The sequence below is a fragment of the Canis aureus genome, chromosome X (assembly GCF_053574225.1).
Source record: "Canis aureus isolate CA01 chromosome X, VMU_Caureus_v.1.0, whole genome shotgun sequence".
In the NCBI taxonomy this organism is placed as follows: Eukaryota; Metazoa; Chordata; class Mammalia; order Carnivora; family Canidae; genus Canis; species Canis aureus.
This window is the reverse complement of record NC_135649.1, coordinates 81,258,321-81,536,775: the sequence shown is the minus strand read 5'-3', so window position 1 is coordinate 81,536,775 and position 278,455 is coordinate 81,258,321. Positions and strand designations below refer to the sequence as shown.

The 278,455-nt window shown below is 40.1% G+C and overlaps 3 protein-coding genes, 1 long non-coding RNA gene and 3 pseudogenes across 11 annotated transcripts; 3 read left to right on the top strand and 4 right to left on the bottom strand.

Moving 5' to 3' along the window:
- Positions 1-39,828: 39,828 nt before the first annotated feature.
- AKAP4 (A-kinase anchoring protein 4) lies at positions 39,829-50,187 on the bottom strand. 2 transcript variants are annotated; one of them, XM_077890272.1, is made up of 6 exons: positions 50,028-50,187; positions 47,684-47,779; positions 46,384-46,434; positions 45,728-45,829; positions 41,142-43,280; positions 39,829-40,111 (listed from the first exon to the last, which is right to left on the bottom strand). In XM_077890272.1, the coding sequence occupies exons 2-6, from the start codon at positions 47,777-47,779 to the stop codon at positions 39,956-39,958; spliced, it is 2,544 nt and encodes an 847-aa protein (XP_077746398.1). In that variant the 5' UTR covers positions 50,028-50,187; the 3' UTR covers positions 39,829-39,955. The 2 variants fall into 2 exon arrangements, with proteins under 2 accessions (XP_077746398.1, XP_077746399.1); XM_077890273.1 differs by lacking the exon at positions 50,028-50,187 and adding an exon at positions 49,310-49,468.
- Positions 50,188-54,089: 3,902 nt separating this feature from the next.
- Positions 54,090-145,681, top strand: CCNB3 (cyclin B3). Of its 7 annotated transcripts, XR_013375253.1 has the most exons (14): positions 66,667-66,821; positions 70,442-70,574; positions 73,394-73,480; positions 79,326-79,456; positions 85,447-88,282; positions 89,136-89,231; positions 90,437-90,529; positions 106,879-107,016; positions 110,643-110,798; positions 111,595-111,744; positions 115,014-115,144; positions 115,369-115,482; positions 141,001-141,045; positions 141,603-141,908. XR_013375253.1 is itself a non-coding variant. In XM_077890369.1 (13 exons), exons 2-12 carry the CDS (start codon positions 70,476-70,478, stop codon positions 115,439-115,441), a joined length of 3,990 nt encoding a protein of 1,329 aa, XP_077746495.1. In that variant the 5' UTR covers positions 66,667-66,821; positions 70,442-70,475; the 3' UTR covers positions 115,442-115,482; positions 144,977-145,681. The 7 variants fall into 7 exon arrangements, 5 of the variants coding, with proteins under 5 accessions (XP_077746497.1, XP_077746495.1, XP_077746494.1 ...); XM_077890369.1 differs by lacking the exons at positions 141,001-141,045; positions 141,603-141,908 and adding an exon at positions 144,977-145,681; XM_077890368.1 differs by lacking the exon at positions 141,001-141,045.
- On the bottom strand, positions 101,908-105,620 carry LOC144308262 (large ribosomal subunit protein eL8-like; annotated as a pseudogene).
- LOC144307930 (RNA-binding protein 3 pseudogene) lies at positions 121,838-122,803 on the top strand (annotated as a pseudogene).
- Positions 145,667-211,802, bottom strand: DGKK (diacylglycerol kinase kappa). Its single transcript, XM_077889895.1, has 19 exons — positions 211,713-211,802; positions 211,136-211,275; positions 210,143-210,224; positions 207,982-208,073; positions 207,060-207,159; positions 197,524-197,743; positions 195,795-195,899; positions 195,005-195,101; positions 185,693-185,800; positions 167,448-167,544; positions 167,066-167,173; positions 166,308-166,421; positions 165,832-165,966; positions 164,514-164,674; positions 163,832-163,973; positions 162,347-162,433; positions 151,957-152,067; positions 150,445-150,568; positions 145,667-149,333 (listed from the first exon to the last, which is right to left on the bottom strand). Exons 1-19 carry the CDS (start codon positions 211,800-211,802, stop codon positions 149,254-149,256), a joined length of 2,193 nt encoding a protein of 730 aa, XP_077746021.1. The 3' UTR covers positions 145,667-149,253.
- A 5,347-nt stretch (positions 211,803-217,149) lies between these two features.
- On the top strand, positions 217,150-217,318 carry LOC144309271 (U2 spliceosomal RNA; annotated as a pseudogene).
- A 2,873-nt stretch (positions 217,319-220,191) lies between these two features.
- Positions 220,192-247,311, bottom strand: LOC144309174 (uncharacterized). The gene is made up of 3 exons (XR_013375255.1): positions 247,203-247,311; positions 246,762-246,887; positions 220,192-220,295 (listed from the first exon to the last, which is right to left on the bottom strand). It is a non-coding gene; the product is annotated as an uncharacterized LOC144309174 (long non-coding RNA).
- Between the last annotated feature and the right edge of the window lie 31,144 nt (positions 247,312-278,455).

Genomic DNA, 278,455 nt, shown 5'->3' with positions numbered 1-278,455 from the left:
TCCCAGGACTCCGGGATCATGACCTGAGCCAAAGGCAGATGCTCAACCGCTGAGGCACCCGGGCATCCCAATAAAGCACATTTTGGAATATGGCATAAACCATGCCAATTGTGGCAACTCATGATTTTACTTTTGCTTTATTTAGATTTTTGTTAATACAGATGGGGACACCTGGGTGGCCGAGCAGTTGTATCTGCCTTCAGCTCAGGATGTGATCTCGGAGTCCCAGGATTGAGTTCCTACACTGGGCTCCTCCTGGGAGCCTGCTTCTCCCTCTGCCTATGTCTCTGCCTCTCTCTGTGTCTCTCATGAATAAATAAATAAAATATTTAAAAAATTAATACAAATGACTTGCATGAAGTTTAACACATGATCTTTGGACTTGTTGTAAGTAAATCTTTCAGAAAAAAAACACATATGAGTGATATGAAATATTTGTATGTGTATACACATGCCATAGCTAACTTAGAATGGAATTCTATATATGTATTCAGTTTTAGAACTTGTTTTGAGTTTTAGAATTTATAAAAGATTGAAAATGTTTTACCGTTTATATTAAATGTTTTACTGTGTTAAAAGTTACTCCTACAAATCAACATGAGAATATTAATATCCTAATGAAAAAGTGAACAAAGAATATGAATAAAAAATTCACAAAGTAGGCAATAAAAATGACCAGAGGAATATGAAAACATGTTCAATTTTAATAGTGATTAATGAAAGTCAAAATAAAAACAATGAGATTCCCGATTCGGTTTTCTTTTTTTTTTTTTTTTTTTCCGATTCGGTTTTCAATAACATTGCTAATATCATGTACTTGTGGTAAAGAAAAATGGATATCATACATTGCTGGTGGGTATGTAAATTAGAGCCACCCTCAAGTGCAACTTGGCAGAAACTGTTAAATTTTATGAGAATGTATTTATGCATTACTTGTGGAAAAGAACCTTTTAAAATAAAGAACTGATTCATTGCTATTTCTTCAAACATTCCCTGTGGCCGTAGTGGTAGGTTTAGAAATACGATCTCAGCCCTGGCCTAAGTCAATTAACACCTAACAGTCACTTGGCCACAGTGATTGATTCAGGAGTGTTGATAGGATATAAACTGGCCCCAAACAGAACTTCTGCTGGGGATGTGGGTGGGACACAAACTCTCTTTTCTGGCCACGAAGAAGGGAACATTGCTATGGGGAACTTCTAACAGCTCTCTTAGGACTATTAAGGAACAGCTTGCCTGGGAATGGAGTCAATGTTAATGTCAATGTTATTTAAGCCAACTCCACCTCTGTACCTATGAGCCATACATTTTGAAAAACCAGTTTCAGTTTTTCTGTTATTTGCAATTGTAAGTATCTTGACTGATACAGTAATCTTTGGCCAATTTCAGTTTTCAGGGTCTGTGACAGATCTTGCGGATTGATTCACCCAACATCCATTCCAACTCCCTCATTGTGTACTTTCCTGTATTTCAGAGGCTGGAAAGCTCAAATCTCTATTTCCTACACTTCCTAGAAGCTGGGGTTCTGGATGTGACTTAAGATCTGCTAATCACAACTAGCTCAAGATTTTAATTTGGATGTGAGTTTAGTCGAGAGAAAGGACTCAAAGTCAAACATTTACTGGTGCAGATCATAGCAGAGATGGTGCAATCTGTGAACCAGTGGCTATGGTGGTAGCTCCCCAGTTTGACAGGCAGCTTCTTTTTTTAAAAATTTCTTTTTATTGGAGTTCAATTTGCCAATATATAGCATAACACCCAGTGCTCATCCCATCAAGTGCCCCCCTCAGTGCCTGTCACCCAGTCACACCAACCCCCCGCCCACCTCCCTTTCCACCACCCCTTGTTCGTTTCCCAGAGTTAGGAGTCTCTCATGTTCTGACAGGCAGCTTCCTGACCATAACAGGAGTAGCAGCTACATAGATGACCCAGTTCTGTGGTGTGAATTTGGGAGCATTCCTGGAAGCTCCACCTAGATCTTTTTTTCCTCACTTCACCAATGACTCTATAAGCCATCACCTATAAACAAATCTCTTTCTGCTGAAATTAGCTAGAGAAGAATCTGTTCTTTGAAAAGAAACTCTAATCATATAGGATTCAAGGTTGTGAGAGCCAGACTATGTAGCAGAAATAAACCAAAAAGCTAAAAAAAAAAAAAATAGTGTACCTGTTTCTTGGCATTTTCAGTTGTCTCTATCTCCACCATCTGAAACTAGGATTTTTATATCCTGTCTGGGGAAGTCCTAACTGGTCTGGTATCTCAGGAATAACCTCTGTATAGTTCCAACATCCCCTTCCCTTTGCTTATACTTTTCTCTCAACCTCCACCATCAATGGTATAACAGACTCCTTGGTTGAGGAACAACCATGAGAGTTACCAGCAAAGAAACTTATAGAGGAAGGAGGACCCAGGGGGATGCCTCTGGAATCTGAATGTTCTCAAGCATTGATCAGACTCAACAAATGTCAGCTCTGCTTGGCCAGAAAAGATGATGCTACACAGTTATTTACAGGAACCATCAATGTAGAAGGTTTAGTAAATGACTCACACAGACCAATTTTCCCAGCCAGAAACTCAGCATTTGATTATGCTTTCAACATAGACTTTGCTTCTTTGTACTCCAGGTTAGGGCACACAGTGGGCGGTCAATACACGTATCTTAGATAAACAAATTTTATACCAGCTCTATGTTCTAGGTTGATGGGTCTGCTCAAAATACACGATGTCAGAGCCAGACTCTGAATTTAGCCAATATAGCTAGTCTTATAAGGCAGCTTATAAGACCTGTAAGAACAAGGCCATGAGGGAGGGATGAGTTTGGTAGCCCCAATTAAAGCCCATCATTCATTCAACAAACATCTACCAAATGTCAACCACAAAGTACTGATGATGGCAGAAATGAACAACATACCATTCTTCTCACAAGGAGTTCAGTCAAATATTGGGAGACACATGGTCAACACCTCATTCCAATTCATTGTGATAAGAACTGGGACTCACAAAGTTCAGCGGAAAGGAACCATTAACTACCCGAAAGAGGGATAAAAGTCAAAAGGCATGGGTCTGAGCCAGAAGGCCTGCCAAAATCTGATAATGTGATGTCATTCACCTAGGGCAATAATAGATCATCCACATAAACAGGTGCCTGGGGTACCAACGAAGAAGAGGCATCACAAAAATTGAAATCACTTGTACATTATATATAAAACATAGAAAATCAGAAATTGGTTATATTTTATTCCATTTATTTAATGGTTTAGTATCATTTTATTTTGAATTATATTTGGGTAGAAAGTGAGGGGCATAACTTTACCTAAAATATATGGATTATAAAAACTAATAAATATAAAATGTATAAAACATATGTGTACATCTAAAAGTCATTATAAAGGAAACATCATGAGACAACCACTCAGGCATGGAATAGAACATTGCCAGCAGCATCCCAGGAACACCACTTAGGATGGATGACTGCTTGGTTTGCCTTGGACTATTCAGGACTGAAAGTCCTGAATCCCAGGAAACACTTCCCTTGGATGTGAAAAGTCTCAGTTTTTAGTGATGGGTGCAGAATGTTGGAGGGGGAGAGTACAAACCTCCACAGCAGGAGATGAAAACAACAGCTTTTAGTGTGAAATAGATATGGTGCAGATTATCTGCCTTCTGTAGTTATCGTGGCTGTTTTTTCCTCTGACTGCTGATATGGACAACCATGACTTTTGGTTCATGGTAACGGGTCATTCATTGCTATATCACTCGGAATGATACCACTTTAGTATGTAACTTAGGTGTGTTGTAATTGTGAGCACTAGCAGTCTTTAATTTAGCCTGGGTATCTACTATTTGATTTGTATTGAAATAGTGTTGGTTTTACCTTTAACATCATGAATATTGTCACAATGTGTCTCAATATGCCTGGGATACCATAACAAAGTACTACAGACTGAAGTGGCTTAAACAGAAATTTATTTTCTTATGGTTCTGGAGGCTGGAAGGTATAAGCAGGTTTGGTTTCTTCTGAGGCCTTTCTCCTTAGCTTGTAAATGGCAGCCTTCTTGCTTGTCTTCACATGGCTTTTTCTTTGTGTGCACACACTCATGGTGTCTCTCTGTGTGTCCAAAATTCCTCTTGTTATAAGGACACAGTTGTATTGGATTAGGGCCCATCCTAACAGCCTCATTTTAACTTAACCACCTCTTTAAAGGCCCTACCTCCAAATACAGTCACATTCTGAGGTATTAAGGGTTAGGGCTTCAACATATGAGTTTTGGAGGGACACAATCCACTCATAACACCATGTTTTGTAAGAACAAAGATAAGGAAAATGAGATCCATTACAATACTAGTGCTAGAGTCGCTGAAGAAGGCTAAACTGGGTTATTCTAATGACAGATGAAGAACACATACAACTAGATTAGGGAGGTAAATAATCCAAACAGAACTACTGCGCAACATAAAGAAAATAATTTGTGATTGGGCATGGTAGAGAAGAATATGTGAAAGCACATATGGAGGCAGAATCTCATAAGCCTGGGATAATACTGACAAGAACTTCTAAATCAATGAAAAATCTCCCCCAAAGATGCAAATGCTCAGTTACAAATAGCGGTTGCTGAATTAGCTTGGGCATATCACCCAAATGAACATGCATTATCGTGTTATTCTCTTGATTGCTTCACGAAACTGAGGAAAGTTACATTTCCCGATTCAGTGGCTGCAACTAAGATGTTCTGTAGGTAAATGAAAAGGAGAAATGTTGATAACAGATGTTGGTCCCTTACAGCACAGAGCTGATCCTCTCAGATATTACCAAAGAGCATGCATTTTATGGTATACCAAGTGATGTATCTGATCACAGCAAGAAAAACAAATGTTCCCCCAAACTCTTAGGTACTTTGATTTTTATAAGATGGAGTTTCATATTATCTTCTTAATTATTATGAAGATGAAGATGTTAATGAAATTACAGAAAATATGAAACAATAAAAACTAGACTTTGCTCATGTATGTGGTTATTGAGCAGGCAGTACAAATGTCATTTTCAAATTCTACTCAGTCTATGAACTTCATACTAAAGAAAATGGAATGCTCTTACCTATTAAATGTCCTGCACACCTTGTATACAACACTGATTAAGAGGAGTGTGTTTTGCTTGCCTATAAAATTAAAGCTTTCTTTTTTTTTTTTTGGTATACTTTTTATTGGAGATTGATTTGCCAACATACATTATAACACCCAGTGTTCATCCTGACATGTGCCCCCCTCAGTGCCCATGACCCAGTCACCCCATCCCCCCGCCCACCTCTCCTTCCCGTACCCCTTGTTCATTTCCCAGAGTTAGGAGTCGCTCCTGTTCTATCACCCTCTCTGATATTTCCCACTCATTTTCTTTCCTTTCTCCTTTAATCCCTTTCACTATTTTTATATTCTCCGAATTCATGAAACCATATAATGCTTGTCCTTCACCGACTGACTTACTTCACTCAGCATAATACCCTCCAGGTCCATGCACTTTGAAGCAAATGGTGAGTATTCGTAGTTTCTAATGGCTGAGTAATATTCCATTGTACATATAGACCACATCTTCTGTTCTGCTTGAATCTCTATTAACTCTCTTCTGTTTGGTGTAGGTTTTTTTTTTATTTTTTTTATTTTTTATTTTTTTTTGGTGTAGGTTTTATTTGCTGTTCTTTCTCTAGTTACTTTAGGTGTAAGGTTAGCTTGTGTATTTGATTTTTTTCCAATTTTTTGAGGGCTGCTTGTATTGCAATGTATTTCCCTCTTAGGATTGCTTTTGCTGTATCCCAAAGATTTCGAACGGTTGTATCTTCATTTTCATTAGTTTCCACGAATCTTTTTAATTCTTCTCTAATTTCCTGGTTGATCCATTCATCTTTAGCAGGATGCTCTTTAACCTCCAGGTGTTTGAGCTTCTTCCAAATTTCTTCTTGTGATTGAGTTCTAGTTTCAAAGCATTGTGGTCTGAAAATATGCAGGGGACAATCCCAATCTTTTGGTATCAGTTAAGACCTGATTTGTGACCCAGTATGTGGTCTATTCTGGAGAAAGTTCCATGTGCACTTGAGAAGAATGTGTATTCAGCTGTGTTCGGATGTAAAGTTCTGTAAATATCTGTGAAATCCATCTGGTCTAGTGTATCATTTAAAGCCCTTGTTTCGGGCAGCCCAGATGGCTCAGCAGTTTAGTGCCACCTTCAGCTCAGGGCCTGATCCTGGAGACCTGGGATCGAGTCCCGCATCGGGCTCCTCCCTCTACCTGTGTCTCTGCATCTCTCTCTCTCTCTCTCTCTCTCTCTCTCTCTGTGTGTGTGTCTCTCATGAATAAATAAAGAAAATCTTAAAAAAAATAAAGCTCTTGTTTCTTTGGTGATGTTGTGCTTAGAAGACATGTCATTTGCAGAAAGTGCCATGTTGATGTCTCCTACTATTAGTGTATTATTATCTAAGTATGTCTTTACTTTGGTTATTAATTGACTGATATCCTTGGCAGCTCCCACATTAGGGGCATAAATATTCATGATTGTTAGGTCTTCTTATTAGATAGATCCTTTAAGTATGATATAGTGTCCCTCTTCATCTCTTACTACAGTCTTTGGGATGAACTTTAATTTATCTGAGATGAGGATTGCTACCCCTCCTTTCTTTTGAGGGTCATTTGAATGGTAAATGGTTTTCCAACCTTTCATTTTCAGGCTGGAGGTGTCCTTAGGTCTAAAATGAGTCTCTTGTAGACAGCAAATAGATGGGTCCTGCTTTTTTATCCAGTCTGAAACCCTGCACCTTTTGATGGGGTCATTAAGCCCATTCACGTTCAGAGTTACTATTGAAAGATATGAATTTAGTCATCATGATACCTATTCAGTCCCTGTTTTTGTGGATTGTTTCCTTGGACTTCCTCTTTCTTTTACAGAGTCCCCCCCTTAATATTTCTTGCAGAGCTGGTTTGGTGGTCACATATTCTTTCAGTTTCTGCCTATCTTGGAAGCTCTTTATCTCTCCTTCTATTCTGAATGAGAGTATTGCTGGATAAAGTATTCTTGGTTGCATGTTCTTCTCATTTAGGACCCTGAATATATCCTGCCAGCCCTTTCTGGCCTGCCAGGTCTCTGTGGAGAGGTCTGCTGTTAATCTAATATTTCTCCCCATATAAGTTAGGGATCTGTTGGCTCTTGCTGCTTTAAGGATTTTCTCTTTACCTTTGGAATTTGCAAGTTTCACTATTGAATGTCGAGGTGTTGAACAGTTTTTATTGATTTTAGGGGGGGAATCTGTCTGTCTCCTGGATCTGAATGCCTGTTTCCCTCCCCAAGGTAGGGAAGTTCTCAGCTATGATTTGTTCAAATATGCTTTCTGGTCCTCTTTCCCTTTTGGTGCCCTTTGGAACCTCAATTAAACATAGATTTTTCCTTCTGAGGTTATCATTTATTTACCTTAATCTTTCCTCATGGTCTTTTAATTGTTTTTCTCTCTTTTCCTCAGCTTCCTTTCTTGCCATCAACTTGTCTTCTATGTCACTCTTTCCTATACCTCATTAACCCTCGTCGTTAGGACCTCCAGGTTTTTTTTTAAGATTTTATTTATTTATTAATGATGGGGGGGGCAGAGACACAGGCAGAGGGAGAAGCAGGCTCATGCAGGGAGCCCAACATGGGACTCAATCCCTGGACTCCAGGATCATGCCCTGGGCTGAAGGCAGGCGCTAAACCAATGAGCCACCCAGGGATCCCCGGGACCTCCAGTTTGGACTGCATCTCATTTAATTGGTTTTTAATTTTGGCCTGATTAGATCTAAATTCTGTAGTCATGAAGTCTCTTGAATCCTTTATGCTTTTTTTCCAGAGCCACCAGTAACTTTATAATTATGTTTCTGAATGGCTTTCTGATATCGAATTGTAATCCAAATTCTGTAACTCTATGGCAGAGAGTACTGTTTCTGATTCTTTCTTTTGTGGTTGGTTCTTCTTTCTAGTCATTTTTCTCAGGGCAGAGTCATTGTATGAGTGGGCTGCATCAAGAATATCAACCACGACCTAAGTAAATTTCACCCTAGATGATTCTGACAAGGTCAGAGACAAGAAACTGAAAACAAAGATCAGAACAAAATCAAACAAAAGGACCACTAATGTATAAAACAAAATTTAAAACAAAGTAGTAAAAAATAAAATGCCAAGAATCCCAAAGAAGAGACAAGAAAAAAGAAAAAAAGAGAGTAGGAAATAAAAGGGGGTGGACTGGGAGATGGTGGTGGTGAAGAAGTTGTAGTGGAGGGAGAATGTAGTCTACCTGAGGGCTCCTAGGGTGATCCTCTTGGTTCTGAGTATATTAAGTTCTGTATGTTAGAAGATGCTCAGTCCTAAATTTATATAAACCAGAAATACCTGTAGAAAGCTCCAACATTGACCACCAAAACATAAATGAGATAAAAGAGGGGGGCAGAATGGGAATGAGAAATCTCACAGAATGAAGTAGCATGGTATACCACTTGGTTCTGGGTGCATGCTGTTCATGTTTTAGAAGGTATTATCTTCCACCATTGTAGAATCTAATGAGGCAGAGAAAACAAAAAACACAGAACAAAACAAAACCATATCTTGTACATCTCCCAAAATTAAGTTGAGTATGTTGAAGGGAATCTAGAAGTGGAAAATATATCTAGGACCCATAATTTAGAAATATGAATATTTCTACATGAATAGTTAAGGTGGGAAAAGAGGAAAAAATAGTTAAGGTGGGAAAAGAGGGAAAAAATTGGAAATTTACAGTTTGATATAAAAACAAGTTGTACTGGAAAAAAGAAGAAAAAAAATTGAAGGGGTACCCTCTGGTTCTCTATACTGTAAATCCCTCGACTTCCCTTGGAGTTTTCCAGGGCTACTTGGTCAAGAACTTGCTCTTCCCCTGTCCTTCCAGCTGGTCTTCTGGGGGAGGGGCCTGCTGTGCTGATTCTCAGGTGTGTGCACCTGGGGGAGCCGCCCGGCCTCCTGCCAGGTGCGGGGCTCAGTGGGAGCTGTTTATCCTAGGAGGCCCCTGTTCCCTGGCAGCCCTGCCCTTCCCAGGCCCCAGGCACAGGGTGACACCAGGAGGAACAACACTGGCAGCAGCCCGGTCTCCAGCTCTTGAGTCAGCTGCCGCAGTAACCACCGCAGTCTCCCAGTCCGCACGGGCTTGGATGCTCCGGGGGTGGGGGGCGCTGACCTGCACAGCTCCGAGGTGCCAGGCGCCAGCAGAGCCCTCGCTGTCCTCCGGCCTCCTTGCCACCGCCTGTCCCGGGGGGGACACAGGATCGTGGGCTGCGTCCCCCGGCGCCCTGGGATCCGGGGCCTGCGCTGCTGGAATCCCACTCTCAGGGCCGCGGCTCGGGAAGGCAGGCAGCGGGGCGCGGCGCCCTCGGGCCCGAGCCCCGCCCGCCCGACCTGCCTCCCCCCGGGCCCCGCCCGGCGCGCTCCAGCCCTTCCCCGAGCTCGAGCTCGGCCCCCAGTCTGTGGCGCGCTCTCCCCTGGGCGCCGCCCCCTCTGTCAGTGACCCCGGGAACCTGGAGGCCCCGCTGCCCCTCCCGCGACCCTGCCCGAGTTCGCCGCTAAGCGCCTTTCAGTCTGGGAAGAAGCCGGTGCGGATTTTTAAAGTTCCTGCTTCTCTGGGGCTGGGCTCTCCTGTCCCGGAGGCTCTCGCCGCCCCGCCTTAGCCCGGCTCCTCGCGGGGCCCCTCCCCCACCGGATTCTTCTGAACCGTTTGCCCGTCTTCTACCTTGTTAGAAGCACGAACTCCTCTCTCTGTAGTGTTCCAGCTGGTCTCTCTTTAAATCCCAGGCCGAATTCGTACGTTTTCAGGATGGGGGCCCTACTCCTCCTCCATCTTGCCCCACCCCCCTTTCATAATGAAAGCTTTGGGTCTTTTTCAATTTCTTGAAAACTTGAAGAAATCCATAGGGATATTTTTACTTTATAGAAATAGAAGTACATCACCTCCTTAGATATGCACAAGATGCCTATCATTGTTGCTGGCCGTGGAAGAAATGTTAAAATGTCACCCTGTTATAAAATCATAATTTCAAAATGCAGGACAAGAAGAATGTCCTTTCCTAACTTGGAAATACACTGAGAATATGAATGGATAAAAAGGATTATAGTGAAACAGAAATTGTTCTGCTGTTTTTCTGAAACTGTTTGAAGACCCTTGAAGAGGTCACATGAAGCCTAGAAAAGGATGAACTCACTGCACCTGGGCTGTTGGATGTTATGTATACATTGCAACAAGAATTCATATGGCAAAAATGCCTCAGTTTTTAAATTTAAATTTATTCATGAGAGACACACAAAGAGAGAGGTAGAGACATAGGCAGAGAGAGAAGCCCAATGTGGGACTTGAACCCAGGACTCCGGGATCACAACCTCAGCCAAAGGCAGATGCTCAACCACTGAGCCACCCAGATGCTCCCAAGATGCCTCAGTTTTTAAAGGAGGACTACTTCAGCACTTAAAAATGTCCACAGGGAGGGATCCCTGCATGGCGCGGCGGTTTGGCGCCTGCCTTTAGCCCAGGGCGCTGATCCTGGAGACCTGGGATCGAATCCCACGTCGGGCTCCCAGTGCATGAAGCCTGACTTCTGCCTGTGTCTCTACCTCTCTCTCTGTGACTATCATAAATAAACAGAAATTTAAAAAAAATGTTCGGAGAAAAGCATGGCTACATTAAACAGGACTTTCTCCATTTCTTTTTTTTTTAATTGAAGTATAATTAACATACAATGTTATATTAGTTTCAGGTGTACAGTATGGTGATTCTACAATTATTTTTTTTTAATCTACAATTCTATTCACTATTCGGTGCTCGCTAAGATAAGTATAGTCAACATCTGTCACCATACAACATTAATATGATATTATTGACTATATCCCCTATGCTGTACTTTTAATCTCCATGACTTATTTATTTTATAACTAGCAGTTTGTACCTCTTAATCTCTTTTACCTTCTCCATTCCTTAAACAAAACTGTAACTTATTTGGAATCCAATTTTGATTTCACAAGTTCATACTACCTTGTGCTTTAGAACTATTTTTCCTGAGAAAGAGAGGTTTATTATTATTTTTTTGGTTTATTATTTTTTTAAAAAATGTTATTTATTTATTCATGAGACACAGGCAGAGAGAGAAGCAGGCTCCATGCAGGGAAACCATGTGGAACTTGATCCTGGGTCTCCAGGTTCATACCCTGGGCTAAAGGCAGTGCTAAACTGCTGAGCCACCCAGGCTGCCCAAGAAAGAGAGGTTTAACTTATGACATCTACTTTGCTGCAGAGTATTTAAAAATGATTGGCATGTCAAGACGTGGATAGCTTGTATATGAATTTAAAAATGGCAAAGACCTGATTGACAAATAGCTGGTTTACCAAAATAATTTTTTTAGTCCTTACAGTCTAGAAGTCTTTTTAAAAACTTATTTATTTATTTATTTATTTATTATTTATTTATTTATTTATTTATTTGAGAGAGAGAGAGAGAGAGAGAGAGAGCAGTAGCGGTGGGGGGTGGGAGGAGGTAGGCAGAGGGAAAGGGATAAGCAGACTCTGCTGAGCAGGGAGCCCAACACAGGGTTCCATCCCGGGACCCTGAGATCATGACCTGAGCTGAAGGTCGACAGACAACCGACTAAGCCACCCAGGCACCCTCTAGAAGTCTTAATTTGGTTTTGATCTAGAGTGTGACAGGTGAAGAGTAAAGCGTGTGTTGAAATTTGTCTGGCTGATAATCTCAGGAGGCAACTTTATACCCCTCTCTAGGAAGAGTCCTAGTTATGAGGGGAAAAACCAGGAGCTGAGAATCAATACTCATAGCCTTGGGTTCTGCTACTCTTCATCTCAGCTAACCTCTGAACTTCTATGGATTCCATTCCTATATATTAGCCAAAGGCAGATCCTTTCTTCTCTCTGAGAGTAGTAGCAAGGGCTCAGAAATGTAGAAAAACATGGGGAGGAAGTAACAAGGTCACTACTCTCCCTCACTCAACCTCTTTCTCCTGGAATAGTATTTTTTCTGCTTTGAGAATCACTAGACATTTATTCAATAAGTCTGGAGTGGGGTGTGAGAGTTTTTTACTCTGAAAAAATCGAAGTTCTCATTGGGGAAGGTGCCAATAGTTTGTGTGCGTTTGCCTGTAAGGGATGGGAAAGATAAGGTAGTTGGAGTTGGTGATTAATGAGGACCTAGTTTTCTTCAGAGACCACTCAGGTTAGCTAATAAAAGAGTATGTTAGTTTCTTGGATTCTTCCTACAGGAGGGAAATAAATTCCAACTTCAGAGGAAACCCACAACTCCTTGGAACCAAGAGTCAAAACATAGCTCTGGGCCCAAGCAGATAGCACTTCCCTGCTGGCAGTTCTTTCCTCCAAACTGTAGTACTTTGACTCCATAGAAAGGGGCAAATAGAATACTTCTGATATTTTGATGCTCAGGAATTATGCTTCCCTCAGCTCTGTGTTACAGACTATGAAGTGGTGAGGGGCACTGGCTGGGAAATCAGGAGACTGAGCTTTTCACTCACTCTCCACTCACACCCCACGCAAACTCATCCCTTTTCCCTGCCTCCCTAAGAAATATATCTGCAAAATGGGTCTGATAATACACTCTTCTCTGGGTTGTCAGCAAGATTAACTGCGAGTGGAAGTAAAGCACCCACACACCAGATGCTCAGTGTCTGTTGGCTCTATGGGAATCAACAGTTGCCAGGCCCAGGCTCTTGAAAACCAAGGTGTTTGCCCTCCTTTTCATCTATGATGAAAACAACAATAAACATCACTTTACTTATACCAACACATTTTAACCCTTACAACAACCTGAGTTAGGAACTCCTATCCCCTCATTTATGAGGAACCTGAAACATGGAACTTGACATGTAGCGAGATAAAGTAATTTTCTTAGAGTCACACTAGTAGGTGATGGAGTCATTATGTGAACACAGGTAGTCTGGCTGCACTGTTTGTTCTCTGGGAGGATCCTATGCTGAATGTACCTCTTGCTTTCACCCATGTCTGCATAATTCACCCCCAGGATGTGGCAGCACACAATGTTCCCACCTCAGGAGTTGGAAGTACACAGGCTACCCAGGGGCCCTACTTTGCCTGCTGGTCCTTTCTGGGCAAGACAAACAAATTTAGCCTCATTCCTACTCCTCCCCCCTCACTAAGCCACAGATAAGCCAAGGTCTGAGCCCTGCCCCTGCCCAAATTCACATTTGGGCCATGATGGGGTGGGGGGAACCTCTGAAATCCAGGTTCTTTGGAAGGAAAGTACAGAAGGAGTAAGGTTATGTCTGGGGCTAATGAGCCCCAAGAATGCAAAGATCAACCTCTGCCTGTGCCAGACCCTCCTCAGGGGCACAAGTGGTCTACACTCCAGGGCTCCCAACTCCCCTCATCCAGAAAATGGACATTGCAAAATAGACGGGCAGGTGGCAAAGGCAACATTCAAGCACCAAAATGACTTTGGTCACTGTGGTGAACCCTATGGAATGGGATAACTTTGTCCTCCCTCCTCCACCAGGCCTCAAAGCTGCCTCTTCCTGACCCTTGACAGCGTCCAGCCTGCAGGCAGATGTGGGACCCATAATACCTTGCTTTTTTGGCAGGGGGATAGGGGAGAGAGAGAGAGAGAATTTTAAGCAGCATGTAGCCAAATATGGGGCTCAATCCCATGACCCTGAGGTCATGACCTGAGCCGAAATCAAGAGTTGGATACTTAACTGACAGAGGACCCAGGCACACCCCGCCCCTGCCCATAATACTTTGGGCAGCCAGCCACCATACGAGGAAGCAGAGGCACCCTAGCCAGGATTGGTATTTTGCCTAGCAACCCACATAGGGTCCAGTGGCCCCAAGGAATGTTTCCTCTCCTTTGGACTACTCTCCACACAAAGGTAGAAAAAATGTAGGGGGTGGGGGAGGAGGACCGGTGACAGTGTTTTCTTTTTTTTCCTTTTTCCCCCTCTCTTTCTCCTATGACAGAGTCTTTTCTTGCCCAAACTTTAGTCTTGGTCTTCTATCTTCTCAACTCGGCTCTGACTTTTGAGCTTCTATGTTTGTCTCTGCATTGTCTAATGCTAGCAAAAATTTGCTAAATTCATTTATCCAGACTCCCCCAATTCTTGCCATCTGATCACCCTTCATATCTGATTATGTTCTTCATCCTCCACCATTCCTCAGGTGATGTCTGATCATCCTGGCCTCCTGCAGCAAGAACCCTGCTTCTAGTTATAAAATAAATAAGTCACAGGAATGAACAGTACAGAATAGGAAATATAGTCAATTATATTATGATAAGCATTTTGTAATGTATTGAATTGTCAAATCACTGTTATACATCTGAAATGAATACAATATTGTATGTCAACTGTACTTCAATTAAATTTTTTTTGAAAAGAATCCTGTTGGGCAGCCCTGGTGGCTCAGCGGTTTAGCGCCGCCTTCAGTCCAGGGCGTGATCCTGGAGACCCGGGATGAGTCCCACATCGGGCTCCCTGCATGGAGCCTGCTTCTCCCTCTGCCTGTGTCTCTGCCTCTCACTCTCTCTCTCTCTGTGTCTCTCACGAATAAATAAATAAATCTTAAAAAAAAAAGAATCCTGTTAGGTCAGTGTAGCCAGAATCCCCTCCTCACCCCTGATGTTTCCGTCTCTACCACCAGTCCACCAACCCCGCCTTTGGGGTACAAATTCCCACTTTTCTTTGTTGTATTCCAAGTTGAGCCCAATCTTTCTCCTCTACTATAAAACCCCATTATAGTAGTTCCCTGCAGAAAGTCTGCCTTACTGTCTTTAATAAGTGTCATGAATAATTTTTTCTTCAGTAGTGGATCGATTGTTCCAAGATGAGGAACTGAAATTGCCAAGTACAAAGTGAGATTTTCCTCATGAAGAGGACCATTTAATAAAAGTTCGTATATAGTAAAATAATTTTTAACAACTACCTGGAGAAACATTGCTAGCCAGCTAGCTATGCATAGCCAGCTCCCCTTGGAGCCCTTTCATGGCCTGCCACACTCCTTGAAAATTCAGAAACCAGGCTGAGTCTTTTCTCTGCATGTCCAGCTCTTTCTGTTGAAAGCTATTTCCAACCTTATTACACTATCATCTTGACTGCAAGGTCCACCTTGTGAACTTTCCTACCAGATATGGACCTCAGTCAAGAGCTGACATAATGAATAAGGAACTTGTGTCTAGGATATATAAATAGCTCTTTCAGCTCAATAATAAAAAAAGGAAATAATCCAATCAAAACATGGGCAAGAAATTTGAATGTACAGTTCTCTAAATGAGATGTACAAATGGCCAAAAAGCAAATGAAAAGGTATTCAAACATCATTAGTTGTCGAGGAAATGCTACCAATCAAATTCACAATGAGATACTACATCACATAAACTAGGATGGCTAGAACCAAAAATTCAGATAATAAGTGTTGACATAGAATATGTGGATAAATAGGAACCCTCGTACACTACTGGTGGGAACATAAAATGGTGCAGCCACTTTGGAAAATAGTCTGATGATTCCTCAAATGAATAAACATAGAATTACTATATGATGCAGCAATTCCACTCCTGGGTATATACCCAAAAGAAATGAAAGTGGGTGCTCATACAGAAACTTGTACACAAATATTTATAACAGCACTATTCACAATAGCATAAAGTGGAAACAACCCAAATGTCCGTCAACAGACAAATGGATAAACAAGGTGGTAAAACCGTCAAATGAAATATTATTCAGCTATAAAAAGGAACAAAGTATTGATACATATACTACAACTTGGATGATTCTTGAAAACATTATGCAAAGTGAAGGTAGCCAGTCACAGAAAACCACATACTATATAATTCCATTCATACAAAAGTTCAGAATATAGAAATCTATAGAGACAGTAGATAACTGGTTGTTTAGGGCTGGATAAGGGGATGAGGGAATAGAGGGATGATAGTTAAGTGATTTCTTCTTGAGGTGGTAAAATGTTCTAAAATTGATTACAATGGTGACAACAACTTTTTAAATCCATTCAGCCATTGATGGGCACTTGGGCTGCTTACATATCTTGGCTATTATAAATAATGCTGCAGTGGACATGGGGGTGCATTTATCTTTTTGAGTTAGGGTTTTCATTTTCTTTGTATAAATGCCCAGAAGTGGAATTACAGGATCACATGGTAGTTCTAATTTTAGTTTTTTGAAAACTTAAAAAAAATTAGTTCTTATCTAGTTTGCATACAGTGTTATATTAGTTTTGGGTGTACAATATACTGATTCAACACTTCCACACATCACCCAGTGCTCATCATGACAAGTGTAATCCTTAATCCCCATCACCTATTTCACTGATCCTCCCACCCACCTCCTCTCTGGTAACCATCAGTTTGTTTTCTTTTTGTAAAACAAGATTTTATTTATTTATTCATGAGACACACAGAGAGAGAGAGAGAGAGAGAGAGAGAGAGGCAGAGGGAGAAGCAGGCTCCATGCAGGGAGCCTGACATGGGACTCGATCCCAGGTCTCCAGGATCAAGTCCTGGGCTGTGCCACCCGGGCTGCCCCATCAGTTTGTTTTCTATAGTTGAGTCTGTTTCTTGTTCTCTCTCTCTCTCTCTCTGCTCATTTGTTTTGTTCCTTAAATTCCATGTATGAGTGAAATCATATGGTCTTTGTCTTTCCCTGACTGCCTTATTTCACTTAGCATTATACTCCCTAATTCCATCCATGTAATTGCAAATGGCAAGATTTCATTCTTTTTTTTTTAAGGCTGAATTGTCATTTTTGTGGGAACTTCCATGCTGTTTTCCATAGTAATATATTATATACAATAGAATATTAGTCATATAAGAGTGAAATCTTGCCATTTGCAATAACATGGATGGACTTCAAGGGCCTTATGCTAAGTGAAATAAGTCAGAGAAAGACAATTACCACGTGATCTCTTTTACATGAGAAATATATAAAATAAATGCATACATACATACATAAAACCAAGTTCATAGATAGAGAACAGATTGGTGGTTGCCAGAGGTGGGGGTTGGGGAATGGGAGAAATGGGCAAACTGTTTTTGTTTTTGGTTCAAATAAATTTTTTTTAAGATTTCATTTATTTATTCATGAGAGACACACAGAGAGAGAGGCACAGACATAGGCAGAGGGAGAAGCAGGCTCCATGCAGGGACCCCAATGTGGGACTCAATCCCAGGACTCCAGGATTACGCCCTGGGCCAAAAGCAGGTGCTAAATCACTGAGCCACCCCGGTGTTCCCAAATAAATTTGATTTTTAAAAAATAAAGGGAAACTGGGTGAAGAGTATAAATGAGTTGTTGGTACTATCTTTGCAACGTCTATGTAAATCTAAAATTATTCCAAAATAAAGAGTTTACTAAAAATAAAAAGTGGAGGGGTGCCTGGCTGGCTCAATCAGAGGAGGATGCAACTCTTCATCTCAGGGTCATGAGTCCAAGACCCACAGGGGGTGTAGAGATTACTTTAAAAAATGAAACCTAAAAAAAAAAGAGGAATAGTCTCAAGATTCCTTTAACAGGATCTAAAGGATCTTGATTCAACCATCTGTCCAGGACCTTTATAGAGAGAGGCACTAGAACATAATGGTGAAGAGTTGACTGAATCCCAGTTCTGGTGCTTATTTGCTGTATGACCATGAGTGAATGACTTAACCCCTCTGTGCCTCAGTTTACTCAGCTCTAAAATGAGGATGATAATAATAGCACTTACCTCATAGGTCATTTGTTAATGAGGTTGATATTTGTTAATGAGTTAGTATTTTAAAGTCCTTAAAACCATGCCTAGCACTAGTAAATGTTATTTAAGTCTTTGTTAAATAAAATATAAAGTAATACTGCCACAAAAACTTCTGGATAGGCCCTACCTATGCAGCGGGCCATCATATACTCCATGCACATCCATTTGGTTAATATAATTGATCCATAATACAATTTAAGGCTATTTATGAAACTATCATGAGGCAGCCTTCACAATCCCCAAAAAGGCGACTAGAGAAGCTACTTTAGTATAACAGGCTGCCTTAGGGGACCCTCAGATGGAGGCTGGCAGTTAATTATAGATGATGGTATGTCAGGAAGCAACCTATTAGACACTGGTGTGCCCTAGGCTGCATTTGCATTCCTTCCTCTTCATATTCACTTGGGTTGATTTCTCCTTCCAATGCTCTCCCCACTCACTCTCTGATTAATTAAAACTTTTATTTCTTTAACTCCCAAGTTAGATTCTACCTCAGCTCTGAGGCCTCCTGGGCCTGCTGCTGTGTCTCCTCTGAATTCAAGACCGTGCTACCTGGTTCCTTCATGGGGCTGAGAGAACATGCTGTCTTACACATTTCTTTCTCTCCTCTTTCACAGCACAAGTACCTCCAGGGCAGGCACTGCCTTTGTACCCCTCACAGGATAGCCTCCTTGTGGGAAGTGAAGCAAAAGTTAGTATTCAAGACAAAACAGAAAGTCTATTCCTCCCTTCATTCATCACAGGCTTGCTGAGCCCTGTGCTTGGGGCAGAGGATCTGGAGGATGAAAGAGTGGAGTCATTGTCCTCAGGAAGCTGATCTTGGATCAAAACTTTACACACTGAATTTTTCGCCTCTGGTGGGGGTAGGGAATATGGGACAGGGAGAGATGACAAAGGAGGCTTTGTTTGACTTTCTCTGTAATGTTCTTTAATACATAGTTATCTGGAGAGAAAGAGGGAAGAAAAGGCTCCTGAGAGCATAAAATGGGGCAAAAGTGAGAGGAGGGATGATTTTGACAGTAGAGAAAGAGGCATTTGGGGTGTGGGGAGAACATAGGACAGGGCATGGGAGAGAAGCAGTAAGGAAGAGGTAGAAAAGTATGACCCTTCCCCAAAGTCTCTCCACATCTTTAGCAGATTCTCCTCCAAGTCTCATTTTTTTAAAAAAAATAAAACCTTTGGTGTAATGGGATTGTTCGTGGGAACCAGAGAGAGCACATATAATACAAAATAAATGTGCTCCTACTGACCGGGGTTGGGCCATAGCAGCTTTGTGTCAATGACTTCCATCTCCACATAGGTGCCAAGAGGGGGAAAAGGACATAGAGTGCCAGCTCTTAAGGCCCCAGCCTAGGGCTGAGACAGATAATACATAAGCAAACAAGTGAATAGGTAACTTCAAATTGTGATAACTCCTAGGAAGAAGGACTACCAAGAGAAAGGAACAGGGCAGAGGGTTTACTTTAGACTCGGTTGCACAGAGGATGGGGTGCTTAAGCTGACTCCTAAAGACCAAGTTGCCAGCTGTGCCAAGACTGGGGTGGGAGTTGGGGAGAGTGCTCCAGTTGAGGGAAGCAAAGGAAAAGAGAGAGATTCGAAAGCAGAAGAAAGCATGAAGGGAAATAGGCAGTAGGAGATACGATGCCCCCTGAGACTCGAGGTAAGTGACTTGCTCAAAATTATACAGCTTGTCGGTGACAAATGAGAGAAATAATGAGCTCCATTCTGACACAAAACTGAACAGAAGGCTTCCAGGGCTTCAAAGAAGCATCCAGCAAGAGGCCCAGGGACAAAACCACAGGGACAGGGACTCAGAGGACTTTCTAAGATCCTGGGAATTTGGTCAATATTCCAGTGTCAGTGACTTTTATTAATCCCCCTCTGTTTCCCCAGAGGGGCTGACAGAAAAACCTTTGAATGAAAATCTCAAAAAGGACCAGATTAATAAAAATTTCCAGGTGCCAAGCCACAGCCCTTTGTTTTTTGGGGGAGGGGCAGCCAAGGTGGGGGACCTGCAGGCCTGGATCCCACACCTCACAGTCTTGGGGAAGCTGAACCCCAAGGAGAAGACAACTCCTAAAAGGGAGAAAAACAAGCAAAATGCCTGGATTTGTGGAAGAATTCAAGACAGGGATGCTAAAGAGTTAGAGACATGATGGGGAATTAAAGGGATAGAGGGGGCTTAACAGTTTATCAGAAGGCTCAGACAGAGAAGCTATCTTGCTTGAGGTCACAACCACAACCTTTCTATTAAATCACCTTAGATGTTCTTTCCCACACCTCCTCTTTAATGTTGTTGTTATGTTGCCTCAGGAATAATTTTTTTTTTTAAAGTATGAGTGTGTGGGGCACCTGGGTGGCTCAGCAATCAAGCGTCTGCCTTTGTCTCAGGTTGTGATCCTGTGGTCCTGGGATTGAGTCCCACATCGGGCTCCCTGCAGGGAGCCTGCTTTCCCCTCTGCCTATGTCTCTGTCTTTCTCTCTGTGTCTCTCATTAATAAATAAATAAAAAATTTTTTTAAAAAAAGTATGAGCATGTGAGAGAGAGAAGGGTGCGCATGAGTACTGAGGAGAGACCAAATTTAACACAGATATGCTTCTGTCCTTTTATTTGCCTATTTCCTCCAAGTTTACCTGTGACTTGGGGGATTATTAGACAAATGTATTTCTTGCTGGTCAGACAACCTAATTCCAGGGGAATCAAGAAATCCTCCAACCCGAAGAAAGGGTCCTGAGGAATACTGAGGTGCTCCTGGTGGCGGGAGCCTCTGGACTCCTGGGACAGCCAAGCAAGGGGGAAGGGGAAGCATCCAAGAGTGCCCCCAGGCAGTGGTCCTGAGTTGGGGGCTCATGCTTCATAATTGAGCTTATATGGGAATATAAACCTGGAAGAAAGGTCAGATAGTAACAGAGGGAGACTGCTGTCTGCCAGTGTCAGGGGAGACAAGGCAGTTGAATGTCGAAAGAGCAAGAACCGGATAAGAGGTCTGGGCAGCTTGCCATCTTTCCCTGAGTCATTATTTCACTGTTTGGATTCCTTCAGTTGCAAGTACTATCAATTCCCAGCTTCTCAAACACTATATAGATGCTAAGAGCATGAGCTCTGAAGTCTCTAGCAACCTTGGCAAATCACTTAACCTCTCTGTACCTAGGTTTTCCCCATCTGTACACTAGGGGTGGTGATAGTACTCATCTCACAGGACTGCTGATGAGATTAAGTGGCATGGAAAGATTGAAGCAGAGCCTGGCATGCAGGAAGGCCACCAGTGCGTGAGATATATTATTTTCTCACACTGAATGCAAATGTAAGTGACTGTTGGATTATTCTGCCACTGTATGCTTCTTTGAGACCAAATTACAGAACCACTGGCCTAGAAGGAATGCTAGATTACCTACTGCTCTTTCTTCATTTTACACATGAGGAACCTGAGACTCAAGGGAGGGAAGTGCATTTGATGACAGGAAAAAAGGTTGTGGACCTGCAAAAAGTTAAAAGAGAATGTGAGGGGATGTTGAATGGCTGCAGTGCCAGGTGAATGAGTGTGTTTTTGAATGTGCTGGGGATGGTGGGGAGAAAGGAGGAAGAGTGGAGAGTAGATAAGACTATATAAGAAGCAGAAACAAGAATAGAATTTGCTTTCATGTGAAAATCAGGAGTTTGCCCTTTACCTAGACTAGCACTGTTATATTAAAAATATAATGTGAGAAGCGCCTGGATGATTCAGTCGGTTAAGCAGCTGCCTTTGGCTCAGGTCAGGATCCCAGGGTCCTGGGATGGAGCCCCACATGGAGCTCCCTGCTCAACAGAAATTCTGCTTCTCTCTCTGCCCCTGCCCCTGCTCATGCACCTGCATGCTCTCTCTCTGAAATAAAATCTTTAAAAAATTTATAATGTGAGCCACAGATGCAATTTTAAATGCTGTAGTAGCCACATTAAAAAAAGAAGAAACAGATCAAATAAACTCTAAGGTTTTATTTGACCCAATATATCAAAGACATCATTTCGACAGGTGATCAGTATGAACAAGTATTAATGACATATTTTACATTCTTTTTTGAATACAAGCACTGAAATATGATATGTATCTTACACAGAGAGCACTGTCAATTCGAACTAGTCACATCCTGGATGCTCAAGAGCCATGAGTGACTAGTGGCTACTGTATTTGTCAGAACAGATCTAGGCATTAGGGAGCCATTGAAGGGCTTTAAGCAGGCAATGCCAAGGTCTGGTGTGTGTTTCAAAGTAAGACCTCTGGTGGTGATGGGAAAGGTAGATTGGGATAGGGGCCACTTAGGATTGCTAAGCATAGGGGATCCTTGGGTGGTTCAGCAGTTTAGCACCTGCCTTCAGCCCAGGGTGTGATCCTGGAGTCCCAAGATCGAGTCCTGCGTTGGGTTCCCTGCATGGAGCCTGCTTCTCTCTCTGCCTCTCTCTCTGTCTCTCTCTCTCTCTCTCTCTGTGTGTCTCATGAATAAATAAATAAAATCTTAAAAAAAAAGATTGCTAAGCATAGCAGTGAAGGTTGAATATGGTATAGGGAGCATGAATGGGGGCTGAAATCTAGCCCACATTCCATTTATAAAGCCAAGCGCTCTGGCCCAACGCTGACAGCTCAGAGGAAAGTGAGCTTTTCCCTAACTGATTAGCCCAGAGGCAGTACCATTTTTTAAATGTTCACAAAGATGTTATATGTGTAGCAGGAGCTCTGAAGAATACCAAACCAGTGTAGGAGGTATAAGCCTCAGTCCACAACTCAGATGGATAAGAAATGTCACATCTCTTTATAGATCAGAGTTAATTCCATTTTGAGTTCCCAATCCCCATAAGGCTGGAAAGAAACTCAATCTTAGCTATTTGGGGATTTCTCACTCAGAGTTGTGCACAATTCTGGTATTTTATATGCATCAGGGTTTGGGGTATAGACTGGTGGTCATCAAGCCTGGCACACTCTGGTTAATGCTGTGATAGCCGTTGGCCCCTATGCAGGGCCCATCAGGTCTGGGAGCACTCTGATGCTTTTGTTAAAACCCTTTGCTTAGGGTTTCAACTTCCTAGATTCCCCACCTCACTATTTCTCTTTGGGGTCTTCCCTGCACACTGCCCAGAAGCCAAGCCAGGGGAATCTCTTTTCAATCTGGGAAAATCCTATTCATTTTTTCTTTCATCCAAGATGTATTTTTTCTTCACCGGCAAACAGGTTCCTCTCTCTAGGGTTCAACACTGTTGTGAGGAAATACCTGCCTGCTTTTCCTTTCTCTTTTTTCTGTCCCTGGGAACCCCAGGCATTAGGTAGGCCCACAATGGGGGTTGCAGCAGCAGCGAAGAACAGCAGGGAATGAAAAGTGGTAGGGATCAAAACCTGAAGGAGAACTTTCCTCTCTGTCCAAAAGACCGGCAACGCTAAGGAGGGGCCCAAACCCATTGCTTTCTTTTCGCCCCTGCCTCCTCCTCTCTTTGTCCCCTCCCATTTGGCCTCAGCGCAGTCCCAGGCCCATCCGAGCCCAGAGAACCAGAACATACTGGAAAAATAAGGAAGAGTGAGAAGCACAGGAAAGCCGCCCGCCCGGTAAACTGTTTAGGGCTCTACAGTTTATTTAGCCTTGGCATAGTCACAGAGAGAGAGAGAGAGGCAGAGACACAGGCAGAGGGAGAAGCAGGCTCCATGCAGGGAGCCCGACGTGGGACTCGATCCCGAGTCCCCAGGATCGCGCCCTGGGCCAAAGGCAGGCGCCAAACCGCTAAGCCTCCCAGGGATCCCCTGTGAACTGAATCTAATTAGCATAACGAAGACTTGGAACTGAGTGAATGGCCCCCCTCCCTCGGGACCCAACTGACAGACCATCGGTTGGCAAATACTAGGAAAACCCCGCTTGATGATGCAAAATGTAAAAAATCCTAGCTGACATTTGAAACACAGCCTGCAAAAGGAACAAAACGAAAATAGCATTCTCTGGGAGTAGGGGAGGGGGCCAGAGGAACTCTAAAGGGGATAGTAAGAGGGAAGTTTTTGGGTGTTGATGGACCGGTTCCGTACCTATACCCATTGTGGTGGTGATTACCTGAATCTCTCTCTACATGGGCCCAAATTCATAGAACTGTAAACCAAAAGAAAAAAAAGTAAATTTGATTGACTAATAATTTAAAAAATATAATTGTTTTAAAAAGCGGAGCCAGAACTACCTCAGTTCAAATTCTGACACCCGGCTTACTACCTGCTTCAGTTTCCTAGCCCATTAAACGGGGGACAATCACAGAAAGTTCATTGAGATGGTTAAATGGTGTCATGTACTTAGAACAGTGCCTGGCACATAGCATATGCTCAATAAATGTCTGTGTCTAAGAGGCGGTTCCATATGAGGGCCTGGGGCACAGGAGACAGAGGAGAAGACAGAAGGAATTCAGCATTTGTAACCAGAGGAAGAATAGCTGCTATGGTCTTGGATTTTTGAGCCATCCAACCTGCCCAGCCACCACCCTTCCTTCACTCTTGATCTCCTTCCAGTTTTTGTACCGTTCCTAACTTTCCAGTTTGGCCTTGGGCCTGCCCTTCAGTTCATTGACTGGTTATGAACTCTCCAAAGTAAAGCACTCTCAAAGCTGTTCTTAAACCTAAGCTGTGGATCAAAATCTTTCAGATGATCTCTAAAACTACCGGCCTGAACTTAAAAAAAAAAATGTCAGTGGCATGAGAGACCAGCAAAATGGCTGCCAAACTGTTCTAGATTATAGGAGACTAGAGGATAAATAAACGCAATGTATGAATTTTGGATGGGATTGAAGGGAATGTCTATAGAGGCCATTATTGGGATATTTAAAGAAAATTGAATATTAATTGTATGTGGAAGGACATACTTTGTCCTAGGGGATACACACTGAAGTATTTAGGGTTGAATATCATGATGTCTGCAACTAATTTTCAAATAGTTTAGCAAAATGATATTTATTATTTAATATAATAAATATATATGCATGATTTCAGTCAATTGTGTGCTTAGGTAGGTGAAGCGAGACGGTAAAATATTAATAACTGGTGAAACCGGATGAAGGGTATATGGGTACTCATTGTAGTAATCTTACAACTTTCTGTAGGTGTTAATTTTTTCAAAACATAAAGGGTTGGGCAGTCCAGGTGGCTCAGCAGTTTAGCGGCGGCTTCAGCCCAGGGCCTGATCCTGGAGACCCAGGATCGAGTCCCTCATCAGGTTCCCTGCATGGAGCCTGCTTCTCCCTCTGGCTATGTCTCTGCTTCTCTCTCTCTCTCTCATAAATAAAATCTTAAAAAAAAAACATAAAGGGTTAATAATAGACTGTCACTTAGAGAAGATTTTCCAAAATACACATGCCCGTATTTCATCCCCAAACTAAGGAAGCAGGACTATTACCCAGACGGGACCTGGGAATCTGCATTTTAAAAGTTCCATGTGCTCCCTCCCTTGTCCCCAACAAAGAAGCATCACTGTGAGAACTTCATCTCAGACCCACCTCCCCTTCCTCCAGTTCTTGGTTTCTTTTATTTTAGGACCCAATCCCCGGCACTAGTTCTTTCTGGCAATGTTGCAGCTGGGCCTTCCTCCAACCCTTTGCATAGCAGGTACAGCTAGGGGCTGGGGTGGCAAGAAGAAGAGTGAGCTGAAGATAGATTCTGGGGTCCTCCAACGTTTATCAGATGGGCAGAGAAAGAGGATTCCATGAGAGACTGAAAAGGGAGGGCTAGGCAAGAGGGGTAGGCTGGAAACCCCAAGAATATACTTGAAGGAAAATAGAGATATAGGGCAAGACAAGTCAGTTTAGGTGTGCCTGGTCTAGAGATTGCATCAGCATGAGGAGAGCCAAGTTGCCATATCGGTTCAGAAGTAGACCATGTAGTGCTGGAGGAGATTTTCCTGGCCAGCCTCCTCCTCCCTTCAGCAGACAGTCTGTGCCATAGGGCTGACTGACAAAGGGACCCAAAATCTCAGGAGAAATTTCTTTTCCAAAAGCAAGGTCTCTGGGAGACATGCTATCAAACATCTGAGAGGAAGATCAGCGGATCAGGGTCTTTGCCTTTCCTTCTTTCTCTTGCTGAGTTCTGGGACAGGATTTATAGTTTCTGGGGAAGTGTTGTGTGAGACCACTTCAGGGTCACCCATTTGTCATTTGGGGGTGGAGGGAGCATGGAGTCTGAGGTCAACTGCTCCTAGCATCTGATGCGAGCGAAGGTGTCAGTACAGGCTGTTGGACAAAGTGCAGCCTTAGGCAAGGAAGTGGAAACCTAGCATTCTGCCTTCACCAATTGGCTCCACCACACCTGTGGTTTTCCAGCCAGTCATAGGGGGCACCCATAACCTCCTCCTTCTGTCTCCCAGAGATATGTTGGCCCCGAGGTAGATAAATCTTTTCAACCTCCAGTAAAATCTAGTGAGGCTGGCATTTTAAAAATGGGAAATGAAGGAGAAAAAAGAAATAAACAGAGGAAGGAAATAACAGCTGAGTAGCACAATGTTCCCTCCAATCCATCCTCCCACAACAGACTGAGAGAACATTCCAGAACATACATCTCACTGAAACTGCCAGGCTCAAATCTTGGAAATGGTTTTTCACTGGCCTTAGGAATGAGTCCAAAGTTTTCAACATGATACGTAAGGCCCTTCACAATCCCATGCCAGCTGGATTTTCTAGCTTTGTCACCCATGACTTCTGTTCCGTACAGTCTACACTCCAGCTACCATATGTCTCTCAAGTTCCTAAAAAAGTTACGCTTTATTCATCTCTGAACTTCTGCACATGTATGTCCACCCACCAGCCACTTACATCAAGCACAGTATTTCAGAGTGCAGACTCCAGAATCCAGCTGCCAGTGTTGAATCCCAGGTATGGACAAGCAAATTTCTGATCCTCTCTGCTTTCATTTTTTTTCAGTTGCAAATTGGATTACCAATAGGGGTGCAGCAAGCATCAGGTAAGAGGCCTGGCACAAAGTTAGCGCACAGTACATGTTGGCTATTACTCAACAAACATTGATTAGCTGGCTTCCCAATAGATGGAAGGCCCTTTCTAACCATCTACTTACAGTCTGGAAGAAAGGCAGATACAGAAACAGGGTATTGTTATACTGTGGGATCAAAGCAAGGATAGAGCTATATGAGCCAGAAAGAGAAACTTGTGGCTTCTCTCCCTCCCACCCTTTCTTCAGCTTGATTCATCTTGGATGTTACTTCGAATTCAATTTTTAGCCAGGCCCTAAGGCATGAGGAAGTTAGGAGAAAGTAGAGGATTTCCACCCTAGGGCTTGTTTTGAGACTTTAGGCACTGGTATAGCCCTACTAGCTGTTAAAATTTCAAAATGCTTTGATACTGGTTGGCAAATGCCCTGAGCACCCCAAGTGGTCCTTAGCCTCTCCTCCCCGACCCCGTGCCTATATAGTTTGGCTCTTGGGAGCGCCCATCGGACACCATCAGGCACTGCCCTTGGTCCCTGCCAGGGCACACGTGTGCTAGCTTATCTGACATTGATCTTTTGCTCTGGTTGGCCAGCCCCACCTACCAATGGTAGAGGCCCTGGGCACTGGGAGCAAATGCAAATTATCATTTTGTCCCACAAAGATGCATTTTAAGCACCACCTCTGCTTACACTTGGGAATATTGCCTGCTCCATGAGTCCCAGGAGCCGTTCCAGCTACCTGATGCCTTAGAATATTTTTTGGCCTTCTTCTGGCCCATGGCCTATGCCTATAATACCCTTTGGAGACCAGTGCCTATCCACCAGCCTAGATTCCTTCCAGGCAACCATTCACACTACTCCAGAAGTTCCTGTTGCCTCCAAGACATGCCTATTCCATTCTGTCAGTATTACCTGCACTATGCCATGACTTATCTTGACATAGGACATGATGGACAAGGTCCAGGTATTCTTTGAAGCAGTACAAAATGGGAGCTTCAGAGCCAGGACTATCTGTTTGAATCCCAACTCTACTACTTCCTAACTGTGTGAACTTGAGCAAGTTACTCAGCCTCTCTGGGTCTCAGTTGCCTCATCTTCAAAATGGGCTAATCAAAGTACCTACCTCAGAAGGTTGGTGGGAGGATCAAATGATATTAAGAGCGGAAAGCACTTAAAAGAATGCCTGACCCACAGTAAAAGCTAAGTAAAAGTTATTATTATTTTAATTATTATTCTGCATTGAATATTTAGTGGGTGCATTTAGTCATATTTTCAAACATTTTCACCTTGCCTCTCTCTTCGATCTGCACAACACCTCTAGAGAAGTCAATATGAAAGGTATTGATTAACATCCTGATTTTTGAGGAGAGGAAACTGACACTTGGCTATATTAAGATGATTAAGTGATATTAAATGGCTGTGGTTAATTACAAAATTTCTCATTCCCCATTTAATATCATTTTGTACCACCAGGGAACACTGAAGTAGGTGGATTACTATTCATTCAATAAACATTTCTTTAAAAAAAAGATTTTACTCAGCATAATACCCTCAACTTCCATCCACGTTGAAGCAAATGGTGGGTATTTGTTGTTTCTAATGGCTGAGTAATATCCCATTGTATACATAGACCTGAGTGAAATAAGTCAATCGTAGGACAAACATTATATGGTCTCATTCATTTGGGGAATATAAAAAATAGTGAAAGGGAATAAAGGGGAAAGGAGAGAAAATGAGTGGGAAATATCAGAGAGGGTGACAGAACATGAGAGACTCCTAACTCTGGGAAATGAACAAGGGGTAGTGGAAAGGGAGGTGGGTAGGGGGTTGGGGTGACTGGGTGATGGGCATTGAGGGGGGCACTTGACGGGATGAACACTGGGTGATATGCTATATGTTGGCAAATTGAACTCCAATAAAGAAATTAAAAAAATAAAATGTGATGGACTTCTACTCTCTGAACAAAAAAATAATAAAAAAATTAAAAAAGATTTTAGTTATTCATGAAAGACATATGGAGAGAGGCAGAGACAGAGAGGCAGACGGAGAACCAGGCTCCCTGCGGGGAGCCCGATGCAGGGCTCTATCTCAGGACCCCGGAATCATGACCTGAGCCAAAGGCAGATGCTCAACCACTGAGCCACCCAGGTGCCCCCATTCAATAAACATTTCTCGAATGGCTACTATGTACCAGGCACTGTCCCTGCGCTCCTGGAGTTGTCATTTTAGTGGGAAAGACAGTTGGTAAGCAAGTAAATAATAACACAAAGGATCTATCAGTTTGGATGATGAAAATAAGCCAGGGTGATATAATAAAGGGTAGCTGTGGCAGAGAGGGCAGTGAAGAAAGTCTTTTCAGAGGAGGAGCCTTTCATAACAAGAAGCTGAGCTGGAAACCTTTTCACCTTGGATACATAGCTGGGATCTGGGAGGGAAATTATCACAAAGAGGGGGCTTCTAAGGCCTGCCCGGGGCCACTACAGCCAAGTGGAAGGGGCAGGAGGGGAGGGTTGGAAGTTAAGCATGGTGCAGAGCCCAAAATCACAAAGAGTTGCTAAGTGGGAGACTTTCTGGAAAGAGGCAGAAGAACAGTAAACTTGTGAAGAGTGGAAGGGGATTTTTCTCCCTACAGATATCAGGTTTAAATATATTTAAAAACCAGCTGTGTTGAAATATAATTTAGATGGAAGAGCATTCACTAGTTTTAATAGATGAGTCTTGAGAAATGGATACATACACCTTTCCTCTCAAGATAGATAGTTAACATTCCCATAACCCTAAAATGTTTCCTTGTGACCCTTTGGGGTCAATTCTGGTCAGGCATTTTGCAAATGTGCCTCAGTTTGGGTTTTTCTGATGGCTTCTAATGATTAGATTGGGGTCATAGGTTTTGGCAAGAATGCTCAGAGGTGGAGGCGGGGCAAGATGGTGGAAGAGTAGGGTCCCCAAGTCACCTGTCCCCACCAAATTACCTAAATAACCCTCAAATCATCCTGAAAATCTACGAATTCGGCCTGAGATTTAAAGAGAGAACAGCTGGAATGCTATAGTGGGAAGAGTTCGTGCTTCTATCAAGGTAGGAGGATGGGGAAAGAGAAATAAAGAAACAAAAGGCCTCCAAGGGGGAGGGGCCCCGTGAGGAGCCGGGCTGAGGCCGGGGCGAGTGTCCCCAGGACAGGAGAGCCCCGTCCTGGAGAAGCAGGAGCTGCACCAACCTTCCCAGGCGGAAAGGCGCCCGCAGTGAGTTAGAGCAGGACCCCAGGAGGGCGGGGATGCCCTCGGGCTCCTGGGGACACTAACAGACACCTGCGCCCCGGGGAGAGCGCGCGGAGCTCCCTAAAGGGCTGCAGCGCGCCCACGCATTGACCCGGGAGCAGCTCGGAGGGGCTCCGAGAGGAAGAGGCTCCGTGCGGAGGGGGCTGCGTGGCTCCGGGAGCAGCTGGGAGGGGCTCGGTTGGCTGCACTGCCGGAGCGGCGGCTGCCCGGCCAGAGAGCGAATCCAACAGCACAGGCCCGGGAGCACAGGGCGCGGGGACACAGCCCAGGATCCGACCTCCCCCCAGGACAGGCAGAGGCCGGGAGGGCCCAGCACTGCAAGGACGCTCTTGCCCCGAGCTGAGCAGATCAGCGGCCCCGCCCCCGGAGCCTCCAGGCCCTGCAGACGGAGAGCTCCGGGGTTACTGTGGGAGCTGAATCCAGGTTTCCAGAGCTGGCCGCCGCCACTGCGGTTGTTCCTCCTGGGGCCTCACGGGGTAAACAACCCCCACTGAGCCCTGCACCAGGCAGGGGGCTGAGCAACTCCCCCAAGTGCTAACACCTGAAAATCAGCACAACAGGCCCCTCCCCCAGAAGACCAGCTAGACGGACAAGTTCCAGGGAGAAGTCAAGGGACTTAAAGTATACGGAATCAGAAGATACTCCCCCGTGTATTTTTTTTTCTTTTGGATTTCTGTTTGCTTCCCCCACCCTTTTTTTCCTTTCTTTTTCTTTCTCTTGTTCTTCTCTTTTTTCTTCCTTTTTTCTTTTTCTCTTTTCTTTCCTTCTTTCTCTCCTCTCTTTTTCTCCTTTTCCCAATACAACTTGCTTTTGGCCACTCTGCACTGGCAAAATGACTAGAAGGAAAACCTCACCTCAAAAGAAAGAATCAGAAACAGTCCTCTCTCCCATAGAGTTACAAAATCTGGATTACAATTCAATGTCAGAAAGCCAATTCAGAAGCACTATTATAAAGCTACTGGTGGCTCTAGAAAAAAGCATAAAGGACTCAAGAGACTTCATGACTGCAGAATTTAGAGCTAATAAGGCAGAAATTAAAAATCAATTGAATGAGATGCAATCCAAACTAGAAGTCCTAACAATGAGGGTTAACGATGTGGAAAAACGAGTGAGTGACATAGAAGACAAGTTGATGGCAAAGAGGAAAACTGAGGAAAAAAGAGACAAACAATTAAAAGACCATGAAGATAGATTAAGGGAAATAAACAACAGCCTGAGGAAGAAAAACCTAGGTTTAATTGGGGTTCCCGAGGGCGCCGAAAAGGACAGAGGGCCAGAATATGTATTTGAACAAATCATAGCTAAAAACTTTCCTAATCTGGGAAGGGAAACAGGCATTCAGATCCAGGAAATAGAGAGATCCCCCCCCCCAAAATCAATAAAAACCGTTCAACACCTCGACATTTAATAGTGAAGCTTGCAAATTCCAAAGATAAAGAGAAGATCCTTAAAGCAGCAAGAGACAAGAAATCCCTGACTTTTATGGGGAGGAGTATTAGGGTAGCAGCAGACCTCTCCACATAGACCTGGCAGGCCAGAAAGGGCTGGCAGGATATATTCAGGGTCCTAAATGAGAAAAGCATGCAACCAAGAATACTTTATCCAGCAAGGCTCTCATTCAAAATGCAAGGAGAGATAAAGAGCTTCCAAGACAGGCAGCAACTGAAAGAATATGTGACCTCCAAACCAGCTGTGCAAGAAATTTTAAGGGGGACTCTTAAAATTCCCCTTTAAGAAGAAGTCCAGTGGAACAATCCACAAAAACAAGGACTGAATAGATATCATGATGACACTAAACTCATATCTCTCAATAGTAACTCTGAACGTGAACGGGCTTAATGACCTCATCAAAAGGCGCAGGGTGTCTGACTGGATAAAAAAGCAGGACCCATCTATTTGCTGTCTACAAGAGACTCATTTGAGACAGAAGGACACCTACAACCTGAAAATAAAAGGTTGGAGAACCATTTACCATTCAAATAGTCCTCAAAAGAAAGCAGGGGTAGCCATCCTTATATCAGATAAACTAAAATTTACCCCGAAGACTGTAGTGAGAGATGAAGAGGGACACTATATCATACTTAAATGATCTATGCAACAAGAGGACTTAACAATCCTCAATATATATGCCCCGAATGTGGGAGCTGCCAAATATTTAAATCAATTAATAACCAAAGTGAAGAAATACTTAGATAATAATACACTTATACTTGGTGACTTCAATCTAGCTCTTTCTATACTCGATAGGTCTTCTAAGCACAACATCTCCAAAGAAACGAGAGCTTTAAATGATACACTGGACCAGATGGATTTCACAGATATCTACAGAACTTTACATCCAAACTCAACTGAATACACATTCTTCTCAAGTGCACATGGAACTTTCTCCAGAATAGACCACATACTGGGTCACAAATCGAGTCTGAACCAATACCAAAAGATTGGGATCATCCCCTGCATATTCTCAGACCATAATGCCTTGAAATTAGAACTAAATCACAACAAGAAGTTTGGAAGGACCTCACACACGTGGAGGTTAAGGACCATCCTGCTAAAAGATGAAAGGGTCAACCAGGAAATTAAGGAAGAAGTAAAAAGATTCATGGAAACTAATGAGAATGAAGATACAACCGTTCAAAATCTTTGGGATGCAGCAAAAGCAGTCCTAAGGGGGAAATACATCGCAATACAAGCATCCATTCAAAAACTGGAAAGAACTCAAGTACAAAAGCTAACCTTACACATAAAGGAGCTAGAGAAAAAACAGCAAATAGATCCTACACCCAAGAGAAGAAGGGAGTTAATAAAGATTCGAGCAGAACTCAACGAAATAGAGACCAGAAGAACTGTGGAACAGATCAACAGAACCAGGAGTTGGTTCTTTGAAAGAATTAATAAGATAGATAAACCATTAGCCAGTCTTATTAAAAAGAAGAGAGAGAAGACTCAAATTAATAAAATCATGAATGAGAAAGGAGAGATCACTACCAACAACAAGGAAATACAAACGATTTTAAAAACATATTATGAACAGCTATACGCCAATAAATTAGGCAATCTAGAAGAAATGGGCGCATTCCTGGAAAGCCACAAACTACCAAAACTGGAACAGGAAGAAATAGAAAACCTGAACAGGCCAATAACCAGGAAAGGGAGGAAATTGAAGCAGTCATCAAAAACCTCCCAAGACACAAAAGTCCAGGGCCAGATGGCATCCCAGGGGAATTCTATCAAATGTTTAAAGAAGAAACCATACCTATTCTACTAAAGCTGTTGGGAAAGATAGAAAGAGATGGAGCACTTCCAAATTCGTTCTATGAGGCCAGCATCACCTTAATTCCAAAACCAGACGAAGACCCCACCAAAAAGGAGAATTACAGACCAATATCCCTGATGAACATGGATGCAAAAATTCTCAACAAGATACTAGCCAATAGGATCCAACAGTACATTAAGAAAATTATTCACCATGACCAAGTAGGATTTATTCCCGGGACACAAGGCTGGTTCAACACTCGTAAAACAATCAATGTGATTCATCATATCAGCAAGAGAAAAACCAAGAACTATATGATCCTCTCATTAGATGCAGGAAAGCATTTGACAAAATACAGCATCCATTCCTGATCAAAACTCTTCAGAGTGTAGGGATAGAGGGAACATTCCTCAACATCTTAAAAGCCATCTACGAAAAGCCCACAGCAAATATCATTCTCAATGGGGAAGCACTGGGAGCCTTTCCCCTAAGATCAGGAACAAGACAGTTCTATTCAACACTCACTATTGCTATTCAACATAGTACTGGAAGTCCTAGCCTCAGCAATCAGACAACAAAAAGACATTAAAGGCATTCAAATTGGCAAAGAAGAAGTCAAACCCTCCCTCTTCGCCGATGACATGATACTTTACATAGAAAACCCAGAAGCCTCCACCCCAAGATTGCTAGAACTCATACAGCAATTTGGTAGTGTGGCAGGATACAAAATCAGTGCCGAGAAATCAATGGCATTTCTATACACTAACAATGAGACTGAAGAAAGAGAAATTAAGGAGTCAATCCCATTTACAATTGCACCCAAAAGCATAAGATACCTAGGAATAAACCTAACCAAAGAGTTAAAGGATCTATACCCTCAAAACTATAGAACACTTCTGAAAGAAATTGAGGAAGACACAAAGAGATGGAAAAATATTCCATGCTCATGGATTGGCAGAATTAATATTGTGAAAATGTCAATGTTACCCAGGGCAATTTACACATTTAATGCAATCCCTATCAAAATACCATGGACTTTCTTCAGAGAGTTAGAACAAATTACTTTAAGATTTGTGGGGAATCAGAAAAGACCCCGAATAGCCAGGGGAATTTTAAAAAAGAAAACCATATCTGGGGGCATCACAATGACAGAATTCAGGTTGTACTACAAAGTTGTGGTCATCAAGACAGTGTGGTACTGGCACAAAGACAGACACATAGATCAATGGAACAGAATAGAGAACCCAGAAGTGGACCCTCAACTTTATGGTCAACTAATATTCGATAAAGGAGGAAAGACTATCCACTGGAAGAAGGACAGTCTCTTCAATAAACGGTGCTGGGAAAATTGGACATCCACATGCAGAAGAATGAAACTAGACCACTCTCTTTCACCATACACAAAGATAAACTCAAAATGGATGAAAGATCTAAATGTGAGACAAGAGTCCAACAAAATCCTAGAGGAGAACACAGGCAACACCCTTTTTGAACTCAGCCACAGTAACTTCTTGCAAGATACATCCACGAAGGCAAAAGAAACAAAAGCAAAAATGAACTATTGGGACTTCACCAAGATAAGAAGCTTTTGCACAGCCAAAGAAACAGTCAACAAAACTAAAAGACAACCTACAGAATGGGAGAAGATATTTGCAAATGACGTATCAGATAAAGGGCTAGTTTCCAAGATCTATAAAGAACATCTTAAACTCAACACCAAAGAAACAAACAATCCAATCATGAAATGGGCAAAAGACATGAACAGAAATCTCACAGAGGAAGACATAGACATGGCTAACATGCACATGAGAAAATGCTCTGCATCACTTGCCATCAGGGAAATACAAATCAAAACCACAATGAGATACCACCTCACACCAGTGAGAATGGGGAAAATTAACAAGGCAGGAAACCACAAATGTTGGAGAGGATGCGGAGAAAAGGGAACCCTCATACACTGTTGGTGGGAATATGAACTGGTGCAGCCACTCTGGCAAACTGTGTGGAGGTTCCTCAAAGAGTTAAAAATAGACCTGCCCTACCACCCAGCAATTGCACTGTTGGGGATTTACCCCAAAGTTTCAGATGCAATGAAATGCCGGGACACCTGCACCCCGATGTTTCTAGCAGCAATGTCCACAATAGCCAAACGGTGGAAGGAGCCTCGGTTGTCCATCGAAAGATGAATGGATAAAGAAGTTGTGGTTTCTGTATACAATGGAATATTCCTCATCCATTAGAAACGACAAATACCCACCATTTGCTTCAACGTGGATGGAACTGGAAGGTATTATGCTGAGTGAAGTAAGTCAATCGGAGAAGGACAAACATTGTATGTTTTCATTCATTTGGGGACTATAAATAATAGTGAATGGGAATATAAGGGAAGGAAGAAGAAATGTGTGGGAAATATCAGAAATGGAGACAGAACATAAAGACTCCTAACTCTGGGAAAGGAACTAGTGGTGGTGGAACGGGAGGAGGGTGGGGGGGTGGGGGTGAATGGGTGACGGGCCCTGAGTGGGGCACTTGACGGGATGAGCACTGGGTGTTATTCTGTATGTTGGTAAATTGAACACCAATAAAAAAATAAATTTATTATTAAAAAAAAGAATGCTCAGAGGTGTTGCATTCTTCTCAGGACATCTCATCAGGAGATACATGGTATCAATACATCTTTACTGATGATGTTAAACCTGATCACCTACTTAAGGTGTGATTGATGGGCTCATCTTTTGTGAATTTATGATTTTTCCCTCTGCAATGAATAAACATCACAGGGGAGATACTTTGAGAGTATCCCATAAAGATTTAAAATGGCATTATAGGAGAACTATAATGTCAAATTAAAGAGTGCCATTTTATTTGGTTTTACTAGTCAGGATCATAGTCTCTTTTCCTATTTTTCTGTTTTCCTTTGGTTTCTTTCATTCATGTTTTCTAGTTTGTTTTTAAAAATATACATGAACTCTGAATTATGAGGATGACAGTGTAATAGAATGGAAAGAACATATAAGCATTTGTTGGGAGGCAAACCTGGATTTGAATACTAACTCTCCTGCTTGCTGTTCATATGACCTAGAAAGAGGCCTTTTAGCCTGAGCCCCTAAATTCTCATCTGTAAAAACACCTAATAACAAACCATCTCACCGAGCTTTTTGAAAGACTTAAAGCACTATAACTATCTGGCACTCAGTAAGTGCTCTGCAAATGTCATTTTTTTGCCTTCCTTAATACCCAAGTGTTTACTATTGTTGTCACTAGGGTAATTAGACTCTCCTTTTTTGGCTGGGTGGCTCTAGGATATAGAAATTTGACAGATTGTTTTAAATTTTTGTTCATGTTCTGACACCACTAGGAGTTTAGTGAAAGGAAATTGCTGGACTTTTTTACAGGTATCTGAGTCACTGGGGAGAAAGCAGCTGGAATTGTTAAGTTGATGGTACATTCTTACAGCTCACAAGTATCTTCTATCTTATACCTTTGCAAAACTCATTCAGTACCTCTTGTATTTGAGGATTTGCTTTTTGTGGATGAATAAATAGATATTATGCAAAAGTGGCATTTTTTATTTCTGCCTCTCCTGTGTTCCTAGTTTTTACTTATGTTTCTTCCTTCATTATAGAACTGTCTTAATGTAGAATTTAAGCGGGGCAAATCTCATGTGGTTACTGTCTTTAATCAGAATTAACTTAATATGAGCTTTTGTTTGCAACAATGTAGTCTCAGGTTAAGCAAGAAAGAAAACCCTGCAACACCCCACTCCTCATCCTTGAATTTTTAAAGTTTTTTTAAAACTTAAAATTTAATTAACATATGGTGTATTATTACTTTCAGAGATAGAGTTCAGTGATTCCTCAGTTGCGTATCATGCCCAGTGCTCATTCCATCAAGTGCCCTCCTTAATGCCCATCACCTAGTTACCCTAATCCCTCACCCACATCCTCTCCAGCGACCCTGTTTCCTAGAGTTAAGAGTCTCTTATGGTTTCTCTCCCCCTCTGGTTTAAAAAAAATGAATTTTTAAAGGCTTAAGTGAAACTTTTTCTTTGTTTTGTCCCCCTTGATCCAAATTTTATTTCCCCATTCCCAAACTTGACTTGTTACTTGTTCTCTTCCTAAGTTTTTAAGGCAGGGATTTACTTAATTATTGCTTTTTTGGTACTGATACAGGTTTTTGGGGCGATACATTCTCTAAATATCGCCCTGGAAATCTCCCAGAAAGTGTTACTCCTATAAAATCAGTCTTGCCAATTTTCCCTTTGATCTCATGCTCCATTATGGTTCTGGCACAGTACTGTTACTGATCTTCTGTATTACCATTTTTGATAGTTTGTTCAGCATGGATTTGGGCGGGCTTAGTTTCAATTTTTTTTAAGATAGTGCATGATAACTTTTTTCCTGATTACTGAGTTTTCAGTTCCGCCTTAAATTTTGTCACTGAGGCAAGTGGCTCTCTCACCTCACTTCAGCTTAGTCCGGGCCCTGTGGTGACCTCCCAGATGAGTTTTGCTCACAACTTTCTTTTGAAATGGAGGCCTGATGTTCAGAGACACCAAGACTGTCAGATATTTCAAGCCAATTCGTCATCTGCGAGGAGATACTCATATATTCCCCCTCTTTTTGCTCCTATTGTCCCTTCCCTATCACATGTGGGACTCTCCCCTCAGCCAAAGTCCTTGTCTATTTTCAACTGCTGCCATTGAGCATGGCCACATTGCCAATAGGGTGCCTGGGATCACTTCTCCATTTAGAGAGGTGAAAGGCCAGGGCCTCGCCCTCCAGGAAAAAACCCCAAATGACTGTTGAGTTCCTCCAGACCCTTGTCAGAGCCCTTTGTGGACCAAAGATTTCTTTCTCTGCTGGAGTCTGTCAGCTCTGGCAAAAATCAAGTTTTCTCACCCTAATCTTACCTCATCCACACAAGTTTCTTTGAGAAACTATGGAAGAGAAAGGCTTTCTTAGAATCCTCAAATGTCAGAACTGGAAGGGCCCTTAGAGACTATTTCGCCCCAACTTCCCTCATTTAGCAGAACATATAACTTCCTTTGCTCTATTTCCACGTTCCAAGGAATCCCCAAGGCCATCTCATAATAAAAATCAGGAGCAAGTCAAGAGCCAAGTTAATCAAGGAAGTAAACTACTATGGGACCAGCTGTGCTCAGGGAGGATTGAGTCATCAGAAATCCATCCCTGGTCCCAGGATTTGTTTATTAGGGATTTTCTTCAAGGAGAAAGGGAAGGATCTGTGGTAGCTCAACATCAAAGCTTTTCATGGGGCCAGTGCGACTGCAAAAGGTTTGATTAGCATGCATCAGCATTGGGTAGTTTTAAAAGTCCTGCTTTGAAGAGGCCTGCCTTTACTTCTGACTGGTCCAGGTATTGTGGAGAAGTGGGCAATGTTTGCCTCTGTGCTGCTCACGTCCCCCCAAAAAGTACCTCACCGGGTCCCGTACTCAGAGCATCTTGCTTTCACTTTGGAAGCACATCAAAAGCCCTTGAGACTGTGCTAGGATGGGCTTTGCAGGGTATAGCTTCCTTCATATAGCTACATTTATAACAAGATTCCCCTGTGTAAAGCATCCTCCCATCCACTGCTCTACTTGAAGCTGTAGTGAAGGTAATTTTTGGCCATACTTTACAGGTAAGGAAACAGGCTGGGTCTAGTTAACTCTGTAAAGCCATGTGACTAGTAAAAGGCAAAAGTTTTGACTTTTGAATCCAGAAGGATCTCACATCCTACGCTTTTCTACTAAGCCATGACACCTCAAAGGCACCAGCATATGCCACAGCAAACTAGCCAACAGAGGACCACGCAGCTGAAACCACTCTCTTGATCTTATTTGCAATTAATTCTAGCATTATGATTGAAACATGCTTCTGAGAAGCATGCAACAAATCTGAGGATTTAGTGCTAGTCTCAAAAGATACATTGGGATTCACATAGGGTGGCTATGAATTTACCATCCTATAGCTTTATTCTCAGAATTTTCCCTCAGACTCATGGAAGACAAAGACATCTCATCAGTTGAAGTAAATGACTTCTAAGAATGCTTTATTCACACCTAAAAGGATCAGATCCAATTGTAGATCTGGATAGTATTTATCCATGTGCAGTGAACAGTGAGGGTGTGCATGAGCAATGTCCATGGGTAATATACTTACTTTTTTCAGTTAGATTTCATGTAAGATAGCCTATCTTCAAGTTCTCAGTAGACACCAAGGAGGCTGCATCCTTGGGATTAGGAGGGGAAATATCAAGTTAGGTGAGCAATTCTGAGAGAAACAGGGAGGCTCCAGGTGGCAAAACTCTAAATAGATTGTGAGCTGAGATCATTTGGACAAACCAAATTACTTAGGGACTTGGGACATATGTCATATCCCTGTCTTGGGTGCTCAGAAAAGAACCCAGGGTGAAATCTGGACACAAGTCCAACACTATCACCAGTCCTTGGAATTAGACCCATTCTCCTCCCTTGCCTTGGGTCTATCTGATCAAAAAAACAATTACACTTTTTTAATTTTTTTTATTCATGTTCTTGCCCAGCTTTTGGACACCCTGTATTTGCACAAACTGCTCAGATGTATTGGGAAATACAATTGTGTGATGTGCAGTTCACTGGCCTGATGGGTGGGGTGTTCAGGCTGGGATGGAATGCTGCTAGGGGGGTAAATGGAGAGGAGTCAAAGGAGTTGTTAGCTCACAGGTTAGTGAGCAACCAGTCTAGCAGTTGTTTCCTAGCCATGTTTCCCACGGCTTCATCCAGTTGTCGTTCCTTGGCAAACTTCATGACCTCTTGAAGAAGATCCCCTACACTGTACCCCTTCTCTGCCGCCTTAGCTGAAACTTCAGGAAGCTGTGGAGAGAGCAGAGGTATTTTGAGTCACATAATAATTTTGGAGAAGGGACCTGGATGGATCAAATGAAGCACTCCACCCCTGTCACCCCTGAACTCATCTTCCCACCCATGCTTCTAGGATTAGAGTAAAGCCTGACACAGATCCAGGACTGGAGGCTCCTGACAGGGCTTTCCCTTTTCCTTGCCCCCCCCCTTCAATGACAGATAAAAATGCCACAGGACTTTCTCTTTGAACTTTAGAAAACAAACTCTGGGATCATGTGTGTTCACCAAATACATCTTATAGGTGCTAGGTCCTTCAGTTAGTTTGTGATTATTGCTAGGTCAAGGTTAGGGGTTGCCATTTCCCAAATTCACTATGAAAAAAATATGAGATTGGAAGTAGGGACAATCTCCTGGTCCTGGACTGAAAATAATTTGGTTCAGGATCTTATTTAACTCCATGTAATGTAGAAAACACAGCTGTGGTGTGTGTGTGTGTGTGTGTGTGTGTGAGAGAGAGAGAGAGAGAGAGAGAGAGAGAGAAAGAAGAGAGAGAAGAGAGAACTTTTATGTTTATGAATGCTGGCCTTTATGAAACTGATTAGGGTGAAACAAGTGTGGTGCCTCGGGCAAAAAATTTAAGAAGGCAAGTACTCTTGGGGCACTTGCAGGACCCCTGAGTTTGGGGAGAAGTTCCCTTTTTTTTTTTTCTTTCTCCAACCCCTTCAAACTCAAAATGTAAGACTTAAAAATTGCTCCCTGAGATGTGTTACCAAATAGTTTGTTGAAAGGGTCCTGTTAAAATGAGCTAACCTCTCTCCTTGTCTTGGTGGAAATGCACAGGCCTTGAGGTATCCAGATCCCCATTTAGTTCACGGTTAACCCCTTTTGTCTTTGTGTGAAGTGAAAGCAGTTTGTGAAGTGCATAGTAAGGAATAGGATTGGGAAAAAAATTGGACTGCTCCTGAACTCTAAGTACCATGCTGCCTCCCTCCCCCTGCCCATTCCAACCCTCTTTTCTTCTTGTGCTTGTTGCATTGCTTACCTTCTCCAGTTGTCCATCATCATCTCCCATGAAGTAGAGCATGGGAACGTTAAATTGGGAGGCTGCAATCCACTGCAGGACAGCCTGAAGCTGCTTCTGCAAGCTACTTGTTGAGCACTGATTATTAACTATGACTTCAGGTCCAGGAGAGTCCTGATGGTTCTGTGACATCGCACCATCTTGACTACACCTGGAGCCACCAACCTGGTAATTGGGGTTGTTTGCCAAGGCTGCTTGTTCCTCCAACTCAGCGAGGGCTGCCCCATTATTACTATACTTAGCCATGATAAGGCACAACTTCATCACAGATTCTACCAGTTGATCTATAAATTGGCGGTTCACTTGCTTCATCCCACTGATAAAGTCAAGTTCTTGATTGTCCTGGCATTGTTCTTCCCCTCTGTCAGACTTCTTGGACATGGAAGCTGCTTTGTTTGTCCTGGGCTCAGAACGCTTGTTCTCGCTTTCACATAGGTCATCACAGTTGAAGGGGCTCTCACTAAGCAGTTTCTGAATCAGCATTAGAACGATGTTTGACATATCCAGCTTCTGGGAGTCCAGCTGTTGATTGTCCTTTAGAGAGGTAGAGGGTCCAGGAGCTCCATGAGATTCTAGATGTTTCATTGAGAGTGCCTTGGCACTTTGTCCACTTCCACACTTTTCGTATTGGGCACTCTGAGTCATATAGCCTGTGGTAGAGCCAGGACAATCTTCTTCACATGCATCTTTGCCTTTGGCCTGCTGGGTCAGATGGTACTGGATCAGCGTAAGGGCAGACACAATCAAGTCCTTTGCCAGTGAGTCTGTGGAAGGGCTGATCTTTTCTCTTTTTTCCTCTTTATTGGCACATACTTTGCCAGGCATCTTGCCTTGGTTTCCTTGCTTTTGGTTCCACATGGTCAGGCTCTCCTTGAGGATGTGTTCACCGACTTTTTCAGCACTGGTCAATGACTTGCACTGCTCTGGTTTCATTTTGCCTTTGTCCTTCCCCTTCATCTCAGCTTTCATGGCTGAGAATTCAAGACTTTGGTTCTTGCATTTAGGGTCATGGGACCCCGCTTTCAAGGATGCGTATGACAGACTCTGACATTTAGTCTCCTTCTTCTCGCCAAGAAGAGCACTGACCAGACGCTTCAGCATAGCCTCCATGATATCTGCAGCATTTTGTTTTCCGTGGTTGAACAGATTCCTCTTGACAGCTGAGACAAAGTCTGAGTCAGTCATCAGGACCCCAGTGATATTATGCAGGTTCTTCATGCAGGAATCAATCAAATCAGACACAATTTCTTTGGTGTGCTTTAACAACACCCTCTTCAGGACCACACAGGCTGGAATTGGCTTCCCAGAGCTATGTATTTTCAAGGTTTTCATAACAGAGACCATCATGTCAGATGCCACCTGATTTGCATAAACCATGAGCCCTTTGCTGATACAATCTGCAAATTCTTTGCTATCTCTTTGGCACATCTGTTTGTCTCCACTCTTGTTCTTGTTGGATAGTTCACTATACAGGAAGGTTTTCCGGCCACCTTCCTTACACTCCTCCCCAGTGCCTCGCATTTCTGCAGAGGTCAATTCCACAGCATCATGGGCCATTTCAGAAGCAATCTTGCTCACAGGGCTGCGAGGGCTGTTTTTCCCTTTGTCCCCAGGGGATGGGTAGATTGAATGATGAAGGCATTTGCTTCTGCCTTCCAACTTCTCCTTGATTTCCTTACGGGCCATCTGGATTACCAGAGAAGATAGTCGGTTGACATAGAAAGAAAGGTCATCCATAGAACATTCGCCATCAGGGGAAATAACTGCCCTCTGACTGCTAGGAGATTTTGCTGGAGGAGTAGAAGGACTCTGATTATTGTTGGTGTTTTTGGCTGCTGTTATTTCGAGACGTAGACTTTGAGGTCCGTTGGCCATATAATCCATGTTCACTTGATCAGCATAGACGCTGTAGCAGTTCCCGGAGGGTATTTTGTGATATTCGCCATCTGTGTCTCCTACTTTATGTTTACAGCTAGAGGTTGAGGGGCTCAGTGCATGTTGGAAACCCAAGGCATACTTCTGGAGGTCATTGAGAAGCCAATTAAAGACACTTATGGGATCAGAGGGAGCTTGTTTGAAAAGGCACACGGATCCCTCTGTCTAAAAAAAGAAGAACACCTATCCATAAGAGTTTGGGTAGGGTACTTCTTTCTTTTATTTTACTTACTTATTTTATTTACAAAAAAATATTTTATCCCTAATTTTATTTATAAGATAGATCTTCTAAACTGCACAGATCAGGGACTAGGCCTTTAGAATTTGCATGGAACATAATATACAATTGCAATCATTAATACACATTTAAACACAAGTGGCAGCAGCAAAAGCTGAGTATATACATTTGTACACTTAACTATTTATATATCAATTTATTTGTTGATTTCATCTGTGTATGTGTTCTTATCTCAAAATGTATGTCAAAAATGTATCCTTATATCATTGTGTGCATATGCACATCAATATAGCAATTCATAAGTGTGAACATCTCAGTAGATGTGAGAATGTGTCAGTCTGTATTGTGCAATGTGAAAATGCCTATGTGTATGTTTGCGTATATGTGTATGTCAGTGCACATGTGTATGTGTAAGCACGTGTAATAAATAATATGTTGACATCAATACCCACTGCCTACTGTATAAGCCAACATGTACATGTTAGTGTGTATATTTTGTTATGTGTGTGGGAATATAAACATAAGAGTGTGTATATCAGTGTGTCTGAGAATATGTAAATAAGCAATTGATTTGAAATGATGTGCATATATTTATGATATAAATCCAGTAGCATGTATCATGCAGCTATAAATGCATTTGTGTATATTAGAGCATACATTCACATATTAACATATATGCTCATTAACACATTAATGTATAATTAATGTATGAAATATTAATAAATGTGTATGTTAAAATATGAGTACATGTAAATAAGTGAATGTATAATGACTGTGTAGTCTGTCAATTGGCTATCATTTGTTATGTTTATATGCTATGTCTGTGCTTGAGAATGTGTGTCAGTATCACACACACCGTGGCATTTGAGTTTGTGTGTGAGTACATGAGTGGGGATGTTCTTGCATTTGTGTCAATGTATGTATCAATGCATACAAAAATAAGTGACTATCATTTTGTTTAAGTTTCTATGTGTGTGTATCAACATGAAGTATATTTATAAGTGTGTATGCTTATAGCTGAGTCTATATGGTCACTGTGTTTTTATCAAATGTTATGGGTGTGTGAGTATACATTTATGCATGGTGTGCATGGATATATACATGGATGTTTATGTGTGTCATACATGAGCATGTCAAGGTATCTGATTGTATGACTGTGTATCTTTGTGTATGTGTGTAAGTCATTGTTTAAGAATTAAGTTTGTTATATTAGTGCTTGTGTATATTTGTCAATGTCATGTGTAGCCAGACAGGAGTATGCTTTTGCTTGTATAAATTATTTTTTGTTAATATGTATAAATGTATATATCAATGTGTGTGTCACTTTGTGTAGATTTATATGCCTATGACTGTGTATGCACAAGTCTGGATATGTGTATCTGTACTGTACACATCTTCTACTTGGCACTTAGTGCCAATCCCCTCTTTGCCCCTTCCATTGCTTCATCTCCGGTCTTTTCACAGAATTCCTGGAAACATAAGGTCAACAATAAGGTCAACTTTTTGCAAATAGGCTTGATACAATCAAGGAGATCTGCCTTGTGTGCAGGAAATATGGACTACTCTTAAAAATAAATACCAGTTATAATTTATTCCTTTCCTGAGACTCCAAAATGGAGTTGGCCACCCCCAACTGAACCCAAAACTATTTAGAGAATATTTTGTAACTGGCATTTCCTTCCTTAGGGGCCACTCTCATCATTCCAAATGTGTCCGGGGCCAGAAATTACATTTCTCATTATAGCATGAGTCCAAGAAGATAGAAAAAAGAAATATTTGGCTCTTTTGCACCAAAACAAAATATTCTGCTCCAATACCAGCCACTCCAGGCATGTAGGACTGCGAGGGTGACTTCTCATGTGCTTTAATGCCTACCCCAAACGAGGAGCCTAACAGATATAATCTAGAATACTTACACAAAACAAAAGGACTCTGTGTGGAACAATGGCATGCAAGTCTAATTGGTTCTAACTTTATGGTACCCAATAGCCTAGGTAATCTCTTAGACAAGGGGGTAGGAACCAGGCAACTATAGTACTTGGTCATTGTGGATTCACTCTGCTCCATATCCTTATTCATTCTTCTTGGTTTCTGAGCAATGTAGGGCACTCAAGCCTACTATAAGCCAGCAAAGTACATTGCAAAGGATCTTGCTTATAAGCCCATATCTTCATTATGATAAGAAGAGCATTGAACTTACCGTGCCTCTAAACTTAGGACTATGTTCTTTAGAATGTCGTAGTAATAAAATTTATGGGCCTGTATGACAGTAGTTATCTTACTATCTCTGAACCAGAGTCAGACTCAATATTGGGCTCAGACTCAATATTGGGCTCTGAGAATTAGAAAGGGTGAGCTCAGAAGCTAACCATACCTTAGACTGGTCTTGCTTCTCAGTATCCTTGATCACAATAATCTCTTTTTCTTCCAGATTTCCCAAGTTTAAGTCACCTTCTGAACTGGAACCAGCAGCATCCTATGGAATTAAGGGGTAAGATTTTTATGTACAGTTGCTTTTTGAGACTTTCCTAGGCTACCACTTCAAAATGACTTCAAATGACTGTTATGTCTCTGATTATCCCTCTTCTTTCTGAAGGAGCAGTAGGACTGTAATACCAGCTAGTCTTTGAAGAATGATAAGGTTTCTACCACAAATTACTACTCTCCTTACTCTAATCCCACTGAAGATATTGACAAAGTTGTCAGTCTCAGGAACTATATTTCATTAATCATCAAACTTTTAGACAGGTTTTTTTTTAATCTCACTTCTCTGATATACTATTTTCCATGCTGCTTTAATTCTTTCAGCCATACCAACAACTTAAGTGGCTTCTAAAATGAGATTTGGTATCAAGAGTGACCGTAAATTCTGAACTAGGGATCCTGGCTTGCAAAATCAATGGCTTTCCATTTGAGGCTCCTCTACCTTTCCACTCTCTGCCACAAACTTTCCCTTTCCTCATGCTGTTACTGATAACCCTCTCGGCAGTTTTGCACTGATTCCAGATGAGGGAAACAGAGAATACTCACCTTGGAATCTTTATCTTCCACATTCAGGGTGGACACATCAACAAAGCATATCTGCATCAAATTAGAAGAGTAAATTTAGAAAAACTCTAAACACCTTAATCTCTTTCTGGGAGATGACAATGCCTACCTTATAGGGTTCTATAAAGTAGAGGATTGATTGATATACTGCATGTAAAGCATTTAGCAGCGTGCCTGTACATAGTAAGTACTCCATAAAATGCTAATATAATTATTATTAGGCACATAGAAACTTAGCATTACTATATCTCCTAAATGAGAATGCCTATCTGTCAGAGAGAGGCCCAAAATATCATATCCACATTTATTAAGAAAACTGAGAAGAAAGGTGGCTTGCCCAACTGACACAAACTCAAAGGTGGAACTTTCTTTTTTTTTTTTAATTTTTTATTTATTTATGATAGTCACAGAGAGAGAGAGAGGCAGAGACATAGGCAGAGGGAGAAGCAGGCTCCATGCACCGGGAGCCCGATGTGGGATTCGATCCCCGGTCTCCAGGATCGCGCCCTGGGCCAAGGGCAGGCGCTAAACCGCTGCGCCACCCAGGGATCCCAGGTGGAACTTTCATTAGAAGTTGATTCTCTGGGCTCCCAGTTTAGAGCACTTTCTGCTATAGTGTTCCCCAAATGTGGTATTTTTACTATTAATGATATAGGATATTTTAGGTGGTACATAAATAGATGTTTGTATTTAATAGGTACATTTGTTGTTTATTTGGAAAATACACCCTAAAACATCAAACCTGTGGTATTGTGGACACTAATGCTTAGGGTGATGGTAATTTTTAAATGTATTTGAATTTAAATTCATTTTTAAAAACATTGCAAAAACACATATTAAGTAAATAATAGTATAAGTGGCACTTGAACATGATAAAAATGTGAAGTACTACGCAAATCACTCAAAGTTTGGGAAGCAGAGCATGAAGCATTTTGCCCTCTTGAGGGAGTCCCACTTTAGTGTAACTTACTGGTAGCTAGGTGACATTGTGACTTCAGAAGTGTTAGGTAATAGGGGCTGGTAACTAGGCAACCACCACTCCTCCCTCCCACAGGCTCCCCCTTAGTCCTCCCTCCCCAGGTCCTTTATATCACATATGGTTCCGCCTCTCCCTTAATTCGTCCTTGTGTGATGTATAAAGCACACTGATCCCCCACAGACCTCATTGAGCTTGGTTGCTTAGAGACATCACAGTATCACTCTCCATTAGTCTATCCTGGGTTCCAGGATATTTATACTTATACACCAAACCTTTCTACTCCTTGGTAATTTTTTATCTTACCACTTTCCGGTCCTGATCTTGCTGTCCTGTTGGGCTGTAGAGATCTACCTTGCACACGCCCCTGCGGCTGTGTAACCAGTCAATATCATCAGACATCTGTAAACAGAAAGAAAAGAAATCCGAATATTTGTATATGGTTTTTAGAAACTAGCTGAGTTTGGATAAGAACCTCTGAAGGGCTTTCTGAAACCCATCTCTTGTCTCAATCAGGTTTAGGTTAGGAACTGTGGGGTGAGCAAAGAAGGAAGGACACTATGAAATGTTTGAGTTTGATAATCAAATCATTATCTTTTAACACGGTCCTTAGTCTCCTTTCATTTATACTCCTCACACCAAGTATTTGGAATCATGGGAGTATTGTATTAACTTGTGAGAAAGCCAGTCAGAAAAATGGCAGGCTGGGAAGCAAACTTAAAGATCTAGAGACTGTGAGGATAAAATTTAATGATTTGCTTCTACCCAACTCCACTAAATCTCATCTGTGTCTGCTCTTGTTTACTCACTCTTGAGTACCTCAAAGAATAAAGCTCACCTCATTCTCTTTAACTGAATTTTAGCTAACTCCAGTTCAATCAGAGTCTTTCTCATTACATTAAAGAAAGTAAAATTAGGTAAATATCCCTAATACTTATTACACAGGGCCATTGGAAAAGATTAGGGTCAATACCAGTACAGTGAATAAATAGTCCTTTTTTTATCAAAACATATAAGATTCCAACATATAGAATAAGTTTCTGAATGTTGAGAAAAGTCTAATAGCTATAAATATAACCAAGAGACAAATGTCTGAGGGAAGACCAGACCCTGATCCTATAGCCCAAGTTTAATTTTAATTTTGAAAGAAAAAAGAACCTCTGCCAACTACCTTTAGCCCCCTTGCCACCTCCAACCCTGGCCCGGAACTTAAAGTCTAAGGGAAATGGCAGAGCCACTAGCTAATTTTTGCTATGTAAGACCTCAGATCTATGTTCAGGAAGATACAGTTAAGAGCTCAGTAGAATTGTTTTGGAGCTTGAATTTGATTTCTTTTTAAAATTTAACAAGAGAGGTTTTTTTGCTAAGTTATTAGAGGGCTGTTGAATTCCTTTCCCCCAACTTCCTTCAAAATGGACACCCCTTTTAACCTCTAGTTCCTTCTCTGTCTCCCTTCTTCCTTTCCCCTCCCTCTCTCTCTCCTTTCCTCCTCCTTCTCTCTCTCCCTCTTTTTCCCCTTCCGCCTTACTCCTCCCTTCCTCCCTCTCCCCTGCCCTCCTCCCTCCTCCTTCCCTCCTCCCCTCCCTCTCTCTCCCTCTCTCTCAACATTTTTATGACATCAATCCTCTGGTTATCTTTTCACATGATAATATTACATTTCTATTCTTTGTCATTCCCCTGACACAGATCTTTTTGGGTCCTCACTTCCCTGAAACCCATCCCTGAAAAGGTTTTAGGAAAGGCCTTCCCACACCCGCTCAGAAGAGGGAGTTTCTTAAAAACAAGCAAACAAACAAACAAACAAACAAACAAACAAAGCTAAGAGATGACTAGCGTAGAAAAAAAGAAGGGGAGTCATAGAGGTACTTCATATGATTTGGATACAGCCTCAGTCCAAATCCTAAAGAATGAAAAAAATTGTGGACTCATTACCTTGATAATGAAGCTATTTTAGGCTTTTGGCTGAAATTGTGCCACCCAGAAGGGAGATGTGCCCCTTTAGATGGAACTGGGCAGTGCCAAGTTCTTGGGCACCTGCAGCTGGCTGCCACCCCCGTCAGCAGTTGGACGAGACTGATGGGCCAGGCTTTTCCCTGCTGCCTCTGACCCTGGGGTATGACAACATGGTTGGTTGGGTCACAATGCCTGAAACTAGCAACCTCAGCAAAGGCGTGGCAGTCTGGCAAACTCAGTTGCCCTTCACATCAAAAGCACTCAGGCTGTCTACTGTACAACAACCTTTTTCTAGGAGGGCACACATATTTATTTCACATTTTGTCCAATTTATAATCCCTTCAGACTTCCTTTCTCTTTCCTCTTCTTGTTTCCAGAACAATCTAATCATATTAGTTACCAGTTTGGTGGGGGTCTGTATTTTTCACATACAGAATCACCACTAGCCTTTATGAATAATACAGTATTAACTTTCACATCTTGTCTTATTTCTCTTTGGGTTTCCCACTAGAGATTCAGAGTTATGTGGCAAGAGATCTTTGGATTTATGTAGAAACAGAAAAAATGGCTAAGTCCTGTCTGGTTATCCTGAGAGTAAAAATAGAAAGTTGGGAGGCTGCCTTAATAGTTTGTGGTTTCACCTCACTATCAAGACACCCCCTTAGCTAGTCAAAAAGAAGTCAGAAGATGCCCTTACCTTTGTAGTAGCAGAGTAGGCTATTCTGTAGAAGCTTGGAATGATTTCTTTTTTGTTAATTGGGATGCTGTGATGACCCCTCCAGTCTGACCCAAGATGTTACTTCTTTCCTCAACCCTCCATACTCTCCTAAAGCCTTCCCTGCCAGCTGACACCAGAATTTCTACTTCATGACATCGCTGTTTCTATAGAGAACAGTGACAACATAAAGTTGGGGGCTCCATTCTTAGGATTCTGCAAGCTCTAACTTTCATCATGAGACATAATTATCCCAGAAAAAAGGCCAGTCTACCTGGGATATGGTCAGCTTGCACAGACTTTTTTAAGCTATGAAAGGACCTGAGCCCGGCTTATTCTTTTTCATTATATGGCCAGTGCTGGGTTGCAAGCTACCATATTCTTTAGAGGATTTCTGTTAGACTTTGAGATGCCTTTAGTTTAGCCCCAGTTTGGAAACATTAACCCATCATCAAATGGCTCACATTGTGCCCAAGACTTGTCTTATCTTCTTCTTGCCCTTTTCCCACATGTTTCCACTTTAACCTCATGTGTGTGAATAAATGTATCTGAATTAAAAATAAGCTGGGATGATATCCCAAATAATAGAGTTTTGTATTCTTGGTCTACTTCAATTTCTTCCTTTCCTTGTTACCCCTGAGACTGCATATCTTATCCCCACTCTACAGTTTTGATCTTGTTAGTTCATGGCATCAAAGAGAAATAGAGCTATACATTTGTTGAAAGTGGCAAGACAGATTTTATTCAGGCTACTGCAGTAAGGAAGAGTCTTCAAAGGAACAAAGCTCAGATCCACTGAAACAAGAAGCAGAAGGTGTTTTAAATGCTGGGGTGTGCTAAAGGAAAAAATGCTCAGGGGAAGTGTGTGTGTGTGTGTGTGTGTGTGTGTGTGTGTGTGTGTGTTGGCGGGGGAGGTGTGATCAGTGCGATTAGGGCAACTGTGTGTGCTAACTGGTATCAAAGTTAGGTTCCTACCCTTTCATAGAGATTAGAAAACAAGGGTCCTTCTTTCTTGATGATTACATTTCAAAGGGATGGCTCCCAGGTCCTTGAGAAAAATATTTCTGGGTTGTAGAAGATAGCTCTCAAAGGAACAGAGAAAGGATTTACAATGACAGGTTTTCTAAAGTAAATGTTCTAAGAAAAGGGAGGTCAGGGGCCTATAATCAGGTTTTGGCTGACACAAACAGTAAATTCTTCTGTCAGGGTTGAACTTTCTTAGGCAGGCCTTTAAAGGAGGTTGGGGTCATCATCCTAGGGACGTGGCCTTGAGCTGACAGAAACTGTTAGTGTTTGTTCAAGTCTCTTAATGTACGGAATGGATGATATATTTTTAAAAGATTTTATTTATTTTTCTGAGAGAAAGAGAGAGAGCAGAAGCAAGGGAAGAGACAAAGGGAGAGAGAGCAGACAAGACTCCCTGCTGAGGAGGGAGTCTGACATGGGGCTCAATCCCAGGACTCAGAACCCAGGACCCAGGACTCTGGGATCATGACCTGAGCCAAAGGCTGACGCTTAACCAACTGAGCCACCCAGGCACCCCAGGAATGGATGATATCGTTTGTGCCCAAAGTTGCAGTTGTTATAAGCCAAGGTTAAGGCCTAGTTGAGAAGTCTCAGAGGAGCCTGACTATATCAAATCATCATGTTGTATACCTTAAATATATACAACTTATTTTTTAAAAAAGTACATTTTGGTCAGGACGCCTGGGTGGATCAGTGGTTGAGCATCTGCTTTTGGCTCAGGGCATGATCCTGGCTGGGGTCCCAGGATCGAGTCCCACATCAGGAGCCTGCTTCTCCCTCTGCCTATGTCTCTGCCTCTCTCTCTATGTCTCTCATGAATAAATAAACGAAATCTTTAAAAAATACATTTTGGTCAAAGAGAGAGGCTTTGTTGGTGGTGATGAGCTAAAATCTGAAGTACAAGACTTGCTTTTCCTATATCACCTTTTTGTTGAGAACTTTTGATGATTATAGAAAAAGCTGGAGCTCCTGTGTCTGGCTCATGTCTGCAGAATAAAAAGCAAAGGAAGAAAACATGTATTTATTCTCCAAGCAGAAGAATGTATATCCCTAAGATTAAAAAACAAAAAGTCTCTATGTCTCCCAGCCCAGAAGGAAACAACTATGATCTGGGCCTGGAAAATATCTTACCAAATCCCCTGAATGACAAAAAGAGAACTATTACAGATGATTAGAGCCCTGTCCCATGGCACCCCAATCCTGTCATCCTGGAGGCTAACCAGGAGCAAACAAGAGCAGCATTTGGCTGGGAAACCAACAACAAAAATGTGAGGAGTCTCAGTCAGAGGTTACAGTGTATCTTCTGCCTCATCTTTCTTGGGTTCTGCTGATTTTCAGACCAGCTTACACTGACTAGAGGTGAGAACAGATGGGTGAGGGAGAAGGATGTTCAAAGAGTCAAAAGAAGGAGTATGCTATGTTAGTGTGTGAATATGTGTGAAGTTCTATGCACTTAGATTAGCCTTTAAGGGCCAAACATAGAGATGTTAAACATAGAAGCTTTATTGTCTTTTCTTTTTTTCTGAACCATTGTCAACCGTTTTCTAACTTTGTTTATTCTACTCGAACATCTCTTCCATACAAACTTGCGAGTAATTGTACAAATCAACACTTTAAACTATGCTTTCAGTTTACATTTGGTTTGAAAGGGCTATTTAAGATAATAAAAATGGGACCTGTGTAATTGTTATGAATAATAGCAAATTGAAATTTAAATGAGTTGAACTATCAGCCTTCATGAAATCAATGTCTGTCTGTTAGTCTCACCAAATATCTTCTAGTCTCAGATTAGGCAGCCTAATTTAGTTTATGAGATGACACTACTACCATTTGGAAAATGCATGGTGATACCAGTGATTAACAGACATTATTTATTGTGGCCCAACACAAATGGGAACTTCACTTCTCCCTGCCCCCCGAATTATTTTCCAGACATGAAAATACACAATGTCATTTAGAGCAGCTTCAGGCAACCATACTGAAGTGAAAAATCATGGCAATGGTGCTGCACAATTACTTCTGTTAAGTATTTATGTTATGTTTGTATTGTGCATATCTGTCTGGCCTTTTCTATGAGTGATTGAAGCAGTGGAGGGAGAAAATAAAGGACTTTAAAATGCTATTAATATTCTCGTTTTTTATTCTAGAGGGAAGCTGTTAAAGAAAAGGGATCTCTTAGATAATGTTGGGGTTTCCTGTTTGGAAGAGGCTTAATTAGGCAGCTAAGATCTGTTCTATTGCCTTGTTGTAGAAAATGACTTAATAGCTATTTGTGAAAGGTGGGCTTGGCGTGGCAGTGGCCATTTCTGGTCAGGCTCCTCCCTCTTATAATTGGGAAATTTCCCTCCTCTGATTTCCTAGAACATTTGCTTCTTGTCTGTATAATTCATCTGACATTTACTAGATCCGGTCTTGTAGAGTTAATTAACTTTTCCTATCCCTGGATCACCTGCGTTGAAAGCCTGACGGGCAGTTCCTGCGTCTCTCATCGAATCTGCCTGCAATACTGGGCACACGGCTGGGCTCAGGGAGCAAATACTAACGTCTTTGGAATTTCGGGCAGCCAACAGTTCAGAAGCCGCGGAGTCCTGGGATCTGTAATAATATTTCAGTGGGCAGTCTACTTCTGAGAGACGCAATTCCCACACTGAAAATCTGTTCAGTACTGTTTTACCTGCATCATCTCATTTGATTGTCATACGGCCTTAAGAAACGGATACTATTGTAAACCCGATTTTGTCAATGCGCGGCCCTTTGGCGGAGAGGTTGCGAGAGCCGACTAGATGAGGCTCTCCCCACTTCCATTATTTTGGAGGTGGGTGTGCGCGCGCGGGGAGTGGCACCCCTTTTCTTTCTTCTGGGCTCCCAAGAGGCAGAAGAGAAATTTCCCTCGAGAAAAAGAAAAGGCTAAGGGGTGGGGGTAGGGGGTACCTACTCTGATCTTTTGGCCCCATCTGGTGGTTTCGAGTGTGACCGAGCAAAGCGTCGATCCGCTACCTCCCCCTGCTGGTGAGAACGGTGGGGTCGGACCGGCTGGCTCCGGGACCCATTTGCTGAGGCGGCATTTTCTGCAGCCGGTCGCTCTGAAGCGGTCAGTCACTTCTCCGGCCCCCTCTCCGTGTTTTGCTTTGTGCCTCGTTTTGTTTGTTTCCCGCTACTTGGGGAGAGTCCCTTTGACAAAGCGAGGCGTTGGTTTCAAGCTGGCTAGGGCTCGCGCGAGGTACAACTTCATTTCCTAGGCGCTCACAGGGCCTTTTGCCTTACGGATGTAAGTCTATAAACGAATTTTCTTGTCAGAGCTGTGGAGAGGTAGCTGAGGAAAGTAGGCTATGAGTCGGATTTTGTCTTTGTTGTTGTTGTTTTCCTTTGAAACCAACAAACGTCTGGAACGTCTGACGAAAGTATATACTTTCTAAGTATAGTATTAACTGGCGACAGAGTTTTTAATCTTTTCCTCTGCTGGTATCTTTGTCAGTGAATTGCACGTTTTAAACCAAGACTCTTGGAGGAGAGGAAGGGGATCTGGAAGCCTGTGTAGCCGAGTTCCCCCATAGCACTGGTGGGCATTCCTCCCTCCCCCTCCCCCCGCCACCGGTTAAGGATGTTAAAATGAAGTGAAGACTGGTCTAGTCCTTTTTTTTTTTTTAAAGATTTTATTTATTTACTCATGAGGGACACAGAGACCTAGGCAGAGGAAGAAGCAGGCTCCATGCAGGGGGCCTGACGCGAGACTTGATCCCGACTCCCCAGAATCACACCTTGAGCTGAAGGCGGCGCTAAACCGCTGAGCCACCCGGGCTGCCCTGGCCTAGTCCTCCGCGTGGTCATGTCCTTGCCCCGTGGGGGGTGTCAGGCAGAGACCCTCAAATCTAGAGGGTGAATGGGGGTAATGAGTTCATGTGGCCACTAGGAGGTCGCAGCTGCTCGGAAAACGTGTTTCGCTCAGGGCACGAGATCCTCCGTTACCGAAGCCCGTTTTTGCCAAGGTGGTCCGCAAATGAAAAGGGGAATTGGTGAGTCCTCCCTCATAGAGTCACTCCCCACCCACAAAACCGCACTTTTTGTGTGTGTGTTATAGTTATTGATACATTTCCTTCAAAAAAGTTGTTTATAGGTTCAAGGAAAGCAAGTGCCTTTTCTATTTCGTTATGAGCTTGGCCTTCCAAATGCTTGAGGAGAATGATTGTGTTTTACTGATTTCCATTTACCCTGCAAAGGATAGCACTAGGTTAATCTATGTTAGTGGTTGTTCAAGAAATTGCCATGCTCAGAATCATATAGAAGTGTTTGGCCATAGCCAAAAATGTTCAATCACCTAGGTCCAAAATGCCTGGCTTTTTGCAGTAACTTCCTCGCTGGTTCCACCAAATCTTTTCTTGCTACTCTTAAACAGATTTTTTTTGAAAGAACCAATATATCTCATTAACTAGTTATTTTAAAAACAGCTTTATTGAAATATAATTCAAATACCACATAATTCACCTAAAGTGTATAACTCAATGATTCTTAGTATATTCACAGAGTTGAGGAACTATCACCATAATCAGTTTCAGAACATTTTAACCACCGAAAAAGAAACCTCATACTCTTTATCACACTCCAGCTCCCCGAACCCTATGCTTACCCGGCCTTAGGCAATCACTAACTTGCTTTGTCTCCATAGAGCTGCCTATTTTGGACATTTCGTATAAATGGAATCATTCGGTAGGTGGTCTTTTGTGACTGACTTCTTTCACTTGGCATAACTTTTCCCGGTTTAGAGTTGTGACCACATGTGTGAAATGATGTTTTCGAGGGATTCTTGTTAGATGCTTGGTGCCAAGAATTTTTACTGGAGGCTGGTCGTGCGGGCACCCTCTGCCTAGTTCATACCCAAACTCCAAAGTCCCAGGAGGAAATCTGGTGTACACCATTAGATGTATTGTTTGCACAATTAAGGTACAGTGAGCTACCTTTATCTGTTAGGGTGGTGGGGAACCCTCCCTAAATCCATGTTCCCAGATTCTAACCAAGGGGCTAACCTTGCCTGCAGGATTTTCAGATGATAACATTCTCAGGTCTGCTATGTTAACTACACAGACTTTGAAAGGGATTTCGTTGATTTTGTAGATCAATTTGAGGGGGATGCCATCTTAATATTAAGGGTTTCAATAGCAGAATATGGGATGTCTTTACATTTATTTAGGTCTTTAATTTTTCTTAAAGATATTTTGTGGGTTTCAATGTACAAGTCTTGTACTTCTTTTGTTAAAATTATTTCTATATGTTTTATTTGTTTTGATGCCATTGTAAGTGGAATTGTTTTCTTGATTTTATTTTCACATTGTTCCTTGCAAATCTATAGAAATATAATTGAGTTTTGTATATTGATTTTGTATCCTACAGCCCTGAGCTCATTTATTAGCTCTAATTATTTTTGTGGAATCTTTAGCCTGTTAATATGGTAGATTGTGTGGATTGATTTTTTGAACCAGCCTTGAATCCCTAGAATAAATCCAGATCATTTGGTCATGGTATATAATATTTTTATATATTGCTAAATTGTATTTGCTAATATCTTGCTGAAGATTTTGCATCTCTTTTCATGAGGGAAGATTGATATGTGGTTTTCTTTTTTTGTAGTCTTTGTATGGTTTTGGTATCACAGTAGAAGTGTTTTCATATGAGTTGGGAAGTATTCCTTCCTCTTCTATTTTCTGGAAGAAATGGTGAAGAATTGGTGTTAATTATTCCTTAAACACTTAGTTTAGTTCTCCAGTGAAGTAATCTTGACCAGGTGACTTCTTTTTTGAGAATTTTAAAATTACAAATTGAATTTCTTTAAAACTATGGAGCTATTCAAACGATGTATTTCATATTGGGTGCATTGTGGTATGTGGTAGTTTGTGATTTCCAGGGAATTTGTCCATTCCAATTAAGTTGTCATATTTATGTGTGTAGAGCTCATAGTATTCCCTCATTATCCTTTGGATGTCAGTAGGGTCTGTAGGGTTGCTGTGTCTTCATTGTGGATTGACCATTTTATCATTATGTAATATTCTTCTCTGCCCCTGGCAATTTACTTTGCTCTGAAGTTTACTTTCTCTGATATTAATAGAGCTACACTTGCTTTTTTCTTTAAAAAAATAATGTATGATACGTCATTTTCCATTTTTAATTTTCAATCTACTTATATTTGAAGCGCACTTCTTGTTGACATTATATCATTGGATCATTTTTATTGAAATGTAGTAAACATAAGATATTATATTTGTTTTGGGTGTACAACATAGTGATTTAACATTTATATAGATTGCAAAGCGATCACCATATTAAATCTAGCTACCATCTGTTACCATACAAAGTTGTTATGATACTATTAACTATATTCCCTATGCTGTACATTGCATTTCCATGTCTTATTTATTTTATAAGTGAAAGTTTGTACCTTTTAATTCTCTTCCTCTATTTCAACCAACCTTCTCTGGAAACCACCAGATTGTTTTCTGTATCTATGAGTCTGTTTCTGTTTATTGATATGCTTTGTTTCTTTAGATTCCATGAAATCAAGTGATATTTGTCTTTCTCTGACTTATTTCACTTAGCATAATACACTTTTGGCTCATCCATGTTGTCACAAATAGCAAGATTTTATTCTTTTTCATGGTCGGGTAATATTCCACTAAAATCTATCTATACCACATTTTCTTTATTCACTCATTTGTTGATGGACACTTTAGGCTGCTTTCATATCTTGGCTATTGTAAATATGCTGCAGTGAACGTAATGGTGCATATATCTTTTAAATTTAGTATTTTTGTTTTCTTTGGATAAATATCCAGAAGTGGAATTGCTGAATCATATGGTATTCTTATTTTTAATTTTTTGAGGCACCTCCATACTATTTTCTACAGTGGTTGCACCAGTTTACATTCCCACAAATGGCACAGGAGGGTTCCCCTTTCTCCACATTCTTGCCAACACTTGTTATTTCGTATTTTTTTTTTTTGATACTAGCCATTCTGACACATGTGAGGTGATAGCTCATTATGGTTTTATTTGCATTTGCCTAATGATTAGTGATGTTGAGCATCTTTTCATAAGTCAGTTGGCCATCTGTATGGAACCACAAAAGACCCCAAATAGCCAATGTGATCTTGAGAAAGAAGAATAAAGCTGGAGGCATCACACTCCCTGATTTTAAACTATACTACAAAGCTATAGTAATTAAAGCAGTATGGTACTGGCACAAAAACAGATGATTAGATCAATGGAACAAAGTAGAGAAAAAATAAACCCATACTTATGTGGTCAACTAGTCTATGATAAAGGAGGTGAGAACTTGTGATGGGGAAGAGAAAAAATCTTTTTAATAGATGGTCTTGGCAAAACTGAACAGCTACATGCAAAAGAATGAAATGGGACTACCTTTTTACACCAAATATAAAAATAAAATGGATTAAAGACTTAAATGTAAGACCAGAAACTATAAAACTCCTAAAAAATAAAAAAACAGGCAGCGAGCCCTTGCACATCAGTCTAAGCAGCAGTTTCTTGGATCTGTTCCTAAGGCAAGGGAAAGCCAAAGCAAAAATAAACGAATGGAACTGCACCAGAATAAAAAGGTTCTGTATAGTAAAGGAAACCATCAACAAAGTGAAAAGACAACCTGCTGAATGGGAGAAGATATTTGGAAATGATATGACTGATGGGGTTAATTTCTAAAATATATAAAGATCTCAAACAACTCAATATAACCCCCCCACACAAATAATTCAATTAAAATATGGGCATAGGACCTGAATAGGGTCATGTGTTTTTTTCAAATCCACTGCCAATCTCTTTGAATTCCTCTACTTAAACAATTTACACTTAACATAATAATTTATCTGTTAGGGTTTATTAATTAACTATGTACTTATTAAGATTTTATTTATTTATTCATGAGACACACACAGAGAGGCAGAGATATAGGCAGAGGTAGAAGCAAGCTCCTACCGTGGGGAGCCCGATGTGGGACTCGATCCCAGGACCCCAGAATCACGGCTTGAGCCAAAGGCAGACACTCAACCACTGAGCCACCCAAGTGCCCAGATCTGTTAGGGTTTAAGTCCACCATTTTATTTTTTGTTTTCAGATTATTTACTCTGTTTCTCATTTATATGTTTTCTTTTACCTGCCTTCCAGTCAGTTACTTGAACATTCTTTTGAATTCCATTTTGATGTATCTATAGTGTTTTTAGTGCAAGTTTGAGGTATTAAATGATATATGCACAATTATCACAATCTATTGGATTGACATTTTACTAGTCAGTAAGGAGGTATGGAAGGAGGTGTAGAAACTGTGTTCTTCTGCCATCCTCCATCTATATTATTTTAAACATTTCCTTCACATACAATGAGAACCCATTAAGCAGTGTTACAATTTTTGCTATAGCTCTCAAACATACTGACAAGAGAGCATCAGAAGGAGAGCCTATTATGTCCACCTTTAGTTTTGCTCCTTCTACTATTCTTTCTCCCTAATGTTACAAGACTCTTCCTATTACTATTTCTTCTGTTTTGTGAACTTTCTGTTCTTTTAAGGTAAGCCTCTGAGAATGACTTGATTTGCCCTTCACTCCTGAAAGTTATTTTTCTTGGATATAGCATTCTGAGTTTACAGCTTTTGTGTTGTAGTACTTGAAAAATATTGTGTCATCTCCTCTGGCCTACATGGTTTCTGTTGAGAAATCCATCATCATTCAAAAACATTTTGTCCAATTAAAAAGGTGTCATTTCTCTCTTGCTGCTTTTAAGGCTCTTTTCTTTGTCTTTTAGTTTTCAGGAATTTATGATATGTTTTTCTTTGAATTTCCTTGGGTTTATCCTGTTTGGATAAACATTATCCTGTTTGGGGTTTGCTTAGCTTCTTGAATATGTAGGTTTATGTCTCTCTCAAATTTGGGAAAATTTCATCCTTATTTCTTGGAATAAGTACAATCTCAGGGTAAAAGGGTTCAAACATTTAAAATTCTATAAGTATTTTCAAATAAACCTCCCAAAGTTTATGGCAGTTTTTACTGCTGCTGACAGTGAATAAAGTGCTTGTTTACCCATTCCTTTTTCAATAGCAGTTATTGTTAAGCTATTAAGCCTTTGTTGATGTTTTAAACAAAAACAATGCATTGCTATTTTAATTTGTATTTATTTTTTGTAAAATTGAGCATATTTTCATTTTTATCGATCGTTTTTATTTCTAAGTGTTCATTTCTTGACAGCATTTTTGATGCATGGTTCATCTTTTTCTTGTTGATTATGAAGTTGTCTTTGTATCTTTTAGAAATTAGTCTTTTGTCATTTGTATTGCCAATGATTTTTTCCAGTTTGTTTTTAGGTTTTTAATCTTGTTTTTGTTTTTTATTTGTTTTGCTAAACACATTTTCAATTTTTAGCTATTAAAATTTACCGAAGCTTTTGCTATCTTTAATATTTTTGTTCTGTTTAGAAAAGTTTTTCCATCTGCAAGATTATAAAAGTATTCTTTTATATTTTGTTTAGTATTTCCATGGTTTCATTTTCACAATTAAATCTTGGGTCCATCTGGAATATATTTTCATGTAAAAGTGAAGTAGAAAAAAAATAAAAGTGAAGTAGATAATAGCAGATCTTTTCTATCGGGGGAAGGAGAAAGAAGAGTTTATGAGAATGTAGTCTGCCTGGGAGGAGGGAAATACTGGAAAGTGATAGACTATTTCCTATTTTCTATTTCCTATTTTCTCAGTGTTCTCTCTGATTGCAACACAAAGGAGAGGTTAAGTCAACTGGAGCCATGAAGGTTGAGAGAAAAACAAATTTAAAAATTTTGGGAAATTTATATCTTTTGCTCAATAACTTTTTGTTTTTGTGAAAATCTGGGAGGAAATAGGAAAAATGAAATAGGCTCTTTTGTAATTTTTATATTGCTGTTATTTTGATAGATAGAACTTCTCTTCTCTTGACTAAAGAAAGGCTTACAGTCCTTTATTTACCTTAGTACTGGAAATCTTAGCTATAGAAATCAGATAAGGAAAAGAAATATAAGTCACTCAAGTTGGAAAAGAACTAAAACTGTCATTATTTGCAGATGACATGATACTATATATAGAAAACTCTAAATATTCCACCAGAAAACTATTAGAACTAATATATCAGTAAGATTGTCAGACACAAAATTAATATACAAAAATCTGTAGCATTTCTATACACTAATAATGGAGTAGCAGAAAGGGAAATTAAGAAAAACAATCCCATTTACAATTATACCAAAAAGAATAAAATATGTAGGAATAAATTTAATCAAAGAGGTAAAAGACCTATACTGTGAAAACTATAAAACATTGATAAAAAATTGAAGACAACACAAACAAATGGAAAGATATATCATGATAGGTTGGAAGAATTAATATTGTTAAAATGTCCAGGGTGCCTGGGTGGCTCAGTTGGTTAAGTGTCCAATTCGATTTCAGTTCAGGTCATGATTTCAGGGTGGTGAGACAGAGCTCTGCGTCAAGTTCCAGACTGAGTGTGGAGCCTGCTGGAGATTATCTCTCTCTCTGCCCCTAACCGTACTAATGCTCTCTCCCTTAATAAAAAATATTGTTAAAATGTTCATAATAACCCAAGGAATCTATAGATTCAATGCAATACCTATCAAAATACCAACAGCATTTTTTACAGAACTAGAATAATCCTAAAATTTATATGGAAACACAAAATACCCCAAATAACCAAAGCAATCTTAAGGAAGAAGAACAAAGCTGGAGGTATGCTCCCTGATTTCAAACTATACAACAAAGCTATAGTAATAAAAATAATATGGAACTGGCACAAAAATAGACACATAGATCAATGGAATGGGATAGAGAACCCAGAAAATAAACCCATGTTTATATGGTCAATAAAACTATGATGAAGGAGGAAAGAATATACAATGGGGAAAAGACAGTCTTTTCAATAAATAATATTGGAAAAATGGGACCCCTTTCTCTTACACCATATATAAAAACAAAGTATATTAAAGACCCATATGTGAGACCCGAAACTGTAAAATTCCTGAAATAAAACATAGGCAGTAATATCCTGGGCATCAGTCTTAGAAACATATTTATGTTTCTCAGGCAAGGGAAACAAAAACAAAAATGAACTATTGGGATTGAACCAAAATAGAAAAAGTTATACACAATGAAAGAAGAAGTTGTTGTTTTCATCAACAAAATGAAAAGGCAACCTACTGAATGGAAGAATATATTTGCAAATGTTATGTTTGATAAATAGTTAAAATCCAAAATATATAAAGAACTTATGAAACCCCACACCAAAAAAACAAATAATCCAATGAAAAAATAGGCAGAGGACCTGAGTAGACATTTTTCCCATGAAGACATACAGATAGCCAACAGACACATGAAGAGATGCTGAATAACACTGATTATCAGGGAAAAGAAAATCAAAACCACAATGAAATCTCACTTTGCAATGGGTCAAAATGGCTAGTATCAAAAAAATAAACAAGTGTTGGCAAGAATGTGGAGAAAAGGGAACCCTCATGTGCCATTTGTGGGAATGTAAATTGGTGCAACTACTGTGGAAAATAGTATGGAGGTTCCTCAAAAAATTAAAAATAGAAATATCATATTATCTAGTAATTCCACTACTGGGTATTTACCCAAAGTAAATGAAAACACTAATTTGAAGAGATATATTTGTGCTCCTGTGTTTATTGCAGTATTACATACAATAACCAAGATGGAAGCATATATGTATATATAATAGAATATTACTCAGCCATAAAAAAGAACAAGCTGTTGGCATTTATGACAAAATGAATGGACCTAGAGGGTGTAATGCTAAGTGAAATAAGTCAGACAAAGACACATACCATATGATTTCACTTATATATAAATCTCAAAAACAAAACAAATGAACAAACAAAAAATAGAAACAGATTCATAAAGAGAATAAATTGGTGGTTGCCAGAGGAGGGGATGAATGAAGTAAGTGAAGGTTCAAACTTCCAGTTTTAAAATAAAAAAGTTAGAGAAATTAAAAGTACAGCACAGGGAATATAGTCAATAATATGATAACTGTGTTGTGTATTGATAAATGGTAACTACAGTTATCATGGTGATCATTGTGTAATGTATAGAATTGTCAAATCACTATATTGTACACCTGAAAGTAAGATAACATTGTATGCAACTATACTTGAATAATAAAAATTAAAGAAAATAAAGAAGACTTAAAGTGACTTGGGTTAATAATGTATTTCTTTTTTAGTGCATCCCAGTGGGGCATTTGTCCATAGTGATTACCCTCAAAAGAAAATACTAATTTGCTTAGTTAGCAAATATTTTTAATCATTTGTCAAAGAGGCAAGTATAGGGTAATGATTATGTGTCTGTTTCTGGAATCAGATTGCTTGGATTTAAATCCCAGTCCAATAACTTGCTAGCTGTGTAATCTTGGGCAAGTTACTAAACTTCTCTGTACTCTAAGTTTCTCTTCCGCAAAATGAGAATATTAACACCTCATTTTATTATTGTGAGTCTCAGAACAGCATCAAACATAGAATAAGCAATTGTTAAATATGAACTATTGTTAATGCTAATGACTGGAGATAGAGCACAATTGATATGGCCCTTATAGTTATGGGCCCTGTATTCCTTTTGTTTTATTTTTTATTGTACATTGTAATTTTTAGAATTTAAAAAATTGTAATTAAGGTATAGTTGACGTATATTAGTTTTAGGTATATGATTAGATAATTATATACATCACAAAATGCTCACCATAATAAGTGTAGTTACCATCTGTCACCATACAAAGTTATTACAATATTATTGGCTATATTCTCTATGCTGTACTTTTCTTTTTTTTTTCTATGCTGTACTTTTCATTCTCATGACTTATTTGTCTTATAGCTGGAAGTTTTTACTCCTTAATTCCCTTTATCTATCTCCCCTCACACAACTACCAATTCATTCTCTTTATTTATGAGTCTGTTTCTGTTTGTTTTTTGTTTGTTCATTTGTTATACATATATTTTTTCATTTGTTATATTTTTTAGATTCCATATGTAATTGAAATCATATGGTATTTGTTGTTCTCTGTAGGACTTACTTCACTTAGTGTAATACTCTTTAGGTAAGGACCTTGCATTCTTGAGTGAGAACATAGGTTAAAAAATTACAAATAGCAATAATTACTCTAAAATAAATGTAAGGGGCCGAGATAGAGTATAAAGGAATGGGAGGAGAATCCTACATTAGATAACATGGTCAGGGCAGGCCTCTGAAGAGGGGGCATTTGAGACTTGAAGCATCAGGAAAAAAAACCAAGTAATTTAAAGAATAGAGGGAAGAATGTTCCAGGCAGTGGAAATAGCATGTACAAAGATCTGAGGAGAAGAGTTTTATTATATTCAAAGCTTTGAAAGAAGACCATTATGGCTGGAATGTAGTGAACAAGAAAGAGTGGTGTGAGAAGAGGTTGATGATATAGGCAGGACCTTGTAGACCAGAGTAAGGAGTATGGATATTAAGTTCTGTGGGAAACCACTAAAGCATGAGAGAGATGATATAATTTTCTTTTTTTAAGGTTTTATTTATTTATTCATGAGAGACACACAGAGAGAGGCAGAGACATAGGCAGAGAGAGAAGCAGGCTCCATACAGGGAGCCTGATGTGGGACTTGATCCCCAGACTCCAGGATCATGGCTTGGGCCGAAGGCAGGCACTCAACTGCTGAGCCACCCAGGCATCCCTAATTTTTCTTTTTTAAAAAAGATTGATCTTGTATTGTATTCACATTAGAGATCAAGATTGGAAAGGTGGAGAGCAGCTTGGAGGTTCTTGACAATGGTCCAAATGAGAGACTGTGGTGGCAGTGGAGGTGGAGAGAAATGGATGGATGTAAGGTATGGTTTTAAGGTAGAATCAAAGGTCTTGCTGAAGGATAGGATATGGGAAGGTAAGGTGATAGAAGAGAGTTTGAATCAAGGATGATACCCAAGTTTCTGGCTTAACAGGCTTGATGTGGTACAAATTTTGGAAATGGAAGATATTGGAAAAAGGATCAGGTTTGGTTAGCATTGTGAAAATGTTGAGTTTGAGGTTGTCTATCAGACATCCAAGTGGATATGTGTAGTAAGTTGGATTTATGAATCTGGAGTTCAGGGCCAGTTTTTAGATGATATTTGAAGTTGTGGATCTTGGGACGCCTGGGTGGCTCAGTGGTTGAGCATCTGCCTTTGGCTCAGGATGTGATCCAGGAGTTCTGGGATCAGGTCCCATGTAGGGCTCCTGCACGGAGCCTGTTTCTCCTCTCTCTGCCTATGTCTCTGGCTTTCTCTGTGTCTCTCATGAATGAATGAATGAATGAATAAATAAATAAATAAATAAATAAATAACATCTTAAAAAAAATTAAGTTGTGGATCTGGATGAGAAAACCTAGGGAGATTAAAAAGAGAAGAAGGCCTGGGATCATGTGAAAATTCCAGCTTTTTTTTTTTTTAAATATTTTATTTATGAGAGAGAGAGAGAGAGAGGGAGAGAGAAAGAGAGAAAGAGAGAGTGTGAGCAGGGGGGAGAGGCAGACTCCCTGCTCAGCAGGGAGCCTGACTTGAGACTCCATCCTAGGACCCTGAGATCATGACCTGAGCTGAAGGCAGAGGCTTAACCGACTGAGCCACCCAGGTGCCCCTGAATATTTCACCTTTAATGTAGAAGCTGTGAGATCCTAAAGGAAGAATGGTCTGATAATAAAGGCAGGAAAGTAGTTTAGTGGTAGAGTAGCTGCTGTATATCCAGCAAGTCCTAGATTTTATCCTCGGTATCTCCATTTACTCTTAACATCTTCAGAGGACAGGGCAAGGCTATTGATTCTTGCTTTTGTCAGTTACTCATATATAGTTTTTCTAGCTCCTGGAAGAAAGCAGGTACTCAATAACTGGTGAGTGAGTGAGTGAGTGAAATGAATGAGAATATCTGAGTTGTAATACCTGCTTTGCCACAATGCAGGTTTGTGGTATCGGGCAGTTAGCAAGCTACTATTTTGTTATCTGTAAAGCAGCACTAGCAAAAGTACCTATCTTTTTGGACAGGAATTTAAACAATAAAAATTTATAGCAGCACAGAGCTAGTGGTAAATTGATGCTATTATTAGGTCTACTGCACTTATGGGTGCTTAACCATAAAATAGGGGCAATAATTTCTGCCCTGTTTCCCTCACAAGGAGATATGTGAAGCCAGCAGGAGTTAACATTTGACTCTACGAAGGGTTATTAATATTAATATTTTAATTGGTCTGAATCTGCATTATGCAGCCACTCTCCCGCACCATCTTCCAGCAGGATTATTTAAATGAAAACACCTCTTTAAATTGACCCAGTGCTCAGCTGGTTAGTCCAGCGGGTTCAACCAATTGTACTCGAAACCACGCCCCAATGCGAAGTCTATTAGCCGCGGAGTTCAATTTAAAAACACCCAGCCCCGCCCCTCCTTCCTTAGGGGAGCACGCGCCCCAACTGTGCACGCTGATTGGCCCCTGCTGGCCAATCACCACCGCACTTCCTTCTGAGGCTGTAATTTTCAAAATTCGCTGTTCGGCAGATTGGAGCGAGCACAGGCCGGTTTGAGGAGGACACGGGTCACTACAACACGGAGCTCCGTTCATTTCCCGGAGCCTCTCCTGGTCTAGGAGTGCAGTGCGTCCATGATCTTTCCTGTTCTGTCCTCAATCTTGATGTGAGGTAGGCGCCTTTGGGCTTACACTGCCCGCTCGAATGTCCGGCCCTATCGCACGCGGGTTGATGCCTGAGCACCACTCCAGCCCCATGTTAACATACTCTTCTCTCGCCGGCGAGCACGGCATCGGCATCTCCTGTCCATGAAATCTTTGTTTTGTTCTGATGTCAGCAGTTTGTACGAAGTTGGGCAGGGAGTGTGTTTTAGAGGGTGAGATGGAAAAAGAAAGGAGACTGGGTCCTACCTTTTAGATAGAGCGACCAGTACACGTGCCTGAATCAGAGTACATTTAAAAAACGTCTTTTCACAAGTGGAAGTGTGGAGGATCAAGTTCATCCACGGGACGTATTTAAGTCAGAGAGTGCATACTTGCAGGATGTCTTTGGAATTACAGGTTCGATGGAGGATATGAAGGAGGATGGAAACGGGTGCTCTTTCCTTTGTTATCCCCTTTATCTGCACTGGCTCTCTTCTATACCCTACCCCAACTGCTGCAGCTCTGGCTTTCCCACTGCTCTGTGCTTTGGTTCACTTAGGATCCTAGAATGTTGGAGGTCGAAGGACCCTAGAACAGTGCTTCTTAAACTTTGAAATGCCTACAAATCACCTGGGGATATTGTTAACTTGCACTTTTCAGATTTGGTAAGTCTAGCTGGGGTCCTAGGATTTTATTTTATTTTATTTATTTTTATTTTTGGGGGGGCCCTAGGATTTTAAATTGCTAGCAGGCTTCCAGGTGATGCTAATATTGCTGGTCTATTGACCGTGGTTTCCGGAGCTAGGGCTCTGGTCCCATTGCCTCATTTTCTTAGGTGGGGAAACGACCTAGAGAGGGAAAAGGGATTTGCCTAGAATCATCCAGTCAACTAGGGGCAAAGTCAGAGCTAGACGCTAGGCATCCTTTCCAGCCCAGCGCTGGTTTTGTGGACACTATGCTACATTCTCTCCCCTGTGTCATGCTGCCTGTAACCTGCTTTTATATGTAAAATGAAGTTGCTGCTGTTTCCTGTACACTGTCTTGATCTATGGTTTTGGAGGCTAAGCAACTGGGCTTCTAAACAAGCCAGCTTGCCCTTGTTTGTGTTTTTAGCACCAGCCCTGGGATGCTCAGTGGGGTCTCCAGCACTTAATCGTGTGTATATAGGGAAGATGGAAAGTCTGGAAGGTGGAAAGGATTTTAATTTTCTCGTCCAAGTGTGGCTCCATTCTGTAGGTGGTAGAATTTGAGATGTTCTGTTGAATGTCCCTTAATGAAAGCTTGTTTTTAGTGGTGTCAATGGCCTCTCCCTTCCCAATGGCAGAGAAATTAGTTCCTTAAGTCACTTTGTGTGTCCCCCAAAGCAAGTGATTAGTGTTTAGGATAAAGAAGGTGGTGTATGAATATCATATGAAAAACCTTATTCTCTCTGAGGTTTAGTTACCTGTGATATCATCAGATGAATGTTTTTTTAGCCTGTTGAGTCCACTCTATTTTTTCTTTCCCCTTGAAAGGTAAGTTTCAGAACACGAGTCTTTTGTCATCCATAAAACATTGTATGAGGTGTGAATAATAACAGGAGAGTAAGTGGTTTTCGTACCATGCAGTTAAGGGTGGGTAGACCCAATTTAGCTTTATTGTTGCTTGGCTGAGTTTTGAGAGATGAGATGGAAAAGAGGTATTTAGGGGAGAAGAAGGAAAGTAAGACGGACTTCTTATTTTGAGGGCCTACCATGGGTTTGGTTTTGCCCATACAAATTTGCTTTTGAGCCATACAATGCTTCTGCAAGTAAATGGTGGTATTCCTCTATTGCAAATGAAGAAATTAAGGCTCAAAGATGCTAAGTTGTCCTGTGTAGAAATCCAGTTGTTTCCTAAAAAATCTACTCATTCTGTCTCCTTCCACTACCACATTACAGCCTTTCACTTTGGATCATAGATGGTTTTGGAGTGCTTTTGAGTATGCTTGGAGAAACGTAATGGTGTTTTAGAAAGAGCCCTGGAAAGAGCTGGATGATCTCTGCTGCTTAATCATTTGTTCTGTGTAGTAAGTCACTTAACACATTAAGGCCTCTAAAATGGAAAGAATTATATTTATACTGTGTATCTTTTTTTGTGAGGACCCAACTGACATAATAAAGTGTGAAGGCACATATGCTGACTTTTCCTAACAAAATGTGCAATACTTCTTCATCCAAAGCAAAACCTAAATCAGCTTTTCTCCTTTTTAAAACCCCTCAAGCTGCAGTCTTCTCCACTTCCCCTTCTGAACAGCCTGGCCCCAGCCTAGCATTCAGCCCCTTTCTAACTCCTCCCCAATATATTCTTTATACTCCATACTCCAGGCAACTGGGGTGTCCCTGCACCTGCCATGCTCGACTTGTTCAAGCCTGATGTTCTGCCTGGGCTAAGGCTTTATTTTCCAGGAATGCTCCCCAGTCTACTTGGAAACCTCTTTGTCATTTAAGTCTAGATCATATATAACCTCCACTATAGAGTCTTCTTCCACCCCTTTCCCAGACAAGTTTATTGGCTTCCCATTGTGTTTTTGTAGTACTTTGTAGTTACCTTTATTAAATCGTTTGTCACATTTTTATGTTACTGTTAGAGCTATGCATGTGAATACTTATAAGATGCATGATTTATTTGCATTAGTATTTTCCATTGCCTGAAATATCTGGTACAGAATGGTAAGCTAAGCTTATTACATTACCTTTAGGGTCTTTCTTAGAAGAGCCTGTTCTTTTTCAAATGCATTTGAATTTGGAGATTGAATATGGGTGAGGTTGGAAGGGCAGTTTCATCTGAGTGGGAAGAGTCTCATAAATCCAAAAACCAATTCCTCCTAATAATGCATTTGCTTGTGAGACACATAAGTGTATCCTAACTATTGAACACTCACAAAAAAAGAACCTTAAGGAATGTAGAATGGGGTACCCTACTGATAGGGAACAAAGATAAGACTCTCCCCAAGGCTGTAACGACGGTTAAATTTTTATGTTGAGTGATTTTCAGTAAGTTAGTTCCTTTATTGTTATCTCATCTTTTGAATTTTTTTTTCCTACCAGGTGTCTCTGGAACTGGATTACAGTTTCTTCTGATTGAATGCAGTCTTTGAATACTCTGGCCTATCATGCATTAGTGTGTGTGTGTGTGTGTGTGTAGTGCATTCTTGTATCTTCTCTGTAGCATCATTATAATTGCTGTGCCAGGACCCTGTGCCTTTTAAAGAATATTAACCCTTCCAGTTGGCTTCCATACTATATGATCTGTGATATTCTTGATCTATTTTAATGCAAAATACTCATGTGACTTGTTCCCAATGTTTCCAGGCCTAAACTAGGAGGTGGGCCACAGTTCCAGTGCCCACAGAGGATGGCAAGCATTGTGCTAGGCTTTTTAGATAGAATATCTTATTTAATTTGAACAGTATACCTACCCTACAGAGGTAGGTATACTTGTCTCCATCTGAAGCCCAGGGAGTATATCACTTGCCCAAGGTTAATTGTGATAGAACTAAGATTTAAAGACAGACCTGCCTAACTCAAAGTATGTTTACTTCTAGATATGCTCTAGAGAGATTGGGTATTAATTATGCGATGTTTCTGGTGAATGGTGTTTTTTTAAAGAGTCCCTTTCTGATTGCAGCTCTATCTTGGATAGATACTGCCGAACCTGTGAGATGCCACTGCCACTACCATCCCGAAGCTCCAAACCTGAGACTAAGAAATCTCGGTCCAGCAAAATTGTGCCCAGTGGTAATAATGGCCAATCCGAAAAGGTTAGAGCAAGCTGCCTCTCCCAATGGTGTCTCAGGTAGCTTCTTCCTATGTTGAGTCAGTCCCTATTCTCACTTCTGAATCATTCTGAGTATGTGTTGTTTAACCTGAGAAATTGGGAAGGAGCAGTACCCCTTGTAGCTGAAGAAGACCAGCAAATTAGAACTTGGGTTCTAAGTGTGAACTCTCCTTTCCCATAATGCATAGCTGAAGTGAAGGGTGTCCTTCACAACCTTCAAAAGCAAACAATGCTCAGCTCTTGTTAATGACAACCTCTACACTCTTAATTTCTGGGAGATGCTCATAGTACCTTGCTGGGAGTCTGCTTAGTACATCCTGGGGAGAGTACGAAGATTAGGTCAACAAGTATGTTATGCTTTTTATAGCTGTTAAATTTGAAGAAGGGGTCCATTTTGATTTTGCTGTTTTGACCTTGTGGATAGTTTGACATTGTCATTCCAACCCTGGGTTGTTCTTTGTTCATCATCATACATATTTTAATCAGAGTTTTACTAAAACTGATGAATTGTCATTAAGGGAGTATTTTCTGGAGCAAACATCATTAGGCCAATTTAATTTCCTTGATTGGTTTTCTCTCAGCACAGATAAACATTTTCTAATGATTTTCATTTTTTATTTTATTAAAATGATTTTCATGGAGGTGCTAAATGTTTTTTTATATATAAATTTGGCAAGAAAGATTTGATACATTGATCAGATTTTTGTCTATATCAAATTTGCTGATTAGAGTTCTGCCAGAATAAGTTTTCTTTTGTGGTAGTTATTTTTCCCAATCCAGCTTTCTTGGGGCACATTTTATAAATCTAAACTTTACTGAGTTCACTTTCACCTGTGGATTTTATTTGGGGCTGATTATTTCTACTGGTAATATTAAGTGGGAATTGGATAGCAGACGGATATTTTATTTCTTAGCTAATTTGTGAGTTTTGTGTAACCACCAAATATTATTTATCATGAACTAGATAAAAGACTAATAGTTTACTGATTTCTTAGTTTAATCAATTCAAAAATAGAGGTAATTCTTAGCTCTTTCAGGATTGTTCTGCTGTGTTAGATTGGTCTATTGTACTGATTCCAATTCTCTAAACTTCTGATCACTTACTGTGATCAGATCATATACTAATTGTTCATGATGTAGATGAACAGAGTAAATAAATGATGTGACCCTAATGCTTTGCTTCACATTATAATAACTGATATAAGTAGGGCAAGGTTCTTACTTCATAAAGGAGATTTGATACTTAGGAGGTTTTCGCTAAAGAAAAACTGTTAGGGTGTAGAAGAGCCCTACAGTGTGATTTACCCTAACCTCTAGTCCCATAGAGATGGTATTATTCACTTGGGAGTTGGATAAGGCATGCACAGATAAATAATACCTAGAAATAAAGCCCCCTTTGCTCCAAAATATTTACCTCACTTCCTGTCTACTATCTCTCCTTCATATATACTAACAATTAGAGGTTAATATGGATTACCAAACTCCTTTCTCAAAACACAAAATTTATATGTTGGCAAATTGAATTTAAATAAAATTAATTAAAAACAAAACCCCACAAAATTTGGGGTACCCGGACGGCTCAGCTGGTAGGGCATCTGACTCTTGATCTCAGGGTTGTGAGTTCAAACCCCATGTTGGGTGTAGAGGATACTTAAAAAATAATAATGATAAAGAAATCATGAATATGTATACTTTAAAAAAATTCAAAATTTGGGATGCCTGGGTGGCTCAGTGGTTGAGCATCTGATGCCTTTGGCTCAAGGCATGATTCCCGGGTCCCGGGATCAAGTCCCACATCAGGCTTCCTGCATGGAGCCTGCTTCTCCCTCTGCCTGTGCCTCTGCCTCTCTCTCTCTGTGTCTCTCATGAATAAATAAATAAAATCTTTAAAAAAAATTCAAAATTTTCCCTATGAGGCTTAAAATCACATTATTTAAAAATATGATTTATGTACATTTATAGTTTATACAGATTTTTATTCTATTTTATTTATTTTTTAAAGATGTATTTATTTGAGAGAGAGCATGCAAATGGGAGGAGGATCAGAGGGAGAGAGAGAATCCTCAAGCAAACTCCCCATTGAGGGCGGAGCCTGATGTTGGGCTTGGTCCCAGGACCCTGGGATCATGACCTGAGTTGAAATCCAGAGTTGGATGCTTAAGTGACTGAGCCACCCAGGCACCTCTATACAGACTTTTAAAAATACGTATTTTCTCATTTTATCCTCAAATAAGGTTATCATTCCAATTTTACTGATAAGAAAATTAAGGCTAAGAGAGTAAGTGATTTTTCCAAGGTTAACAGCTAGTAATAGTAAAGAGGTTATCCTGGACCAGTACCTAGGTATGCATGTTATTGTCCTTATTGGGAATGTCTTAAATACTCAACACAAGAGATACTTAAATATTTGTTAAATTATTGAACTAATTCACTTGAGAGCATCCATATTAAAGGAATGACTGGGAGAGAGGCAGGGTGGTTGTGATAGTTGTTAATCTTGGATCAGATAACCATAAAGATGAGAGAACTAAGGGAAAACTAGCTTTACCAAGTTATTTTGCTCATTCTAAGGGTTACACTGAAGGTCATCATCTTAGTCTTGTCCCCATGATCATGATTACCTCCTTCAGGGACTCTCTAAGCAGCAGTGAGTGCTGACATTTCCTTGTGTTATAGTTTGTTATATGCATCCCCAGTTGCTTGGAGATTCTGGAGTTTCCCCCTGAGCCCCATAGATGACCCAATAGTCCCTGAAAAGTGTTCGTGATTGGATATACTCATTTACCTCTTTTACTTTTTTAGAGAGGGGAGAATTATCAAGAAAAGATATCTTCATCTTCACCTAGAAGACTATGCAAAAAAAGATCAGCTTTTGAAGATCTCACCAATGTGAGTATGCTAGTCTAATTCTCTGCTGTGGTTTTGCATAAGGTTTAGATAACCTCTTCCTTAAGGGACCTTCGTGGGTTACCAGACCCTGACCCTCTCTAGAATTTTGAGAGCAAATTTTACTTGGAATTAATGAGCCAATTTCAGATACCACAGGAGCTCTTCTATTGGCACATATCATCGGGATTAATTGGCTGAACTTTCTGGAAGCAGCAGACAGAGTGACTATCAGATATGAAATTATAGATAAATGTAAGAGCTATGGGATCTTACATTTAGATAAAGTCCAGATGTGGCTCAGCTAGCTCCCTAGGCCTTGGAGGTAAGTATCTTGATGGATTCATTGTAGTTCAAGGCACTGTTTATCAATTCTAGCACTATGAGCATTTGGTGCAGTAGTTTTTCTATTGTATATGGTTGTCCTCAGCCACAGCATCTCTGGCTCCTGGCATTAAATTCCAGCAGCAACCCATTCATAGTGACAATCAAAATGCCACCTGATGTACAGAACCATTGAGGACCACAGTTCCGTGACCTGGTCTTCAGTTGTGGAGACTGAGAAACTCAATTTTGATGAGAATTGTTGAGTTTACTTCCAAGTTACTTCTTTTCTGGTATTATTAAGATACCAGCAAAACCCAGAATTGATAGTTAAACTGTTACTAACTGAATGTGGAATTGGGCCAAAGCACTAGGCAGGATGAGCACTGAGTGTTATGCTCTATGTTGGCAAATTGAACTCCAATAAAAAGAAATAAATTTTAAAAAAGGCAAAGTAATACTGGAAGTTTTAGCTAGAGCAATCAGCCAAGAGAAATAAGTAAAAAAAAATTAGGATATGACAGAAAGAAGTAAAATCATCACCATTTGCAGATGAAAAAACAAAGGAATTGGGCCAAAGGTAATTTTTGGTCTTAGATAATAATAGATGATGACTACTGAGTGCTTAACATGTGCTTTGCACTATTCTAAACACTTTCTCCTGTATCTGCTCCCTTAATCTTCATTCATTTCTATAAGGTATATACCATAATTATGTCTACATATTAGGACTTGCTCAATGTTGCTTTATAAGTCTGTTTCATCTAGGATACAGAGAATCCTAGTGAACTATTCCTGCCCTCCATAATAGAGTGTCCTTCTGTGGCTACCAGAATACTTGTATCTACTAGATAATATTTTACTCCCTTGAGCAGGATTGGATAAGCATTGGTAATGTTCTGTCCTTTGGGTCTCTGCTCTTTAGATGCTGCTGTGTGACTACCTTTGTACTAACATAGTCTCTTCCCCATACAGATTACAACATATATGCTTAGGTTACAGCTTTCTGAATAATTTCTGATTTGCTGTAGACTGGTTGAAAGACTCTTTCCACACAGGCCTGTAAGGTTAGATTTGTTTCCTGACTTATTTAACCATGGATCTAGAAACTTGGCTGAAATAAGGTAGCCATACAAATCGGAAACAGATACAGCTCACATTAGTGCAGCTTCCCTTGGTCCCCAGAGTCCCTGATGGAAGGAGTGGTGACATTGTGCAAAAGCAAGGTCTCATAGCATAAGAGAAATTTTTTTCCATGTCTCAGTCCTTTTTTTTCCCATGAAGTTTATATTGCCATTCATAAAGAACAAACACAAACAAATAGGAAATATGTGCAGATATCATCCATAGCCCTCTGGTATCTGTTAGGCTACATCCTTATCCAGGGTGAGAGTGGGAAAAGCAAGGCATCTCTGAGCAGTAGCTCTGCCTCTAGCTTCCCAGAAACTCAGCCCAATTCCCTTTGGAAGTCAAGTTTATTTTATATATATATATAATATATATTATATATATTATATATTATTTTATATATAAATTATATATTTATATATATTTTTATATTTTTATTGGAGTTTGATACCCTAAAAACTACAGAACACTTCTGAAAGAAATTGAGGAAGACACAAAGAGAGGGAAAACTATTCCATGCTCATGGATTGGAAGAATTAATAGTGTGAAAATGTCAATGCTACCCAGGGCAATTTACACATTCTATGCAATCCCTGTCAAAATACCATGGACTTTCTTTAGAGAGTTGGAACAAATCATCTTAAGATTTGTGTGGAATCAGAAAAGACCCCGAATAGCCAGGGGAATATTGAAAAAGAAAACCAGAGCCAGGGGCATCACAATGCCGGATTTCAGGTTGTACTACAAAGCTGTGGTCATCAAGACAGTGTGGTACTGGCACGAAAACAGACACATAGATCAATTGAACAGAATAGAGAACCCAGAAATGGACCCTCAACTCTATGGCCAACTAATATTCGATAAAGCAGGAAAGACTATCCACTGGCAAAGGGACAGTCTGTTCAATAAATGGTGCTGGGAAAATTGGACAACTACATGCAGAAGAATGAAACTAGACCATTCTCTTATACCATGCACAAAGATAAACTCAAAATGGATGAAAGATCTAAATGTGAGGCAAGATTCCATCAAAATCCTAGAGGAGAACACAGGCAACACCCTTTTTGAACTTGGCCGCAGCAACTTCTTGAATTCAAGTTTTGAAGATTCACTTTGGTAGCCTTGAATGGTCCTTGGTGTTTTCCAGAGAAATTTCAATCATTACAGTGTGCCTAAGCCATTCCTAGGATTGGGCATTTCTGCAGATGTCTGAGTTCATCTATTTGAGCTCTGAATTTTGGGGATTCCCTATATGATTATTTGCTTTTTCCTGTCTGTATTCCTGTCAGTATACTAAGTCTACATGTCCACATACCTGTTTTCTTTCCTCAGCATTCACTAGTGAGGTCCGGGTCTGTCAAAAGAGTTGATCTGTTTTAATTTATCTGCTGTGTTTTTCTTTTCCTCTCCTTTATCATTCCAGCATGGGAAAGGCTTTTGATGTATAAGAGCTGGTTCTAAGCCAGTAGACAAGGAGATAGGAATATATTTACATTTACCTAAATGGTTTTGTGTCAGTAGGACACATTTTTCTTATTTTTTTGGAGAAATAGTTGAAAGGAAGTTCAGATTAAGGTCCCCTTGAGTTTAGATCTGAGAACATTAGTGCTTTGAACTTTCACATATGGCAAGTAGAGCGTTTCACCCCAGGTGTTGGGGTCTCCATCTCTCTCCTTCCAAGAATGCAACTCTTTTCCAATTCTGAATCTCAGTTCCATATATATAGAGGGTTTGTAAAACTTTAGGTAAGAAGATAAAATGAAAACGGTGCCAAACTATTTGAGGAGCAGAGGTGGATGGCTTGAGGGCCTAAGAAAGATATCCCTGTTGGATCGCAGTTGCTTATTATGATCTGATGATACAAAGGCATATTTTAAAATATTTCATTTGGAAATAATTTCAAGTTTACAAAAAATTGCAAAAATAAAAGTAGTATAAATAATATACATATACTCTTCACTTAGATTAACCTGTAGTCAACATTTTATCCCATTTGCTTACATACATCATGGCTCTTTACTCCTAAGTATTTCAGTGTTTATTTCCTCAAATTGTTTTTTTTTTTTTAAAACATTTATTTATTTATTTTAGAGGGAGTGAGTGAGCAAGGGGAGGGACAAAAGGAGGAGAGAATCTCAAGCAGACTCCCCACTAAGCCTAGAGTCCAGTGTGGGGCTTGATCCCATGACCCTGAAATCATGACCTGAGCCAAAACCAAGAGTCAGAAGCTCAACTGACTGAGCCACTCACACCTCCCAGAGAAATTGTCACAGTACTGTTAACAACTTTATACATTTACGTCGATAACATTTTTATGTGATTTGTTATCCATATTCCAATTTTTCCGGTTGACCTTCTAAGGTCAATGTTACAAGCATTTTTATCCTCTAGTAAGGGAATATTTACTTGTCATTTCTCTAGCTGCTTTTAGTATGGAACATTTCCATAGCCTGCCTTCGTTTTCTATTGACATTACTATTTTTGAAGAATACAGTCCTACCTAGATACCCTTTTAAAAATAGAACATTCCTCATTTTGTGTTTGTCTGATGTTTCCATGTGACTAGATTGATGTTATACATTCTTGGGCTGGGATACTTTGTAGGTGATACTGGTGCTAGGATATTCTGAGATACTCTGTCCTTCTGAGAATATCACATCTGGAGGCACATGATATCCATCTATCCCTCAATGGTGATATTAAATTTTGATTACCCAGTCAAGGTGTTGTCTGGCTTCCCTCTGTATAATTACTGTTTATTTTTTTCCTTTTGCAACTAATAAGTGGTATGTGGGTCACACTTAAGAGCCTGCAAATAACCTGCTCTTCATCAAAATTTCCCCTAGATTTAGCATCCACTGATGATTTTTGTCTAAACTAAATCTTTATATACACATACACATATATATGTACTTAAACATACATATACATCTATCTACATACACAGATGCACACACATATGTACATATACCTGTCTACTCAAAATGTATATATACATACACCTATTTAAGAAATCATGAATTTGCACAGCTCCCATTCCAATATGTAGGATTTTTCCTTGCATTCCCCAATCCATATTTGTATATTCCTTCTTCTACAATGAAGACATCAACACATTTACTCAATACTATAACACATCTGAAAGGGTTTCAAAATTATTTCATCCATACCACCATAATAAACCTGTTAAAAAGAGTTCCAGATTTATTGCAATATTCTCTGCCACCCCACAAACCCATCCTGATTGAGGATGTGTATGTTGAGGGTATATAGTCCAATACTCTGTTTACTTGGATTAGTTGTTTCTTATATTTTCTTCTGTTTTCTTTCTCCCGTAGGGTATGGTTATGGTATTTATTTGGAATATAATTAGGTTCAGTTTATTTTATTTTAAAAGATTTTATTTATTTATTCATGAGAGATACCTAGAGATAGAGAGGCAGAGACATAGGCAGAGGGAGAAGCAGGCTCCATGCAGGGAGCCTGATGTGGGACTCGATCCTGGAACTCCAGGATCATGCCTGAGCCAAAGGCAGACACTTAACCACTGAGCCACCCAGGCGTACCAGTTTCATTTTAAAGGCATTTTAAATTTATTTTTACTGGGATCCCTGAGTGGCGCAGCGGTTTAGCGCCTGCCTTTGGCCCAGGGCACGATCCTGGAGACCCGGGATCGAATCCCACGTCGGGCTCCCTGTGCATGGAGCCTGCTTCTCCCTCTGCCTATATCTCTGCCTCTCTCTCTCTGTGTGTGACTATCATAAATAAATAAAAATTTTAAAAAATTATTTTTACTGATATTATTCATAATCTCAGGATCTCCTCTATTGTTTAATAGAATTAGTTAAGATTAGCATTTATGGTGGAGCTCCCCAGAGCCCCATGTTAAATAAATATCCCCTCAATGAAATGGGATAGATGTATTACAGGTAGTGTTGTGTTAGAGGTCTACCCTGAAACGCTAGCTGATCTTGGTATACCCGGGTAGCAAAGCCAGTTATATAATATTTCTCTCCCTCTGAACATTTTATGGAGTGAAAGTGGAATGTGATATTAACAAAACATCATTTGGGGAATTTGCCAGTCCTTATGCCTGACAATGAGATCAGAACTATATTCTATGTATTTTGGAAACATTTAAAGCTGCTTTTTGCCTAATATGTAGCAGTACTACTATACTGCTAGCTTCCATTGTGATTGGTTTGCACAAGTGCCACACTGGTTGTGAAATGTCTTGATTATTATTCCTTGGAACACCCAATGTGTTCATGGTGGGAATGTGAGTCAGAACTTTTCTATAGCTACTTATTAGGTAAATTGTAGTTCTCTAGATTTCCTTTCTTCCTTCTTCCCCAGCCCCTCCCCACTATTTTTATTTACTTATTTATTTTTGCAGGCTTCTCAAAGTCAACCTGCCCAGCTCAAGAAGGAAGCCAATAAGGAGTTTGTTAAAGATGTTCCCAAGAAGATAAAAGGGAACACACCTGCTCTTGGTTTGGCCAAAAGCAATGAGGTGAATATGGTAAGGTGAGTAAGAAGGGACTCAGAAGGTAGTGTTTTAGCTGGTAAAGGAGAGTACATGACATCCTTTGACCTCCTTTTGTTCCACATCGAGAACATGTTTAGTGAGCCATGGTAGTGATTACCACATTAACCTCTGGGTGCTGAGGTGGACCTAGCTGTGGTTACTGAAGTATTATAGGCCTCTTCTCTCTCTTTCCATGGAATGTGCATATTGAAAGAGCTGTTGTCATTGGGAGGTTTACTCAAAGGTCTTGTGCTCATCTTTTTTCTCTTTTAGTAATTCAGTCCCTGTTTGAGCTAGTCTGTGCTTGAGATTGTGGGGGCAACTTTTCGGGGGATACTCAGCAGCTGGCTGATAGCTTGCCAGTCTGCTTATCTCAGAAGCTTTTGGGAGAGGTTTGTCTCTTATTACTAGAGAGAAATTACTATCTCTCCAGGCCAAAAACCTATGTTTTCCAGTGTTATAGGGAATTGCTCACAGGTTCTGCAAATAGATAGGAGTATTCTCATTTGGATTAGAAGAAGGATTTATCCCTAGGAAAACTTTTATTAGAAGAAGAGTTAGAGAGTGGAGTGAGTCCTTTCTATAGCCTCTCCTCATCCCAGTGGGAATTATTTTCAGGAAAAAAGAGAAGGAATTAGCAAGATAGCTATAGTAGGCTGAAGCATGGGTTCCAAAGGGTAAGAGAAAAAGGTTGGGGAATTCCAGAAAATTTTCGTGTTAGGTCCACAGGACACTTTTCTAATTACCTGGCCGAAAGAAACCAAACCAGATTAGCATTTATCCCTACTTAGTTTCTTGCTGAAATGAAATTCCTGGGATTTCTATGTGTACTTTGACTTTAAGTCCCTGTATTATTTTCTTTTGAATTTCTTTTATAATTCTGACTTTAGCAGGGAAATCCTCACAAAATACCATAAACATTCTTGCCTTCATTCAGGGTTCAGTGGAATGGACCTTAATAATAGCACTAGAACTAGTAGCTGACATTTATCAAGAGCTTACTATAATCACACATTATTCTAAGTGGGGCTTTTTGCTAACAGCTTTATTGAGATATAATTTACACACCATACAATTCACCCATTTAATGTGTGTAGTTCAGTAGCTTTCAGTATATTTGAAGTTAATGCAACCATCACCGCAGTGAATTTTAGAACATTTTCATGAATCCGAAAAACAAAACCCAACTAGCCTGTATCTTAAGCTATTTCCTCTCAATTACCCCATCCTCCCCAGCTTAGGCAATCACTAATCTACTTTCTGTTTCTATAGATTTGCCTATTCTGGACATTTCATATAAATGAAATTATACAATGTGTGATCTCATGTGTTTAGCTTTTTTCATTTAGTATAGTGTTTTCAAGGTTAATCCATATTGTTTCAGGTATCAGTACTTCATTCCTTTTTATCGACCAATAATATTCCATTGTATGAATATACCATACTTTTTTATCTAGTCTTCAGTTGATGGATATTTGGATTGTTTTGACCTTTTGGTTATTGTGAATAGTGTGGCTATGACTTATTTTCAGTTATTTTGTATGTATACCTAGGAATGTAATTGTTGGGTCATATGGTAATTCTGTGTTGAACTCAATGAGGAACTGCCAAACTGTATCTCATAGTGGTGGCACTATTTTACATTCCTAACAGCACTGTATGAGGGTTTCCAATTTTCTACACCCTTGCCAACCCTACTATTTTTTTTTTTATTACGGCTGTTCTAGTGGGTGTGAAGTGATATCTCACTGTGCTTTAGATTTGCATTTTTCTGATGACTAATGATGAGCATCTTTCATGTGCTTATTTGCCCACTTGAATACTTTTTTGAAGGAATGTCTATCAGATTCTCTGCCCATTAAAAAATTTAGTTGTTGAGCTTTTCATTATTGAGTTGTAAGAGTTCTTCATATTTTTAGATACAAGTCCTTGATCAGATATGTAATTTGCAAATATTTCCATCTATTATGTGAGTTGTCTTTTCATTTTCTTGTTGATATCATTTTGAGGCACAAAAGTTTTTAATTTTGATGAAGTCCAACTTGTTTTTTTTGCTTTATTGCTTATGCTTTTGGTGTCCTGAGAGACCATTGCCAGATATGAGGTTATAGAGATTTAATATTTTCTTTTCAGAACCTTAAAGTTTTAGCTCTTAGGTTATTGATTCCTTCTGAGTTAATTTTTGTTGTTAGTGTGTGTTAGGGGTCTAACTTCATTGTTTTATATGTAGATATCCAGTTTTCCTGGCACCATTTGTTAAAAAGACTAATCTTTCTCCACCTAATTATCTTGGCATCCTTGTCAAAAATCAAATGACTATAAATGCAAGTGTTTTTTTCTGAAGTCTCAGTTTTATTCCATTGATCTACATGTCTGTCATTATGCCAATACCATATTATTTTGGTTGTTGTTGCTCTGTAGTGCATTTTGAAATTAGGAAGTGTGACTCCTCCAACTTTTCCCTCTTTTTCAAGATTGTTTTGACTATTTTGGGTTCTTTGCAATTCCTTGTAAATTTTAGAATCAGCTTGTCCGTGTCCACTTATAAGCCAGCTGGAATTCTTACAGAAATTGTCTTGAACTTATAAATCAATTTGGGGAGTATTACCATTTTAAAATTAAGTCTTCCAACCCGCAAACATGGGATATCTTTTTATTTATTTAGATCTTTAATTTCTTTCAACATTTTTGTGGTTTTCAGAATATGTTTTGTATTTCTTTTGTTAAATTTATTTCTAAGCATTTTATTCTCCTTGATGGTGTTGTAAATAGAATTGTTTTCCTAATTTCATTTTTATACTGTTCATTGCAAGGATATGGAAACATGTATGATTTTGGTATATTGATCCTTGTATCATGGAACCTTGCTAAACTTGTATATTAGTTCTAATAGTTTTTGTGTGGATTCCTATGATTTTCTATATATAAATCATGTCATCTAATACACATAGTTTTATTTCTTCCTTTTCAATCTGGAGGCCTTTTATTTTATTTTCTTGCCTAGTTTCCCTGGCTAGAACCTCTAGTACTATGTTGAATGGAAGTGTCAAGAGTTGGATATCCTTGTCTTCTAAGAATTGAGTGGCCAACTTATTCTGGTTTTTCTAAGATTTGCCAAGTTTTAATACTGCATACCAGGAACCCTCTCAGTCACAAACAAGGACAGTTGGTCACTCTATCAAGGAAGCCTACTCTGATCACCCCAGACCTATGATATTATAGATACTCAATACCTATTTCCTATACTATTGTTTCTTAAGAGATGAATTTGGAGAGGCAAACAGGAACCAGATCACCAGGGCCTTGCAGATTATGGCAAAGAGTTTGGAATTTATTCAGAGAATTAGAGGGGCATTGTCCTAAAGCTTCAGCAATGTTATATGACTGCTACACTACAAATATCCCATCCCCTAAAGAAGAGTTGGATACCCTTTTCTTTTCCCTGGTTTTAGGGGGAAAGCATTAGTCTCTTACCCTTAAGTATGATATTAGCTTTGAGTTTTTCATAGATGCCCTTTATCAAGTTGAGGAATCTCCTTTCTAATCCTAGTCTATTGAGTGCTTTGTCATGAAAGGGTGTTGTATTTTGTCAAATTATTTTTCTGGATCTATTGAGATGATCATGTTGCTTTTGTTTTATATTCCATTAATATAGTTTGATATACGATTTTTTGGATGTTAAAATAATCTTGTATTCCTGGGACAAATCCCACTTAGTCATGATGTATAATACTTTTATTTGTTGCTGGATTTGGTTTGCTAGTATTTTGTGGAGGATTTTTGCACCTGTATTTTTAAGAGATACCACATTATAATTTTCTTGTGATATCTTTGTTTGGTATCAGAGAAATACGGTTTTATAGAATGAGTTGGTAACTGTTTTTATATCTTCTATTTCTTGGGTTTCTTTATGACAAACTGGTATTAATTCTTCTTTAGAAGTTTGGTAGAATTCCCCAGCAAAACCATCTCAGCCTAGACTATTCTTCATGGGTAGTTTGTTTATATATATATATATATATATATATATATATATATATATATATATATATATATATATAACATTTATTTTTTTTATTGGAGTTCAATTTGCCAATGTATAGCATAACACCCAGTGCTCATCCCATCAAGTGCCCCCCTCAGTGCCCGTCACCCAGTCACTCCCACCCCCTGCCCACCTCCCTTTCCACCACCCTTTGTTCATTTCCCAGAGTAAGGAGTCTCTCATGTTCTGTCTCCCTTTCTGATATTTCCCACTCATTTTTTCTCCTTTCCCCTTTATTCCGTTTCACTATTTTTTATGTTCTCATGGGTAGTTTTTATATTAATTCAATGTTTTTAGTTATTATAGGTCTACTCAGATTTTCTGTTTTCTTTTTAAGTCAGTTTGTGTCTTCTCAGGAATTTGTCCATTTCGTCTAAGTTATCTGATTAATTGGCATGCAGTTGTTTTGAACTGTTCTTTGTTTTACATGTTTTCATTGCCTATTAATTAATCAAATCTTCACATCAACCGTATGAAGGAGGTAATATCCCCATTGTATAGGTGAAAAAAGTGAAGCACAGATAACTTGCTCAAGGTTACCCAGCCAGTAAGTGGAGGAGCCAGGATTTGAATCCAAGCAGTCCAGCTCCAGAAGGCATACTCTTTATCATAACTAGGTTATCTGAAGACAACCTTTAAAAGTTCTCATCGGGAGGGACCTGGAATCTATCTGGCTATGTGGAATCTCTCCAGGTACTTCTTTTTCTTAAACAATACAGTGGTTTTTAAATTATATTCATTGAGTTGCACAGCCATCACCACTATCTAATTTTAGAACTTTTTAACACGCCCCCAAATTTTATTTTTTTTTATTTATTTTTATTTTTTTAAAGATTTTATTTATTTATTCATGAGAATACACAGAGAGGAGAGAGAGAGAGGCAGAGACACAGGCAGAGGGAGAAGCAGGCTTCATGCAGGGAGCCCGACGAGGGACTCAATCCTGGGTCTCCAGGATCACTCCCTGGGCTGCAGGCAGCGCTAAACTGCTGAGCCAACGGGGCTGCCCACGCCCCCAAAATTGAACCCATTAGTAGCCCCTTTTCATTTCCCAGTCCCCCATTCTATACCCCCCTTCCCTGCCCCTTTCTAGCTATAGGCAACCACCAATATGCTTTTTTTCATGGATATTTCTCTATGGGTATGCCTATTCTGGACATATCTTATAAATGCAATCATATGATATCTAGTTTGGACGCACCTACTCTTATTCAAACTGATGATTGTATTTGCCTTCAGTTCTCATTCTGATTTCTAGTCTTCCAGTGATTTGGTCATACTAGGTTAGTCACTAATTGAATATGAAATCCTGTTCAAAACAAAAGCTTTGAATCTGACATATGTTAAACAAATGTCTATTTTGGTCTTTTTATTCTCTTCACTGCAAAGTATCTCATGAATAGCTTAGGTTGAAGGGGATGTGGTTAGATACCACCAACATTAAGTACCAGCCCACCGTTCTTTTCTAAGACTTCATAAGCCTCTCATAAGCTTCTCTCTTATAATTCTCTCATAAGCCTTCAAGCAGTATTAATTTCAGCCTGCATTTTACCAGATGCCTGGTGGTTATAGACAAAGAAAAATGCAGCTAGTGAGGGAGACTTATATAATAGCAGATAACTCATACTCGTACAATGTGGTATTATAATAAAGACTTTGTATATAAATGAAATAATTCATGTATAAGAAAGCCTAACATGGATTTCAGGAAGAATTTTTCAGAAAAGTGTGAGAACCTAGCTAGCCTAGGCCACAGAAATTATACAGTGTACTACTTATTTGATTCACTATGGTACCCATGATTTTTTTTACCCTTTAATCTGTCTCTTGAGGTTGAAGCCCTTTCCTCTTTTATACTTTTGGTAAATACAGCAACAAAGTGAGATGGTTGTTGAGGATTCTAGGAACTATGTTCTTCTTACCCAGACATTGTTTCTTTTACAGTTATAAGCTGGAATCCTCACCAGGAGTAGTCTCTACTACCTTGGTACCAAATATTACAGAGAAACCACTCATTCTGGAGAGATCTACCACCTCCGGAACAATCACTACTGAGGAGGCATCATTTTTCAGAAAGCCATTAATTTTAAAAGAGGAATCCACTACTGAGGACACAGGCCTTATCAAGAGGTCATTGTTTTTAAAGAAGTTCACAAATAAGGGAGAGATATCCCTCATGGAGAAACCAACATCTGTACAGGAGGAGGCTGACAGCAATGATGAGTTTGTTGTAAAGCTGATCACTTTTGGGAAGAAGCATAAAACTGAGGAGGTAGCCATCACCAAAGGAACATTATCCTTAAAGAAGATGTGCATATATCAGGAGGACTTGGCTTTGCAAGACATCGCTGTTGAAGAGAATTCCTTCTTTATGGAACCAACAAACTTCAGAAAGAAGCCTAAAACAGACGATGTAACCCCCACCAAGAAGATGTTATCTTTAAAGAAGAAGAAGTATATCACTCTGGGGAAGGTGTCCCGTATGAAGAAACCACTAGTATTGCAGAAGACCAACTCTGAAGATGAGTCCCCCCTCATTAAGGAGCCACTGGCTTTCAAGAAGAAACCTACCAAGAAGGAGACAACCTTCACCTTGAGGCCATTATCTTTAAAGAAGTGTACTACTCAGGGGAAGATGGCTCACTTGAAAAAGCCATTAGAATCCCAGAACACCTCTGGAGAGAAGGCACTCATTAAGGAGCCATTGTCTTTTAAAAAGAAGCCTATCACTAAGGAGGAGTCTCTCTTCCAGGAGTTTTCTGCATCGCAAGAGAAGCACACCACTGATAGGGAGGTGGTCCTCTTGAAGAAGCCACAGGTACTGCAGGAGAAAGACAGTAAGGATAAATTTCTTATGGAGCCAATGTTCCTTAGGAAGAAATGTACTACCAAGGAGACAAACCCCACCAAGAAGCCATTACCTATAAAGAAGAAGTGTACCATTCAGGGGAAGATGTACTACTTGAAGAAGCCACTAGTATTGCAAAAGACCACCCCTGGAGAGGAGTCATTTGTTAAGGAGCCACTGTCCTTTAAGAAGAACACCACTGAGCTGTCCATGTTGCAAGAGAAGTACACCACTCAGGAGGAGGTGTCTGTCTTGAAGAAGGCCTTGACCTTGCAGAAGACACTTACTGAGGAGGAGTCACATTTAAAGGAGCCTTTGGCTTTTAAGAAGAAACATACCACTGAGGAGGCAACCCCCACCAAGAAACTATCATCTCTGAAGAGGAAAAGGTTTACTGCTCAGGGTAAGAGGTCCTGCTTGATGAAGCCACTAGTATTGCAGACCTCCTCTGGAGAGAAGACACACATTAAGGAGCCATTGTCCTTTAAAAAGAGGTCCGCCATTGAGGAGTCTTTCTTTAAGGAATCACCTGTGTTGCAAGAGAAACATACCATGCAGGGGGAGGTGGCCCTTTTGGAGAAGCCAGGGGCATTGCAGGAGAATGTCAGTAGTGAAGATGAATTTCTTATGGAACCAATTTCCTTTAGGAAGACACATACCACAAATGAGGTGGTCTCTACCAAGGAGCCTTTATCTTTAAAGAAGAAGAAGTGTACCACTCAAATAATGATGTCCATCTGCCAAGAACTGTTGGACTTGCAGAATATAATTAGCAAAGATAAGGCTTCCTTCTTTATGGAGCCAGTGTCACTTAGGGAGAAGTCTTTAGCTGAGGAGGTAATCCTTACCAAGACACCATTATCTTTAAAGAAAAAGGAAATCACTCAGGGGAAGATATTCCTCTTAAAGAAGCCACTGGTCTCAGAGAAGACCACCTCTGAAGAAGAGTCACTCTTTAAGAAGCTATGGCCCTTTAATAAAAAGTCTACAACTGAAGGGGAGTTCCTCTTCCAGGATCCATCAGTACTGCAAGAGAAGCATACCACTCCACAGGAGGTATCCCTCTCAACTAAGCCATTGACCTTGCCAGAAAAGACCACCACTGAAGAAGAGCCCTATATTAAGGAACCATTGACCTTAGAGGAGAGGCCTACTACTAAGGAGGAATTCCTTTCTCAGGAGCCATTTTCATTGCATGCTAAACCTACCAACGAAGATGAATCCCTCTTCTGGAAGGCTTTGGGCTTGCAAAAGACTCAAACCAAGGAGGACTCCTTGAAGAAGCTATTGACTTTGCAGGAGAAAAACACTACTGATGAGGAATCCCTTTTAAATAAACCATCAATTCTGAAGGAGGAGCTCTCCACTAAAGTGGCAACAAGCATTGAGAAGGCATTATCTTTAAAGAAGAAACCCACTGCTCAGGGGGAGGTATTCCTCTTGAAGAAGCAGTTGGCCTTGCAAGAGAACATTACCAATGAAGAATCCCTTATTAAACAGCCACTGGCTTTTCTGAAGCCCAGCATTGAGGAGGCCATCCTAAGGGAGTCCTTGGCCTTGCAGGAGAAGCCCAGAAGTGAGGAGGAGACCCTTTTCAAGGAGCCATTGTCCTTTCAGGAGAAACCTACCCTCAATGAAGCATTCCATTTCAAGGAGATAATTTCCTTGAATGAGAAACACAGCACTGGGAAGGAGTTGTCTTTGAAGGAGCCATTGGCCTTGCAAGAGAATCCCACCCAAAAGGAAGATACCTCTCTTGAAGATTCCTTGATCCTCCAAGTTGAAACCAGCTCACGTGTGCCCAGCACTCCTCCTGAATCCAGAGCAGGCATGTCCAGTGTGGGCAAGTTGAGTACCACAAGCAAGTCCAGTGTTTGTGAATCCAGTTCCAATAAACCTTCCTCATCTTGGGGCGAGAGCTCACAGAAGGAGGTATTCTGTTCTCTCTTCTTAAATTAAATGACGTGTTCTTTGTTGTCCTATAGGTGGCTGCTGGCAAAGAGATTTTTTTCCTGCCTCCCTAAGCAATTGATCTGTATATAGTAAGCTATACTAAATCAAGTTGGCATTGTGGTATCTCTTGACTTTCCATTTGGCATAGAAATGTACTCAATTAGCGAGTATTTATTTCAGAAATACCCACAAGGATCTGGAATATTTGTGTGTGTGTGTGTGTGTGTGTGTGTGTGTGTGTGTACATGTCAGGAAATTGCCTTTCTTATTAATTGCAGTCTGCATTACAGTGGACTCCAGTCAAAGATGGGTAATGTCCACAGAGGCATCTCCCACAGAAGATGGTATTTAATTGTAAATTGGAAGGATGAAGGAATGAGATTTGGCAAGAAGGAGGAGAAATACCCCTGTTGTAGGCAAAATAAACTGGGTAAAGGTGTAGAAGAGAGGAAAAGGCTACCAAGAAGATTAATTGGGTTAGATCAAAGCATTGGAACAAAACAAGTGACATAAGAAGATATGTAACATAAGTTGAAATAGTAAAATAAGAGTATTTTTCCTGAAGAGTCTTGAGCTTACCTGTAAAAATGGTGCCTAGTTCCTAGGGCAGAGCAGGCATGTACAAGAAGGACTAAACATTTCTTAGCCACTTTAGCAGTATGAGGATTGAAGGACCAAGGGGTACTGTGTTGTGGCCCAGGATATATGTCGCTTGAGGAACCTTAGCAGAAGATGACAGTGGGAAGAAAGGAGTGCATGCTTTATGTGTGTGTGCTAAGCCTTCCTTAGAATCTTTATCCTCCTAATTATCTTTTTGGTGATTTCCAAGCAGATGACCCCATTGGAGGATATTGACAGGAACCACGGTGATCCATTTTTCAACTCAATATATGCCAAGGATATCTTCAGTTACATGAAGGAGAGAGAGGTATGTAGGTGGCTGTTGGAGGGGGAGGATTTCTAGGTTTCATATTCTCATCATTCCATCCTTCAAATGCAAGTTGAAAGGGGAGGTAATAATGACGATTAAAATAATAACAGCAACAACTGACATCTACTGGTAGCTTAGTGTAAGTTAGACATTGGGGGCTAAGGGGTTTATAACATTATCTTCTCCCCATAATTTCATGATGGTATTATTATCTCCTTTTTATAGATTGGAGAAACTGCTAAGAGTCACACAGCTAGTATACAGTAGAGCTGGGATATGGTCTAAAAGTCTGAGTACCTTGAAGCCTGCACTCTAATTGTTGAGGAGACAGTGTCTAGTAGTCTCTGAGTGGCTGCTGTCAGAAATCTTTTGCCCTTTCTATGCAAGTATCTGGCATCATATGTAAAATCACTCTCCAACCTGATGAAATTTTCTTCCTCCTTTGAGATCTGCCGGTCTCCTTGACCACTAAAATTCATTGACTCCAAGTTTTCTTCTCTCTCTCTCCGGAACAGATGGGACCAAGATTATCTACCAACTAAAATTTTAGCAAGCCATGCATAAGAGGGAGGATGAAAATTTTGTCTTTTCTCTAGAGGCATCATGTTTGGTTAACTGATTCCAGATTCTTCACTTTTTCTAGTACAGCCTGGAGGATGTAAGAAATAACTTTGTTATACTACACATATGGGCCTTAGCTCAGCAGTGTCAGTTTCACTTGGGATCTTGTTAGAAATGCAGAAACCTAGCCCCACCTGGCCTTCTAAATTAGAAAGTGAGTTTTAAAGATCCCCAGGTGCTATGTGTTAAAGTTTGAGAAGCACTGCTCTACATAGCATGTCATTGTGCCTTAGATTAAATTGCAAAGAAGGGGCAGAACCTGTTTGGTATTCATCCAGAGTTTTATATGTGCATTCCTGCCCATATTTCCATTTTCTCCCTGGACTCCTCGATAGCCAACCTGATGCTTGAATATGCTGTGCAACCATTTCCTAAGGATAACTAGAACTTGTCTGGAAAAGGATGCTCTGATCTGCCCCTATCTGATACCAGCTGAAAATAATGAATTAGAACTGAAGAAGTTAATTATGTTGTTACAGTTTCTTTTTCTGAGATTAGTTGCAAGTACTTTTTTCATAAGTTACCATTTTTGAACTATAAGAAGAGTTTATGGATTAATATTTCGTTTTTATTGCTTCCAGGAAAAGTTCATACTTAAAGAATACATGAATAAGCAGACTGACATCAGTAGTTGCATGAGGGCCATTCTTGTGGACTGGTTGGTAGAGGTGCAGGTAAGCCTGGCAACTGCTGCTTTAAGGGGCTGCTCTTCTCTTTATTGATTATTCATTCAGTATCACCAGATGCCAAGCATGGTAAAAATTTTCCGGATCTACAGAGCTGACCCATGGTTCCTGCCTTCAGGGAGCTTGTGATCTAGGGGACAGGATAAGACATGCAGAAAGATAAGTAAAATTAAAAAAAGAATATATTAGGTACTATAAGAATGTTATACATAAGATACTATGAAAACTCAGTGGAAGGAGAGAATATTTGTAGAAAAGGCAATGATGGTATGGTAGTTTAATCATTCTCAGAATTTTGTAAAAGTCTATCTAGTGATTTGAATAGAGGTCAGTGACAAAGTCTTTCAAGCTGTGGGTGAGACTGGGTAATAGGAAGGGCAGTGTGGCAGACATGGCAGAACCAGACATGGCAGGAGCTATTTATTCAGGGTTGGATGTTGAGAGAATACTGCTGTGAAAACTTAATTATCAGTTTACACAAAGGAAGGATAGTCCAGAATAGTCCCTGGCACATAGTGGAGTGCCAATAAATATTTGTTGATGAATGGCATTGAATGGCTTGCTATGGAGTTTGTAAGAAAATATAAGGCATAGGCTATGTCCAGAAGAGTCTTAACAATATAATTGGAAAGAAAAGGTAATATAGTTTAATATCCTTTATTGAGTGTCAGAGAGTGGTTCAGAGAGTCACTTCGAAGTAACAGACTAGGAAAATATGGTAGACATGATATATTTGGATATCAGCAAAGCATGAAAATGCTTCTCATCTTATAGAAATAATGAAGAATAATAAATTAGGTAATAGGATTGCCATGGACTTTGTTCTTTTTTTTTCAAAAAAGATTTTATTTATTTATTCATGAGAGACACACAGAGAGAGGCAGAGACATAGGCAGAGGGAGAAGCAGCCTCCCTGTTGGGAGGCTGATGTGGGACTCCATCCCAGGACCCTGGGATCGCGACCTGAGCCAAAAGCAGATGCTCAACCACTGAGCCACCCAGGTGCCCACCATGGACATTGTTCTAATCAACATTTTTATTAGTGATATAGATGAGAACAGAAAACATACCCTCATCAAATATTGCATGGCATGAGACTTGGAATAGGGTTCAAAATAAATGGATATCAGATAAAATACCTCTATTAGCTGGAATGATGAACTGAATCTTTTTTAAAAAAAAACTTTATTGTTATTTTTATTGCACATTCACATTTGTTATAGCAAAGTCATAGATAATTACCTGTGATCCTGCAACTCATGATTATTAATATTTGTGCGTGTATATTATCCCTCCTTTTAAAGTGATGAGCATCTACTTTAGGGGTGCACCTTTAGTGCATGGATCATAAAATCACAAATGCCCAGGTCCCATCCCATACTATCAAATCAGAATTGTGGGAGTGTGTCCCAGGCACATACATATATATTTTTTGTTATTTTAAAACATTTCTTATTACTTTATTTTATTCATCATGGTAAGTATGCTCTTTAATCCCCTTCACTTATTTTACCTATCCCCTACCCACTGCCCCTCTGGTAACCATCAGTTTATTTTCTATAGTTAAGAGTCTGTTTCTTGACTTATCTTTCTCTTTTTTTTCTTTACTTCTTTGTTTTGTTTCTTAAATTCCAAATATGAGTAAGATCATCTGATATTTGTCTTTCTCTCATGGACTGACTACGCTTAGCATAATACACTCTAGCTCTATTCATGTTATTACAAATGGCAAGATTTCATTCTTTTTTATGGCTGAATAATACCCCATTATGTATATGTACCACATCTTCTTTATCCGTTCATCTATTGATAGACAGTTGGGCTGGTTCCATAGTTTGGCTATTGTAAATAATGCTGCAATAAATATAGGGGTGCATGTATCCCTTTGAATTAATGTTTTTGTATTTTTTGGGTAAAGGGGCATGTATATTTTATAAGGCTCCATAAGTGATGTTAATGTATACCTTTTGATAGAGAATAACATTTCTAGAAAATATGTATACTGTTTTTATAACTCTAATTTTTATATTTTTGAACAGTAAAGTGGACCTTTGGATATATAGTTCTATGAAATTTTAACATTTAATTTTTAAAAGATTTTATTTATTTGAGAGAAAGAGAGCGAGCACAAGCACTCATGAGCAGGGGAAGGACAGAGGAAGATGCACACTACCTGCTGGGGCTCGATCCCAGGACTTCGGGCCCATGATCTGAGCCAAAGGCAGACACTTAACTGACTGAGCCACCCAGGCACCCCAATATTTGTTTTAAAGTAAGATTCACGAGAAGTTGCAAAAAACAACTTAAGGAAGTCTTGTATACCCTTCACCTACTTTCTCCCAATGGTAACATTTTACATAACTATATTATAGTGTCATAATTAAGGTCCACAGGCCTTATTTAAATTTAATCAGTTTTACATGTTTTTATTTGTTGTGTGTGTTTAGTCTGTATAGTTTTATCAAACATAAAAATCTTATAAGCAAAAAAAAAAATCTTATAAGCACTGCCACTACAGTTGAGATACAAAACTATTCCATTACCACAGAGATCCCTTATGTTACCCTTTTATGGCAACAGCCGTCTTCCTCCCCTCACCCTCCTGTCCCTGGGAACTCCTAATTTGTTTTTCATGTCTATAACTTTATAATTTCATAAATGTTATATAAAGGGAATCACACAGTACATAACCTTTTGAGATAACTTACCATTCACTATAATTCCCTTGAGATCCACCTATAGTGCATGAGTTCTAGTTGCTCTGTATCCTTGTCAGCACTTGGTATTAGTATTTATTAATTTTAGCCATCTAATAGGTGAGTAGAAGAATCTCACCATAGTTTTAATTTGCATTTCATCAAGGGCTAATAATGTTGAACATCATACTCACTTGTCATCCAAATATCCTCTTTGGTGAAGTGTTTTAAGTCTTGCCCATTTTTTTAAATGGGGTAGTTTATTTTCTTTGTATCAAGTTACTGAGAGTTCTTTACATATTCTATATATAAATCCTGTGTTGGATATGTTATTTACAAATTTATCCTACCAATCTGTAGCCTTTTTATTCTCTTATTTGGGTCTTTTACAGAGCAAAAGTTTTTAATTTTGATAAAGTCTGGTTTTTCAGGATTTTCTGTTATGGATTGTGCTCTTTAAGGATTCTTTCCCAAAACCTAGGTCATGAATATTTTCTCATATTTTATCTACAAGTTTTACAGTTTTAATATTAAATCTGTAATCCATTTTGAGTTCATTTTATAAATAGTATGAATTTTTAAGGTCGAATCCATTTTTTTATTATTTTTTTTGCGTATGGCTTTCTGGTTATTCTAACACCATTTTTGGGAAAATATACTTTTTTCCCCACCAAATTTCTTTTACAGCTTTGCCAAAAATCTACTGACCTTATTTGTGTGGATCTATTTCTATACTTATTTCTATACTTTATTCTGTTTTACTGATCTCTGTGTCTGTCACTTTGCCAATATCACACTGTCTTTATTCCTGTATTTTATAGTAAGTCTTAAAACTGGGTACTGTGATCCTTCCAACTCTTTTTTCCCCCAAATTGTTAGTTATTCTAGTTCCTTTGCTTTTCTATATAATTTTAGAATCAATTTGTCTATATATACAAAAAAATCCTGTTGAGATTTTGATTGGAATTGAGTTACATCTTGTGCAGAAAAGAGTTAACAGGCCAAATACTGCTATCCTTAGAAAGTCCTGTTTTGCAAAGTTGGTCCTTGTCTGGGCATCTGAGAAGTTGACTGGTAAACAGTTTGCTGTACTGCTATAAAAACCTCCCTCAATGATAACTGTGCCTAAACTCTTTGTATAAACAGTGTGGTTTATTATGAGCACCTGCTTTCCTTTTGTGAGTCTGAAATTTGGGGACATACTAAGCAGAGGGTGTTTAAATGACCAGCCCACAGTAAAATCTTAGGCATTGAGTCATTAATGAGTTTCCCTGGTAGGCAGAACTTTACTTGTATTGTCACATCTCCTTCCTGGAAGAATTAAACGTATCCTGAGCAACTGACTCTATTGGGGTAGGATTCCTGAAAGCTTGTATCTGGTTTCTGGCAAGCTTTGCCCATGTTCTCATTTACTTGATTTTGCTTTCTATCTTTTGTTATATAATAATCATAGCTGTGATTATGACTATATGCGGAGTCCTGTGACTAGGAATCACTGTACCTGGAGGTGGTCTTGGGGATCATCAACACACATCTGTAGGTGAATTTGGAAGGAATTGACATCTTTTCTGTGTTGAATCTTCCATATCAATGAATGTGACATGTCTTTCATTTATTTCGGTTATCTTTGATTTCTGTCTTTTTACCATATAGATCCTGTAACATGTTTCATTACATTTATACCAAAATTTTTTTTCTTGGATCCATTGTAAATGATATTTTTTAAAATTTAGTTTTCCATTTGTATACTACTGGTATAAAATATTGGAATTGGTGTGTTGACCTTGCTAAAAATTACTTATTCATACTTAGGAGTTCTTTTTTTTTTTTTTTTTTTTTTGGATTTTTTAAATTGGAGATCAATTTGCCAACATATAGTATAACATCCAGTGCTCATCCCGTCAAGTGCCCCCCTCAGTGCCGTCACCCAGTCACCCCATCCCCTCACCCACCCACTTCCCCTTCCACTACCCCTTGTTCCTTTCCCAGAGTTAGGCGTCTCTCAAGTCCTGTCACCCTCACTGAATTTCCCACTCATTTTCCCCTTTCCCCTTTATTCCCTTTCACTATTTTTTATATTTCCCAAATGAATGAGACCATATGTTTGTCCTTCTACGATTGACTTATTTCACTCAGCATAATACCCCCCAGTTCCATCCATGTTGAAGCAAGTAGTGGGTATTTGTCATTTTTAATGGCTGAGTAATATTCCATTGCATACATATACCATATGTTCTTTATCCATTCCTCTTTCTCTTTTTCAAATTTATTTAATCATGAGGGACACAGAGACAGAGAGAGAGGCAGAGGCACAGGCAGAGGGAGAAGAGGGTCCATGCAGGTAGTCCGACATGGGATTCGACCCCAGGTCTCCAGGATCACACCCTGGGCTGAAGGCAGCACTAAACCACTGAGCCACCGAAGCCGCACTCCATTCCTCTTTCGATGGACACTGAGTCTTTTTCCACAGTTGGCTACTGTGGATATTGCTCCTATAAACATCGGGGTGCAGGTGTCTCGGTTTTTCACTGCATCTGTATCTTTTGGGTAAATCCCCAGAAGTGCAACTGCTGGGTCGAAGGGTAGCTCTATTTTTAACTCTTTGAGGAACCTCCATACAGTTTTCCAGAGTGGCTGTACCAGTTCACATTCCCACCAACAGTGCAAGAGGGTTCCCCTTTCTCCACATCCTCTCCAACATTTGTTGTTTCCTGTCATGTTAATTTTCCACATTCTCACTGGTGTGAGGTGGTATCTCATTGTGGTTTTGATTTGTATTGCCCTGATGGCCAGTGATGCGGAGCATTTTCTCGTGTGCTTGTTGGCCATGTGTAGGTCTTCTTTGGTGAAATTTCTGTTCCTGTCTTTTGCCCATTTCATGATTGGATTGTTTGTTTCTTGGGTGTTGAGTTTCATAAGTTCTTTATAGATCTTGGATACTAGCCCTTTTTTTAAATTTATTTTTTATTGGTGTTCAATTTACTAACATACAGAATAACCCCCAGTGCCCGTCACCTATTCACTCCCACCCCCCCGCCCTTCTCCCCTTCCACCACCCCTAGTTCGTTTCCCAGAGCCAGCAGTGTTTACGTTCTGTCTCCCTTTCTGATATTTCCCACACATTTCTTCTCCCTTCCCTTATATTCCCTTTCACTATTATTTATATTCCCCAAATGAATGAGAACATATAATGTTTGTCCTTCACCGACTGGCTTACTTCACTCAGCATAATACCCTCCAGTTCCATCCATGTTGAAGCAAATGGTGGGTATTTGTCATTTCTAATAGCTGTCCCGGATACTAGCCCTTTATCTGATATGTCATTTGCAAATATCTTCTCCCATTCTGTAGGTTGTCTTTTAGTTTTGTTGACTGTATCCTCTGCTGTGCAAAAGCTTCTTATCTTGATGAAGTCCCAATAGTTCATTTTTGCTTTTGTTTCCCTTGCCTTCATAGCTGTATCTAGCAAGAAGTTGCCTGTCACAAGTTCAAAAAGGGTGTTGCCTGTGTTCCTCTCTAGGATTTTGATTGATTCTTGTCTCACATTTAGATCTTTTATCCATTTTGAGTTTATCTTTGTGTATGGTGTAAGAGAATGGTCTAGTAGGGATTTACCCCAAAGATACAGATGCAATGAAAAGCTGAGACACCTGCACCCCAATGTTTATAGCAGCAATGTCCACAATAGCCAAACTGTGAAAGGAGCCTCGGTGTCCATTAAAAGATGAATGGATAAAGAAGTTGTGGTATAAATGTATATGCAGTGGAATATTACTCAGCCATTAGAAACAACGAATACCCACCATTTGCTTTGACATGGATGGAACTGGAGGCTATTATGCTGAGTAAAGCAAGTCAGTCAGAGAAGGACAATCATTATATGGTTTCACTCATACAGGGAATATAAAAAATAGTGAAAGGGATTATAGGGGAAAGGAGAGAAAATGAGTGGGAAAAATCAGAGAGGGTGATAAAACCTGAGAGACTTCTAACTCTGGGAAATGAACAAGGGGTAGTGGAAGGGGAGGTGGGTGGGGGGATGGGGTGACTGGGTGATGGGCACTGAGGGGGCACTTGATGGGATGAGCACTGGGTGTTATATGTTGGCAAATCTAACTCCAATAAAAATACATATAAAAAAAAAACAAAAAAAAAATATGGGTTTTACAAAAGTCAGGATAGTAAATTACCTCTGGGCGTAGGAAATGGGATTATAATCAAGGAAGGTTACATGGAAGTATTTTTATGGTTTTAGCCATGTGTAATTTATTGACTTGAGTGATGGTTATATGCATTTCACTTCATAAATATTCATTGAATTGTACAAGTAAGTTTTATGCAGTTTTCTCCATATATGACATATATCATAATGGAAAAAATATATTTTCAAAATATACATTTTACTCCTTTGCTAAAAATAAATAAATAAAATTTGTTTTTAGAAGTAACCCTATTGTGAACATGCATATGCTTCCATAGTTCATAATTGTAGTTTTTTTTCTGTAATAAGGAATATAAGTATTAGATTAAAGCAATGTACATTGAGAATGTTTGTACATATAGGCACTGTCCTTCTGAAATGCCCATTGTACTTATACTGAATAAAATTGATTATTTCCTCATCTTACCAAAAGAGAGTGTTATTTTTTTGCCATCTGATAAATGAAAAATTTTAATATGTTTTCTTTAAGTTGATGTATAGTAGCATTGGCATTTTGAGTAATCAAGCCCATCAGTTTTTTTCTTTATGGTTTTAAGATTTGTTTCTTGCTTAGAAAAGTCTTATCCAGTCATAATTATATCAGTATTTCTCTGAAATTTTTTCTAGAACATTTATAGTTTCATGTTTATGTTTATTTTTTTAATATTTTATTTGAGAGAGAGAGAGAGAGAGGGAGAACAAACAAGCATAGGGAGTTGACAGAGGGAGAGGGAGAAGCTGAGCAGGGAACCTGATGCGGGTCTTGATCCCACAACCCCGGGATCATGACCTGAGTCGAAGGCAGATGCTTGCCTGAGCCACCCAGGCACCCCTCATGTTCACATTTAAATCTTTGTCTGGAATTTATTTTGATATTGGCGTCAGCATCTATACACCTTCCCCCAATGATTATCCAGTTATTCTAATACCAATTATTGGCTTTCATTAATAACATCTACTGGTTTGAAATGACATATTTTAATTATTATTATTATTTTAAAGATTTTATTTATTTATTCATGAGAGACACAGAGAGGCAGAGGGAGAAGGAGAAGCAGGCTCCATGGAGGGAGCCCTGTGTGGGACTCTATCCTGGGATCGCAGGATTACGACCCCAGTCGAAGGCAGATGCTCAACTGCTGAGCCACCCAGGCGTCCTGACGTATTTTTTATTATTGAAGTATAGTTGACATACATACATAATGTTATATTAATTTCAGATGTACAGCATAGTGATTCAGTGATTCTGTATATTACTCCATGTTCACGATAAGTGTAGTTACCATCTGTTATCATACAGCATTATTACAATATTATTGACTCTATATTCTCTATGCTGTACTTCTCATCTCTGTGACTTGTTTTATAACTGGAATTTTGTCCCTCTTAATCTTTAATCACATATACTTTGTTTATGGTATTTCCAATTATATTCTTTAGTACGTTTGTGCTACTGTTAGTAGTATGCTGTTTTTATGATTATGGCTTTGTAACACATTTATTGCCTCTTATTTTACAAAATACTCATGGTTGCTCTAACACATTAATTCTTCCAGATGAGCTGTAGAATAGTTTTGTTAACTTTTCAATAATAGCATGTTGGGATTAATTCAGGGAGAATTCACAGATTTCACAATATCAAACTTTCCACACCAATTATATGGTATCTGTTCAGTTACAAGGTCTTCTTTTACAATTTTAAATTTTAAAATATTCTCTTCATATTGGTCTTACTGAATTGAAAGGTTTTTCTTGGGTATTGAGGAATTTTTTAATGTTATTTTTTAAAATTTTTTTATTTATTTATGATAGTCACACAGAGAGAGAGAGAGGCAGAGACACAGGGAGGCAGAGACACAGGCAGAGGGAGAAGCAGGCTCGATGCACCGGGAACCCGACGTGGGATTCGATCCCGGGTTTCCAGGATCGCGCCCTGGGCCAAAGGCAGGCACCAAACCGCTGCGCCACCCAGGGATCCCTTTTTTTTAATGTTATGAATGTTAATCATTTTTTCTTTAAGTTTAAAATTCATATATTGAGAAAGCAGTATTTTTTCTGTACTTATTTGTATTCATCTGCTTTGCTGAACTTAGTTTATTTAGTTTATTCTTGGACTTGATGTGCTTATACTTTATTTAGAATTTTTACTTCTGTATTCACAAATAAGATTCCTTTGTAAGTTTTGGTCACAGGTGCTGTCTTTATTAAGTTGTAGTACCAGGACTATTCTAGCTGGACATAACTAGATAAATTTTCCCATAGTACTAAGTTTAACACAGGAATTATTTTCCCTGTTGAACTGGCCCATGAACTTATTGATGCATGCTACCATTTATGTGTGTCATTTTTTGATAAGTCTAGTGATGATTATTGGCCTACTAAGGATTTATTGCTATTCTTGAGTCATTTTTGTGATTTATATCTTTTTTAAAATCCATCCATCTTATAGGTTTTTCACAGTTATTATCATAGACTGTATATGTATTACTTTATAATCCTTTGTAATTATTTTTTCATTTAAAATGTGTGTGATGTGTTAGCTTGCTTTTGTGTATTTACATACATGTGCATGATGTCCCTTGCAAAAACTTCATTCAGTTTTCTGGTCAAAGAACCAGCTCATGGATATATGTATAACTTTTCCTTTTTAAAAAATTTATTGACATCTTTCATATTTGTTACTTCACTTAGTTTATTAAGGCTTGTTTTGTTGTTTTCCCTGGCTTCTTAAAATGCATGCTTAGTCTATTTTCATTATTTTGACTCCATAATAAAAACTTTAAAGGTATACATTTTCTTCTAAGTAACAGTTCTGAATACCTCCCATTAATTTGGTAAGCTAGTGTTATAGCTATCTTGTTTTTTTCCTCAATAATCTGTGATTGCAATTTTTAATTCCTCATTGACCTAGGTTTTGTTTTTCAAGAATAGTGTTTACTATTTTTTTCAAAGGTTTATCCTTTTATTGCTGATATCTAGGTTTACTGTACTGTGTGTTTAGAATCTGAGCTGAATGATGATTTCTGTTTTTCTTAAGTTAATGAGATTTTCTTCATGGCTTCAGATATAATGGGTTTTTATAAATGATTAACTGATGTTTATAGAAAATAGGTATTCTCTATAGAATACAAAGATCATTATATCAATTAATTTTGACCTAATAATTATATAATTTATATGCTAATTTATTTTTCTGCTTAACTTATCAAAGTCTGGGATCAGTGTGGTAACCATCTACAATCATTGTTTAGTTAAGTTCTCCTGGCATTTCTTCCTCTCCTCCATTTCACCTTAAACTCTCTACCCTATACAAATTTTTAACTACAAAATTAATACAGATTTATAATGTTTATATATATTCATATATATTTGTGTATATGTATATGAATAAAATCAACCCTTCTTATTCCTCAGAGGTAGTAACTATAAATAATTTAGTGTGTATCCTTCCAGATCCTTTTGTGTATTATCACTTTTAAGTTTTTGACTATCCTTTCTTTAAAAATCTTGAATTTTATGAATAATATATGGATGTACACACATATATGCATATATACACATAAAATACAGCTTTTAAAAGAGTGTGGGTTTTATGATATTTTTGTTATATGAATAGGGTCATGCTGTACACATTGCTCTGTACCTTGCGCTCTCAAGAATGTCTTAGTGACCTTTCAATATAATCATAGGGCAGCCCTGGTGGTGCAGCGGTTTAGCGCCGCCTGCAGCTCAGGGCGTGATCCTGGAGACCCTGGATCGAGTCCCACGTTGGGCTCCCTGCATGGAGCCTGCTCCTCCCTCTGCCTGTGTCTCTGCCTCTCTCTCTCTAGCTGTGTCTCTATGAATAAATAAAATCTTAAAAAAAAAAGTCAATATAATCATAGATCTACTTTATTCTTTTAAAGTATTGCATCATATTCTTTTATATGGATATAGTTCTTTATTTAGTTAATCAACCCCTCTAGTGTACCTGATCTATTAATTAATTGCCTCTCAAGTAAAATGAGACAATTTGCACACTTTTAGTTTATTTCTGCTTCTATCTTTATAGAATAAAAATAATGGATCTAAAAGTGATCCATATTATTATTTAATACATTACCTTCCTACAAATAATCATTTTTGACATTTCTAGATGTAGATATATTTTCCTTAATTTTGTCCAGTGTATTGTGAATCCTTTCAAGTCTGAAGATTCAATCTTTCTTTAGCTCAGAGAAAATTTTTTAAAGATTTTATTTATTTATTCATGAGAGACACAGAGAGCAAAGCAGAGACATAGGCAGAGGGGCAGAGGGAGGAGGCTCCCCGTGGAGAGCCTGACGTGGGACTTGGTCCCAGGACCCCAGGATCATGGCCTGAGCTAAAAGCAGACGCTTAACCACTGAGCCACCCAGGTGCCCCTGAATTTTTTTTTTGAAAGATAACTTTTTATTACTTTTATGTACAGAAAATTCAGCAGCATACACTTAGCCCAGTTTGGTAGCCAGTTCTTTAGCCTTTGTCTTTTCCAACTTGGCAGTGTGATCCACTGACTTTGGACCTAGGACATTGCCTGTCCAGTGACAGTGGATCTCAACATGCCTGTCATTGGAATTGGTCCCAAGAGCTTCCACCAGCTTAGCCAGAGCTGCTTTGTATTCTGAGCTAACCTGTGTGAAGGCAGCAGTGCTGCAGGTCTTCCCGTGGACCAGACACCTCAGCCTGGCCTTCCCCTTGATAATGCAGTAGGGAACCTCCATCTTAAGACACAGGGCAGGCAGGAAGACAACCAGCTCAATGGGATCCACATCATGTGCAATCACTACCAGCTGAGCCTTCCTGTTTTCCATCAAGGTGGTGAACGTATTAATCCCAGCTTGGGGATCCCTGGGTGGCACAGCGGTTTGGTGCCTGCCTTTGGCCCAGGGCACGATCCTGGAGACCCGGGATCGAATCCCACGTCGGGCTCCCGGTGCATGGAGCCTGCTTCTCCCTCTGCCTGTGTCTCTGCCTCTCTCTCTCTCACTGTGTGCCTATCATAAATAAAAAAAAAATAATAATCCCAGCTTGAAGAACAGGCAGCTTCTTAGTGGGGACATCCTCTTTGCCAGCAGCTTTCTTCTCAGCCTGGGCCAACAATCTGTTGCTTCTCTTGCTTTGTTTTTCATCTGTATTTGTGAGCCAGTGTAAGCAGTTGAGTAGCTGTTTGGTGGTCCAAGGCCTGGATGAACTGGCAGGAGGCACTTTTAGAAGTTTATAATGAATAGCTCTTTGCTGCTGTAGCTGGAGGTAGTGGGGTCATTTGACAAAGCAAGTGAGGACCCTTTTGGGCTGGGTGTCCTGTCTGATGTCAGAATTCTTGTACCTTTTCTAATATGGAGGATTGACTACCTTCTTGGCTTCCTGCTTCTTCACAACAGCAGGGGCTGGGGCTACCTTCTTCTGCTTAACCTTCTTTCAGCTTCTTGGATGACTAGAGGAGAGACTGGCTCAGAGAAATTTTTACCTATTATTTATTATTTCTCTTCGCCTCTTATCTCATTCTAAGTGTGTATGTGTGTGCGTGCACATGTGCATCTCCAGAATCTATTCTTTTGTCTCAGGTTTTCATTCATTATCTTCAACTCTCTCATACCTCTCAGTTCTGGGAGAATTTCTTAAAGCAGCCTTTGGAATCATTGATTTGATTTGTCATAACTTAATGTACTATTCACTTACTCTATTACATTTTTAATTAAGTAATTGCTTTTCCATCAGAAACCAGTCTTTCTGGATCCTGGTGTGTTCTCTTCATAGATTCAGTGTCCTCTCAGATATTGTTGAGAGTATACTTTTTACAAGTTTATTTCAGTTCTTTGAAGTGAAAAGGTTTCATAAGTAAATACTTGCTCTGGTTTCTCAGAACGTTTCTCCTTGAAAAATTACTTGTTCTTTTTCATATAAATGGGTGATTTTCTCCATTTATTCATCTTTGCAGAAGATGGTCTATTGAGTTTTGGAATTTGAGATAAGTTTTGTCAAGTTTGTCTCCTCCTTTTTTTATATGTATATTTTTTATTGGAGTTTGATTTGCCAACATATAGTATAACACCCAGTGCTCATCCCATCAAGTGCTCCTTTCAGTGCCCATCACCCAGTCACCCCATTCCCTCTACCCACCTTCCCTTCCACTACCCCTTGTTCATTTCCCAGAGTTAGAAGTCTCTCAGGTTTTGTCACCCTCTCTGATTTTTCCCACTCATTTTCTCTCCTTTCCTCTATAATCCCTTTCACTATCTTTTATATTCCCCATATGAGTGAAACCATATAATGATTGTCCTCTGACTGACTTCACTCAGCATAATAGCCTCCAGTTCCATTCACATCGAAGCAAATGGTGGGTATTTGTCATTTCTAGTGTCTGCTAAGAGTAATATTTATATTTTCCATCATTATTTATTTATTACTTCCCTTTTGTTTCTTCTTACCCATCCCCAGATAAGGAGCATTAGAAGGAGCATTTATGAAGCATTAGAAGGATGTGCTAGCCAAAGGCAGCTGTGAGGGAGAGACCCTTGCTTACAGGGCTGAAAGGTTTCTTGTCTTTGTTGTAGCTGCTTGAATTATCCAGATCACTGCTGCTTTTCTCTAACTGGCACCAAGTTAGGCTCCTCATTTGGAGCCTGAGGCTGAGGGGACAGAAAACCATATCATGTGAAGAATAGTTAGAGGAAGTCTAGTTATTTGGTCTAGAATGGAAATTTATGGGAATCATGGTAACTGTCTTCAGAAGCTAATGGGCTGTCACAAGAACAATTAGACTTGCTCTATGTAGTTCTGAGTGGTAGAATTGTTAGTAGAATACTGTCTTCTATTCAAGGAAGGAGGATTGCTATAACTGACACTGCTGCTGATTGGAATATTTATTGCCTCCAGATTTCAACTGTTCATTCAGATACTATCTACACTTTAGATGTTACCATTTCATAAAATGCGTTAGTTACATGGGTGGCCAAGTGCCTAAGAGAGATACTGGAAAGAGGCTATACAAGCATTGGCTTTGTCATTTATTCACAGAGGTTATCATCCTTGGAGAACTGCTACTTTCCATTCTTATTGTCTTTTTTGGGTAATTATTTGACCTCAATTTCTTGATACTTAAGATGGTAATCATTACCCTTCATCTGCATGAACTCTCTCCATCTCTTTCTTAGGACATTCCTTTGGAAGATGTGATAGGCAGAATAATATGTTCACGTCCTAATTCCTAGAACTTAGAATGTTACTTTACATGGCAAAGGGAAATTAAGATAGAATATGGAAATAAGATTGTAAACAGCTGGGATCCCTGGGTGGCGCAGCGGTTTGGCACCTGCCTTTGGCCCCGGGGCGCGATCCTGGAGATCCGGGATCGAGTCCTGCATCGGGCTCCCGGTGCATGGAGCCTGCTTCTCCCTCTGCCTGTGTCTCTGCCTCTCTCTCTCTCACTGTGTGCCTATCATGAATAAATAAAAAAATTAAAAAAAAAAGATTGTAAACAGCTAAATTTAAGATAGGGTGATTATGGAGATCCCTTGGTGGCTCAGTGGTTTAGCACCTGCCTTTGGCCCAGGGTGTGATCCTGGGGTCCCTAGATCGGGTCTCACATCGGGCTCCCTGCATGGGGCCTCCCTCTGCCTGTGTCTCTGCTTTTCTGTGTGTGTGTGTCTCATGAATAAATAAATAAGATCTTAAAAAAAAAGATAGGGTGATTATCCTGGATTATCCAAGTGGACCAAATATAATTACAAAGGTTCTTAAATGTGGAAGAGGGAGGCAGAGAGTAATTTCAGTGTGAGAAAGACTCAACTGGCCATTGCTGGCCTTGGGGGATGGAAGGGACCACAAACCAAGGAATGTGGGCAGATTGTGGAAGTTAGAAGGATTTTTCTACTGGAACCTCTAGAAAGAAACACAGCCCTGTGAATACCTCAATTTTTGTTTTTTTAGTCCAGTGAGTCTCATTTTGGACTTTTGACCTTGAGATCTGTGAGATAATGAATATGTATTGTTTTAAGCCACTCTGTATGTGGTAATTTATTACATTGCAATAGGAAACTGATAAGGATGGATTTCTGAGAAAATTCAAAGCCATATCTCAGGAACACTAAGAACAGCTTCTTAGTGTTTCTGTTATTCAGAAATTCAATGCATCTGTTGCTGACCTCATGTCTTCAGCCATCTTCTGATAATCATTCACCTATGCAAATATACATCCATTCCTCTGATGCTTCTTACTGACCTACTTTTTGAACATCTAGGCTTCGGTCAATAAGCATAGCCTATATAAAAGGAGGCTCAATGAAGTAAGCAAATTTTACCCGGAAGGTGATTTCAACTCAGTATAAGGAAGAATTTTCCATTAAAACCATTCAAAGACAGATTCAGCTGTATTTGGAGGTTCTATAGCAGGAACTGAACAGTATTTGGGGGAGACATTAAAGAGAAGATTCCTGCATTGGTTGAAGTGTTGGGTTAGTGTAATTTTGTTGCTCTTGAATCTAAGAACCTAAGGGATTGAGAGGAAGATGCATTACTGAGGTTTGGGTAGGACCCTTGTGTGTAATGCAGATTGTGTCTACACAAGGTTTCTAGGCAAGACAAAAGTGGATGATGGAATCTAGCTCATACCATTTGTCAAGCTGTACATTCTGGCCGTGGAGCTGCTCTGCCTTGAGGCAGGGCACCTTTTGCTAATTCATATAAAGGTATAGTTTACTTAATAAAATTTGTGCCTGCAGGGCTGCATTCACCCAAAGAAGTCACTTTTTTCCCTAATATGCACAAAGGTGCCATATAGGCCAGAACTAACACTGGGTCTAGAATTACAGGAGGTGGTTTCTTGGAGTTGGCAAAGCCAAGGTAAGGATAGAGAAGAGAAAAAAGGGAAGGAGGATTATACTACTAATGCTTTAATCTCATTCTGGCTTCTCCCTCAGCTCACTTCCAAATGGTGCTATTGGTCCTTTCTCCCAATCCGTATCTTCTAATAGCATATCTATTTGGGAAGAGACACTAGTAAACGAATAATAAACAGGTCTCTGTATTTTAGAGGTAAATGACATAATCTCTTTGGGGGAGTTCACTGTATAATGTAGTAGCAAATGGGGAGAGCAAGAACCTAAGTATTGTAGCTCAAGGGAAGAGGGTGTGTTCACCCAAGGTGCTCAAAGAGAAGGCAGAGCATCTCTCTCTGATTTATAAGACTGGTCATCTACCTAAATGTGTAGGGATGGATAATGCCAGCGTCCTCAAAGGCACAGGAGATCTAGCCAGGCATCTAGCTGAAGCAGTTCCCACATTCAGAGCTGAGTCTCAGCTGGCCAGGTCTGGTAGTTCTACTGTCCTCAATGCCACAGACCAGGTAGTTCTATCTATTGGATGTGACATTGGGGGCGGGGGGGACGGTATGGCAGATTCCTGTTTGTGTATTCCTCCAGATGACCTTTGAGATGAGTCACGAGACCCTGTACTTGGCAGTAAAACTGGTGGATCACTACCTTATGGAGGTAATATGCAAGAGGGATAAGCTACAACTCCTTGGTTCCACTGCGTTTCTGATTGCAGCAAAATTTGAGGTGAGTCTGAGTTCACAGAGCCTGGAGAAAATTAATCCGGTTTCTATCCAAGTCCAATATATATGTATGTATATATGTGTGTATATATGTACATATATGTGTGTATGTATCCCATACATGTATCTACACACATGCATTTACATTTGCATATATATGCACCTGTGTGTGTGTATAATTACATATATATACCCACAAATAATATTTCCTACCTTTTTTTGTGTCTTTCTTAGCAGAGGCACTGGTTTTGGGTGGCAGTGGTGGTATATTTGTTTCCTGATGACTGCAGGGTTCTTTCATTCTTCTTTGAAGATGTGTGTAGGTGGGCATGCACCTAGTTAAATACATTGTTCTTTGTAAATCTTCCTCCTGATCCACAATTCTCTGCCCACCCTGCATTTCTTTTTCTTTCAACCAACTTCATTTCCACCTAGTGGGATCTTGAACTGCATATATAAGAAAGCAGTTCCAAACCTGGGTGCTGGCAACATTTAAGAGAACACGGCCTCCTACAGATGGTAGTGAGTTCAGATGAAATAGTTATATTTAAAGTATCATATAAAAGAAAGTGGCTGTCTTTCTTTCTTCTTTCTTTCTTTCTTTCTTTCTTTCTTTCTTTCTTTCTTTCTTTCTTTCTTTCTTTTTTTCTTTTCATTCTTTTCATTCTTTCATTCTTTTACTCTTTCTAACATTTATCCATTCACCTTAGAGAGAGGAAGAGAGTGGAAGGAGGGGCAGAGGGAGAGCTAGAATCCCGAAGCAGACTCCCCATTGAACAGGGCTTGATCCCAGGATCCCCAGATCATGACCTGAACTAAAATCAGGAGTTGGCCGCCTAACCGACTGAGCCACCAAGGTACCCTGCTGGCCTTTCTTTCATAACCGTAATCCATCTAATTTCTCTTATTTTTCCCCTCTTCCTCAGATGCTAAATGATCTTGCTCAGCTGTGATTTTTCCATAGATAGGCTACTGGTATGAAACCTTAGGGTTTAGAAGCAGAGAGGTAGCAACTTTTACTGAATTCAGAGAGCTTTAGAACTGTGGGGGTTTTTTGTGCTCCCTCACTTGCCCCCCCCATTTTATCCTTAAATTCTTGCCTCCCTCCCTTCTTCACTCCCTCACTCACTACCTAGGTCCTTACCTCCCTCCCTCATTCCAGTCCCCCCTCATTTGCTTCTTACTTGTCTCCCTCTCTCCCTCCCTTTCTTGTAGCTCTTGCTTCACTTCCACCCTTGCTCCCTAACTCCATTCTTTTTTCTAGCCTTCTCTCAGCCCCTCTGTCATCCCTCCCTTCATTCTTCCATCCTTGCCTTGTGCACTCATTCACTACAAACTCTGTTTCCTCCTTGTTGTATCTCCCCCCACCGCCACTGGTTTTCCCCTCCCCTCCTCCCATCCTTACTCTATCCACTCCTCCTCCTGTGTCTCTGTTCCTGCCACCTCCTTCTACCACCCTCCCTCACTCTATCCCATTCCATCCTCTTCCTCCTACCTCCCCCTCCCTCCTTTACTTCTTTCTTCCCCTTCTCCCTGCCTTTGCTCTCTTCCCTCTGTCCCATCTCTCCTCACTCCCCACCTCAGTCCTTTCATGCTGCACTCCCTTCCCCTCTTTTACTTCCCCCTTCCATCCTCTCCATCCTCCCTTTTCTGTTCATCCTTTCTCTCCCTTCTGCATGTGCTCCTTCCCTCTCTACCTCCCACACTTGCTTCCTAGTACCCTGGCACCATGACTCCCTCTAATTCTAGCTGCCTCCCACCTTCCTTCTTTCATCTCCTTCTTCTCTTGTTTCTTCTCTCCTCCCTCCTTCCCTTGCTTCTTTCCTCACTGTTTCCCTATGGGATTCACTTCCTTCCCTACTAACTTGCTCCCTGGCTCCCCCTCACTGTCTGCTCCCTCCAAGCTCCCCCTCTTGATAGCTACCTCTCCAGTGTTCACTTCCTCCCACCTGTTATCACTTGCTCCCTTCTATCCTCTTTCCATCTCTCTTTTTCCCTGTCTTCCCTGACTTACTTCCCTCCCTCTGTCCCTTCTTCCCTCACTAGCCTCCTCCCTCCCTTTCTCCCTTACTCTTCTCTCACTCTCTCCCTTGCTCCCCTCCTTTGCTGCTTCCCCTCTGGCTCATTTCCTTGCCTGATCACTCACTCTCTGGTTCATTCCTTTCTCTCCTTCCCTCACTCCTTCCTTTTTTCTCTCCTATTTCCTCCTCCTACCTAGGGCCATCCTTGTGGCTTATCACAAGGTACTAAGTACTAAGGTACTAAATACTCCATGCCTCAGCTTCATGGGGGTTAAAAAGAAGTTGAGGGTCCTTGGCCAACAGCAGAAGGAGGAGCAGAGTGCAAAGAGGTACTTCTTAGCAAATCTGGGAACCAGAAGTACCCCTGTTCTGGTTATCAGAGTGAAGGGCCCCCACTGTTTTTTGGAGAAGGGGTCTTCCCTTCACAGGATTGACAAGTACAGAAACACTTCTGCAAAGGGAAGTATGAAAATGTTATGAGAAGAGAAGAGAGGAAGGAACCACTGGTGAGTCAGGCAAAGAAAGGGAGAGTTTTCTTGCCCTAGTGTTTTTGATATGTTGCTGTGTGAACTGGAGCAATTGGCTCCCTCTTTCTGTGCCTCAGTCTTCTTGTCTGCAAAACTAGAGAGTTGGTCTAGTCTGAGATCACAAAATAGACAGAGAAAGGCATGGGAAGAATGTTGGAGTGGACAGTTAGATGGAGCTGGATTAGAGATTCAGCGGTCTTCCTGCTTACTAGTCTTCTTCCCCAAACCAAGATTCAAACCTGCAGAAGGCAGGGCATATCAAAGTGCTTCCCAGATGGGGGTTGTTCTGACCCTTGGCCTGGTCTGGATCTTCCCAATGTAGCCCGCAAGCGTATCCTCCCACCTTCTTCAGTCGTCAGTCTCTGCTTAGGCTTTTAGTGCCTGTCTGCCTGTCTCTCACTGCCTGCTACCTCAGTAATGCCCCTTCCCAAACATCCCTATTCATTTTTTAGACTGGGAAACAGAGTGCAGGCTTATTTTCCATCTCTAGCTCTGCTTTCTGTGGCCGTCTTTCCTCCGTTCCCCCAGAGTAAGTCTTAGATTTCCTGTTTCAGAATTTCACTCATTAAAAGACTGATCATTGGGATCCCTGGGTGGCTCAGTGGTTTAGAGCCTGCCTTTGGCCCAGGGCGTGATCCTGGAATCCTGGGATCGAGTCCCACGTTGGGCTCCCTGCATGGAGCCTGCTTCTCCCTCTGCCTGTGTCTCTGTCTCTGTGTGTGTGTGTGTCTCTTGTGAATAAATAACTAAAATCTTAAAAAAAAAAAAAAAGACTGATCATTGCTACCGGTTCCTATGCCATATTATGCCACTTCTAACAGTGTGAAAATCTACCCCCAAAAGCCCTATTCTGTCTCCAGTGGTGCAAATGTGGGGAAGATCTCTCCTATGTCTCTGATTTTGTTTTTCAGATGGGCCACTCAAATTAACCAGAATTTTGCTCTCAGAGCTACCCTGAAGGTTTATGCTGGGAAATGTTATTGCCTCCTATCTTTCGCTTCTCTCCCCCACTGCCTTTTATCTCAAGGCAGAGTGGAGTGGCCTTTTGCCTGATTATGACTATCTCTCCTCTCCACCCCTAGGAGCCCTGCCCACCTTGTGTGGATGACTTCCTATATATCTGTGATGATATTTATCAGCGACATGAGATGCTCAGCATGGAAATCAGCATCCTGCAAACTCTTAAATTTGATATCAACATTCCCATCGCCTATCATTTCTTGCGCAGATATGCTAGGGTAAGAGGGAGGAGGTACATCCTTATTCTCCCACTACTGGGTTAGTCCCCTCCATACCCAGAGTGGCTGTGTGAGTGGTAGGAAAGGAGTAAGGGGCAACGTGGGGGCAGGGGAATTTCTTCTTCAATCCAGCTTCCTAGATTGATAATCTTTATGAAGTGTGTGTGAGGGGGAACAAAATAGAAGATTTTCCTGGTGTGTCTTTAAGTTCTGAGGTGAAGGCAGCATGGGGGGGGGTGCGGAGAAGATTCTTTGATAGGAAGGGACATGTGGGAAGTTTGGGGGAGATGCTGGTAAGGTTCTCTTCCTTCATCTGAGTATTGGTTACAGGGGAGGTCACTTTATAATTATGTATTCTACAAGTACATGGGTGTACTTTTCTCTACGTATGTGTTATAGGTTATCATTTTTAAAAAAAGATTCAAACAAGAAAAGGAAAATTCCTTTGAAGCATGTGATATTTCTAGGGTGGAGCCACATGCAAAGTTACAGTTGGGCTTTGGCTCTTCAAAGGATCACTTGCAAAGAAAGAGGAGGTGGGGGAGGGTACCGCAAGGACAATGGATAATTTGGTTAAAAACTCTAAAGGTAGGAAATCCTATTGGCCAATTTCAGAATCCCCGGCCTAAAGGTTCTGTGCTTCGGGGGGTGGGGTCCTTAATGTGAATCATGGTAGCTGGAGAGGTAAATTTAGGCCTGAGGTGTGGGATAACTGGAGAGTGTGAGTACAGGGGATCTTCTGCTTGGTGCTGCTTTTCTGAATTGATTGCTGAGCCAGTCTTCTTGCTACCTTTAGTGTCTGCATGCCAGCATGAAGACGCTGACTTTGTCCCGCTTCATCTGTGAGATGACTCTGCAAGAATACGACTATGTCCAGGAGAGGGCTTCCAAGCTAGCTGCTGGCTCCTTCCTCCTGGCCCTCTACATGATGAAGCTCAGATACTGGGTAAACACTTTTTGGGGGCATGGGGTAGAGATTTAAAAGCACAGAGTCAGCAACCTAAGTGTGGATTGATAGATGAATGAATAAAGATGTGGTATACACACACACACACACACACACACACACACACACACACAGAGGAATATTACTTAGCTATAAAAAAGAATAAAATCTTACCATTTGTGACAACATGGATGGACCTAGAAGGTATTATACTATGTGAAATATGTTAGAGAAAGGCAAATACTGTTTTATGTCACTTATATGTGGGATCTAAAACAAAAAAACAGATACAGATTCATAAATATGGAGAACAAACTGGTGAGAAGAGGAGGTAGAGGAATGGGTGAAATAGTTGAAGAGCATTAAAAGATATAAATTTCTGGTTACAAAGTAAGTATGTCTTGGGGACACAAAGTACAGCATAGGTAGTATAGTCAGTAACATTATAATGTTGTATGGTGACAGATGTTGACTACACTTATGGCGAGCACATTTTGTAATGTATATAAATGCTGAATCACTATGTTATACACCTGAAACTAATGTAGTATTGTATGTTACCAGTACTTCAGTTAAAAGCAAGAAAACACAGGGTAAATTCAGGAGAAAGGTGTAAAGTTAGGGTCATGGGAAGCTTGGTGATAAAATTGGCATGTACCCATAGTTATAAATTCTTTGACATCTCAACGTGTTAGGAGCCTGGCTGCCTGAAGGGTTTTTACAGCAATGGTTTTTAATAATTTTATTTTTCTTAGTCACAGTAAAGCTTTGTTCCTAAAAAAGCTTACTTGAAAGTCCAGTATCAGAAAACAGATGACTATGGAATAATTCTGGTTGCAGTAGGCAGTGGGATGGGCTGCCTTCTTACCTGACCCCATTTTGCCCCTGCCCCTTGCAGTCCTCCCAGCAAAGTTGCCCCCCCCACTCCCCCCAAGAGAGCTCATTGGAACAGAATTTGAGAAACACAGTACCAGAGAACAAAGTTGTGAAAGCAAATGTCCATGTGTATAATGGGCAACTCAGAGGTATAGTATAGTGGTCTTCTCTGAAGAGGAAGGCCCCTAAAGCCTCCTTCCCCAGTGCAAATAAAACTCACTCCAGCCTAGAAATCCAGCAGCCACTACTGTTGGGAAAACCTCTGTGTACCGAGAAAGACTCCTATCAACAGTTGTGTGAACTTGGACAAGTCATACTGAAGTGTCTTGGGACAGGGAAAGCATTCAGTCAATCGCAGTGATGATAATGAAAAGGGAAAAAATGGCTAGCATTTATTCAGTGCTTAGACAGTGATCTAAGCACCCTGTGTATTAACTCATTTAATCTTTATAAGATCAGTACTATTACTCCTACTTTACAAATAAGAAATAACTTCCCATATTTTGCTAATGAGAGGCAGAGCTAGTCTTTGGGGATTAGGAGTAGTGTTTAAATTGTATGCCTATCGTATAATCAGAATTGATGTGGCCACAGCTTTGGAACTCTAGCCCTGGACGCCCCATGCTGTGCCAGGCTTTGATCTTTGGATCCTAGGGAAATGTGATAGGTTCTCAGGGGAACAACTAAGAGACTCAGGGCAGCAAACTACTTGTAGAAATATTTCTGTGTTTTAATACTTGGCATGGTTGTGCCAGACAGTATTGGCTAAGTGTCAGTCCCAATCTGAACCCAGTAGTATGACCCCATCGTCCTCTATGCTATATGTGTACTGCTTCTATAGATAAGAAGGGCTTCACAGAGGAGGTGACTTTTGAGTTGGGTCTTGAAAGATGTATAGGAACCTGTAAGAGAAGACATTTTAGGTAGAGGGAATGATAATTGACAAGATGTGAAGGCAATGAGAGGAATGTGATGTATTGGGGGGCAGAATGTGACACTTCCTATAGATAGAGCAGAGGGTATATTAATAGGGAGTGGTGAGAGATGAGACCAGTATGGTATAGTGTAGTCAGATTGTGAGAGATCTTTGATGCCGAGTAGAGAGACCTACTTTATATTAAGGCATTGGAAGGTTTTGAGGCAGGGGAGTGACCTTGTCTTTGTGTGTTTTGGAAATAGCACTGGTATAGCAGTATAAGAGGTGAATTAAATGAGAGTTAGTATAAAAGTGGGAACACCAGTGAGTAGGCTTTCATAATACTTAAGATGAAGCACTTGGGGCCTGCTGTGTGGTGACAATGGGGCCATTAATCTTATTTGACACACCCAATATAATATGTTACCCCATGTGTTACTCCCCTGCTCAGCCTGCCAAAGATTACCCTTTACCTATGGCAGTGAATTCTAAACAATACCTGGGATTCCTGTAGAATTGTCTAAGGGGGCATGTAAAAGATGAAGGGATCCAAACTGGTGGGCTTGTTAGCTCTCATTCCCAATTTCAGGTAGACATTTGGGCTTGCACTTCCATCGTAGACCTTCCCACACATTCTGTAATTCTCTGTGCGCATGTCTGTCTCCCTCACTACATATTCCTTAAAGGGGAAGGGGCCTTAGTCATCTTTGTATTCACAGCAGCCTATACGCACAGGGCTTGGTAATAATAATAATCCTAGCTAGCATTGTTTGGGTACTTATTTTGTGCTAGGCTCTGTTCTGTGTGCCTTGCATACCTTAACTCATTTAATCCTATGATGCCATTACTATAATTATCCCCATTTGGCATAGAGGGAAACTGGGGCACCAAGAAGTTAATAATGGGCTCAACCCCATGCTGTTGGTGGAGCTAAAATTTGAACCCAAGCCATTTGCCCCTGGAGCCTTTGCTCTCAAACATTCTGCTGTATCATTTCTGCCCCATAATAGGCGCCCTTAAGACTGAATGAGAAAATAAATGCATGGAATGATAACTCTTAGAGCTTGAGAAGAGGAGCTGCCTTCAATTCCTGTTGTCTGTTGACTTGGGATCTTAAGTTTGTTTTGAGGTTTGCCTGGCCATTGGCTCTTGACCTGAGAGTGAGTAAATTACAAAGTCAGTTGTGTTCCTTAGATTATTTAGTGGATTTCAGCTTACATGAATACCTACAACCAGGGCTAATATCCAGCTGGTACTATGGTACCTACATACATATGGGTAGCCATACCATTAGTTTGCAGCTAGAGCCAAGTCTTCTAGGAGGGTGCTCTATACTTGTGCTGTATGTGTTTTTGAAATGCTTGACTTTCTTCTCTGCCTGTACCATGTATAGGAAGAGTTTGGACTTGGGATAGTAGAGACGGAGGAAGGATCTGCTTCCTGTGGTGAAAGTCACTGTTCGTGTTGCTTCTTCCAGGTTCCTGCCCTGGAGTATTACAGTGGCTATAAGACCTCTGATCTTCACCCCTTGGTCAAGCAGCTAAACATCCTGCTGACATTGCGTCCTTCCAATAAGCTCAAGACTGTGTATTCCAAGTATTCTCACCAGTAAGTACCAAGCTCCAGTTGAGGATGGGTTTGTGCTCAGCCATGGGGGAGGCGCAGACTAGCCTCATGTAAGGAAAAAGAAAGATTCAGTACTATTCACCTTACTTTCTGCTTTTGGGTTAAACCAAGATAGGAAAACAAGAGCCTTGTGTCCCACTTGTTCCATGGAGTCTCTTTTCTTTGGCCTATTTTACACTAAGCACACCCCCCTCTTTCTTTTGCAGGGTCTTCTTCGAAGTCACCAAAATTCCTCCCTTGGACATGTTGAAGCTAGAGGAGATTTTGAACTACTGCTAATTCTGAGGCTGAGGATCTGGCACTCTGGCAGCAACCACCAGGTCCAGTCAGGCATTTAAATAAGCTGTTATTTATTCTCTTTGAATTTCTCTTTTGATCACTGTTCTTTATTTTTACTCTTTTATTTGTCTTTTCTCATATTGATAATCTTATAAATATTTAAGTTTTTTATGAAAGAAAAGAAATTATTATAGTATTTAAGTGAAATTTAATAAAAAAATTAATGTTTGTTGTTAAAATAGTTCCCCTCCCCTCTTATTGTTCAGGAGCTCCATGCATAGCCCAGGGATGTTTTTTACCCTGTGCCTCAAGGATCTAAGTTATCCAATTTCCTTCTCTGGTTGAGAGACTTTCTCTTCATGAGAAGAAGAATTGAATTAGGGTGTGAATTGAAGGATGAGTCTGTATAAGGAGGATCCTTTGGTGGCGGGGGGACCTTGGTGCCCAGTTCGAAGAGATAGAGCCCTACTGGGCAGACAGGCCTCAGTGTTCAGATCTGGGGCAGCTGGGAGTGTGGGCTAATACCCTTGGTCCGTATATCAGGTTTTTGGCTTTCTTTGTTTCTTCCTGGATGACAAACAGAGAATTAGGATTTTTAACCCCAATATGGCTCTACTTTCATAATTAGGCAGCTTTCTAGAGTCTAAGTTTGGAAAGCTGCTTGGAGTAGCATGCCAGAATCTCTTTTGGACCTTATTTTCTGTCAAGAGGAGACATTTCTGAGGCAGGGCAAGATGGCGGAAGAGTAGGGTCCCCAAGTCAACTGTCCCCACCAACCTAGATAACTTTCAAATCATCCTGAAAACCTACGAATACGGCCTGAGATTTAAAGAGAGAAGAGCTGGAATGCTCCAGTGAGAAGAGTTCTCGCTTCTATCAAGGTATGAAGACGGAAAAAATAAAGAAATAAAAAGCATCCAAGGGGGAGGGGCCCCGCAAGGAGCCAAGCTAAGGCCAGGCAGTGAGAGACTCCAGGATGAGAAAGCCCCGTCCCAGAGAAGCAGAAACTTTACCAATCTTCCCGTACAGAAAGGCATTCGCAGGGAACTCAGGCAGGATCCCAGGAGGGGCAGGGATGCCCACAGACTCCCAGGGGCACTAACAGAGGAACTGTGCCTTGGGGGAGAGCTCGCCACACACTGCCGGCTGAGCTCCCTAAAGGGCTGGAATGTGCACCCAGCTGGGCCCCGGGAGCAGCTCAGACTGTGGCTCCATGCAGAGGGGGCTGCGTGGACCGGGGAGCGGGATTCCAGCGGTGCAGGTCCTGGAGCCCAGGGTGCTTGGGAACACAGCCAGGATCCAGCGCTCCCCCCAGGACAGGCGGAGGCCAGGAGGACACAGGGCAGCAAGGACACTCCTGCTGCCAGGTGGCCCCAAGCTGTGCAGATTGGCGGCCCCTGCCCCAGGAGCATCCAGGAACCTGTGGACTGGGAACTGCAGTAGTTACTGCAGAAGCTGACTCCAGAGCTGGAAAGCTGAACGCTGCCACTGTTGTTCCTCCTGGTGTCACCTTGTACCTGGGACTGAGCAGGGCCATGAGGGACCAGGTGCCTCACAGGATAAACAGCTCCCACTGAGCCGTTCACCTTGCGGGGGGCTGAGCAGCTCCCCCAGGTGCACACACCTGAGAATCAGCACAGCAGGACCCTCCCCCAGAAGACCAGCTGGAAGGACATGGGAAAAGCAAGTTATTGACCAAGCAGCGCTGGAAAGTTCCAGGGGAAGTCAAGGGATTTAGAGTATATGAAATCAGAGGATACCCTCCTTGTTTTTTGTTTTCTGTTTCTTCCCCACCCCTTTTGTTTTCTCTTTTTCTCCTTTTTTCAATACAACATGTTTTTAGCCACTCTGCACTGAGCAAAATGAGTAGAAGGACAAACTCACCATAAAAGAAAGAATCAGAAACAGTACTCTCTACCAGAGTTACAAAATTTGGATTACAATTCAAGGTCAGAAAGCCAACTCAGAAGCACAATTATAAAGCTATTGGTGGCTCTAGAAAAAAGCATAAAGGATTCAAGAGACTTCATGACTGCAGAATTTAGATCTAATCAGGCCGAAATTAAAAATCAATTAAATGAGATGCAATCCAAACTGGAGGTCCTAACGATGAGGATTAACAAGGTAGAAGGACAAGTGAGTGACATAGAAGACAAGTTGATGGCAAGGAAGGAAGCTGAGGAAAAAAGAGAAAAAAAAAAAAGATCATGAGGATAGGTTAAGGGAAATAAATGACAGCCCCAGAAGGAAAAATCTATGCTTAAATGGGGTTCCAGAGGGTGACAAAAGGGACAGAGGACCAGAAAGTGTTTTTGAACAAATCATAGCTGAGAACTTCCCTAACTTGGGGAGGGAAACAGGCATTCAGATCCAGGAGATAGATCCCCCCCCCGCCTAAAATCAACCAAAGTCCTTCAACACCTCAACATTTAATCGTGAAACTTGCAAATTCCAAAAATAAAGAGAAGATCCTTAAAGCAGCAAGAGACAAGAGATCCATAACCTTTATGGGGAGAAGTATTAGGTTAATAGCAGACGTCTCCACAGAGACCTGGCAGGCCAGAAAGGGCTGGCAGGATATATTCAGGGTCCTAAATGAGAAGAACATGCAGCCAAGAATACTTTATCCAGCAAGGCTCTCATTCAGAATAGAAAAAGAGATAAAGAGCTTCCAAGATAGAAACTAAAAGAATATGTGACCACCAAACGAGCTCTGCAAAAATCTTTTTTTTTAATTTTTTTATAAATTTATTTTTACTGGGGTTCAATTTGCCAACATATAGAATAAAACCCAGTCCTCATCCCATCAAGTGCCCCCCTCAGTGCCTGTCACCCGGTCACCCCCACCCCCTGCCCACCTCCCCTTCACCACCCCTAGTTCATTTCCCAGAGTTAGGAGTCTCTCATGTTCTGTCTCCCTTTCTGATACTTCCCACTCATTTTTTCTCCTTTCCCCTTCTATTCCCTTTCACTATTATTTATATTCCCCAAATGAATGAGACCATATAATGTTTGTCCTTCTCCAATTGACTTATTTCACTCAGCATAATACCCTCCAGTTCCATCCACGTTGAAGCAAATGGTGGGTATTTGTCATTTCTAATGGCTGAGAAATATTCCATTGTATGCATAGACCACATTTTCTTTATCCATTCATCTTTCGATGGACACCGAGGCTCATTCTACAGTTTGGCTATTGTGGACATTGCTGCTATAAACATTGGGGTGCAGGTGTCCTGGTGTTTCACTGCATCTGTATCTTTGGGGTAAATCCCCAGCAGTGCAATTGCTAGGTCGTAGGGCAGATCTTTTTTTAACTTTGAGGAACCTCCACACAGTTTTCCAGAGTGGCTGCACCAGTTCACATTCCCACCAACAGTGCAAGAGGGTTCCCTTTTCTCCGCATCCTCTCCAACATTTGTGGTTTCCTGCCTTGTTAATTTTCCCCATTCTCACTGGTGTGAGGTGGTATCTCATTGTGGTTTTGATTTGTATTTCCCTGATGGCAAGTGATGCGGAGCATTTTCTCACGTGCCTGTGGGCCATGTTGATGTCTCCCTCTGTGAGATTTCTATTCATGTCTTTTGCCCATTTCATGATTGGATTGTTTGTTTCTTTGCTGTTGAGTTTCATAAGTTCTTTATAGAACTTTTTGCTTTTGTTTCTCTTGCCTTCATGGATGTATCTTGCAGGAAGTTACTGTGGCCAAGTTCAAAAAGGGTTTTGCCTGTGTTCTCCTCTAGGATTTTGGTGGAATCTTGTCTCACATTTAGATCTTTCATCCATTTTGAGTTTATCTTTGCGTATGGTGCAAGAGAGTGGTCTAGTTTCAATCTTCTGCATGTGGCTGTCCAATTTTCCCAGCACCATTTATTGAAGAGACTGTCTTTTTTCCAGTGGACAGTCCTTCCTCTTTGTAAAAAATTAGTTAACCATAAAGCTGAGGGTCCACTTCTGGATTCTCTATTCTGTTCCATTGATCTATGTGTCTGTTTTAGTACCAGTACCACACTGTCTTGATGACCACAGCTTTGTAGAACAACCTGAAATCTGGCATTGTGATGCCCCCAGATATGGTTTTTTTTTAATATTCCCCTGGCTATTCGGGGTCTTTTCGGATTCCACACAAATCTTAAAATAATTTGTTCCAACTCTCTGAAGAATGTCCTTGGTACTTTGATAGGGATTGCATTATTTATTCATAGAGACACACAGAGAGAGAAAGAGAGAGAGAGAGAGAGAGAGAGAGAGAGAGACAGAGGGAGAAGCAGGTTCCATGCAGGGAGCCCGACGTGGGACTCGATTAGGGTCTCCAGGATCATGCCCTGGGCTGCAGGCGGCGCTAAACCACTGAGCCACCGGGGCTGCCCTAGAGATTGCATTAAACATGTAAATTGCCCTGGGTAACATTGACATTTTCACAATATTAATTCTTCCAATCCATGAGCATGGAATATTTTTGCATCTCTTTGTGTCTTCCTCAATTTCTTTCAGAAGTGTTCTGTAGTTTTCAGGGTATAGATCCTTTACCTCTTTGGTTAAGCTTATTCCTAGGTATCTTATGCTTTTGGGTGCAATTGTAAATGGGATTGACTCCTTAATTTCTCTTTCTTCAGGCTCATTGTTGGTGTATAGAAATGCCACTGACTTCTGGGCATTGATTTTTGTATCCTGCCACACTGCCGAATTGCTGTAGGAGTTCTAACAATCTTGGGGTGGAGTCTTTTGGGTTTTCTATGTACAGTATCATGTCACCTGCGAAGAGAGAGAGTTTGACTTCTTCTTTACCAATTTGAATGCCTTTTGTTCCTTTTTGTTGCCTGATTGCTGAGGCTAGGACTTCTAGTCCTATGTTGAATAGCAGTGGTGAGAGTGTACATCCCTGTCTTGTTTCTGATCTTAGGGGAGACTCCCAGGGTTTCCCCATTGAGAATGATATTTGCTGTGGGCTTTTCATAGATGGCTTTTAAGATGCTGAGGAATGTTCCCTCGATGCCTACACTCTGAAGAGTTTTTTATTTTTTTATTTATTTTTTATTTTTTTTCACTCTGAAGAGTTTTGATCAGAAATGGATGCTGTATTTTGTCAAATGCTTTCTCTGCATCTACTGAGAGGATCATATGGTTCTTGTTTTTTCTCTTGTTGATATGATCAATCACATTGATTGCTTTATGAGTGATGAACCAGCCTTGCATCCCAGGGATAAATCCCACTTGGTCATGGTGAATAATCCTCTTAATGTATTGTTGGATCCTATTGGCCAGTATCTTGTGAATTTTTGCATCTGTGTTCATCAGGGATATTGGTCTATAATTTTTCTTTTTGGTGGGATCTTTGTCTGGTTTTGGAGTTAAGGTGATGCTGGCCTCATAAAATGAGTTTGGAAATATTCCATGTCTTTCTATCTTTCAGAATAGCTTTAGTAGAATAGGTATTGTTTCTTTAAACGTTTGATAGAATTCCCCTGGGAAGCTATCTGGCCCTGGACTCTTGTGTCTTGGGAGGTTTTTGATTACTGCTTCAATTTCCTCCCTGGTTATCAGCATGTTCAGATTTTCTATTTCTTCCTCTTCCAGTTTTGGTAGTTTGTGGTTTTCCAGAAATGTATCTATTTCTTTATATTGCCTAAATTATTGGCATATAGGTGCTCATAGTATGTTTTTAAAATTGTTTGCATTTCCTTGGTGTTGGTGGTTCTCTCTCCTTTCTCATTCATGATTTTATTAATTTGAGTCTTCTATCCCTTCTTTTTAATAAGGCTGGCTAATGGTTTATCTATCTTGTTAATTCTTTCAAAGAACCAACTCCTGGTTTTGTTGATCTGTTCCACAGTTCTTCTGGTCTCTATTTCGTCGAGTTCTGCTCGAATCTTTATTAACTGTCTTCTGTTGGGTGTAGGAACTATTTGCTGTTTTTTCTCTAGCTCCTTTAGGTGTAAGGTTAGCTTTTGTATTTGAGTTCTTTCCAGTTTTTGGAGGGATGCTTGTATTGCGATGTATTTCCCTTTTAGGACTGCTTTTGCTGTATTCCAAAGATTTTGAATGGTTGTATCTTCATTTTCATTAGTTTCCATGAATCTTTTTATTTTTTTATTATTTTTTTAATTTTTATTTTTTATCTTTTATTTATGATAGTCGCAGAGAGAGAGAGAGAGAGAGAGAGAGAGAGAGGCAGGCAGAGACATAGGCAGAGGGAGAAGCAGGCTCCATACACCGGGAGCCCAATGTAGGATTCGATCCCGGGTCTCCAGGATTGCGCCCTGGGCCAAAGGCAGGCGCTAAACCCCTGCGCCACCCAGGGATCCCCCCATGAATCTTTTTAATTCTTCTCTAATTTCCTGGTTGACCCTTTCATCTTTTAGCCGGATGGTCCTTAACCTCCACGTGTTTGAAATCCTTCAAAGATTTCAAGTATCAAGAAGATATTAGCCAATAGGATCCAACAGTACATTAACAAGATTATTCACCCCCAGTCTCTCTGCTTCTCGTTGATTGCTGTTCTGAGCTTTTTGCTTGATTTGCAGTACTCGAGTTCACTGCCATGTCTTCTGAAGAAGGGATGCTTTTCTTGGGAGGGTTGAACTTCAACACCAATGAGCAGGCTTTGGAAGACCACTTCAGCAGCTTCGGTCCTATCTCTGAGGTGGTTGTTGTCAAGGACCGGGAGACTCAACGATCCCGGGGTTTTTGTTTCATCACCTTCACCAATCCAGAGCATGCCTCAGATGCCATGAGACCCATGAATGCAGAGTCTCTGGATGGTCGCCAGATCCGTGTGGATCACGCGGGCAAGTTGGCCAGGGGAACTAGAGGGTGTGCCTTTAGGGCCCATGGGCGTGGTCGCAGCTACTCTAGAGGTGGTGGGGACCAGGGCTATGGGAGTGGCAGATATGACAGTCAACCTGGAGGATATGGATATGGAAGGTCCAGAGACTAAGGTGGCAGAAGCCAGGATAGTTTTGACCACTACTCAGGAGGAAATTACAGAGACAATTATGACAACTGAGATGAGGCATGTGCACCTAAAGTAGATACACAAGGAATAAAACTTCTGATCCAGGATCATCCTTCCAAATGGCTATATTTATAAAGATTTTTGGAGCTGCACTGACACATCTGTTCTAGTACATCAAGTTCTATTTTTTAACTGAGCTCCAGAAGTAGTTTGTTATAGAGACATTTTAGAGAAAGCTCCATTTGATTTCTAAAATTTTCTCCCATTTAAATACTAATCCTGGGACATTGCAGATGCTGGGTATTTTTCCTCAACCTGTTTTTCAGTTTGGGCTCTCAGGATTACTGGTTGTGGCAAAAAAAAAAAAAAAAAAAAGTTTGTTCAGACTGCTTTAAAAACAAATAATGTGCATTTAGGGACATTTAAAAGCCTAATGTGATTAGGCTTTTATCATCATTAGGAAGCAATTTCCAAATGCAAATAAAAGAAATCATTGACACGATTAGAGGCGGTTTTCTTTTTTTTTTTTTCTAATTCAAGGTTACCACCCTGAGTGTACAGAAGTTTCTTAAAAATATTTGTGAATGTATTTTTTAGTACTGGAAGAAAAAAAATCTGTTGTCTCATTTAGCATTTTAGGATATTCTTCACGGAGTTGATTAAAAAGTTGAAACATAAAAAAAGAAGATTATTCACTACGACCAAGTGGGATTTATCCCCGGGGATGCAAGGCTGGTTCAACACTGGTAAAGCAATCAATGTGATTGATCATATCAACAAGAGAAAAAACAAGAGTCATGTGATCCTCTCAATAGCTGCAGAGAAAGCATTTGACAAAATACAGCATCCATTCCTGATCAGAACTCTTCAGACTGTGGGAATAAAGGGAACATTCCTCAGCATCTTAAAAGCCATCTACGAAAAGCCCACAACAAATATCATTCTCAATGGGGAAATACTGGGACCTTTCCCCTAAGATCAGGAACACGACAGGGATGTCCACTCTCACCACTACTATTCAACATAGGACTAGAAGTCCTAGCCTCAGCAATCAGGCAACAAAAAGGAACAAAAGGCATTCAAATTGGCAAAGAAGAAGTCAAACTCTCCCTCTCTGCAGATGACATGATACTGTACATAGAAAACCCAAAAGACTCCACCCCAAGATTGCTAGAACTCCTACAGCAATTTGGCAGTGTGGCAGGATACAAAACCAATGCCCAGAAGTCAGTGGCAGTTCTATACACTAATAATGAGACTGAAGAAAGAGAAACTAAGGAGTCAATCCCATATACAATTGTACCTAAAAGCATAAAATACCTAGGAATAAACCTAACCAAGGAGGTAAAGGATCTATATCCTCAAAACTGCAGAACACTTCTGAAAGAAATGGAGGAAGACACAGAGATGGAAAAATATTCCATGCTCATGGATTGGAAGAATTAATGTTGTGAAAATGTCAATGTTGCCCAGGGCAATTTACCCATTTAATGCAATCCCTATCAAAATACCATAGACTTTCTTCATAGAGTTGGAACAAATCATCTTAAGATTTGTGTGGAATCAGAAAAGACCCCGAATAACCAGGGGAATATTGAAAAAGAAAACCATATCTGGGGGCATCACAATGCCAGATTTCAGGTTGTACTACAAAGCTGTGGTCATCAAGACAGTGTGGTACTGGCACAAAAACAGACACATAGATCAATGGAACAGAATAGAGAACCCAGAAGTGGACCCTCAACTTTATGGCCAACCAATATTAGACAAAGCAGGAAAGACTATCCACTGGAAAAAAAGACAGTCTCTTCACTAAATGCTTTTCGGAAATTTGGACAGCCACATGCAGAAGAATGACACTAGAGCATTCTCTTACACCATACACAAAGATAAACTCAAAATGGATGAAAGATCTAAATGTGAGACAAGATTCCTCCAAAGTTCTAGAGGAGAACACAGGCAAAACCCCTTTTGCACTTGGCCACAGCAACTTCTTGTGAGATACATCCATGAAGGCAAGAGAAACAAAGCAAAAATGAATTATTGGGACTTCATCAAGATAAACTTTTGCACAGCCAAAGAAACAGTCAACAAAACTAAAAGACTACCTACAGAATGGGAGAAGATATTTGCAAATGACCTATCAGATAAAGGGCTAGTATCCAAGATCTATAAAGAACTTATTAAACTGAACACCCAAGAAAAAAAATCCAACCATGAAATGGGCAAAGGACATGAACAGAAATCTCAGAGGAAGACATAGACATGGCCCACAAGCACGTGAGAAAATGCTCCGCATCACTGGCCATCAGGGAACTCCAAATCAAAACCACAATGAGATAACACCTCACACCAGTGAGAATGGTGAACATTAACAAGGCAGGAAACAACAAATGTTGGAGAGGATGTGGAGAAAGGGGAACCCTCTTGTACTGTTGGTGGGAATGTGAACTGGTGCAGCCACTCTGGAAAACTGTGTGGAGGTTCCTCAAGGAGTAAAAAATAGATCTGCCCTACGACCCAGCAATTGCACTGCTGGGGATTTACCCCAAATATACAGATGCAGTGAATTGCCGGGACACCTGCACCCCGATGTTTCTAGCAGCAATGTCCACAATAGCCAAACTGTAGAAGGAGCCTCGGTGTCCATCGAAAGATGAATGGATAAAGAAGATGTGGTTTATGTATACACTGGAATATTACTTAGTCTTTAGAAACGACAAATATCCCCCATTTGTTTCGAAGTGGTTGGAACTGGAGGGTATTATGCTGAGTGAAATAAGTCAATCGGAAAAGGACAAACATCAGATGGTCTCATTCATTTGGAGAATATAAAAAATTAGTGAAAGGGATAGAGGGAAAGGATAGAAAATGAGTGAAAATATAAGTGAGGGTGACGAAAAAATGAGAGCACCTAACTCTGGGAAATGAACAAGGGGTGGTGAAAGGGAGGTGGGTGTGGTGTTGGGGTGACAGGCACTGAGGGGGGCACTTGGCGGATGAGCACTGGGTATTATGCTATATGTTGGCAAATTGAACTCTAATAAAAAATAATTTAGGGATCCTTGGGTGGCGCAGCGGTTTAGCACCTGCCTTTGGCCCAGGGCATGATCCTGGAGACCCGGGATCGAATCCCACATCGGGCTACCGGTGCATGGAGCCTGCTTCTCCCTCTGCCTATGTCTCTGCCTCTCTCTCTCTCTCTGTGTGTGACTATCATAAATAAATAAAAAAAATTAAAAAAAATAATTTAAAAAGAGGAGACATTTCCACCTGTGATATCAGTGAGATGTCCCACGAATGTGAACATCAGTAATTTGCCCAGTGTTCATTCATAACACCTTAAGGAAGTTCTACTCTCTCTCCCTATCCTACGTCTGGGGTTATGTGTACTGGTACAGCTATCTTAGTTGTTAACAGAGGGGTTACATTTACTCTGTGCCAGTTGATAAAGAGCCACTGCCTTTAATCATGCCTCTAAGACAGCTGGAACCTCCCCACAATCTAGTAACTGAAGTAAGTAATGTCACAGCAGGAGACCTCTAGGACTCTATTTGAGTACAATGACTGGCAGTTGTGATTGATCTGTGCTCATTTGTCATTACTTGTCACATGTTTTGAATATCAGTCCTGAGGGTGGGAAGCTGGTGGAGGGGACAGTCAGTGGAGAGCTCTTGGGGAAAATACTTCCCCACTTCTAGTCCCAGCTTCTCCTTGCTAGTCTGATCACATTTCCTGTTGTGGTTGGGGACAGAAGGGAGAGCACTCTGAGCCCTTAGATCTCTTAGTGCTTTCTTTCTCCTTGTGTCAGTTTCCCATTCCCCTCCAAACTTGCTTTGCCTTGGTGACCAGATATCCCTGGGTTCCCTCCTGCCTCATTCCACTACTTTGCAGGGTGAGTAAAGGGTAAGGCCAGAGGTCTAAGTTGCCTGGCAGTGATTCACCTTGTATAGCCAACTTTGCATAAATATACTAAAAGCGCTAGGCTTGAATCCTTCTTGCAAATTCCAGCCTCACTGAAAGGAAGCATCTTACACATGCTTTTTAATTCAGGAGCTTCATTGGAGTTAAAAATGAATTGATTTGATTATTCCTCTCCCTCACCTTTTTTCAACTCTGTTCGTTTTTTTTTTTCAACTCTGTTCTTGATAAGTGATAATAGAACCATTAATCATTTTTGTTGGGTCATCTGCATGTCTCAGAATTTATTTTACACTTATCACTACTTCAAAATTAAGATAGCTATTAGACCTGGATCTTATTTTTTGTTCTTTTATTAAAGAAGCACATCATATTCTTTGTCAAGAATTCAAGAATTTGTTTTTATATTTGGATGACTCTAAATCAGTGTAATTGGTTTTCTTTGTAACCTTATATAACCGTTTTATAGAGATATAATTCACATATCATGCAATTCACCAATTTAAAGTGTACAATTCAATAGTTTTTGGTATATTCACAGAGTTGTACATCTGCAGCCATAATCTAATTTTGGAACATTTTCATCACCCCATAAAGAAACCCCGTGCCATTAGCAGTTAACCCCAATCCTATACATTCCCCCACCCCCAACCCTAGGCAACCACTAATTTTTCTGTCTCTATAAATTTGCCTATTTTGGGCACTTCACATAAACCAAATCATACAATGTGTAGCCTTTTGTGTCTGGCTTCTTTCTCTTGGCATGTTTTCAAGGTTTATCCATGTTGTAGTGAGTGTCAGTCCTTAATTTCCTTTTATTTATTGCTGAATGATATCCCATTGTATGAATATACAATATTTTATTTAGTCATCAGTTGATAGAAATCTGTTTTTCCCCACTTTTTTGCTATTATGTGTAATTGTGCTATGAGTATTCATGAACAAGGTTTTGTGTGGACATATGTTTTTGTTTCTCTTGTGAATATACTTAGGAGTGGAATTGCTGGATTATGTGCTATTTTACATCCCTATGAGCAGTGTATGAGGGTTCTAATTTCTCTACATTCTTTCCAACACTTGGTATTATCTGTTTTTTTAATTATAGCCATCCTAGTGGGTGTGAAGTGTAGTATCTTACTATGGTTTTGATTTCCATTTCCTTGATGGCAAATAATGTCTAGCAGTTTTTTTTAATGTGCTTATTTGCCATTTGTTTATCTTCTTTGGAGAGATGTCTATTCACATTCTTTGCACATCTTTAATTATTTGTGTCTTTATTACTGAATGGTAAGAATTCTTCATATATTCTGGATCATAGATATGATTTGCAAATATTTTCTCTGATTCTATGGATTGTCTTTTCACAAGACAATCTTGATAGTGCTATTTGTAACATAGGAGTTTTTAATTTTGATAAAGTCAAATTTATCCATTTTTTGGGATATTTTTGCTTTTGTGTCACATCTTAAAAAACATTGCCTAGTTCAAGGTCATGAAGATTTATCCACATGATTTTGTCTAGGAGTTTTATAGTTTAACTCTTTCATTTAAGTCTTAATCTATTTTATTTATTTTTATTTTTTAGAATAACAAAAAATATTTTACTAAAACATAAGATTTACATAAGTTTCCAGACAAGCCATACAAAATGGTCACAAGCTTTTTCTTGAAGGAAGGATTCTACACTTGACAGCAAAGTCACGATGTTATTAGTGAGGGCTGTGATGTTTGTTTACTGTTCCCAGTTTGGTTCAAACAATCAAGCTTGTCCATCTACAGCATCTAAATAAATTTAGACTTGGCTAGAGAGCATATTCTAAAGAACTGGTTAGCTGCTTTTAACCGATGCAATTAGATCACCAATAAAAAGGGGGAAAGGAGCCCATAAAATTAAAACTACCTCTCCCCCTCAAAAAAAAAAAAAAAACAAAACACCCATACCTCTGCAGCTGACCCTGACAACTACCTTCATTCCCAGTGCTTTATACTTAAACCATGATGGGCAAAATGAATAAAAGCAGAGAGGGGCCACTGCTTTTAAATGTTTCACAACAATCCAGATGGTACTTCTAGCCTCTACTCATGCTTTACAACAGTGAATCAGGACAAGACATAGATTTGCTAATGTGCATTTATTTTTTTAAGATTCTGTTCGAGAGAGAGAGAGAGAGAGAGAGTCAGAAACACAGGCAGAGGGAGAAGCAGGCTCCATGCAGGGAGGCGACGAGGGACTTGATCCGGGGTCTCCAGGATCAGGCCCTGGGCTGGAGGCGGCGCTAAACCGCTGAGCTACCTCGGCTGCCCGCTAATGTGCATTTAATCACCAAAGGACTGAAGATGTCTGGGCTTTTATTCTGTAATGTTTCTAAGACTGTCCATTAAATGCAAACAAAAAAGGAAGAAGTCTTGGCAGAACAGGAGAAGCGATGCACACTTGATGATTGGATTAATTTTAAATATTCACGGCATATAGCCTAGTCCATGCTCAAGCTATTTCTAAGGCTTGGGCTTCTTTGTTCTCCCATTGCCCCGCTACATCATTTGCTAATGGATCATCTGGATTGGGAGCACTTAACAAAGCCTGGATCGATAGCAGAACTGTGCAGATCTGCAGTGCTGGGGACCACTTATCTATCAAAATATCTAAACATATTCTTCCCAACTTGTCTACGTTAGGATGATAAATTTTGGTCATGAAACGTACTTGAGGGGCTGCCATCAGGTATTCTTCTGGAAGGAATAGTTCGTTTAAAAGTCCCTCCCTCGGGATCCCTGGGTGGCGCAGCGGTTTGGCGCCTGCCTTTGGCTCAGGGTGCGGTCTTGGAGACCCGGGATCGAATCCCACATCGGGCTCCCGGTGCATGGAGCCTGCTTCTCCCTCTGCCTGTGTCTCTGCCTCTCTCTCTCTCTCTCACTGTGTGCCTATCATAAATAAATAAATAAAAAAAAGTTTAAAAGTCCCTCCCTCAAGGGGGGAATTCTAGGGGCCTGCAATGACCACAAGAAAATAATGGGCATTGCTCTCATCTGGTTCTGCTTTAATGCCAGGAACTGGTTCTGCCAGCAAACGCTGGGTTTCCTTGATAATCCTGCAGGGCAGCCCGGCCATCTTGTCAGATCCCGAGTTCGGCCTCTGATCTCTGACTCTGGCTCCTCTTGCCTCACGCACGAGTCAAGTCTTAATCTATTTTAAATTAATTTTTATATATGGTGATATGTAGGTGTCCAACTTCATTTTCTTGTGGATATTCAGTTGCTCTAGCACTGTTTTTTGATTTAATTTGATTTAATTATCTTGGCACCCTTGTTGAAGACTAATTGACTATAAATGTGAGAGCTTATTTTTGGGTTCTCAATTCTATTCTGTTTACCTATATGTTTATCCTTATGCCAGTACCACACCATCTTGATTATTATAGCTTTCTAGTAAGTTTTGAAATCAGGAAATTGTGAGTTCTCCCACTTTGCTTCTCTATTTCAAGATTATTTTGGCTATGCGTTTCTAAATGAATTTTCACATCAGCTTGTCAATTTCTGAAAAGAAAGCTGGGATTTTCATAGCAATTGCATTCAATTTGTAGGCCAATTTAAGGAGTATTGCCATCTTAATCATACTATATCTATAAAAACATATTTTGTGCCAGTCTCAGCCTGTTGATAACCTGTGTTGTGGCTGGACCAGCTCTGATCTCTGTGGTTCTTACTATGATTGCAAGATGCCCTTAGCAGTAACCATCAGGAAATTCTGAGAAAAGGGTTATTACTTACAAGTTCTGGAAATTACATAGCCCATGTAGAGGCACACAGCAAGATCTAGTAATGGTGGGGGAAGATGGAGAAGGAAAGAGAGTGCTTGCACACCCAGGACTAGGGTTCTGCTTCTGTTGAGCTTGAGGGGAGGAACATAGGGTTTTGTGGGCTCATTCCTTATTGGTGAATTTAAAACCTAAAAGCAAGAATTTAAAGTATGGGAAGAGAAAAAAAAACAGTAAGAGAAGAGAAAAAATTGGCCTAAATGATCAGTTATCAAAATCCACCAAGGAGAGATGGAGGGGGTGGGGGGACTAGCAATGTGTTTAAGTCAGACAATTGCATTATGAAAAACAAAACAAAACAACAACCTGTTAGGGATTTAATTATAACATGGTATGTCTTTTATTTAGGTCTTTAATTTTTTTCAACAATATTTTATAGTTATCATAGTATGGTCTTTTTTTTATCTTATATTTCTGTTGTTATATTTATTCCTAAGTATTTTTTAATAGAGCCATCAGTCTTGATCACTTTCAATTTCTTGCTTATGCTTACATGTTTTGATTATGGCCTTACACAAAAGATGACCTTATTAAGCCTTGCCAACTTTACCTCCTAACTATTTCTTGAATTGGCATTTTCATTATAATGTCTACTACCACTGCCCAGGTTTGAGATCTTATCTTTTGCTTGGGTTACTTATGGGACTTTTCTAACTGGTCTGCCTATCTTTAGTTTTACTCCCTTCAAATTCACCCTCCCATACAATGACCAGAATGATTTATTTAAAATTCAATTCTTGATTATAGTTCTGGGTAACATGGTTATGTGACTGCTACTCTTTGTCTCTCAGTGAATGCAATCATAAAATCTGGATAGAGTGCATGGCACAGCTATTTGAGAATTCTGAAAAGTAAGCAGCTTAAGGCAGATTGGAGAAGATCAAAGTTTGAGCAACCAGCAAACCAGTGGAGAATTTCTACTTTTCCTGCTCTCAGACTCTCCAATCTGAACTTAAGGAGCTGAAAACCTGGAAGTGAGCACTATAATACAGAGAACTCCAAGAGAATTCTCTAGTTCTGGCTTCGAAAATGAGGGGGCAGAAATCCCCCATGTTTTTCCTTATTTATCTCTTTTCTCACATCCCAATCCCTAGGCAACTATGCAGTGACAGCAATTATACTTGCAATGGGTACCTTCAGGAACGAATAGTCTTAGAGAGATGACCCTTAATTATTATTTGATGCAGCTGTGGTCGCAGTGAGTAGAGCCACACACTGTTGCTTTTTAATATCTCTGTCCTTCCACTGTTTGTCTTCAGAGGTGGCACAATTGCAGAAGTGAACAGTTTCTGACCACAAGACTGAAAGAAAGTCCCAAGAATTGGATAGTACTGGGGAGAGGTTGTGCTCAGGAAGGTGACCTCAAAGTTTGTTTGTTTTTTTTTTTTTTTTAGAGATTTTCAAACAACTTTCCTTTTTTTTTCTTTGCAAATAATTTTTTTAAAAAGATTTTATTTATTTTTTCATGAGAGTCACACAGAGAGAGGCAGAGACACAGGGAGAGGGAGAAGTAGGCTCCCCTTAGGGAGCCTGATGTGGGACTCCATCCCAGGACCCCGGGATCATTCCATGAGCCGAAGGCAGACCCTCAAACACTGAGCCACCCGGGTTCCTCTGTCTTTTATTTTTTTTAAATATTGTATTTATTTTAGAGAAAGAGCATGAGTGGGGGGAGGGGCAGAGGGAGAGAGAGATTGAGAATCCCAGACTCCACACTGAGCATAGAGCCCAATGCAGGGTGCAATCACCCAGGACCCTGAGATCAAGAACTGGGCTGAAACAAAGAGTTGGATGCTTAACTGACTGAGCCACCCACATGCCCCTCAAAGTTCTTATTTTTCTTTTTTATGAGCTTCTGGGTATGTGCCACTAATCTGTGTATGAATTGATCAGATCCTAATTACCATACCAAAGAATTTGAGAACTGAGTTGACCGACCACTTAGTGACACACATACCCTAGGCAAAGCTGAAGAACACTGCAAAAGTTTTGAAAACTGAACTGACATTGGACCATGAGCCCACAGAAGGCTAGTGGGAATGTGTGGCGTGAACCTAATCAGATTGACTGCTAAGGAAAACACATGTTTTTCCATACAATTTAAGCAAGTCCTAGGGTTTTATAATGTCATAGTCAAAATATCCAGGAAATACTCTGTAATTAACAGGCATACAAAGAACCGTGTGTATCTCACTTACATGGCAAAGACAACAGATATCAATTACAAGAGGTGATGAATATTGCAATTATCTGACAAAGACTTTAAATCAGCTACTATTAAAAAACAAACAATTGCAAACACCCTTGGAACAAATATTAAAATACAAAGACTCGGAGGGGCGGGCCAAGGGGGTGGAAGAGTAGGGTCCCCAAGTTACCTGGCCCCACCAACTTACCTATATAACTTTCAAATCATCCTGAAAACCTAAGAATTCGACCTGAGATTTAAAGAGAGAACAGCTGGAATGCTACAGAGAGAAGAGTTTGCGCTTCCAACAAGGTAGGAAGGCGGGGGAAAAAAAATAAAAAAGAATCCAGTGGGGGAGGGGCCCTGCGAGGGGCCGGGCTAAGGCCAGGGGGCTAGAGCCTCCCAGGACAGGAAAGCCCAGCCCTGGAGAAGCAGGAACTTTAAAAATCCGTACCGGATTCTTCCCAGACGGAAAGGTACTTAGCAGGGAACTCAGGCAGGATCACAGGAGGGGCAGTGGAGCCTCCAGTTTCCTGCAGTCACTAATAGAGGAAGTGCACCCCAGGGGACAGTGCACCACAGACTGTGGGCAGAGCTTGGTAAAGGGCTGGAGAGCGCACCCCGTGGGGATTTGAGGAGAAGACAGCGGGTCAGGCCGGTGCTCCAGACAGAGGGGGCTGTGCCCTGCTGCCTTTGGGAGCCACGTCCCCAAGGAGTACGATTCCAGCAGCACAGACCCCAGATCTCAGGGCGCTGGGGGAGATAGCCCAGGATTCTGTGCTCCCCCGGGACAGGTGGAGGAGAGGAGGGCCCAGGACAGCAAGGAGCTACTGCCGCCCGGCGCCCCCAAACTGTGCAGATCAGCACACCCACGCCCCAGGAGCATCCAGGCCAGTGTGGACTGGGAGACTGTAGTAGTTATTGCAGGAACTGACTCCAGAGCTGGAAGGCTGGCCGCCGCCAGTGTTGTTGTTCCTCCTGGTGTCACCCAGTGCCTGGGACTGAGCGGGGGGGGGGGGGGTCAGGGGTCTCACAGGATAAACAGCTCCCACTGAGCTGTGCACCTGGCAGTAGGCAGGGCAACTCCCCCAGGTGCACACACCTGAGAATCAGCACAGCAGGGCCCTCCCCCAGAAGACCAGCTGGAAAGATAGGGGAAGAGCAAGTTCTTGACCACACAGTGCTGGAAAACTCAAGGGACATACAGTATATAGAACCAGATGATACCCCTGCTTTTTCCCTTCTTTTTTTGTCTTCCTTTTTTTTTTTAAGTACAACTAGTTTTTTAGCCAGTCTGCATTGAGCAAAATGACTAGAAAGAATAACTCGCCACAAAAGAATCAGAAACAGTAGTCTCGCCCACAGAGTTATAGAATTTGGATTACAATTCGATGTCAGAAAGCCAATTCAGAAGCACAATTATAAAGCTACTGGTGGCTCTAGAAAAAAGCATAAAGGATTCAAGAGACATCATGACTGCAGAATTTAGATGTAATCAGGCCGAAATTAAAAATCAATTAAATGAGATGCAATCCAAACTGGAGGTCCTAATGATGAGGGTTGATGAGGTACAAGAAAGAGTGAGTGATATAGAAGACAAGTTGATGGCAAGGAAGGAAGCTGAGGAAAAAAGAGAAAAACAAAAGATGATGAGAAAAGGTAAAGGGAAATAAATGACAGCCTTAGAAGGAAAAAAATCTGCGTATAATTGGGGTTCCAGAGGGCGCTAAAAGGGACAGAGGACCAGAAAGCATATTTGAACAAATCATACCTGAGAACTTCCCCAATTTGGGGAAGGAAACAGGCATTCAGATCCAGGAGGTAGAGGGATCCCTCCCTAAAAGCAATAAAAACCAACAACACCTCGACATTTAATCGTGAAAATTGCAAATTCCAAAGATAAAGAGAAAATCCGTAAAGCAGCAAGAGACAAGAGATCCCGAACTTATATGGGGAGAAATATTACATTAACAGCAGACCTCTCCACAGAGACCTGGCAGGCCAGAAAGGGCTGGCAAGATATATTCAGGTATTAAATGAGAACATGCAGCCAAGAATACTTTATCCAGCAAGGTTCTCATTCAGAATAGAAGGAGAGATAAAGAGCTTCCAAGACAGACAGAAACTGACCACCAAACCAGCTCTGCAAGAAATATTAAGGGGGCACCTGTAAAAGAAAGAGAAAGCCCAAAGAACCCACAAAAACAGGGACTGTATAGGTATTATGATGACACTAAATTCATATCTTTCAATAGTAACTCTGAACGTGAATGGGCTTAATGATCCCATCAAAAGACGCAGGGTTTCAGACTGGATAAAAAAGCAAGACCCATCTATTTGCAGTCTACAAGAGACTCATTTTAGACCTAAGGACACCTCCAGCCTGAAGATGAAAAGATGGAGAACCATTACCATTCAAAGGGTCCTCAAAAGAAAGCAGGGGTAGCAATCCTCATATCAGATAAATTAAAGGTTATCTCAAAGACTGTAATTAGAGATAAAGAGGGACACTATATCATACTGAAAGGATCTATCTAACAAGAGGACCTAACAATCATGAATATTTATGCCCCTAATGTGGGAGCTGCCAAGTATATCAATCAATTAATAACCAAAGTAAAGACATACTTAGATAATAATACACTAATACTGGGAGACTTCAACACATTCAGCAAATGACAGACCTTCTAAGCACAACATCTCCAAAGAACAAGAGCTTTAAATGATACACTGGGCCAGATGGATTTCACAGATATTTACAAAACTTTACATCCAAACGCAACTGAATACACATTCTTCTCAGGTGCACAAGGAACTTTCTCCAGAATAGACCACATACTGGGTCACAAATCAGGTCTCAACTGATACCAAAAGATTAGGATTGTCCCTGCATATTTTCGGACCATAATACTTTGAAACTTGAACTCAATCTAAAGAAGAAATTTGAAATAAACTCAAACACGTGGAGGTTAAAGAGCATCCAGCTAAAAGAAGAAAGGGTCAACCAGGAAATTAGAGAATAATTATAAAGATTCCTGGAAACTAATGAGAATAAAGGTACAACTGTCCAAAGTCTTTGGGATACAGCAAAAGCAGTCCTATGAGGGAAATACATTGCAATAGAAGCATCCTTCAAAAAATTGGAGAATACTCAAATACACAAGCTAACCTTGCACCTAAAAGAACTGGAGAAAGAACAGCAAATATAACCTACACCAAGCAGAAGGAGAAAGCTAATAAAGATTTGGGCAGAACTCAATGAGATAGAGACCAGAAGAACTGTAGAACAGATCAACAAAACCAGGAGTTGGTTCTTTGAAAGAATTAATAAGATAGATAAACCATTAGCCAGCTTTATTTAAAAAAAAATAGAGAGAGAAAAAAGAAAAAAAGAGAAAAGACTCAAATTAATAAAATCACGAATGTAAAAAGAGAGATCACAACCAATACCAAGGAAATACAAACGATTTTAAAAACATATTATGAGCAGCTATACGCCAATAAATTAAGCAATCTAGAAGAAATGACACATTTCTGGAAAACGACATACTGCCAAAATTGCAACAGGAAGAAATAGCAAACCTGAACAGGCCACTAACCAGGAAGGAAATTGAAGCAGTCGTGGAAAACCTCCCAAGACACAAAGTCCAGGGACAGATGGCTTCCCAGGGGAATTCTATCAAACGTTTAAAGAAGAAACATTACCTATTCTACTAAAGCTGTTCTGAAAGATAGAAAGGGATGGAGTACTTCCAAACTCGTTCTATGAGGCCAACATCACCTTAATTCCAAAGCCAGACAAAGATCCCACCATAAAGGAGAATTATAGACCAATATCCCTGATGAACTTGGATGCAAAAATTCTCAACAAGATACTAGTGAATAGGATCCAACAGTACATTCAGAAGATTATTCACCATGACCAAGTGGGATTTATCCCGGGATACAAGGCTGGTTCCACACTCGTAAAACAATGTGATTCATCATATCAGCAAGAGAAAAAACAGGAACCATATGATCCTCTCAATAGATGCAGAGAAAGCATTTGACAAAAGACAGCATCCATTCCTAATCAAAACTCTTCAGAGTGTAGGGATAGAGGGAACATTCCTCAGCATCTTAAAAGCCATCTACGAAAAGCCCACAGCAAATATCATTCTCAATGGGGAGACACTGGGAGCCTTTCCCCTAAGATCAGGAACACGACAGGGATGTCCACTCTCACCACTACTATTCAACATAGGACTAGAAGTCCTAGCCTCAGCAATCAGGCAACAAAAAGAAATAAAAGGCATTCAAATTGGCAAAGAAGAAGTCAAACTCTCCCTCTCCGCAGATGACATGATACTGTACATAGAAAAACCAAAAGCCTCCACCCCAAGATTGCTAAAACTCATACAGCAATTTGGCAGTGTGGCAGGATACAAAATCAATGCCCAGAAATCAGTCGTATTTCTATACACTAACAATCAGACTGAAGAAAGAGAAATTAAGGAATTAATGCCTTTTACAATTGCACTCAAAAGCGTAAGATACCTAAGAATAAACCTAACCAAAGAGGTAAAGGATCTATACCCTAAAAAATACAGAACACTTCTGAAAGAAATTGAGGAAGACACAAAGAGACAGAAAAATATTCCATGCTCATGGATTGGAAGAATTAATATTGTGAAAATGTCAATGTTACCCAGGGTAATTTACCCATTTTATGCAATCCCTATCAAAATACCATGGACTTTCTTCAGGGAGTTGGAACAAATCATCTTAAGATTTGTGTGGAATCAGAAAAGACCCCAAATAGCCTGGGGAATATTGAAAAAGAAAACCAGAGCCAGGGGCATCACAATGCCAGATTTCAGGTTGTACTACAAAGCTGTGATCATCAAAACAGTGTAGTACTGGCACTAAAACAGACACATAGATCAATGGAACAGAATAGAGAACCCATAAATGGACCCTCAACTCTATGGCAAAGTAATATTCGACACAGCAGGGAAGACTGTCCACTGGAAAAAGGAAAGTCTCCTGAATAAACGGTGCTGGGAAAATTGGACAGCCATGTGCAGAAGAATGAAACTAGACCATTGTCTTACACAAAGATAAACTCAAAATGGATGAAAGATCTAAATGTGAGACAAGAATCCATCAAAATCCTAGAGGAGAACACAGGCAACACCCATTTTGAACTTGGCCACAGCAACATCTTGCAAGATACATGTATGAATGCAAGGGAAACAAAAGAAAAAATGAACTTTTGGGACTTCATCCAGATAAGAAGCTTTTGCACAGTAAAAGACTCAGTCAAGAAAAGTAAAAGACAACCTACAGAAAGGGAGAAGATATTTGCAAATGACCTTTCAGATAAAGGGCTAGTATCCGAGATCTATAAAGAACGTATGAAACTGAACACCCAAGAAAAAAAATCCAATCATGAAATGGGCAAAAGACATGAACGGAAATTTCACCAGGAAGACATAGACATGGCCAACAGGCACGTGAGAAAATGCTATGCATCCCTTGTCATCAGGGAAATCCAAATCAAAACCACGATGAGATACCACCTCACACCAGTGTGAATGGTGAACATTAACAAGATAGGAAACAACAAACGTTGGAGCAGATGTGGAGAAAGGGGAACCCTCTTGCTCTGTTGGTCGGAATGTGAACTGGTGCAGCCACTCTGGAAAACTGCGTGGAGGTTCTTCAACCAGTTAAAAATAGAACTGCCCTATGACCCAGCGGTTGCACTTCTGGTGATTTGCTCTAAAGATACAGATGCAGTGAAACGGCAGGATACCTGCACCCCGATGTTTATAGCAGCAATGTCCACAATAGCCAAACTGTGGAAGGAGCCTCGGTGTCCACTGAAAGATGAATGGGTAAAGAAGATGTGGTTTATGTATACAATGGAATATTACTCAGCCATTAGAAACGACAAATACCCACCATTTGTTTCAACGTGGATGGAACTGGAGGGTATTATGCTGAGTGAAGTAAGTCAATCGGAAAAGGACAAACATTATATTGTCTCATTCATCTGGGGAACATAAAAATTAGTGAAAACAGTGAAAGGGAATAAAGGGGAAAGGAGAGAAAATATGTGGGAAATATCAGTAAGTGTGACAGAACATGACCGACACCTAACTCTGGGAAACCAACATGGCTAGTGCAAGGGCGGTCGAGCAGTGGGATGGGTGACTGGGTGATGGACACTGAGTAGGGCACTTGATGAGATGAGCACTGGGTATTATGCTATATGTTGGCAAATAGAATTCCAATAAAACATATACCAAAAAATTACAAAGCCTCATCCAATAAAGAGAAGATATAAAGGAGTAGAAATCAAGTGGAAACTTTATTTTATTTTTTTAAGTGGAAACTTTAGAATTAAAAAATAGAATAACAAATTTTAAAAACCTCATGGGTAGACAAAATTCGCAAGTGAGATGTTAGAGGACAGTAAACTTGTAGATAAAGATTGTGCAATATACACAACAGAGCAAAAAAAGATTAGCCTCCGAGACTTGTGAAACAGTTTAATAACAGGTCTATCAGTTGTGCCATTGGAATTTCAGATAGAGGAGAAAGATAGAAGTGCTGAAAAAGTCTTTGAAGAAATAGTGGCTGAAAAATTGAGAATTTTGTTGAAAGACACCAACCAACAAATTCAAGAAAATGAGTAAATTCCAACCAGGATAAACCATAAGAAATCCATAGATAGATACATCATGATTAAATTGATGAAAAATAAGACAAAAGAATCTTAAAGGCATCCAGAGAGAAAAAATGCATTGTATATAGGGGAACAATGATTTGAATGGCTGCAGATTTATTATCAGAAATCTAGATGAGAAGGAAGCAACATGAAAATTTTCAAGTATCGAAAGATTTGTCAGCCCAGAATTCAATATCCAACAAAAAATATCCAACAAAAAATATCCTTTAGGGATGAAGATCAAATTTAAAATACAATTCAGATGAAGGAAAACTAAGTAAATTCATTGTAAGCAGACAGGCTGAAAAAGAATTGGTAAAAAGGACTTTCGTCCTACAGAAATGAAATTTTACCAAAAGGGAAATTTGAACATTGGGAATTAAAAAAACAGAAGTAAATACCTGGGTAAATATAATAGACTATTTTTCTTCTTTTGAGTTTTGACTGAATGTAATACAATATTTTCTGAAGTGATTTTCATTATATGTAGATGTAATACATAAGACAATGATAGCATAAAGTGGAGAAGGTAGAGGGCCCAATATGCTGGTAAGGAATTTACACTGCAATTGAATTGGTAAAATATTGATTGTAAATAGACTTTGAAAGGTAGGTATTTTGTAATCTCAGAGCAACTACTAGAAGTTATACAAAGAGATGTCAACATCATAATAGACATATTAAAATTAGATACTAAAAAATGTTCAAATCTAAAAGGAAAAGGGAATCAGAATAATACCAGAGAGACCAAACAGAAAAATAGTAAAATGGCAAATCTTGATCCAGTCATATCAATAATTATACTAACTGGTCTAAACATATCACTTAAAAGACAGATTGTGGGGCATCCCGGGTGGCTCAGCGGTTTAGCGCTGCTTTCAGCCCAGGGCCTGATCCTGGAGACCTAGGATAGATCGAGTCCCACGTCAGGCCCCCTGCATGGAGCCTGCTTCTCCCTCTGCCTGTGCCTGTGCCTCTCTCTCTCTCATAAATAAATAGAATATTAAAAAAAGACAGATTGTCAGAATGGATTAAAAAACAACACGCAACCATATGCCAATGACAGAAACTAACTTCAAAAATAATTACATGGATAGGTTAAAAGCAAATGAATGAAAACAGATACCATTCAAAACTAATCAAAAGAAATTTGAATGATGTTAATATAACATCAAAATTGACTTCAGAGCAAAGAAATTGCCAGTTAATTATGCATAATTAAACAGGAATATTATATATTAATACAAATGTCAATTCATGAGAATATATAGTAATCCAAACTATGTTTATTCTTAATAAGTTCAAAATACAAGAGGCAAAAATTGACATAGCTGAAAGAACAGACAAGTCTACAATTTCAGCTTTAGTAATTGATGGAAAATAGACAAAATCAGAAAGGATATTGGAACACCATCAATCCACTGACTGCAACTGACATTTATAAAATACTACACACAAGAACAGTAGGAATACACACTCTTCTCAAGTGCACATGGAACATTCACCAAGACAGACCATATCCTAGGTCACAAAAGAAGTCTTTTTTAAAAGTTTTAATTTAAATCCCACTTAGTTAACATACAGTGAAGTATTAGTTTCAGGTAGTATAGTGATTCAACAATTCCATACACTACCTTGTACCTGTCACCTATTTAACCCATTCACCCACCCACCTTCCTTCTGGTAACTATCAATTTATTTCTGTAGTGAAGAGTCTGTTGATCAGAGATATTGCCCTGTAGCTCTTTTTTTTTTAATGGAGGTTTTATCTGGTTTTGGTATCAGGTTTAGTGCTGGCCTCCTGGAATTATTTTGGACTTTTCCTTCCTTTTTTATTTTTTGAAATAGTTTGAGAAGAATAGGTATTAACTCTTTAAATGTTTGCTACAATTTGCCTGTGAAGCCAGCTGAACTGGACTTTTCTTTGCAGGGAAATTTTTGATTATTGATTCAATTGCTTTGCAGGTTATCGGTCTGTTCAAATTTTCTATTTTTCCTGTTTCAGTTTTGGTAAGTTATATGTTTCTCTGAATTTATCCATTTCTTTAAGGTTGCCCAATCTGTTGGCATATAGTTTTTCATAATACTCTCCTATGATTGTATTTCTGTGGTGTTGGTTGTCATTTCTTCTCTCTCATTTGTGATTTTTTTGGGTCCTTTCTCTTTTCTTTTTGGTATGTCTGGCAAGAGGTTTATCAGTTTTATTAATTTTTTCAAAGAACCACATCTGGTTTCATTGATTTGTTCTTTTGGGTTATTTTTAGCTTCTATATCATTTATTTTTGCTCTAATCTTTATCATTTCCTTCCTTCTGGTGGCTCTAGGCTATATTTGTTGTTCTTCGCCTAGCTCCTTTATGTGTAAGGTTAGGTTGTTTGAGATATTTCTTGCTTTTCGAGGTTGGCCTGTATTGCTATACACTTCCTTCTTCCAACCACTTTTGCTGAATCCTAAAGATTTTGGATAACTGTGTTGTCTTATTTGCTTCCATGTATTTTAAATTTTTTCATTGATATCCCCGTTTAGTATCATGTCATTTAACCCCCATGCATCTGTTATCTTTCCAGATGTTTTCCTGTGGTTGACTTCCAGTTTCATAGCATTGTGGTCAGAAAAGATGCATGGTATGACTTTGATCTTCTTGAATTTGTAGAGGCCTGTTTTGTGCCCTAATATGTGATCTGTTCTGGATAATGTTCTATATACCCTTGAAAAGAATATATTCTGCTTTTTTAGGATGGAATGTTCTTTTTTATTTTTGGAATGTTCTTAATATATCTATTAAGTCCATTTGTCCCCATGTGTCATTCGAAGCCATTATTTCATTTTCTGTTTAAGCAATCTGTCCATTGATGTAAATGTGTTGTGTTAAAAATTTAACATCCATGATAAAAATGATCAATAAACTAAGAATAGATGGAAACTTTCTCAACCTGATAATGATTATCTCCAAAAATCTACATGTATTGTACTTAATGGTGAAAGACTGAAGATGTTCTTCCTAAAATTAGGAACAAGGCAGATATTCACTTTTACCAGTCTTATTCAACATTATACTGGAAATTTTAAGCAGTGTAATGAGACAAGAAAAATAAGTAAAAAGAATACAGATTAGAAAGAAAGGAATAAAATTGACCTTTTTTTTTGCAGATGGCATGATTATGTTGTAGAAAATCTCAAAGAATCTACAAAAAATACCCCTCCTAGAACTAACATATTGTTTAGCAAAATCACAGAACACAAGATCAACACACAAAAATCAATCACAGTTCTATATTCTGGCAATGTACAAGGAAATTAAAGCTTTAAAATGCCATTTATAATAGCTCTTAAAAATGAAATGCTTGAGTATAAATCTATTAAAACATTTATAAAATCTATGTGATGGAAAATACAAACTACTGATGAAAGAAATCATATAAATTGATAGGCATCATGTTTATGGAATGGAAGTGTCAACTTAGTAAAGATGTCCCTCCTCAAATTGGTCTGTAAATTTAACTCAATGCCAGTCAGAGTCCTAGCAGGTTTTCTTCTTGTAGATATAGACAAACTGACTGTAAAATTTACATGGGCAAATGACCTAGAGTAGCTAAGATAATTTTGAGAAAAAATAAGGAATCATATTAAAGACTTACTATAAAACTACAGTAATGAATATGGTATGTTATGATGAAGAAGAGAAAGAACAATGTATGAATAGAGAGTCCAGAAATAGACCCATACAATTATGGATGTAGGTGTAAAAGCAATTCAGTGATAAAGGCAGTCTTTTCAATACATGGCATTAGAACAATTAGACATCCACATAGTAAAAAATGAACCTTCATATAAACCTTACATTAGGGGATCCCTGGGTGGCTCAGTGGTTTAGTGCCTGCCTTCGGTCCAGGGCATGATCCTGGAGTCCCAGGATCGAGTCCCACATAGGGCTCCCTGCATGGAGCCTGCTTTTCTCTCTGCCTGTGTCTCTGCCTCTGTGTGTGTGTGTGTGTCTCTCATGAATAAATAAAATCTTTTATAAAAAGTAAACCTTGGGATCCCTGGGTGGTGCAGCGGTTTATCGCCTGCCTTTGGCCCAGGGCGCGATCCTGGAGACCCGGGATCGAGTCCCACGTCGGGCTCCCGGTGCATGGAGCCTGCTTCTCCCTCTGCCTGTGTCTCTGCCTCTCTCTCTCTCTGTGTGACTATCATAAATAAATAAAAATAAAAAAAAATAAACCTTGCATTATACAAAAATTAACTCAAAGTTAGTTATATATCTAAAATTAAAATATAAAACTATAAAACCTTTAGAATTCAACATAAAATCTTTATGACCTGGGGTTAAATTGGATTTTCTGAGCAGCAGTGCTATTGACATTTTAGGCCGGATAAATAATTCTTTGTTTTGGGAATTTTCCTGTGCATTGTAGGAAACTTGGCAATTTCTCTGGCCTTTATCCATTAAATACCAGTAGCACCCCCCTCTCATGCTATGACAACAAAAAATGTGCCTAAACAATTGCCCAGTGTCCCTGGGGCAAAGTTATCCCTGGTTGAGAACTACTGAGTTAGAGGAGGAATTTTTAGATATGACACTAAAGGTGCAATCCATAGAAGAAAAAAATGAATTATTCTTTCTATAAAAATGTAACATTTTTCCTCTGAAAAATATTCTTGAGAGGATGAGAAGACAAACTACGGACTGGTGAAAGATATTTGTAAATTATATATCTGACAAAAACCTTGGATGCAGAATATATAAAGAATTCTGAAAACCCAACAATAAGTAAATGAAAAACACAATTACAAACACAGGGAAAAGAATTTGAACACTTAACCAAAGAGGATTTAAGTATGACAAGCACATAAAAAGATTTTTAACATCATCTATGATGTTATGATGAGGTGCCTCTAAACATCTTGTAGAATGGCTAAAGTAAAATTACTAAATTCCAAGAGCTGGTGAGGATGTAGAGCAAGTAAAACTCTCAAACGTTGCTAGTTTGGATGCAAAATGGGACACTCTAAAAAATAGTTTGGAAGTTTCTTATTAAATTGAAACATGCATTATGATATAACCCAGCAATCCTACTCCTGGGTATTTATCTTAGAGAAGTGAATACAATAGCCTGAATATTAATGTTTATAACAGCTCTATGCATAATTGTCCCAAACTGGAAACAACCTAAAGTTTCTTTGGTAAATAGATAAACAAATATATCCATACAATGAAATACTATTCAGCAATGAAGAAGAACAAACTTGATTCACATGACAACTTGAAAGAATCTGAAAGCCTTTATACTGAGTTTAATAAGCTTATCCCAAAATGTTACATATTCTATGACATTCTTGAAAGGTCTAAACTGTAGGGATGGAAAATAGTTCAGAGATTAGAGTTAGGGTTAAGGAATATGTCTTTAAATCAGGAATGACTCAAGAAATTTACTGGAGCAGTGGAAACTGTTCTGAATCCTGATAGTAGTAGTGGTTACACGAATGCCTATATGTGTGAAAATTCACTGAATCATACACCAAAAAAAGCAATTTTACTGTATAATAAAAAAACAAGACAAATTGTATTCTGATGGTAATTCACTGGCCTACAGGATTAGTCTAAGCTTCTTAATATGAATTACAGAGCCCACTCTGGTGGTAGTTCCTCAGCAACAGGGCTGATTCCTTCATAAAGCCTAAGAATGTCATTTTTATGTGGGTAGACTGAAATGTGGTCCTGAAGGTCAGAACTTTTCTTTTGGGCAGCCCAGGTGGCTCAGCGGTTTAGCACCACCTTCGGCCCAGGGCATTATCCTGGAGACCCGGGATTGAGTCCCATGTCAGGCTCCCTGCATGAAGCCTGCTTCTCTCTCTGCCTGAGTCTCTGCCTCTCTCTCTGTGTGTGTCTCTCATGAATAAATAAATAAAATCTTTATAAAAATACTTTTTTGTCTTTCAGATTTTAATATTGGAGAGTCAAGGATTTACAAGATCTGAGTTCTCACTCTGGGTTAGCATTTTTGTGGAATCCTGGTCTAATACAGTCTCAGTGACCTACCTATGAAATGTGACCAATAACTGCCCCCACCCCCAGAGTCCCTGTTTGGCCAGAAATTGAACTGATTTTGATCCTAATTGAGCCTAACCCATTTTTTCATCTGAACAAAACTTCTTCCCACCTCAAAACGTTTTGGAACGGAGAGGAGTTACGTGATAAATGTCTTAGTGGGGGGCAGATTTTATTTTCAAACGTTTTTCAAGGTGCTTTTTGCACTTATGCATCTATTTAGCAGTCTGGGCTGTACTCCTCTACCTCATTTCACCTTTCCAGTAACTAATTCATTTACTTGAAATCTGGATCCTGCATAAAGTTGAATTCTAGAACAATTACAGTTACAGTGGTAGATATTTCCCCACAGGATTGCCTTGAGTTGTGGTTATATTTTAGAATTTTCTGTGGTAGCTGTTTCAGTGTTAGGATTATCCCGATGGAGACTCTTGGCTTTGTGCTGCTGCTGTCCTCTTAACCTTCTATCCCTATGTGCATGGGACTTATTTAGAGTCTGGATGACTACCCAAGCCCACCTCCCATTTCCATTCCTGTTCGTTTAACTCCCCCCATGCTGAGGTAAATGATGAGACACTGGTGTTTATTACATTTATCCATTTATTAAAATATTTTATGAAGCAAAACTTTATTAATTTTGAGGACTGGTGTTCCATTTTTTTTTGGGGGGAGGAGGAATAGGCACACTTTATAGACCTTTTCTTTCTGCTTTTTTTCTATTACCCCTAACTACCCTAGTTTCCTCCCCCAACCAGACCCTGGCCCTGCTGTTTATTTGCAGGGACCTGTGAGGAAACAAAAAACACAGAAGAGGAAACAGCATGGATTACAGATTAGCAGACAGACAAATGCAATTCCATAAACCATATAGCCAGTCAGGGTTCTTCACAGGATGGAATGGTGTTCATGGGTTTGTTTGCTTTGGTATCAGTTTCTACCTCTTATGAAGCTAAAATTCTTCCACTTGTGTCCCAAGGGAAGATGATGTTGACCCTAACTGATTCTTCTGATCAACCTATAACCTAAGTTATTAAGTTCAAAATGCCTTCCTTATTCTTACCCTGCCCTTTTAGACACAGCACAGGCCCTTTTGGGAGTGGGGATTGAAAGCTGCTGGCCTCCTGTAGTATTGATACCAGAAGCACTTGATGGCAGTCCAAATCTATTGGTATTCTCTTTCCCCATGATTCTTCTGGTTGGGAATTGCCCACTCAACCAAACCCTCAGAAAATACTACCAAAGATGCAACCAAACCCCAGAACTTTGGCTCTTAATGGCATCTCTGAACATAATTAAGATGGATATTTGGTGTCTGGTTCCACCACCCGAGCAACTATATTACTGAAATCAGTTAACAATGAAGCTCTAAAAGCAGCTTATGCTTCTAGAGGGTTAGCCAACTCCCTTGAGAAAGAGATCACCACTTCCTGCTTTGTTTCTAAGATAATACATTTAAAGTGCTCAGCAAGCTGTCTTCCTTTTGGGGAATCAATTGGTAATTAGGCAATTTAGGAGGTAACCGAGTGGTTTGGTAAGCCACACCTGCTTCTGGGTATCATCAGCTATCAATTCTCCATGAGTTGACTTCAACCCCAAATCCAAGTGGTTTCATTCAATATCATTCTGACTCAGGGTGAGAGAAGAGGATGGGTGAAAGGGAATCCAGATAGTACCACAGAGCAACAGTAGCATTACAATATACAAAGACAAATATCAAAGTAAGCACAAGAGATGGAGCCCTATTACAGTTTACTATCATCAGTGATAAAGATAGAAGACACAGCCCTGCTTAGGCACTGCCAAGATAAAGCTACCCTCTCCCAGGACTTCCTTCTGTTCCCTAAAATTTGCTCATCTGGAAATTTTCCATTTTGAAATAGCTCTTCTGAGAAAATATGTAACTTGGTTCCCAACTCCGTTAGTCACTATGTGTGCAAGTGTTAATGCGTCAACCACAGAGGAGCCAAGTTGGGCTGCAATGGTGACCTTGCTGATTTGATCTAATACCTTCTCCTAGGAAGAAAGAGTGATGCAGAGAAAGCCAACAATACAGCAACAGCACATTTCCCACTCAAATACATACAATAAGTTAACATATTCTGATGCTTAAATAAGTTTTAAATGTTTTCTCTCATCTTTTTCCATTAACTTTCTTCTCTAGTTGTAGAGCTAGGACTTTTTTGTTTGGCACAGCAATCAGACATGTAGGGACTATCCCCTTGTTAGTGTTTTTCTCCTCACCCCTGCAGAGGTGGAACACAGGTGGCTGGTTTAAGTAGGCAAGGCTGGTGGAGTTCCAGAGTTGAGAACCAGTGCTTGGAGTCTGGATTGTGCACCTCGATGAACCAGCCATTGGACTGAGTCAGGAATTGAGCACGCTAAGTTTGTCTGAGAAGTGGGGAGAGGCCAGTTTTCTGGCTTTCTCTTGATAAAGGGGAAGGGACACTTATGAAAGGTATGAGTTAAAGGGGGTGGAGTGGGAATACAAGGCAGACCAGAGAGAACCTCTCTGGACACTAGTATTTGATTAGATTTGCCTGGCTGTGGGTAGGCATTCAAAAAATGTGAATAGGGATTTGGGGCAATTTTGGCCTAGTTTGTTTTCATGAGAAATTTCAAAGAACCATGGGACAAGCAGAGGCTTTTAGCCTCCATTTCTCTAGGCCCATGTTCTTTCTGATCACTCTGGATGTCCCTCTGTACTCAACGGAAAGGAGCAAGATGGGAGATTCAAAGGTCATTTGAGGACTGACCCAACAGCCTGTCCAGAAGACTCAGGCCAAGATGGAGCTTGTGGGGAAGGCCTAGGTTGTGACTTGTCAGGCAGTCCCTAGCTCAGGCATCTAAGTCACAGAGCTCAAGGCCTGGTTGCTCCATATAGTCTTTACTGGAGAAGGGGACAGCACAGTTTGTGGCAGTTGCTGATGTAGAGTCCAGGATAAATAGAGCAAAAAAGGCAGAATGCCAGCTAAGCCCCCTTCTCTAGGGCATTGGTGTTTTTGTTCCCCCTTCCGTGGCCTGGCTCAGAATTTTACGGTGGGTGGGGGAAGAGGCGCATCAGAATCAGCTGGGCTATAGGTAGATCCCAGCCACTTCTAAGATGCTGAAAATGCACCAAAAGATCAGAAGCTCCACCAAGAACTAGGGCAGTTGGTAGAGGCATGTATGTGTGGGAATGGGGGATGGGATCAGGGTGGGGAGGGATTCCTGGGTTAGCACAATAAATAATAGGGTCACTTAGAGGTTGAGTTGTATTTTCAGTTCTTAAAAAGAAAAAAATATATATATATATATACACACACACACACACACATCTTTATGTCTCTGTACATAATCTATACTGCAGCACAGCGGCAAAACATTTAGTTAAAAAATCCAGCGAGAATACAGGCAAACACTCCATGGCGGCATGCAGGCTAAGGTCAAGGCAGTAGCAGGGGATCCTGTATAGTTGCCATAGAGGTGAGCTCCAACCAGTGGGCCCATCCAGCCACCACAGCACCACCTGGACATGTGCAAAGACGTATATGCACACATGGAAAAACACAAAGGGTTTGCAGAGAAAGCAGCCACCATGTCTCCAAGAAAAGATTTCACATGGTTATTATAATGGGCAAATGGACAAGCCCCCAGGACCTAGTTCTCATCTTAATAAAGCCAAGTAGAAGAGACCTCCTGAAGTTACAAGTTGCAACTGGCAGGGATTGGGGTAGAAACAACCAAGCCTGGCTGTCCCTACCCCTCTCCTTATCTCCCTGAGAGTAATTTCTTTCTTTCTTTCATTCCCTAACATCCAATAGTTTCTCTGCTCATCAGAGAAAAGGGTTCCCAAGTTCCCCGAAGAGGTGAACTTTCTTGAATCCTCTGTAGATCCCAGGCCATTCATAATGAGCTTATCCCAAGTAAATACTGTAGTTGCTCAAGCTGCACAGAGAAGGAGAACTGAACAAAACAACTCGGAACAAGAATCTTTGGCCAATGAGAAAATGTAAACCTCTAAGGAGACCTGATTGAGTCCAGGAAAAGCATATTAGTGTAAAGAATTGGAGGATCTTTCTTAGTGGTGTTCATGTTTGCTCTGAAATAATTTAGTCTAGCCTATAGTGAGGTTTTCAGAGTTTTGCAGTGGAATTCTAAACATTGTGAGTTCTCCTTCCAGCTTTTAAGGACTACAGTTGAAATCCCGATGATGTTGGAGGATCATCATCTTTTGCTTCATCTTCACGATTTCTGTAATGCCACAAACGTCCTTTAGAGAAAAAACAAGTATGGAAATAATGTTAGCACACTGCAGATGCCCAAATGTATGGACCCTAAAGAGAGCCAACAAAGAGCCTGTCAGGAGACAGACTAATTTGTTCCTTTTATACCAACTACCTCTGAATCCTCAAGAATACCAGCTGATACCATGTGAGCCTATCACAAATGGATGAGTTCTCAGAACCTGACACTCCACAGAACTTGTGTTGACCCCTTCAGAGCCTTCAGAAAGACTTTCAAACACCATGGTCTCTGAACTGGAAGACTCTTAGGAAATCAAACCAGTTGAACCAAACTTAAGAAAACAGCTTGATCCAAGAAATTCTCTCTTGGCATCTGTGCAAATTCTCACTTCCTCTGAAACAAACAGCCACCCTCCAGCCCTTTTCCCCCCATGTCAATTATTGGTATATCTCTCAAGCTTCCATGTTATCTAGGTCCCAAATTTAGGATAGACCACTGACATCAGAATTGGCATAACTGACTACTCTAGGAGAACTTTTTTTTGAGCCCCACTAACATCAATAATGCTTAAGTCCAACTCCAAAGAAGGGATTCAAATAATGGATTCAAATAATGAAACATAGAAAACTTACATTTCCAGGGATTTACAGATAAGGAATAAAAGTGTTCAGATAGGTCATAGAAGCTATTTACCCTGTAGCTGCCCAGCACTGATATCCCAACCCATCTCAAACAATACTGTTCTCTGGAGCACAACCAAAAGTTTGTAGCTGTATTTGACTGTGAGAGTGATCTAAGTATGCCTATTTTGCCATACTTTTATCAACCAAGGACATGAATGGGCCAAGCAGAAAAGTGACTCCCTGTTTTCATTTTTCTCTTCAGCTATCCATATCACAGAGACCACACAGTGTGGTTCCTTCTCAGGTTCTTCCCACTGTCCATATCACTTTTTAACTCACAGTTTGTCTAAGAGGCTGCTTGGCATTGTCTAAGGTTGGGTCCCAAGCCATCTCCTCCTCCATCACCACAATATCTGTGAACATTTCTAATGGGAGCTCTAGGTCCCTGGGAGGTACCTGGGTTGCTGGGGGAGTCTTCATGACTCCTATTCCTGTGGGTGGGGGGCCACTTACCAATAAAACCCTGGACTCTTTGGCCTGATTTAGGCTTATCTTCCTCTTCTAGCTTCGTCTTCCCCAATTTGGGGAACTTAACTTTCAATCTGATGCTTCTACTGTCAGTGTCTGAAGATTTTTCCTGGGAAACCACAGCAAAAGGAAGGTCAAAATCAGTTGCCTAACATTCAGAAACAATTCCTGGAGGTTGGCAAGTTGGTGAACAAGGATGGCAGCAGAAAGCAGGTATATTTGCTATCTATCCAAGTGTGGGAGATTATTCCCATGCCCTAGGAAGGTAAATGATCTTTACTAAGATCCTACTCTGTGCCACATTCCTTGCTAAATACTTTAATAAATATTCTTATATAAACCCCCAAACAACCTTGTAAGGTGGCTGTTATCACTCCTATTTTAGAAATGAGGAAGTGATGGCTTGGAGAGGTAAAGTATTTTTCCTGAGGTCATATGGCTAGGGATTGGAAGTGTAAGACTGCTAGGATTACACTGCTAACTCATATGGCATCTCTGCATGAATTAGAAAAAAAGCATCTCTTCTTTCAGACATATGGTTTGATGAGCTGCAATACACTTCCTTGGACAAATACCTTCAATATAAGGAAGAAGCTGCTCCCAAGCCACCTTCTTCCCTGTCTGGAACGCAAAGGGGGTTCTCCACACATAGGTTTTAATTATGAATGTGGGTTCTTTGCTGTCCAGATCATGCAGGCTCTTTAAATCCAGCTTAGTCTTCCAACCTCCCAACCCTCTTATTCCTGCTAAAGTGTGCTTATTTTACCACTGATTTTAGTAAAACATAATTCCCAGGTTAACTTTGTTGCCAGAAAGTCCTGCCAAACACATTCCAGGCAACTTTGGGATTTTAATTTCTTCAAGATATTTATACCTCCAATCCCCTCCATTAGAGAAAGAGTATAAACCTATCCTCCTCCTCTTCCTGATCTGATGTCCAAAAATGACAGCATCCCCACAGCTATATTGTAGCCACTGCTGCCATGACTTTCTTTTAAGCCACATACCTGCTAAGGGAAGGCATTGAGCCTGCTATCTTCCCAGAGTGGGAGGGACAGGAAGCAGCAGAGAGAGATGTTTTAACCACCCATATGGCCCAGACACCAACTATTTAAAACAGATGTTAGCTGCAAACAACTTGTATTGGTCATAATGGTATGTGCCAGGTAAAATCCAGTTCCTAGTAGCAGATATTGGGCAGGGAGTGGGAATTGTGATCAGAGAACAGCATAGAAAAAACCAATCTTGCTTATTCTTTCCCAGTCATCTCTCGCCACAGAGTAGCTCTTCTTTTCGGTTATTTTTCCATGATCATCCAGTTTTTCAATATGCTTTCTGTCATGTCCTGTCTGCTTATGATGAGGAGAGGGCTCATTTAAGCTGAAGCTGAAAGCCACTAGTGGACACCTGCTACATCAGTCCCTATGTCCCGGCCCACACTGGAAGGAATCAAGAGAAGCCCTCTTCCTTTTATTTTCTAATCCCCAGTTAACATACCTTGGGAACAAGGATTGAATTCATCCAGTTGATCTTGGATAGCTTTTCAAACTCCTTATTCATGGTTTCCAGGGCAGTTTGCAGTGTGGCCTCATCCTCAGGATTTCTCAGCTGGTAAAGACAGGAAAAAGAATGAGTGTCCAATGCCTAACACCCTTCATAAACCCTGGCTCCCTCCCACACTCTTAGTCCTTGCTAGTGGCCATGAGACCCCAGGGTGCCAACTTGTATTTCCTTTGGCCATGGGGTCAGTGGAAAGTGTAACTAGCTCTTTATTTGCTCAATAGGGAGATTCAGGAAACAACCATATTGTGGTGATTTCTGTGGAGCTGGGCATGCTCACAGTTTGGCAAAGCAGAGAGGCCTTTTGACCAGTATGAATTAACACTTAAGTTATGCTCCTACAGCTTAAGGTCCAGAAAAAGGGTCTTACTCCTGATCCTCAAGTCCTTGGAGACATCTAAGTGTCCCTCTAAATAACAGCTACCAATTTCTAGTCCATTCTGTATGCCAGTCATTGTGCATATGTGATATCATTCTATCTTCCCAATAACTTTATAATACTTTACAAAGTACTAGTCTCATTTTATAGGCAAGAAAAGAGACTCAAAGTAGTTTGATGCTCAGGATCACATACCTAGACAGAAACTCAGATCTGTTTAACTCTATAGCCCACCTTATATAACACATTGCCCAGAAAGGATATGTGGGGTGGCCAGATGCTGGGGGAATCTTTATTAGACAGTTACCATAATGTAAAGGCTCCTTTGTGAAGCAAGGAGAAAGCTGGAGAGAGATTGGCTCAACTTTTTCCTTTCTGTCAAAGAGGGTCTGCCTCCCCAAGGCTGTGCTTTAGCCCCTATGCTAGTCACTCTTTGTAATTAATAAATGAGATCCAGATGGCTTGTCCCACAGGTTCAAGAAACAAAGCTTAAGCATTCCCTAATAACCCCCAGAACCCACAGGATGAACTCTGTACAGTCCATGGGAGAGTTAAAATGAATTCTTCTGGGGCCATCTCTAACTCAGAAGAACCAAGTCCTAGATCAGCATCATAGCTGAGTTAGTTCATGTTCCATTAACTAGTGACCTGAAAGAACAGATAGATGTGTGTTTCTATCATCAGCCCTGACATGGTTTTCAGCCCACATATTTTGGCCTCACCTCTCCTTCCTGTCATATACTTTACTTTAAATCTGGCACTTATGTAGCTTCTAGCTGTGCATGGGCTACTTGATGCTCCAGCTATAAATGGAGCCTTGCCAACAGTCACAGATGGATGGCAGGTGAATAGGTGGGGGATTTGGTTGGAGCAAGGGTTGGGATGTGAGAGAGAAATAAGTCAGTCCTGACAAATAATTTTTTGATTTACAACCAATGATTTAGGACAGTACAGAGTAGCCCAGATGCACAGGACATGTGTGTGCACATGGCAGTAGGATGGGGGATAGCAGGTGTCAGGTAGAAATGGCTATCACTTCAAGGGAGAAAGGGGCAGGGAGTCCATTGGGGGTATACTTACCAAAAATGCTCAAAATGGATTTGGTAGTCAAACCCAAAGCCACAGAGAAGAAAAAGGGATTTGAGGCCTTGGAAAATTATTTCTAATCATAATGAGAGAAGAATAAAATGGCTTCCTAATGACTTCCTATTTAGCATCCAGAGACAGGCTCTGAAAAATTGTAGGTGGTGTGTTTGAGTCTCATGCTCTATCCTCCTCTCCTTCTGTCTCTACTGGAGACTTTGTCCAGAAATCTCTGAGGTAAATATGTGGACTGACTCAGAGGATGTCAATCCTTATTTCTTGGTTCCTGTTCTTTTTTTAAAAGAATGTATTGGGCAGCCCGGGTGGCTCAGCGGTTTAGCACCGCCTTCAGTCCAGGGCCTGATCCTGGAGTCCCGGGATCGAGTCCCACGTAGGGCTCCCTGCGTGGAGCCTGCTTCTCCCTCTGCCTGTGTCTCTGCCTCTCTCTCTCTCACTCTGTGTCTCTCATGAATAAATAAATAAAATCTTTAAAAAAAATAAGTGGACTACTATTAACTCTTTGATTTATTAAAAAAAATAAAAGAATGTATTAATTATTCATGAGAGGCACAGGGAGAGGCAGAGACATAGGCAGAGGGAGAAGCAGGCTCCCTATGGGGAGCCTAATATGGGACTTGATCCCAGGAGCCTGGGATCATGACCTGAGCCAAAGGCAGATGCTCAACCACTGAGCCACCCAGGTGTCTGTCTTGGTGCCTGTTCTAATACATCACTGGCCATAGCATAATTGAGGTTGACAAATAAAGAAAGTGGGAATGGGATTTGCTTCATCATAAATCTACATCCCTCTGTCAACACTGAGCTGCTTACTGCCCTCCTTCAAGGGGAAGAATAACAACATCAAAATGAAATAAGCTTTATTTCCATGTCACTTCTGACAGCCTTTCTGGAGATACATGATTATTCTTAGTTAGCTGCTGCCTGCCCCCTATTCTTATTTGGATGGATGTATGTGTGTGTGGGTCCTTATCAGGTCCTTACCCTATGTTAAGTGTGGTATATCCTCAGTTCAGGTTGTTGGTTGGCACAAACCAATTTTCATGCCATGAGCTTCAAGAAAGCCTGACTGGCCATGAGTGGCCAAGCTCCATGTTTCCTGCTGCTCAGATTGGCAAGGCCATTGAGCTCTGCCTATATATAGAGAGTACTTCTGTTGCTGTTGTTTAAGGCTGAAAGATCCTAGCTTGGGGCTCAGATGCTGGGACAGCCTGTCATGATTGCCTTAGCCACCTGTGCAGTGTGTCAATTAGATGTACAAATGGAAAAGGGGAAGTGGATGCACTTCTTGCAATATCAACTCAGAAGCCCCTCTTCAAATAAACCTTAATTAGATGAGAGGCAAGAACAGCACCTGCCTCAGGGCTTTAGCAGCAAACCCAAAAGTGGGGTGGTCATGATCAGTTGACTCATCAGAGCATACTCATCCAGTATGACTATGGGCTTTGCATTATGAGAAACATTAAACTATTCTTGTAGTTCAAAAAACTGAGTTTCAGTTCATTTTCCCTAACACTAATAAAATCTACCATCTATCAGGCTGCTACTATGTGCCAGGCCAGGTATGCACTTAATATATAATAGTTAATTTAATTCTCACAACAACCTGGAGAGGTAGAGACTACAATTACTATTTTATAGATAGGGAAACTGAGACCCAGATATGTGAGGTTACTTTACACAGCTAGTGTCATGGATTCAATTGTGTACCCCCAAGAAAGATGTGTTGAAATCCTAGCCCTCAGTACTTCAGAATATGACCTTATTTGGAAATGGCATCATTACAGATGAGGTCATACTGGAGTAGGGTAGGCCACTGATCCAGTATCCTTATAAGACAATGGTCATGTGAAGATGAGAAACATAGGAGGAATACCATGTGAAGATGGAGGATTGGGGGGGAGGAGCAAGATGGCGGAAGAGTAGAGTCTCCAAATCACCTGTCTCCACCAAACTACCTAGAAAACCTTCAAATTATCCTGAAAATCTATGAATTCGGCCTGAGATTTAAAGAGAGACCAGCTGGAATGCAACAGTGAGAAGAGTTCGCGCTTCTATCAAGGTAGGAAGACGGGGGGGAAAAGAAATAAAGAAACAAAGGCCTCCAAGGGGGAGGGGCCCCGCGAGGAGCCAGGCTGAGGCCGGGACGAGTGTCCCCAGGACAGGAGAGCCCCGTCCCGGAGACGCAGGAGCTGCACCGACCTTCCCGGGCGCAAAGGGGCTCGCAGGGAGTTGGAGCAGGACCCAGGAGGGAGGGGATGCCCTCGGGCTCCCCGGGACAGTAACAGAGCAACTGCGCGCCCAGGAGAGTGCGCCGAGCTCCCTAAGGGCTGCAGCGCGCTCGGCGGGACCCGGCGGGACCCGGAGCAGCTCGGGGGGCTCGGGCGGCGGCTCCGCGGAGGGGGCTGCACGGCCCCGGGAGCAGCTCGGCCGGGCTCGGGCAGAGGAAGAGGCTCCGTGCGGAGGGGCCTGCGCGGTTCCAGGAGCAGCTCGGAGGGGCTCGGGCGGCGGCTCCCCGGAGGGGGTTGCGCGGCCCGGGAGCGCGAATCCACCAGCGCAGGCCCCGGAGCACAGGGCGCCGGGACACAGCCCAGGATCCCGCCTCCCCCGGGACAGGCAGAGGCCGGGAGGGCCCAGGACAGCAAGGACGCTCCTGCCCCGAGCTGAGCAGATCAGCGGCCCCGCCCGGAGCCTCCAGGCCCTGCAGACGGAGTTCCTGCCGGAGCTGAATCCAGGTTTCCAGAGCTGGCCCGCCACTGGGGCTGTTCCTCCTGCGGCCTCACGGGGCAAACAACCCCCACTGAGCCCTGCACCAGGCAGGGGCACAGCAGCTCCCCCAACTGCTAACACCTGAAAATCAGCACAGCAGGCCCCTCCCCCAGAACACCAGCTAGACTGACAACTTCCAGGAGAAGCCAAGGGACTTAAAGAACACAGAATCAGAAGATACTCCCTGGTGGTTCTTTTTGTTTTGTTTTGTTTTGTTTTTTTGTTTTGTTTTGCTTTTTGATTTGTTTCCTCCCCCACCCCCCCTTTTTTTTCTCCTTTCTTTTTCTTTCTCTTTTTCTTCTTTTTTTTTCTTTCGTTTTTTCTCTTCCCTTTTTTTTCTTTTTCTCTTTTCTTTCCTTCTTTCTCTCCTTTTTCTCTTTTTCCCAATACAACTTGCTTTTGGCCACTCTGCACTGAGCAAAATGACTAGAAGGAAAACCTCACCTCAAAAGAAAGAATCAGAAACAGTCCTCTCTCCCACAGAGTTACAAAATCTGGATTACAATTCAATGTCAGAAAGCCAATTCAGAAGCACTATTATACAGCTACTGGTGGCTCTAGAAAAAAGTATAAAGGACTCAAGAGACTTCATGACTGCAGAATTTAGAGCTAATCAGGCAGAAATTAAAAATCAATTGAATGAGATGCAATCCAAACTAGAAGTCCTAACGACGAGGGTTAACGAGGTGGAAGAACGAGTGAGTGACATAGAAGACAAGTTGATAGCAAAGAGGGAAACTGAGGAAAAAAGAGACAAACAATTAAAAGACCATGAAGATAGATTAAGGGAAATAAACGACAGCCTGAGAAAGAAAAACCTACGTTTAATTGGGGTTCCCGAGGGCGCCGAAAGGGACAGAGGGCCAGAATATGTATTTGAACAAATCATAGCTGAAAACTTTCCTAATCTGGGAAGGGAAACGGGCATTCAGATCCAGGAAATAGAGAGATCCCCCCCTCAAATCAATAAAATCCGTTCAACACCTCGACATCTAATAGTGAAGCTTGCAAATTACAAAGATAAAGATCCTTAAAGCAGCAAGAGACAAGAAATCCCTGACTTTTATGGGGAGGAGTATTAGGGTAACAGCAGACCTCTCCACAGAGACCTGGCAGGCCAGAAAGGGCTGGCAGGATATATTCAGGGTCCTAAATGAGAAGAACATGCAACCAAGAATACTTTATCCAGCAAGGCTCTCATTCAAAATGGAAGGAGAGATAAAGAGCTTCCAAGACAGGCAGCAACTAAAAGAATATGTGACCTCCAAACCAGCTCTGCAAGAAATTTTAAGGGGGACTCTTAAAATTCCCCTTTAAGAAGAAGTTCAGTGGAACAGTCCACAAAAACAAAGACTGAATAGATATCATGATGACACTAAACTCATATCTCTCAATAGTAACTCTGAATGTGAACGGGCTTAATGACCCCATCAAAAGGCACAGGGTTTCAGACTGGATAAAAAAGCAGGACCCATCTATTTGCTGTCTACAAGAGACTCATTTTAGACAGAAGGACACCTACAGCCTGAAAATAAAAGGTTGGAGAACCATTTACCATTCGAATGGTCCTCAAAAGAAAGCAGGGGTAGCCATCCTTATATCAGATAAACTAAAATTTACCCCAAAGACTGTAGTGAGAGATGAAGAGGGACACTATATCATACTTAAAGGATCTATTCAACAAGAGGACTTAACAATCCTCAATATATATGCTCCGAATGTGGGAGCTGCCAAATATATCAATCAATTATTAACCAAAGTGAAGAAATACTTAGATAATAATACACTTATACTTGGTGACTTCAATCTAGCTCTTTCTATACTCGATAGGTCTTCTAAGCACAACATCTCCAAAGAAACGAGAGCTTTAAATGATACACTGGACCAGATGGATTTCACAGATATCTACAGAACTTTACATCCAAACTCAACTGAATACACATTCTTCTCAAGCGCACATGGAACTTTCTCCAGAATAGACCACATATTGGGACACAAATCGGGTCTGAACCGATACCAAAGGATTGGGATTGTCCCCTGCATATTCTCGGACCATAATGCCTTGAAATTAGAACTAAATCACAACAAGAAGTTTGGAAGGACCTCAAACACGTGGAGGTTAAGGACCATCCTGCTAAAAGATAAAAGGGTCAACCAGGAAATTAAGGAAGAATTAAAAAGATTCATGGAAACTAATGAGAATGAAGATACAACCGTTCAAAATCTTTGGGATGCAGCAAAAGCAGTCCTAAGGGGGAAATACATCGCAATACAAGCATCCATTCAAAAACTGGAAAGAACTCAAATACAAAAGCTAACCTTACACATAAAGGAGCTAGAGAAAAAACAGCAAATAGATCCTACACCCAAGAGAAGAAGGGAGTTAATAAAGATTCGAGCAGAACTCAACGAAATCGAGACCAGAAGAACTGTGGAACAGATCAACAGAACCAGGAGTTGGTTCTTTGAAAGAATTAATAAGATAGATAAACCATTAGCCAGCCTTATTAAAAAGAAGAGAGAGAAGACTCAAATTAATAAAATCATGAATGAGAAAGGAGAGATCACTACCAACACCAAGGAAATACAAACGATTTTAAAAACATATTATGAACAGCTATACGCCAATAAATTAGGCAATCTAGAAGAAATGGACGCATTCCTGGAAAGCCACAAACTACCAAAACTGGAACAGGAAGAAATAGAAAACCTGAACAGGCCAATAACCAGGGAGGAAATTGAAGCAGTCATCAAAAACCTCCCAAGACACAAGAGTCCAGGGCCAGATGGCTTCCCAGGGGAATTTTATCAAACGTTTAAAGAAGAAATCATACCTAGTCTCCTAAAGCTGTTTGGAAAGATAGAAAGAGATGGAGTACTTCCAAATTCGTTCTATGAAGCCAGCATCACCTTAATTCCAAAGCCAGACAAAGACCCACCAAAAAGGAGAATTACAGACCAATATCCCTGATGAACATGGATGCAAAAATTCTCAACAAGATACTGGCCAATAGGATCCAACAGTACATTAAGAAAATTATTCACCGTGACCAAGTAGGATTTATCCCTGGGACACAAGGCTGGTTCAACACCCGTAAAACAATCAATGTGATTCATCATATCAGCAAGAGAAAAACCAAGAACCATATGATCCTCTCATTGGATGCAGAGAAAGCATTTGACAAAATACAGCATCCATTCCTGATCAAAACTCTTCAGAGTGTAGGGATAGAGGGAACATTCCTCGACATCTTAAAAGCCATCTATGAAAAGCCCACAGCAAATATCATTCTCAATGGGGAAGCACTAGGAGCCTTTCCCCTAAGATCAGGAACAAGACAGGGATGTCCACTCTCACCACTGCTGTTCAACATAGTACTGGAAGTCCTAGCCTCAGCAATCAGACAACAAAAAGACATTAAAGGCATTCAAATTGGCAAAGAAGAAGTCAAACTCTCCCTCTTCGCCGATGACATGATACTCTACATAGAAAACCCAAAAGTCTCCACCCCAAGATTGCTAGAACTCATACAGCAATTCGGTAGCGTGGCAGGATACAAAATCAATGCCCAGAAGTCAGTGGCATTTCTATACACTAACAATGAGACTGAAGAAAGAGAAATTAAGGAGTCAATCCCATTTACAATTGCACCCAAAAGCATAAGATACCTAGGAATAAACCTAACCAAAGATGTAAAGGATCTATACCCTCAAAACTATAGAACACTTCTGAAAGAAATTGAGGAAGACACAAAGAGATGGAAAAATATTCCATGCTCATGGATTGGCAGAATTAATATTGTGAAAATGTCAATGTTACCCAGGGCAATATACACGTTTAATGCAATCCCTATCAAAATACCATGGACTTTCTTCAGAGAGTTAGAACAAATTATTTTAAGATTTGTGTGGAATCAGAAAAGACCCCGAATAGCCAGGGGAATTTTAAAAAAGAAAAGCATATCTGGGGGCATCACAATGCCAGATTTCAGGTTGTACTACAAAGCTGTGGTCATCAAGACAGTGTGGTACTGGCACAAAAACAGACACATAGATCAGTGGAACAGAATAGAGAATCCAGAATTGGACCCTGAACTTTATGGGCAACTAATATTCGATAAAGGAGGAAAGACTATCCATTGGAAGAAAGGCAGTCTCTTCAATAAATGGTGCTGGGAAAATTGGACATCCACATGCAGAAGAATGAAACTAGACCACTCTCTTTCACCATACACCAAGATAAACTCAAAATGGATGAAAGATCTAAATGTGAGACAAGATTCCATCAAAATCCTAGAGAAGAACACAGGCAACACCCTTTTTGAACTCGGCCATAGTAACTTCTTGCAAGATACATCCACGAAGGCAAAAGAAACAAAAGCAAAAATGAACTATTGGGACTTCATCAAGATAAGAAGCTTTTGCACAGCAAAGGATACAGTCAACAAAACTCAAAGACAACCTACAGAATGGGAGAAGATATTTGCAAATGACATATCAGATAAAGGGCTAGTTTCCAAGATCTATAAAGAACTTATTAAACTCAACACCAAAGAAACAAACAATCCAATCATGAAATGGGCAAAAGACATGAACAGAAATCTCACAGAGGAAGACATAGACATGGCCAACATGCATATGAGAAAATGTTCTGCATCACTTGCCATCAGGGAAATACAAATCAAAACTACAATGAGATACCACCTCACACCAGTGAGAATGGGGCAAATTAACAAGGCAGGAAACAACAAATGTTGGAGAGGATGCGGAGAAAAGGGAACCCTCTTACACTGTTGGTGGGAATGTGAACTGGTGCAGCCACTCTGGAAAACTGTGTGGAGGTTCCTCAAACAGTTAAAAATATACCTGCCCTACGACCCAGCAATTGCACTGTTGGGGATTTACCCCAAAGATACAAATGCAATGAAACGCTGGGACACCTGCACCCCGATGTTTATAGCAGCAATGGCCACGATAGCCAAACTGTGGAAGGAGCCTCGGTGTCCAACGAAAGATGAATGGATAAAGAAGATGTGATTTATGTATACAATGGAATGTTACTCAGCTATTAGAAATGACAAATACCCACCATTTGCTTCAACGTGGATGGAACTGGAGGGTATTATGCTGAGTGAAGTAAGTCAGTCGGAGAAGGACAAACATTATATGTTCTCATTCATTTGGGGAATATAAATAATAGTGAAAGGGAATATAAGGGAAGGGAGAAGAAATGTGTGGGAAATATCAGAAAGGGAGACAGAACGTAAAGACTGCTAACTCTGGGAAACGAACTAGGGGTTGTAGAAGGGGAGGAGGGCGGGGGGTGGGAGTGAATGGGTGACGGGCACTGGGTGTTATTCTGTATGTTAGTAAATTGAACACCAATAAAAAATAAATTAAAAAAAAAAAGATGGAGGATTGGAGTAATGCATCTACAAGCCAAGGAACACCAAAGATTGCCAGAAAGTCACCAGAAGCTAGGAAAGGGCAAGGAAGGATTTGCCTACAGGTTTCAGAGGGAATATAGCCCTGCTGACACATTGATTTCAGGATTCTGGCCTCCAAAACTGTGAGATAATAAATTTCTATTGTTTAAGTTACCCAGGTTTCAGTACTTTGGTACAGCAGCCTTAGGAAATGAATACAGTTAGTCTGTGGCAGATTGGGAATTTAAACCCAGAGCTTCCTATTACTGTCTTCCCACGTGGTGACAGAGGTATATGGAAACTTGAGAGAAATGGAGTGGCTCAAAAGAGCTCACCCCTTTCTATTGAACCTGTGTTAGGTATGATGAGAAGACCTTACTTTTGATTGGGCTGGTCTGGATCCAGGAGACATTTGCCAAAGGAGAGGGGAGAGATTTTCTTCAAGGATATCATACTCACTATGAATTAGCATAACCTGTGAATTGATACAATCAATGACAACTCTGGGTGAGGATGACACAGCAGGCACTGCCAGGTAAGCACCTGGCCAAAATGCTCCTACATGTCTTCCAACACCCTAGAACCAAGCATTGACCATGACCATCTTCAAATGGAATATTTTGCCCTCCCTCATTCAACCCCCTCCACTCACCAAGTTTTCATCCAGGAAAGCTTTAGTGTCATCGTAGAGCCCTTTAAGACTAAATGTAACATCTACTGCATCATTTCTGCTTAGAGTCTGAGAGAAGAAAGGAGAAGGAAGGAAGGGAAAGGACAAAGACAGAGGAGTTGTTGGTTAGTAAGCATGCAGCTGTCTTCTCTGTAGGAAGGTAGGAGCAGGCTAGTAGGATATGGCTATAGGTGAAAAAGTAATATTCAAAATATAGCACAAATATTACAGCAGGACATCAACCAGTCAGAACTGACAGAACCAGAGCTGTCAACTACTGGTATAGTTGTATTGGTGTGTCCTGTGAAGTGGTTGGCACACCTTGGCATTTGGTACCATTGATTGACTGGTGTGGATATAGTGAAATAGGAAATATGTAAACCAGAGAGTAAATCTGAGTCTACTTGTTGCTGCTACACTAAAACCACCTTTCCCATTGTAGGTGGGGTTAGGCCCAACCATCTCTTTTTAAAACTCCAGGTTTTTTTTTTTTTTCATATTATATTACATTTTATTTATTTTTTTTAATTTTTTTTATTTATTTTTTATTGGTGTTCAATTTACTAACATACAGAATAACCCCCAGTGCCCGTCACCCATTCACTCCCACCCCCCGCCCTCCTCCCCTTCTACCACCCCTAGTTCGTTTCCCAGAGTTAGCAGTCTTTACGTTCTGTCTCCCTTTCTGATATTTCCCACACATTTCTTCTCCCTTCCCTTATATTCCCTTTCACTATTATTTATATTCCCCAAATGAATGAGAACATATAATGTTTGTCCTTCTCCGACTGACTTACTTCACTCAGCATAATACCCTCCAGTTCCATCCACGTTGAAGCAAATGGTGGGTATTTGTCATTTCTAATAGCTGATTGAGCTTCAGGCCTCCACCAACTAAGTCTGGTTGAAAATAAATAAGCAAACTACTTTTTAGGAGGCCCTGATCCTATATGTGGCCCTTTTGTATTTTGTATTGTTTACTTAGCACTACAGTTACTTTTTAAAAAGAATGACTTCAATCTTCTGGCAGTGGGTAAAGTCATGGGATGGCACATCAAATATCCTCATCTGGACTTTTCCCTTAGGAGGGAAACCAAGGCAGCCTAGAGCTCAGGTTTCAATGGCAAGTGTCACATTAATAGGTTATATAGGGATCCACATGGGATGAGAATGTGCCAATGCCAAGTTTCTCTCCATCCATTGGCTATTTCTCCTGAGGCCAGTGTAGCTACCAGGAAGAGGGCTAGCTCTCACACTGATGAAATCTGCCATGGGATTTCCCCAGTAACCACTCTAAACCTGTAACAAGTCAAGGTATACTTGCTTTCCCTTCTACTTTATTGATCAGTTTCCTGTCATATCATTTGTCCAGTTTATCCACCCAGCCTCTGGCTCACTTTTCTTCACTTTCTTCCCCTTTCCTTTTTGGTTTGACTCCTTCTCTTCATTTTCCCTTTCCTTTCTTACCTCTTGGGGAGTGCAGGAAGCTGCACCTGCCTCACTGCCACTGTCTTGGCTGTAAAACATATCATTCAGGATGTTAGCACTGGCATTCACAGAATCCATGAGAACAGACACATGCTGGTGGACCTTGCTCAGGTCAGTAAGTCTGTAATAAAACAAGAACAGATAAATGGGTCTGGAAATTATAAATAAAACTTCTGGCCTGCGGTGCTGGTGAGAGTTGAGATGAAAGTAGAAATGAGAACCCTGGGTAGTTCTGGCCCAACTATGCCAGAAAATGTTTCTGCTTTTCTCTAGGTATTTGTCTTTACCCATCCTTATCTCTGCTGATTTAGATACTGGGTGCTTTGGGAGAGTGGGAGGCCAGGCTAGAGAAGGGAAGCTGACTTTGAGAACTCGGAGGCCCTTTTGATATTTAAGGGCAAGGAAAAATAGTCCTATTGGGTCTGGGGCAGGAGATCAAAGTTCATCTCTGAGGCTAAAAAGGAAGAGGTTCAAACTGGCTTATTGCTGAGCACAAAGACTATTTCCTGCCTGGATTGTCAGGGTCCCCGTCAATCTTCAGAGTTCTGGAAAAGACTCCTTTCTGAGGCCACGCTCTCTAGCAGCCAATAGACACAAGTTAGTTCCTTCTCCCTATCTGTTCTTCGGATTTCCAGCCCTGTATCTGGGCCAGTCCACTTACCTGCTAATGAGGTTTTCTGCAAGTCGAGCTAAGTGCTTCATCTGGGCATACTCCTCATCAGAGAGGCTATCCTGAAATTCCTGGGAGTCCAGCTGGGGTTGAGAGGCAGCTTGAATTTCACTATGCTTGCACTCCCACATTTTCATTGAGTTCTCAAAGTCCTGAAAATGAAGATAGTGGCAGATCCTGATGATCACTATAGCTAAGAAGGTACGTGACAGATTTGTTTATAAGTCTGATATTTGTGGGTATAGAGGGTAAACAAGAAAGAGAATCCCATCCACTCTTCTATATACTCATCTACACACCTCCACATCTATCCTTTATTTTATTCACTATCCCTTTCCTACTAGGCACTGTTAATTGTTGTTGTTACTGTGCTGCATCTTGGGACCACATGCTTCAGTCAGATAGATGTTCACCTTCCAGAAGCTCCTATATGAGGGCATCATAATCATAAGACAATGAAGTACCTTCCATACTCCTTTCTTTGCCAAATCTAGGCCAAATGTGATGGATTATAGGGCCAGATATAACTAGTTTAATTTTGAATTGTTCTGTCATTTACTGGTTGCGTGATCTCTAGCACACATTATTTAACCTCTCTGGTTTTCATTTCCCTCACCTGTAAATCAGGAATGAGAGTATCTATCTCATAGGATTGTTGGGAGGACCTACTTGAGAGAGTACATGTGCCCAGCACAAAATAGGCAGTTTGTAAACTAGACTTCCCATCCCTCACTATTGCTCTTTCTATGGACTATTCACAGGTCAGTCTGTTCACAGGTCAGAAAGCCTCCAGGCACTGAACATCTGATCAATAATGGCTTCTTTCTACCTTTAGATGATTTAACTGAAGTGGGTGACATTTGTAAATGCAGCATTTTAAACTTTAGAGGCACTTAAAGACCATATTCAATGAAGAATCTCTTGTTAAAGGAGATTTCTCCATAGCTACTTGAGGCCTTTAGCTCTCTGTTCAGTGGGAGGAGCAGAACAACTTTGTCTAAAATCAAAGGAGAAAGCTCCTTGTCTCACTCTATTGGACAGTGGTTTGCAGATGTTAGTATATAGCAGAATGTCTCAGAGAACGTATTTACAAATGCAATACCCAGGAACTACCCATCCCCATTCTGATTCACTGAGTCTGGTGTGAGGCCCAGGGATATGCATTTCTAATAAGCATCCAAGGTGACTCTGATATAACTGGCATGCAGACCTCCCTTTGAATAATTCTGCTTGACTGGATGCATTCAATACTCAAATGACAGCTGTAGATGAGACAATGTAGGAGGAAGGTGAGACTTTCCTTTCTTACCCGATCTCTTGTCAACATTTGGGCAGCATTCTTATATCTAATCTTGATAAGGCCGGGCCTCTGAACCCAGGCCTCCCCATCCACCTGCACTGGAATACCTTCTTCACCATCAATGGTTATCATCACCTCACGGCACTACCAGACAAGAGGAGGGAGAGTGGGGGAGAAAAGTGAGGCAACTACTACAGATCAATCTGATAATCCCACAATAATGGCCTTAATGTGTATCTGAAGCAGGACTGGCAGAGATGTGAATCAGATTATCTCAGTAGACAACACTTGTTTCCTATAGGCTTTTTGCTCCTTTTGGTCCCCACTACCTCTGTCTCCAACCTTAGCCAGCACCTTACCACCCACCAGATAGCCTCCCTCTACCGTGGCACTCTTACATCTAGTTAATTTGTGGGACTACTCCACATTCTGGGTTGTAGCCACAAAGCCCAGCCTTTACTGGTGCCCATCTGACCCTTGCCTACCTGGGCAATACGATGATGATGCAGGTTAATGATACGGGACATTGCCATTTGTGCAGAACCAAAGATAGCCACTACCTCCAGCTTCCCATCATCTATTGCAGGAGCCTCATATTCCTGAGGAGGAAAAACTGTGTCACATATCCCACCCTTGAGAAACCATTCCCTGTCTATCACAATAACTTATGCTTTGAAGGCTCCTGGTGAAAATTTTTCTAGTTCATGAAGAGTGGAAAAACTACATATTAAAAGGGAAAAGATGAAATAAGGAAGCCACTCTGGGAAAAGGGCACTGAGATCACAATTCTCTGCCCCTTTTGAGATCTCAACTGTTAGCTGGTTCCTTCCTGTCCAATCTAGCATCATAAATTCCCAAGGCCAGTCCCATTGGCCTCATGACCTTCTTGGGTGAGCTCAGAGGAAAGAGGTGATGGCCAATTTCCCAGAAGGTTTTATTGACAGAGCTCCTTGGAGAAATGAAAAACCTTTTAAGGATTTTTCAGGTCTGACAAGTAGAAAATTCAAAGTCCAGGCAGCACCTAAGATTTGATCTGATATTAAGGCCTTTGGTTGATTCTTGTGCTCTGGAATGGCAATTTCCCTAAAAGACTCTGATCACATAGCTGAGCTAATAAAGGTTCTCAGTCTTTCTCCTATTCCCCCCGTTGTCTACTTCCTACACCATTCAGTCCAGCTACCCTTTCAGAGAGACCTTGAGGGGTCAAGCCTTTTTCCTTCCCTGTTCCTTGTTCCATACTCACTGTGGTTGCTGTATTACTTCCCCAAAAGTTGACACCTCCAGCATAGCTGGTAATGTTGAGCACTACAATGCCTTGAAGGTTTGGCAAGGAGATGGCTTCTCCATCACACTGAAAGAAAAGAGTAGTTCTCATTGGTTAGCCCTTCAGATACCAATGTGAAGGGACACTTACAGAGATGGGGAAAGGACTCTGTCTTCTCTTCATGCTACCGTTTTCTTATCCATAAAATGAAAATCTATCTTTATGCCTTTCTCCCATAAGTGGTGAGGGAAAATCAGAGTTAAAGCTTGGGAAGAACCAAAGATATGCTGAAAGTTGATTCCCAAAGTAATGAGATTTTCTTTCTCCACACCCAGGAAGTATTGCCCCCTTTTCCACTCACCTCCAGGTGTACTCGTTCTTCCAGTTTCCTATAAGAGCGCTGGAAAAGTTCCTTGCTTCCAAGAAGGCCATACCACATCTTGTTCTTAAGGCGGCTACTATAGGGAGATAAGAGTAGAGAAAGGTAGTCAGAGGGTGAATAATACAAAGATAAATGAATGAAGAAAAGCAAGAGGAGACACCATTTTATACCTCAAGTGCCTTCCTTTTTAAAAAAGGGTTTTTTAAAATTCCAGTATAAGAAATAGTGAAAGGGATTATAAGAGAAAGGAAGGAAAATGAGTGGGAAAAATTAGGGGTGTGTGTGACAAAACATGAGACTCCTAACCCTGGAAAATGAACAAAGGGTAGTGGAAGGGGAGATGGAGGATGGGGTAACTGGGTGATGGGCACTAAGGAAGGCACTTGATGGGATGAGCACTGGGTGTTATACTATATGTTGGCAAGTCGAACTTCAAAAAAAAATTCTAGTATAGTTAACATGCAGTGTTATATTAGTTTCAGGTATACAATATAGAGATTTAACAATTCTATACATTACTCAGTGCTCATTGTGACAGGTGTACTCTTTTTTTTCTTTTTTTTTCTTTTTTTTTCAAGTGTACTCTTTAATCCCTATCACCTATTATATCCATCACTCAACCACCTCCCCTCTGGTAACCATTAATTTGTTCTCTATACTTAAGAGTCTGTTTTTTGGTTTGTCTATTTTTTCTTTGTTCATTTGTTTTGTTTCTTAAATTCCACATATGAGCGAAATCATATGGTATTTGCCTTTCCCCGATTGGCTTAGTATTATAATCTTATATATAAGATTAGTATTATAATCTCTGGATCCAACCATGTTGTTGCAAAGGCAAGATTTCATTATCTTTCATGGCTGAGTAATATGTCATTGTATATATGGAATACCATTATCCATTCATCTATAGATGGACACTTGGGTTGCTTCCATATCTTGGCTATTATAAATAATGCTGCATTAAACATAGGGGTACACATATCTTTTCAAATTAGTGTTCTCATTTTCTTTGAGTAAATAGGCAGAATGAAATTGCTAGATTATATGGTGATTCTATTTTTAATTTTTTGAGGAAACTCCATATTGTTTTTCACAGTGGTTGCATCAATTTGCTTTCCTAACAGTAAAAGAGGGTTCCCCTTTCTTCATATCCTTGCCAACACTTGTTTCTTGGGTTTTTGATTGTAGCTATTCTCCTAAGTGTGAGGCAGTAGCTCATTGACATTTTGATTTACATTTCCCTGATGATTAATGATATTGAACATCTTTTCATGTATCTGTTGGCCATCTGTATGTCATCTTTGAATAAATGTCTCTTCACATCTTCTGACCATTTAAATTAGATTATTTATTTTTCTGGTGTTGAGCTGCATAAATTCTTTATATAATTCGGATAGTAACCCTTTTTTACAGACAAAAATGAATACTTTTATTAACTATTATCCTATAAGTACATCCAGGCTGATCAATTCATAACACTTTTTAAAAAAAAGTGTTTATTGGAGTTCAAATTGCCAACATATTGCATAACACCCAGTGCTCATCCCACCAAATGCCCCTCTCAGGGCCCATCACCCAGTCACCCCAACCCCCTGCCCACCTCCCCTTCCACTACCCCTTGTTCACTTCCCAGAGTTAGGTGTCTCAAAAGTTTTGTCACCCTCACTGATACTTTCACACATTTTCTCTCCTTTTCCTTTATTCCCTTTCACTAATTTTTATATTCCCCAAATGAATGAGACCATAAAATGTTTGTCCTTTTTTGATTGACTTATTTCACTCAGCATAATATCCTCCAGGTCCCTCCGCGTTGAAGCAAATGGTGGGTATTTGTCCTTTCTAATGGCTGAGTAATATTCCATTGTATACATAGACCACATTTTCTTTATCCATTCATCTTTCAATGGACACCGAGGCTCCTTCCACAGTTTGGCTATTGTGGACATTGCTGCTATAAACATTGGGTGCAGGTGTCCTGGTGTTTCACTGCATCTGTATCTTTGAGGTAAATTCCCAGCAGTGCAAATGCTGGGTAGTGGGGCAGATCTATTTTTAACACTGTGAGGAATCTCCACACAGTTTTCCAGAGTGGCTGCACCAGTTCACATTCCCACCAACAGTGTAAGAGGGTTCCCCTGTCTCCACATCCTCTCCAACATCTGTTCTTTCCTGTCTTGTTAATGTTCACCATTCTCACTGGTGTGAGGTGGTATCTCATTGTGGTTTTGATTTGGATTTCCCTGATGGCCAGTGATGCGGAACATTTTCTCATCTGCTTTTTGGCCATGACTATGTCTTCCTCTGTGAAATTTCTGTTCATGTCTTTTGCCCATTTCATGATTGGATTGTTTGTTTCTTTGGTGTTGAGTTTAATAAGTTCTTTATAGATCTTGGATAGTAAGAACTAAAGTATCAGATACTTTATCTGATAGGTCATTTGCAAATATCTTCTCCCATTCTGTAGGTTGTCTTTTAGTTTTGTTGACTGTTTCTTTGGCTGTGCAGAAGCTTCTTATCCTGATCTAGTCCAAATAATTCATTTTTGCTTTTGTTTCTCTTGCCTTGATGGATGTATCTCACAAGAAGTTGCTGTGGCCAAGTTCAAAAAGGGTGTTGCCTGTGTTCTCCTCTAGGATTTTGATGGAATCTTGTCTCACATTTAGATCTTTCATCCATTTTGAGTTTATCTTTGTGTATGGTGTAAAAGAATGGTCTAGTGTCATTCTTCTGCATGTGGCTGTCCAATTTTCCCAAAAGCATTTAGTGAAGAGACTGCCCTTTTTCCAGTGGATAGTCTTTCCTGCTTTGTCGAATATTAGTTGACCATAAAGTTGAGGGTCCACTTTTGGGTTCTCTATTCTGTTCCATTGATCTATGTGTCTGTTTTAGTACCAGTACCACACCGTCTTGATGACCACAGCTTTGTAGTACAACCTGAAATCTGGCATTGTGATGCCCCCAGATATGGTTTTCTTTTTTAAAATTCGCCTGGCTAGGGGATCCCTGGGTGGCGCAGCGGTTTAGTGCCTGCCTTTGGACCAGGGCGTGGTCCTGGAGACCCGGTATCGAGTCCCACGTAGGGCTCCCGGTGCATGGAGCCTGCATCTCCCTCTGCCTGTGTCTCTGTCTCTCTCTCTCTCTCTCTCTGTGACTATCATAAATAAATAAAAAAATTTTTAAAAATGTTAAAATTCCCCTGGCTATTCGGGGTCTTTTCTGATTCCACACAAATCTTAAGATGATTTGTTCCAACTCTCTGAAAAAAGTCCGTGGTATTTTGATAGGGATTGCATTAAACCTGTAAATTGCCCTGGGTAACACAGACATTTTCACAATATTAATTCTTCCAATCCATGAGCATGGAATATTTTTCCATCTCTTTGTGTCTTCCTCAATTTCTTTCAGAAGTGTTCTATAGTTTTTAGGGTATAGATCCTTTACCTCTTTGGTTAGGTTTATTCCTAGGTATCTTATGCTTTTGGGTGCAATTGTAAATGGGATTGACTCCTTAATTTCTCTTTCTTCAGTCTCATTGTTAGTGTATAGAAATGCCAGTGATTTCTGGGCATTGATTTTGTATCCTGCCACACTGCCAAACTGATGTATGAGTTCTAGCATTCTTGGGGTGGAGTCTTTTGGGTTTTCTATGTAGAGTATCTTATCATCTGCAGAGAGGGAGAGTTTGACTTCTTTGCAATTTGAATGCCTTTTATTTCTTTTTGTTGCTTGATTGCTGAGGCTAGGACTTGTAATACTACGTTGAATAGCAGTGGTGAGAGTGGACATCCCTGTCTTGTTCCTGATCTTAGGGGAAGGGTCTCAGTGTTTCCCCATTGAGAATGATATTTGCTGTGGGCTTTTCATAGATGGCTTTTAAGATGCTGAGGAATATTCCTTCTATCCCTACACTCTGAAAAGTTTTGGTCAGGAATGGATGCAGTATTTGGTCAAATGCTTTCTCTGCATCTATTGAGAGGATCATATGGTTCTTGTTTTTTCTCTTGGTGATATGATCTCTCCCATTGATTGCTTTATGAGTGTTGAACCAGCCTTATATCCAGGGATAAATCCCACTTGGTCATGGTGAATAATCTTCTTAATGTACTGTTGGTTCCTATTGGCTATCTTGTTGATCCTATCTTGTTGAGAATTTTTACATCTGTGTTCATCAGGGATATTGGTCTATAATTTTCCTTTTTGATGGGGTCTTTGTCTGGTTTTGGAATTAAGGTGATGCTGGCCTCATAGAATGAGTTTGGAATTACCCCATCTCTTTCTATCTTTCCGAACAGCTTTAGTAAAATAAGTATGGTTTTTTTTCTTTAAAATTTTGATAGAATTCCCCTGGGAAGCCATCTGACCCTGGACTTTTGTGTCTTGGGAGATTTTGATGACTGCTTCAATTTCCTTCCTGGTTAGTGGCCTGTTCAGGTTTTCTATTTCTTCCGGTTCCAGTTTTGGTAGTTTGTGGTTATCCAGAAATGCGTCCATATCTTCTAGATTGCCTAATTTATTGGCAATAATGCTCATAATAAGTTTAAAAATTGTTTGTATTTCCTTGGTGTTGGTGGTGATCTGTCCTTTCTCATTCATGATTTATTAATTTGAGTCTTCTCTCTCTTCTTTTTAATAAGGCTGGCTAGTGGTTTATCTATCTTATTAATTCTTTTAAAGAACCAACTCCTTGTTTTGTTAATCTGTCCCACAGTTCTTCTGGTCTCTATTTCATTGAGTTCTGCTCGAATCTTTATTAATTCTCTTCTTCTGCTGGGTGTAGGATCTATTTGCTGCTTCTTCTCCAGCTCCTTTGGGTGTAAGGTTAGCTTTTGTATTTGAGTTCTTTCCAGTTTTTCAACGGATGCTTGTATTGCGATGTATTTCAACCTCAGGACTGCTTTTGCTGTATTCCAAAGATGTCGAACGGTTGTATCTTCATTCTCATTAGTTTCCATGAATCTTTTTAATTCTTCTCTAACTTCCTGGTTGACACTTTCTTCTTCCAGCAGAATGGTCCTTAATCTCCACGTGTTTGAAATCCTTCCAAATTTCTTCTTGTGATTGAGTTCTAGTTTCAAAGCATTATGGTCTGAACATATGCAGGGGACAATCCCAATCTTTTGGTATCGGTTCAGACCTGATTTGTGACCCAATATGTGGTCCATTTTGGAGAAAGTTCCATGTGCACTTGAGAAGAATGTGTATTCAGTTGAGTTTGGATGTAAAGTTCTGTAGATATCTGTGAAATCCATCTGGTCCAGTGTATAATTTAAATCTCTTATTTCTTTGGAGATGTTGTGCTTAGAAGATCTGTAGATTATAGAAAGCACTGTATTCAAGTCACCAAGTATAAGTGTATTATTATCGAAGTATGTCTTTACTTTGGTTATTAATTGATTGATATACTTGGCAGCTCCCACATTCAGGGCATAAATATTCATGATTGTTATGTCCTCTTGTTGGATAGATCCTTTCAGTATGATATAGTGTCCCTCTTCATCTTACTACAGTCTTTGGGATAAACTTTAATTTATCTGATATAAGGGTGGCTACCCCTGCTTTCTTTTGAGGACCATTCGAATGGTAAATGGTTCTCCAATCTTTCATTTTCAGGCTGTAGGTGTCCTTATGTCTAAAATGAGTCTCTTGTAGACAGCAAATAGATGGGTCTTGCTTTTTTATCCAGTCTGAAACCCTGCGTCTTTTGATGGGATCATTAAGCCCATTCATGTTCAGAGTTACTATTGAAAGATATGAAGTTAGTTTTCTCATAATATCCATTCAGTCCCTGTTTTTATGGATTGTTTCCTTGGACTTCCTCCTTCTTTTACGGAGTCCCCCTTAAAATTTCTTGCAGAGCTGGTTTGGTGATCACATATTCTTTTAGTTTCTACCTATCTTGGAAGCTCTTTATCTCTCCTGCTATTCTGAATGAGAGCCTTGCTGGATAAATTATTCTTGGGTGCATGTTCTTCTCATTTAATTACCTTGAATATATCTTGCCATCCCTTTCCTGCCTGCCACATCTCTGTGGAGAGGTTTTCTCCTTATCTAATATTTCTCCTCATACAAGTTAGGAAATTCTTGTCTCTTGCTGCTTTAAGGATCTTCTCTTTATCTTTGAAATTTGCAAGTTTCACGATTAAATGTCAAGGTGTTAAACAGTTTTTATTGATTTTAGTGGGGGATTTCTCTATCTTCTGGATCGGAATGCCTGTTTCTCTCCACAAATCATGGAAGTTCTCAGCTATGATTTGTTCAAATACACTTTCTGGACCTCTGTCCCTTTAGGTGCCCTCTGGAACCCCAATTAAATGTAGATTTTTTCCTTCTGAGGCTGTCATTTATTTCCCTTTTCCTCATTATCTTTTAATTGTTTTTCCCCTTTTTCATCTTCCTTCCTTGACATCAACTTGTCTTATGTCACTCACTCATTCTTCTGCCTCTTAACCCTCATCATTAGGACCTCCAGTTTGGATTGCATCTCATTTAATTGATTTTTAATTTCGGCCTGAGTAGATATAAATTATGCAGTCACGAAGTCTCTTGAGTCCTTTATGCTTTTTTCTAAAGCCACCAGTAGCTTTTAATTGTGCTTCTGAATTGGATTTCTGACATTGAATTGTAATCCAAATTTTGTAACACTGGGAGAGAGTAGTGTTTCTGATTCTTTTATTGTGGTGAGTTTTTCCTTCTAGTCATTTTGCTCAGTGCAGAGTGGCCAAAATAAGTTGTACTGGAAAAGGAGAAAAAAAGAGAGAGAAAAAAAAGGGGGGGGGCAAACAGAAAACAAAAAACAAGGGGGAATATCCTCTGATTCTATATACTGTAAATCCCTCGACTTCCCCTGGAACTTTCCAGCGCTGCTTGGTCAATAACTTGCTTTTCCGCTGTCTTTCTAGCTGGTCTTCTGGGGGAGGGTCCTTCTGTGCTGATTCTCAGGTGTGTGCACCTGGGGGAGCTGCCCAGCCCCCTGCTCGGTGCACGGCTCAGTGTGAGCTGTTTATTCTGTGAGGCCCCTGCTCAGTCCCAGGTTCAAGGTGACACCAGGAGGAGGAACAACAGTGGTGGTGGCAAGCTCTCCACCTCTGGAGTCAGCTCCTGCAGTAACTACTGCAGCTCCCAGTCTGCAGGGGCCTGGATGGTCTGTGGGCAGGGGTCGCCAATCTGCACAGCCTGGAGGTGCCCTGCGGCAGGAGCATCCTTGCTGTCCTGTCTTCTCCTGGCCTCTGCCTTTCCCGGGGGGTGTGCCGGATTTTGGGCTGTATCCCCCAGCACCCATGGCTCCGGGGCATGCACCGCTGGAATCGCGCTTCCGGGGCCTCACAGCCCCCTCCGCTTGGAGCCGCCGCCTAAGCGGCCGCCGGAGCTGCTCCCAGGGCCCTGCTGGGCGCGTGATCCAGGCCAGACACCTGGGCTGAGCTCTCCCCAGGTGTGCAGTTCCTCTGTTAGTGCCCCTGGGAGCCTGAGGGCATCCCTGCCCCTCCTGGGATCCTGCCTGAGCTCCCTGCGAGCGCCTTTCCCTCTGGGAAGATTGGTGAAGTTCCTACAGGACTTCCTACAGGACGGGGCTTTCTTCTTCTGGGGGCACTCGCAGCGCTGCCTTAGCCTGGCTCCTCACGGGGGTGGGGGGCTACCCCTTGGATGCTTTTTTATTTCTTTATTTTTTTTCCCGTCTTCCCACCTTGATAGAACCACAAACTCTTCTCACTGTAGCATTCCAGCTGTTCTCTCTTTAACTCTCAGACCGAATTTGTAGGTTTTCAAGATGATTTTAAAGTTATCTAGTAAGTTGGTGGGGACAGGTGACATGGGGATCCTACTCCTCCGCCATTTTGCCCCCTCTCTGGATACTAACCCTTTATTGGATATATCATTTACAAATATCTTCTCCCATTGAATAGGTTGTCTTTTTGTTTTGCTGATTATTTCCTTTATTGAGTAAAAGCTTTTTATTTTGATGTAGTCCCAATAGTTTATTTTTGCTTTTGTTTCCCTTGCCAAAGGAGACATATCTAGAAAAATGTTGCTACAGCCTATGTCAGAGAAATTATTACCTGTGCTCTCTTCTAGGATATTTATGGTTTCAGGTCTCACACTTAGGTCATTAATCTGCTTTGAGTTTATTTTTATGTATGGTATAAGAAAGTGGTCCAGTTTCATACTTGTGCATATAGCTGTCCAATTTTCCCAACATCATTTGTTGGGACTTTTCCTATTGCATATTCATGCCTCCTTTGTTGTAGAGTAATAGACCATTTAATCATGGGTTTATTTCTGGGCTCTCTAGTCTGTTCCATTGATCTGTGTGTCTATATTTGTGCCAGTACCATCTTCAAGTACCTTCTTATAGAGAATAGTCATGTCACAATGGTAGCGAGACACAAGAGGGGATACCAGGATAATATAACTGGCATCCCTATGCAAACATCTGCTGAAAGGGTTCGTGGGCCCTCTGGAAGCCTCATCATCACCTCAATTTGCTGCTTTTCCTTGATGCTGATATTAACTCAGAATTAGAAGACGTAAGCTATATTCAGAAAGCAATACTCACAAAAAAGTATGAGAATAACTGGTTTATACACACCAGCTAGTCTGGCAAGTTCCATTCCAGGAGCACAAAGTTTCATCTGCTTGGGATCAATTTCATTTGAAACATATGACTCTTATATGGCAATACACTTGAAGTGTAACTTTTCTGGCAAAGTGGAGGAATTTTCCAAGACCTATATATCAAACCAATGCCATAGAATAGAACTAAGCCTACTAGGCAGATTGTAGAGGAGGAGCCAGTGGAGAGAATATGGGACAGGCAAAGGATATCAGGAGACTTGGGAGGGGGGAGGTGGGAAGGACAGTTTTACTAAATGTAGAATCTCTGATAAAAATAGGCAGGGGGCTTACAATCACTATAAAGGTTGGATAGAGGGCAGCCCTGGTGGCTCAGCGGTTTCACCCTGCCTTCAGCCCAGGGTGTGATCCTGGAGACCTGGGATTGAGTCCCATGTCGGGCCCCCTGCATGGAGCCTGCTTCTCCCTCTGCCTGTGTCTCTGTGTCTCTCATTAATAAATAAATAAAAAATTTAAAAAAAGGTTGGGTAGAGTTTACTATGAGCTTTTTAAAATTATTATTTTAATACATTTTACTGGAAAAAATCAGATGTATGTATATTTTAATAAGTATAGTACATAATCATTCTTGTGTTATTCTTCTACAGCATTTTAGACCCTGAGTTTTTACACCTGATTTTGATTTTGATGCCTAATAAAAAGTAATACAGGGGGGAGGAGCAAGATGGCGGAAGAGTAGGGTCTCCAAATCACCTGTCCCCACCAAATTACCTAGAAAACCTTCAAATTATCCTGAAAATCTATCAATTCGGCCTGAGATTTAAAGAGAGAACACCTGGAATGCTACAGTGAGAAGAGTTCGCGTATCTATCAAGGTAGGAAGACGGGGAAAAAGAAATAAAGAAACAAAGGCCTCCAAGGGGGAGGGGCCCCGCGAGGAGCCGGGCTGAGGCCGGGGCGAGTGTCCCCAGGACAGGAGAGCCCCGTCCCGGAGAAGCAGGAGCTGCACCGACCTTCCCGGGCGCAAAGGGTCTCGCAGGGAGGTGGAGCAGGACCCAGGAGGGCGAGGATGCCCTCGGGTTCCCTGGGACACTAACAGACACCTGCGCCCCGGGAGAGTGCGCCGAGCTCCCTAAGGGCTGCAGCGGGCTCGGCGGGACCCGGCGGGACCGGGAGCAGCTCGGAGGGGCTCGGGCGGCGGCTCCGCGGAGGGGGCTGCGGGGCGGGAGCAGCTCGGAGGGGCTCAGGCAGAGAAAGAGGCTCCGTGCGGAGGGGGCTGCGCGGTTCCAGGAGCAGCTCGGGAGGGCTCGGGTGGCGGCTCCGCGGAGGGGGCTGCGCGGCCCGGGAGCGCGAATCCAACAGCGCAGGCCCCGGAGCACAGGGCACCGGGACACAGCCCAGGATCCGGCTTCCCCCGGGACAGACAGAGGCCGGGAGGGCCCAGGACAGCGAGGACGCTCCTGCCCCAGCTGAGCAGATCAGCGGCCCCGCCCGGAGCCTCCAGGCCCTGCAGACGGAGTTCCTGCCGGAGCTGAATCCAGGTTTCCAGAGCTGCCCCGCCACTGGGGCTGTTCCTCCTGCGGCCTCACGGGGTAAACAACCCCCACTGAGCCCTGCACCAGGCAGGGGCACAGCAGCTCCCCCAACTGCTAACACCTGAAAATCAGCACAACAGGCCCCTCCCCCAGAACACCAGCTAGACTGACAACTTCCAGGAGAAGCCAAGGGACTTAAAGTACACAGAATCAGAAGATACTCCCCCGTGGTTCTTTTTTTGTTTTGTTTTGCTTTTTGATTTGTTTCCTTCCCCCACCCCCTTTTTTTCCTCCTTTCTTTTTCTTTCTCTTTTTCTTCCTTTTTTTTTTCGTTTTTTTTCTTCCCTTTTTTTTCTCTTTCTCTTTTCTTTCCTTCTTTCTCTCCTCTCTTTTTCTCTTTTTCCCAATACAACTTGCTTTTGGCCACTCTGCACTGAGCAAAATGACTAGAAGGAAAACCTCACCTCAAAAAAAAAAAGAATCAGAAACAGTCCTCTCTCCCACAGAGTTACAAAATCTGGATTACAATTCAATGTCAGAAAGCCAATTCAGAAGCACTATTATACAGCTACTGGTGGCTCTAGAAAAAAGTATAAAGGACTCAAGAGACTTCATGACTGCAGAATTTAGAGCTAATCAGGCAGAAATTAAAAATCAATTGAATGAGATGCAATCCAAACTAGAAGTCCTAACGATGAGGGTTAACGAGGTGGAAGAACGAGTGAGTGACATAGAAGACAAGTTGATAGCAAAGAGGGAAACTGAGGAAAAAAGAGACAAACAATTAAAAGACCATGAAGATAGATTAAGGGAAATAAACGACAGCCTGAGGAAGAAAAACCTACGTTTAATTGGGGTTCCCGAGGGCGCCGAAAGGGACAGAGGGCCAGAATATGTATTTGAACAAATTCTAGCTGAAAACTTTCCTAATCTGGGAAGGGAAACAGGCATTCAGATCCAGGAAATAGAGAGATCCCCCCCTCAAATCAATAAAAACCGTTCAACACCTCGACATTTAATAGTGAAGCTTGCAAATTCCAAAGATAAAGAGAAGATCCTTAAAGCAGCAAGAGACAAGAAATCCCTGACTTTTATGGGGAGGAGTATTAGGGTAACAGCAGACCTCTCCACAGAGACCTGGCAGGCCAGAAAGGGCTGGCAGGATATATTCAGGGTCCTAAATGAGAAGAACATGCAACCAAGAATACTTTATCCAGCAAGGCTCTCATTCAAAATGGAAGGAGAGATAAAGAGCTTCCAAGACAGGCAGCAACTGAAAGAATATGTGACCTCCAAACCAGCTCTGCAAGAAATTTTAAGGGGGACTCTTAAAATTCCCCTTTAAGAAGAAGTTCAGTGGAACAGTCCACAAAAACAAGGACTGAATAGATATCATGATGACACTAAACTCATATCTCTCAATAGTAACTCTGAATGTGAACGGGCTTAATGACCCCATCAAAAGGCACAGGGTTTCAGACTGGATAAAAAAGCAGGACCCATCTATTTGCTGTCTACAAGAGACTCATTTTAGACAGAAGGACACCTACAGCCTGAAAATAAAAGGTTGGAGAACCATTTACCATTCGAATGGTCCTCAAAAGAAAGCAGGGGTAGCCATCCTTATATCAGATAAACTAAAATTTACCCCAAAGACTGTAGTGAGAGATGAAGAGGGACACTATATCATACTTAAAGGATCTATTCAACAAGAGGACTTAACAATCCTCAATATATATGCTCCGAATGTGGGAGCTGCCAAATATATCAATCAATTATTAACCAAAGTGAAGAAATACTTAGATAATAATACACTTATACTTGGTGACTTCAATCTAGCTCTTTCTATACTCGATAGGTCTTCTAAGCACAACATCTCCAAAAAACGAGAGCTTTAAATGATACACTGGACCAGATGGATTTCACAGATATCTACAGAACTTTACATCCAAACTCAACTGAATACACATTCTTCTCAAGTGCACATGGAACTTTCTCCAAAATGGACCACATATTGGGTCACAAATCGGGTCTGAACCGATACCAAAAGATTGGGATTGTCCCCTGCATATTCTCAGACCATAATGCCTTGAAATTAGAACTAAATCACAACAAGAAGTTTGGAAGGACCTAAAACAAGTGGAGGTTAAGGACCATCCTGCTAGAAGATGAAAGGGTCAACCAGGAAATTAAGGAAGAATTAAAAAGATTCATGGAAACTAATGAGAATGAAGATACAACCGTTCAAAATCTTTGGGACGCAGGAAAAACAGTCCTAAGGGGGAAATAGATCGCAATACAAGCATCCATTCAAAAACTGGAAAGAACTCAAATACAAAAGCTAACCTTACACATAAAGGAGCTAGAGAAAAAACAGCAAATAGATCCTACACCCAAGAGAAGAAGGGAGTTAATAAAGATTCGAGCAGACTCAACGAAATCGAGACCAGAAGAACTGTGGAACAGATCAACAGAACCAGGAGTTGGTTCTTTGAAAGAATTAATAAGATAGATAAACCATTAGCCAGCCTTATTAAAAAGAAGAGAGAGAAGACTCAAATTAATAAAATCATGAATGAGAAAGGAGAGATGACTACCAATACAAAGGAAATACAAACGATTTTAAAAACATATTATGAACAGCTATACGCCAATAAATTAGGCAATCTAGAAGAAATGGGCGCATTCCTGGAAAGCCACAAACTACCAAAACTGGGACAGGAAGAAATAGAAAACCTGAACAGGCCAATAACCAGGGAGGAAATTGAAGCAGTCATCAAAAACCTCCCAAGACACAAGAGTCCAGGGCCAGATGGCTTCCCAGGGGAATTTTATCAAACGTTTAAAGAAGAAACCATACCTATTCTCCTAAAGCTGTTTGGAAAGATAGAAAGAGATGGAGTACTTCCAAATTCGTTCTATGAGGCCAGCATCACCTTAATTCCAAAACCAGACAAAGACCCCACCAAAAAGGAGAATTACAGACCAATATCCCTGATGAACATGGATGCAAAAATTCTCAACAAGACACTGGCCAATAGGATCCAACAGTACATTCAGAAAATTATTCACCATGACCAAGTAGGATTTATCCCTGGGACACAAGGCTGGTTCAACACCCGTAAAACAATCAATGTGATTCATCATATCAGCAAGAGAAAAACCAAGAACCATATGATCCTCTCATTGGATGCAGAGAAAGCATTTGACAAAATACAGCATCCATTCCTGATCAAAACTCTTCAGAGTGTAGGGATAGAGGGAACATTCCTCAACATCTTAAAAGCCATCTATGAAAAGCCCACAGCAAATATCATTCTCAATGGGGAAGCACTAGGAGCCTTTCCCCTAAGATCAGGAACAAGACAGGGATGTCCACTCTCACCACTGCTGTTCAACATAGTACTGCAAGTCCTAGCCTCAGCAATCAGACAACAAAAAGACATTAAAGGCATTCAAATTGGCAAAGAAGAAGTCAAACTCTCCCTCTTCGCCGATGACATGATACTCTACATAGAAAACCCAAAAGTCTCCACCCCAAGATTGCTAGAACTCATACAGCAATTCGGTAGCGTGGCAGGATACAAAATCAATGCCCAGAAGTCAGTGGCATTTCTATACGCTAACAATGAGACTGAAGAAAGAGAAATTAAGGAGTCAATCCCATTTACAATTGCACCCAAAAGCATAAGATACCTAGGAATAAACCTAACCAAAGATGTAAAGGATCTATACCCTCAAAACTATAGAACACTTCTGAAAGAAATTGAGGAAGACACAAAGAGATGGAAAAATATTCCATGCTCATGGATTGGCAGAATTAATATTGTGAAAATGTCAATGTTACCCAGGGCAATATACACGTTTAATGCAATCCCTATCAAAATACCATGGACTTTCTTCAGAGAGTTAGAACAAATTATTTTAAGATTTGTGTGGAATCAGAAAAGACCCCGAATAGCCAGGGGAATTTTAAAAAAGAAAAGCATATCTGGGGGCATCACAATGCCAGATTTCAGGTTGTACTACAAAGCTGTGGTCATCAAGACAGTGTGGTACTGGCACAAAAACAGACACATAGATCAGTGGAACAGAATAGAGAATCCAGAAGTGGACCCTGAACTTTATGGGCAACTAATATTCGATAAAGGAGGAAAGACTATCCATTGGAAGAAAGACAGTCTCTTCAATAAATGGTGCTGGGAAAATTGGACATCCACATGCAGAAGAATGAAACTAGACCACTCTCTTTCACCATACACCAAGATAAACTCAAAATGGATGAAAGATCTAAATGTGAGACAAGATTCCATCAAAATCCTAGAGAAGAACACAGGCAACACCCTTTTTGAATTCGGCCGTAGTAACTTCTTGCAAGATACATCCACGAAGGCAAAAGAAACAAAAGCAAAAATGAACTATTGGGACTTCATCGAGATAAGAAGCTTTTGCACAGCAAAGGATACAGTCAACAAAACTCAAAGACAACCTACAGAATGGGAGAAGATATTTGCAAATGACATATCAGATAAAGGGCTAGTTTCCAAGATCTATAAAGAACTTATTAAACTCAACACCAAAGAAACAAACAATCCAATCATGAAATGGGCAAAAGACATGAACAGAAATCTCACAGAGGAAGATATAGACATGGCCAACATGCATATGAGAAAATGCTCTGCATCACTTGCCATCAGGGAAATACAAATCAAAACCACAATGAGATACCACCTCACACCAGTGAGAATGGGGAAAATTAACAAGGCAGGAAACCACAAATGTTGGAGAGGATGCGGAGAAAAGGGAACCCTCTTACACTGTTGGTGGGAATGTGAACTGGTGCAGCCACTCTGGAAAACTGTGTGGAGGTTCCTCAAACAGTTAAAAATAGACCTGCCCTACGACCCAGCAATTGCACTGTTGGGGATTTTCCCCAGGATACAAATGCAATGAAACGCTGGGACACCTGCACCCCGATGTTTATAGCAGCAATGGCCACGATAGCCAAACTGTGGAAGGAGCCTCGGTGTCCAACGAAAGATGAATGGATAAAGAAGATGTGGTTTATGTATACAATGGAATATTACTCAGCTATTAGAAATGACAAATACCCACCATTTGCTTCAACGTGGATGGAACTGGAGGGTATTATGCTGAGTGAAGTAAGTCAGTTGGAGAAGGACAAACATTATATGTTCTCATTCATTTGGGGAATATAAATAATAGTGAAAGGGAATATAAGGGAAGGGAGAAGAAATGTGTGGGAAATATCAGAAAGGGAGACAGAACGTAAAGACTGCTAACTCTGGGAAATGAACTAGGGGTGGTAGAAGGGGAGGAGGGCGGGGGGTGGGAGTGAATGGGTGACGGGCACTGGGGGTTATTCTGTATGTTAGTAAATTGAACACCAATAAAAAATAAATTAAAAAAAAGTAATACAACTGTGAGATTTTATAGTTACTATTATTCCATGTACTGTATAATGAGAAATATTCTTCCACTGCACAGCTTCCTTTTGGTAGTTAGCAAGGCCATTTAGAAGTATGACCATGGAACTCAGGTTACTTCCCAAAGTTCTTCACTCACTCACTCACTCACTCACTCACTTACTTTCTTCCATCAGAGGATACTCCCCCTTGTTCATCTGTTTTGTTTCTTAAATTCCACATATGAGTGAAAATCATATGGTATTTGTCTCTTTGACTGACTTATTTTGCTCAGCATAATACACTCTAGTTCCATCCACATTGACACAAATGGCAAGATTTCATTCTTTTTGATGGCTGAGTAATACTCCCGTGTGTGTGTGTGTGTGTGTGAGTGTGTATCACATTTTTTAAATCCATTCTTCTGTTGATGGAGGCAAACCATAACAGACTCTTAACTCTAGGGAACAAACAGACTGTTGCTGGAGGGGAGGTGGATAGGGGAGTGGGATAACTGGGTGGTGGGCATTAAGGAAGGCACTTGATGTAATGAGCATTGGGTGTTGTATGCAACTGATGAATCACTGAATTCTACCTCTGAAACTAAAAACACACATGTCCTTGATGGAATGAGCACTGGGTGTTATTCTGTATGTTGGCAAATTGAACACCAATAAAAAATAAATTTATTATTAAGAAAAAAACAAAACAGATGAACATAGGGGAAGGGAATGGAAAATAAAAATAAGATGAATACTACGAGCTTTTAAAGTGGAGTTACAATAAGTCACTACAAGGCATGAGTTTTGAAAGGTAAGAAGTTCTATGGAAATTCAAAATACCTAGAACAACCAAAACAATTCTGAAAAAGAACAAAGTTGCAGGACTTTCATCTTCCAATTTCAAAACTTACTACAAAGCTACAGTTATTAAGACAGTGTGAGGATAGACATATAGAATAATGGAACAGAAGTGAGAGTCTAGAAAAAACTTACATTTTTCATCAATTGATTTTTGACAAAGGTACCAACACAATTCTTTGGGGGAAAGGATAGCTTCAAAAATGGTGCTGTGCTTAGATCTTCATTTGTAAAAAATGAACTTAGACCCTTACTTCACACCATACACAATACCTAACTCAAAGCAGATCATAGACTTAAATCTAAGAGCAAAAACAACACAAATTTTAGAAGAATACTTAGGATAAAAATTTTAAGACCTTAAGTTAGGCAAAACCTTTTAGATATGGCATCAAAGCATGGTTCATAAAGTAAAACACTTCATCAATTGGAACTCATCAAAATTCAAAACACTTGTATTTTAAAAGACACTATTAAAGAAAATTAAAAGAACAACAACAAAAAAAAAGACAAGCAACGGAATGAAATCTTGTCATTTGTAGCAGTATGGATGTACCCAGAGAGTATTATGCTAAGTAAGATAAGTTTGACAGAGAAAGACAAATCCTGTATAATTTCACTTACATGTAGAGTCTAAAAACAAAACAAACAAAGAAATAGAAAAATATTCATAAATAGAGAGCACAAACTGGTGGTTGCCAGAGGGGATGTGGGCGGGGAGATGAGCAAAATAGATAAAGGGGATTAAGAGGTACAAACTTCCAGTTATAATACAAATAAGTCACAGAGATGAAATATACAGCATAGGGAATGGAGTCAATAATATTTTAATAACATTGTATGGTGACAGATGGTAACTGTACTTATCCTGGTGAGCATTGAGAAATGTATAGAATTGTTGAATCAGTATGTTGTACACCTGAAACTAATATAATATTATATGTCAATTATACTTCAATAATTAAAAAAAGAAATATATAAAGTAGAAAGCAAACTCACCACAATTGAATCCTTATGAAATAATCACTGGTAACATTGTTTTATAATTATAAACCTTTTTCTATGTACATCTATGTATATCTATTTTAAAATGTTCACTATAAAATGAGTTGTAAAAAAGGCTAGCAGCTGGAAAGTAATATTTGTAAAACACATCTCTGATAAAGACTTGTTTCTCAGCCCAGGTCTGCTCTGAGGAAGAGGTTCTGGCAGCAAGTGGCAGGAGTGGTGGTGGGGCTACTGCTTTTTTTTTTTTACTTGTAGATTCAATTTACAAGAACTCAGGATGCCCTAGGTTATGTCTGTAGTACAAAAGTACTATAAGAGGGGAGAAGAAACTCCCCTCTCTACATGCAAACACACAATTACAATATACACATATATTCCTACATACCCTAACTTTCAGACAAGCAAGAAAAAGAAAGAGGTTCTTTAGAAGTAAAAAACACTGGTCCCAACATGAGCTTAGTGAGATGTGTTGCTACAAATGTTGACCTGATCTGTGATGACTCCACTGGCATCCTGACCTTGGAGCTGCCTACATAGTATAGACCTATGATTGCTGTGTAACACAGCTCATAGTGTTACTGTTGTTGAAAATAGATTACACTGACTTGATTGAGCAAATTTTCTACCTTTGTTCTGTATATGAGAGCTTGACCAAGTCCTAGTAGTGGCTTAATTCTGTTTTTGCTTGGCAAGGCTATAAATTATCAAATATTGCCCTACTGATTCTTGGTGTTCCTAACCTGATCCCCTGGATCCATTGATTTTACCCCATCTGGTGTAAGGAACTCTCATAGACAGAACAAAGGTAGAAAGTTTCTTCTCCTTACTTGTATTGTCCTGGGTGTTCATCTCTTCTGGTGTTGAATTCCAGAGAAATTTTAGCATCCAATCCAATTCCAAAATAGTTGTTCATGACACACCTTTCTTTGAAGCGTCTGAAATTAGCCAAAGGAAAGAAGACAGACCATTGGTGCAGGAAAGAAGTGCCATTATCATTAGGCTGGAGACTTTATCTGCATGAATGAAAATGACTGGGGAGGACCTCCCCTACATTGGGCACAAAACTTTATGTTCTTAACAGGCAGATATAGATGTCCTATTGTGTTAACAACTAGCTTGTTAGCTTTGAGAGAGGGCACTCAGACAGTTGGGAGGATTTAGTGGAGTTGGAACTCCTAATAAAGAAATCATCTTTGGAAGCCCTTAGATATGAGTGGTCAATATTTTCTTCAAACAGAATAAAGGGAAATAGTAATTGACTTATTCCCATAAAGAACTTTTAAGTATCTCATATAAAAATGTATGATGACATTCTACACTACTGTTTCCAGAGATGTCTGAATTCCTTTGTAGTACTTTCACATCAAAGGGCAAAGTGACCACACATTTGAGGGGAAAGACTGATAAAACAAAGTAGATATATACACAACCAAAAAGCGAGGCAGTTTTTAAAAAATTCTTCTGCATCTATCTTGGGTGTCAACATCAAAACCAGTGTGTGCTGAAGCCAGTTAGTACCAGCTCATATAAGCTGATTATGCCTATTATGTCCCAAATCTGCATTCAGTGGAATTATATCAGTAGTTTGAAACAGGTCATGGTGGGAGGGATTGTACTTGGAATAAACCAGGACATCCCCTCCCCCAGTTGTTAAACATTTGGCAGTGCACTACTGATCAAAACTCATAATTTACATCGAGACTTCAGACATGAGTGTAAGACAATGGTGAAGTAGAGGGGAGTGGGATTAGAGATACGAATAAATGGGAAGCTGCAGTTAGCTCAAATAATTGCCAACTGTCCTTTTGAGAAACTGAAGATGAATTTAGCTACTCAATCATAGATAATTTTTGTATTCATTACTAAACTGACCTCACATCTGTCACATGAGATTCTCCTCCCTCAACCGCAGTCTAGAGATTGGGATTTCTCTAGCTGATGTCCCAGCTTATCTTCTTAATGGAACTCAAAAGGAGTGAATGTGATGGAATCTGGCTACTGACAATATTTTAAGGAAGCAGCGCTAATGAAAGAGATGCCTTTAGATTTTCTATCCAGCCCTAAATGCTCATTTATTTTTTAGTGCTTCCAATTATTCACTGTTAAAGGCAATGGTGGAAAAACAGATCCTTTGAAATAACAACAGCTAACATTTATTAAGTATTTATAATAAGAATAACAATAATTACTGTTAATATATATAGCACTTAACTATGGGTGCTGAGCACTGTTTAATGCAAGTGCTATGCATATGTAAACTGAATAAACGGAAGAAACATGTGGCTAATTCTACACTTATCTTCACCTTATAATGAGAAAACTAAGGTTCAGATTAGCTGAATTAATTTTGTAAGGACACACAACTAGTGGTAGAGCCAGGATTTGACTCTGGATATCTTTAGATTGTTCTTTTTTGTTTGTTTGTTTGTTTTTTTGGAGAGGAGTTTGTATATTTTTTATTGGAGTTCGATTTGCCAACATACAGCATAACACCCAGTTGTCATCCCATCAAGTGCACCCCTCAGTGCCCGTCACCCAGTCACCCCAACCCCCCCCAACTCCCCTTCCACTATGCCTTGTTCATTTCCCAGAGTTAGGTGTCTCTCATATTCTGTCACCCTCAGTGGTATTTCTCACTCATTTTATCTCCTTTCGCTTTTATTCCCTTTCACTATTTTTTTATATTCCCCAAATGAATGAGACCATATAATGTTTGTCCTTCTCCGATTGACTTACTTCACTCAGCATAATAACCCCCAGTTCCATCCATGTCGAAGCAAATGGGGGGTATTTGTCATTTCTAATGGCTGAGTAATATTCCATTGTATACATAGACCACAGCTTCTTTATCCATTCATCTGTCGATGGACACCGAGGCTCCTTCCACAGTTTGGCTATTGTGGACATTGCTGCTATAAACATTGGGGTGCAAGTGTTCTGGCGTTTCACTGCAACTGTATCTTTGGGGGTAAATCCACAGCAGTGCAGATCTAGTTTTAACTCTTTGAGGAACCTCCATAGAGTTTTCCAGAGTGGCTGAACCGGTTCACATTCCCACCAACAGTGCAAGAGGGTTCCCCTGTCTCCACATCCTCTCCAACATTTGTTGTTTCCTGTCTTGTTAATGTTCACCATTCTCACTGGTGTGAGGTGGTATCTCATTGTGGTTTTGATTTGTATTTCCCTGATGGCCAGTGATGCGGAGCATTTTCTCATGTGCTTGTGGGCCATGTCTATGTCTTCCTCTGAGATTTCTGTTCAGGTCTTTTGCCCATTTCATGATTGGATTTTTTTTGGGTGTTCAGTTTAATAAGTACTTTATAGATCTAGGATACTAGCCCTTTATCTGATAGGTCATTTGCAAATATCTTTCCCATTCTGTAGGTTGTCATTTAGTTTTGTTGACTGTTTCTTTTGCTGTGCAGAAACTTTTTACCTTGATTAAGTCCCAATAGTTCATTTTTGCTTTTGTTTCCCTTGCCTTCATAGATGTATCTTGTAAGAAGTTACTGTGGCCGAGTTCAAAAAGGGTGTTGCCTGTGTTCTCCTCTAGGATTTTGGTGGATTCTTGTCTCTCATTTAGATCTTTCATCCATTTTGAGTTTATCTTTGTGTATGGTGTAAGAGAATGGTTTAGTTTCATTCTTCTGCATGTGGCTGTCCGATATTCCCAGTAACATTTATTGAAGAGACTGTCCTTTTTTCCAGTGGATATTCTTCCCTGCTTTGTTGAATATTAGTTGACCATAGAGTTGAGGGCCCATTTCTAGATTCTCTACTTTGTTCCATTGATCTATGTGTCTGTTTCTGTGCCAGTACCACACTGACTTGATGATCACACCTTTGTAGTACAACCTGAAATCTGGCATTGTGATGCCCCCGGCTCTGGTTTTGTTTTTCTTTTTAATTTTATTTATTTATTCATGAAAGACAGAGAGAGCGTGGGGCAGAGACATAGGCAGAGAGAGAAGCAGGCTTCATGAAGTGAGCCTGATGTGGGACTCGAACCTGGGACTCCAGGATCACACCCTGGGCCAAAGGCAGGCCCACTCACTGCTGGGCCACCCAGGGGTTCCTGGTTTCTTTTCCATGATCCCCTGGCTATTTGTTTTTTTTTTTTTTCTGATTCCACAGATCTTAAGATGATTTGTTCCAACTCTCTGAAGAAAGTCCATGGTATTTTGAAAGGGATTGCATTAAATGTGTAAATTTCCCTGGGCAACATTGACATTTTCACAATATTAATTCTTCCAATCCATGAACATGGAATATTTTTCCATCTCTTTGTGTCTTCCTCAATTTCTTTCAGAAGTGTTCTGTAGTTTTTAGGGTATAGATCCTTTACATCTTTGGTTAGGTTTATTCCTAGGTATCTTATGCTTTTGGGTGCAATTGTAAATGGGATTGACTCCTTAGTTTCTCTTTCTTCAGGCTCATTGGTAGTGTATAGAAATGCCACTGACTTCTGGGCATTGATTTTGTATCCTGCCACACTGCCGAATTGATGTATGAGTTCTAGCATTCTTGGGGTGGAGTCTTTTGGGTTTTCTATGAAGAGTATCATGTCATCTGCAGAGAGGGAGAGTTTGACTTCTTTGCAATTTGAATGCCTTTTATTTCTTTTTGTTGCTTGATTGCTGAGGCTAGGACTTGTAATACTACGTTGAATAGCAGTGGTGAGAGTGGACATCCCTGTCTTGTTCCTGATCTTAGGGGAAAGGTCTCAGTGTTTCCCCATTGAGAATGATATTTGCTGTGGGCTTTTCATAGATGGCTTTTAAGATGCTGATGAATATTCCCTCTATTCCTACACTCTGAAAAGTTTTGGTCAGGAATGGATGCTGTCTTTTGTCAAATGCTTTCTCTGCATCTATTGAGATGATCATATGGTTCTTGTTTTTTCTATTGGTGATATGCTCTCTCACGTTGATTGCTTAATGAGTGTTGAACCAGCCTTGTGTCCCGGGGATAAATCCCACTTGGTCATGGTGAATAATCTTCTTAATGTATTGTTGGATCCTATTGGCTAGTATCTTGTTGAGAATTTTTGCATCTGTGTTCATCAGGGATATTGGTCTATAATTCTCTTTTATGGGGGGGGGTTGTGTGGTTTTGGAATTAAGGTGATGCTGGCTTCATAGAATGGGTTAGGAAGTATACCATCCCTTTCTATCTTTCCGAACAGCTTTAGTAAAATAACTATGTTTTTTTCTTTAAACTTTTGATAGAATTTCCCTGGGAAGCCATCTGGCCCTGGACTTTTGTTTCTTGGGAGATTTTGATGACTGCTTCTATTTCCTTCCTGGTTAGTGGCCTGTTCAGGTTTTCTATTTCTTCCTGTTGCAGTTTTGGCAGTTTGTCTTTTCCAGAAATGTGTCCATTACTTCTTAATTTATTGGCATATAGCTGCTCATAATAAGTTTATAAAATCGTTTGTATTTCCTTGGTATCGATTGTGGTCTCTCCGTTTTCATTCGCGATTTTATTGAGTCTTTTCTCTTTTGTCTTTAATAAGGCTGGCTAATGATTTATCTATCTTATTAATTCTTCAAACGAACTGACTCCTTGTTTTGTTGATCTGTTCTACAATTCTTCTGGTTTCTATCTCATTGAGTTCTGCTCGAATCTTTATTATCTCTCTTCTTCTGCTTGGTGTAGGTTTTATTTGCTGTTCCTTCACCAGTTCCTTTAGGTGCATGTTAACTTGTGTATTTGAGTTTTTTCCAATTTTCTTTTTTTCTTAAAGCTTTCATTTATTTATTTTTTTAATAAATTTATTTTTTATTGGTGTTCAATTTACCAACATACAGAATAACACCCAGTGCTCATCCCATCAAGTGCCCCCCTCAGCGCCCGTCACCCATTCACCCCCACCCCCCGCCCTCCTCCCCTTCCACCACCCCTAGTTCGTTTCCCAGAGTTAGGAGTCTTTATGTTCTGTCTCCCTTTCTGATATTTCCCACACATTTCTTCTCCCTTCCCTTCTATTTCCTTTCACTATTATTTATATTCCCCAAATGAATGAAAACATATGTTTGCCCTTCTCCAATGGACTTATTTCACTCGGCATAATGCCCTCCAGTTCCATCCACGTTGAAGCAAATGGGGAGTATTTGTCGTTTCTAATGGCTGAGTAATATTCCATTGTATACATAAACCACATCTTCTTTATCCATTCATCTTTCAATGGACACCGAGGCTCCTTCCACAGTTTGGCTATTGTGGACATTGCTGCTAGAAACATCGGGGTGCAGGTGTCCCGGCGTTTCATTGCATCTGTATCTTTGGCGTAAATCCCCAACAGAGAAGTTGCTGGGTCGTAGGGCAGGTCTATTTTTAACTCTTTGAGGAACCTCCACACAGTTTTCCAGAGTGGTTGCACCAGTTCACATTCCCACCAACAGTGTAAGAGGGTTCCCTTTTCTCCGCAACCTCTCCAACATTTGTGGTATCCTGCCTTGTTAATTTTCCCCATTCTCACTGGTGTGAGGTGGTATAGATACATCCACGAAGGCGAAAGAAACAAAAGCAAAAATGAACTATTGGGACTACATCGAGATAAGAAACTTTTGCACAGCAAAGGATACAGTCAACAAAAGTAAAAGACAACCTACAGAATGGGAGAAGATATTTGCAAATGACGTATCAGATAAAGGGCTAGTTTCCAAGATCTATAAAGAACTTATGAAACTCAACAACAAAGAAACAAAGAATCCAATCATGATATGGGCAAAAGACATGAAGAGAAATCTCACAGAGGAAGACATAGACATGGCCAACATGCACATGAAAAAATGCTCTGCATCACTTGCCATCAGGGAAATGCAAATCAAAACCACAATGAGATACCATCTCACACCAGTGAGGATGAGGAAAATTTTTCCAATTTTCTGAGGGACACTTGTAATGCGATGTATTTCCCTCTCAGAACTGCTTTTGCTGTATCCCAAAGATTTTGGACAGTTGTATCTTCATTCTCATTAGTTGCCAAGAATCTTTTTAATTCTTCTCTAATTTCCTGGTTGACCCTTTCATCTTTTAGCAGGATGCTCTTTAACTTCCACGTGTTTGAGTTTCTTCCAAATTTCTTCTTATGATTGAGTTCAAGTTTCAAAGCATTATGGTCTGAAAATATGCAGGGGACAATTCCAATCTTTTGGTACCAGTTGAGACCTGATTTGTGACCCAGTATGTGGTCTATTCTGGAGAAAGTTCCATGTGCCCTTGAGAAGAATGTGTATTCAGTTGCGTTTGGAAGTAAAGATTTGTAAATATCTGTGAAATCCATCTGGCCCAGTGTATCATTTAAAGCTCTTGTTTCTTTGGAGATGTTGTGCTTAGAATATCTCTCATTTGCAGAAAGCACCATGTTGAAGCCTCCCAGTATTAGTGTATTATTATCTAAGTATGTCTTTACTTTGGTAATTAATTGATTGATATACTTGGCAATTCCCGCATTAGGGGCATAAACATTCATGATTTTTAGGTCCTCTTGTTGGATAGATCCTTTAAGTATGATATAATGTCCCTCTTTATCTCGAATTACAGCCTTTGGGATAAACTCTAATTTATCTGATATGAGGATTGCTACCCCTCCTTTCTTTTGAGGGTCATTTGAATGGTAAATGGTTTTCCAACCTTTCCTTTTCAGGCTGGAGGTGTCCTTAGGTCCAAAAGAGTCTTTTGTAGACAGCAAGTAGATGGGTCTTGCTTTTTGTCCAGTCTGAAACCCTGCGTCTTTTGATGGAATCATTAAGCCCATTCATGTTCAGAGTTACTATTGAAAGATATGAATTTAGTTTCATCATAATACGTATTCAGTCCCTGTTTTTGTGGGTTATTTCTTTGGACTTTCTTTTACAGGTGCGCCCTTAATATTTCTTGCAGAACTGGTTTGGTGGTCATATAGTCTTTCAGTTTCTGCCTATCTTGGAAGCTCTTTATCTCTCCTTCTATTCTGAATGAGAGCCTTGCTGGATATGGTATTCTTGGCTGCATGTTCTTCTCATTTAGGACCCTGAATATATCTTGTCAGCCCTTTCCGGCCTGCCAGGTCTCTGTGGAGAGGTCTGCTGTCAATGCAATATTTCTCCCCATATAAGTTAGGGATCTCTTGTCTCTTGCTGCTTTAAGGATTTTCTCTTTATCTTTTGAATTTGCAAGTTTCATGATTAAATGTTGAGGTGTTGAATGGTTTTTATTGATTTTAAGGGGGGATCTTTCTATCTCCTGAATCTGAATGCCTGTTTCCCTCCCCAAGTTAGGGAAGTTCTCAGCTATGATTTGTTCAAATACATTTTCTGGTCCTCTGTCCCTTTTGGCGCCCTCTAGAACCCCAATTAAATGTAGATTTTTTCCTTCTGAGGCTGTAATTTATTTCCCTTAACGTTTCCTCATGATCTTTTGTTTTCTCTTTTTTCCTCAGCTTCCTTCCTTGACATCAACTTGTCTTATGTCACTCACTCGTTCTTCTGCCTCTTTAACCCTCATTGTTAGGATCTCCAGTTTGGATTGCATCTCATTTAATTGATTTTTAATTTCGGCCTGAGTAGATCTAAATTCCGCAGTCATGAAGTCTCTTGAATCCTTTATGCCACCAGTAGCTTTATAATTGTGCTTCTGAACTGGCTTTCTGACATGGAATCGTAGTCCAAATTCTGTAACTCTGTGGCAGAGAGTACTGTTTCTGATTCTTTCTTTTGTGGTGAGTTCTTCTTTCTAGTCATTTTGCTCAGTGCAGAGTGGCTAAAAACATGTCGTAGTGGAAAAATGAAGAAAAAAAGAAAAAAAACCAAGGCAGGGTATCCTCTGGTTGTATACACTGTAAATCCCTCGAGTTCCCCTGGAACTTTCCAGTGCTGCTTGGTCAAGAAGTTGCTTTTCCTTGTCTTTCCAGCTGGTCTTCTTGGGGAGGGGCCTGCTGTGTTGATTCTCAGGTGTCTGTACCTGGAGGAGCTTCCCCGCCCCCTTCCAGGTGCACAGTTCAGTGGGAGCTTTTGACTCCTGTTCTCTGGCAGCCCGGCTCCATCCCAGGCACAGGGTGACACCAGGAGAAACAACAGCACTGGTGGCGGCCAGCCAGCCAGCTCTGGAGTCAGCTCCCGCAGTAACTACCATAGTCTCCCAGTCCACACTGGCTTGGATGCTCTGGGGGCGGAGGGTGCTGACCTGCACAGCTTGGGGGCGCCAGCAGCAGGAGCTTCCTCGCTGTCCTGTGCCCTGTGCACCTCGGCCTGTCCCCAGGGGATGCAGGATCATGGGCTATCTCCCCCAGCGCCCTGGGTTCCGGGGCCTGTGCTGCTGGAATCACGCTCTTGGGGCGTAGGTCTTGAAGGCAGCTCAGCACAGCCCCCTTTGCCCGGAGCCGCCACCTGAGCTTCTCCCAAGGCCCTGCCGGGTGCATGTTCCAGCTCTTTACTGAGCTTGGCCCACAGTCTGTGGCATGCTCTCCCCAGGTGCTCACTTCCTCTTTTAGTGACCCCAGGAGACTGGAGTCTTCATTGCCCCTCCTGCCGTTCTGCCCGAGTTCCCTGCTAAGTGCCTTTCCATCCGGGAAGAAAATGGTGCAGATTTTTAAAGTTCCTTCTTCTCCAGGGCTGGGCTCTCTTGTCCTGGAGGCTTTCACTGCCTGGCCTTAGACCGGCTCCTCGTGGGGGCCCCTCCCCAACTTGATTCTTTTTTATTTTTTTTCTGCCTTCCTACTTTGTTAGAAGTGCAAACTCTTCTCTCTGTAGCATTCCAGCTGTTCTCTCTTTAAATCTCAAGTCGAGGGATCCCTGGGTGGCGCAGCGGTTTGGCGCCTGCCTTTGGCCCAGGGCACGATCCTGGAGACCCGGGATCGAATCCCACGTCGGGCTCCCGGTGCATGGAGCCTGCTTCTCCCTCTGCCTATGTCTCTGCCTCTCTCTCTCTCTCTGTGTGACTATCATAAATAAATGAAAAAAAAAATTAAAAAAAAATAAAATAAATCTCAAGTCGAATTCGTAGGTTTTCAGGATGATTTGAAAGTTATCTAGGTAGGTTGGTGGGGACAGGTGACTTGGAGACCCTACTTCTCCGCCATTTTGCCCTGCCCCAGATTGTTCTTTTAACCAAAGAACGGAGGAAGTCATAAAATGGTTGTAGGGCTAAATACTTACATAGTTTCAGGAGTAAAATGTAAATGCTCCAAGTTGAGGTTATCTAAGTCTTCACTTTTGAGAGAAGATATAGAAGACAAAGTGCCAGGATGAGAACCTAGACACAAAAGACATTACCTTGATGTCAGATTCAAACAAGAAAGTCCTTCCTCTCATTTGCATTTCACCCTATTTTCTCTGTGGGACCAGGGTCAAGCTCAATGACTTTCTCTTGAGTATAATGAAAGTTCTCAATCCAAAGAGGGATCATCTTAGATGGACAGGGCCTTCCTCTGAGAAAATAGTAAGATTGGGCTGCCTGCTTGCTAGCAGTGAAAACAGCTTTGTTTTTTTTTTTTTTTAATTTAAAAAGGGAAGTTTCCTTTTTTTTAAGGTTTATTTATTTATTTATTTATTCGTGAGAGACACAGAAAGAGAGGCAGAGACATAGGTAGATGGAGAAGCAGGCTCCCTTGTGGGGAGCCTGAGGTGGGACTCAATCCCAAGATCCCAGGTTTGCCACCAGAGCCAAAGGCAGACGCTCAACCACTGAGCCATGCAGGTGCCCTTGAAAACAGCTTTTGATCTTGGGTTTCATCAGGCCAGGTTTTTCAAAGTACCTGATGAGGTCATTACTTCTGGATTTTGGCATGGGATATTATACTGTGACCTTTTTGGGAAAGAGGGAAGGATATCTACTGCAGAACAGGATTATGACTAAAAAGGATATATGGGAACACATCCTTATTCTCTGGGAACTAGAAGACAGTGATGAAGGCTAGAAATAAGAGAAGGAAAGAAAGATTCTTACGGTGTCTTGGGCTCATCTGGCTAATATCTTCTGAGTCATCTTCCAGGAAGAAAGTTGAAGTAAAGTTCTTAACCGATATTGTCTGTCGGCTTTGCTCATCCAGAACTATAGAGAAAAAGTGGAAAGGAAAAGGAAAGAAAGAGTGAAAGAGTAAGCAAGGTAGAGAGGGAAGAAGAGAGGGAGGAAGGAAGGGAAAAATGAAGGTAGGAAGGAAGGGTGGAAGGCAGGCAGGAAGGGAGGGAGGGAGAAAGAAAGAAGGGAGAGAAGAAGGCAAGGGTGTGAGGGAGAGAGGAAAAAAGAGAGGGAGGAAGGAAGAAAGGAAGGAGTATTGTTCATATTTGTTGAGCACTTCTTAAGCATCTCTTTTGTTTAGTTAATGCCAGTCAGTGTGGGTATACAGTGGAGACCCTCAGTTGGCTACGTCCCTTCTCCACAATGTTGTTTGTAGTCTTAGCTTTGTTACAGTGTTGCCCCCATCTCTCTTCATATGCATGCCTGTTTTACTGGTTACTCTTTTTCTGTCACACAAGAAATGTAGTATGAGTAGGAGCTCAGGGCCAGGGGCAGGGGAGCAAGGTGGGAAACCCTCTGTTCTGTTATCACCTCTTTGTTAATTCATTTACTCACATGACTTTTTTTTTCCAAATTTGAGCCTCTAGGACCATGCTATTCTTTCATTCAAATATTTCATTCATTCCAAGAATATTTGAGAAGTCTCCTTCCTTTCCCAGCCTATATATTGTATAGCTCAGATGCTCAAACTGTGCCAATGCTCATAGGTTCAATCCCTATCCTAGTAAGGGCGCCTTTCTCTGTCCCATGGCCACAAGCTGGACCTACAAAGCTAACTTAGGTGTTGTGTTGATGGAGTAGGCTGAGTGTCAATTGTGATAAGATTATGGCTGCATCTTCACTACTTGGAAACTAACTACAGAAATAGAGGCAAACTGGCTGTTTACTATGTTTGTAGTGCAGAATGGACATTTCCTTTCTTTCTGGGAAACTTGGCTGAGGGTATATGTAAAGGTACCAAGGCAGGAGAAGGTACCATGGCTAAAAGTTGGAGGTCAGCCAAGGGGACTTACTTGCTACATGGACTTCTGCTCAGTTCCAAAAGTTCAAGCAGAGCATACTTGGTCTTACACTATTTTTCAAGGAAGCATTGTGGTGAAGAAGTGAGAGCCAGAACGTTAAATTAAGAAGTTGGAGTTGAAAGAGTTTTAATTCTGAGTTGGAAGTTTTTGAATGTCATGAGTTATGGGAAACGGCAGTCAATTCCAGAGATCCCAAGACCATTCTCAGGGTCCTTGTGCCTGATGAATACTATGTAAGACACACAGAGATGAAAATTCTTTTCTTTTAAAAATTGTCACAGGCTTGGTGATTGGAAGGAAATAGGAGCAGGTAGAAAAAAATTCCATGGCTGATGGTGGAAACCGACAGAGCTTTAAGCCAGGTCACTTAGGAGCTGTAATTGTTTAGGATGACTGTTAGTTCTAAAAATAAATGAGTAGCATGATTTGAGTGCCTAGGAGGTAAGAGCTTATTACGACTGAGGCTTTTCAAATTAGCAGTCTGAGGACTGACTTTGAATGCTATATGAATGCAGAATCTAGTCAAGTTTTGGTAGTGGAGTCAAATAGCAGACCCAGAGTGAGGGAGATCAGTAAACCATACACTGGAACTTTCTCTTTCTCTTACCTCAATTACCACAACTCTGGGACCTTACCTTGTTCAACTTGGAATATGATGAGCTTCAAGGATTTCTGGAGATTCCGGGCCTTTGTGGCCAGCTCCAACTTGCACTTGGCTATGTGGTCTATTTGAGGGACGAAGGGCTTTCCATCTACCTTGCCACCGTCTGCATATACTATAGGACTTTTCTCAATTGCTGCCTCTTCAGCCAGGATATCAATCAGGATGCTGAGCTTGTCATACATTATGTCACTCTGTGTAATGATAAAGAGGATAGGACATTGTTATGAGGAACCAGTACTAGAAAGGACAGAATGAGGAACCGGGTGGTATGGGAGAGATAAAGAGGGGTAGTAGTTGGCCAGAAACTCTGGGCAAGGAAAGCTGTGTGTGAGGAAATAAAAGTTTGGGGAAAGAAGTACTTGGTAGATGTAATGAGATAACCAAAGGATGTTAAGTTATCAAACAGATAACATTTGTTTCTGAGTAGCTGTAAGCATCAATGTATGTTGTCAAGTTTTTCTCATGTCAGATTGACCTGTAAAATAATATATAATATGGCAAAATTGAGACAAGATAAACATTTCTGGACTGGTGTTTTCATGGGCATGCTTCTACGGATGTGGATGTGCCTCTGCATGGGTCCCTAGTGTCTGCCTTTGTATATGTTTATGTTTGGGGAATGCACTGAGTGATTATGGCTTGATTTCCAGCTCCATCACTGAATAGTTTGTGACCAAGGCAAGTTTCTATGTGCTTTTATATTCTAGGGTGGTTGTGAAGATTAAATAAATTAATGCATTAAAAATCCTTAAACATTTCCTGGCACAGAGTAAGTGCTAAATAAGTGTTAGCTGTTGTTGCTGTTGTGTTATAGAGGTTAATATGGGTGTATTTCTAGCATGTATTTATGCATATTTTCATGCATGTTCTGGTATACAACCATACATACTTAGTGTACACTTGTGTCTAGTTGTGGGTAGATGCTTGATATATGCTTAGGTATATGGTACATTTGCTAGCATGCATAATGCCATGTTTCATTTGGTGAAAGCTGGAAATTTTATGAGATTGGACTTTTCCCATAATGGAGACTTACCAGTTTCCTTTTTCTTTTACAATTCTCAGTGAAAGGCACATTTGCTTTTATTAAAAAAGGGGCCCTGGGACTTCCAGGAAGATGACAGAGCAGGAGGATCCTAAACTTACCTCATCCCATGGATACATCTAGATAACAGCCACATTGGTGTAAATAACCCTGAAGATGACCGAAAGACTGGCAGAACAGACTATTCACAGCTAATCATAGAGAAGAGGCCACACTGACAGTGGTAGGAAGGGCAGAGACATGGTTGGGAACCAAACTGACCTGTAAGACTGTACACAGAAGGGAGGGACACGACAGGCATAGAGAAAGGAGAAGAGGAGATACCATACCAGTCACCTCCGGCATGGAAGACGCACACTGGGAAGACAAATCCCCATAACATTTGGTTTTGAAAATCAGAGAGGTTTAACTTTGCAAGTTCCTACAATCAGTGTCAACACCAGAAGCTTTAAAAGTCAGTGGGTTCAACTCTGGAAGAGCCAGAAAGGCAGTAGGAAATTGCCTTTCTGCCATTAAAGACACAACAAAACAACCAACCTCACTGAGATACAGCATTGAAGCAGCAGTTTGAAAAAACACTTGGGGCATACAAAAATATTGATTTACTAATCTCAGAATGTGTGCTAGAAGGGCAAGGATCCTTAGGAGACTTGTCGAAGAACAAAAGAGCTGACAGGTGTCATTTCCTTCCCCCTTCCCAACCTAGATATACAGACATCTGTGGGAACCAACAGGAAAACTTTCTGACTAGCTTGCTAACAGCACACCCCACCCTCATGCACTTCTGTGGACCTGCCCCTTCAACCCATCTTTAGCAGTTCTCCAAATCAGCTACAAGTCTCCTCCCACAGAGATTAGCATATGCTTTGCTAACACCAGGCCCTCTGGCCCCTGCATTTTGCTGCAAACCCACCCCATCCAACATGCCCCTGGCAGAAGTTCATCCAAAGTGGGGCCACAAGCATGGCATTGTGTAAGCAGCTGGGACAGGGGTCATCAGTACCACTCTAAAGTGACTCTTTCCCTGGATAGAGGGGAAGATAACTACATACATCAGTTCAACTGCAGCTCCAGCAGTGAGCTGGGGGCAGACATCTAGTCTGACTGCAGGCCCCACCCACCAATGAAAGCTTCTCAGGGAGCAACACAGAGAGAACATCCTGCAGTTTGGTGCCTGCAGTTCTGATAAATGCCTGGTCTGACCCACTTCAAGCTCAATGTGGCCCCACACTGGCCCATTAATAACACAGGGATGAAACACTGCCTGTATCAGGCAAAGCTATTGTGTATACCTGGACTGAAGGCAAATGCAACTCAGCCACAATAGCAGGGTGCAGACATATAGGAGACACCTTTGAAGTACGGGGTTTGGGGAATAGGAGACATTGCCCTACAGGGCACTATAGGACCTCTTCTTCATAAGGCCACTACTTTCAAGAGCAGGCAGCATAGCCAACTTTCCTAACACATAGAAACAGATACAGAGAGGTAGAAAAAATGATGAGACAGGGCAATATGTTCCAAATGAAAGAACTGGACAAAATCACACACACACACACCCTTAATAAAACAGAGCTAATAATAACCCCAATAGAAAATTTAAAGTAATGGTCATAAAGATAATCACTGGACTTGAGAAAAGAGTGGAGGACCTCAGTCAGACCCTCAACAAAGAGATAGAAAACATAAAAATCAAACGGAGATGAAAAACTCAATAATTGAAATTTAAAAATACGCTAGAGGGAATACGTAGTAGACTAGAAGGAGCAGAATAAATCAGTAACCCGAAAGACAGTAATAGAAAGCAGTCAAACTGAACAGGGGAAAGAAAAAAGAGTAATAAAAAATGAGAATAGATTAAGGGAACTTAGTGACACCATCAAGCATAATACTGTTTGTATTATATGGATCCCAGAAGGAGAAGGGAGAGAAAATAGGGCAGAAAAGCTATTTGAAGAAATAATAGCTGAAAATACTCCCTATCTGGAGAAGGAATTCTGAATTCCTGGATTTCTGAATCCAGATCCAGGAGGCACAGACAGCCCTCAACAAAATTAACCCAAGGAGGTCCACACCAAGACATATAGTAATTAAAATGGCAAAAAGCAGTGATAAGGAGAATTTTAAAAGCAGCAAGAGAAAGGAAGACCATTACATACAAGAAAAAAAATCCATTAGGCTATCAGCTGATTTTTCAGCAGAAACTCTGCAGACCAGAGGAGACTGGCATAATATGTTCAAAGTGGTGAAAGAAAAAAACCCTGCAGCCAAGAATACTCTATCTAGCAAGTTATTGTTCAGAATAGAAGGAAAGGTAGCTTCCCAGAAAAAGAAAAATTGAAAGAATTCATCACCACTAAACCAGCCTTACAAGAAATGTTAAAGAAGACTCTTTGCGTGGAAAGAAAAAAATCATAAGCAGGAGCAAGAAAAGTAGGAAGCACAAAAGCAGTAAAATTAAGTATATCTATAAAAATCAGTTAAAGGATTCACAAAATGAAATGATGTCAAGTATGACACCATATATCTAAAATGTGGAGTGGGAGAGACGTAAAAATTTAGTGCTTTCAGAATGGATTCAAACTTAAATGATAATCAACTTAAAATAGACTGCTATGTGCTGAAGATGTTATATACAAACCTAATGGTAATCATAAATCAGAAACTAATAGGGTATATGCAAAAAATAGAGAAGGGATCCAAGTATATCATTAAAGAAAGCCAGAAACCCATGAGAGAAAAATCAAGAGAAGAAAGGAACAGAGAAGAAGTACAAAAAACCATAAAATGAATAACAAAATGGTAATAAATGCATACCTTTCAATAAGTACCTTGAATATAAATGGACTGAAGGGATATAGGGCAACAGAGTGGATAAAAAAGCAAGATTCATCTATATGCTGCATACAAGAGACTCATTTCAGACCTATAGACACATGCATATTGAAAGTTAAGCGATGAAAAACCATTTATCATGCCAATAGAAGTGAAAAGAAAGTCAGGGTAGCAATTCTTATATTGGACAAAATAGACTTTAAAACAAATATTCTAACAAGAGCCAAAGAAAGACACAATATAATCATAAAGGAACAATCCAATAGAAAGATATAACAATTGTAAATATTTATGCACCCAACATGGGGGCATCCAAATACAAAAAGCAACTATTAAAAATTAAAGGAAGTAATTGATAGTGATACAATAATAGCAGGTATTTTAACATGTCACATCATTGGATAAATCATCCAAGAGAAGATCAACAAGGAAACTGTGGCTTGAATGACATTTAGGGCCAGATGTATCTAACAGACATATTGAGAATATTCTATCCTAGAACAGTGGAATACATATGAAATACATCTTTTCAAGTGCATATGGAATATTCTCCAGATAGATCCAGATAGATGTTAGGCCATGAAACAAGTCTCAATAAATTAAAAAGACTGAAGTCATATCATGCATCTTTTCTGACACCATGCTATGAAACTAGAAATCAACCACCAGACAAAATCAGGAAATAAAAAAAAATACAAAGAGGTTCAATAGCATGCTACTAAACAATGAATAGGTCAGAGGAAATAAAAAAATACATGGAGACAAATGAAAATGAACACACAAAATCTCAAATCTTTGGGATGCAGCAAAAGCTGTTCTAAGAGGGAAGCTTACAGCAATACAGGCCTACCTCAAGAAGCAAGAAAAATCTCAAATCTCAAAAATCTCGAAAACCTAACCTAACATTTAAAGGAGATGGAAAAAGAAAAGAACAAAACCCCCCAAAACAGTAGAAGAATAAATGAAATAGAGACTAAAGAACCAAAAGAACAGGTCAGTGAAACCAGGAGCTGGTTCTTTGAAAAGATAAACAAAATTGATAAACTTTTAGCCAGATTAATAAAAAAATAAAGAGGGAGAGGACTCAAATAAACAAAAGGAGAAATAACAACTGATAACAAAGAAATACAAAGGATTATGAGAAATTTTATGAAAAATTCTATGCCAACAAATTGGACAGCCTAGAAGAAATGGATAAATTCCTAGAAACAAATCACCTTCCTTAACTAAAGTAGGAAGAAATAGAAAATTTTAACAGATTGTTTACCAGCAATGAAATTGAATCAGCAATAAAAAAATTCCCAACAAACAAAAGTCCAGGACCAGCTGGCCTCATAGGTAAATTCAACCAAACATTTATAGAAGAGTTAAAACCCATTCTTCTCAACTATTCAAAAAAAAAAAAAAAAAAAAAAAGGAAGGAAACCTCCCAAATTCATTTTATGAGGCCAGCATTAACCTGATAAGAAAACCAGATAAAAAAAATACCAAAAACAAGGACTACAGGTCCATATCTCTTATTCACATAGATGCAAAAATCCTCAACAAAATATAGCAAACTGAATCTAACAATACGTTAAAAAAAATCATTCACCACGATCAAGTAGGATTTATTTCTGGGATGCAAGGGTGATTCAATATTTGCAAATTAATCAACATGATATATCACATCAACAAGAGAAAGGATAAAAACCACGTGATCATTTCAACAGATGTAGAAAAATCATCAAAGTACACATCCACTTATGATAAAACCCTCAACAAAGTAGTTTTAGAAGGAATATTACTCAACATAATAAAGGCCATATATGAAAAGGCCACTGTCAACATGTAAATGGTGAAAAACAGAGCTTTTCCTCTAAGATCAGGAACAAGACAAGGATGCCCACTCTCACCAGTTCTATTTAGTATAGTACTAAAAGTCCTAGCCACAGCACTAGGACAACAAAAAGAATTAAAAAGAATCCAGATCGCTAAGAAGTAAAACTTTCACTATCTGCAGATGACATCCTACTATATATAGAAAACTCTAAAGACTCTACCAAAAAACTACTAGGGCTGATAAATGAATTCAGTAAAGTCAGAGGATACGAAATCTATATACAGAAATCTATACACTAATAAGGAAATAGCAGAAAGAGAAATTAAGAAAATCCATTTACTATTGCACCAAAAATAATAAAAACCTAGGAATAAAGTTCACTGAGGCTTTGGGGACGCCTGCGTGGCTCAGCAGTTTAGCCCCTGCCTTTGGCCCATGGTGTGATCCTGGAGTCCCAGGATTGAGTCCCACATCAGGCTCCTTGTATGGAGCCTGTTTCTGTTTCTGCCTCTCTCTGTGTGTGTCTTTCATGAATATATAAATAAAATCTTTAAAAAAAACCTGAGACAGTGAAAGATCTGTACTCTGAATAGTATAAATCACTGATGAAGGAAATTAAAGATGACACAAATGGAAAGACATGCCATGTTCATGGATTGGGAAAACAAATGTTGTGAAAATGTCCATACTAACCAAAGCAATATACAGATTTAATGCAATACCTATCAAATTATCAACAGTATTTTTCACAGAAGTAGAAAAAATAATCTTAAAATTTGTATGGAATGACAAAAGACCCTGAATAGCCAAAGCAATCTTGAGAAATAAGACCAAAACTGGAGGAATTACAATCTCAGATTTTAAGATGTATTACAAAACGGTAATAATCAAAACAGTATGGTACCAGAACAAAAACTGACATGCAGAACAATAGAACAGAATAGAGAGTCCAGAAATAAACCCACAAACATACTGCAACATAGTGAAGATCATTTATCAAAAACTCACAGCTAACATCATTCTTAGGAGTTAAAACTGAGAGCTTCTCCTCTATGGTCAGGAATAAGACAAGGATATCTTATCTTACCACTTTTATTCAACATAGTACTGGAAGTCCTAGCTACAGAAATCAGACAACACAAAGAAATAAAAGGCATTCAAATGGGCAAGGAAGAAGTCAAGCATTCACTATTTGCAGTTTACATGACACTATAGATATATAGACAACCAGAAAGACTCCACCCAAAACAGCTAAAACTGGTAAACCAATCCAGTAAAGTCGCAAAATACAAAGTCAGTTTACAGAAATCTGTTGCATTTTTTTAAAAAAATATTTTATTTATTTATTTGACAGAGAGCACAAGCAGGGGGAGTGGCAGGCAGAGGGAGAGGAAGAAGCAGGCTTCCTGCTGAGCAAGGAGCCTGACTTGGGGCTCGATCCCAGGACCCCAGGATCATGACCTGAGTCGAAAATAGACCCTTAAATGACTGAGCCACCCTGGCATTCCTCTATTACATTTCTATGTACTAATAATGGAGTGACAGAAAGAAAAATTAAGGAATCCATACCATTTACAATTACACCCCCAAATAATAAGATACTTAGGAATAAACCTAACCAAAAAGTAAAAGACCTCTACTGTGAAAACTGTAAAACATTGATGAAAGAAATTGAAGATGACACAAAAATGGAAAGACATTACATGCTCATGGATTGGAAGAAAAAATATTGTTAAAATGTCTATACTACCCAAAGTAATCTACATATTTAGTGTAGTTTCTATCAAATTACCAACAGCATTTTTCACAGAACTAGAACAAACAATCCTAAATTTGTATGTAATCACAAAAGACCCTGAATAGCCAAAGCAATCATGAGAAAGAAAAGCAAAGCTGGAGGCACCATACCATGTTTGTAGTAGTCAAAACAGTATGATACTGGCACAAAAATAGACACATATATCAGTGGAACAGAATAGAAAACCTATAAAAAAAAACCACCCCATAATTACTGTCAATTAATCATTGATAAAGCAGGAAAGAATATCCAATGAGAAAAAGACTATCTCTTCAACAAAGTGTGTTGGGAAAACTGGACAGTAACATGCAAAAGAAAGAAACTGGACCACTTCCTTATGCCATACACAAAAACAAATTCGAAGTGGATGAAAAACCTAAATGTGAGACATGGAACCATACAAATCCTAGAAGAGAGCACAGGCAATAACTTCTCCGACATCAGCTGTAGCAACTATTTTTCTAGCTAAGTCCCCTTAGACAAGGGAAACAAAAGTGAAATTAAATGTTGAGACCACATCAAATAAAAAGCTCTGCAAAGTGAAGGAAATAATAAACAAAAATAAGAGGCTACCTATGGAATGGGAGAAGATATTTGCAAATGACACATCTGATAAAGGGTTAGTATCTAAAATATATAAAGAACTGACACAACTCAACACCTAAAAAACCAATAACCCAATTAAAAAATGGGCAGAAAACTGTGGAAGGAACCTCGGTGTCCAACGAAAGATGAATGGATAAAGAAGATGTGGTTTATGTATACAATGGAATATTACTCAGCTATTAGAAATGACAAATACCCACCATTTGCTTCAATGTGGATGGAACTGGAGGGTATTATGCTGAGTGAAGTAAGCCAGTCGGAGAAGGACAAACATTATATGTTCTCATTCATTTGGGGAATATAAATAATAGTGAAAGGGAATATAAGGGAAGGGGGAAGAAATGTGTGGGAAATATCAGAAAGGGAGACAGAACGTAAAGACTGCTAACTCTGGGAAACGAACTAGGGGTGTTGGAAGGGGAGGAGGGCGGGGGGTGGGAGTGAATGGGTGACGGGCACTGGGGGTTATTCTGTATGTTAGTAAATTGAACACCAATAAAAAAAAATGGGCAGAAAACATGAAAGACATTTCTCCAAAGAAGACATCCAGATAGCCAACGGATACATGAAAAGATGCTCAACATCATTCATCATCAGGAAAATGCAAATCAAAACATCAATGAGATATTACCTCACACCTGTCAGAATGGCTAAAATCAACAACACAAGAAACAGCAGGTGTTGGCGAGGATGTGCAGAAAGGGGAACCCTCTTACACTGTTGGTGGGAATCCAAACTGGTGCAGCCACTCTAGAAAACAGTATGGAGGTTCCTCAAAAAACTAAAAATAGAACAACCATAGGATCTAGTAATTCCACTACTGGCTATTTACCCAAAGAAAATGAAAATACTATTTTGAAAAGATACATGCACCTCTATGTTTATTGTAGCATTATTTACAATAGCTAACTATCCATCCATAGACAAATGAATAAAGAAGATGTGGTATATACACACAATGGAATATTATTCAACCATAAAATCAATGAAATCTTACCATTTACAACAACATGGATGGATCTAGAGGGTAAGATACTAAGTGAAATAAATCAGTCAGAAAAAGAAAATACCATGTGATTTCACTCTTGTGTAGAATTAAGAAACAAAACAAATGAACAAATAAAAAATAGACAACCCAAAAAGTATAGAGAACAAACTAGTGGTCACCAGAGGGAGATGGTTGGGGGATCGGTGAAATAGGTGAAGGAGATTAAGAGTACACTTATCATGATGAGCACTGAGTAATGAATATAATAGTTGAATCACTATATTGTATACCTGAAACTAATATGATAGTGTATATTAATTATACTGGAATTAAAATAATAAATTAAAAATTAAAAAATAAAAAGGGGGCCCTGGCTCCACAAAGAATGCAAGATAAAAGGAATGGAAACTTACTTTCAAAATTACAGATTCTATAGCTGTATTGTTCTGTTTTATCCGACTCCAGGCCTTTACAATATCTACCACAAAATCTTCCACTGCTGAGCAGAGGAATCTGCAAAGATAAGATATATGGCACAATATGACATGGAAAATTAGATCCAGAGCCCTTCTCTCTTATGAAGTCCATCTTCCACCTTCTCTTTCTCTTTTCCGATCTATCTTCTCTCTCTCTCTTTCCTCTCCCCCTTTCTTTTCCATTTCTTCATGTACATATGATCAAATACATGAGTACTTAAACGAGTTTAACTAGAACTTCTTAGTCCTAAATTCAGAATTTCCAGAAATGAAAATTCAGTTGATACAACTTGGGTCAAGTTTTGACCCTGGGTCAAATCAGTTATGGTCCAAGAGCCCATATAATTTAGTACAAACATAATGACTTTGGGAAGACTGTCCCAGGGTGAGTGTGTATCAAAGGCAGATATGACAGACTGGTGAGGAACCATCCAAAGAGTCCCAGGAAGAATGAATGACTCACATCTTTGGAAAGGCAGAATGTGTTGTTTAGGCTATGAGAAAGTAGCTGCCATCATTTCTATGGAGACCTTTCCTAGTGTCTGATGGAAAGCAAGGTGTCCCTACTGTAGGGAGTAATGTTATGCTCTTGAATACTGTGGAATGCTCTTTCCCTTCTGTAATCCTTCTCTCAAATCTCTGGCTTGTAATTTTGTCTTTTTGGAATAGCAGTGGTCCTTACCTCAATCTCATCTATTTTTTCCTAAACTTTCCATTTAGGAGGTTTGAGTTGGGAGAAATCTGATATTTTCCTTGGCCTCAATACCCCAAACTATCAAAATGAGCTCCTTTTTGGACTGAAGAATAGCTCACAAAGGGGAAAAAGATACCTCAATTTGAAAGCCAAAGGAATACTGACCTGGTTGCGATGATCATCTCTGTAGGGTACTTGGCCTTCAGGATTTTGTTCAGCTCAGTGGTTGCAGATTCTAGATATTGGATGGCAGCAGCCTAGGAAAAAGAGTGTTCAACTCTGGAATCTTTGCACTGGGACATAGTCTGCTGCTCATTCTTATCCCCTCATTATTTCCTACTGACTCTTTAACAACAACTCAACTGCCTCTCTGAAAATAATCATAATCAAAAATTCTTGTTGATGAGGCCCATAGATAATCTTAGATCTGTGGTCATTCTGAAAATAAGAGATGTATATTGTTTACTCTCATTTAAATAATTCTCAAAAACTCATGGAGGTAACTTTTTGTTCCATGTTTTAAATGAAAATATAATCTCATATTGCATAGCTAGTAAATAATAGATCTGGAATCTGAACCCACATCTTTCCAATGCCAGAGTGTTACCTCTTATTATAATAATATTAGTAATAATAATAGAATTCACTTATATAGTACTTACTATGTAAGTACTTACCAGGCTCTGTTCTAAGCTAGATATAAATATTTTCTCATGTAATCCTTATAACAACCCCATTACACAGAATAGCAAACTGAGGCACAGGAAAGAGGTAGCTAATAAATGGCAGCACCAGGATTTGATTCTAGGTAGTCTGGCTCTTGAGTCTGTGTTCTTTTTTTTTTTTTTCTGGGCTTCTCGCCCAATGTGGGGCTTGAACTCATGATCCTGAGACTGAGAGTTGCATGCTCTACCAATGGAGCCAGTCAGGTGCTCTGACTCTGTATTCTTAATTACAGCTTCTACTCCACCCTCTCCCATCACCTCTCTATATTCAAACATCTACCAAGTCCTGATGATTCTATCCCTCCCATATGTCTTAAATATGTCCACTTCTTATCCCTGTTACCACTTCACCAGTCCTAATCACCATCATCTTTTGCCTAGACAATTGCAGCATCTCCTCTCTTTTCTCCTTGTCTCTAGTCTTTATTTCTACAACTGTTTTCCCATGTACTATGGAACTCTTCTGCTAAAAACCCTTCCATTAGATAGCAGAATGGATAAATGGACAAATATGTAAGGCAAATATAGTGAAATGTGAATGGCAGACTCTACCATTTTATTTTATTTTATTTTACCATTTTATTTTATTTTTAATTTAAATATATATGTTTGTATACTTATTGGCATTATATATCTCAAATTTTAATAGAATGCCTAATAATGTGTACTGTGATATACATATAGTAGATAGCCATTTAAATGTCATTTATATTGAAATAAGCCTTTTTATGTCTTTGAAAGTTATATCCTGCAGGCTAGAGTCCTAATTAATTCTACTATAGAGTTCGAGAAGCTAGTATGTTTGAAAATTCTCGAAATAATGTAAGAAAAAAATCCTTCTATAATTCTCATTAGGATAAATTTATAGCCCAAATTTCCTACCATGGATTACTGGGTTCTTCCTGGCCTGGCCCCTGATTGCTTTTCCGGCCTCATCTTTAGTAATTCTCCCTGCATATCTCCTCCCTGACCCTTATGCTTTAGCCATTAATAAATGTATGTGAATATTCCATTCCATTCTGTGAATATTCTATGCTCTGTCTGCTTTTGGAACAACACATACTATTCCATCTGTTTGGAACAGGCTTCCTCTTTCTTCGTATCCTGGTTAACTCTCTCTAGTCCTTCAATCTCTTCTGAAATGGTGCTTCTGAGAAGTTTTCCTTGATCTTCCCCAGACTTGGTTTGGTACATCTGCTGGGTGTTTCCACCCCTGTCTACTTCCTTATATACTAACACTCATACTACTTTATTAAAATTATTATTTCTACCACTAAACTATGAACTCCATGACAGTGTGAACTATGTCATTCTTTTTTACCACTAGTACATAAGAACAGTCCCTAGAACACATAGTAGGTAATCAATAAATATTTCCATACATATTTTGAATGAATGAAGTAAATGGCTGAATGAATTATATCTCCAATGCCTAACACAGTTCTTAGTAAAAGCTGCTGATTGACAAGTCTAAACCCCCCCCCCATGATCTCATCCTCATTGAGCCCATGGGCAATATGAAAGCTTCTCTAGTTTTTGCTTGTTATTTCACTATGCCACAAAGGCCACAAAGGCCTGAATTATAGCTGGGCAGTAGTTACCTCAAATCGGGGTACATCCATTTCAACCTGTCCTCTTAGCAATGGGGTTTGTCTGGGAGTCTCACGGATCATCACACTCCATCTGAAATGAAGGTCAAAGACAGATATTTAGGGCTCTGTTTCATCACAGGCTGTCATCAAAGCTTCATGTGTCAAGAAAAAAGTCAAAATGTTTATATGGTGAGGGAAGATGAGTTGTAGAGATACTCACACTCTCAGGTCACCTGATCTCAAGATATACTATAAGTGGGAGCCTCTGCCTCATGACTTCTCAAGGTCAGTATGATGGAAAGAATTCCATCATAGGGTCAGAGGGCAGTGCTTCTAAACCAGAGAGGTAACTATATCAAGATCACCTCAGATGATTTTGTAAAATGCATATACCAGGGTCCTACTCAAGACCTGAATATGAGTCTTTGTGGTGGGATCAGCTTGGTACCTTGAAAAAGCTTCCCAGAATATCCTTATGGGCAGCCATAAATCAAATACTATGACCCAGCATTGAAAGTCTTTCTTCTCAGGAGATATGATGGTAATACTCATTCTTCTCTAGAGCAGAGACCATGTATGCCAAGTGTTTTTGAACCCTATTTTTAAAAATTTCTTTGAAAAACTGATGAAGCTACAGAATAGTTTCTATACTATTCTAGAATAGAATAGAAATATAGAAACACTCCCAAGAAAAAATATGCTTACATAGATAATTAACTATGCAATTTGAAGGAGGTTCACAGAACCTTTAAAATTTACTTGTGGGGCTCCTGGTTTAGGATCTTTTAAGTTTGAAGAGGGGCTTTAGTGATGTCCAAAGGATACATGGTAGACCCGGACTTCTTCATAGATAAGGCCTTCCCAAGCTGCCCTGCACTGAAGCCAGAGAGGAAATGAGGCTCTGTGCGGGAGGTTAGAACATTCATGGTTGAGATTATGTAACTGAGAGTAACTGATAGGGGACTAGAATAGATACAATGACCTGATCTTTCAGCCACTCACCGGTCTAGAATCCTCACACTAGCCTGCTCCACTTTGTTGAGGATGGTCACAGGTGACTTGTTTTTGTTCCAGAATGCACCCCAGCCTAGGACGCGGGCCAGATCATTGCCGGTTCCAAGTGGGATGACTGCCAACTGACACTACAAAAACAAAACCAGGCACCTTTTTCAGAGAATCCTACCAAGATCCACCCATAAAAGAACCTTGGGAAAGATTGTCTCAAAGCAAGTGGTAATAAGAGACTTTTGAATTTAGGAAGCGTAATAGGAAGATATCTGATGCTGAGTGAACTTTTTCCTAAGAAGTTTGACATCACTCTTGGCAATATAGAACCTACTCAGTAAAGGGGAAAGTTGGAATATGCCAATAATTTATAGCCATGCTTATGATAGAGAAGTATAGCCACAAATTTCTAACAAGGCTTGGCCAAGGAGAAAAGGTGCCTTGGGAGACAAAGCTACTAGAGTCAGAAGAGTACGGAGCTGTCTAGGGAGAGGAAAGGGAGAGGTAAGTTTTTGCTACTCTTGGGACTCAGAGAAGAAATTCAATGGCCTCAGGAGGAGAAGGAAATTGGTGCTTGAATGTGGCCCGAAGCCACTTCTTTTTTGGCTGCTCTCCTCCCCTTTAAATCTTTACTCTGGGGCCTGAGGAGTAAAGCACTGCTCATCCCTTCTGCTAACTACCTCATTTCTCCTTCCCACAGAAAATGGTTTAGGTGAGAAAGCTTAGATTGAGAATTTGTCTGTCAGATTGACTATGAAACCACTAGAAAACGTGTGATATAGATAAGGAGAGTGAAGACCAGGGACTTTTGGGGATGAGCAGTTCCATACACCCAGTCTCCCTAGCAATGGCTAAACTGAGTCAGCTAGGAACTTACCCTTTCATGTAATCCAAAGGCATCGATCAGAGATAAGACCCAGCTCACACTGCCATCTCCACCACAAACTACAATGCGAAAACGAGCAAAATTCTTGAACATGCATAGGCTGAAAGAAAGAGGGGAAAAGGAGTCATTTTGTGAACTGCTAAGTTTTACAACTCTGCTATACTGTATCAGGAGCTAAGGACTACTGCTTCTGCATCCTGCTAACCAGGCTAACTGCCTTCTTTACTTAGCTCCTACCTCTCTGTACCCATCATCACAGGCAATCCTGGAGATGAGGCCTTGCTTCATTCCACCCTCTTGTATGCTTAACCTTGCTCTGGAAGCTACTAGTAACCTAGCTATACCTACCTGATAAGCCCCAAGAAGAATGCCTTGCACAGTGGCCAGTGGCTTCACAGAAACCAGAGCTGAACAGCCAGATGCTCCCTAAGTAAAACAGGCCTAGAGTGGAGATATGTTTATTTGGCCCCAGTAAAGAATGAGGGACAGGAAAGGTAAACAGCAACATCCATTTGCCTCTTCCTCTGAGGTCAGGAGACAAAGTTAGACTTCTTCCAACCAGGAAAGGTGGAACAAATCTGAGAGCAGGCCATGGGCTTGAAGGGACTTCTGGGATAGGGCTAAAAGTCCTCCAACTAGACAACCCCAAATGCTCTAAAGTTATGTGCCCATGTCCTGACTTGAAAAAATATATCTTTCCTTCCCAGGTACTAGAATGGATTCCAGGAAACCTATCTTAGTCTAGAATGTATAGATCGAAGAGTCTCTTCTATATACCCAACTATATCCCTTAGCCCACGCTTACCCGGCTTCAGGTCCACCCTTTGACAGGTCAAAAACTTGAGATGGGTTAAGGTATTGTTTGAATTTTCGGAGGAAGACGATCCCTTGGTGATCGCCACTTTTGGAGTTGATGAAGATGAGAAGGGGACATGAACAGGCTGATGACCAATCAAGGTTCCAGAAGTCTGAAGATACTACTAATTGGCCTGATATATGCACGCAACAAAAAGGAAAGGAGAAAAAAGAAAGGGGCCGTTGAGATGGAAACAAGACATGACTTGATATCACATTTTGCAACGACTTTTTAAAAACAGCTTTATTGAGGTATAATTGATATACAAAGAACTGCACATATTTAATGTATACAATTTAATGAGTTTAGATATATGTGATATAATCACCACAAACAAGGCAAAAGATATATCCAACAACTCTCAGAGTTTCCTTATGCTCCGGTCTCCTGAGACTGAGAAGCAGAGGGAAATTCAGAACACAAACCAAAGGCTGCTTTCATTTAATGTCTGCCCAGCTGTTGCCAGGCAAACAACATTTGTTGAGCAATTACTACATGCCAGTCATCATGCTAGAAACTGTAGGGATATAGCTTCTGCCCTCAAGCTGGGGGAATAGACTCATATATAATAGTATGTTAGAACACAAAAATTAAGGAAATTAGTGCTACAACAAAGGATTAATAAAACACTGTGGGGAAACTGAAGAAGGAGAGGGTTGAGAGCCCAAGGGGAGGATCAGAGTACCAATTAATCCTCTCTTTGCCTGGGATAGCTCAGTTCCCATAGTGAGAAGATACCAGGTAAGGGGTTTGGGGGGGGGCTGTCTTTTAGCCAGGAGCTAATGACAGAACATATCAATGTTGGAGGAAGGAGGGAGGTTTAATCACTCCTCTAAGGCTCTGGCAGAGCAATCCCAGTTATCACACCAACTTTCAGGGGAAATAATACTATAGGGAAATTGTCTGAACAAGAGAGAGGCTTTTAATAATCCCTAACTCTGAAGTTCCCTATAGGAAAGTGGAGTTATAGCAGTCTAAATTGCCAATACCTGCCAGCTTATGCTAAGTCTTAGAACCTGTTGACAGGGAGACAGGCAGTGAGCAATGGCTCCCTATGAGATGGTAGACAAATCATGAGCCCCTAAACTCTGAGCTTGTGACTTGCCAGGTATACCCCAGCAAAAATAAATGCAAAAGGCAAAAGGCATGTGGCCCACTCCTGAATGGTGCAGGGCACAGGGATGGAGGTGGGTTGAGATTTCCCATTTGTTGTAACCTGGGTGAAAGGAAGCCTGGAGGGATACTGTTGACATGAGCAGATTTCATGGCTGTTTTTCCTGGAAAACCTAAAGCAGGCTTCCTCTATGGGCCAATACCTACTCACTGGCCAGGAGAACTTTTTTTAAAAATATATTTTATTTATTTATTCATGAGACACACACACACACACACACACACACACACACACACACAGAGGCAGAGACACAAGCAGAGGAAGAAGCAGGCTCCATGCAGGGAACCTGATGTGGGACTCGATCCCAGGACTCCAGGATCACGCACTGGGCCGAAGGCAGGCGCCAAACTGCTGAGCCACCCGGGGACCCCTGGCCAGGAGAACTTGAAGGCATCCTAAGCTGGTCAGCCAGCCAGGCACCAAATTTTCAGGGCTCGCTAGGACTCACAGCTATAAGGGGAGTCTGTTATTCCCTTCAGTAGCATAGCTTGGAAATAGTTACCCTTCCTGAACACATCCAAAGGAAGTACCCTGTTATACTATATGTTGGCAAATTGAACTCCAATGAAAAAATATACAAAAAAATAAAAAAAAACAGTTGTTTTACAAAAGGTAATATGTTGATGCAATGGTAGTTAAGACATTCATTCATTCAACAAATATGTATTGAGGGCATTCTCTGTGCTTGTCCTTCTTATGTTCTGAGAAAACAGTGGTGGGCAAGATAGAAATAGTTTCTGCTCCTATGGAACTTATATTCTAATGGTGGGAGGCACAACATAATGAAGAAATATAGAAAATAATATGATATGAAGAAAAAGAAGTCAGGGAAATGGGATGGAGACTAAAGGGGGTGTTATTTTAGACAGAGTAGTCAGGGATAGCTTCTCTGGGGAGGTGATATTTGAGACTTGAACAAAGTGAAAAAGTGAACAATACAGATACAGGGGAAAAGAATTTTTGGGGCAGAAGAAAGAATAAGGCTAGGACCCAGAGAAGGGAGACTGAGATGTCTGAGGCCCACTGAATAGAATGGCATGACTGTTGTGGAGTGAGTGAGAGGTTAAGTAGCAGAAATGAGGTCAGAGAGATGACAGGAACCATATAAAATTACAAGATGTTAGATAAAGCAGTTAAAAAATAAGGGTGAGACTGTTTTAATATGGTACAAAACATTAGGGATCAGGTCACAAAATATATGATGAAAATCATCAATAAAGGTAGTATCTTTTAATGTTAATTTAATTTAATTTTTTTAGAGAGAGAGTACATGTGCACACACACAGGTGGAAGGGGTATGGCTGTGGGGGAGGGACAAAGGGAGAGGGAGAGAATCTTAAGTAGTCTCCACACTCAGCAAGGAGCCCCATCTCATGACCCAGAGGTCATGACCTAAGCCAAAATCAAGAGTCAGGCACTTAACGATTGAGCCACCTAGGCACCTCTAAAAAAATGTAGTATCTTTTTATGTGCTTGCTCCCCTACCAACCAACAATGCCAGCCCCAGCTCATGACCTGGCCTCAGATTTACCTCCCCTTTATTTGAGAACCTGATTCTGCTCAGTGCATCTTTTCTTTATTCAGCAATCTCCTGCTTATACTCTGTATGTGATCATGTGACTTTGGGTATGTACTCCAATGAAAGGATTTATGGAAACAGGTTCATGCTAACATCTAGTGGAAGTGTGAGCTGTGCTTAGAAGTAAGGACTCTCCTTTCAGGGGTCCGAGAATAGACCTGTTTATGCCCAATGATTTTTAACACGATGGGTTAGTCAGTCTCTAAAGGTGAGGCAACAGTGGCAATGAGACTAACTACCATGAGCTGTTTGGGCCTCCATTTCCTTATCTGCAAAGTGAGCCTTCAAAAAACTAACTTGTTTCCTAGTGTTGAGATGAAAATGGGCTATGTATTACAATGATGAGAAAAGGAAATATAAATTGTTTCTTAAAAGTGAAAAGATGACCAAACTCACCCATAAATAAGAAAGATACTAATTAAAACTAGGCGACTGTATCATTTTTTTTAATTCAGAAGATTGGCAAAAATAAAAAAATAGATGATACACTTGATTGAGGAAGAGATGGAAAATATGAACTCTCAGTCAGTGACACAAGCCCTATGGGCAGCAATTTGACAGCATCTATGAAAATTACAAATGTCTATGTATTATGACCCAGTAGTTACACTTCTGGGAATTTTTCCTATAGATGTATATGTAAAATGACCTGTATTAGATTATTCATTGAGTGTTGTTATAACAGAAGACTGAAAACTACCAAATTATCCACCAATAAAGGACTTGTCAAATAAATTATGGTATGTATCCATATAATGGGATATCTTGTAGCTGTTAAAAGGAATGAGGAGCAACCTTTTGTTGATGCAAAAAGATCTCCAAAATATACTATGAAGGAGAAAAAAAGCAACATCCAGAGGAATGTGTATAGTATTAAAAAGGGGAGGGATAAGAATATATGTTTATATTCACTAGTATATACAGGAAGAAATACTGGAAACTATTCAATAAACTAATGGCAGTAGTCAACTTTCTGTGAGTGGGGATGGGGTGGGGCTATTGGAGATTGAGAAGATTGAGAGTAAGGATAGTAAGTTTTTTTATTAAATATTATGTGCTTATATATTTCTATTTATTTATTTACTTATTTATTTATGATAGTCACACACACACACACAGAGAGAGAGAGAGAGAGAGAGAGAGAGGCAGGCTCCATGCAGGGAGCCCGACGTGGGATTCGATCCCGGGTCTCCAGGATCGCGCCCTGGGCCAAAGGCAGGCGCCAAAACGCTGCGCCACCCAGGGATCCCCTATATTTCTATTTTTTAAAAAATTTGAGCTATGTGAATATATTAACTAGTCAAGAATTAAATTAAGAAATAGGAAAAATAATTATGCTATTGTTATCTATAGATTAAATAGCCATGAGGTTGTAACTGAAATCATTTGGCAGCTTGGATTGTGGGCTGCCTTCTGCAGTATACTTCCACAACAGAATGCAGCTGTGTACCACAAGCTGGTTGCCCTCCAGATTTATTCACTAACCTATAGCAAACATCTTAACTTCTCTGGGTGTATCGCTTCTCAGCCTTTTGGCTAAGATCAAGTGTAGTAACTTTTCTGGGTGTTCATTTCTCCCTATGTGCAACAGCATCATGTTGCAATGATGAATAAAATAATCCAGGATGGAGGTGGAAAACTGAGATAAAGAGAAAATGCTATAATTCACTCAAACTCAAACTTCAGTGTCAAACCTAATTTGGTCACAGATGGGAAGACAAAGGGAAGCAGTGCTGGTAAAAAGCTATTCCTAGGAGAAGACAAGAGCAGCCCTGTCTAACATTTCCTCCAGAGTTAGAGAACATCTGAATTTGAGCAAAGCCAAATTTGCCAAGAGTATATTGTGACCAAGGTGACAAAATTGTGTGGCATCATGGGCTGGAATGTAGCAATGTTAGGCAGATTCATAACCAGGTAAGTGTGCCCACAAAGTTGCTTTTGAATAGGCTGATGTTAACTGTAAGGGAGTTTCCTGTACTACTTAGTAATTTTAATCAACAATTCAAATGAAAACATAGAAGTCTGGCTTCTCAACTTTGAAGAGCTCAAAACTGGAGGGAGAACCATTGGATGCAGAATCAAGACTGAAAAATAACCTCAAGGGTCAGACGGGTCAAAGTCAACAAGATGAAAAGGGGATAAATGTGAAGCTTGGATTTTAGGCTCAAGGACATAAATCATACCAGAACAGGACAATAGGAACTTCGTCTGGCAGCATCAAGTATGAAAAGGGCTTAGAGGATTTAGTTGACTTTAAACTCCAGATGACTCAACATCCTGAAAGAGCCTTTCAAAAAACAAAAACAAAGACAAAAAAACTTCATGCTTATGCTTCTTTGAGCTGCATTAATACAACCACAGTGCCCCCAATACAGGGAGCCTATAGTCTCTCTCAAATTTGTTCAGTTCATATCACTAAAGGGTGTTAAATTAGTGTAAGGATGGCTTACTGATCCCCTTCCTGTATTTTAAAACCATCCCCAACAAACGTCAGTTCATCTAACCTTCATAATGCACCTGAGTACAACTGTTATTGAAAGAAAGTCTCTCAAGAGTGAGATTCAATTGGATCAAGATTGCAGATGACTAGAAGGAAAGGCTCAAAACTATAAATTAAATGGGACATTAAATGAGATATTATACAAAAAGAATGGCTTAACTCAGTAGCTTCTAAGCAATAATATTATGTCATTGTTGGAAAGCAAAAGAAAGTAGCAATGCCATTAGTTGATGATCTATAACAAGAATAAGAAGTGATATAGGATAAGAAAACTAAAAAGCCCAACTTCCATAAGGATAGGAAGCACAGAGCCTGTTGGGCTAATTACAAAGAAGAGGTTACAGCCCCTTAATACTCATTTGGGGTGATTGGTGGAATGCTGAGGTGGGCCTCCTTCATTCTGCTTAGGCATCTTCCCTAGATCTCCCTGTTGGGGTGAGCAAAGTCAGATTCAAGACTATATTGGCTTTCATAGCAGCTTGAGTTTTCTTGGCTGACTAGTTTGCCACTCTTTCACTTCTATCAATCCCATTTTCCTGCTAGTCCCTTCCTTCTCCTAACCAATCAAGCATCTCTTATTTACCAAGCCATTTACCTCATCACCTCTCCTGCTATCTGGTAGGTGACTTTATGTGAGTAAACATTTGAGTAGATCTGAGAATAATATATGCATGCATCCTTGAGTGAAGTTAGCGTTGGGTCTATGGAGGTCATTATGGGAATATGTGAGTATGCTTGCCTGCAGAAACCTGTGTGGATGGCTCATTCCCTGTACCAATGTCTATCTGGATGTATCTGTATTAGGGTTAGAAAATGAACTGGAAGAGACTAGAGTGGGTCTGAGTGTGTGTATATGTATGTGCACACCTGTGCATATGTGCTATGTCTAGTTCTAAAACTCTGTTGTAATCACTACAGAATCCTTGCCTCTTTCTGTTCTCTAAGGAAACTATATACTTTTCTTTGCTGTCAGCTAATGCTAGTTCTTCCTTGGCAACAAAGTGGGCAGCAAGCATCAATATGGAGATAATTTTTAAGTCAATGAAATGCTGGTTCACTAATCACTTCCCGACCAGTGGACATCACACATGTCAGAAATGGCTAAATTAGCGTATTAGTGAAATATGAATGAAAACATTCTGGGAAAGGCTTGAACTTTCCCCTCCAGTAAGTGAAATTGACCATATATAGAGTGAAGCTAACCATACACAAACTGAAATTAATGGGCAGTGTATCTCTCTGCTGGCTTAGTGAAACAGTAGTGTGTCACTTGGTAAATATATTAGATTTCTAAATACCTTAGTGTTGGTAAAATAGGTCAGCTCTTTTTAGCTGTGATATGTGATTTTGATCTTGACAGCTCCCATTATTTAATAATGAGTAATGGGAGAAGCAAATGAACAATTCAGTGGTAAAAAGAAGAGTCTCTCGGGAGCAAAGGAAAAGTGGGGAAGTAGAGGTATGCTCAAAAAGGTATTGTTAGCAATTGCTAAAGAGTGAATTATCCCTGAAGGGGTCTATAGCTTTCATTAGGCTAGAAGACTAGTGATTTAATTTGGTTGTCCTTTGGGTCTATGTTTCTTGATATTTAGGCCCTTTACGTATTTTCCCTTTCCTCATCAGGGCAGGTTGGGGTAATAACCATGCTAGTTTCAGATTTGGAGATGACTTTGGTGTTAGTTTCTATTCTAAAAATAACATAACCTAGGCCTTTATGTACTTTATCCTTGCCCACCTGTATGCAAGCAAACTTATTTTATGGATTATCTAATGTCTGAAAGTCATGAAAAAGTTGGAATCAATTCTGAAAATTCAAAAACAATTGAGACAGAGCCTACAGAGAACATGCCCACATACATATATACCATGAACATCAATAGTCATTATCCCAAAGGTCTCAAAAGAAACATGAACTGTCTCTACATATATGCACATTCCTACTCCCCCAAAATATTTGACTGGTTGAGAATAATAATTTAATTTAAAAATTTCCCCAGTCTTAGCACCTTCCCTCCCTCCCCAATGAAATATATTCTGAAGTTAAAGTTTAGGTACTCACCATCTCCTTTAGGGTCGCTAAGGGCAGTGGGAGGAATGACTGATGTTCGATGACTCCCAAACCAGCATTCCTTGGAAAACCGTCTCTGGCAATCATCATGCACCTGAAACGACAATAGAAGAACAGAGAAAAAAAGGAAGGGGGAGATAAAAGGATATAATTGATTAGTCTTGAGTTCCAGTTCCAAGATTTGAGTCCCCAATGTTAAAATCTCCCTTGCTAAGATTTGGTGCCATACACATTCCCCTGTCTCAACTTGGACACACTCTTTCCACCTACAGTCTGCACTATCCCTGAAGGTGGCCTCTGAACTCTGTTTCTTTCAAAGATAGCTTTCAGACATCAGAGACATTAAGAAGACACTAGTCGTAGGGCACAATTTTAATGGCCTACAGAATAGGGAGCTTACTTGCATTTTAAGAGTGCTAATCTGGATAATATGCTATTACACTTTAACCCTTACAACTTTGTATGGTAGGGAACACATTATTAGGTTCATTTTAAAAATGAAGATACCAAAGATCACAGAGGTGAAGAGTCTTGCTCAAGATCAAAAAATTGGGAAGTGGCACAGCTGAGATACTGTTGCCTTCCCCATAAGTGGTCATATTTCTCAAATTTCTGATATTTTTAAGTACCACTTCCTAGACAATTACACAGTTCCTAGAGGATGTGAACCTGGCTTCATTATGCAAGAGCAGTTAAAAGAGAGCCAGAGGACAACCAGAGTTTTTTTTAATTGATATATAATTAGTTGCATGTGTACAACATAATGTTTGATATTTTTATATATTGCAAAATGATCACCACAATAAGTGTAGTTAATATCTGTCACCTTACATAATTACATTTTTTTCTTGTGATAAGAAATTTTAAGGTCTACACTCTTAGCAACTTACAAATAGGCAAAACACTATTATTAGATATAGTCACCACGCTATTCATTATATCCTGATGACTTATTTATTTTAGAATTGGAAGTTTGTATCTTTTGACCACCTTTATCTATTTTACCCATCTTCCCCTTCTCTGTATCTATGACCTCATTTTTCAAAGATTCCATATATAAATGAGAACATATAGTATTGCTCATTCTCTGTCTGACTCATTTTATGTAGCATAATGCCTTTAAGGTCCATCCATAACTGGAGGGTATTATGCTGAGTGAAATAAGTCAATCGGAGGACAAACATTATATGGTCTCATTCATTTGGGGAATATAAAAAATAGTGAAAGAGAATAAAGGGGAAAGGAGAAAAAAATGAGTGGGAAATATCAGAAAGGGAGACAGAACATGAAAGACTCCTAACTCTGGGAAACGAACTAGAGGTGGTGGAAGGGGAGGTGGGCGGGGGGTGGGGGTGACTGGGTGACGGGCATTGAGGTGGGCACTGACGGGATGAGCACTGGGTGTTATTCTATATGTTGGCAAATTGAACACCAATAAAAAATAAATTTACACACAAAAAAGGTCCATCCATGTTGTTGCAAATGGCAAGATTTCATTCATTTTTAGGGCAAAATAATATTCCATTGCATATACATCTAGCACGTTTTCTTTATCCATTCATCCATCAGTGGACATTTAGCTTGTTTCCATATCTTGATTACTGTAAATAATGCTGTATTGAATATGGGTGTACCTATATCTTTTTGAGTCCGTGTTCTCATTTTTTTCACATAAATACACAGAAGTGGAATTGCTAGATCAGACAGTAGTTCTATTTGTAATTTTTAAAGGAAACTCTGTACTGTTTTCCATAGTGGCTGCACCAATTTACATTCTTACCAACAGTGCATAAAAGTTTCCTTTTCTTCAAATCCTCTTCAATATTTATTTCTTCTCTTTTTGATAATAGCTATTTTGACAAGTGTGAGGTAATATGTCATTGTAGTTTGAGTTGCATTTCCCTGATGATCAGTGATATTGAATACCTTTTCATATACCTGTTGTTCATCTATATGTCTTCCTTAGAAAAATATCTATTCAGATCCTCTCCTGTTTTCTAATTGGATTGTTTGTTTGCTTTTTGCTATTGAGTTGTATAATTTCTTTATTTTGGATATTTACCTCTTATCATATCTATGGTTTACAAATATTTTCTCCCATTCAGTTGGTTGCCTTTTTCTTTTGTTGATGGCTTCCTTTGCTTTGCAGAAGTTTTGTATTATTTTCCCCAAATTTCTATTTAAATTCTAGTTAGTTAAAATATAGTGTAATATTGGTTTCAGGAGTAGAATTTAGTGATTCATCAACTACATATAACTCCCAGTGCTCATCATAACAAGTGCCTTCCTTAATACCCATCACCCATTTAACCCATCCCCCACCCACATCCCTACATCAAACTTCAGTTTCTTCTCTACTATTTAGAGACTCTTGTGGTTTGGTTCCCTCTCGCTTCTTTTCCCTGACCATGTGTTCATCTGCTTTGTTTCCTAAATTTCACATATTAGTGAAATCATATGGTATTTGTCTTTTTCTGACTTATTTCTCTTAGCAGAGTATCTCTAGCTCCATCCACATCATTGCAAATGGTAAGAGTTTATTATTTTCGATGGCTGAATAGTATTCCTTTGTATATATATGACACTTCTTCTTTATCGATTCATCAGTCGATGGATACTTGAGCTCTTTCCATAATTTGGCTATTGTTGGTAATGCTGCTATAAACATCAGGGTGCAAATACCCTTAAAATATGTGCTTGTGGGATCTCTGGGTGGCGCAGCGGTTTGGCGCCTGCCTTTGGCCCAGGGCGCGATCCTGGAAACCCGGGATCGAATTCCACATCGGGCTCCCGATGCATGGGGCCTGCTTCTCCCTCTGCCTGTGTCTCTGCCTCTCTCTCTCTCTCTGTGACTATCATAAATCAATAAAAATTAAAAAAAAAAGAAGAAGAAAAAAAAACGTAAAAAAAAAAATCTGTACTTGTATCCTTTGGGTAAATACCTAGTAGTGTAATTTCTAGGTTGTAGGGTAAATCTATTTGTAACTTTTTGAGGAACCTCCATACTGTTTTCCAGAGTGGCTGCACCAGTTTGGATTCCCACCAACAGTGTAAGAGGGTTCCCCTTTCTGCACATCCTCACCAACATCTGTTGTTTCTTGCGTTATTGATTTTAGCCATTCTGACAGGTGTGAGGTGGTATCTCATCATTGTTTGGATTTGTACTTCCCTAATTATAAGTGATATTTAGCATCTCTTCATGTGTCTATTAGGCATGTGTATGTCTTTTTTGGAAACATGTCTATCCATGTTTTCTGCCCATTTCTTAACTGGATTATTTGTTTTCTGGGAGTTGAGTTTAATAAGTTTTTTATATATTTTGGATACTAACCCATTTACAGATGTACCATTTGCAAATATCTTTTCCCATTCTGTAGGCTCCCTTTTAGTTATGGTGATTGTTTCCCTCACTGTGAAGAAGCTTTTTAACTTGACGAAGTCCCAATAGTTCATTTTTTGCTTTTGTTTCCTTTGCCTCTAGCAATGTGTCTAGTAGGATGTTGCTCCAATCGAGGTCAGAGAGGTTGTTGCTTGTATTCTCTTCTAGCATTTTGATGGTTTACTGTCTCACATTTAGGTCTTGCATCCATTTTTGGTTTATTTTTGTGTATGGTATAAGAAAGTGATCCAATTTCATTCTTCTGCATGTTGCTGTCCAGTTTTCAATAAGCATCATTTATTTATTGAAGAGACTCTTTTTCCATTGGATATTCTTTCCTGATTTGTTGAAGATTAGTTGATCATATAATTGTGGGTCCATTTCTGGGTTCTCTGTTCTGTTCCACTGACCCATGTGTCTGTTTTTGGGCCAGTACCATACTGTCTTGATGACTATAGCTTTGTAATATAGCTTGAAGTTTGGAATCATGATGCCTTCAAATTTGCTTTTCTTTTTCAAGATTGCTTTGGCTCTTTGGTCTTTTGTGGTTTTGTACAAATTTTAGGATGTGTTCTAGCTCTGTGAAAAATGATATTGGCATTTTGATAGGGGTTGCATTAAATATGTAAATTGCTTTAGGTAGTATAGACATTTTAACAATGTTCTTCTAATTGATAAGCATGGAATGTTTTTCTATTTTTCTGTGTGTTCTTCAATTGCTTTCATATGTGTTCTATAGTTTTCAGAGTACAGATTTTTTACCTCTTTTGTTAGGCTTATTTCTAGGTATCTTATTGTTTTTGGTGCAATTGTAAATTGGATCAAATCCCTGGTTTCTTTTTCTACTACTTCATTATCATTGTATAGAAATGAAACAGATTCTATACATTGAATTCATATCCTGCGAGTTTGCTGAATTCATGTGTTAGCTCTAGTAATTTTTTTTTTGGTGGAGTCTTCCAGATTTTCTACATAGAGTATCATGTCATCAGCAAATAGTGAAAGTTTGACTTCTTCCTTGCTGATTTGGATGCCTTTTATCTCTTTTTATTAATTGATTGCTGCAGTTAAGACTTCCAGTAATATACTACATTGTAATTGTGAGAGTGGACATCCCTGTCTTGTTCCCGACTATAGAGGAAAAGCTTTCAGTTTTTCACCATTGAGGATGATATTGGCTGTCTTTCCTATAAGGTGCTTATGATGTTGAGATATGTTCCATCTATCCCTACTTTATTGAGGATTTTGATCAAGAATGGATGCTATATTTTGTTAAATGCTTTTTCTGGTTGTATTGAGAGGATCATATGATTTTTATCCTTTCTTTTATTAATGTGGTGTATCACGTTGATTGATTTGCAGATATTGAACCACCCCTGCAGCCTAGGAATAAATCCGTCTTGATTGTGGTGAATTATTATTTTAATGTACTGTTGGGTTTGATTTGCTAGTATCTTCTTGAGAATTTTTGCATCAATGTTTATCAGGGATATTGGTCTGAAATTCTCCTTTTTAATAGGGTTTTTGCCTGGTTTTGGGATCAAGATAATGCTGGCTTCATAGAAGGAGTTTGGAAGTTTTCCTTCCATTTCTGTTTTTTGAAGCCATTTGAGAAGGAAAGGTATTAACTCTACTTTAAATGTCTGGTAGAAGGGTGCCTGGGTGCCTGGGTGGCTCAGTTGGTTAAGTGTCCACCTTCAGTTCAGGTTATGATCTCAGGGTTCTGGGATTGAGCCCATGTCATGCTCCCTGCTCAGTAGGGGAGTGTGCTTCTCCATCTGCCCACCCCTGGTCATCCTTTCTCTCTCTTGCTCACTCTCTCTCAAGTAAATAAATAGATTCTTTAAAAATATTTTTTAAAAATAAATGTCTCATAGGATTCCCCTGGGAAGCCATCTGGCCCTCAATGTTTGTTTGTTGGGAGATTTTTTATTACTGTTCAATTTCTTTGCTGGTTGGGGGTCTATTCAAATTTTCTATTTCATCCTGTTTCAGTTTTGGTAGTTTGTACGTTTGTAGGAATTTGTCCATTTCTTCCAAATTTCCCAGTTTGTTGTCATATAGTTTTTTATAACAGTCTATTATTATTATTTGTATTTCTGTGGCATTGGTTGTGGTCTCCTCTTTCCTTCATGGTTTCATTTATTTGAATCCTTTCTCTTTTCTTTGGGTTATATCTGGCTGGGGGCTTATCACTTTTATTAATTCTTTCAAAGAACCAGTTCTTAGTTTCATTGATCTGTTCTAATTTTTGTTTGTTTCTATAATATATATTTCTGCTCTAATCTTTATTATTTCCCTTCTTTTGCTGGCTTTAAGCTTTATTTGTGATTCCTTTTTTACTTCCTTTAGAAGTAAGATTAGGTTGTGTATTTGAGACTTTTCTTGCCTTTTCAGGTAGGCCTGTATTGCAATATACTTCCCTCTCAGGACTGCCTTTGCTGCATCCCAAAGGTTCTGGACTGTTGTTTTCATTTTCATTTGCTTCTATGTGTTTTTTAAATTCCTTCTTTAATTTCCTGGATAACTCATTCATACTTTGGTAGTATGTTCTTTAATCTCCATTTATTTGTGGTCTTTCCAAATTTTTTCTTGTGGTTGACTTAAAGTTTCATAGCATTGTGATCAGAAAATATACATGGTATGGTCTCAGTCTTTTTGTACTTGTTGAGGGTTGATTTGTGACTCAGTATGTGATCTACTGTGGAGAATGTTCCATGTCCACTCAAAAAGAATGTGTATTCTACTGGTTTAGGATGAAATGTTCTGGATAAAGCGGCTAAGTCCATCTGGTCCAGTGTGTCATTCAAAGCCATTGTTTCCTTATTGATTTTCTGCTTAGATGATCTATCCATTACTGTAAATGGGGTGTTAAGGTCCCCTCCCAAGTTGGGGGCATAAATATTTACAATTGTTAGATATTCTTGATGAATAGACCCCTTAATTATGATAAATGCCCCCTTTTTCATCTCTTGTTACAGTTTGATTTAAAGTCTCATTTGTCTGATATAAGTATGGCCACTCTGGCTTTCTTTTGATGGCCATTAGATGATAGATGATAGATGATAGATGATAGATGGTTCTCCATCCCCTTACTTTCAATCTGCAGGTGTCTTTGGGTCTGAAATTAATCTCTTATAGACAGTGTATAGATGAGTCTTGTTTTTTATTCATTCTGATGCCTTATGTCTTTTGATTGGAACATTTAGTCCATTTATATTCAGAGTGACTATTGATAGATATGGATTTAGTACTGTTGCGTTACCTGTAAAGTTGGTGTTTCTGGTGATGGTCTGTTCCTTTCTAATCTTTGTTGCTTTTAGTCTTTTGTTTCTCTACTCAGAGTCTCCTTTATTATTTCTTGCAAGACTTGTTTAGTGGTCACAAACTCCTTTAGTTTTTGTTTGTCTAGGTAACCCTTTATCTCTCTTTCTATTCTGAATGACAGCCTTGCTGGGTAAAGTATTCTGCCTGCATATTTTTGCCATTTAACATGTTGAATATATCCTGCTACTGTCTTCTGGCCTGCTAAATTTCTGCGAACTGATCTGCCATGAACTAATCTATCTTCCCTTGTATGTTAAAGACTTTTTTCCCTTGCTGCTATCAGGATTCTTTATTTGTCTATATATTTTGTGAATCTGAATATATGTCTTGGTGATGGCCAGGTTTTGTTTTATTTAATGGGAACTCTGTGTGCTTTTTGGATTTTGATATCTGTTTCCTTTCCTAGATTAGGGAAGTTTTCAGCTATAATTTGCTCAAATAAACCTTCTGCTCCATTTCCTTTCTCTTCTTCTGGGACTCCTATGATATGAACTTTATTACATTTTAAGGAGTCACTGAGTTCTCTAGGTCTACATTCATGATCTAATACCTTTCTTTCCCTCTTTTTTTTCTTTCTCTCTTTTTTCAACTTAATTATTTTCCATAATTTTATCTTCTATAACACTGATTTGTTCCTCTGCTTCATCCATCCTCATTATCATTGCATCCAGTCAGTTTTGCATCTCAGTTAAATTAAATAGCATTATTTAATTTGGCCTGGCTAGTTTTTAGTTATTTTATCTCTGTAGTAAGGGATTCTCTAGTTTCTTCTATACTTTTCTCAAGTCCAGCTAGTATCCTTATGGTTATTGTTTTAAGTCCTAGTTCAGACATCTTACTTGTATCTGTAATTGATTAAATCCCTGGGTGTGACTTCTTCCTGTTCTTTCTTTCGGGGTGAATACCCTCATCTTGTCATTTTGTCTGGGTCACCGTTTTTTGTTAGGAAAGTCTATTATCTTCCTGCTCTTGAGAGTAATGGATATTAAGAAGAAGTCCAAGAAAAAAAAGGAAGCTAGATCCTACATGTGTTTTGGTCTGCTTGTTAAAAGAAGCTAGATAAAACACACACACACACACACACACACACACACACACACACACACTAGATCCTATTTCCCTTAGAGCTGAATCTGTGCAGCATTCTATGATCAAGAGACTTGGTACATGTGAATTTGTGCTGGTCTTCTGGGGGTGGGGTAGGGGGAGCTTGCTGCACTGATTCTCAGGCAGACTTGCCCTAGTTAAGATACACCTGCAGAGCGCAGGGGGGCAAGGTTTGTTGTAAGTGGCTCCAGCCTCCACTGGGTGGCGCTGTGTTGCTCACTGAGGTTATTCAGTGCTGATGGGCAGGGGGGAAAATGGCCTCACCCTGCTCTTTCCTACCTGGAGTAGGGAATTCCCACCCACCACTCTTCAGGAAGCCCTCATAGAAGAGCAAACAATCACCCCTCTTGTGTCCCCCACTTCCACCAGATCCCTGCCTTCACCCTGTCTGCATCTAGGCTGTCTGCCTGCCAGGTTGCACAGTACTCTTGTGTTTTATCTCAGGCACTCTGCTGGATTTCAGATCTCCAAATTTCAGAGATCTGCATGACACCGATCTTCGCTGATCCTCTTGGGATGGTCTTCCTGCACTGTGGCCAGTGCCGTTTTGTCCAGGAAATTGGTTGTGCAACTGCACAGTGGTTGGGAGTTTATGGTACAGTGCAGCCAAAACCCAGCACCAAGGATTGCTGCCCTCAGCTGGTGTCTCTTTTCCATGCCAGTAACAATGGTGCCGACTGGACTTTTGTCCCTGAAGAGGTCGTGCCACCATTCCCAAATGCACTCCAAGGAGGGGAACTATTTCTCACTGCGTGACCTAGGGTGTCCTCAGACCATGCTGCCCACTCTCAGATCCCTGCCCTCCTCCACTGGAGCACTGCCAAGCCTACCAGGCATGATGCTGGTGATGGTGTGGAACTACAAAGCTTCAGATTTTGTGCTCTGCCACTTAAAAAACTTGCAGTGTTCAGCCCCTCTTCTTTTCCCAGTCAATGGTTTTGGGAAAGAGTTTTTCTTGTGTAACCACCACATGCTTACACTCTTTCTCTGTCTCTCTTTCTCTCTTGCTCCTCTCTCTATTATCAGGGCTCCCTCTCCTTTGCAGCACCTTCAGTTCCTTTCTCCCGCACAATAACTCTCTGGAGCTCCTACCTTCCATGATGTGGCCATTTGCTACCTCTACTTGTGCAGTTTTGCTCTTTCAGTCCTCAGATTGATTTCTTGAGAGTTCAGAATGACTTGATATTTTTCTAGCTGTGTTTGAGGGATAAAGCAAGCTTAGGATCCCCCTGCTTCTCCGTCATCTTAACTCCTTTGCAGAAGCTTTGAAGTAGTCTCACTTGTTTATGTTTTTCCACTGTTGCTTTTGCTTTTGGTGTCAAATCCAAAAAAATCCATAACATGCCTGATATCAAGAAACTTACCACCTATGTTTTCTTCTAGGAGTTTTACATTTCAGGTCTTATATTCAAGTCTTGAATCCATTTGAGTTCTTTTCTGTGAGTGGTATAAAATAGTGGTCCAGTTTCATTCTTTTTGCATGTGGATATCCACTTTTCCAGCACAATTTATTGAAGAGATTCCTTTCACCATTGTATATTCATGGCTCCTCTGCCATACATCAATTAACCAGATATTTATGGGTTTATTTCTGTGCTCTTTCTTTTGTTCCATTGATCAATTTGCCTGTCTTTATACCAATACTATACTGTTTTGATTACTATGACTTTGTAATATAGTTTTAAGTTGTGGAGTGTGATGCCTCCTGCTTTCTTCCTCTTTCTCAAGATTGTGTTGAGTATTCAGGGTCTATTGTGATTCTTTTTTTTTTTTAGAACACAATGAATCACTTTTATTTCGGTTTGTATCCACATCTCAGCATTTAGTGGCGCTGAACAGAAAAATGGAAAAACGCAGCAATTTGCCAGGAAGTCACGCCCACCAATTTTGGGGATCTGCTGTGCACACTGAGTTCTTTCTCTATCCCTGCTGAGGACCACGAGATGCAGCAGCACCAAAACCAAAGAATGCACCAAATCCAAGGTTCTTTTTGTTCTGGTTGTCAGATTCCAAACTAGACCCAAATGGATTGTAAGATGACCACATGAGAACCCTGTTTAAAACTTCAATTGTTAAAAGCAAAAGCAATTACAGGAAAAGAAAACAATCATTCAGAGGGATCATGTGTGCTTACAAGTGTCTTCTGTGGCCTTTCTCCAAGTTTTACCACCAAGCACTTTGAGAACTGGCAGGTCTGAGTACCCCGGTGACTGTTCCTTTCACTTTATCAAAACCTGAGATAAAAAACGGCATCAGCTGATGATGAGAGCAGAGGGTGGCAGGGCTGAGGACCCAATATTCATTCCCAGGCTGGTGGAGAGTGAGTAAATGTGGTTCCAAACTAAATGAGGAAAGTCAGAGACTCTTTCCAACCTTACCTGATGGCTTCTGGCCAAAGCAAGGAGGTATTGGGTGGTGATGGTGCAAAAAGGGACTTGAGGAGGAAGGAAAAAGCAGCACCCCTTGATTAAGGTGGGGGAGAAGATATGGGGAAAGCCCTGAATTCCTCACCAAAGGCTAATTTCAGAGGGGAGCGGGGGGGGGGGGGTGGTTACAATCCATGTTTCACCGGAGGGTGGTCATGGGAAGTGGAGAAAGGATGATAGCTTGGAGGGGGGAGGGCACCATTTAAGACTTTAAAAAAGAAACCAGGGGTGCAGCTGGAGCACCCTTCCACACCCAGCAGTAGTCCAACAGGCTGCGACCTGAAACCTTCACATGTATTCTAGCAAACCACCCCAAGCTGGAGGGCTGTTGCCGGGACAGAGGGGTGGGTGGAGGGAGGGAGGGAGCCAGCAGGAGGAGAAGGGGAGAAGGCAGAGAACCCAGGCCATGATATCAGCAGCAAGGTGATTGTGTGATGTGTCTTTTCACAGTTGAGTTAGATGTGCCCCACCGGTTATGATGGGAAATTGATTCCCATTTAAATTGTTAAATATACTTTCTTGATCCCAGAAGTTCAACTATGTGGACAGCGGTTACAATTGACAGGATGATTTGTTATAGCACAACTTACATATTTCAAATGGACAAAACATTAGTATCGTTTACAGCATCTTAAGATAAATTGCCTTTGAATGGGAGCTTCCTTTCCAGTACTTTTTTTTTTGAGGTCTACAAGACGTATCTAGAAAATGTACTACTGTGGAAAATGAACAGTAATCTGTCTGTTCATATTTTCTATTTCTTTATGATTCAGTCCTTGTGGTTTTATGTTTCTAGTAATTTATCCATTTCTTCTAGGTTTCCAATTTGTTGGTGTATAATTGATCCTTTTTATTTCTGTGATATCAGTTGCAACACCTCATTAATTTCTGTTTTTATTTATTTGAGATCTTTCTTTGTTTTCAGGGTGAGTATAGCTAAAGGCTTGTCAGTTTTCTTTACCTTTTATTTTTTTTTCTTTACCTTTTAAAAGAATCACCCCAGCTTCAATGATCTACTGTCTTTTTATTATCAATTTCATTTATTGCTGTTCTGATCTTAGCTATTTCCTTACTTTTACTAAGCTTGGGCTTCACTGTTCTTTACTTCTTTGAAGTGTAAAGTTAGGTTGTTCATTTGAGATTTTTCTTATTTTTTCTGTTTTTTATCACTATCAGTCTCCCTCCTAGAACTGCTTTTACAGATCCCATAGGATTTTTTAAAATTAAAGCATACTTAACATACAATGTTATATTAGTTTCAGGTGTACAATATAATGATTCAACAATTTTATACATTATTCAGAGCTCATTAAGAAAAGTATACTCTTAATCCCCTTCACGTATTTCACCCATACCCCCACCCACCTCTGCTCTGGCAACCACTCGTTTGCTCTCTGTATTTAAGAGACTGTTTGTCATTTTATTTGTTTGTTCATTTGCTTTGTTTTAAAAATTCCACATATTGGAAATCACATGGTATTTGTCTTTCTCTGTGTGACTTTTTTTTTTTTAAGTAGGCTCCAGGGATCCCTGGGTGGCGCAGCAGTTTAGCGCCTGCCTTTGGCCCAGGGCGCGATCCTGGAGACCCGGGATCGAATCCCACATCGGGCTCCGAGTGCATGGAGCCTGCTTCTCCCTGTGCCTGTGTCTCTGCCTCTCTCTCTCTTTCTCCCTCTCTGTGTGTGTGACTATCATAAGTACAAATTAAAAAAAAATAAAGTAGGCTCCACACCCAGCATGGAGCCCAATACGGGGCTTGAACTCCCAACTCTGAGATCAAGGCCTGAACTGAAATCAAGAATTGGACACCTAACTGACTGAGCCAGTCACCCTTGACTGATCTATTTTGTTTAGTCAGCATTATTCCCTCTAGATCCATCCATGTTATTGCAAATGGCAAGATTTCTTTATTTTCTATAATATCTATCTATCTAGCTAGCTATCTAGCTATCTAGCTATCATCTATCTATATTTGCATCCCTTGAATAAATGACACTTGATTATGGCAAATGATTTTTTTGTAGTATTCTTAGATTCAGTTTGATAATATTTTGTGGGGGATTTTTGTATCTGTTCATCAGGGATATTGGCCTATAATTTTTTTGTGTGTGTGTCTTTATCTAGTTTTGGTATCAGGATAATGCTGGCATCATAGAATGAATTTGGAAGTTTTACATCCTCTTCTGCTTTTTGGAAGTTTGAGAAGAATAGGTTTTAACTCTTCTGTAAATATTTGGTAGAATTCATCGGTGAAGCCAAACTTTTGTTTGTTGGGAACTTTTGATTACTGATTCAGTTTCATTGCTAGTAATCAGTCTCTCCAAATTTTCTTTCTGATTCAGTTTTGAAAGATTATATGTTTCTAGGAATGTATCCATTTCTTCTAGGTTGTCCAATTTTTTGGCATGTAATTCCTTATAATATTCTCTTATTATCCTTTGTATTTCTATGGTGTTGTTTATCTCCTCCTTCAACTCTGATTTTATTTATTTAAGTTCTCTCTTTTTCTTCATGACTATGGCTAAAGAGTTATCATTTTTGTTCTTAAAAAAAAACAGCTCCTGGTTTCATTGATGTCTTCCATTGCTTTATAGTCTCTATTTCATTCATTTCTGCTATAATCTTTATTATTTCCTTCCTTCTAGTGGATCACAGATTTCGTTGTTCCTTTTCTAGATCCTTTAGATGTAAAGTTACATTGTTTATTTAAGGGTTTTTTATTTTTTAGGAAAGCCTATATTATTATAATCTTCCCTCTTGGAACAGCTTTTGCTGCATCCCAAAGATTTTGGGTCATTTTGCTTTCATTTTTATTTGCCTCCATGTGTTTTGTGATTTCTTCTTTGATTCTTCATCGACCCTTCATTATTTAGTAGCAAGTTATTTAACCTCATGTATTTGTGTTCTTTTCACATTTTTCTTGTGATTAATTTCAGTGCAAACTCTATCAAAACACCATGGACTTTCTTCAGTGATTTGGAACAAATAATCTTAATATTTGTGTGGAATCAGAAAAGACCCTGAATAGCCAGGGGAATATTGAAAAAGAAAACCAGAGCCAGGGGCATCACAATGCCAGATTTCAAGTTGTACTACAAAGCTGTGATCATCAAGACAGTGTGGTACTGGCACAAAAACAGACACATACATCAATGGAACAGAATAGAGAACCCAGAAATGGGCCCTCAACTCTATGGTCAACTAATATTTGACAAAGCAGGAAAGACTATCCACTGTAAAAAGGACAGTCTCTTCAATAAATGGTGCTGGGAAAATTGGACAGTCACATGCAAAAGAATGAAACTAGACCATTCTCTTGCACCATACACAAAGATAAACTCAAAATGGATGAAAGATCTAAATGTGAGACAAGATTCCATCAAAATCCTAGAGGAGAACACAAGCAACACCCTTTTTGAACCTGGCCATAACAACTTCTTGCAAGATACATCTATGAAGGCAAGGGAAACAAAAGCAAAAATGAACTACTGTGACTTAATCAAAATTAAAAGCTTCTGCACGGCAAAAGAAACAGTCAACAAAACTAAAAGACAACCTAAAGAATGGGAGAATATATTTGCAAATTACCTATTAGATCAAGGGCTAGTATCCAAGATCTATAAAGAACTTATTAAACTCAACACCAAAGAAACAACAATCCAATCATGAAATGGGCAAAAGACATGAATAGAAATTTCACCAAAGAAAACATACACATGGCCAAGAAGCACATGAGAAAAATACTCTGCATCACTTGCCATCAGGGAAATACAAATCAAAACCAAAATGAGGTATCACCTCATACCAGTGAGAATGTTAACAAGACAGGAAACCACAAATGTTGGAGAGGATGTGAAGAAAGGGAACCCTCTTGCACTGTTGGTGGATACAGATGCAGTGAAATGGCAGGACACCTGCACCCCAATGTTTATAGCAGCAATGTCCACAATAGCCAAACTGTGGAAGAAGCCTCGGTGTCCGTCGAAAGAGGAATGGATAAAGAAGATGTGGTCTATATATACAATGGAATATTACTCAGCCATTAGAAACAACAAATACCCATCATTTGCTTTAATGTGGATAGAACTGGAGGGTATTATGCTTCGTGAAGTATGTCAATTGGAGAAGGACAAACATTATATGGTCTCATTCATTTGGGGAATATAAAAAATAGTGAAAGGGAATAAAGGGGAAAGGAGAGAAAATGAGTGGGAAATATCAGTGATGGTGACAGAACATGAGAGACACCTAACTCTGGGAAACGAACAAGGGGTGGTGGAAGGGGAGGTGGGTGGGGGGTTGGGGTGACTGGGTGATGGGCACTCATGGGGCGCTTGATGGGATGAGCACTGGGTGTTATACTATATGTTGGTAAATCGAACCCCAATTAAAATACAAAAAAATAAAAATATTTAAATTAAATTAACATGTTATGTATTATTGGTTTCAGAGGTAGAGGTCAACGATTCATCAATCTTATATAATACTCTGTGCTCATTGCATCATGTGCTTTCCTTAATGTTCATCACCCAGTTACCCCATTCCCCTACCCCACCTCCATCCAGCACCCCTTAGTTTGTTTCCTATGATTAAGAGTCTCTTATGGTTTGTCTCTCTCTCAGATTCATTCTAATTTCATACTACTATAGTTGGAAGGCAAACATAATATGGTTTCAATCATTTTGAGTTTATTGAGACTTGTGGCCTAACGTGATCTATTCTGGAGAATGTTCCATGTGCACTTGAAAAGAATGTATGTTCTGCTGTTTTTGAATGGAATGTTCTAAATATATCTATTAGATCCATCTAGTACAATGTGTCATTCAATGCCACTATTTCTTTGTTTATTTTCTGTCTGGATGATGTATCCATTGATATAAGTGGGGGTGTAAAAGTCCTCTATTATTTTATTTTTATCTCTGTCAATTTCTTCCTTTATGTCTGTTAGTGGTGACACTATATATTTAGGTGTTTCCATGTTGGGTGCATAAATATTTATAATTTTTATATTCTCCTCTAGGTTTTTTCTTTTCTCAGTATGTAGTGTCCTTCTTTGTCTCTTGTTACAGTCTTTGTTTTAATGTCTACTTTGTCTGCCATATGTATTGCTACCCAGCTTTCTTTTTGCTTTCATTTACATGATAAATGTTTTCCCATCTCTTCACTTTCAGCTTGAATGTGTCATTAGGTCTGAAGTGAATTTCTTGTAGGCAACATACAGATTGGTCTTGCTTTCTTTCTTTTTTTCTTTTTTAAAAAATGTAATTTTTTTTATTGGAGTTCGATTTGGCAACATATAGTATAACACCCAGTGCTCATCCCGTCAAGTGCCCCCTCAGTGCCCATCACCCAGTCACCCCATCACCTCACTCACCCACCTCCCCTTCCACTACCCCTTGTTCATTTCCTAGAGTTAGGAGTCTCTCATGTTTTGTTGCCCTCTCTGATTTTTCCCACTCATTTTCTCTCCTTTCCCCTATAATCCTTTTCACTAAAATGGTCCTACTTTCTTACCCATTCAGCCCCTCTATGTCTTTTAAATAAAGCATTTGGTTCATTTACATTGAAAGTAATTATTGATAGGTATGCACTTATTGCCAGTTGTCACTTATTTTATGGTGGTTTTTGTAATTCTCTGTTCCTTTCTTTTCTTGCTCTTGTGCCTTGTGTTTTGATGGCTTTGTTTAGTGATATGCTTGGATTCCTTGTCTTTATTTCTTGTGTATCTATTATAGGTTATTGATTTGTGGCTACCATTAGGTTTGTATATAACACTTTTGCACATAGTTGTCTATATCAGGTTGATGATCACTTAAGCTTGACTTCATTATGGGGCGCCTGGGTGGCTCAGTTGGTTAAGCATCTGTTCTAGCTCGGGTCATGATCCTGGGGTCTTGGGATTGAGCTCCACGTCAGGCTCGCCGCTCCATAGGGAGTCTACTTCTCTCTCACCCACTGCCCCTTCCTCTCCTCATGCTTTCTCTCATAAATAAATAAATAAATAAATCTATCTTTTAAAAAGTTTGAACTCATTAAAAGCACTAAGTTTTTACTCTTCACTTTACATCTTATTTTGTGAATCTTTTGACTGATTTTTATAGATATAATTGACTTTATTCCTTTTGTGCTTCTAAATTTTTTTATAGTATTAAAAAATTTTATTGATTTATTCATGAGAGACAGAGAGAGAGAGAGAGGCAGAGATGTAGGCAGAGGGAGAAGTAGGCTCCATGCAGGGAGCCTGATGTGGGACTTGATCCCAGACTCCAGGATCCCACCCTGAGCCAAAGGCAGATGCTCACCTGCTGAACCACCCAGGCATCCCACTGTTTTTATGCTTTAACCTCCATAATGGTTCTCTATGTGATTACTCTACTACTTTTATTATATGCTTGCAGTTACATGTGAAATTTCTTCTTTTCATAATTTTCTTACTCATGATTATGGACTTTTGTTTAACATTTCTTGTAAGGCTAGCTAAATGGTGATGAACTCAGCTTTTTTTTGTCTGGGAGATTCTCTCCTTCTGTTCTGAATGACAGCCCTACTGGGTAGAATATTCTTGTTTGCAGGTTTTCCCCTTTCAGTTTGAATATATCATGCCAGTATTTTCTGGCCTGCAAAGTTTCTTCTGAAAAGTCAGCTAATAGCCTTATGGGGTTTTCCTTGTATGTAACTGTTTTCTCTTTTTCTTTTAAAATTCTTTCTTTATCACTAGTTTTTGCCATTTTAATTATTATGTGTCTCTGTGTGGACCTCCTTGGACTGATTTTGGTGTGGGATGTCTGTGCTGCCTAGATATGGATCTTTGTTTCCTTCCCAGATTAGGGAAGTTTTCAGCTATTATTTCTTCAAATACATTTTCTTCACCCTTTCTCTCTTTTCCTTCTGGGACCCTTATAATGTGAATGTTATTATGTTTGATGATGTCACTGAGTTCCCTTAACCTATTCTAATTTTTCACTATTTTTTGTTTTTGCTATCTTGGTTGGTTGCTTTCAATTACCCTGTTTTCCAGGTCGCTGATCTGTTCCTCTGTCTCCTCTAATCTATTACCAATTCCCTCTAGTTTATTTTTAATTTCAATTATTGAGGTCTTCATCTGTGACTGGTTCTTTTTTTATATTTTCTCTTTGCTGAAGATCTCATTGAGATCCTCCACTCATTTCTCAAGTCCAGTAAGTATCTTTATGACCATTACTTTGTATTCGTTATCAGATATATTGCTTATCTTTGTTTCATTTAACTCCTTTGCTGTGGTTTTTTTCTGTTCTTTTTATTTGAGACATATTCATCTGTCTCCTCATTTTGTTTAACTCTTTGTTTCTGTGTATTTAAGTCAGTTACATCTCCTGATCTTAAAAAGTAATGGCCCTATGAAGAAGAGATTTTTTTTAAAGATTTTTAAAATTTATTTATTCATGAAAGACACACACACACGCACACAGAGGCAGAGACACAGGCAGAGGGAGAAGCAGGCTCCATGCCGGGAGCCTGATGTGGGACTTGATCCCAGGTCTCCAGGATCACACCCTGGGCCAAACGCAGGAGCCAAACTGCTGAGCCACCCTGGGATCCCCTGAAGAAGGGATCTTATGGTGCCCTGCAGCACAATGTCTCCTGTTCATAAGAACCAGCCACTTTGGTGGTGCCTCCTATGTGGGCTGTGTTTGCTCTTTTTTGTGGCTGAGCTCTGTCTGCCTTTAGTTCAATTGGCTGCAATGGCCCACTTTGCCTGTTGTGGTCATACTAGGCAGGGTGTTGGTTTTGGTCCTGTGCTATTAAGAAGCCAGTGTTAGCAATCAGATTAGATGCCTGCCCTCAGCTCATCTACCAGAGCAGTAGTCACACTGCCCTGCAGGACACTCTCCCTGCATTGTCTCCTGAGAAGCTTTTATTGTTGGGCAAGATCTGCAGCCAGGCCAGATGACTGCTCCTAGTCCATCTGCCAGGATTGCAGTTACACATATCAACAAGATACTCTCTCTGCACTGCCAAGTATAAGGTTTGACTGCTGGAACTGTGGGTGTTCTGGTGTGTGTGGTTATCTTTTACTCTCTCCGAGGTAGGAGTCACTTTGGAGTAGTGCTTTTCCCTGCTAGAGCTGCTTGCAAGATGAGATTTAGCAGGAGCTGCTTTGTAGGAACTATTGGTGAGTTGAAAGGGGGCATATCCACAGGAGAATGGGGGTAGAGTGCACAGTGTAAATAAGCTAGCTGAAGATTGTTCTTGCTGGTTCCTGCAAGTTTCCAACTATGTAGGCTGGGGAGGGTGGGAGAGAAGTGGCAGCTGACGGCTCTTCTGTTGTTAGAGAAGTCTCCTAAAGATCCTTGCTTTTCCAGCACATTTTCTGGGATTAGTAAATAAATATTCACTTATAACCCAGGTGCTTCTCAAACTGTTGCTTCTATGCTGTATCTTGGCTGGGTTATTTGTTATGCTGTCCCTTTAACAGTAGAGACCTAGTTTCCTATCACCCTCTGATTCTCCTGGAGCTAAACCCGCTGATTTTTAAAGTACTCATAAATAAGCCCTGCTGATTGTAAAAACTCATGAAGATAATCCCCCCCCCCCCCCCGTTTTTCAAAGCTAAATGTTATGGGAACTTGTCTTTCCAGTTTCAGGTCCCCTGTGCCTGGGGTACCTGGTGGTAGGGTCCAATCCTCTCACTTCTCTGTACTTTAGGTGTCTTTTTCATGTGTAGTTAATCTCAACAAGGGTTTGGTTCCCAAGTGTCTCTGCCCCTCTTACCCTTTTCATTGTGGCCTCCTCTCTACAATTAACTGTGGAAGGTCTCTTCTGTCAGTATTTCTGTCATTTTCTAAATTAGTTGCACTGATATGGCTTTAACGTAGTGTGTCTGTGGATGAGGTGATCTCAGGATCCTCCTACAGCACCATTTTCTCAGAATTATGCAAGCTATAAGTTTTGGTACACAGTATTTCCATTTTCATGTGTCTCAAGGTATTTTTTATTTCTTTTATTTTTTATTTTTTTATTGGAGTTGGACTTGCCAACATATAGTATAATACCCAGTGCTCATCCCATCAAGTGCCCCACTCAGTGCCCATCACCCAGTCACCCCAACCCCCCACCCACCGTCCTTTCCATCACCCCTTGTTCGTTTCCCAGAGTTAGGTGTCTCTCATGTTCTGTCACTCTCATGATATTTCCAACTCATTTTCTCTCTTTTCCCCTTTATTCCATTTCACTATTTTTTATATTCCCCAAATGAATGAGACCATATAATGTTTGTCCTTCTCTAATTGACATACTTCACTAAGCATAATACCCTCCAGTTCTATCCACATTGAAGGAAATGATGGGTATTTGTTGTTTCTAACGGCTGAGTAATATTCCATTGTATATATAGACCACATCTTCTTTATCCATTCCTCTTTCTATGGACACCGAGGCTTCTTCCACAGTTTGGCTATTGTGAACATTGCTGCTATAAACACTGGGGTTCAGGTGTCCTGCCATTTCACTGCATCTGTATCTTTGGGGCAAATCCCCAGCAGGGCAATTGCTGGGTCGTAGGGTAGCTCTATTTTTAACTCTTTGAGGAACCTCCACACAGTTTTCCAGAGTGGCTGTACCACTTCACATTCCCACCAACAGTGGGTTCCCCTTTCTCCACATCCTCTCCAACATTTGTTGTTTACTGTCTTGTTAATTTCCACCATTCTCACTGGCGTGAGGTGGTATCTCATTGTGGTTTTGATTTGTATTTCCCTGATGGCAAGGGATGTGGAACATTTCTCATGTGCTTGTTGGCCATGTGTATGTCTTCTCTGGTGAAATTTCTGTTCATGTCTTTTGCCCATTTCATGATTGGATTGTTTGTTTCTTTGCTGTTGAGTTTACTAAGTTCTTTATAGATCTTGGATACTAGCCCTTTATCTGACAGGTCATTTGCAAATATCTTCTCCCATTCTGTAGGTTGTCTTTTAGTTTTGTTGACTGTTTCTTTTGTTGTGCAGAAGCTTTTTATCTTGATCAAGTCCCAATAATTTATTTTTTTAATTTCTTCTTTGACCAATTGGTTGTTCAGTAGTATGTTGTTTAATATCCACATATTTGGTTTTTCCAGTTTTCTCCCTGTAAGTGATTACTAATTTCATACCATTGTGGTCATAAAAGATGCTTTATATGATGTCAATCTTTTAAAATTTATTAAGACTAGTTTTGTTGTCTAATATATGATCTATCCTGGAGAATGGTCTATGTATATTTGAGAATATTCTGTTGCTTTTGGATGAAATGTCCTGTATATATCTATTAAATCCATCTAGTGTAATGTGTCATTTAATGCCAATGTTTCTGTATTAATCTTCTGTCTGGATAATCTATCTATTGATGACAGTGGAGTATTTAAATTCCCTAATATTGTGTTGCTGTGCATTTTGCCCTTAGGTATTCCCATGCTGATGCATAAATATTTACAAATGTTATATTCTCTTGTTGGATTGTCTCCTTTATCATCACATAATGACCTTGTTGTCTCTTATTAGAGTTTTTGTTTTAAAGTCTATTTTGTCTAATATAACTACCCCTCCTTTTTTTGGTTTCAATTTGCATGGAATATCTTTTTCCATCCCTTCACTTTCAGTCTATGTGTATCATTATATCTGAAGTGAGTCTCTTATAGGTAAGATATAACTGGGTCTTTTTTTTTTAATATCCATCCAGTCACTCTATGTGTTTTGATTTGAGAATTTAATTCATTTATATTTAAGGTAATTATTGATAGGTATGTAATTCCTATTTTGTTCATTGTTTTTTGGCTGTTTTGTAGTTCTCCTGTTCCTTTCTTCTCTTGCTCTCTTCCTTTATGCTTTGAAGATTTACTGTAGTGGTATACTTATATTCCTTTCTCTTTATCTTTTGTGTATCTACTAAGGTTATTGCTTTGTGGTTACCATGAGGCTTACATATAACAACTTTTGTAGCAGTCTGTTTTAAGTTGATAATAATTAAGTTTGCATTATAAATCTCTATATTTTACTCTCCCCATGTTTTATGTTTTTGATATCATAATTTACATCTTTTTATGTCATGTATCACCTATCAAATTATAGTTATAATTGCTTTTATTTTAAAAAAACTATTTTTATATGTTTAGACATTATAAAAATGTCTATTTTAAAAAATATTTTATGTATTTATTCAAAAGGTACACACACACACACACAGAGGCAGAGATATAGTTACAGGGAGGAGAAGCAGGATCCCTGCAGGGAGGCAAAGTGGAACTTGATTTCAGGACTCTGGGATCATGCTCTGAGCCAAAGGCAGATGCTCAAACACTGAGTTACCCAGGCATCCCTATAGTTTCTTTTAATACTTTTGTCTTTTAACCTTCATACTAGCTTTATAAGTAATTTACCAACTTTACAGTTAGATTATTCTGAATTTTACAATATATTTACCATTTCCTGTGAGATTTATATTTTTCATTTGTTTTCCTCTTACTAATTAGTGTCCTTTAATTTCAGTTTAAAGACGTCTCTTTAACATTTCTTTTTTTAGAGGTGAGAAGGGGCAGAGGGAGAGAGAAAACCTCAAGCAAGCTCCATACCCAGCACAGAGCTGGATGTGGGGTTTAATCTCACAACCCTGAGATCATGACCTAAGCTGAAAACAACAGTTGGATGTTTCACAATAACCAAAATATGGAAAGAGCCAAATGTCCATCGACAGATGAATGGAAAAAAAAGATAAAAGATATATACACTATGAAATATTACTCAGCTATCAAAAAGAATGAAATCTTGCCATCTGCATGAACATGGATAGAACTAGAGGGTATTATGCTAAGCAAAATAAGTCAGTCAGAGAAAGAAATAATACCATATGATTTCACTCATATGTGGAATTTAAGAAACAAAACAGATGGACATAGGGGAAGGGAAGGAAAAATAAAATAAGATGAAAATAGAGAGGGAGGCAAACCATAAGAGGCTCTTAAATCTAGGAAACAAACAGCATTGCTGGAGGGGAGGTGAATGGAGAGAAGAGGTAATTGGGTGATGGGAGTTAAGGAGGGCACTTGATGTAATGGGCACTGGCTATTATATGCAGCTGATGAATGACTAAATTCCACCTCTGAAACTAATAATAAAAAAGGCGTTGGTCTCTTAACTAACTGAGCCACCCAGATGTCACCCCTTTAACATTTCTTATAAGGCCAGTAGAGTGGTCATGTACTTGTTTAGCTTTTATTTGAAAAACTCTATCTCTCCTCCCATTCTGATTGACAGTGCTGTGTAGAGTATTATTTGGAAGTCTTTTTAAAAAATATTTTATTTATTTATTAGAGAGAGAAAGAGAGAGCACGAGCAGAAGGAAGAGGCAGAGGGAGAAGCAGGTTCCCTGCTGAGCAACGAGCCTGATGTCGGGCTTAATCCCAGGACTCCAGGATCATGATCTTAGCTGAAGGCAGACGCTTAACAAACTAAGAAACCCAGGCACCCCTGGAAGATTTTTTTTCTCTCAGCATTTTGAATATATTGTTCCACTCACTTCTGGCCTGCAAATTTTGCTGAAAAAATCTGCTATAGTTTATGGGGGTTCCATTATCATGACAAGTTATTTTTCTCTTCTTGCTTTTAACATTTGTTTCTTGTCTTTAACATTTGATATTTTAATTATAATGTGTCTTTATGTGGGCCTCTTAGGTTCATTTTATGTGCAACTCTCTGGATTTCCTGTATCTGATGTCTGTTTCCTTTCCCAGGTTAGGAAAGTTTTCAGCCATTATTTCTTCAAATAAGTTTTCTGCCTCTTCTCTATCTTCTCCTTCTATAATGAGAACCATATAATGAGAATGTTGGTTCACTTGATGTTGTCTTATAGTTTCTTTAGCTATCTTCATGTTTGTTCATTCTTTTCTTTTGCTGCTCTGAGTTACACTACCCTGTCTTTGAATCCACTGATCTTTTCTTCTGCTTCATCTAGTCTATGTTGAATCCCTCTAGTGTATTTTTCAGTTCAGTTATTGTATTCTTCAGTTCTGTGACTTCTATTTGCTATTTTCTTATATTTTCCTTCTTTTATTATTAGGTATAATCAACATACAACCTTATATTAGTTTTAGGTGTACAGCATAATAATTTGATATTTAAACACATGGTGATATAATCATCACAATAAGTCTAACTTCTGTCACCATACATAGTTACAGAATCTTTTTCTTGTGATGAGAACTTTTAAGATCTACTCTCTTAGCAACTTTCCAATATGTAATGTAGTATGATTAACTATAGTTATCATATTGTACATTACATCCCATAAATTATTTCAGAGCTGGAAGTTTAGTATAAACTTCACATTACCCACTTCACACTATCCTCACGTTGGCAACTACCAATCTATTCTCTGTATCTATGAGCTTGGTTTTTTCTTTTTTTAAGATTTCACATATAAGTGAGATCATATGGCAGTTGTTTTTCTCTGACTTATTTTACTTAGCAAAATGTCCTCAAGGTCCATCCATGTTTTTGCATATGGCAAGATTTTTTTATTCCATACAAATTTTGGGCCTACTTGTTCTAGTTCTGTGAAAAATGCCATTGGAATTTTGATGGAGATTGCATTAAATCTATAGATTACACTGGGTAGTATGGACACCTTAACAATATTAATTTTTCCAGTCCATTAGCACAGACTATTTTTCCATTTATTTGTTTCTTCTTCATTTTTATATGTTTTTTTTGTTGAAGTTCTCATTGTGTTCATTCTCCTGAGCTTGATGAGCATCTTTATGGTCATTGTTTTGAACTCTTTTTTTCTACGGATTTTATTTCTTTATTTGAGAGAGAGTGAGAGTGCACAAGCGGGGGAGGGGCAGAGGAAGAAGCAGAGTCCCCACTGAATAGGGAGCTTGATGTGGGCCTCAATCCCAGGACCCTGAGGATCAAGACCTGAGCTGAACGCAGATGCTTAACTGATTGAACCATCCAGGTGCCCCTATTTTGAACTCTACCAGATAAGACATTTCATTAAGGGCTTTTTTCTGATGTATTATCTTGTTCTTTTATTTAGAATATATTCTTTTGTTTCTTCATTTTCCTTCACTCTCTGCATTGATTTCTATCAATTAAATAACCACTACTCTCAGTCAAGGGTGTGGCCTTGTGTAGGGGATGGACCTTATTGAACCCTGCCCTAGTTTTTGGTTGTCTCTCAAATTTTTGTGATTGTCTAAATAGCCTATTTTATTTCCAGTGGCTGCCAGTAATTGAGGGTGTGCCAAGACATTTCAGGGTCCCAAAGGGGAGGATTTCAATCAGCATCTAGTTCAGGTGATTAGAAGCCAGACCCTTAAACATCAGCTTTTAAAGTATGCAAATATGTAGCTCTGTGGGACTGCAGGCATATGTCCCACTGGCCACCAGAGCTGGGAGACCTAGAAGTGCTCCCTGTATGGCAGTTGAAAATATTGGTGTGCTAGACAAGTGTGCAAGCTCCTTTTTGGGTGGCACTGGTAACCTAGAGCAAGTCAGAAGGAGAGTGCAAATGGCATCCACGGGCTTTCATCCTCAGAGAGCATCATAGTAGGGTCCTAGATGTATGCCAAGCCAGAAGCTTGCCCTTCAGTCTGAAACTCCAGGACAAACAAATAGGCCTCTTTTCAGTCTGCTGTCTGTGCTGTGCACTGCTTATGGTATTTGTCCAGGAACCCTCTCTCCACTTGTTACAGTCCCATAGGACCCAGGAATGCAAGCCCTCCTTGCCAGTAGATCCAGGTAATAAAGGGGCATCACCTGGGCAGCAGTTGCAAAAAACTGGCATACCAGATGCATATAAAAGTTCCTCTCTGGGAGATACTGGCACTCTGGAATGCTGCAGAAAGATAGCGCCAAGTTGGTGCCTATCCTCATAGGTCTCCAAAAAAGTACTACAGTGGGCCCTTAGATATGTGTTTAATTAGAAGCCTGCCCTTAAGGCCATAATTTTGAAGACATGCTAAGAGTCCTCTTTACAGTAACACTGGATTCCTCATACTGTTGCCTCTTGCTGTATCCTGGGTGTGGTAGCTACGTAAGAACTCTCTCTCCATTGGTTACAGTTCTTGGGACCTACACTCACTGGCCACCAGATCTGTATGATCTAGAGATATCCCCTGGGGACAGCTGCAAAAATTGGGGTGCCTGATGAGGGTCCAAGCTCCTTTCCAGGAGAAACTGATGAGCAAAGTAGAAGGACCCAAAGTCTTCTAAAAGGAAGCTCATACTTCAGTTTCTTCTTGTCTAGAATAATCAGTTTGACAGGAGCATATAAAAGTTAAAGTCTAGGAGCACCTGAATGGTTCAGTCGGGTAAGCATCTGCCTTCAGCTCAGGTCATGATCCCAGGGTTCTGGGAGCAAGCCCCATGTCGGGGGTTCCTGCTTGGCAGGGATTCTGCTTCTCCCTCTCTTTCTGCCCCTACCTCTTACTCTCCCTCGGTCTCAAATACATGAATAAAATCTTTGGAAAAAAATAAAAGTTAAGGTCTAAATCAGAGTTTCTCAACCTTGGCACTATTGATAATTTGGTCCAGATAGTTATTTGGCGCTGTCTTATGCATTATAGGAGGTTTAGCAGAATCTCAGGCCTCTACTTACTATAATCCCATAGCACACCCTCTCTCCCCAAGTTGTAACAATAAAAAATGTCTCCAGATATTGTTAAATGTTTCCTATGGGTTGGGCAAAAATCACCCCCAGTTAAGAACTATGGTTTAGAAGCATGGTAGTATTGTAGTTAAAAATACAGCTTTTGCAGAATTATGTATGAATCAAGACTCTTTCTACTTACTGGCTGCATGACATTGAGCAAATCATCTTACTTTTTTCATCTGTAAATGGGGACAATGAGGCCTAGTTTGTTGTAAGGATTAAATGAGACCACGTATACAAAACACTTTGTACATTGTGGCAATAGTAATGGTGTTAATATTATTAACCATTATTAATTAACAAAGATTACAAGTTCCCAGGAAATAGTGAATGAGAAAGGGAGAAGTTTTCTTAGGGTAGACTCAGAATTTAATTTTTTAATTGCCTATACTGTTATAACAGAATTCAGCTTTTCCCATTTGCTAGTAGACTTCACCAATTAAGAACCATTAAAGATGAGAGTCAAGTCTTTTTCTCTAAGACTCCATAGCCATATCTGGAAAGGTAAGATACTGAGCTCTATACTATGTAATCTGCATAATCTATTTTGGGGCAAGGATCTCTGAGATTTCTATTTATGTGTAGGCACATAGTTTAACTCCACCCCTTCTCTAGAAGTTAAGTTCTCTAAGTATCAAAGAGATGAGAAGAGTCTTACCGTAGAATTACACCAGAGACATCGGAAGTCTTGAAGTCTTTGGTAACTGCCACAGTTTTCATGACATACTGCACACTGAGAACTGACAGATATGTTTCCTTCTACCCATTGATGAGGCATAGTTTTCTGAAGGGCAAAAAAAAAAAGATAAGATGTAGAAGTTAGAGATATAAGGAGAGAAAGGGCCAGCTGGAGTAACTATACTACCCCATGGAGGACATTTAGGTTCTTCGTGGTCCTGCCTTCCCCACTCCAATGCTAGCAAGTGATGATAGCTGGAATTGGGGGGCTTTCATTCTTCTAGATTGGTTGGATTGTAGGCCTAGTGAGGAAGTCTACTTGGGTTGTATGGAGACAGGAAGAAGTGCTTCTTCCCCTGCGTATCCTGGCTAAAAAAGAGATTGGAAAGAGTGGCTTTAAGAGAAGATGGCTGGTACTTACTACTTCATCTGCAGGCATGAGGAGGTCATCAGTAATAGACAAAGTATTCCATTTGCAATCTTTACTTGCTCTCAAAGCACATAGTTTGTGAGATTTCACTTTGCACACTATGAAAAAAGGAAGAAAAAAGATGGATGTGAATCTGGTGACAGTGAAGATTCTAAGGCCCTTCCCTAAGCTTCTCTGAAAGTTAGAATTTAGATGCATCTAAATAGTTCTGACCCATCTCCAAAAGCCTATTTCTTATATTACCTAGTTCCTTTTTATTTTTACTGACTAAATTTTATGCTATCTGACTTGAATGGAAACTGATGGCAAAAATGAGGTGATTTCTGTTACTCCAACTCTTGTGATCATGTTGTCCAACCCTCTCAGACCCAACCCTCCATTTAAATCATGAGACTTTTCCCTCATGCCAGCTTCCTCCCATCTCTTTACTTCAGTCTGTTAAGTGTCAGAATTAACCTTACAGTAGAGTCGATGACCTAGTATGAGTCAATGACGCTAAAGCCACATGAGCTCCTTCACCCCTATCTCCATCCACTGGGATCCATTTCCTAAAGTAATCAGAAAGGTACCTTCACAGATGATGACATTTGTAGATAAGGCAGGAATGCTCTCCCGACAGACGTTGCAGTGCTGGGTCCTGGGGCTGTGACTGGAGTACCAATAGTGCATTCCAACAAGGAAAGGGTTGTTTTCTGCTGCAGGTATCTAAAATAAGTCAAAGAGAAGCAAGAATAGAGAGTTAATCACAGAGACATATTAGAAAATCTGCTACTAAGTCTGAAATTGCCTGTTAGATGTCAGAGGTGTGAAGAAGAAGGCTGAATATTGGAGCCAATACCTAACAAATCTCTCACCTCCAATTTTTCTCTCAGTGGTTTTGGAAAGGGAAAAAGAATAGGGATGTAGATCCTGCAATTGGAGCTGGAGACAGGAGCAATGATCTCTATACTGCTTGGCCAAACCACTGTATTGGTTTAGTCTAAGCAAAGTTAGTTCTGTCAGTGTTGGCTTTGGTTCTCTTTGAGTAGACAGCTAAAGGAGGTGGTTAATTGGAAATACCATGATAATCCAAGTCATTTGGCAAGGCAAGAAAGGGAGGAGGCAGGGATCTCTGACTTTGGGCTAAGGATGGTTAAAGAAATGCTTTAAGTATCTCTTGGAGATATACATTCCCCTTCCTGGCCTTACTGCTGGCAGGTAAGCAGAGTAGTACATTGCTTGGACAACAGTTTCATCTCAGGGGCTTCTTGGCCCCAGCATTTTTCCCCTGAATGCTACATTCTGATTACCTGTAGGAGTTTCCTGGCTAATCAATTTAATTCATTCAAAGTTCGTTAAAGAAATGTTTACTGAGTAACTACTATGTGTTTAGCACCTTTTAAGGCATTGGAGCTATATGAATAAGACAAAGTCCCTGCCCTCATGAAATGATATTCTATTTGGTGTCCTATTTCATGGTATTGAATTTGACATTTACTGTTAACCTGCCTGTAAATGCTGCATTTGTTTATCACAGCCTGACTGTTCATGATTGTGGGGAAGGCAGAGGGTATATCAGCAACTAGTTTGGGGGTTGAAAGGAGAAAGGAAAGGGTGGGCATCAAAAACTGCCAAGTTTGTTCTGGGTGTGCATTCTGTGGGACTCTTCTACCTTTTCTCTAATTCCTATGAATGTTTGATTTTTTCCCCTCTATGCCTTCCTCTCAAGTGTAGACATAGGTGTACACATTTAGCTTTTTGTTCTTGACAATAAATAATGGATTATATTTATAATAGGTAGGGTTTGTAAAGGTCTAACAATGCTTTAAAAAGAACAATATATTCTCCCTGATGCCAGCTGACAGTGGTCCATTATATATACAGAGAGCTATTGAGGATTCTAGCACGTTAAGTATTCAGCCTTGATTAATTTAGAGGAATTAGCCATTTAAACCATAGCCTATACATGGCACTCTGATCCCTCCTTCCCCCTTCTGTCATGCTGATCATGTGCTGCTGTTGGATTGACTAGGAAGCTTCCAGAGGAAAAGCTACTTTGATGAGCTAAAAGCTCACCTGATTTGACATCACTTTGTGACTGCAATATTTCTTGCATGCTTAGACCCTGACAAAGCAAAAAGAAAATCAGAGTAGATGGTGAAGAGTCCCGAGGAAGTGACAAAGTCTTGGCTTTGGCAGTCTGAGCTCCCAACACCTTTCTACTTCTCAAGCCACTAAATTATAACTCTACAAGTATGTTCCTACCTTCCTTCCAAACTCCTTTCCTCCTCCAGTAGTTACTAAGACAACTTTGTGTCATCTATGATACAAGGCACTGGAGCCATACAGATAAATGATCCAAATTTCTTGCCTCCAGGGAGTTCATAGTCTAGTGGAGGAGACAACTTCCAAAACATATCATTTCATTACAGAATCACAAGTGAGCTCTCCTACAATGTGTAAGGTTCAGTCCATTCCAGAACTATTAGCAAAAAGTCACCAGAATTTGAAGATCTGGGAAATTATTAGTCTACATATATTGCAAAACATGAGAAAATGTGATCTGGAGAGAGCACTCAGAGTGTGGCTGGACAGAGTGTGGCACTCAGTTTGCTGGAGGGATTAGATGTGTGACACATGGATCCAATAAATATCTCAGCAGAAACATTGCTAGCTTGTACTGAAGGGTCAGACATAGGACCAAATGAAGAAAGACTCTCAGACTTTGGAGATTCTATAGGCAGAAAACAGGTTGATAGAGTTACTGGGCTGTGAACATGTGTATTCTTCAACAAAATGGAAAAATGACTCCAAGGGGGCTCAGAGGTCAGCAGAGATGCTGAGGGTGGCTCAGAGGCCAGAGGTGCTACCCTGCCACCACAGATCCAGACAGTGCTGGTCAGGGAGCAGGGGCTCAATATCAGGACCCCAGGATCATGACCTGAGTCAAAGGCAGATACTTCACCTACTGAGACACCCAGGTGCCCAAAGTTTGACTATTTTAGATTGCACATATAAGTGAGATCATGCAGTATTTGCCTGTGTTTGGCTTATTTAATTTAAAATAATGTACTCCAGGTTCATCCATGTTGTTGCAACTGGCAGAATTTCCTCTCTTTATTTTTTTAAAGATTTATTTATTTTAGAAAGAAAGTGAGCAAAGGAGAGGGGGAGGGGCAGAGGGAGAAGAAGAGAGAGTCTTAAGATCTCTTAAGTATTAAGATCTCACGACTCTGAGATCATAACCTGAGCTGAAACCAAGAGTCCAATGCTTAACTGACTGCACCACAGGTGCCCTGAATTTCCTCCTTTTTAAAAGGCTGAATAATATTCCATTGTGTGTGTGTGTGTGTGTGTGTGTGTGTGCATTCTTTATCCATTCATCTTTTGAGGGACATTTAGGTTGTTTCCATATTTTGGCTATTGTGTATAATGCTGAAATAAATATGGGAATACTGATATCTCTTTGAGATCTCAATTTCATTTCCTTTGGCTATATATCCAGTAGTGGGAATGCTGGAACACAGGAGAGTTCTATTTAAAATTTTTTGAGGAATATCTGTTTTCCATAGTGACTGCATCAACTTACATTCTCACTAACAGTACATAAGGGTTTCCTTTCCTCCCTAACTTCACCCACATTTGTTATCTTGTCTTTTTGATAATAGCAACTCTGAGTTGAGATGATATATAATCTGTGCTTTTCTAAAAATTCCAGTGTAGTTGATATACAGTGTTATATTAGTTTCAGGTATATAATATAGTGATTCAACAATTCTATACATCATCGAGTGCTCATCATGACTAAAAAAAAGTGCAATTAAAGTGCAATCTTCAATACCCATCATGGGGATGGGTAAAATAGATAAAATATCTTTGTGGTTTTGATTTGCATTAGTGATGATTAGTGATGTTGAACACCTTTTCATGTACTTGTTAACCATTTTTATGTCTTTGGAAAAATGTCTATATAGATCCCTTGCCCATTTTAAAATCATGAATTGGGCAAAAGATATGAACAGAAATTTCACCAAAGAAGACATGCACATGGCTAACAAGCCCATGAGAAAATGCTCTGCACCACTTGCCATCAGGGAAATACAAATCAAATCTACTATGAGATCCCACCTCACACCAGTGAGAATGGCAAAAATTAACAAAATGGAAAACAACAAATGTTGGAGTGGATGTGGAGAAAGCAGAACCTTCTTGCACTGATGGTGGGAATGTGAAGTGGTAAGACACTCTGGAAAACTGTGTGGAGGTTCCTCAAAGAGTTAAAAGTAGAGCTACCTTATGGCTCAGCAATTGCACTACTGGGGATTTACCCCAAAGATACAGATGTAGTGAAAAACACCTGCACCTCAGTGTTTATAGCAGTAAAATCCACAATAGCCAAACTGTATAAGGAGTCCCAGTGTCCATCAAAATATGAATGGATAAAGAAGCTGTGGTCTATATATACAATGGAATATTACTCAGCCTTTAGAAATGACGAATACCCAACATTTGCTTCAATGTGGATAGAACTGGAGGGTATTATGCTGAGTGAAGTAAGTCAACCAGAGAGGGATAAACAGTATATGGTTACTCATATGGGGAATATAAAAAAAAAATAGTGAAAGAGATGATAGGGAAAAAGAGAGAAGATGAGTGGGAAAAATCATGACAAAACATGAGAGACTCCTAACTCTGGGAAACAAACAAGGGGTAGTGAAAGAGGAGGTGGGTGGGGATTGGGGTGACTGGGTGATAGGCACTGAGGGGGGCACTTGATGAGATGAGCAGTGGGTGTTATACTATATGTTGGCAAATTGAACCCCAATAAAAATATACAAAAAATTAGTTCATTGTTTATTATTATAAATCTGGTAGATTGTTGTATGTTGATTTTGCATTCTGCAATTTTACAGAATCCATTTATTAGTTCTAACAATTTTGTTGAGGCTTCAAGTGCCCATCAATAGAAGAATGGATAAGAATGAACAATGGAATATTATTCACTCATTAAAAAAATGAAATCTTGCCATTGCAACAATATGGAGGGAGCTAGAGAGTGTAATGCTAAGCTAAATAATTTAGTCAGAGAAAGACAAATACCATATCATTTCATTCATATGTTGAATTTAAGAAACAAAACAAAGAAACAAAGGAAAAAGTGAGAGAGAAATAAAGAAACAGACTCTTAACTATATAGAGAACAAATTGATAGTTACCAGAGGGGAGATGGGTGGGAAATGGGTTAAGTAGGTGAAGGGGCTTAAGGGAGGCACTTGTGATAATGAGCACTGGGTGATGTATGGAGGTGTTGAATCACTATATTGTATCAATGAAACTAATATAACACTGTATTTTAACTACATTGGAATTAAAATTAAAGCTTAAAAATTTGTTAATTCTTTCAGTTTTCCTATGTATATGATTGTATCATCTGCAGACAGACACAATTTTTGTTTTTCTCAAGATACTTTAAAATTCCCTTTGGATGTCCTCTCTCACCCAATGGTTGTTCAAAACCATACTATTTAGGGGTACCTGGCTGCCTTGGTCAAAAGAGCATCTGACTCTTGATCTTGGGGTTGTGAGCTTGAGCCCCACGTTGGGTGTAGAAAGTACATAAATGAATAAATAAAAATATTTTTTAAAAAGATTGTGCTGTTTAGTTTCCATGTATTCATGAATTTCCCCATTTTCTTGATGTTATTTATTTCTATTTCATTCCATTATGGTCAGAAGAGATACTTACTTAGAATGATTTCTATGTTCTGAAATTTGTTAAGACTTGTTTTGTGGCATAGCATTTTATCTCTCCTGGAGGATGTTCCATGAACCCTTGGAAAAAATGTGTCTTCTGATGCTGTTGGGTGGAAATTTCTGTATATGTTAGTTAGGCCCATTTGGCGAATAGTATTATTCAAGTCAACTATTTGTTGATTTTCTATCTGCTTGTTCTATACATTATTGTAAGTACAGTATTGTAGTTCCGTACAATTATTGTATTGATGTCAATTTCTGCTTTCAGATCTCTCATTATTTGCTTTATGTATTTAGGTACATCAATTGACTACATATATTTTTATAATTGTTATATATTCCTGTTGAATTGACCCTTTTATCATTATATAATGCCCTTCTTTGTCTCTAAAAACAGTTTTCATCTTTTTAAAAAGATTCTATTTATTTATTCATGAGAGACACACAGAGGCAGGCAGAGGCAGAGGCAGAGGGAGAAGCAGGCTCCTCTCAGGGAGCCTGATGTGGGACTGGATCCCAGAACCTGGAATCACTACCTGAGGCAAAGGCTCAGCCACCCAGGTGCCCCCAGTTTTAGTCTTAAAGTATATTTTGTCTGATATAAATATAGCTATTCTTGCTTTATCTTGATTACCATCTGCATAAAATATCTATTTTCAGGGGATCCCTGGGTGGCTCAGCGGTTTAGCGCCTGCCTTTGGCCCAGGGCGCGATCCTGGAGTCTCGGGATCGAGTCCCGAGTCGGGCTTCCGGCATGGAGCCTGCTTCTCCCTCCTCTTGTGTCACTGCCTCTCTCTCTCTCTCTATGTCTATCATAAATAAATAAATAAATAAATAAATAAATAAATAAATAAACCTTTTAAAAAATCTATTTTCATTCTTTCACTGTCAGCCCATGATTTCTTTAACTCTATAGGACGTCTCTCGTAGATAGCATATTTCTGGATCTTATTTTTTTATGCATTCAGCCAGTCCACTTCTTTTTAAAAAAGTTTTTATTTAAATTCTAGTTAGTTAACATACTGTGTAATATTTGTTTCAGGTGTACAATATAGTGATTCAACACTTCCATACAACACTCGGGGCTCAGGATGCCTAAGTGACTCAGTGGTTGAGCATCTGCCTCTGGCTGAGGGCATGATCCTGGGGTCCCAGGATTGAGTCCACATCAGGCTCCCCATAGGGAGCCTGCTTCTCCCTCTGCCTATGTCTCTGCCTTTCTTTCTGTGTCTCTCATGAACACTCGGGGCTCATCACAAGTGCACTCCTTGTGACGTGCCCACTACCTATTTAACCCATCCCCTCACCCACCTCCCCACTGATAACCATCACTTTATTCTCAAAAGTTAAGAATCTGTTTCTTAGTTTGCCTCTCTCTCTCTCTCTTTTTCCCCAATGCTCATTTATTTTGTTTCTTAAATTCCACATAGAGGAGAAGGGGCAAGATGGCGGAAGAGTAGGGTCCCCAAATCACCTGTCCCCACCAAATTACCTAGATAACCTTCCAATCATCCTGAAAATCTATGAATTCGGCCTGAGATTTAAAGAGAGAACAGCTGGAATGCTACAGTGAGAACAGTTCGCGCTTCTATCAAGGTAGGAAGACGGGGGGGGGGGGGGAGAAATAAAGAAACAAAAGGCATCCATAGGGGAGGGGCCCCACGAGGAGTCGGGCTAAGGCTGGGGCGAGTGTCCCCAAACAGGAGAGCCCCGTCCCGGAGAATCAGGAGCTGCACCAATCTTCCTGGGCGGAAAGGCGCTCCAGGGAGTTAGAGCAGGACCTCAGGAGGGCGGGGATGCCCTCAGGCTCCATGGGACACTAAAAGACACCTGCGCCCTGGGGAGAGTGCGCTGAGCTCCCTGAGGGCTGCAGCGCGCACAGCTGGACCCAGGAGCAGCTCGGAGGGGCTCGGGCGGCGGCTCCACGGAGCGGGTGCTGCGCGACCCGGAGCAGCTCGGAGACGGCTCCAGAAGAGGAAGAGGCTCCGTGCGGAGGGGGCTGCGTGGCTCCGGGAGCAGCTCGGAGGGGCTCAGGTGGCGGCTCCTCAGAGAGCCGGCTGCGCAGCCGGGAGCACGAATCCAACAGCGCAGTCCCCGGAGCACAGGGCGCCTGGGACACAACGCAGGATCCGACCTCCCCCTGGGACAGGCATAGGCCAGGAGGGCCCAGGACAGCAAGGACGCTCCTGCCCCGAGCTGAGCAGATCAGCGGACCCGCCGCGGAGCCTCCAGGCCCTGCAGACGGAGAGCTCTGTAGTTACTGCGGGGGCTGAATCCAAGGCTCCAGAGCTGGCCACGGCCACTGCTGATGTTCCACCTAGGGCCTCACGGGGTAAACAACCCCCCACTGAGCCCTGCACCAGGCAGGGGGCAGAGCAGCTCCCCCATGTGCTAACACCTGAAAATCAGCACAACAGGCCACTCACCCAGAAGACCAGCTAGAAGGACAAGTTCCAGGGGAAGATAAGGGACTTAAAGTATACAGAATCAGAAGATACTCCCCTGTGTTCTTTTTTTGTTTGTTTGTTTGTTTGTCTGGGTTTTTTTTTTTTTTTTGCTTTTTGATTTGTTTGCTTCCCTCACCCTTTTTTCCCTTTCTTTCTCTTTTTCTTCTTTTTTCTTTTTTCTTCCTTTTTTATCTCTTTTCTTTCCTTCTTTCTCTCCTCTCTTTTTCTCCTTTTCCCAATACAACTTGCTTTTGGCCACTCTACGCTGAGCAAAATGACTAGAAGGAAAACTTCACCTCAAAAGAAAGAATCAGAAACAGTCCTCTATCCCACAGAGCTACAAAATCTCAATTACAATTCAATGTCAGAAAGCCAATTCAGAAGCACTATTATACAGCTACTGCTGGCTCTAGAAAAAAGCATAAAGGACGCAAGAGACTTCATGACTGCAGAATTTAGATCTAATCAGGCAGAAATTAAAATTCAATTGAATGAGATGCAATCCAAACTAGAAGTCCTAACAACAAGGGTTAACCAGGTAGAAGAATGAGTGAGTGACATAGAAGACAAGTTGATGGCAAAGAGGGAAACTGAGGAAAAAAGAGACAAACAATTAAAAGACCATGAAGACAGATTAAGGGAAATAAACAACAGTTTGAGGAAGAAAAACCTACCTTTAATTGGGGTTCCAGAGGGCGCTGAAAGGGACAGAGGGCCAGAATATGTATTTGAACAAATCCTACCTGAAAACTTTCCTAATCTGGGAAGGGAAACAGGCATTCAGATCCAGGAAATAGAGAGATCCCCCCCTCAAATCAATAAAAACCTTTCAACACCTCGACATTTAATAGTGAAGCTTGCAAGGTCCAAAGACAAAGAGAAGATCCTTAAGCAGCAAGAGACAAGAAATCGCTAACTTTTATGGAGAGAAATATTATATTAACATAGACCTCTCCACAGAGACCTGGCAGGCCAGAAAGGGCTGGCAGGAGATATTCAGGGTCCTAAATGAGAAGAACATGCAACCAAGAATACTTTAATCCAGCAAGGCTCTCATTCAAAATGGAAGGAGAGATAAAGAGCTTCCAAGACAGGCAGCAACTGAAAGCATATGTGACTTCCAAACCAGCTCTGCAAGAAATTTTAAGGGGGACTCTTAAAATTCCCCTTTAAGAAGAAGTTCACAAAAACAAGGACTGAATAGATATCATGATGACACTAAACTCATATATGTCAATAGTAACTCTAAACGTGAACTGGCTAAATGACCCCATCAAAAGGTGCAGGATTTCAGACTGGATAAAAAAGCAGGACCCATCTATTTGCTGTCTACAAGAGACTCATTTTAGACAGAAGGACACCTACAGCCTGAAAATAAAAGGTTGGAGAACCATTTACCATTCAAATGGTCCTCAAAAGAAAGCAGGGGTAGCCATCCTTATATCAGATAAACTAAAATTTACTCTGAAAACTGTAGTGAGAGATGAAGAGGGACACTATATCATACTTAAAGGATCTATCCAACAAGAGAACTTAACAATCCTCAATATATATGCCCCGAATGTGGGAGCTGCCAAATATACAAACCAATTAATAACCCAAGTGAAGAAATACTTAGATAATAATACACTCATACTTGGTGACTTCAATCTAGCTCTTTCTATACTCGATAGGTCTTCTAAGCACAACATCTCCAAAGAAATGAGAGCTTTAAATGATACACTGGACCAGATGGATTTCACAGATATCTACAGAACTTTACATCCAAACTCAACTGAATACACATTCTTCTCAAGTGCACATGGAACTTTCTCCAGAATAGACCACATACTGGGTCACAAATCGGGTCTGAACCGATACCAAAGGTTGCGATTGTGCCCTGCATATTCTCAGACCATAATGCCTTGAAATTAGAACTAAATCACAACAAGAAGTTTGGAAGGACCTCACACACGTGGAGGTTAAGGACCATCCTGCTAGAAGATGAAAGGGTCAGCCAGGAAATTAAGGAAGAATTAAAAAGATTCATGGAAACTAATGAGAATGAAGATACAACCGTTCAAAATCTTTGGGATGCAGCAAAAGCAGTCCTAAGGGGGAAATACATCGCAATACAAGCATCCATTCAAAAACTGGAAAGAACTCAAATACAAAAGCTAACCTTACACATAAAGGTGCTAGAGAAAAAACAGCAGATAGATCTACACCCAGCAGAAGAAGAGAGTTCATAAAGATTCGAGCAGAACTCAACAAAATCAAGACAGAAGAACTGTGGAACAGATCGACAAACCAGGAGTTGGTTCTTTGAAAGAATTAATAAGATAGATAAACCATTAGCCAGCCTTATCAAAAAGAAGAGAGAGAAGACGCAAATTAATAAAATCATGAATGAGAAAGGAGAGATCAGTACCAAACCCAAGGAAATACAAACGATTTTTAAAACATATTATGCACAGCTATAAGCCAATAAATTAGGCAATCTAGAAGAAATGGACACATTTATGGAAAGCCACAAACAACCAAAATTGGAACAGGAAGAAATAGAAAACCTGAACAGGCCAATAACCAAGAAAGGGAGGAAATTGAAGCAGTCATCAAAAACCTCCCAAGACACAAAAGTCCAGGGCCAGATGGCATCCCAGGGGAATTCTATCAAACGTTTAAAGAAGAAACCATACCTCTTCTACTAAAGCTGTTTGGAAAGATAGAAAAGATGGAGTACTTCCAAATTCGTTCTATGAGGCCAGCATCACCTTAATTCCAAAAGCAGACAAAGACCCCACCAAAAAGGAGAATTATAGACCAATATCCCTGATGAACATGGATGCAAAAATTCTCAACAAGATACTAGCCAATCGGATCCAAGAGTACATTAAGAAAATTATTCACCATGACCAAGTAGGATTTATCCCCGGGACACAAGGCTGGTTCAACACTCATAAAACAATCAATGTGATTCATCATATCAGCAAGAGAAAAACCAAGAATCATATGATCCTCTCATTAGATGCAGAGAAAGCATTTGACAAAATACAGCATCCATTCCTGATCAAAACTTTTCAGAGTGTAGGGATAGAGGGAACATTCCTCAACATCTTAAAAGCCATCTACGAAAAGCCCACAGGAAATATCATTCTCAATGGGGAAGCACTGGGAGCCTTTCCCCTAAGATCAGGAACAAGACAGGGATGTCCACTCTCACCACTGCTATTCAACATAGTACTGGAAGTCCTAGCCTCAGCAATCAGACAACAAAAAGACATTAAAGGCATTCAAACTGGCAAAGAAGAAGTCAAACTCTCCCTCTTCGCGGATGACATGATACTCTACATAGAAAACCCAAAAGCCTCCACCCCAAGATTGCTAGGACTCATACAGCAATTTGGTAGCGTGGCAGGATACAAAATCAATGCCCAGAAATCAATGGCATTTCTATACACTAACAATGAGACTGAAGAAAGAGAAATGAAGGAGTCAATTCCATTTACAATTGCACCCAAAAGCATAAGATACCTAGGAATAAACCTAACCAAAGAGGTAAAGGATCTATACCCTAAAAACTATAGAACACTTCTGAAAGAAATTGAGGAAGACACAAAGAGATGGAAAAATATTCCATGCTCATGGAATGGCAAAATTAATATTGTGAAAATGTCAGTGTTATCCAGGGCAATATACACGTTTAATGCAATCTCTATCAGAATACCATGGACTTTCTTCAGAGAGTTAGAACAAATTATTTTAAGATTTGTGTGGAGTCAGAAAAGACCCCGAATAGCCAGGGGAATTTTAAAAAAGAAAATCATATCTGGGGGCATCACAATGCCAGATTTCAGGTTATACTACAAAGCTGTGATCATCAAGACAGTGTGGTACTGGCACAAAAACAGACACATAGATCAATGGAACAGAATAGAGAACCCAGAAGTGGACCCTCAACTTTATGGTCAACTAATATTCGATAAAGGAGGAATGACTATCCACTGGAAGAAAGACAGTCTCTTCAATAAATGGTGCTGGGAAAATTGGACATCCGCATGCAGAAGAATGAAACTAGACCACTCTCTTGCACCATACACAAAGATAAACTCAAAATGGATGAAAGATCTAAATGTGAGACAAGAATCCATCAAAATCCTAGAGGAGAACACAGGCAACACCCTTTTTGAACTCAGCCACAGTAACTTCTTGCAAGATACATCCATGAAGGCAAAAGAAACAAAAGCAAAAATGAACTATTGGGACTTCATCAAGATAAGAAGCTTTTGCACAGCAAAGGATACAGTCAACAAAACTCAAAGACAACCTACAGAATGGGAGAAGATATTTGCAAATGACATATCAGATAAAGGGCTAGTTTCCAAGATCTATAAAGAACTTCTTAAACTCAACACCAAAGAAACAAACAATCCAATCATGAAATGGGCAAAAGACATGAAGAGAAACCTCACAGAAGAAGACATAGACATGGCCAACATGCACATGAGAAAATGCTCTGCATCACTTGCCATCAGGGAAATACAAATCAAAACCACAATGAGATACCACCTCACACCAGTGAGAATGGGGCAAATTAACAAGGCAGGAAACCACAAATGTTGGAGAGGATGCGGAGAAAAGGGAACCCTCTTGCACTGTTGGTGGGAATGTGAACTGGTGCAGCCACTCTGGAAAACTGTGTGGAGGTTCCTCAAAGAGTTAAAAATAGACCTGCCCTACGACCCAGCAATTGTACTTTGGGGATTTACCCCAAAGATTCAGATGCAATGAAACGCCGGGACACCTGCCTCCCGATGTTTCTAGCAGCAATGTCCACAATAGCCAAACTGTGGAAGGCGCCTCGGTGTCCATCGAAAGATCAATGGATAAAGAAGATGTGGTTTATGTATACAATGGAATATTACTCAGCCATTGGAAACAACAAATACCCACCATTTGCTTCAACATGGATGGAACTGGAGGGTATTATGCTGAGTGAAACAAGTCAATCGGAGAAGGACAAACATTGTATGTTCTCATTCATTTGGGGAATATAAATAATAGTGAAAGGGAATATAAGGGAAGGGAGAAGAAATGTGTGGGAAATATCAGAAAGGGAGAGAGAACATGAAAGACTCCTAACTCTGGGAAACGAACTAGGGGGGGTGGAAGGGGAGGAGGGCGGGGGGTGGTGGTGAATGGGTGTCGGCACTGAGGGGATCACTTGACGGGATGAGCACTGGGTGTTATTTTGTATGTTGGTAAATTGAACACCAATAAAAAATAATTTTTTTTAATAAAAAATAAATTTATTGTCAAATAAATTCCACATATGAGTGAAATCATATATTTGTCTTTCTCTAACTGACTTATGGGAAATCCTCCCACACTGTTGGTGGAAATGCAAATTTGTGCAGCCACTCTGAAAAAAAGTATGGAGGCTCCTCAAAAAGTTAAGAATAGAACTTCACTATGATTCAGCAGTTGCACTACTAGGTATTTACCCATAGAATACAAAAATACTAATTCAAAGGGGTATATGCACCCCAATGTTTATAGCAGCATTACCTATCATAGCCAAGATATGGAAACAGACCAAGTGTCTATTGACTGATGAATGGATAATGAAGAAGTTATATATATATATATATATATATATATATATATATATATATATATATAAAATGGGATGTTACTCAGCCATAAAAAAGAATGAAATCTTGCCATTTGCAATGACATGGACGGAGCTAGAGTATTATACTCCATGTCTTTTGATTGATGAAGTTAATCCATTTATATTTAAAATAATTATTGGTAAGTGAAGATTCACTATTACCATTTCGATATTTGTTTTCTATGTCTTTCATTTGTTTTGACCCTGTCTTCTCTTGTTGTCTTTACTGTTAATGGTTATTTTTTGTATTGATTTGCTTTAGGTTTCTTCTCTTTGTCTTTTGTGTATCTATTATAGTTGTTTTGGTGGGGGTAGCTCAAGACTTGTATAAAATATCTTGTGTTATAACCTTCTATTTTAAGTTTTAACAATTTAACTTCAATAGCATACAAAAACATTACACTGTTACTCCCCTCAACATATATACATTGTGTTCTTGTATGCAGAGTCTGCTTATTTTTATATTGTATATCCATTGACAAAGTTTTACCTACTAACTTTTATTTTAGGATTATAAGTAATTTATCCACTACATAAATTAATGCATAAATAATCAATGTTATATTAATACTTATACACCTATATATTTACATTTGCTTGTGAGATTTATGCTTTCTTATGCTTTCATATTGTTCAGTGTGTTCTTATTTCAATTTGGAGCACTCCTCTAAACACTGATTGTAAGGCAGGTCTAGTGGTGACAAATTCCCTCAGTTTTTATTTGTTTGGGTAAGACTTAATCTCTTTTTTCTTAAAGATTTATTTATTTATTTGAGAGAGAGAAAAAGAGAGAGAGAGCATGGGGGAGAGCCAGAAGGAGGGAGAGACAGAATCCCAAGCAGACTCCATGCAGAGCACAGAGCCTGGAATGGGGTTCAGTCCCAGGACCCCGAGATCACAACCTGAGCTGAAACCAAGAGTTGGATGCTTAACTGACTGCGCCACTCAGGCACCCCTCTTTCATTTTAAAGGACAATTCTGCCCCTCTCTCTCCTTGAACTCCCATAATGCATATATTTGTTTGCTTTTATCTATGCTTTTCCATTCTTTTTTCTTCTCTGATTGATTTCAAATGACCTATTTATGGATTTTTTTTCTTCTGCTTGATCAAGTTCACTGTTAAAGCTCCCTGCTGCATTTTTCATTTCATTTATACTATTCTTCAGCACCAGAATTTGTTTGGCTCTTTTTTAATGATTTCTTTTTGTTGAGCTTCTAATTTTGTTCCTGTGTTGTTTTCCTTGTTTTACTGAATGGTCCATCTATCCTCTTTTGTAGCTCACTTAACTTCCTTTAAACAATTATTTTGAATTATCTTTCAGGAAATTCATAGATATATATTTCTTTGATGCCAATTACTGGAAAACTATTGTTAATTCTTTGATGGTGTTCTTTTTTTCTTGATATTTCATGTTTTTGGTACCCTTATGTTGATGTCTGCACATTTGATGGAGCAGTCACAGACTCATTTTTGGGGATAAAGACATTTACTTACAGGTGGGTCTGAGGGTGCCAATTTGGGTTGGACATGGCAGTTCTGACTCTAAGGTGTGGAGCAGTAGTTCCTGCTTCAGGGAGGGCAGAGCAACAAAGTCTTTGTGGAGCTCCATCAGCTGAGGCCAATGTTGGCAAAGACTGCAGGGGACCTCATGGGCGAAAGCTGTGGGCTTCCATACTGGTGGTAAGAACTATTGGGATCCTTGGTGGTGAGGGCTGCTTGGTCCTCCTGTTTTCCTTTTCCTCCACAAGGGAAGTCATTGCCAGGAGGATTCCTCTTATTGCTAGGTCCAGTGTGTGGGCACAAATGTGGTTGTAGTAGTACCAGAATCAGGAGCACAAACACATTCACAGTGGCAATGGTGTTGATGTCTTGGGTGTGAGCATCTGTAGAGTGGCCATGGCATTGGGGTTAGAATTCAGGGTCATCCAGAAAAATTTTGTATCTGGGACTGGAGCACAGGTACATTTATCACAGTGCCCTAGTGTGTGAGGCATGAGTGTGTGCTAAGGAGCCATGGAGCTGGGGTCCAGGGTGTGTACATGGTTATAGGAATGGAGGTCATAATTCTAGTTGGATTATTGGAAGCATTTAAAGCAAACTATTTAAGCAACTGCTTCTGAGAATGTTACACAGAGAATTAATTTTTCATACTAACATCAGCAAGATGATAGACTAGGAGGTCCCAATGCTCATCCCCTTTCCACAAAAACATCCAAAACAACAAATAGACAGCTACATGCCAACTAGAATAGCTATGAGAGAGCTCCAGAATATAATAAAGAAGCTGTAGAAACTCTATGAAGCACAGAAACAGAATGGCCGGGTAGAAAAGCATAGTAAGCAGATTACTTGCACTGCCCCATCCTCCAGTCTGGCAGAGTTTGGGGCCAGAAAGAATCCCCTCAGCCTGACCTCCCTCCATAAGGGAAAAGAGAAGGAAGATTCCAACAGTTCTCATCAGTTCTCTGAACACATGCAGATGCTCTATAGACTTCAGTGATGCTAAATCAAATCAACCACAGCTGCCTGGAGCCCATGCTGCTGTGGACCTTACCCCCACAAAGAGCTACTGTAGCAACCTCCCTGGAAAAGCTGCTACCACTGTGCCCCAGTGGGAAAGTGCCACTGCATGCACCCCACCAAAGCTGTCATCACTGCCTCCCACTCCCCCCAACAAGAATCATGACCTCCAGTCCTATAACCATGTATACATCCTGGCACCAAGGTGCCTCTGAATGGACTCTTTTGTAAGAAGTTTAGTTCCCCATCTTAGGAAACATTCAAATAGAAGCTACATGACTTTAAAAAGTATCCCTTTGATAAACTCTCATTCTTTTCCAATCTATCTTTAAACTGAACTTTGATATGTTGTAGTTCTTCACCACTTTTTATCCTAGCATTGATAATTCTCCACAATCAGGCTCAGGCAACCTCTCCAAATACTTCTTAAACTAACTTTCCCAAACTCTTCTGGTCAAATGGAGTTTCCTTTTTACTCTATTACAAAAAGTTTCTGTTTTTCAATTACTCAGCTTTTGCGTATACCAATTCCCCTGTTTAGGACTTCTCCCTTCCCCTAATCCCTTGTTGCTAGTAAAATCCTATTCATCTTTCAAGGTAAATCTCAAATCTATCCTCTATTAACTCTTCCCAGAGAACTCCAGCCCATACTTTTCTCTCCTGAACTCTTATACCACTTTGCTGTCTGTTTCATTCATGTGGCAATCAATTATGCACTGTCTTATAACTCTGAGTCCAAATCCTGCCTTTGCCACTGAGTAGTTATTACATCTTTTGCTGTTTCTTTCTCCTTTGTGAGCCTCAGTTTCATTAGCTGTTACTATAGTCACTCAGCAGACCCAGGGCAAAACTGCTGATTGCAGCTTTGCTAACACAAGAACATCTAAGTTAGCCAATCACATACATTTTGAGTGCCTTATCCACTGGGCATGCAGTGACATCTACATATCAACTGGATGTGTACAAATGTATCTAAGCCACATACTTACCAATGTCAAGTCTAAGTGAATTACCCCTATTTATAAATAGTTCTAAACAAGTTTTCTAATGATAGCCATCTATAATTCCTGACCAGATGGTCTCTACTTCCATCTTATTATTTCCTTGTTTGAAAGGTGGCTTAACTAATGCAATCAATTGTTTACTTCTAGGAGTTGTGTGAATTCTCTACTATTTACCTTACGAATTTCTCCCTGTTGGACAGTCTTTATGACATTAATCCATTCTTCCATATCTTTCCGGTTCGGTGCAGCCAGGGTAACTTTGCGTTGTGGTGTGATCACCTGAACAAAAAGTCACATTATTAGCTGGTTCACATTCCACAACTTTGCCCCCAAAGAGAGCCTCTCCAAGGACTAGACAGGTCTGCAAAGCCACTTCTTAAATCTAAGACAGAAATTCTCAGATACCTACCCAAAATAATAATAATGATAATAGTAATAAATAACACTTTGATGGGACTTACTATGTGCCAGGCACTACTCTATTACACTTCATGTATATTATTTATTTCAATCTTCATTACAAACCCATAAGATGGGTATTATTGTTTTTCTCATTTCACAGTCAGGAAACCCAAGGCAAAGGGGGTTTAATGACCCAGGGCCACCTACCAGGCAGAAAGCTGGGCCAGAATTAAAATCTAGATTCTTTGGCTCCAGAATACATGTTCATAAGCACTAAGCCATGCACCATCTATCACTTTAGTGAGGTTGCCTGAAAATCCTACTCACTTACTGCTGCTTTGTCTACTTAAAAATTGTAAAAGGGTTTATGCTTCAACAGGGTCTGCCTCTTTCTGTTTGAGGGTAGAGTGAAAATAGTGAAGAATCTAAACCAGTTTCTTTCTTGCTTATGGTCAAGGACAACCTGAAGAGAATTTTACCATTGTGTCTCTTAATCCTGGTTGGTGTATGAACCCTGACAGGAATAATGAGAAAGCCATGATGAGGGTCTAGCAGAGGCAGACCATGGTCAGAACTTGGTCTTTTCCCAGAAGGCAGGAGGGACACAGATGACTATAGCATCAGTGATTGCTTCAGTGGCCCTATTTGCCTTTACTACCAGCCCCCTAAATCTTGGAACTAGAGATCACTACACCAACAAGCAATTTCTCCATTTGCATGTAGCATAGTAGATTCTGAGATAGATGGGAATAGAATCTAGTAGGAATTATGATAAGAACCATTCCTTTGGTCCAAACCCATTCGTTGTGGAGCTGTGTTTTAATTAGGCTAAGAAGCATCCTAGTATTTGAGATTTCTTTGTAGAATAAAGACAAAAAAATTAGTCTATATGCTCATCACCCAAAGGTTGAGATTTGTGGGAATGGATCAACAGAACTCTCAACTTTACCCTAGGTCAGTGCGATGTAATGAGAGAGAAATTATAGTAGGGTCTCCCTCTAATATCCTACTTATTTCCTTTCAAAAGAGAATGGAATATGGACCAGTCACAGAAGCAGGGTGTTGGGCTAGCTAGCCCTTTAGTCTGCTAGGTATTACCCTCTTGAAGAGGAACACCAGTCTCAATAACCCACCATTGAAGCTGGGAGAAGATAGTTCTAGGAGGAGGTAGGTAGGACAATTCCTGAGCCAATGGACTTGCTATTTTTTGTGAACTTTCTGGTCTGGATTCACTTGAATAAGAAAATACTTATGATATTTCAGCAATGCCAAGCCCTTGAATGCATCACTAGAAAATACTCTGCTTTCTTTGAGGTGCTTTCATCAGTAATCTCAGCATAAGGTACCTTTCACTTTGGATATAGGCTCTTATATACCTCCTCAAAGGAGAGAGTATCATGTAGCTTTGATTATCCTGATATGTTCTACAATATATTAGCAGTCTCTTGAAAACCTTCCAGTGATACTCTTCTAAATCACCTTCACCAGGAAGACTGATTTTTTTGTAATGCTCACTCTCCCCGCCACCCCAAAATCACCTCAGCTTTATATCAGGGTCATAATAGAGAATAGGGAACATCACTTTCTTCCCTCTATCAATGGGCTGGTGGAAAATGTTTACGTGAACAATCTTCAGCACTCATTTGCAACGCTACTTTAAATGGATTTCCATACATTTTGGGATCAAAGGAGAAATGGGAAACCTGACCTCCAAAGAGGCAACACATGGGTATGGCAATCCCTCTACCCAGCTAGCTCACACCCTTAACCCATTCAGTCATTTCCAATATTACTTACACAAAAACTATGGCGAAGATTTCTACAGCTGCTTTCTGCCAAGGCGACTTGACACAGATCAATTGTTTCAAAGCGTGCAAACTGGAAAAAGATAAGACGGAGAAGGATGAGAACCATCTGATTAATAATGTCAAGAGCCACTAAAAGGTTAAACACACACACACACACACACACACAGGCATTTTTGGCAGTCATGAGCCAATCATTTGTTTGACTTGAGTGCTAGAATTTATTTAGCCTCGTCATTTATGTTGATACATTATGTGACAAACAAAAACCAAATCAAACTAAAGCAAAACACAACTCTTCTTAAAACTCTTATGTGAATTGACAGGAAGTCTTAGGTGGTTCAGAAATATTCAAACCTAAGGATTTATCTGGAGAAGATAATGGAATATGGTCTAGCTAAGGACCTACTTGAACAGATAAGAGTTATTAGCTTCTCTTTTTATCAGCTGGCAGCCTTTAACTTTGTTGCCAGTACTGTCCAGTTTGAGGCCTGTATCTCTTTATATGTTGCCTATAATAAGGAATATCCAGCCAGCAATAAGAAAAGCATTCATACAAAACACCATGTTCAGGGGAGGGGCAAGATGGCAGAAGAGTAGGGTACCCAAGTCCACTGTCCCCACCAAATTACCTAGATAACTTTCAAATCATCGTGAAAACCTATGAATTCAGCCTGAGATTTAAAGAGAGAACAGCTAGAATGCTACAGTGAGAAGAGTTCGCGCTTCTATCAAGTACAACTTGTTTTTGGCCACTCTGCACTGAGCAAAATGACTAGAAGGAAAAACTCACCTCAAAAGAAAGAATCAGAAACAGGCCTCTCTCTCACTGAGTTACAAAATTTGAATTATAATTCAATGTCAGAATGCCAATTCAGAAGCACAATTATAAAGCTACTGGTGGCTCTAGAAAAAAGCATAAAGGACGCAAGAGACTTCATGACTGCAGAAATGAGATCTAATCAGGCAGAAGCTAAAAATCAATTTATTGAGATGCAATCCAAACTAAAGGTCCTAACGACGAGGGTTAATGAGGTAGAAGAATGAGTGAGAGACATAGAAGACAAGTTGATGACAAAGAGGGAAACTGAGGAAAAATGAGAAAAACAATTAAAAGATCATGAGGATAGGTTAAGGGAAATAAATTACAGCCTGAGGAAGAAAAATCTACCTTTAATTGGGGCTCCTGAGGGCGCCAAAAGGGACAGAGATCCAGAATATGTATTTGAACAAATCATAGCTGAAAACGTTCCTAATCTGGGAAGGGAAACAGGCATTCAGATCCAGGAAATAGAGAGATACACCCCTAAAATCAATAAAAACCGCTCAACACCTCGACGTTTAATAGTGAAGCTTGCAAATTCCAAAGATAAAGAGAAGATCCTTAAAGCAGCAAGAGACAAGAAATCCCTAACGTTTATGGAGAGAAATATTAGAATAACAGCAGACCTCTCCACAAAGACCTGGCAGGCCAGAAAGGGCAGGCAGGATATATTCAGGGTCCTAAATGAGAAGAACATGCAGCGAAGAATACTTTATCCAGCAATGCTCTCATTCAGAATAGAAGGAGAGATAAAGAACTTCCAAGACAGGCAGGAACTGAAATAATATGTGACCACCAAACCAGCTCTGCAAGAAATATTAAGGGGGACTCTGTAAAAGAAAGAGGAAGTCCAAGGAAACAACCCACAAAAACAGGGACTGAATAGGTATCATGATGACACTAAATTCATATCTTTCAATAGTAACTCTGAACGTGAATGGGCTTAATGATCCCATCAAAAGGTGCAAGGTTTCAGACTGGATAAAAAGCAAGACACATCTACTTGCACTCTACAAGAGACTCATTTTAGACATAAGGACACCTACAGCCTGAAAATAAAAGGTTGGAGAACCATGTACCATTCAAATGGTCCAAAAAGAAAGCAGGGGTAGCCATCCTTATATCAGATAAATTAAAGTTTATCCCAAAGACTCTAGTAACTAGAGATAAAGAGGGACACTATATCATACTTAAAGCATCTATCCAACAAGAGGAACTAACAATCATGAATATTTATGCCCCGAATGTGGGAGCTGCCAAGTATATCAATCAATTAATAACCAAAGTAAAAAAAAAATAACCAAAGTAAAGACATAATTAGATAATAATATACTCATACTTGGTGAATTGAATGTAGCACTTTCTACAATCGACAAGTTTTATAAGCACAACATCTCCAAAGAAACAAGAGCTTTAAATGATACACTGGACCCGATGGATTTCACAGATATTTACCGAACTTCACATCCAAATGCAACGGAATACACATTCTTCTCAAGTGCACATGGAACTTTCTCCAGAATAGACCACATACTGGGTCGCAAATCAGGTCTTAACTGATACCAAAAGATTAGGATCGTCCCCTGCATATTTTCAGACCATAATGTTTTGAAACTAGAACTAAATCACAAGAAGACGTTTGGAAGGATTTCAAACACATGGAGGTTAAGGACCATCCTGCGAGGAGATGAAAGGGTCAACCAGGAAATTAGAGAAGAATTTAAAAGATTCATGGAAACTAATGAGAATGAAGATACAACTATTCAAAATCTTTGAGACACAGCAAAAGCAGTCCTGAGGGGGAAATACATCCCAGTACAAGCATCCATCCAAAAACTGGAAAGAGCTCAAATACAAAAGCTAACCTTGCACCTAAAGGAGCTGTGGAAAAAACAGCAAGTAGATCCTACGCCCAGCACAAGAAGAGAGTTAATAAATATTCGAACAGAACTCAATGAAACAGAGACCAGAAGAACTGTGGAACAGATCAACAAAACCAAGAGTTCGTTCTTTGAAAGAATAATAAGATAGATAAACCATTAGCCAGCCATACAAAAAAGAAGAGAGAAAAGACTCAAATTAATAAAATCATGAATGAGAAAGGAGAGAGAACCACCAACACCAAGTAATTCAAATGATTTTAAAAGCATACTATGCGCAGCTATACGCCAATAAATTAGGCAACCTAGAGAAATGGACGCATTTCTGTAAAACCACAAACTACCAAAATTGGAACAGGAAGAAATAGAAAACATGAACAGGCCGATAACGAAGGAAGAATTTGAAGCAGTCATCAAAAGCCTCCCAAGACACAAAAGTCCAGGGCCAGATGGCGTCCCAGGGGAATTCTATCAAACGTTTGTTTATTTATTTATTTATTTATTTATTTATTTATTTATTTATTTATCAAACGTTTAAAGAAGAAACCATACCTATTCTACTAAAGCTGTTTGGAAAGATAGAAAGAGATGGAATACTTCCAAACTCGTTCTATGAGGCCAGCATCACCTTAATTCCAAATCCAAAGACCCCACCAAAAAGGAGAATTATAGACCAAATTCCTGATGAACGTGGATGCAAAAATTCTCAAGAAGATACTAGCCAATAGGATCCAACAATACATTAAGAAGATTGTCCACCCTGACCAAGTGGGATTTTCCCCTGGATGAAAGGCTGGTTCAACACTAAAGTAATCAATGTGATTGATCATGTCAGCAAGAGAAAAAACAAGAATCATATGATCCTCTCAATAGATAAAGAGAAAGCATTTGACCAAGTACAGCATCCATTCCTGATCAAAACTCTTCAGAGTGTAGGCATAGAGGGAACATTCCTCAGCATCCTAAAAGCCATCTACGAAAAGCTCACAGCCAATATCATTCTCAATGGGGAAACACTGGGAGCCTTTACCCTAAAATCAGGACAAGACAGGGATGTCCACTCTCACCACTGCTATTCAACATAGTATTAGAAGTCCTAGCCTCAGAAATCAGGCAACAAAAAGAAATAAAAGGCATTCAGATTGGCAAAGAAGAAGTCAAACTCTCCCTCTCTGCAGATGACATGATACTGTACATAGAAAACACAAAAGACTCCACCCCAAGATTGCTAGAACTCATACAGCAATTCGGCAGTGTGGCAGGATACAAAACCAATGCCCAGAAGTCAGTGGCAGTTCTATACACTAACAATGAGACTGAAGAAAGAAATTAAGGAGTCAATCCCATTTACAATTGCACCCAAAAGCATAAGATACCTAGGAATAAACCTCACCAAAGAGGTAAAGGATGTATACCCTAAAAACTACAGAACACTTCTGAAAGAAATTGAAGAAGACACAAAGAGATGGAAAAATATTCCATGCTCATGGATTGGCAGAATTAATATTGTGATAATGTCAATGCTACCCAGGGCAATTTACCCATTTAAGGCAATTCCTATCAAAATACCAAGGACTTTCTTCAGAGAGTTGGAACAAATCATCTTAAGACGTGTGGAATCAGAAAAGACCCCGAATAGCCAGGGGAATATTGAAACAGAAAACCATATCTGGGGGCATCACAATGCCAGATTTCAGGTTGTACTACAAAGCTGTGATCATCAAGACAGTGTGGTTCTGGGACAAAAACAGACACATAGATCAGCGGAACAGAATAGAGAATCCAGAAGTGGACCCTCAACTTTATGGTCAACTAATATTCGACAAAGCAGGAAAGACTATCCACTGGAAATAAGACAGTCTCTTCAATAAATGGTGCTGAGAAAATTGGACATCCACATGCAGAAGAATGAAGCTAGACCATTCTCTGGCACCATACACAAAGATAAACTCAAAATGGATGAAAGATCTAAATGTGAGACAAGATTCCATCAAAATCCTAGAGGAGAACACAGGCAACACCCTTTTTGAACTCAGCCACAGTAACTTCTTGCAAGATACATCCACAAAGGCAAAAGAAACAAAAGCAAAACTGAACTATTGGGACTTCATCAAGATAAGAAGCTTTTGTACAGCAAAGGATACAGTCAACAAAACTAAAAGACAACCTGCAGAATGGGAGAAGATATTTGCAAATGACCTATCAGATAAAGGACTATTATCCAAGATCTATAAAGAACTTATTCAACTCAACAGCAAAGAAACAAACAATCCAATCATGAAATGGGCAAAAGACATGAACAGAAATCTCACAGTGGATGACATGGACATGGCCAACAAGCACATAAGAAAATGCTCCGCATCCCTTTCCATCATGGAAATACAAATCAAAACCACAATGAGATACCACCTCACACCAGTGAGAATGGGGAAAATTAACAAGACAGGATGGGGAAAATTAACAAGACAGGAAACAACAAATGTTGGAGTTGATGTGGAGAAACGGGAACCCTCTTGCACTGTTGGTGGGAATGTGAACTGGTGCAGCCACTCTGGAAAACTGTGTGGAGGTTCCTCAAAGAGTGAAAAATAGATCTGCCCTATGACCCAGCAATTGCACTGCTGGGGATTTACCCCAAAGATACACATGCAGTGAAACGCCGGGACACCTGCACCCCAATGGTTATAGTAGCAATGTCCACAATAGCCAAACTGTGGAAGGAGCCTCGGTGTCCATCGAAAGATCAATGGATAAAGAAGATGTGGTCTATGTATACAATGCAATATTACTCAGCCATTAGAAACAACAAATACCCACCATTTGCCTCGACATGGATGGAACTGGAGGGTATTATGCTGAGTGAAATAAGTCAATCGGAGAAGGACAAACATTGTATGGGCTCATTCATTTGTGGAATATAAAAAATAGTGAAAGGGAATAAAGGGGAAAGGAGAAAAAATGAGTGGGAAGTATCAGAAAGGGGACAGAACATGAGAGGTTGGTAACTCTGGGAAATGAACAAGGGTGGTGGAAAGGGAGGTGGGCGGGGGGTGCGGGTGACTGGGTGACAGGTACTGAGGGGGGCTCTTGATGGGATGAGCACTGGGTGTTATGCTATATGTTGGCAAATTGAACTCCAATTAAAAAAATATGTAAGAAAAATTTTTAGAAAATTAAAAGAAAAACATGTTCAGAAAAGCACTGTACTTGGTTTAATGTTCTGTAGTTGCAATCTTGACATTTTAAATAATTTTATCTTTGAACATGTTTTGAGGTGGTCTAGTGGGATAATAGTTCATGAACATGAGCAGAGGTGATATGTACAAACTGCATGTCCACCTTATGTTTTGTCACTGAACTTGTATTCATGACGCCCATGAGCATAGAATTTCAGTGGACCCATGATATGTGGGGGTTTAAGGAGACTCAAAGCAAGTACAAGATAAGATTGTTACACCTCTGATTGAATAAGTAAGGGAGTTGATAGCCCTGAGAGGCCACACTTTCTATAGGAACTAGAACTTGCTTCAAATATAGAAAAAGGCAATGTTCTAAGAAACATGATCAACCAAGGTACCCTATTGTCTTCTTTCTTACTTATGTTACTTCCCTATATTAACCAATAATTTATGGTGAAAATGATAACATTGAAGGAAAGGGAACGATAGGGCAGCCAATAGTTCCTTTTCCTTTCAGTCAGGGTGTTGATAGAATGTGTAAGTATCAAGATGTGAAATAAAAACAGTTGAGTTGGTGGTATGCTGGTGAAAACAAAATATATGCGTGTGCATGAGATACCAAATACAAATTATATAATTTGGTGGTTTTTCATGTGAGTTAAATGCTTTCATATTTGCTTTTAAAACTGGCATTGTAGGGTTCCTGGGTGACTCAGTGGTTGAGCATCTGCCTTTGGCTCAGGTAATGATCCCTGGGTTCTCGGATCAAGTCCCACATCAGGCTCCCTGCAGGGAGCCTGCTTCTCCCTCTGCCTATGTCTCTGTCTCTCTCTGTGTCTCTCATGAATAAATAAATAAAATCTTTTTAAAAACTGGCATTGTACAATATACAGAAGAATGGCAAAACTGCTAATAATTTAAAATTTTATTTTTTCTTAGAATGACATTAAACAACAAATAAAAGATGCCATGACAAAATCATTGTATTATATTTTAGTATCTTTAATGACATATTTCCCTTGCTTTTAAAATAAGGGGCCCTGCATTTTAATTTTGTACTGGGCATCACAAATTGTGTAGTTGATTCTGATATAGAAGCAAATTGAAGAATCTATAAAAGAGAGGAGAAAGAAGAAGGGGAAGGAAGAGAAAAATGTCCCCCATTTGGCCCAAAAGGACAAGTTTAAAGGAAAAATAGAAGATCTCTACTTCTACCTTGATGTTTGCTAACATTTCTTTACCTAATTGGCCTATTTCCTCACACAAACATTTCCTGGCATTCCCACCCACTAAACCAAATGACAAGATTCTATAGATATTCTATAGAATAAATATTCCATATATTCTATATATGTTTTTACCGCAGGATGGTGTGCAAAACAGAGCCTTTGTCCTCGAACCAGAAAATACCTAAGCTTCCATCTCTTGAAGGAATTACAGTTCTTCAGTAGAGGTCCTTCCTTCAGTATTTTCTGAAAGATAGAAGCATAATGTTGAGTAATTAGATGAATTTGCCAGATCATACCACTTGTTCTCTCAGTTAAGAATATCAGATATCTGGAAGACTTCATCTCTATCATATACCTGAGAAATGGCCTGAGGGCCAGACAAAAATACAAGGAAGTTAGTTCAGTCAGAAAAGAAATTGGTTACCCTTGGAAAACACATTCAAGATAATATAGGACCAAGAATCATGGAAAACACCTCTACTGCTGGTAGGGAATGGGGAGGAGGGACATGAACACAAAGATATAAGAATAACATTCCTAGAAGAGAATAATTCATAGGGGAAAAGACTATGTTAAGCAATGGCAGATTTTCGGGAAGGCTCCAGGTTGTAGCTATAGACCATTCCTATAGTTTTAGAGTGTTCCTTTTAGAATATTAAGTTGGATTACATCCCATTTCTGCTCACAAGACCCCAATAGCTTCCTAACATTTTAAGAACCAAATCCAAAGTATTTACCATGACCCTCAAGAAATTCATGATCTGAAGAGAAAGAAAAAAAGGTACCAAAAAGGAACGACCTTCTAATTATTTTCTTTATGTATCTCATAGTCTGGTAACTGGACAAAGAGCCAGACTTAGTTTAAGTCACCAACAGAGCTCTACCATGAATTCCATCCATGATCTAAATAAGAATTCACCCCTGAGTGGTTGTGGAAGTGTTTTCGTTTCTTCTTCTTCTTTTTTTTGCTCACGTAGTGTCTTTCAGTTTTTAATTCGTTGATAATATTTAACAGACAATTTCGTTTTTTTCTTGTTTTATTTTTATTTATTTTTTATTGGAGTTCAATTTGCCAACATATAGCATAACACCCAGTGCTCATCCTGCCAAGTGCCCCCCTCAGTGCCCATCACCCAGTCACCGCAACCTCCCGCCCACCTCACCTACCACTATCCCTAGTTCATTTCCGAGAGTTAGGTGTCTCTCATGTTTTGTCACCCTCACTGATATTTTCACTCATTTTCTCTCCTTCCCTTTATTCCCTTTCACTATTATTTATATTCCCCAAAAGAATGAGACCATATAATGTTTATACTATTCTGATTGACTTATTTCACTCAGCATAATACCCTCCAGGTCCATCCACGTCGAAGCAAATGGTGAGTATTTGTCGTTTCTAATGGCTGAGTAATATTCCATTGTATACATAGACCACATCTTCTTTATCCATTCATCTACCAATGGACACCGAGGCTCCTTCCACAGTTTGGCTATTGTGGACATTGCTGCTATAACCATTGGGGTGCAGGTGTCCCGGCGTTTCACTGCATGTGTATCTTTGGGGTAAATCCCCAGCAGTGCAATTGCTGGGTCATAGGGAAGATCTATTTTTAACTCTTTGAGGAACCTCCACATAGTTTTCCAGCATGCCTGTACCAGTTCACATTCCCACCAACAGTGCAAGAGGGTTCCCGTTTCTCCACATCGTTTCCAACATTTGTTGTTTCCTGTCTTGTTAATTTGCCCCATTCTCACTGGTGTGAGGTGGTATCTCATTGTGGTTTTGATTTGTAATTCCCTGATGGCAAGTGATGCGGAGCATTTTCTTATGTGCTTGTGGGCCATGTCTATGTCTTCCTCTGTGAGATTTCTGTTCATGTCTTTTGCCCATTTCATGATTGGATTCTTTGTTTCTTTGCTGTTGAGTTGAATAAGTTCTTTATAGATCTTGGATAATAGTCCTTTATCTGATAGGTCATTTGCAAATATCTTCTCCCATTCTGTAGGTTGTCTTTTAGTTTTGTTGACTGTTTCTTTGGCTGTGCAGAAGCTTCTTACCTTGATGAAGTCCCAATAGTTCAGTTTTGCTTTTGTTTCTCTTGCCTTCATAGATGTATCTTGCAAGAAGTTACTGTGGCCAAGTACAAAAAGGGTGTGGCCTGTGTTCTCCTCTAGGATTTTGATGGACTCTTGTCTCACATTTAGATCTTTCATCCATTTTGAGTTTATCTTTGTGTATGGTGCCAGAGAATGGTCTAGCTTCATTCTTCTGCATGTGGATGTCCAATTTTCTCAGCACCATTTATTGAAAAGATTGTCTTTTTTTTCCAGTGGATAGTCTTTCCTGCTTTGTCGAATATTAGTTGACCATAAAGTTGAGGGTCCACTTCTGGATTCTCTATTCTGTTCCATTGATCTATGTGTCTGTTTTTGTCCCAGAACCACACTGTCTTGATGATCACAGCTTTGTAGTACAACCTGAAATCTGGCATTGTGATGCCCCCAGATATGGTTTTCTGTTTCAATATTCCCCTGGCTATTCGGGGTCTTTTCTGATTCCACACGTCTTAAGATGATTTGTTCCAACTCTCTGAAGAAAGTCCTTGGTATTTTGATAGGAATTGCCTTAAATGGGTAAATTGCCCTGGGTAGCATTGACATTATCACAATATTAATTCTTCCAATCCATGAGCATGGAATATTTTTCCATCTCTTTGTGTCTTCTTCAATTTCTTTCAGAAGTGTTCTGTAGTTTTTAGGGTATACATCCTTTACCTCTTTGGTGAGGTTTATTCCTAGGTATCTTATGCTTTTGGGTGCAATTGTAAATGGGATTGACTCCTTAATTTCTTTCTTCAGTCTCATTGTTAGTGTATAGAACTGCCACTGACTTCTGGGCATTGGTTTTGTATCCTGCCACACTGCCGAATTGCTGTATGAGTTCTAGCAATCTTGGGGTGGAGTCTTTTGTGTTTTCTATGTACAGTATCATGTCATCTGCAGAGAGGGAGAGTTTGACTTCTTCTTTGCCAATCTGAATGCCTTTTATTTCTTTTTGTTGCCTGATTTCTGAGGCTAGGACTTCTAATACTATGTTGAATAGCAGTGGTGAGAGTGGACATCCCTGTCTTGTCCTGATTTTAGGGTAAAGGCTCCCAGTGTTTCCCCATTGAGAATGATATTGGCTGTGAGCTTTTCGTAGATGGCTTTTAGGATGCTGAGGAATGTTCCCTCTATGCCTACACTCTGAAGAGTTTTGATCAGGAATGGATGCTGTACTTGGTCAAATGCTTTCTTTTTATCTATTGAGAGGATCATATGATTCTTGTTTTTTCTCTTGCTGACATGATCAATCACATTGATTGCTTTATGAGTGTTGAACCAGCCTTTCATCCAGGGGAAAATCCCACTTGGTCATGGTGGATAATCTTCTTAATGTATTGTTGGATCCTATTGGCTAGTATCTTCTTGAGAATTTTTGCATCCATGTTCATCAGGGTTATTGGTCTATAATTCTCCTTTTTGGTGGGGTTTTTGTCTGGTTTTGGAATTAAGGTGATGCTGGCCTCATAGAACGAATTTGGAAGTACTCCATCTTTTCTATCTTTCCAAACAGCTTTAGTAGAATAGGTATGGTTTCTTCTTTAAACGTTTGATAGAATTCCCCTGGGATGCCATCTGGCCCTGGACTTTTGTGTCTTGGGAGGTTTTTGATGACTGCTTCAATTTCCTCCCTGTTATCGGCCTGTTCTCAGCTATGTTTTGTTCAAATACACTTTCTGGTCCTCTGTCCCTTTCAGTGCCCTCAGGACCCCGAATTAAACGTAGATTTTTCCTTCTGAGGCTGTAATTTATTTCCCTTAACCTATCCTCATGATCTTTTATTTGTTTGTCTCTTTTTTCCTCAGCTTCCTTCCTTGCCACCAACTTGTCTTCTATGTCACTCACTCGTTCTTCTACCTCATTAACCCTTGTCATTAGGACCTCCAGTTTGGATTGCATCTCATTTAATTGATTTTTAATTCCAGCCTGATTATATCTAAATTCTGCAGTCATTAAGTCTCTTGAATCCTTTATGCTTTTTTCTAGAGCCACCAGTAGCTTTATAATTGTGCTTCTGAATTGGCTTTCTGACATTGAATTGCTATCCAAATTTTGTAACTCTGTGGGAGACAGGACTGTTTCTGATTCTTTCTTTTGAGGTGAGTTTTTCCTTCTAGTCATTTTGCTCAGCTCAGGGTGGCTGAAAACAAGTTGTGCTGGAAAAAGGAGAAAAAGAGAATAAAAAGGAAAAAAAAAAGGTAGGGAACAAACAGAAAACAAAAAACAAGGGGGTATCCTCTGATCCTATATACTGTAAATACCTCGACTTCCCCTGGAACTTTCCAGTGCTGCTTGGTCAAGAACTTGCTCTTTTGCTGTCCTTCCAGCTGGTCTTCTGGGGGAGGAGCCTGCTGTGCGGATTCTCAGGTGTGTGCACCTGGGAGAGCTGCCCAGCCCCCTGCCAGGTGCACGGCTCAGTGGTAGCTGTTTATCCTGTGAGGCCCCTCCTCAGTCCAAGGCACAAG

Excerpts from the sequence above, each read along its gene's own strand:
- CCNB3 (XM_077890369.1), top strand. The coding sequence starts at position 70,476 with ATGCCACTGCCACTACCATCCCGAAGCTCCAAACCTGAGACTAAGAAA. Across the intron at positions 88,283-89,135 it reads GCGAGAGCTCACAGAAGGAG|ATGACCCCATTGGAGGATAT; the intron begins GTATTCTGTTCT and ends ATTTCCAAGCAG. Across the intron at positions 111,745-115,013 it reads TGATGAAGCTCAGATACTGG|GTTCCTGCCCTGGAGTATTA; the intron begins GTAAACACTTTT and ends TGCTTCTTCCAG.
- AKAP4 (XM_077890272.1), bottom strand. The coding sequence starts at position 47,779 with ATGTCTGATGATATTGACTGGTTACACAGCCGCAGGGGCGTGTGCAAG. Across the intron at positions 45,830-46,383 it reads TGGAAGATAAAGATTCCAAG|GATGCTGCTGGTTCCAGTTC; the intron begins GTGAGTATTCTC and ends TTAATTCCATAG. Across the intron at positions 40,112-41,141 it reads ATGATGGACAACTGGAGAAG|CTTCCTGAAGTTTCAGCTAA; the intron begins GTAAGCAATGCA and ends CTCTCTCCACAG.
- DGKK (XM_077889895.1), bottom strand. The coding sequence starts at position 211,802 with ATGAGCAGTGCTTTACTCCTCAGGCCCCAGAGTAAAGATTTAAAGGGG. Across the intron at positions 210,225-211,135 it reads AGTGTGAGGATTCTAGACCG|ATGGAGTGTGATGATCCGTG; the intron begins GTGAGTGGCTGA and ends CCTTCATTTCAG. Across the intron at positions 162,434-163,831 it reads CTTCCTGCACTCCCCAAGAG|ACTCTAAGCAGAAATGATGC; the intron begins GTAAGAAAGGAA and ends TTCTTCTCTCAG.